The sequence below is a fragment of the Corvus hawaiiensis genome, chromosome 25 (assembly GCF_020740725.1).
Source record: "Corvus hawaiiensis isolate bCorHaw1 chromosome 25, bCorHaw1.pri.cur, whole genome shotgun sequence".
Classification (NCBI taxonomy): Eukaryota; Metazoa; Chordata; class Aves; order Passeriformes; family Corvidae; genus Corvus; species Corvus hawaiiensis.
In genome coordinates, this window is record NC_063237.1 from 5495686 (window position 1) to 5771453 (window position 275768).

Consider the following 275768-nt stretch of genomic DNA (forward strand, 5'->3'; position numbering starts at 1 on the left):
TGTCACTGTCCCCAGACTCCAGCGTGAAGCCGCCCAAACGAACAACAAAGCACAAGCAAAAGCCATAATTTAGTTAAACCCCAAAGCTTCCCGCTCCTGCAGCCGGTATTTATACATGAATTATTCGGCCAGGTGCGCATTCGCTGGCTGAAGCTGCCACCTGCTGGTCCCCTCCCGGCTGCTGCGGATCAAGCCGTGAAATCAGGGGAAATGCTCAACAAAATAAATCAGAGACAACCTCGTTTCCCCTCATTCCACCCAGCAAATCATAATTTTAAGAAAGGAAAGTGCAGCAACGGCGGGGGGGGAATGTGATGTAAGAGCAGCATCCTGGGGCAAACAGAGAGTTCTGCTCTGATTTTCTTTCAGGGCACTCAGCAGAGCTGCTGGACCCCCAGGAAGATTTAGGACACATTCTATAAGGCACAGAAATAAAACAGAAAGTCTGTTTGCGGACATGAATCTTCTGCTAGCCAGTTCTGCCTGTAAACTTTTTGTTTAACCCCAATTTAAAAAAAGAGGGGGAAAAAAGGGATGTTAAAAAAAAAAAAACCAGCAGGTGCTTAAAAGTTTCACCATCACGGCAGTAACATCAGCAGCAAAGAATGTCTCTGAGAAGAATGTTCAAGCCAGACATTCCCATTTTAAACACTGATTGCTCCTTAACCATCTTTTCTACATATTTTTGGATAATCTCCCTCCTCTCCTGCAGTGCAGAGAGAGATAAGGGCATTTTCTTGCACTCCAGATGCACAAAAATGATAAAAATAAAAGGGGAAAAAAAGAAAAAGGGCTTTCCTTTTGGAGCGCTCAGCTGTGAAAACTCCCCACTCTCAGTGTCTGGAGCTCTCACTGGGTGACTTTTAATTGTGTTTAATCGAGGTACAGAAACCAGCCAGAACTGAACTTGACGATTCTGGTGCAAGAACCAATGAAGGCATTTAATTTTCCATTTAATTCTCCCCTTTGTTCACCTGTCAACAGCTCTGCTCACTCTGCAGTTATTTATTTTCCACACAATTTCACCTCTGAAGGTGCTTTGAGCCAGGGAAAGACTAATGAGGGAAGTTTACCCTGCCGGGAAGTCTGGCCTCAGGAATCCTCACCTGCAACGTGAGCTGGGCCTGCCAGAATTCATTCAGCTCCTGCTCTCTCCTGCAGTGCCAGTCCTGTAACCCTGCATGACCCAAATCTCAAAAAAATCTGATTAAATTCAATTATTACACCCCTTGTGCGAGGTATAGAAACCACAGTTGTGGCTATCTCAGTTTAAATGCTCATTTTCACTGTCAGGTGGATTTTTTGTTGGAATACTCAACATCTGCAGGGAGAATTTGGGGGTTTCCCCTCACACAAAATGCTGAATAAGTAAAAAACCAATAAAAAAGATTGCAAGAAAGCTGGTCTAAATGATTTCATTTTTTTCCCCACTAGAAAACATCATTTTTAGCAAAAAAACACAAATTGCAGGATGTCCCTAAATCAGTCTTTCCATAATCTATAACGTGTCAGATTTACAGGGATACCAGAAAATGAAAAATGACAAAGCACCTGGTCAAAAGTGGAAATAACTTCTGTAGGCATTAAAAATCAGGGGTTTTTCCTTGTAATTCCATGCCTTTATGTCACTGAAAAGTATCAACATCCAAGTAAAATCCCAGACATCCACTGGAATCCAGATTCTCTTTGGATGATGCTGTGACCTGTCCACTTTCACACCAGCACTGGTTGTAGCTGCAATTGTCACATTTTGGGAGACCTAAACCCAAATATTAAGACATATTTGTGGTTGTTTTTTGGGTCTTTTTCTTTTCCTGTTAGACAAGGCCATAGAAAGGATTTTAAGTTGTTTTTCTCTTTACAGAAGGGCAGAATTTTCCTGTGGGGACAGAGCCCCCCGTGGTTTGGATCACACATTCAACAACATTAAAATCATTTCTTCCCTCCCAGCTGCAGGCAGTGAGTTTGAGTGCCTCACAAATGCAGGCAGGCTGTGGCCAGGTGAATAAATTCAGGAAGAATTCAGGTTTTCAGGAAGAATTTGCCAAGCATGGGAAACACTTGGCTGTTGAGCACCAATTTGCCATGCCTGGCATCCTCTCCACTCCTGGGCAAGCCAGCACCTCGTGCTCACCTGCGGAGAGGATGGAGCAGAGCAGCCTTTCCTCACATCCTGCCATGGAAAAGGGGAAATTCCCCAAATCCTGACAGGCAGCAAAAGAAACTCAGTGTGTTTTCAGCAGTAATTAATTTATCTGCAACCTTTGGAAGGCACGAGGTCAGGGCACAGATACCTGCGTTCTGCTGAAGGCTCTCCAAAATTTGCATGGAGTTTTCTGTTCTGATAACATCGGAGAAAAAAAACCAAAACCAAAACAAATCAGATTGTGCTGTTTCAACCATCAGTTGCTGCAAGCGAGGTAAACGTGGACTTTCCCAGCTAAACCTCTCGATATCGTAAAAATATTGTGACTCATTTATTCTGATGTTTCCTCTGGCTTTGTAACTTATAAATGAAACATCAGGAGCAAATACACAAATGAGCTGAGGTGCTGAATATTTTCATATAAGGAAAAATGTTGTTTTCAGTTTCCCTTCCAAGCTTTGTCAACACTCGATGGATTTTCTCAGCAGCCGCAGCAAATGGAACGTTTCAGCCCTTGCAGTGAGGCAGGAAGAGCCAAAGCACAGCAATAAATCCCATCCTGCCATTAAACCACTGAATACTCAGAAAATGAATGAGCTTTTTGATTTTCGGTATGAAAAAAAAAGGAAAAAAAGGCAAACCCAACTCAAAGAAACAAAATAAAGCCAACCAAACCCAAATTCACAGAGCATCCAGGTCGGGGTTCAGGGATGAAGGGTCCCTGCTGTTCCCACTCTTGGTGGAAATGGGTTTTGGAATATCACTAAATATGTGCATCTTTCTGAATGTTTATCACAGAGTTTAACAATACCCAGAAAATCTGGGGCAAAAATCCTGCTCGTTGTGAAAACCAGTCCCTTACAAGACATTAGAAAATGGTGCCGCTGAAATTCTTTTCTCACGTAGCCACATACAATAAAACACCTAAATTTTCAAAATCCCTTTGCTCCTGTGACACAGACCATTCCTTTCCACAGAGACCTCAATCACAGTCAATTCTTTTTCGTGCATTTTAACCCTGCTGACAACAAATTCCATCTTGCAGCCCTTGAGGAGCTTGACGAGTCAGCGCTGCCGCTTTCCCCTGCGCGCTTACAGGGACCGAGAGGCTGAAAGATGAAGGCACCAAATCCTGTTTTGCATTTCCATTAAGGCTGGGCATCGTTAAATGTGAGACAGGATGAAAGCCTGCCCTGGTCCCGAGTGTGAACAGAATGCTTCAGGGATGACTGGCTGTGGTTTAAGTGATTTGACTGCAGTCACGCAGAGATTTGAGCCAGATGCCACCACAGCCACCTCTCAAACCCTGGCACAAAGCTCCTCCTCGGTAGGCAATGAGCAAATCAGAATTAGCTCCAAAAGCTTCAAAGTCCTGGCCCCATCCTCTGTAACCAGCAGAGATTCCTGATTTATGTCCTGCCTTGACTACTTTGGGAGAAAACTTCAAAGAAAGCTTTCCAGGAAAACAAGATTTGGGAAAAGACAGAGCCAAGCATGGCTGGACCCTAGAAATCTGCTGAAGAAGTTAATTCATTAATTAAACCTAGTTTCAAATCTCTACCATCCTCCTACCTGCAATTCCTCTCCAGCACCAGCTCCCAAATAAGGGGAGACTTTGGCTGTTCCCTGTATTTTCTGAGGGAGAACAGTGAATTAAACCTCCAATAACACTGACACAGCGCCCAGGGCCACGCAAAAATAATCCCATTTTGGAGCTTTTGCACAAACATTCATCCTGTTACCAGAAGAGAATCCTGCAGGTAATTAACTCAGCCTGACAGGGCTCAGCAAGGCAGGACACAACGTGTTTTATGGGGACCACTGCATTTTTCTGCCTGGGCCCTGTTTTATGGGGACCATTCCTTTTTTCTGACCCTTTGGATGTGGCTCCAGGCAGGAGCAGCCTCATGCTCCTGACTCACCCTGAAATCCACCACTTGTCCTACAGGAAAAGTAGGATTTGCTCAATCCCTCAGGAGCAAATTAACAACTCTCTGAGAGAAGGGGGTGAAAAACTGAAATATCTCTGTGTTTCTTCATTGCCAGGTCTGAGGTGCCAAGATTTTTTATCTTTTTCCTCCTCCCCCCCCCCCCCACTTCCAACTGTTCTGATTTCTCTTCAAATTTTTGGCATTTAACGTTTATCTTCAAGAAGCAGCACCTGCAATCAAGTGGGTAAGAGTATTTCTCTAATTAATTTTAAAAAGGCCAATCCAGGGACTTCAGCTGCAGGGAAGGACTTGCAAACACAAGCCTGAGTGTGCTTGAGATTTAATAGACTACAAATATGAAAACACTGAGGTTTATTTAATCCTGCTAATCTCAGGGCAGTCTTTGAGGATCAGATTGGGGACTTTTGAATATTTAAGCCAATGAAATGCAGAATAACTGGGCACACAGTTTCCTGCAGAAAATTTCATTCAGCACAAAATTTAGAGCATCCAGCACTCACTGGAGCTCAAGTATGTTGAATACTGGAAAAATCTTGAGGTTTTGGTGGTTCTTAGGCATAAATCCTACATAAATCTTGAGCTGTACTTTCTGGACCAGGCCAAAACTGAGGTGGAAAGGGATGGAGAGGGACTGGGAAACAATCCCAGTGCTGCTGGGGGTCACTGCTCTCCAGCTGGGCAAGTCCCTTCTTGCTTTGCACAGGTGGAAAACTTGTCCCAGGTATTTGCTCCTCCTTCAGCTCTGACTTTTTGTCCTGGAATTATAGGAATGATAACAAAGAACCTGCACATTTAGCCTGGCAATTGGCATTTCTCTCACTGGGTAAATATTTAATTCTTTCCCTTTTTTTTTAGCCAAGATCCCCTTGTGTGAGCTGTGTTTTCCATTAGCCTCTTAACCCTGGATAAAGAGGAGCAAATTCCAAGCAGCAGCTGTATTTTTGCATTTTCTCATTTCCCTACCCAAACTTTCCCTCAGCCAGTTGCATATCCTAGAAAATTGCATCATCTTTCACCTCAGCTCCTCGATAAATGTAATTTTTTGGGAACAAGATGCTGCTTCCTGCAGGAACTCAGCACTCATTCCATGTGTATTGGCTCAGTTAGCAAAGCCCTGCTGGAATCAGTGATTCCCTAATTTAAACAGCTCAGTCTGTGCTTTGACAAGACAGTTATGAACCTTTTTCACGAGAATTAAACTTTTTCTTGTGGGTATTTCTGTCCTCTGGCCAGCATGGCCCTAAAAACCTCAGGTATTGAGGAGTTGTGTTCCAATCTTTCTGTGCCTCAGGTAAAAATTATGCTAAAAATGGTAAAAAAACTGTGATTTGAAAGAGTTTAGATCTTTTAGGGGCAGAAACTTTAGGGACAGCAGCTCCAGCAGAAGGAAATGGTGCTGAATTCACCCAGCCCTCGAGGAAGGATGAGATGCAGGTTTGTAGCCATGGAGAAATTAGGTCAGACTCCACAAGCCCCAAAGTGATTTATGCTAATGAAATATTAACTCCCAGCAAGGGGGGAAGATGTTGGCACTTTCATGGGAACTGAGTGCTCGAGAATAATAAATAAAAAACCAAACACGTGGCAAGAAACCAACCCAAACAATGCCCAGGTCAGACTGGTTTGGTCAGAGAGGCTGATCCTCAAAAGCTGACAGAGCAATCATTTATTCGCTCATGGCTCAAGCAAATGACAGGAACTGCAGCGAGAATAATCCCAGGAAAGCTCTCCTGTAGCAAATAAATCCATTTCTGTAAAACACAACTATTTAAGGGCAGCAATCTGGCTTTGGTGAGATCCCTTCTCCTTACATTTTGGGCTTCAGCTCAATGAAACAAAGCTCTGCCTTTTAAAACTGTGTCACAACAGAGCTGGGCACACACAAGCCTCAGAGATTCATTTATCCCACTACAAAGGAATTTAATGCCTCTGAATACATTTCTCAGCCTTGCTGATTACCAGGATGTACTTCCTTATTTTGAGGTAAATGCCAGCTGTCACAATTACCAAAGAAAACCAAAAAGGCCATAAAATACACAACATTTAGCAAATCAAATAACTCAGCAAGCTCGGAAGCTTTGCAGGGTTCTGCTCTTATTCAGAGTTATTATGCAGACACCAGCACAGGTCAAATTTCAGAATTAACTGTTAATTTTGGATACCATTAATTTGAATATTGACCTTAAGAGTGGGGGTTTTTTGGGTGGTTTTTTTTTTTTTCCTGCATCCTCTCAGACCACCCAGATTCAATTCCATTTCTACAGAAAAATATTTTGGGTCTGCTTTGAAATCAATCAAAATTACTTCTCCGTGTGCACAGCGACTGCTTGAGGTCGAGGATAAAGAATAACAATATTTTTACTCCTTTTCAGGCAAAGTGCAATAATTTTCCAAGCACTGACAACAATCCTGACTTTTCCCATCCCTGCAGGAGCAGATTTGGGGAACCCTCACCTGGTTTTCCCCACCTGCAGCACAAATCTACAAATCCCTGGTTTCCGTGGCTTTTTTCTGTCCCCATGTCCAACCACACGCTGAATAAGCAGCATTTTTATGCCTCTATAAAATAATTTGTCCCCATTTTCCTGCAGCCATGGCAGGGCTGAATTAACTGACCTCAGTGGGAGTCGTTTCCCTGATGCTGAAGGAATTTGGATGAAGGCCACTGGCAGTGAAAGAGAATCTGGGTGTATGGGAAAAGGGCTCCGAAACCTGACCTCAGATTAAACCCCATTGTTGTTTGTGACTTCCAATGTATTTGTTCTGAGGGGTAAAATGGATTTAGGGCCTTTCTTTTCTCCTCCCTACTTGTGTATGGCTTTAATTATTAACCCTAAATAAGCAAATGTTCATGTTGCCAACCTGTAGTTAATACAGAGCAGTTGCAATTTGGCCCATGTTAATTCTGGTTTCATTCAGCTGCCCTGGCTGAATGACAGGCTCCAGACTCCCTGACATGCAGATATTTAGGAACATTGCTTACGTGGGGTTTTGCTTTGGGATCAGAGGTTTGCTGAGGATTGGGCTGTAGAAACATGAAGTTTCTAGCAAACACCATCAATGAATATTACAAATGGTTCAAATCCCCTTCAAAGAAGAAATTCAGCATCAAGGGACTGAATTATACAGAAATAAATTGTGAATAATTGAAATATTTCCTTCACAGCCCACTGTGGAAGTCCTGCTTTAACCCAGGCACCTTGGAGCTTATACACAATACAAAGAATTTGCATTTTGGTGTTTTCTCCCCTCTTTCCTTGCTGCCCTGAGAGTGATTCGGTGGAGAATCGCCACATTTTTTGTTCCTGCCAGAACTGGGTCTCTGTCAGGTGCTCAGATATTCAGGCACCACATCTCTTTGCACAGCAAACTCAATACCAGCTCGATTCCCAAAGCTGCTGCACCCAGGAGCTCCATGGAATATTTGACCCCCAGGAACAAAAAGGTGTGAGGGACCCAGCTCAGACTGCACAAGCTCATGGTCAATGTCAGGCCAGCACCGAAATTCTTGACTCAAGTGCTTCCCTGAATCCCTGCCAGGCCAGAGACAGCCACGGGATAAAACACGGCACAGAGGAACCTCCCGTCCTTGTGTGACATTCTCCACCAGATCCCCACCAGCTCTGAGACTGGGCAGAAAATGAGAGAAAATGGGTTAAGAAGCACTGTTCAACCACCTCAACCCAGGCAGAACAGGAATGGAGGGAGAGGACTTGCAAATAAAAGAGAACTGCATGGAAATAATGGGAAAATCCAGGGGCTTGGGGCCCAAATTCCCCATTTTGTCCACGTGCAATAAGTCCCTTCTCAAGAGGAGCACGGAAAGCTCTTTGAGCAGCAGCAGCCCCTGGAGAGAAGAGCAGATCCCGGGTGCTGGGGTCTGTCGGGGGCAGGAATTAAAAGGTGAGGGAGATGTGATTGTGCAAGAGTTGGAAGGGCCCTGTGTTTGGCCTGGCTGCCGGCCACCTCATTGTATTTCAGTAACAAAGCAGATAAACGATCCTTAAAAACACCCAACTGTAAAGAGAGAAGCTCAAGCACCCAGACTCCAAAAAATACCTGGTTTTGTGGCTCTGGCTCCCAAAACATTAACCCTGAGCATCCTAAAGCTGAGTCTATCCTCTGCTGAACCAGGAAACGGCTTCGGCTTTACTGAGACCTGGATTTGGTGTGGACGGGTCTGACCTGAGCTCACACCCCACGAGCTGCAGGGACACCAAAAGGGACATTTCCCATGCCATGGGGTCCTGGTGTTTTCTGCAATTCTCTCATTTCAATCCCACTTTCTATGGGTCCTTTGAGATGAGCAGTTTCACCTGAGCTCTCACCTGAGCCCTTTTAGTACCTGAAACCAGCCCCATTTTCTGCACTGTCCCTTCCACCTCCTTTTGTCACAGCTGCCACTGGAGCTGTCAGGAACCAGCACAAATGTTTGAGACATCGGCTTTGCAAGGAGGGAAAAGCAATAAAAATTCTATTTCTGCCGTGTTCTGCGCATTTTAAACCAGCACTGGGAGCACAGGGAGGTCCTCACACATCATCCTCGTACATCAGATTTGTTTCAGCATTACATTTCCACGCCCTCTCCTCTATTTCCCTTTATGCTGAGTTCTTGTGGAACCTGATGTGGGGGTTTTTTGCAGCCCAGGGTTTCCTTTGGTCAGATTCCCAGCACCATCTAGTGACACAACCTGGGATATAAAAACAGCATTTTATCTTGCTCCCTCTCGATTTCCTTGACCTGGTTTTGCTTTTTACTCATCACAAATTAAAATTCAGTTTCATTTTTACAAAAATATTTTACAACATGTCTCAAAACCGAACCTAATTATTGCATTTTTTTTCCCCTCTGCTTTCTCCTCCAATCTCCTTCAACCCAAATAACAGCAGAGAAATTCCCAAAAGAGTTCAGGCAGCCTAAAAAAATCTGCATTTCAGAAGGGAGAGAAAGTGCTGCGCTTGGAAATCCCTTCACCCTGGTGCCTCGTGGCTGCAGTTGATGCTGGCACTCCCCAGCTGAAGGTTATTTGTTTGAAAGAGGAACCATCTGGGCCTTTCAGAGCACAGCCAGCTTGCAAATATCATATTAAAATTTATTTCAGACTTCTTCAGTGCACACACAAATGGATGTGGCCAATTCCTCCGCACAAATGCCTGGTTTTCATCTTGGAAGCAAAACCCCCAGAAGCCCCATGGGTTTAATTCCCATTTTTTCTGTCTCCATGCAGCCAGTCCAGCCTGAGGGAAAGTACCCCTTGTTCCTCCATCCTCACTCATTTCTGCACTCAGGACCTAAATGCACTTTGTTTCTAGAGGAGTCAGGATGAAGGGATGAAAAATAATGCCAAGAAGAAACATCCCTGAGCCCTGTCCTGGGGAGGTGGAACTCTGAGCATTCCCATTAAAATTTAACAGGAATGTGGCCCCAGGACTCGGCAGAACAAAACATCTTAAACCACTTGGTTCCCTCCCTGGCTGCTAAAAATAATTGTGCCTGGCCTGGTAAACATTTAGATTTCCAGGGGACAGTGAGGTAACGGGACACGCATGGAGAGCCAGACTCTGCAAGCCCCAGCACTGGAGGAAGGGCAGCTTTACCATGGAATAATCATGGAATAACCATCCCTGCCCCTGCAGGAACAAGGAAATCTCCCCACCTGCAGCCAGGGAAGGATGAAGAGCTCAGGAAAATAGAGGGGAAATGAAAAGGGATTCCCTGGTCACTGAAACAACAGCAAGTCCAACCATCCCAGAAGGTGGGAGCCCACCAGGCTGCAAACGCAGAGCAATTCCTGTAACTCAGCCCCCTCCAACACCACCAAATCTAAATTATTCCTCTCCAGAGTTCAGCAAAGGCCTTGCTGCCAGCCACCAGCAGGTTTTACTTTGTCAGCTGCTTCCAACAGCAGCCTGGGATGAATTCTCCTCTCCATCCCACGTTTTAGGTGCTCTGGGATAACAACCACACTCTGCTGAGAACCCAGCACTGACCAGAGAAAGCACAGACAGGCTGCCTTTGAAACAGAGCAGGTGGCTCCTAAAGGTTTGCTTTGGCAAAGGAAGCAGAAGGGGAAAACAAGGCAAAACATCTGAAACAAGGGAAGCATCTGAAATTTTTTTTTGCCTGAATAAAAAACTTCCTTAGGGATAAATGGGTTAAAGTGAGGAGCACCCAAAGGGAGAAACATCACAATGCTCCAATAACAATAAGATTGATCCTTTTTATCTTTCCATCCCTATTAGGCCTCTAAATTTTAACTTTTACCTGGGTATTTGTGCAGGTGTAGACTGGTGAAAACCTGTGCAGGAAAAGTGATGAATAAAGAAGTTGGTCCCGTATTTTTTGGAAAGCTGGGAAGTGCTGCACATCCTTTGGGATCATGTGACCTATCCCATTTGGGATGAGGTGTTAATTCCGTGCCGGATCTGTCAGGTCCATGGCACGGAACACCCAGCGCTGGCAGCTCCCCGTGCCCAGGGGAGGTCACTGTTGCTGCACAGAATGGCTCCGACGGGGCAGTTCCAGGTTTAGCAGCGCACTTGGAATGTGGAACACCGTCAAACCCCTCCTACAGCAGCTCAGGTTCCTTTCCTTCCTCATCTTTCCTGAAATACCCCAAAAACCAAGCCCACAACCACATAATTCTGAGTGGAGGCTGATAATTCTCAGGGATGCACCAAGAGCAAACCAAATCCCATCCCCAGGTGCCTCAAGGCATCAAAAATGGGCAGATTGAAATAATTTCTTCACCTTTAATCACCTGCAATTCAAGACCACACTGCTTGGAAGTCAGCAACAATTAACTGCACCGGATCATTGCATAAAAATTAGGGAATTATGTCACAGAGGAGAGGAGCTTTGCTTGTCCTGGGCTGAAGAGGGGAAAACAGCCTGGAAAATGTCTTGATTCCCCTCTGAGGGGGACAAAGCCAACCCAGCAGCCCCACACAAGAGGAATTTCCTCACGGTGGAACGTTTCAGGGAGGTGAAAATCGTCTGAACTTGCCATCCTTGCCATGGCCAGGGAGCTCTGGATCCAAGGAAAACATTTGGAGGTAACCATGGAGCACCATGATGGATGAGTCAGAGGCAGGAAATTCTTGGAAATGAAACAATGGAGATCGAGCAGAAAGGGACAATGACAGTGTCAGCTCCACCTCTGGGGTGAAGGGGCTGGAAAAATCCTGAGGGAGCTGGGAAAGGGGCTGAGCCTGGAGCAAAGGAGGCTCAGGGGGGACCTTGTGGCTCTGCACAAGTCCCTGACAGGAGGAGACAGCCGGGGGGGATTTGGGATCTTATCCCAGGCAACAGGGACAGGGTGACAGGGAACGGCCTCAGGCTGGGCCAGGGGAGGCTCAGGTTGGACAGCAGCAGGAATTTCCTCCTGGAAAGGGAGGTCAGGCCTTGGAACTGCCCAGAGAGGTTTGGAGTCCCCGTCCCTGGAGGTGGCACTCAGTGCTCTGGGCCGGGGACAAGGTGGGGACTGGGCAGAGCTTGGACTCGCTGACCCTGGAGGGCTTTTCCAACCTCAGTGATGCTGGAATTCACCACAGCTGTGCCCTCTATGCTCTCCTGCCTTCAGCAGGGATTTTCAGCTCCCCCAGTGAAGCCTTTGTTTCGTTGTGAAGCATCACCCAGCACAGGACACTGTCCCCAGGCAGCCCAGGTGACCCCATGCCAGTCCCAGTGGAGGTGATTAATCAGGTGGATGTTTGCTCTGAGAGCGTGTGACAAACCCAGCAGCGATGTCCCCAGCCCCTGTCACCGCCAGCATGGGAATTGTCACACATTGCAGCACTTCCCATTGAGGGCATGCAAATGGAGCCTCCAAAACACAGCTCTGCTTCCCAGGGGAGAGGCTCCGAGGGGAAAATCCACCCGTATCCCACTCCAGTTCCTAATTGTATAAAACTTCATTATTCGGCCTTTTAAATACCGCTCACCCGTTTAGCTCAGGATGTATTTACACAGGACTGTGTTCACCTTTAAATGCACAATTTTCTTCAAAGATGAGCTTTAAAATCTCTCTTGATATTTTGTTTGTCACCTCATTGCTGAAAGCACATGCAGGGCAAAGCCTCATTAGTGCAAATTAAACCCACCCCCTCCCAACACGCAAAAGAGGATTTTAAGAAAGGAAACCTTTTGCAACAAAGGGTTTTCAGTCAAGTGAGTTCAGAGCTGGCATCCAAAGGAAGAGACAGACAAACACCTACCCCAGCAAACGCTGTTAAAGTGGGTGTGTGCACGGAAACATGTAGGAACAAGGGAGGAGGGAGAGGATTCACCCTCCATCCAAAGATAGAAAAGGAGCTCAACCCATGGGCAGCACAACCTGAAAGTTCACATGGAGAGAGGTTTTGCAGAGCTGCCCATCACAAATCACTTAACTACAGGGGTTTTTTCACTAGGAACTTCAGAGGGCGATGGCCATTTCTGCTGAAAATATTACAGCAGGAATCAGAATCCCTACATCAGGGTATCAGTCATTAATCAGGATATCAGTATATGTACAAAGGAGAAGAAATTCCCCCCCAGCACGAAAACCTGGCACGTGATTTTTCCAAAGCTGTGCTTTGACCTCACCCCCTGCCCCAGGTGACTGTCGCTGAAGACCCTCACCCAATCATATCCTCATTTCTTACACCTTCAGTGCTTGAAACTTCCTCCCTTTCTGAGAATTCATAGCACACAGTAGGTTAAAAAAAGCAGGAATCGCTAAAACTGTGGGAGATAATGAAAATATTCCACACTCTTGGGTAGAAAACCCTTCCCCAGCCCAGGTTTCACTGGGGAATAAACTGAATAGTTCTGTCCACAGCTGTGGAAATCGGGAGGCACCGACTGAAACAGCATCTACAAATCCTAGAAAGTCATATTTGGGATCTCTGTGTGCTGGCTGTGCAAGCTGGAACCTGCCCTGCCTGGGAGGATAAAAGAGGACATGATGCAGCATTATTAGAGGGTCCAAATTGAAAATTGCTGTTGAACAGATGGGGACGGAGCTGGAGGTGGACAGCTCATCGCCAGCAGTGCCTGTTTACAGAATGAGACTCATGAGAGCTGCTTGAAATTAGAGCAACAAAGGATTCACTTGAAAAGTCAGGTGCCTGTTGAGGTTGGAGAAACAGGAGAACCACAGGATTCCCAGTTAAACAAATACAAAGCTTTGGAGACCTTGCAGTGTCCACATTCCAAGGGGTTTGTGGCTAGATTTGAAAATCTGCTTCCCTTCCCATGGCAGGTTTTGGTCCTCTCTGTACCAAACCCAGGCCAATTCCTGCTTTACTGTGAATGTAATCACAAGTTATAATCAGGCAGCTAAAACCCATCCAAGATATGGGCTGGAGGATGGAGGAGAACAGAAAGATGAGGAATCTCTGATGCCATTTACTGCCCAATAAATGCAGTGAGTCACTGCAGCAACTTCCTGTTTGCAGGAGGCCAAATTCTCCCACCTCTGCAAGTGGTGAGGAGCTCCTGAACTGGTGCCTCATGCTGCAGATTTGCACAGGGTATTTACAGGGTGACACAGCATTTCATGGTACTGAGGGGCTGGGCCCTGCCTCCAGCTTGTCCTGGACTCGTGCAATCGATAAAGTAAAGCAGGTGAAATGGAAGGAAAATACTTAAAAACAGAGCAGGAGGTGTCCTTAGTGAGAACCAGGCACCCTTTGTGGCCATCTCCGTGTCAGACAGGCACAGCACAGCTCAAAAAGTGAAAAGGTTCTTTAACAAATCCCTTCCCCTTGAACAAACTGAGCAATAAACTGGGATATTGGCTCACTGGGCCTTTAATCCCTGACCTACAGAGCCCTGGGATTTCCCAGGCATAGGAGAGGGCTGCCCTTGGAAGGTGAAATCCTGGCTCCAGCCACGCCTCTCCCTTATCCATTCATGTTGCCAGCTCCAGGTGCAGCTCCATTAATTGACACCAATCATCTGTGGGGCAGGGAGCCAGGGAACAGCCACTGCAATGCAGAGCAGCTGCTGATTCCCTGCTTGTTCTACAAGCACCAAATCTCCTTTGATCAATACCTGAATAATCCTTTCAACACCCCCGAGGCTGCAGTTGCTGCTCCCAGTGCAGGGAAAGCAGGAGACAGGGGATGGGGCAGGTCAGGGAGAGAGAGGAGTCACGGCCCAGCTGAAATGGTAACACAAATGTGATCCTGTGCTTTTAGATCTGCCCCAGAAAGTCTGGCTGCTCTCTGCTCACGCTGATGGCACAGGTGATATTGCTCGGGATTAGATCCGGAACGCTTTCCAGGACACAGCCAAGGAAGAAGATGCATGTGATAACATCGTAATCCTTCTTTCAATCTAGGTACTTAAGAGAAATATCTGCTTGTGCGGTTGAAATGGCACAGCCCACACGGCGAAATGCATTTCCCAGGGACATGGGAACAGAGGTTAGATCTGATACTGGGATCTCCTGGTGACAAGGAAATAGATCTCCTACAAGAAGTGTCCCCATTTGTCCTGGTTTGACCCCTGTGGCACCAAGTACCCCCCAGTGACCAGCTCACCCCCTCTCCCTGGTGGGACGGGGAGAGAATGTAAAAAAAATCATGGGTTGAGGTAAGAACAGGTTGATAAATGAAATAATTGAATGAAAATGAGAGAGGGGGAAAAGAGAGAAATAAACCCCAATTAAAACAATAAACACAAAGCAGGCTCCCACCAGCTGCTGCCCTGAAATTGGTGCCTCAATCCCCTAATTTAAATACTGGGTGTGAAAAACGAGGTTCACTCTTTGTAAAATTTGAAGGAAAGTTTAATAAAAGGGACAATTAGGAGACAACAGCAAAAGGGGCGGTACGGCCGGGTGCTTCGGCACAGAGCCAAAGGCACACCTCTACATCCAAAAGATCGGCTTTAAAAGTCCATCGCTTATTTCGTATTCATCACCATCATGCATCATTCATTAATTCTTTGGAGTTGCTGAGTATCATCTTATCAGTCTTATCCTTTTCCTTGGCTCCATTCCGTCTGCTTTCGGGTTTTTTTTTTCTTCTGGTAAGATTTTCCAGGAATGTGAAGCCCCCCCCCCCCCCCCAAACTGACCACCCAAACTGCAGCCATTCTACAGCATTACATCACAGAACCCAGGCAAAGCTTTTCTAACATTAATGAACATGAAAAAAAAAAAAAATCACAATCCATTCATAACAATTCTGGAACACGCGAAAAGCCAACATCACAAAACCATTGATAATAGAGGGATCGGCCGGAGGGACCCGCCGGAGGGACTATTTGTGATGCGGTCCTGCCCGCGGAGGCATCAGCGGTGATTTTGCCCGCCCGCGGAGTGATCCGCCAGGAGGGACTATTTGTGAGGCGGCCCTGCCCGCGGAGGGATCACCGGCAATGCAGCCCCAACCGCGCAGGGATCCGCCGGACTCAGCCGCGGTGATGCGCCCCTGCCCGCGGAGGGATCACGGTGAGGAGCCCCTGCCCGCGGAGCTGGACATTTACAACAATACCTCCCTTTTCCTTTTTTTACACAGCATTTGCCTTGAGCACTGTCCAAAACAAGTCCCCCATGCATCAGCCCCTTTCCCTCTGAACCAAGCAATCCCCTTTCTTCCCACATTTTCCCAAAGGCGTGCACCCCTCCAAAAGCGTACCCTGAATCAGTAAAAATAGTTCCCTCCTTGTGTGCTAAATCTTCCAGTGTGCATAGTCCCCCCACATCAACTAAAGCCTACCCTGACATTCTTTTTCCTTGGGCCCATCTGCGAGAACCGTCTACAGATATTATTTCCTTCTGCAAGGGCTCGTTCCTCGAGCTGGAACTTTGGTGTTTTGCTTCTCCTTTCAGAGGAGCAGCAGAAGCGGTCGCTGCCAGGGGAACGGTGCAGGTGAGGGAGGGAGGGGGGTAGGAGGTGGGAATCCTCTCGGAGGCCGATTCCTCCAGGGGGGGTAGGAGGTGGGAATCCTCTCGGAGGCCGATTCCTCCAGGAGCGGGGGAGCAAAGGCGGAGGCTGCTGCCGGCACCGCCACGGGCACCAGCTCTTGGGGCCGGTACCAGAGGCTGGCGTGGAGCCTCTGCACGGGTCCGCAGCAGCCACGGCAACAGGAGGCCGAGCTGCCGGCGGGCCCAGCGCGGCCCGCGGGGCCGAAGCCGGGTTCAATGGAGCCGCGGCAGAGAACGCAGCGGGGGCAGGGGCTGCTGGAACGGCCGCGGACATCGGGAGCGGGGCCGGAGCCGGGACTGGGGCCGGGGCGGGCCCCAAAAGCGGCGGGCTGGGCTGGTGTGGAGCGGAGAGCCGGGCTAGGGACGGGCACAGGGACAGCGAAAGCGGCGGGCTGGGCTGGTGTGGAGCGGAGAGCCGGGCTAGGGCCGGGCACAGGGACACCGAAAGCGGCGGGCTGGGCTGGTGTGGAGCGGAGAGCCGGGCTGGGGACGGGCACAGGGACACCGAAAGCGGCGGGCTGGGCTGGTGTGGAGCGGAGAGCCGGGCTGGGGCCGGGCACAGGGACACCGAAAGCGGCGGGCTGGGGCCGGGCACAGGGACACCAAAAGCGGCGGGCTGGGCTGGTGTGGAGCGGAGAGCCGGGCTAGGGCCGGGCACACGGACACCGAAAGCGGCGGGCTGGGAGCTGAGGAGCGGAGAACCGGGCTAGGGACGGGCACAGGGAGGTCCTCACACATCATCCTCATACGTCTGATTTGTTTCAACGTTAAATTTCCACGCCCTCTCCGCTATTTCCCTTTATGCTGAGCTCTTGTGGAACACAAACTCCAGACGTTCTACAGCATTACATTACAGAACCCAGGCAAAGTTTTTCTAATATTAGGGAACATGAGAAAAACCAACATCACAATACATTCATAACAATTATGTAACACGCGAAAAGCCAATACCACAGTACATTTATAACACTGGGCACGACTTTCTGCACTATGAAATGTCCCTCTGGCCACGGTCAGCTCTCCTGGCCCTGCTCCCTCACAGCTTCTCCTGCACCTCCTGCCTGGTAAACTGAAAATTCCTGGATTTGGGGGAAGCACAACTGAGCAACCCCTGCAGCATCAGTTTGGTATCACCAGTATTCTCCTACAAAATCCAAACCACAACACTGCACCAGCTACAGAGAACAAAACTAACCCTGTCCCAGCTGAAAACCCCTTTTGAGAATAATTCCCAAAACATTTAATTCAGGATCTTCTGCCACTTCACTCACTTGCACAACCCTGTAAGTCAGAGGTTGCTTTTCCCTTCCCAGTAAATCAATCAGAATTTAATTTTTCTGTTTCACACAGCAGGGAAAAAAAAATTTTTTTTCAACTTGCAGTTAAGTTTTTTCTTGGGAAAAGCAATTTCTTCATCAGCTGCTCAGGATTGTTAGGAAAGAGGGTGGAGCCTTCCCAGGCTGCCATCCTCTGAACCATACCTGAGTATAAAGAGCAAAGGAGAACTGCAGCCAAGAAACTCTCAAAAGCTGCTCCAGAGGCTGCTGGGATTCCAAGACTGGGTTTATTCTTCCGCTGCTGGAACTTGCTGCTCCAAAGAGAAGAGGGAAGCTGGACCCAGCTAATTACGTTGGAGGATTAATTACAACTGCCATGGTCTCAATGTGAAACTGGATTGTTTTTTTTTTTTTTTTAAACACAACTGAGCAGGGTTTTCTCCTCCCCTCTTCTCTTTCATCTTTCCCTGCACACACACACACACACACAGAGTGGAGATGTTGCAAACAGCCTGCATGAGTCCTGAGCTCCTTGTCAACCAAAACATGAGCGAAAGTGAAATCTGTGGCTACAGCCCAGGCCAGGGGTCTCCACTGCCTGGAGAAACTGCCAGTCCCAAGAGCTGCTTCCAGCAGAGCCCATCGCTGCCAGATTCTGGATTAACTGAGCTGAACGTTGCGAGTCCCAAGATCTACCACCCTCCTCCTCCATGCAAACCTCCAGGGATGCCTGCTCCTGCTGGTAAGAGAAAAATCTTTATTCCCATTTCTTGTTTTGTGCTTCTTTTGCCAGCTGATGAAGCCCAGTGACCTGGGGCTGCTTTAGTGGCAGCACAGAGCTGGCCCAGCAGCAGCACAAACCAAGCTCAACCATATCAGAGATGTTCAGCACATCCCCCTTCTCAGGCTTGGCTGGATTTTGTTGTGTTCTGCTGCTGAGGTCAGAAATGGCTCTGGTTTCTAAAGGATGCCAAATATTCCATAATTTCTGTCCATCTCCAGCATTTTGCTGCTCGTTTGCGTTCTGAATTTCAAGTTTAGTTCTGAATTAACAGCTAGGTAATAGATGTGACCTTCTGAGTTATTAACATTGCAAAGTCACAGGAAAGTGTGTTTGGTGAATCAGTGCCTTTGCAGAGTTCTTCCATTCCTAGGATATATCTGATCTATCACTGGAAAATCTTCCCAGATAACAACATATCAGCAATCTTACTTGCCCATTATAAGCTTTTCAGAGAAACCTTTAAAATACTCTACAAACAGTAAATAATTCATTGTCCAAACACCAAACTAGAAAAAAAAGGAATCATTTCTAGAAAAGTCTGAGAAGCAAACTCTGCTTTTCGAGGTTTTAATTATTCAGTGATAGGTTAAACACTGAGAAGTGCCAGAAATCTTCAGCACAAAACAACAACCCCATCTCCATTCCAAAGGCACCATTTGCTGCTCGGGATTTCGCCTCCCTCCTGCTGGAGGGGTGTCAGCTCTCGTTGCCTGGAGCAGGGAAGGGAAACAAAATCACGCAACAAGAAACCACTTCTTGTGGGGCTGGTTCCCCTGCCAGGATTGCCTCCTCTCAGACATCCCAGGAGCTGCACCATTCCCATCTGCTGGGCTCCCCTCCGCAGGGCCCAGCCAGATCGCAGCAGCTGCTGCAGAGCACACGCAGGTTTTGGGCAGGAATATCGGTTCAGGCACCTCACGTTTTATTTACCAGCACCACGAGCTGCTGGCCCAATGCACCTTTTTCATTCAGGCTGTGTTGTTTAATCCTGAACTGTGTTTGATCACAAGAGCTGTTCTCATTCCTTCTGCCACGAGCTGCAGTGGGAACAGAAAGCTTCTCCCTGCTCCAGCATTGCTGCTGGATGACTCCTTGCTCTCAGGATCCCACGCTCTGGTTCCCAAAGCTCAGGCTTTCCTTGGAGCTGTGGCTTTCTCCACGGTCTGTTTTATTGGGAAAACCTTGGTCATAGGCATTAAATCTATAATTTTCTAATATTAATGGCTGCTTCTGAAAGCATTCTCTATAAGGGTTATTCCAAGTGGGGGCACACACGAGGCAGGGACATGAACAACAGCGTTACATAAAAGATATTTCAAAAGCCAATGGATTTAAGCTCCTAATCTGGGCAAGTCTTTCAAGTTTGGGGATACAGGCACCAGATGCAAGGAGACCTAACACAAACAATCACAGAGCAGCTTGTTTTGACAAAGAGCAAGCCTGTTTGGACAATGAGGTATATGCTGAAATAACTGTTTCATTTCAGTGCAGAAAATCATTGTTTCCCTTTGAATCACAGCACAACCTCCAAACACACTGAGAGCCATGAGGGAAAGCCACTGGACAGAGCATCCCTATCTCAATTTTGAACAAATTCTGCTCCTTGTTGTTGCACTGATAACAAATTACCAAGCCACAGCACAGGAAACTGCAAAGGCAGATTTACCACAACACAGGAAAATCAGTAAGAGAGGCAGAGACCTAAACACTGCTGACACATTCCCCAAAAGCAAATCTGTGCTCTGTGGCACACAGGAAAACTGAGGAGGAATTCATTAAAGGAACTATTGAGCAGAGAGGAGGCCAGAGCCAAGGAACACGCAGGGAGACGTGGAAATCTCCCACGATTGATGATGAACGTTGGAATCCGAGCCCATTCCCCAGGCTGACCTCACCCTCCCACCCTTCTCCAACAGCTCAGAGAACTGTGTTACTCTCAGCATCGTGTTGTGACTTTTCCAGACTCTGAACTTAGCTCTGATCCCCCTCAGAAGCGCTACATGGGTGTGAGAGTGAAGATGCCGGTGCGGGAATTGCTGAGGAAAATCCGGCTCTCCAAAGGCCTGGATGCGGCTCACAGCAAGGTGAGGGCTCCCTGAGGCTGGGAAGGTTCCTCCCGGGGCTGCAACATCCTGGTGCCCACAGTCACACCCCACTGAGTGTTCTGGAGGGGTCACACCTGCAGCTGCTGCCTCTTCCAGCCACCAAATCAGTGCTTTCGATAAAAATGGAGAATAAACCAAATTTTAAACAGAATGAGGGCTGGGCTAGGAACAGTTCTGACAGTGACAGCAGGAACCCATCCATGCCATGGATGCTGTACATCATTCAGTCAAGCCAAAGATGGCTCAAAACCCAGTAAAAATATTGCAAAAACAGCCCAAGGAGCTGATAGACTCCCGGGCTGCTGTAAAGATCTTTATAGTGCTGCCAAGAATTACCCACTCATGGAAATCTCTCCACCTGCAGCCCCTGCTGAGCAAAATCCGTAGCACAGGAGGCAATTTCACTCTGTTCATGTTACAATATTTGCCACTGTTTCATCTTCTCTCGCGTGTAAGCATCTCACATTGAAGCTGGGTGGTTTTGTCTCCTCAGGAAGCCTCATCAGTGAAGATGGTAACCAAAGGATCCTCAGGAAAAACAGGTTTGGAAACGCCTCACTTGGTAACAGAGCCTCCTTTTCTAGTAGGATCATCACTGTGAGGTACCCAAAGAGCCAGACCACTTCTGTCCCATGGTCAGTGGTCCCTGCTGGGTCCCAGCTGTCCTTAAATTGCAGGAGGCCAGCCAGCTGTGCATCACCACCCTGTCTGGGTTATCTATGTCTTATCTGGGGCAGGACTGATGGGAATCTCTGCTCTGTGTGCCTCTCCTCAGCTCTGAGCAGCCCTTTTCTTCCTGTCTTTGCAGCAGAGAAGAGAAGAGCTCACCCTTATACAGAGAAACAGCTTAGACAGGTATGCAGAACACCTTGAACCCCGCTCTGCCAGGCTCCCGGGGCAGAATTCCTGTTCTATCACCGAGGGAGAACAGGACACTTCATGTCTGCTTCCCTCCCCGGCTCCTGTTGCTGTTTCAGAGCAAGCAGAGCGCTGGGCAAAGCCCCAAAGGCTTGGAGGACCTCGACATCCTGGTGGAGGTGCTGCAGGAGGATCTGAACAAGAGCCAGCTCAGGGAGGAGCCTCCGCCTCCCGTGCCAGATGGGGTTTGGCAGGAATTCTCCACGGATCTGCAAAGCTCCCGGTGGCAAAGTGTGGCGAGCAAGGAGGCAGCTGGTGGCCTGCAGGGGAGACAGCGCAGCTCAGCAGGGCTTCACCAGGAGTCCTGCTTGAAGGATTTCCACCTCATCCTGCGGGCAGGGGCAGAGCCTTCCTTCCATGGTGAGCAGGGAAGCACCCACGGGTCCAGCTCGCCGGGAATGTTCTGCAGGACGGGCGAGAAAGGGAGCGGCTGGTGGATGCAGGATGCGCTCCCGAGCTCCCAGGAAGATTTCCCGAGGAATTCTCCATCCCAGGACACGCCTGCTCTCCTCAGCCCGGCAGAGATGCTGCTGGAAGCTCACAGGGGCTCTCCGGACACCGAGGGACATTCGAGGCTGACCCCAATCTCCTTCACACAGCAGGACCTCTCTGCCCTCTCCTTCTTCCAGTTCCAGCTGCACAGGGAGGAAAGTTTGCTGAGGAACATCCCGGCGGAAAAACTGCTCGCTCCCGATGAAAATGGCAACAGGTCCTCGATTTTTCTGTTGAAATACCTCGGTTTCTGGTCCCTGGGGACATCACTTTGCTCCGAGCTCACCTGCTGCCTGCAGCAAAAGCTTCTCTGCTCAAGGGGAAGCTCAAACTTGAATCGATAGATAGAATTTTAGGTGGATATTAAAAATATAAATACTCTGTATTTGCAGAAATATTCCTGAGCTACAGCTGATGTTAGGATAAATTCAGAGCATTAAAATATTAAGGATGAGAGGTATTTGTGGGGATTCACACGAAAATTAAAATCAAGCAAAATAAGTACTGGAAAAAGAAAAAAGATATGCAAAAAAAATCTTTTCCACGTTGCAGACACTCTCAGGGTAATTATTTGTATTATTAGCTGCTAATAAAAATGGATGGGAGGATTACACAAAAAACTGCTCGTCTGGAGCACAGACTCCCGAAGAACTGGGAGTGGCTGTTCTGCTGGAAACGAAACAAAAGCAAAGGTTTTCCTGATCCCAGGACACCCCGGGATTGCCCTGGAATTGGGGTGCTTGTGGAGAAAATAGCCATTTATAAGAAATAAATTAAAATAGCTAATTAGTTTCTATGCAGTTCAGGTAGATTGGGATAGGTGGTATCAAATCAGATTGACAGAAATCATGGCATAGTTTATAAATTATCTGAATCTTGGGGAGAAAGAGATTAATTACAATTTTAAAAAATTGCTCCAAATTTAAAACATTGCTAACCCCACACAGGGACAACCAAGCACAGCACTGGCCTCTTCCCTAAAGCACCACGTTCCATTCAGAATAATGATTTTCAGTGCAATAATAAAATTAGGCTTCACTTTCCAGCGAGTAAACAACAAATAAGCCACCTATTTTCATATTTCCTGCAATTTTGTGAATAATATACAAAAAATTTCTCACACATGAATGAAATGAATCACAATTAAGAAATTCAGAGATTTCTACTCCCGCGTCCATGTAAAATTCACAGGCAAAAATTTCCTCACTCCTAAACTCACTTTTATAAAGATTCTGCACTCAAAACAACACTCAAAGGCAGGAGTACAAACTAAATAAGATCGTTCTGAATGGTGAACAGGGTCAAAAATCTGCTAAAAAAACCAAAAAAACCCCCAAAACCAGATCAAACAAACAAAAGACCCCAGACCCAGCAAGAAGTATCAGAGTTGTTCAGGCATATTTAAGGATATTTTGCTACAAGAGAAGGGAAGAGCAAATAAATAAGTATAACCAATGCCTGCATTAATTTTTCCTCCATGAGGAAAGGAAGACATGCCCAATTTTACAAGAAAAAAAATAAAATAAAAGAGCCTTTTTTTGGGGTGAAATGCAGTAATCTGAGTCGTTCAGTGAGACTGAACAGCCAGAGGAAATTGAGCTCTTCTCCTCCACAGGACTCAACTCCAGTTTGGAAGTATTTCTTTTAAGAGCGAGTGTTTCCCTTAGTTTTTAGGGATCTTGCACCCTTTTCCCTGTTCAGAGATTGTTGGCAGCAAGGAATCACGGAGCAGCTGCTGGAGAGGAATGGGATAATAGCAAGAAATCCTGGCAGACAAAAGCAGCAACTATAGAGAGTAATAAACCCTTGAATATCCCAAGATTTCAGTATTTTCCAGCCTCAGTATTTGATGCTTTAAAATACGCTCTCCCTGCTACTTTGGGGTATTTTAACCCCTCCTTTGGGGTATTTTAACCCCTCCTTTGTCTTCTGATTGTTCCCAACCGAGTTCTCTTGCAGGCTGCTGCACAAGGCTGTTGCCCAGGGAAGGAGGGCTCTGACTTTTGCCCTGGCACAGAGATTTGCATCCCTCAACAAGATTGACGAGAAGGATGCAGAGAAAAGGGTAGGGTGCTGATTTGCCAAGAAAAAAAGTCTTTTTTTATCACATGCAACCCTCTTTCAAACCCCAGCCAAACACCAAGCATCCTTCTGGTGTCCTGGAAAAGAAGGGAAACAGGAATGGGGAGGGAATGATGGAGCACAAGTGGCAACAGAGCCCCAAAATCCCAACTCCCCACTTCGTTATCTAAAAAACATTGCTGTTTTAAAACTGTTTGTGCCTTTCACTGCAACTTTCTGCCCTTCTTCCCTTCTCAGACTGCTTTGCATCTTGCTGCAGAAAAGAACCAGCACCTGATGGTGAGCGACCTGATCTCCCTGGGAGCCAGTGTCAATGTGCAGGACAGCTCTGGGAAAACTCCCCTCCACCTGTGTGCAGAGAATGGATACCTGAGAGTTCTGCAGGTGAATTGGGTGTTTATATCAGGCAAAAGTGGAGCAAAAGCAACAAATGCATGTTCTGGTGTCTAAAATATCCCGGGGTTTTCCCTACAGCTCTGGTCTGATGGGGTTACAGAGGGATTTGGGGGAGGAAAAGGGTATTTTGGCACTGCCAAAGGTGAGGAATCACCTGGATATTGTTCATTTCAGGTCCTGAAAAGCTGCAAAGACAATGGGGTGTGTGTGGAAGTGGATCTGCCTGACCACTGTGGTAAGAGGCAAAGCTGAACCGCACAGGTGCTGGGTTTATCCTCCCCGATCTGTAAACACAGATCTACCGCAGGCAGGGGGCAGGCTCTGGCTTTGACCTTCCCGGGGGTGTTCCCCGCAGGTTTAACCCCCCTGCACTGCGCTGCTCTCGCCCACACCGTCCTGGTGACAGAATCCCACAGCACTGCCAGCGACACCGACCAGGGGAGGTTCCTCAGACTGCGGAAAGACCAAATCCTCGAGGGAATTCTCTGCCTGCTGCAGATGGGAGCAAAGCCTGAGCTGCAGGTGAGGCTCACAGCAGGCTCTCTACTCTGGCTTAAGTGTTCTTATCCTTGTGCAATCACAGGATTTGCTGTCATCTGCAGGTACTGAATTCATGTCCAATCTCCACCACCTGCCTAAAACTCGAGGAGAACACAGAGCTCATGTGTTTGCTTCAGACTCATAAACCCCAAGGACAAGATGTTCTTCAAGAGGTAACTATGGCTGCTTTACACAGGCAATGTCTGGCAGAGATTCCAGGATTATTTTCCAGGATTAAGCAAATATTCAGTGCTTAAAAAAAAAAAAAAAAAAAAAAAGGTTACAGCTCTCTTATCTTTTCCAGGGTCTTTTTTGCCTCTGTCAGATAAGAGTTCCCACCAGAGTACATGTCATAAATGTAAGAATAGGATAAGATTTCAATTAGAAATACAGACTTGAAGCCCCATTTCAAGTCATTGAGTTTCTTCTAACAGGAGAGAAAACACAGCAGAGAAAAAAAATCATTTCAATCCAGTTCAACTGGAAATTCACTGTTCTGGTCCCTTCACCTGTACAGAGCTACATCCTGCTGGATGCTCCCAGAGGAATACCCAGTGCCCCAGCAGCAGACAACTTACCTGAACCTTGCTCCATGGCATCCTCAGACCTCTTTGATGTCCTTCTCAAAGGTATTTTGTGGTAGGAAGTTGAGTTCAGGTAGCTGGAGGTTTTTCTGACTCAGCAGCTGTGATGGAGTGGCTCAACCCAGTCCCTTCCCTGCTCTGCCATCCCACAGCATCACTGAGGGTGGAAAAGAACCCAAAAATCATTGAGTCCAAACTTCCACGGCGTGGAGCTGGTGGAAAAGACACCCAGCACCTCATCAGAGCCTTTGGATTTACCCCAGAGGCCTGCCCACGATTTATTTTCCTTGCAAACCTCTGTTCTCATCCAAACCCAGGCAGAAAAGGGGGCAGTAAATCTGTGGCTTTAGGAGGAACACCTGGCCTGGGGATTGAGCTGAGATTTGCTGCTTTATTGCCTTCCAGGGAAATGCTGGTAACTCACCTCACCTGCATCTCGTGGGCCACCTGCTGCAGGAGAATAACCAGAGGACAGGCAGTAAAATATAGAATATATTGCAGCTTGAACTGACTGCTGGAAAGATCTCATCTGGACCCAGAATTATAGAGCAAACCCATAAAGGGGGAAACCCTCAGTGCAGGTTTCACCAGGAATTCAGTGTTAGATGCTCCAGGTAGAATTAGATCTTCATTTTCTCACAAATTTGTGCTTCTCTGCTCAGGTCTGAGGTGTAGCTGCCCCACAGTCTGAAGCTCTGGCGATTTTTCATGCAGGTGTTCAGCCTAAGAGAAAGATTTTAACCATCCAAGACCCACTCTTGAGGGTTTTGGTCTCTACACTCCAAATTCAACATTCAGAGAGACTGAAAAATCTCAGTCATTGTAAACAGGAGCTCTGGGAATTCAGAGCCTGATGAGTTATATTTAATATTTTCTGCAGTCTGGCTCTGATTTTGGCCAAGGCTGGAGTGGTCACACTTTAAGGCAGTCTCGGGGTGAAGTCCTTCCAAAATGAAACATCGTGCTGAGCATGTTTTTCTCAACAAAAATCAAGCTTTTTATTTATGCAATCAGAATTTTGCACCAACAGTGGATTGTAGGTGAAGTCCGGGACAGAGAATTTCAAACCAGGTCCTTTCTAACAGATCTAACAGAGGATTTTACATTTATAAAGGTAAAAACTTTATAACATTTGTATATATAATATAAAATTTATAAAATTTACAGAATTTAAATAGATAACAGCTTTTTAAGGATTATTTTTTACACAAAGCAGTTTTGCAAGTTGGGAGGGTAACAAGGAGCTGAAATTATCCTGTACTGCCAGAAAGCCAAGTTATTTGGTAGAATTACTACAAACTAGGTAATTTTTTAAAAAAATTATTTCTTCCCAGACTTACTCTCATTTAATTTTAACTTCTGGTTGCGAGTTTGCTGGTTTCTATGAAACTTCCCTGTTTGCTACATAGGGAGCAATTCTACTTTTACAGAACCTAAAGCCAAAAACCAACTGATCCAGCAACCCCTCACGTGTCTCCTGTTGAGGAAAATGGGAGATTTTCCACGTGAAGCCACTGCAGGATCCAGTGTTAAGTACTCAGCATGTTTGGGGAATATTTTTAATGAACCCTTTGCATTTGCTTCTTGTAAAAAAAGGTATTTTCGTGTTATGGGGTTTCCTTAAGTGTTAAGCTCCAAGAGCTACGTTGCACAAGGTGAATTAACTTTGACTGAGAAGTGGCAGTGTTGAAGTTAATTCCAATGGGATTTGGGTCATATCCCATGATTCTGATGCCCTGCACAGCTAAATAGTTCTCTTTTGTATTTTTTCTTGTCTGAGTGAGACATAAGAATTCAAAATCTTTCAGTATTTCATTAAAAAATATATATCATTTGTTATTCTCATGATGAGTTGCATATCTCATCCACCTCCTTCCATAACTTCCCCTCATGTTTTAACCATGTGAAGTCTCTTCTTTTTCCCTTTTTGTCCCAGGTTTTACAGATATTTTCCTCTCTGGTTATTTCTCTCTCTGTCCCCCCATCACCACTCATCCTTCTTTGTGTTTGCCTTTTAACTCACATCTGTTCTCCCAGAACTTTTTATTCATTTCAAGACAATTAAGGAGGAACTGCTGGGTTAACTCAGCTTCCATTTGTGGGATCGAAGGGTTCAGATCCAACTCCTTATTTTCATTATAAACCGACCAAGAAATCCTACATCATGAGCATGAAGCAGAGTGTTGAACAGAGAGAAGAGCATCCACAAGCATTTGCAGGGGAAAAAACTGAATTTTCTCACAGGATTTCTTAAAAAAGCATAGAAAACTCTCATGTAAGAATACAACAATCAAGTTTTTTTTAGTCATGCGAACCATTCAGGTGAAAAGACATTAAACTGATGGAGTATTAAACTATTCCTATCTATAGAATATAATATATTCATATATATTCAATATACTCAGAGATTAACTTGCTTCTAAAGTATATTCTATGACAGTTATCCAAGAATTGCATTGTTAGTAGGTGGCTTTACATCATTTCACTGCTCCTTCTTGGCAATAAATACATTATTTCATGCAGTACCTTGGTTTTTCTGTACTTTTCTATCCGTACTAAGCTCACAACAGAAGGGACATCACGCAAAAAAACACATTAAGCAGAGTTTAGAAGCTGAGGGTGTAAAGATTTTGTTGTTGGTTTGGTTTTTAAGATGACAGAAATCCTCCAGCATCCCCCTTTCCCACCACTGATTCCAAAGGGAATTACAACACCCAAATTCCTGGCAGAGTCTCCCACTCTGGAGAGATCCAGCTGCTTCCCAACCCCGTCCCCCCAGCCTGGCACCTCACCCACAGCAGAAACCCAGCCCAAACCCTCTGTTTGGTTTTCAGCCCCCAAAGTGTGTCCTTGAAAGCCTGATTTGCTGCACTGACCTTTGCATCAAATGCTCTTCCCCAAGGCTGCTGAGACAAGATCTCACCTCCCAGAGCCCAAAACCCTCAGCTGAGGAGCACAGGGACTGCTGCCCACTAAAGCAGATAATGGCAGGCAGAGAACAATGCCATGATTGTAAGTAAACCACAGGCAGGCAAAGAAAATAAATTATATTAAAAAAACCCAATTCCTTCCAGCAGACAAACAAAACAAATCCGATCTTTTAAGACGAAGAGCCAAGAAAAGAGCTGGAAGGGGGTTGGACACTGAAGAAAATAACCCACAGCCCTTTGGAGGATATTTTGAGAACACAGATCAACAGCTGCCACTCGAGAAGAAATGCTCACGTTTCCTCTGCACTGCCCTGCATCCCATTCCCATCCCTCCACCTCTCGCCCCACGTGCTGACAGCCAGGCTGGATTCCAAGCAGGGCTGCAGGAGCCAAGTTCCCGAGCCAGGGAGGAGGGAGAGGCCGAGCCCTTGGCAGGTTTGGATTCTTTCAGAGCAGTCTCGCCCATGGAGTTTTATTTTTCCTGCTCTCTTTGTGGCTGGGGAAAGTTGGAAGGCGAAGGATCCGGTTTAAAGCCAGGCACGTTTCTGCAGCTGTGGGGAGCAGAGCAGATGGAATAAATTTGGAGGAAGGAGTCCCACTAACTGAAAGCTGAGTGTGCCAGGCACTTCCAGGAGGGAGCACAGTGGGGAGAGGCAGGGAAAGGAAAAAGGGGGGCAGAACTGGACATGGACAGCAGAGCTCTCGTGTCCCACATCGTCCCAGGCACAAACACAAGCCAGCAGCTGCAGGTCACTGTTGAGCCTCATCCTGCTCACTTCATCAATGTTTACCCCAAATTTTCACTTGTCCTGAGGACAAACATTCAGTTTAACACCTGGCAGCTGCAGGATGTGCCCTAAAGAATTCCTTCTGTCTTGACAACAAGCGGGCTGTCACTGCAGCCATCCCTACGTATTTATATCCACCTTGAGTGGCCCAGTTTTGGGGGTCACTTGGCTTAGCAGCAGGATTTTGGTGGATAAAACATCATGTCCCAGGTATAAAACCCCAAGAAAATGTTCCCCATTTGCCCCAGGCAACTGCTCTGCTCCGTACTTGGCCATAGAAGCTGCTACACCCATGAGAATCCTGTCTGGGTAGGTCCCAGCTCTTAATTATCTCTAATTTTTATCTCTATCCATCAGCAACAGCCCCAGAAGTTTACAGAAGTCTTGGGTTTTTTTGAGCATAACAAGCTCTGCAAGCACACACTGAGAGGTGTGTGGGGTGATAAGCACACGCAGAAATCCCCACACCACGACTGCAGAAACCAGAATAAACACCCAGCTCAGGCCTGAAGGAAATCACCCAGCAGGAACTAACACAAAAACCTCGTGCCAGATTTGAAATATTAAGTTTGGTTTGCTTTGTTTTAAATGAAACCCCCTGGATCCCTTTGCTGCTGATGAGTAACCAGTTTTTGAATCCTCCACAATTATTTCTAGAAAGGCATTCGCAGCTAATTGTGTGCTAGAGGCAGAGGAACACACACCAACCTGCCTTCAAAGCTCCACACGGAGGCCAAAAGGATTTTCACCCTCACAATCCCTGAGACTTGAAGCATTTTAGAAGCACAGCCCCCTTAAAACTCCACGTTTAATTTCCTTCAGCAGCTCTTTCTGCTCCTTCCCCAAAGGTTCTGTAGGACTAAAAGGTGGTTTTTTGCAGCTCTGCTGAGGCTGCGATGAAATCACATTTTAATTAAGCAAGAAAGGGCCGCCTGCTAGAGAGGCTCTAGGAAACACCAGCGAGCACAAATTCATCTGCCAGGGCTTTAGGCTGGCCAGGTCCTGCTCTCATTTCCCCGTGCTCCCAGGTGTGCATGTTTTGACTCCCAGCTAATGTGACCTTTCGTTTCGCTGGAATCATTACTCACACACTACAGCAATCCCTGCTCTGATATTTAAAACTGATAAGCTTCTGCAGAACCCAGGGGTTCTTGGAGTTCACAACCAAGCTGCTGTTTGCTGAGGTGAAGCACACACCGTGCAACTCCATCCTGGTGACATTTACCTTGTCATAGAGGTTATTCCAACAGGGCTGTTTATTTTCTTTGCTCACAGCAGGGTATTTATTTCCACTTGTCTGTTAAAACCCAAAAACCTCAGCTTCATACCATCGCTGATTAAATAAACTTTGGGGTTTAACTTCCCCACGTCGCCTCCTCCCCTAGAATCAAAGCTGCAGACAAAATTTATATTTTAACCCATCAATCAATCCCGTTGCAAAAATGCAACTACAAAGCCCAAGTGAAAAGAAACAACTTCCAGGCGCTGTGTTGTCCGTGGGATTTGAATAAATTCTGAGCTCTCTTTGGCCTCCATCCTCACTTGTTTAAATTTAAATTGTGATTCAGCTGGCTTTTCAGAATTATCTCAGAATAACCAGCCTTTGGGGTTGTTTTTTTGTTTTTCAACACAGAAATCCAGTCCCAAGTACCAGAAGTCCTGTACCCATTTGATCCCTCAAAACCCAACATTATTCCCACGATTCCCCAGAAAGGATAAACAAGAAAAGCAGTAACAGTAGGAGAAAAAGGAGAACTAGACAATAGAAAAATATGGGAAGAGGAAGGAAAATAAAAAGAGAATCTGCCACTTTCACAGCCCCAGTTCATGGGTGGTTGTTGCTCTGGAGGTGACAAATGACCCTGCACAGCCACAGGGTGTGCTGGCACATGCTTGGATTTTATGTGGTGCAGTTCAAGATAAGCTTCGCATTTCAGAGTCCTGAGTCCTCCGAGAGTTCATTGTGGGCAATTCCTGCAAAAGTCACCCCAAGGCCCTTGGCTTTGTCCCAAAAGTCACAGCCCAGCCTTTCCCTGGAAGCCTTACATATTATTTCAGCATTTATACAACTTCTCTTCATGTGACTGTAAACCAAGGGTTATCTAAATACAGCAGAGCCAAAACCTGCTGTAAATAACAGCTGGAGAGTAAAGTTTATGTGGGAAAACAATTAATACTTTATAAAAATAGGTTCATCAAATACTTGTAGGTCAACATAATCCACTTGTGGCTCCTTTAGAAGTTTCTCAGCTATGAAATTTTACAGAGAAATAAGATCAAAATATGGCTTGACTGACTTGCTAACCACAGGTCAGTACCTACTTATTCAGATATCATGTAATTAAAATAAATAATCTCAAACCCTGATGCCCAGGAAGAAAAATAGTTAAAAATAGCTTAAAACAGCTAAAAAATAGCACAAATCTGCTGTGGCACAGACTGAAAACAGCAGTGATTAAGTCCAGCAAGGGGAGAAACAAGAGAACTCCAAACCAAAATAATTATATGACTTTAAAAACTCCTGTTAAAAACGTCAGGGATGATTTCACATGCTCCAGAGCAGCAAGAGGCTGGTTTTGCTTTGCTCTTTCAGGAGCTGCTTGAGATGGTGTGAAATTTCTGTGCTTAATAATAATAACGTGAATTTAGATGCTATTTACTCAAGAGCCTGCTCATTTTCTTTGAAAACCGAATAGAAAACTTGAATTTTTTATTCTTCCCCTCTTTCTCTTGTCCCTTTGCTTGGACTGAAAAGCAAAAGCAGGCAATGACTGAAGTTAGCTAAGCCTGGGAGAGTGACTCAGGCATAAATTCTTAGGCTTGATTAGTCACCAAATGCTTTATGGGGCTGTTAAATTCCCCTCCCTGCCAGGAAAGCCCAGCCTGGCACACGGGACAGCGTTGGGGATCAGTTCTGTGGAAACTGGAAGTCCTACATCTGCTTATCAGCCAGGAATCACCAGCCTGGGGCTCAGATTTTATCACAAGGCATTTGTTTATTTTTTTATTTATTTATTCTGGGCCCATCACCGCTGGACACTGATTTGCGTGGCAAACAGCAGATAAATGACTCTGAAACACTTCCTAGATGAAGGAAAGCTGCTAATTGCCTTTGTTGTTCCCTGCCTACAAAACTTAATCCCTCAGGGAATCTCTGGGGTCATTTCCACATCGCATTCCTAAAAGCTGAACTCTGCCAGACCCAGGGCTGGGAGGTTCGCCCAACCTAATCTTCACTGGATAAAAATAAATAATAAAAGATTAAAAAATTCCGCGCACCAGAACCTGCGGCCCTGCTGTGGATTCCTTTCCTAAAGGAGCGGGAGCGCTGCTGCTGGGTGCGCTCTGAGGCTGAGCCTGCAGGGGACAGGGGATGGGCAGGAGCACAGGCAGCTCCTGCATTCCAGCCTGGTCCAGGAATCCTCTGCGCAGGATTTCTCCAAAGGGGGCAGCTCCAGGCACGCTCAGAGAATGCGAACCCAGCCAAGGAGGGAGTTTGGGCACTTCCAGCTGCGGCAGCCACGCAGCGGGGATGGTTTGGGCTGCAATTTAGAGCGCAGGCAGTTGGGATGGAAGCAAATCCTACTTTGAGAGCCGAATTTTAGTGGATGTTCTGTTGCACGGCCTTTGGCTGAGGACTCCAGGCTTTCCTGTGTGTAAAAAGCAACTGATCCCTTCACTGGAACATCAGAGATTTGTCCAAGGAGCAACAATTTCTGGCAATTTCTGCACATTGCCAGTTGAATCACAATCCTAACTTTTGCAAACAGATAAATAAATATCTCCTCTCTCTGAAAACCCCTCTCTTCTGTTTTTCTCCCAGACTGCCCCTCAAAATAAATCAAAATACGCAAACCACTCACTTCTTGCGTCCCTAGAAAGTCCACCCAGCTGCAGGTCCTTGAATAAGCAGTTGTGTGAAGGAACTTTAAGAAAAATGTGCATTTATTCGTGCCACAGAAGGTACGAGCAGATGGGGAAAGCCATCCAGAAATGCTGTGGAATATTTGATTATAAATTCCTCCACGAGAAAACAGAAGCCTGTGCTGGATGTGGAACATCTCCAGCATGGCACAGGCGGGCAGGGGCTGCGATATGTGCTCTGGGTTACGAGGGCAAGGGCTCGGCAGTGCCATCCGTGTGAAATGTGGCATCAATCCCCTCCTCCATCCTGCAGGGAGTCAGGCTGCCCTCTGCTGTGGGAATAACGCTGGGCTGCAGCAGCCCTGCCCACGTTTGTCACCTCCAAAATCCCTAGAGATCTTCAAAAGCAGGTCCGTGAATTGCATTCTAGGTATTGAAAACCAGAGGGGGCAATCCAGCCGTGGATAATCACATTTTTTTATGGTAAATTCCAAAAAGACACCAATTTCTCAAGAGCTTTTGGCTTTGGGCTGCGCAGTTTAGGATGAGCCTATCCCCAATCCACAACCCAGCTGATCCCACATCAGCTGATGATCCCTTGTGGTAAAATGAGGATTTGTGGACTCTCCAAACCCAGGGTTGCTGCAGGGACCCTGAAACTTCAGCTCACACAGGAGCAAACTGTAATCACAAATCAGCGCCCCCCTGGCCTTATTCCATAAGAATATTCCCTGGATTGGGCAGAGAACAGCCCTGCTCTGTGACCTGTGGGGCTCAAATAGCTCCCATAAATATTTCACACCAATCTTCTAACTCTCCCTGGCCATGAAATATTCAGCAGGAAAGGAAAGCTCTCCTGGTGCCTCTCTGTTACTTACCCACCTTTGGTGGTTCAAGCTGCTTAGTGCAATAAATCCATGGCCCTTTTCCTCTTCTTTTTCTCTCTTTTTCCAACCTTGCCAGGCATCAGCGGGGAAACACACCTTCAAAATCATGAGGAATGCCAGAGAGGGATTCACTGCAAAAGAAGAGAACAGAGGCTGCCAATTTGTCCAGCAGGTATTTGTGGATAATTTACCAGAGATTATTTGCTTCTCAGTCACATATTCCTCAATAAAAACGAAATCAGGCTTGAATTTTGCTACAATAATTCTTAGATAATCAACTAGGCTTGCTAAAATTCATATTGTAACAGGTAAGAAAGCTCAAAAAACAAATGTAGAGCACTGGATTTTATTGTCGGAGTTCCTTTGTGCACTGTGTAATTAATATTGAAATTGGGGAATATTTTGAAGCAGGATGCATTTAACTGATTTATGAGATAAATACACTGCACTATTTAAACTGGAAACACAGCCATTCATCTCCACAGCAAACTGCTTTGCAGAAGAAAAACTGACAGGAATTTTTTGCTGTTCAAAGGCTTTTTCTGCCCCGGAGGGAACCACACCGCGGTGCCGTGTCCGCCGGGGACGTTCCGTTCGGAAGGGGCAGCGCTGCCCTCCCACCGCTGCCTGCCCTGCCCTGTGGACTTCTTCAACCCCAGGCCTGGCCAAAAATCCTGTCTCCCCTGTGGCTCCGAGGCAGCACAGCCTGCAGAAGGGCAGCAGACCTGTGTGTGCCTCGGGAAAGGGCAGCTGTTCCAGGTACAGGAGAAATTCACATTGAGCCACCAGGAGAAATTCGCATTTTGGTCATTCTTGCCTTCACTGTCTCTCTCTTTATCTCATTGCCAACCACAAAAAACCACAGGGAGAGGGATGGCAACACCAGATTCGCAAATATTCTGAGTTTCTCAGGGTTATATCAATCCTCCCCTTCACTGGAAGGCTTAGGGTGCTGTGTGGACATCAAAGCTGCAGGTTCCTAAACAAATCCTTGTTCTAATTTCCAGCCTCGTGACGCTCTCTGCACCTGCCCCCCGGGGTTCAGGAGGTCTGGGAGGGATGGAAGCTTCTGTGTCAGACAATCCTACCCCGTGTGCCGGGACTCAGCCTCCCGGAACCAGGAGGGGCAGTGCTTGACCAAGAGGGGATGGGCTCGCTACTGCTCCGAGAAGGTATTTCCATTTTTGTGTTTGTTAAATCCCAAAACTGGGCAGAAAACGCCCCGAAAAGCAAAATTCCCAAGCTCTTCCTTCACAGGGCACAGCCAGCATGGAAACCAAGAGTTATTCGTGTTTGCACAGGAGTTTTTGCCTCCTCTTCAGCTTGAGGACATTCCTGTACTGCCCTGTTATTCCTTCCTCTTCTCCCGCAGGTCTGTGCTGTCCCCAGCGATTTCCAAGGCTATGACAAAGTTCTTGGCCTCTGCATTTGTCACTCTGACAGCCTGGAGAGGGTGTGCAACGCTCAGTGTAGAAGGCAGCAAAAAACCACCCTGCAGCTCACCTGTGCAGAGAGAAAAGCTCAGCTTTTCATCACTCACAGCAATGGGAGCAAGGTGAAAAAACCTGTGGCTATTTCCACCATCTCCCTACTTTTGTCAGGCTCTAACCCTCATTCCCTCTTGCTCAGAAAAATTATAGAATGCAACAAACAAAACCCCCCAAACGTTATTCTATTACACACATAAAGCACTTTTAAATTATATTTCATCCATTAAAAGAATTGAGGTGAAAAAAAGCTGAATTATTTTTCTCTTAGACTGCTGTTTTCTTAGAAGGTTTGAGGATGGTTCTACCAAGACCAAATTTCTCTTTGGAAGATGTCTGTTCTGCAGGACAAGGCCAACAAACCCATCCAGCACACGTCGTGGAGATGAGTGGTGAGGGAAAGAACAGCAGCAGCTGGGGCATTCTTGGGGTGTTAAATGGGGTTTGCACACAAAAAGCCTTTCCACGATGTTTAAAACACAAATAACAAGAGATCTCCATGTTCATATCCTGAGAACAGCAATAGGACTTCAGCACTACACACAAAATTTATCCTGCTCAATCCCAGAGCATCCATTTGAAATTTGTGTATTTCCAGCAGCACAGGAAAGGGCAAATATTCAGGGATTTCCTTCCTAAATTACAATAAAAAAGAGCTGGAGAATCCCTTTGCCTGGCAAAGGAATCCCTTCTCAAGTCCTTCACCTGCACAGATATTTTTCTTGGGATTTAGAATTTAATGTGCTTTCACCAAGTAAAATTCGAAGTAGTTAAAAAATTTTCCCTCAGAATTCCAGATTTGGGCCAAAAAGCACAATTTGCACAGCCAGGAAATTTAATACCAGCATTAGGAAAGACTCCTTTGCCCCTGTGCTCTTTGCACAGGTTCATTGACTTGAGCCAGGTTAAACCAGTAGCTGCATCAAACGAACCCTAAAGGCTTTGAGCAAGGCCCAAACATTTTTAAAACTGCCCTAGAATGAGAAGAATGTGCTAAAAATGATCCCATTTGAGTTTAGAGCTTGCAAGTCGTGCTTGGGGGCTTTGGGGAGCAGATACTGTACAAGGAAAAGCAAAATTCAAAGCAAAATTCATGCTCAAAACCAGAAATGACCAAATTTTTTTTATACCCCTCCAGAGAAAGGATTTTTAGGAGTGTATAATCCTGACCCTCAACTACTTCATGACCTCATCATGCTGAATGAGGCTTCATCTCTTCATAAAAAGAATCCTCCTTCAGCAGCAGCTCCAGGTGAGTTCTCCTGCAAAGCCCCTAAATTTGTATTTAATAGAGAGAGATTCTAATAATTAATTGTGCTTTGTGATGTGCACACAGCCCCCACCACCGCCCTGGAGGGCGCCTGCAGGGAGCACCACGGAATTCCCTCAGCAAATAACAACCACTTATTAAAATAAACAGAATTCAATACATCCATCCTGCTCCTGAGGTCCTGCTGGGGCTTTTTCTGCTCACATTCCTTGTTTTGGGCAGCCCTGGGATTATTCTGGAATTCTCTGTTTCTCTCTTTTCACGCTGTCTGGACAGCAAACCCAGCTCTGGACATTAAATTTACATATATATATATATATATATACATGTAAATTTAATAGATATGTATATATATTAATATATATATGTGTATATATGTATATATATATATATATATAGGTGTGTGTATTTACACTTACAGTTAGAAATTCCTGTTTATATTTCTATCTCCTGAGGGTATTGTGTGCTCTCACAGATCCCTCTGGCCACGAGGAGTGCAGGGAGCCCCGGCAACAAAGCCTGAGCCCCCCCAACTCCACATCCCAGCCCACATTTCTTGGCATCCTCAATCCCACCACCTGCATCAGTGGCAATGTGACCCTCGTGTTCGTTGTCTCCAGGGAGCATTTCCCAGTTTATGATGTGTAAGTACATTTAAGAACAAAAAAGAACTCAGCTAATGCGTTTTTAGTTCAACAAAGAGAAATTCTTCACCTTTTTCCAACACGGAATTGAAAGGAAACATGAGGAGGAACAGTAAAATTCTCATTATTAAACATAATTCAATGTATTTTTCACTGTGCACAGTAGGAAACAGCATTTAAGTCATTAAGAAATTCACATTTACTTATCAAAATAGGCAAAAATAAACTTGTACTTACTGTTCCTGATGTCTTGGCAATGCTGTTTCTGACCTAGAAGGGCTCTCAGTAACTATTTTTTGCCCTGGTAAATAAAAATTCCCGCTCCTTAGGGTTAATTGCTGTGTTTGTTTGGGGGATAGGTGGTTGGAGCAGCCCAAAACAAAGCTGGGTGAGGAAATACTGGAGCTGTGGGGACATTTCAGTGCCTGAACTCCCACTGATGCTCCTTCATTTACTGGTGTGACGAGCAACAGCTCTGAATTTATAAATGTCCACCCTAATCATGAGCCTGTAAGAAAAAATAATTAAAATTAAAAAGGCAATGACAAGAAATTTTGTACTTTTCCCTCCTAGAAACAACCTGTACAACACAAACGCTGCATTTGACTGGGGAGATTTCCGAAGCCTCAGGGAAGAAATCAGAGAAACCTCACAGAAATTCCTCTTGTTCCTTTTCCAGTTCCAGGCCCCCGGCACTTACGTGCTCCGGCTGAGCAGCAACCGGCACAAGAGAATGGTTTGCACCCAGAAATCCTTCCTTTTTACTTACTTGGCAAAGCATTTCATGCTCCAGGTGTAAGTTTGGAAACACAGGGAGCTGTAAAAATAACAGTGAACATCTTCTTAGAGTGCAGAAATAAATACGAGTTTGTTTCTGTGAGGGGAAAATGGCACAATTCCTGTAAAGTTTGAATTCTGTAAGAGAAAAAAAATGTATTTAAATCATCATGAAGATGAAATTAGATGCACTGACACGTGCCTGGCCTCTCTGTCCTGTCCTGCAGTACCTCAGGGTGATGCCAGCGGGGGGACAGTGCTATGAGGAGGGGCCCTTCTTCCCCAGCATTCCCAGGTTTGCTGTCCAGGTGGGAATTGCCAGGAAAAGGGAGCTGCTCCTCAGCCCTGACTGGGCAGCGATCGCTGGGGTGACCACTGGACTTGTCCTGGTGCTGGCAGCCTGCCTGGCACTGGCAGTAAGTACAGGTTACACAGAAGCTTTTAGAGAATGTGATAAGATTTGTGATCAGCTCACAGTTTATGTGTTCCCTTAAAGCTGAAAAGCAGAATAAATTGTAGCCCAGCCCCATGTTTTCTAATGGGGTAAAATTCATCCCCGTGAACTGATCCCATTAAAGCCCCTATAGATACATATCTATAACCCCAATATGCATCCCATCAAAACCTGGTTCATAAACCTCTCAAAGACAGTCAAGGTATGGATGAATTTCATTCTTATTTTCTGATTCATCAATGAGAGAACAATTTACTTTTTCAAGTGTCTGACCAAAACTGCCTCAAAATAAAGAGAACATAAATAAGTACTGCTTTTACTAAAAAAACCTGTCAGAAATGAATAAATTTCTTCAACTTTTATTCACGTGACATTCAGGTTTGCTCTCCTAATTCACACAAAAGTGACCACAACACAGCTGAGATCAGAATCAAACCCAAGCTGGTCCTTCAGACTGTAAAACTCAAAAAAGTCATTCATTTTCAGCTTTAGCAATTTGGAATTCAGCAGGATTTTTTTTTTCCTGCAACCAGACTCCTGAGGTAATGATAGAAAATGTGATTTATTCACCCAGCAGATGCAAAGAACAGATAATTACACTTCCTTCCCCTTGGTTTCAGCTGGGATCACTAATTCTTCTGGTTAAGAACAAATGAATGATTATTAATAATTAGAAACCAGACTCTCAAGGTCTTTGCCCCACAGGTGATGATGGATCCTGGCTGTTGAGTGAATCACGTTAATGGGAGATGTAAAAATAAAGAAAGGAACTGATTGGTTTCATTTTGTGGTGTCTTGCAGCTCCTGTGCCAGGGACTGGGCTGGGCACAGAGGGGCAGCCCCCGCCCTGCGTTCCGAAGGCAGCAGCTCAAGTACAGCCTGGACAGATATTCCTCCAAAACTCCAGCTGTTTTTGCCATTAAAAAACATCACCCCTCGCTGCAGCACAAGGCTGGGAACTCCTGCAGCGCTGCTGGCACAGGTCAGGCAACAAAAACCCCCAAAAACCCGGGGGTTCTGCACAGAATGGAACCAAAACTCTGTGTCCAGCACTCTGCAAAGGCTGCTGCGTTCAGGGATTGACAGGCATTTGTGCTCAGAACCAGCCTCAAATGAAATAAAACCCCCACAATTAAGAAAGGAAAATTCCTCTTGCAGCCTGTTTCCTGAGGAGAGGGGATGCTTGGGAGCCTGAAGGACAAATAGACCTCGAGGCCTTTAACACCAATGTTTTCTTTGAACTTCTGCTGAGGCAGTCCCAGTCTGTGACCACCACGCTGGGCCACTTCAAAGAAGAGGTAAATCATTATTTGGGGCTGCTTTTTATGTAGAAAAGCCTAAAACCAAGCAATTTTGTCTGTCCCCATTGTTTTATCAACCCCTGACTATGAGGTAGATGCTTTATTTCAGCTTTCAGCTGTTTAGAAGATAATAAATGAATCTATCCTCATTTTATTAAGCATTTTCTTTATACCCTGCACAAGTGGGAAGAGGAGTGACCTTAAGGCAAAATATTTTGGTTCTCTTAGAATTTTTTTCTCTTGGTACTGAACTGATATAATTTTTGGAAAGTGACTTCAGCTTCCAGCCTCAATTTTCTATCTGTAAAATAAAATAAAAAAAAAAAAAGTGGATTTTCTACACTGGAAAGCTGCAGGTTAAACTGAGGAGAGATTAATAAATGAATACATGAGTATGTTATTCGAATTTTATAGTAAATATCTAAATTTTGCTGCTGAAATCGATAGGAGAGCATTTCATAGCCCAAAAATGAATCCACCCGTGGCACTCCTGTAACTCCAAGTGGGGCTTTAAGGACAGCAGAGGGAGCTGGATCACAGCAACAGATAAATAATGGGGAGAAATCATCATTCCCCAGTCTGAGCCAAGCTGGAATTGATGCGTTTGTACCAAAAATTGACCCCAGTTTGGGGTTTATTACATAAAAAAAGGAAAACTTCACCAGCTCCAAATTATCCCTTCACTCCTAATGTCATTTTTATTTTCATTTTGCACCTCAGGTAAAAATTCTGTATCACAGGGTAATGAATGAAATATCCTCGCTGAAAAACCTTTGGATAAAGGCTCTGAGCATCCCAGGAACTGGGCAGGATGATGAGAGCACAGTGGCAAAACAGCAGGTAGAGCTCAGCTCAGCAATATTTATAAATGAAACAAATTGAATTTATACATGGGGTAACAAATTGAATTTATACATGGGGTAACAAATTGAATTCTCTTCTAGAAATTTTAGGCATGGCCATGTAAGATGTTACTTTTGGTGTAGCAGACATTTAATATTTTATAGGCTGCAAAAGAATTAATTGCAATGTCCATAAACAGGAGGTGACACTGGGTCTTTACTTCATTTAAAGCTGCTGCTATAGCAGAGACACTGCTGAAAGATTAATTATTATTATTATTATTTTCTCAGAGGTTTCATCTTTGAAAACAGCATAAATTCATCTGCTTGAGTGTGTGGTGCAGCTTCTATTTTTGGCAGGCATCAAACAGCTCTGTCTGCTCTGTGCTGTTCCAGGTGCCTTTCTCTGGGTCACCACAGAGCTTTGAACACTCTCAGACCACCAGGTTTTGTGGCCTCAGTGGGGTCTCAAGTAATTCATGGGAGGTGATCCCACAAAAACTGATCCCACTGCTCCAGTCTGTGATTCAGATGCTGGAGGAAAACAGAAAAAATGGTTTTTCACCTGAGACTCCAGGTAAGAGAGAAGAGAAAGGCACTGCCACTGCCCTTATTTTATTCTTATAAAAATTTCAACTTTAAATCCAGAGAATTCTCCATCCAACAGTTGAAAATCAGACTTTGATCCCATTTTGTTAAAGATGTCCTTGGGCTTAACGAGCAAATTAAATTTGTATAAATTTGCCCCTGAGTGGGATGAGCCCTGAAATCACCTGTAATTCTCAGTTTCCTTTGTCAGCTCTCACCAAAGTTACAGTAAATTTGCAAAATAATTAATTTCTTGCAGTAAATATACTTCCCTCCTGTTTCTTGTACAGGCTACTCCTCGAGGAGCACCTTAAAAGCCTCTGCTGCTCACACAGAGGTGTCAAAAAGTGAAGAAAATCAGGAAACCATCCCAGCTTCCATAACATCCCCTGCTCTGCTCCCCTCACCTGCAGCAAGGATCACCCACATGCAGCAAGAAATGCACACAAGGTCAGAAACCCTCATTATTCCCTAATTTTTGGTCATAAAAATACCTTATTTGCAAGTTTTCTCCTCTGGAAGTTTCTCTTTGGGGGTGGCATGTGGTTCAAAAGGAGATCCCCGATCTCCAGGTGTGTGTGAATAAGGGAAGTGCTGCTGGCAATAATTATGGAAAAGCAGAGATGTTTTCAGGCTGTCTGCACATCTGGCTGCAGGTTCATCTGGGAGAAGCACAGCTGGGAGCGAGCACAGCTGGAAACGTCCTTGCTGACACAAGAGATGGGCACTGTCTGCTCCTTCTACCCATCATCCAAGGAATGCCACGAAGGAAACTGGGTAAGGTTGGCATTGGGTCATCTCAGATTTCTCAGCTGACACACAGGAGAAGAAAGTTTCCCCCCCCTTCCTATCCAAATTCCTTTCAGTTTTCCCACATTGCTTCCAAAAATTGAAGCAAAATTAGAGAAGGAAAAAAAAATAAATCTTCTGATTATGGCAAAGCAAAACAGAACCTGATTTAGTTTTCCTCTCTCAATATTAAGGCACAAGAGGCTTCAATTTTTAGTAACTCTTGGGTACTTAATCCCACTGATGGCACTTAAATGAACACGAATTTCTAATTTCTGGCTGAGTATTTGACACCTCAGGCTCAGTATGGCCCAATTCCCATTCACCTGGTGCTCCTGGATTGTGCAGATGGTTCAGCTGGGATGTCCATCATTTCAGGGGACGAAGAGCCGGACTGGCACCCTGGATTCACTCCTGGAAGAGCTCTCAGAACACCATAGCCAGGCTGGCCAAGCCCTGCTCCAGGGACACCTGGAAGAAATCAAACGTTCCAACCTCAGCCCAGAGCTGACAGTGCCCAAACAGCCCCAACACTTCCTGGAAGAACTTCCACACCAGTTATCCTTTTGTCTGCTTGGCTTGCAAAGCCCAGGCTGTGACCTCAGCGAGCAGCAAGTGAGTTTGAGGCATTTTCTCTATGTTTTGTCACCTCACTGCCATGCAGGGATGGATGTCACCCACCCTGGGTGGCACAAACACACGGCTGGCTTTGGCCGTCCCATGGTTATCAGAGCAGCTTCAATATTCACAGAAATTCAAGTGTTCCAGGTGTCCCTGGGATCTGGACTTCTCTGGTCCTGCTGACCACAGAGATCTTTGTTGGAGTTGGAAATCCCCACCCTTTTTTGATCTTTTTAACAGAAACATTCCCAGGAAATCGAGCGCTCCCCAGCCCCTGTAACTCGGATGCTCCAGGTTTCAGGGATGAAGATTGTAAAGCTGGAAGCTCTGAGACAAGTGTGTCTGTACAGAGTCCTGGATCTCTACAGTGACCTCCAGGTAGAGGCATTTTGTGATTTTCATGCCTCATCCCTCCCCGCATGAGCCTCAAGGCATCTCACTAAACTCCAAGTGCACAAACGCCCACCCTGACCAAAAATCTACAGGGGTGCAAGGACAGAAACCTCCCATGCAGAACCCCACTCCTCAAATCCCTGTAATTATGCCCAATGCTAGGAAAAATAGGTTCATTCTATTAAAAAAAAAAAAAAATTCTCCCTCTGCTTACCTGCTTCAGACTGGGGCTTGCCCAGAAGATGTGAGCAGGACCCTGAGCAGGCTCAGCTGCAGAAATCGAGGTGAAGAAGCCGCCCGAGAGGCTGCTGAGAGCAGAGAGGAACAGCAAGCAGCCAGAGCAGTGGCTTTTCTCCAGGAGCACCATCAGGAGGGGGATCTGCTGAAGGGTTTGAGTGCACAGTCAGAGGCTGAGCTGAGGAAAATGCAGGCACAGTTTAGGCTGGAGCTTCAAACACGGACAGAGGAAAAGGTACCTCAGCTACAACATTGGGATTGTCATTTATGAACAGCCACACAGAGCATGGAGAGCTCAGTAAAACCCCTGGCCTAGTTATTTCAGCAATGTTTTATGGGATTCACAATTATTTAACTTGTGCTGTCAAGGGAAACTTTTAAAAAGTCTTTTGGGAAGCTGATGGATTCCATTATTTTTAGGATGGTTAATTCACCCCCCCCGGATTCCTAATTTCAAAGTTGCAACATTTCCACACTTCCCTCAAGTCTGTAAAACTTTGTTTTTTCTCCCCAGCTAAAAGCCAAAGAAACACAAGTGATCCAGGAGACCAAAGGAGAGAAATTTGGGAATCTTGTGGCCTATTCCATCCTCTCCCAGAGGCACCTGAGGCAAACAGTGACTTTGCTCCAGGATTGCCACAGGCTCAGGAACGTGGCCCTGAAATCCCAAAAGGAGGGCACAGGCCTGAAACACCTCGTGGTGGAAGTAAAATTCTCTTTTTTAATTTAAAATGCTTTAGTTTAGTTTAGAGCCTGCAGTGTGTTGCTGCAAAACTTTACAAACTCTCAGGAACTGTGTCTGTTTAGAGAAATGTTTCTAGAAATGAAGCTAATTCCAGATTAAAAGATATTCTACTCATTTTTAATGCCAAAAGGATTGAAACCATCCTGGGATTTTCTACTTCAGATCCAATTTTAACACAGATTAACTTTATGGTCCTTAGAGAATCATGTATCTATTTTCAGTAGATATAGGTTTGTTATTTGGGTGTTTATTAATAACAAAAATAAAGGACTGCAAGGTGCTTTTACCCAATTTCCACTGCTTTTTTTTTCCCAAAAACTTTGTGTTTTCAAAACTCTAGCTCTTAAACCTGTCCTCAATCCATTGTGGAGAAACTAAATTAACAAAAGGAGGTTCAGATATTCCAGGCTGTATTTCACATGACCAATCTACCTTCCAGGATTTATCAATGGATGATGACAGCAGGGACATTTTGCAGCTCCTGAAGGACAACACAGAGTATTTCTTTTTAGTGCTGGAATTTATACAAGCTGTAAGATTATTGCAGCTGAGAGAAACCCACTTCAGGGAAATGGTGAGAAGCTTAAAAGGCTGCAGCCAGGAGAAGGTAAAACTCAAAATAGATTTCTTTGCACTCTGATTCAGAAAATAATAAATAATTGCTGTTCTTACTGTGCAGAGGACTTTGTTCTCCAAGTATCAAAGTTCCCAAAACAATACCAGGATCTTTGGGTTTGGAGCTTCTTTTTTTTTTCATTTACAGTTTGTGGATGAAGCAAAGGCCACAACCAATGAAGTGAGAAAATTCAGGGAGCAGAAAACAAGAAGGCTGAAGGAACAGCTGAAGCACTTCCTGGAAAAGAAAAGAACTGAGAATATTTCAAGTAGTTTTGATCCATTTCAGGTTAGAAAAGAGCAAATCCCAAATGTTTTTTAATTGAATATGGACAGGACATAAAATTAATGGTATAGTGTTGATGAGACCGTGCCTGTAGCTGCGCTGAATTATGAAATTCCCATTTCATATGTGAATATATATACAAATATAATATAAATGTTATCTATATTAATACATATGAAGAAAACGGTTGAAAGTAGAGAACAGAAATGTAATACTATAGGAAACTGGAAAGGGATAGGAGAAGAACAGCTTCTTAAAATAGGTTGTGCCCAAAATGGTGAGTTTAGGGGTTTTGGAGTTGTTTTTTTAACTGATTGTGAGGACTAGACCTGCCTTATCCACAACACAGAGCTCACCCTTAGAGGGTCTGAGAAATTTAACAGCTTTTTACAGGCACTGTTTCACCTCTTTGTTTTCCTTGTAGAGTTTGATGAAGGAATGCACTGAGAGAAAATCTTCCTTAGGAAAGGATTTCCAGCTGGATTTGCAGAAGCTGAGAATGAGATTAGAAGGAGATAAAAAAGGGAAAATGCAGCAGAACAGCCATTCCCCATCACACATCACCCAGGATTCCCAGATTCCAGGGACAAAGGCAGAGGATCAGCTCCTCTTGTTCCTGACTAAGAGTAAGGCAGAGAATTTAAATGACCTGTGATTATTTTTTGATATTGATGCATTACCTGGGGGTCCCTGATGGAAATGAACAGGGGAGAGATTCCAATACACTTCTACATTTTTAAACATCTTCCAAAAATTTGATATTTAGTAAAAAAAAAAGAAAAGTACAGCTTTTAATCCTACCAGTTCATTTCTAAACTGAGGCCTGAATACTGTGTAGGAAAGTCAAAATTAGCTTATGGAAAAAGAAATGGATGTAAGTCCCTCTGGAATTATGCCAGATAACGCCTGCAGATATCCTGTCCTCACAGATATCAAGGTGCTGAAGCAGGCAGAACACCTGATGGCATCCAGGATCACCCTGCTGAAGCCTCAGCTCACAGCACCTCCTCTGCAAGGTAAAAAAATCAAAGTCATTTTGATGACTTTTGTTCTTTTTCCTGCCACTGTTTCACCTTGTCCCCAAAAGTCCCCAGGCGTGAAGTGTTTGCTCAGACAAACATGGTAAGAAAAGGATTGTCTGGGGAAACAACATTTCTACATTTCTTTACACAGGAGATGGAATTAAGTGTAAAAAAGCCTCTTTTCTCCTCGGCCTCCTGAAGGAGGTGAACGATGAGCTCCGAAGTCATGCAGTGGCAGCTGGGCTGGGACAGAGCCAAAGGCTGGAGAAAAGTAAATTTTAGCATTTTTCCTTCTCATAAAACAGCCAGAATTTGGTGTAATTGGAAGATTTCTGCTTCATCCTTTAGGGAGCTGTTGGTTAGGATCAGATTTTGCTGCACAGACACCTCAGTTATTCTCTCCTTTAGAGGAGAGGGCTCTGCCAGTGAAGGAGAGAGACTCAGCACCCAAATCACCTGAATTTGCTGCTGACCAGCTCTAAGCCACGTGTCATTAATGCCACTTTTCCAGACCTTAATTGTGAGAATTTTCTCTAAGAAAAGTAAAGTTTTGGGCATTTCCTCGATCATCTTATAAAAATTCACAATGCATCAACAGGGATTCATTTTGCTTTGAACAATATTATAACAAAGATGAGAAATGCAGTTTTTTACCCAGCTGTATTGCAGTGTTACCTCTTGGACAAACAAAATGCAAATAGAAATCAATTAATCTAATGAAACTCTACTGTTCTTGCAGCAGAAATTACTGTTCAGGGCATGCAGGAGTCCTCGAGGAGTCAGGAAAGAGAATTAACAGCAGTGGATCCTGCAGCCCTTTCTCCCAGGGAGTTTGTGGTGTTCCAGTACGGCCTCTCCATCCTACAATTCCTCACATTTCACATTAAAGTGAGTGTTTAAAATCTGATCATCAGCAAAACTTACCCAAAAATACCCTTCAGCCAACAGGGTACTTACTTTTACTAAGTAAAATCAATTAGACAATGACAAATGTGCAAATATTGGGAAATAAATTCCACTTCTGTTTTCTCCACAACAGCATGGAATTGTTTTCCAGTCCAAAGATCCACAGTCAGTTCTTGTATTTGTTGTTTCTTGAGCACACCACTTAGGAAATGAGGAATTAATCCCTGCCTGCTGCATAATTTTGTAATAAAACACATTCCCTTTAAACCTCAGAACAAGGATTCTCTCATTTTCTCTGCACAGTTCTTAGCACACCTCTGGGTAAACTCTCCAGGGTGTTTTGTAACAGCATTAAATAAATAACAATAATAAACTTGTAGTGGCTCCACCCAGAGCTCCAGGCCTGGAGCACACTTTCATTTACTTAATTAAAAAGCTGGCAAGAGGAAATCCTAAGGATTTTCAGTCTCCATTTCCACGTGGATTTTTTTGGCTCTGTGCACCCACTGCAAATCAGAGCTGACATTTAATTGAACTTAGATCCCATTAATCTCTGAGGTGCCTCCAGTGCTTACAGCAGCATTTTCCCTTCTCTTTGCAGGCTCCAGAAATCACCCTGTGCGTTGCCTCCAGCCTCCCCCAGAGCCATGCCCCAGGCGATGCCTTCAGGAATTCTTTCTTTTATCAGGTTTGTCCACCCCACATCCGTGCAATATTTTTATCTCCATCAAGTTCCAGGAGACTGGGAAGCAAAAGGACAAGCACTGAATATTTTCTGTAAGTCGTACAAGCTTGATGCTTTCTAGGAAAGAAATATATTTATGTAAGAAATCATCAAATGCTAATAATCTCCAGATATCTCTGAGCACAAACCTAACACACCCATGTTTAAATCCATTAAATCAGCTCTGATTTTCCAGTTTCTCCTGACCAAGTTCTACCACTTTTCATTTCTACCAAATTCTCTCTAGGTCAGCTTTATAGGAGTCAGTGTATCAGCATTTTATTTGTTATAATTAAATTACAGGCCACTATAAACAAATTACAAAATGTGACTATTTAGTGTTATTTTTTAAAGTTTTCTAAAGTTCATAAAATATAAATCTAAACCTGCCTAGAGCAGAGAATACAGGAATGCTTTAAATTCACACCATAGATCATTTCATGAAGTCCTGTGCACATGGATATCCCCCAGCACTGATTCCAGTCCTTGCACTCACCTGAAACTGAGATAAACCACTGGGAGGGCTGAGCCAATTCCTGCTGTGCCCTTGTCCCAGCTGGGGATATTCCTTTTTTTTCCCCAGAATTCCAAGAAGAAACTCTTCATCCTGAGGGATTGCCTGGGCTCTGTGGGAAGTTTCCTGCTGCTCCTGGTGCACTGCTTGGCTCGTGTCACTGCTGGGGACCTCAGCCACGACACCAACCCCATCTTCCTGAGGTTTTTCCACCAGGTACATCAGTATTTTCTCAATGTAACCACATTAAACTAATTCCTGTGAAAAATTCTTACTTTAAAAGAGAAGGGTTAATGCTGCCAGAACGGAGGCGATAAAAGCCAGACAACTCCATTCTAACCCCCGCCTGGGCAGTAAATGGGAGAATCCAGCAGGAAAAGCTCTTTATCATCACAGTCCTAGCTCAGAACACAGATAAATTCATTGGAAAATAAAGAGGGAACTGGAATTTTCCTTCCCAACACCTTGGTGCGATGCAGGTTCTCAAAACCTTTCAGAAAGTCTTTTTTTTGCTGTTTCTTTTTTTTAATTTCTCTAGGCTCTAAAGGCCTGTCTTGGTGAGATGTTCTCCCTCAGACTGCAGCTCTCAGCAGCTCCCCAGGGGGATAAATCCCACGGGATAAATCAGATGCTGCTCAAGGAGGAACCACTCTCCACAGAGGAAATAAACCTGATCTCCCAACTTTTTGAAGTGAGAGTGAAAAGCCTCACAGCCACAGAACTCCTTGAGAAGGTAACAAAAAAAAAAAAAAACCCCACAAGATCTGGTTGGAAAAAAATTCACCACCCCTCATTTTTTACTTTGTTAGAGTGGCAATTAAATGGTTTCAAAAACCCAGCTAAGAAAACCCCCTTCCTAAGCAGGAAGGTTAAAATAAATTATTTAATTTCATGTAAATCATTAGGTCAGCATAAACAGCAATACCATGAAAAGATATTTAAAGAGTCTACAAAAAGGCTTTTAAAATCAACATTTATCTGCTCTCTCCACTTCTGTGTTCCTGAAGAACCTCTTGCTCCGTGTGAAACCTGAGGAAACACTCAATGACAAGAGGCTGGGGAAGAAAAAAGAGGATTTCCTTCATCCCCTGAGCAGTAGTGGAAGGAGGGCACGGTGAGAACAATTAACCAGGAGCTATTATTTACTATTTAAATTTACTATTTATTACCCCACCACCCTGTACAGTGAAATTTGTCTTTCTGGTTTGCTCCTGTGAAGAGCCTATGGATAAAATTTTAATACTGGCATTTCTTCCCTCTCGAATTAAACATTTCCCCTGTTTTTCAGCTTTGAAGAGGAAACTGTCAATTCCTCATCCCCTTCAGAACTGGAGGATAAAGTGGATGCATTAACTGAGGAGCTGGTGCACATCATAGAGGATGAACAGCAGTTTTTAAGTAGTAAAGGCAACGAAGATCTGCTTTCTTATTACCTTGAAATAACCAGTGTGGAGAAGGAGAGTTTGGTAAAACAAATAAATGCATTGGAAGAAGAAATAGCCCGGGGCAGAAAGTTGTGATGGTGCTCAAAACTTGGTGGTTCGGTTCCTGCTACTCTGCATTAATTTGGCATTAGGCTTCAATCCAAAGAAAATACTCTATTTTTACCTTAATTACAATGTATTTTTCCTCTCCATCCTACAGGCTCATTAAAGCAGGAGTGAAAGCAGTGCAGTAATTTAAGTGACAAGACTTTGGCCAGAGGAGCTGCCATTTCTGGCCACAGCCAAGTGGTGAGAAGAAATATTGCTGCAAAAGCCCAGACTCAGAGTTTCCAGGAACAGGAGCAAAATATAGACTCACTCAATTCCTGGTGTTAAATAAATTATTCTTTAAACCAGTGCATCCCTCCAGGAGGTGTTCTGAGGCCTCTGCAGCTGAGAGTTGCAGTTTTATGATTTTATGACACAGCAAAAACTGCAGATATGGTTACTGGGGTTAATTATATCTGCAGAGTTACACTTAAAGTGCAAGAAACATTCTCCACCACACTTCAGCTCTGTGCTACAACCCACCCAGCAGTACAGCTCCTGCACTGTCCAAGACCATCCCTGCTCCTAAACCTGGGGAATCAGTCTCTCCTCCTCCTCCCAAATTCAAGAGCCAAACATCAAAACACAAAATATTCAGTATTTTCCAATCACCCCAATCCAGCCCCACCTCCAGTGTGGATAAAAAGCAAGTGAAGAAGAGCAAAGCCACCCAAAACTCTTTTTTTCCCCCATCAGTACAAACCTCATGGGGGCACAGCACCATTTAAATATTTTTGTGAGTCACTAAATACCCCCAACATCCCTGCTGGTGATATTTATGTCTTGGCTCACAACACCTTTGCCAGAAGGAAGCAAAGCATCCTTCAAAGCAGCTTGGGGGATGTTTTTATCTTCCTTCACATGCTGGTGTTTCCACCAAAAAGCTCCTGAACACTCTTCAAAGGCACCACCAGCAGATGGCTTTGACAAAATAAATAAGTAGATTTATTGACTTATTCATTTCCTTTTTAATTCGCAAGGAGAGTAAATTTATTTATTTAAATTTATTCTTCTCGTGAGTTAAAAAGGAGATGCACATTTATTTATTCATTTCCTTTTTAATTCACGAGAAGAATAAATTTATTGATTTATGCATCTCCTTTTTAACTCACAAGAAGAGTCTCACACTACATCTTTATTCTTATGTTAACATCAATTTAAAACACTGAAAAACCTGTATAAAACCCCCCCCCCAAAATGTTCATAAATACAGAGTCACAGACAGATTAGGCAGCAAGTGCTATTCTTATGAGGTTTTGCAGGGCCAGCCTTCACCCCATAACGAAAGCAGGGCTCCAGAGTCTGAAAGCAGCCACGGATCTACCTCTTGGTGTTGACCCAGTGGTACCTGTCCATCCGTGGGCCTGGGAAGGCGCTCATGGGCCTGTAGGACCTGTAGCCCCTGTAGGCTCTGGGCTGGCCAAAGTGGGAGCCGTGGGCCTCGTAGGGCGTCCTTTGCAGGTACGGGCACCAGGGCTGGAGGGATGTCTTCCAGAAGTCACTGAACTGACCAGTAAGAGGGGAAATAATGTTAAAATGTGCTGGGGAAAGAGAGGAGAGGAGCGAGGCCATCAAAATTCTACCGCATTCCTTCCTGAGGAAGCTTAGGGAGCAAGCGGTGCCTCCTACCAAAGCTCCATCCCACTCACAGCATCGCTGAGGTTGGAAAAAACCCTCTAAGGTCAAGTCCAGCTGTTGCCTAACCCATGTCCCCAAATGCCACATCTACACATGCTTGAAATCCCTCCAGGGCTGGTTGACTCCACCAGGGAGGGTGGTCACCATCCAGGGATGGCAACACCCCATGCCAGGGCTGGAAAACCCTTTCAGGGGAGAAATCAAACCTAAACCTCCCCTGGAGCAACTCGAGCCTTTTTCCTCTCATCCTGTCACTGCTTCCCTGGGAGAAGAGCCTGACCCCCACCTGCCAGCACATCTGAGGGAATTTTGGAGTGAGAAGTTCCCCCCTGAGCCCCACTGCCCCAGCTCACCTGGTACACACTGTTGGGGTTGCTGACAGTGGGGATGGCTTTGGGCTCCTTGCTGAAGCTCTCCTCATCCGAGGAGCTGCCAGAGTGATTGTCCAGGGCTGCCCTCCCCACGGCAAGGTTGATCTGCTGGGGCAGCTCGGGGTTCTCCTCCCCGTTGAAGCGCACCACGGTGAAGGGCTCGTTCCTCTCCCCGTACCTGCAGCGGCCGCAGGTGAGTGCTGCTGCTCTGGGAGGAGCCAGCTCACACCAAAAGTGGGCAAACCCTCAGGTATTAATTAAGGCTGGGAGCAGGTTTAGGTTGATTAAGTACACAGCACCTGGTGTTTATCAGCCCCCAGGCTCTGAACTCACCTGCAGGACACCTCGAAGGGATCCACCCACACCGTCAACTCCTCGGGCAAGCCCAGCTGGTTGAAGTCCACGCTGCTCTCTGCACAAGCCTGGTCCAGCAGGGGATCCCGTGGCTGCTGTTTATTGATCCTCACACACCTGGGGAACAGCAAAGTGCAGCTGGAGTTCAGATCTCACTGCAGCTTTGCAGGTTCTGCTCGTGCAGAGCACACCCAAAATCTCTATTTATTGCCTCAGCACTTTTAACCTGGTGATGCAAGTTCTCACTTAGAGCCCCAACGAGCAATTCAGCCCAACAAGCTGAATCATCAACTCAAACAAGGCTTGGCTTTTAATTCTCATCAATTACTAATTAGGCAATTTGCTGCTTTAAGTGTTTAAAACAGAAACATTCCAAAAGTCACTTTAAGACCACTTGAATTCTGCATCCCAGGAGTCAGAGGCTAATTAAGACACTTGTCTTAAGATTCCCCCCCCCCCCAGCTCTCTAGTTACTCCTTTTCAGGTGAAAAATAAATGTAATTTTCACCAATTAACAATCCTTCCTTCAAGCTTAAGGAGCATCCTGGTGGTTCCCTTTGCATCCTTTATTTCACTTTAAGGCCTCCAGGAACTGCTTCTTGAATGCCAACCCAAGGCTCCACCTGCCCTGTCCATCTCCTAACAGCCCTCTCACCTGAAGGCTTGTCCTTGGCAGGGACTGGCCAGGTACCAGTGATTTTTGTACTTTTCAAACAGGACCGTGGTCAGCCTAGCTGCAAACTTCTCCACTTCATCCTTGCTCAGCTTGCCTTCCCTCTTCACCAGCTTTGTGATGAAGAAGACCGCAGCAGCAATTTCATCTTTCATCTTGAACTGCAGCACAGGGGGTGCCTGAGCTGCTGGAGTAGAGATGAAACACCACACCAGAGAGATTTAATAACATTAAGGCACTATCAGGTTCCAAGAATAGATGCTGCAAAACCTGCACAAGCCAAGATAGACAGAGCCTGGATAAGCCTGACTGCCAAACAGCAGATTAAATTTAGTTTTGGATATTAAAACCAGTTTAATGCGTTACTAGAAGGCCCCTACACTAAGCAGGTTAAGAGATAATATTCAAAAAGAGTTTAAAATGTAACAGTTCTTACATGTCACACATATTACAAGCAGCAAATCTTACAAATATATAGGCATTTTTCCGTAAAAAGAAAACCAAAAGCATCACCTTCTGACAGCAGAGACAGGGAAAACTTGAGATAAACTTCACAAAACAACCTCAAAGAGGCACTAAGAAAACAGACAAAATACCACAAGGCCCTGTATCATTGAGACAGAGGGGGAACCCAAAAACCCCCTCCCTCCATTCCCTGGCAGAGTTTGGTCAGGTTTTATATGGAAGTGGAATCATGTGGAGCTGAGGAATGCAGCAACATTCAGGTGTGCAGGAGCTGCAGGTGTGTGTTAGATTAATTAACAAGCTGGTTCAAAGGTATTTCCAATCTTCTTGGCTTTATTCCAACATCAGTTCCTTCTTTTAGGGGGATTTAATTGATTCCATTCTTTATTCTGTTGTGTCCATCAGTCTATCCCATAAATCCCCGTGGAATATTTAATATTCACCGTGAGGAAAACAGCACCAAGCTAATTAATTAATGATTAGAATTGTGCTTGACTGCTCCTAGCAGACTCAACACAATTATTTTCCACGTGAAACCTTCACATTTGGCGTTCTCTATTTAGAAAACTGCTTGATTCTGGATTTATCACATCACTGATCTTCCTAGTTCACATTATCAGCATAGATTTATTTCGGTTTTCAGGTGTTTAAAACAGAGGGAATGTCTCATTTCCTCAAAATTTGAGAGTTGTGCTCGTTGTTCAAAACCCCAAGCCATAATTCTCTGGGCACAGCCAGAGAAGAGCTGATTGTTCCTTTTTTTCCCCTTTTGCTGCCTCAGGAAGTTGTGTCTCCAGTGTCAGATCCCAGGAACTGCCGAGACAAAAGAACAAATGGAGGCAAAAAGAGCTGAGTGTTTAAAACTGGCTCTTAATGGGGCTGGGGATGGAGCAGCCAGGCAGTTCCAGGCTCACATCTCAGCCTGGGGAGTTGATGGTGAGACAAGGGGATAAGAAATACAGAAATACAGAGCCTGAAGGCACAAATTGTGTGCCCTGAACCACAAATTTCTGGCTATTTCTGTGTTTCATTTCTCTCCACTCGCACAGTTCCACTCACACAATTCCCTCCTTGCGCTTCAGTTTCTTTCTACATCGCAAAAAAAAAGTTAAAAGAAAAAAACCCCCCAAGGCTTTCAGTAGAAATTCTGCTTTTAAGGAATGAGTAATAAACCACAAAACAGCCCCATGTTCCTTCTCTTCCTTTGTCTCACATATCAAAACACTTCCTCAGCAAGTGGGGACCTTTCCCTTTCCATGACCACTCCAAAGAAATAGAAATCAGAGTCTGAGACAGATAAAGGATCCTCAGAAAAAGCTCTGACATAGAACCCCCAGTGTTGTGACCACAAGGGTTCCCTCGTCATGTGCTCCCAGGATGACACACAAGGATTTTGTTCCCTGCAAAACCCTGAGTCATTCCTTCCTTTTTCATGGAGATAAAGAGGCCAAGGGCAGCCTGCTCTGAGATTTTTGGGGAATGCTGTTGGACAACAGGAAACTGCTGCTGTGCACTGCTGGGAAGGATTTCCACTCAGCATTTTCTGTCTGTGCTGTCTGCGAAGATTTTGACTCTGTCTGCATCCAGAATTAGCTCTGGGCAACACAGGAGCATTCCTGGACAGCCAAACTGGCTCTTCATGCCTGAGGCCTGAGTGTTATTCTGGAGATAAAACTTGCTTTAAAAATGTCATTTTCTGAGCTGAGTGGATTCCTTTGCAAACACTGCAGCTGCATCAGTTTTTCTTTGCTTTTAAAAATCTGTTGCATGGTGACATGTCAAAAAAACCCCAAAGTAAAAGTTTGCAAGTGACTTTAAAGTTTTGATCACACTGATTTTACTGCAGCGTGGCTGAACTGCAGGAAAAGTGGGTGTTACCAAAAAACTGGAGGCAACCACCACAAATCTGTGGGGTTTTAACTGATCTGACAAAACTGGTGTCCAAGGAAATATCAAAGAGCAAGATTTGCCACCTAAAAAGGATGGGCAGTGCACATAATTATAAGTTTTTAAGTTCTTCTCAATAAGTTCAGTCCACTCAGGGTTTCCTAGACAACCCCAGACCCAAAGATTGGGATTCCTGTAGGGATGATGTTGTCTTTCTGGCCAAAGTCTTGATATTAAGTCTGATTTCTTTGATTTCATGTTGTTTTTCCTCAATATCAGATAATAACCTAACAAAAGACATGACCTCTCCCTCTAAACTTTGATTCCCTTTTATTCTTGAACTATCCAAGCTAAAGCAGAATTCCCACTGCAGAACAGCAGTGGGCATTGTGGGGAGTCCACCCCTTGCTCTGGGGTGAATATTTTGATCCCAATTTCTGACCCTGCCACGTTTCAGCCTCAGGAATTCTCCCGGGACTGTCCTTTCCCAAATGCCGAGGTGGTTTGGATCAGAGAGAGAGACACAGGATGGGATTTTGAGGCATCTCCTGCTTAATGCAGCAAGTCCAGGCAGGCCCTGTGAGTGAGGAAATTCTGTGGCAAAGGAGTGAAGGACTGGAATCCACAAAGGACACGCAGAGGAAAATCTGGATCCCTCCTCCACCTCCTCTGTTGGGTTCCTTGTTCCAATGGCTAACACAGAAACTGCGGGTGAGCAGCAAACAAACCCCTCACCTGAGAAACCAGTCCTGCAATGAGGTGGTATTTCTTGGATGACGGGAGGCAAAAGTCAGGTCAAATTCTACACATTTACAACAACAAACACGGGAAAATTTAAGCAAAGTTCTCGGCAGTTCACCCAGTTGGCTCTGATCGTTAAAATTGTCTCAGAACAGAAGTTCTGAGAACTTTTTAACTTGGTATTTTTAGTGTCATGCAGGAGTTCAAGCAGTATTTCCTGTTAATGTCACAGAGAGCAGAAGAGTAGAGAGTGGTTCTGGCACCCCATTGACAAGAAAAACTGGCTGGTTTGATTAGGGAGATTAACTGGGCTCCAATCCTCCCCAGTGCTGTCAGTTGTCACTGCCTGGAAGAAAACACAGCCCTGGGTGCCCTATTTGGGCAATAACTGCTGAGGAAGAAAATGTCTGAACCAAAACTGGCACTGCCTGTGCCAAGGAGAGAGAGCTCCATTAAACAACAGCCAACAAATTGTGCTCCCACTCATTCCCAGCTGCATCCAAACAGAAACTGTTTTCATCCCAGCAGATTTAGCAAAACCCAGGATGGACAGCCAAGTGTTCTGACTGAGAGGAGGCAGGGGAAAAATGAGGAGATATTTGTGCCTTTTGTTAAATGATGCTGTTTTAATCCTTACTAGGAACAGAAAAAAGCCAAACCACTCAAAATCAGTGCCTGGACATCCATGGGACTGATCCAGAGCTCACTGAAACCAGGGGAAACGTGTCCAGAGCCTTCAGTGGGACTCAGATCAGGCCCCCAGCTCGGCACAAGCATTCTTAGTCAGATTAAATGAGGTGTCCCCTGGGTCACCAGGCAAGCCCAGGCTTGAGCCACGAAGGGACAGACTCAGGCACAGTTTCTGTAGTAACTGCAGCCCAAACCAAGAGCAAACACAGCTCCCCTAAACACGCTCTGGCAGGAGCCACCCCTGCAGGACTTTTTGCAGTTTTCCTGCTTTAAAGGATTGAGTACATGGAAATAAAGAAACCAAGTGCAGCTTGCCAGTGGCAACCTTCCCTCTGCAAGCCATTTGATTTTTGTGGGTGATGGATGACAGGCAATTCCTCCAGGTAAGCAGCTGAAGTTCGGAGATACCGATACAAAAATTTGAAAGCCTGAGTGATTTCCATATGGAAAAGCATCCTCAGTGACAATCTCCTGAGGGAAAAGCAGCTTGCATTCGTTTGGTCACTGTCTTGGTCACACTCAGAAGCTGCAGGTGTGAACACAGCACCAATTCCAGGGACCATTAAGTCCGAGGGCAGAAGAAACCTCATACCCGGAGGTTACAAACTCACACCTTTACTTAAACCAGGCAGTTTCTGTAAAAAGAATTATTTTGGACTGGAGCGAACCAGAAGGTGATTCTGATCAACACCACAAAAATTCTAAGGATTTGAGGACTACATATTGCTAGAATTTAATTTAAGATTTCATGATTTATTTCATAAAATAACCCTAAAAACTCCAGTGGTGTTGATCCAGGATGTCCTAAAATTAAATAACAAAGGAAAGACTGCAAAGCTACCTGGGCTTATTTTATGGAGTCCAAGAGCTGTTGCCATACCTCTTTAAATTCTCTGGGTGTTCTCCCTCTGTTTGCATGCCATGATTTGCAGAGCTGAACAAGGCCAAGCAGAGAGAAATGGCTGGGCAGACCCCGAAAACCACGGGGAGAGGGGCAGAAGGCGAAGATGAGCAGCCTGTGCCTCCCGCTGTGCCAGCAGCACAGGACACTCATCCCTCTGAGCTGCTTCTCTGCCTTTTGGGAATTCCTGGTGGGAATTAAACCAGGCTGGAGCCCCAGGGTCCAGGGATGTGAGCTGGGACTGCCACCGGTGCCACCCCAGCCGGGATCACCCTCCCCTGCAGCCGCTCGTCCGTGGGCTCAGGATGGAAACTCCGGGTGTGTTTTCCATGTTGACTTTGCCCATGGAAACCTCTCCTGCAACAAAGCTCCCATGGCCAGGGCCACCTGCACGTCCCGAAGTCCCCTGGCCGGGTGGCCATGGTGACAGGGAGTACACAAAGCTCCCAGGCATGGGGCTGACCCACGGCCCCACTGGGACACTCCAGCCCAGGAGCCCCAGGGGAAAAGATGGGAGCATCCCCAGAGGAATTCTGCCCGGGAAAGGCTCCACGGACAGGGTGCTGTGCCTGGGAAAGGGAAGAGCGAAGAATCCGATCCATTTTTCCCTTCCCATGAAATGGTTTTAGTCTCAACGCTGTCCTTATCAGGATTATTCCAAGGTAAGTCCTCGAGGGTAAGTCCTGAATTCTTTAAGGCATTTATGGAGGGAAGTTGGCAAAATTGTTTCTTTTGCAGACAAACTTCTCCTTGCAAGCTCACAGATTGTGTCTCATTCCTGTTTTAGCTTGATAAATCTATATAAAGCAGCTTTATCACATTATTAATTGCACGCACATCTATCAGACACAAGACATAATTGCTGATAACTCCTGACACACTCTCGGAACAGATCTGTTAATTTCTTTAGCTGCCTCAAATGAGTGTAAAAGATTGGAGCATTCTGACACCTGACTGACAGCACGATCTGTGTTCCTGAATTTTGGGGGGGTGGGGGAAGCTTTCTGAAATTCAGGGAAATGGTGCAATTCCACCATCCCTGCTGCTGCTGTCCATGCACTTCATGCTGGAAAACTCCACGTGGAAAGGGCACAAAATCCGTGGCACAGGACACAGAGCCAAGCAGGGAACAGGGGCAGGTGGGGTGAGCACGAACCTGAGATGCTGCAAACCAGGCACGAGGATATTCCCGTGGAATATTTTGTCTTGCCCCAATTCTGCAGCTGGATTTGCACTCCCACCTCTGGATACAGCAAGGACTCCATTCCTCATCTCCCTGTCCCATTGTGGGGCTGCATAATTATTTCTATTTCAGTGTTTGATTGCTTTGCCTTTGCACTCTTGAAAAGATCTTTGTGTTGTGTTTGCTGCAGTTTTTATTCTTGAGAACTCTTAATATGTGGTGTAAATACTAAATATAGATATAAATATTAAATATAGATATAAATATTAAATATAGATATAGATAGAAATACAAATACAAATATAAATATAAGTGCAAATATAAGTGTAAATATAAATATTTGGAATTTAGTAGAATAAGGGTGATATGACCAATATTTTCCATTATTGCCAGTTCCTTATTATTTTAAGAGCATTTGAGGAGATGGAGAATATGAATATAATTATTGGAAGTGCATTCTTTCGTTCCAGGTTTGAATTCCATGACTCCAGGAGAAGTTCTTGGTTTGCAGGCAGTGTAGTTAGCTGATTGTATCCCTCATCCCACAATCACTAACTTCACTGCCATCAAAACAAGGCACAGGATTCCCTGCTCCAGCCTCGGCCTGGAAACTCCAAACTTCCTTATTCCTACTGCAAAATCCTCAATAATGTGATTTCTTTGCAGCTTTGTTTCCAGAATTTTACCTTCCCACAGCAGTGTGTTGGTAAATACGAGGTGAAATCTTTGATGTCTTGAAGTTGCTGCTAAAATCCTCAGGAATTTTCCTGCACCAAGAATCCTGGTATTTAAATGATACATTTACTGCATATTTAATTGTTTATACACCCAGACTGGACTAGGAATTTTTTTAGGTTGCATCCTTCAGTTTATCTGCCAGATAGAAAAAATTTTCATTTGTTTTTCATGTTTTATTAAGCAAGCTGGTAAGTGAAGGGAGTTCTGAGCAGTGATTAAATATTAAACTCACTGTAGGTATAAGGTTTTTTTCCTCTTACCACTTAGCTTAACTAAGGATTTTAATTGGAGAAAATAATTAATAATGCCAGAACTTGCCGGGGCTTTTTTAAAGGAAAGGTAAAGGTGGAAGGCTCTGCCATCAGCCTGGTTGCCAGGCAGTGTAGTTAGCTGATTGCCCAAAGCAACAATCACTAGCCACACAGCCAGGTAAAAAGGTCTGGAAGAATGGGATCAGGAATGTGGAAGTGGGAATCAGGCCCACAGGAGTTCTGAGGACACGAAACAGAAGCACCAATGGACAGGACAGTGAAATAAAACAGCTGCTGGATTCCTGTCAAGCCAATTTTCCTGGTGATCCACCTCATTTACAACTCATTTCCACTAAAAACCATGAGGATAAAATGGATTTTTGAGTTTTTTCTTCTCCAGTTTGCAGGCTTCAGCTCCCCCTCCAACTGGGCTCGTCTCAGCCTTAGGTCTCTGTTCTCCCATCTCCCTCCATGTAATTCCTGTTGAATAAATGAAATTGAGGCCTGTGGTGGCAGCTCTGTCCCATCCTTGGAGAAGCTGGACTGGAGTGAAAATGGCCTGAAAGAAGATGGAAACTTCTGCTGGAGCCCCAGTTATGTCACTGGTTCATTCGTGTGCCACACCATCAACGGAGCTGACACAAATAAAGCAAACTCAGGCAAACCAGCCAACCTTACAACTGCATTTTCAGCCTGACTCTGCAATTTTTTTCTAATTTTAGTGAAGTGTTCCCCATTTTTAGGGGGAAGCTGCAGCCTGGGTTTGGGAGCCAGGCCAGACAGAGCAATCTGAGGAGGTGCAGGGAGGTGCTGAGCTCTGCAAGCATTTCCTGCGAGTCAGCAATCCCCCTTTCCCCATTAATAATCCCAAAAGGCATCTCATCCATTACCATCCATTAGTCTGCTCTGAATTCTGGCTGCAGCCAGCAACAGCGCACTGAGGCTCACATTCTTTTCATTTTTTAATTTTTTTAATTCAGTGGAAGGTTGGATTTGATGGTTTTGGAGGTGTTTTCCAAGCAGAGATGAAAGCCAGGGTTTGCAGCTTTGGGCAGCCAGCAGCCATAAAGATTCATTTCAAGGAGCAAATGGCTTTATACAAATATAAGACACTCTAAAAACGTCCCAGAAGTCCAAGAAAATTAAAATGAATGCACTGGATGGAATAAGAATAATGTTCAGGTTATTATCAGTCATAGGTGTCTCTTAGTGTTCAAATCCAGATTTCAGGTTTGATTCAGACATGAACAAATTCGAAGGAGCAACCCTTGGGAAGTGTATGAATCTGGGAAGTGAATGTGGGTTTATCCAACAAATTCCCTAAGCAAGGAGGATCCAGCAGTCTGTGGGGCTCTGAAAGTCCAGGCCAGGCACAGGAGGTAAATGAAGTTAAGCAAGCTAAAAGAAATTATTAAGGACAATTTTCTAGCTCAAAACCATGAGGAATAAGACAATGTGTCTAAATTTCTCAGTTCAGTATGCCAAAGGAATCTTTACAGCCTGGCCATTGGGGGGTTTTTTGGGTTTTTGGGGTTTTTTTCCATTGCTGTCTCCAAGTTTTTATCCACTGAAGCACAAAAACAAAGTTATCAAACCAGCTGCTCTGCTCCCTAAAAAGCTCTCAGAAACTGGATTTGAGCAAGAAAGGAAGAATTCCATTTGGGGATTTTTATTATTATCAGTGGTGAACTGTAGATTTACTGATTTATAATGGTTTGGCCTGGCCGGATGTTTATCAGGAGAATAAAATCCAGGAGTAAGAGGTCTGTGTTCCATTAAGGCTTTTCTTTCCTTCTGCTGTAATTCCCAAGATACAAAGCAGAGATAAGTGAGTTGAAGGTTAAGAACAACTTATCTGAATTAATACAATTTAATTCCTCAATTGTACAGAGTAGCACTGAAATATTCAAGCTGATAAGTGCAGTGATTCGAGAAATAACCTGGAAAACAAGATTTCAAAAGAGACTTTCAGGAATGATGTCTTCATTTTGGACATAAAAGCCTCCTTTTTTCCTTCCTCCTTATTTAAGCTTTTAAGTTGGTTCCTATTAAGCACTTCCTCTTCTCCAAGTTTATTGAAATGCTGAACCAAGTCTGTCTGCTTGGCCCAAATTCTGTGCATTAAAGCTGGGCCTGGTTTTTATTTCCCTTTGTCTAAATACTCAGATTCTATTTGGGGGGAAAAGATGCCCTGGATATTATTATTATTATTATTATTATCATTATTATTACTACTACAACTACTACAAGAGCTACTCTGTTTTATCCTGTACTAATACATACTATTACAAGATTTAGAAATTAAAAGGCTGAAAGTCTGCTGCTATTTTTCTATACTTTTCTCCTGTATTTTCTGTGTATTTTCTATTTATTTCTCAAGAGTGGTCAAGAGAAGGGAATGGAAGCTTCACCATTTTTCAGAAGTTATGGAGGTTTTAACTTTGCTTTAATCCTGGCTGGGATTCAGAAAGTCAGGGAAAAGAGTGGGTGTAGAAGAGTTTCTGTATTTCTGACAGAGCCAGGAAATATCAGAGCCTGTTCTTGTTTCACAGACACGACACACGCTGCAGAGCCAGCAGCTTTCCAACACTTCCCTCTGGAATTCCTGACTTCTGCCCACCTGGAGTGGGCTGTTTTCATGGCATTTTAAAGGACTTTCCTCCCCTTAAAATATCAATTTCAGAAACAGCTTCTTCAACCAAACTCCCAATGGCGGCTCAAGGTTTTAACTCTTCTATAAAATCATTGCTCTCCTATTTTAAAGCGTCGATCCCGGTTATTCTCTGCCTGAGCAGATTCGCTTTGCTGCTCTGCCCTTTTCCGCGACCTGGGAAAACCTCTTGGAGCCTGAGCCATAAAACCCTGGGCTGGGATGGAGAGCCCGAGCTGCAGGAAACAGGTGCGGAGCAGCTTCCCGGCCACCAGGAAACGGGCTCGGCGTTTATCCCCGTGGGAAGCAGCTCCAGGGCTGTTTTCCCTTCGCAGGCTGCTCCCTCAGGGCAGCGTGCGCATCATGCGCTCAAAGCGCCGAGATTGTGGAGTCAATCCCGGGATTTTTCAGGATTTTTCACTTAAACGTGCATTTGGTGATCCTTGTGGCTCCCTTCCAACTCAGAATATCTAGATTTAGAAAACTGGGATTGGGATGGATAGAACAGATCAGTGTTCAGCTTGACCGGCAGGAGACAACAAAGCTCATCCCGAGCTTCTCCAGAGCAAATCCGGACGTGGGAAAGCGAAGCAAGAACCTTTTATAAAAATCCCAAATCCCCAGCGCGGGGATGGATCCGCCCGTGGGTGGCTCCTGGCGCTGGCTGCGGTGGGCGGGCGGTGGGATGGGGGCTATAAAACGGGATCAGGGGCATCCAGGCAGAGGGATGCAGGGTTTGGAGCGCGACCTGGGGAACCGCAGCGAGAGGAGAGAGCTCAGCCCCGGGGCGCTGCCGGTTCCGCGGTGTCGGGGCTGAGCCGAGCCCGCTGGCCCGCAGCCCGAGGAGGAGGAGGAGGAGGGAAGGAGGAAGGGAAGGAAGGAAGGAAGGAGGAGCTGCCGGCTGCCCCCGGTCCCCGCTGGAGCCATGCTGGCGGCAGCAGCGCTGTGCGCGGCCGCGCTGGGCTGCGCGGCGGGGGCGCGGCTGCTCAGCGGTAAGAGGGGCTCCGGATCGCCCCGGAGCGCTGGGGAGCGCTGGGGATCGCTGGGGATCTTCCCTATCCCAGAGAGATCCCTGCTGCGAGGGTCGGGATGCGCGGGCACCTGTCGCGACTTGGGGCAGGGATGCGCGTTTGTCCCGCCGTGGTGCTCGGGGGAAGGTTGGGTTTGATGCTTCTGGGGGTCTTCTCCAACTTTTCCAGCTGATTTTCCCCTCCGCCAGCCCCGGGAAGCTCGCTGGAGTCAGCGAGCGCTGGGGCAGATCCCGAGCTGAGGAGATAAGGGGGAAATACAAGGAATCCTTTCAGCCTTGCTCAGAGCTGCACATTCCATGTCCTAAACTGAGTTCGGGACACGAACGAGCAGTGAAGTCCAGCCAGAAATCAACTCCTATCAGTTTTTCCTTAGCTAAAAGTAATGGCAAGTTTGGCTGATAAGGGAGAGACTTTCTTCCTCTTTTTTAATGAGGAAAAAATGTGTTTGTGTATCAGAAAACAGCCCCGGTGCAGTTTTTGTGCCACTGTTTCTTAGAGAGTTGCAGATTTTTAATGAAACTGTGCTGTCTGTGTTTTCCTTTTGCCTCTCCCAACAGCAGCGGACATTTCCCTCGGAAGAGGTAAGGGGCATTCCCTTTTTCTCTGAGTGTCAAATTCCCAAGAGAAACACAGGCTATGCTAGAAATGTATTTTTTAACAGTGCTATCATAGAAAAAAATCCTGTTCCTATTGTAATTTCTGTGTAAAATATTAGCAAACTCCAATTCTGGCTATTTAACTCCTCAAAAATTCCAGTGTGAAAGGTGTTTAAACTCCCACTCTTACAGTGACCAACATAAATCTCCCTTGGAAGGGTTTAGAATGACCTGTCCCTGCATTATCCCTTTTGTTCCAAGCACACTACAAATGTTGCTGAATGTTTTCCTTCTGTAAAAACACGTAGGTTAGCAGATTGTGCCTGGAAAGAAATATTTACTGAGTAAAACAAAACTGTTTGTTTCCACAGTCTAAATATTGGGACTGCTCTGCTGACAAACACACGAGTGCATCATTTTGGATGATGTGTCTTTTCACTTTGATCTTCCCTCGGAACCAAAACGAGCTCTGCTGCTTCTGCACGACAGAGCCCTTGGCTTGTAGCAGCCTGAAAACAGACATTGTTTACTCCCTGGGCAGGCAGAAACATTGCAGAGCACAGAGCAGAGCTGGAAATCGGGCTGTGGGAACTCATCTTGTGATCCTCAGTACGGACACTGGAAACTGGGAGAGTTCGAGGTTGGATGTTCATAAGGAATTCTTCCCTGTGAGGGTGGTGAGGCCCCACTTGGCCAGAGAAGCTGTGGCTGCCCCATCTCTGGAAGTGTCCAAGGCTAGGTTGGACAGGGTTTGGAACAACCTGGGATGGTGGGAGGTGTCCCCATGGCAGAGGGTGCAATGAGATGGTTTTAAGGTCTTTTCCAACCCAAAATATTCCTGGATTCTATGACACTGCAATATCCATTACACTATTGCACATGTCCCAAATGATAAATTCTTGCTGTCTCTGCTTATATAAGGAAATCTCTAATTTTTGCCATTTAATTCCTTACAACTAATAATCACTTTTAAAAGCCTCTTTGAACCCTTGCAGGGGAACTTTGCTTTTTAAAAGGTTGCTTATATCAGCTTGCTCTGGCACAGTGTTTCTTCTTTGGGAGGAACTCCCAAGATCTGCAAATCCCAGAAAAATCATGAGGGAGCTGAGAAGAGCAGGACATGAAAGGACCAACCAAAACTGAAATGCAGTGAGAAAAGTTTGGAGATGCCATTTGCCAGTCCCGTAACACAAGAGGCTTTCACCTGTGTTGTGTTTTCCATATAAACAGCGCAAAACTCATCCAAATCGGTGCTTTAGTGTTAATTTTGGTCCTGTTTGGCACAGCTCCTGTAACAGTTTTCTCTCCCTCTCTGCAGGACAGACTGTTTGCAGGCGTGGGACACAGAAACCCTGCTACAAAATCGTTTATTTCCACGATGCCTCCCGCAGGACCAGCTATGAAGAAGCTCACCTGGCCTGCAGAGCTGATGGGGGACACCTCGTCAGCATCGAGACCCCAGCAGAGCAGAGACTGATTGAATCATTTATCAGGAGCCTCCTGGCTTCTGATGGAGACTTCTGGATAGGGCTTAGGAGGAGAAAGGAGGAGGAGGACAACAGCACAGAGTGTCACAACTTCTACTCCTGGTCAGATGGCAGCTCATCCAAATTTCGGTGGGTACCTGGGAGTGGCACTGTGGCACTGCCAGTGCCTTTAGGAATCAAGGATTTTGTCCAAGGAATCCAAGCAGTGCTGTCCCAGCTGTCACTTGTGTTCCTTCTGCATTCATCCCATCCAGGGGGACAAATCACCCTCCTCTGGAGGTGCCCAGGGTATCTGTTTTAGCCTAAATTGATAACTTTTGGTGGCTAAAAGGAGGGGAAAGAATAAGGGGTCTGGCCTTAAAAATCTCTGATTAGGCAGCTACAAATGATGTGCTTTGACTTGAAGATTCCTGCGCTGCAGATGCCCTGAAGTTTGTCCCTGATATCCTGGGTTCTTTTTCTTACTGAGGGAGTAACATTTTTTTCCTGTGAGACAGCAAAATGCTGCAGGATTTATTGTAGACATGGAAAATCAAAGTTTTCACAGCACTTGTTAGATTTCTGCCTCCTTGTCTTAGGGAACCACAGGACTTGTCATAATTAATTTATAAAAGCAACAACATTTACATCCATTTGCATCCTTGTATCAGACGTGTAAAAACACCTTGGGATTGTGACCTTTTTGCTCTGGGAGCCCACCAGACATTTTAGTCACTCAGAAATGAACAGATAAAAAGTGGTTTTAGTGCCATTTGACATCTTGGAGTCCCTCCCGTGGTTCAGATATTGGGGGTGGATAATGGGAAGCTGGAACCCGAATCTGCTGCTAAGAAACAGGCACAGCTTTGCTGCCTTCCATTGGTGAGACACAGCTTATTTATGCTGAATGACAAAGCCAAGGAAAACATCAGGGGAGGAAGGAAGTGAGGGAGGAATAAAGCATTGGAATGGTTGGAAAAACACTGCTCGAAACGGGTGTTCTCCCATGCTGAATACCTTGGGATATCTGGAATTATTTATGTCCTATGGATCAGCTTGCAGCAAATTCTTGGCATGGAGAACATTGCTTGTTCCAGAATCAGTGGGGATTGAACAATTGGCAAAATCAGGACACATTTGGAGGTGTTTTCTGCATTGCATAAAACATCTTTTCACTACCAGTGATATTACAGTGCTGCCTCCTTCCTGTGCACTGCTTGGAAAAGCTGCACAGGTGTCTGGTGGTGAAGCTTATTCTTAGAAAACAAACAAAAAGAAAACCCTATCTGCAAGTCCGTGTTGGTGCATTTCTAGATGGAGGAAACCAGATTTGCCTTCAGCTTTTTCCTCTTTTCATTAAATTTTGCAGGCACTGAGGCCAAAAATAGTGATAGATGATTTTGCACAAAATTGTGTGGAGAAAAGTCCGAGTTCTCCTGAGCTTCTCCTGAGCCTTGCAGAGGGGTTTCAGTGAGGAACTCAGCCCTTTGCTCTTTGATATTTGTTGAACACCCTCCTTGCCGAGCTCTCTGTGAAAAATCTGAATTAAAAGAATAAATCATTGCATTGTATCACTCCCATTTTCCCCAGTGGATGTGTGGGGCATGCTGCAATCCCCTTTAATTCTGTTTTATTCCCATCCAAGCTTCTGGAAGGTGCCCCCAAGCTGTGTTTGTTGTGTTTCCCCAGGAACTGGTACGTGGACGAGCCGTCGTGCGGGGGCGAGGTGTGTGTGGTGCTGTACCACCAACCCTCTGCCCCGCCAGGAGTCGGGGGCCCCTACATGTTCCAGTGGAACGACGACAGATGCAACATGAAAAACAACTTCATCTGCAAATATTCCCTGGGTAATGAGTCTCTGTGGGATTTAAAACCCAGTCTCCAGGAGAAGGAATGAGGAGTGCAGTGAGTGATAGGGAAACCCTTCCTCAGCCTCACTGGTGGGAGAGGGAGATCTTTAAATTTATGCAACAAATGGAGAAAACAATCCCAGTGTCTCATATCTTTAACTGCTTGTGGCTTACTTAAATTCTCTGGGGATTTTTATGAAGTGTTTGAGGTCTCAGATTGGGGGAGAGCACTGAAGAACAGTGCTCAGGTTGTCAGACTCTCTTCAAGACACTGTGTTCTCCCCACTCATGAGGAAATTGTTCTCTTCTCTTTCAGAGAAGCCAACAAAAGCTCCAATAGAGAATTCCCGAAGAGGTGAGTTGGATGTATTTGTTTGGGATTGTTTGGGGTTTTTTTTTAATGAATGCTAACTTGCAGTGGAAATACTCTGACATTCATTGTCAAGGACACCCAGAAAATATCCTGAGCAAGAAGCTTCCCTGCAGTTTGCACTTTCCCTGTGCTATTCCATGCTCCATCCTGCATGGAAAATCTTGCTGGTGCAGAACCTGGCAGGAATTGAAAGCAGAGAAATCCCAGTGTGCCTTACACACCTTTGCAGCCTCTTCAATCCTCTCTCAGCCTCACTTTTTATTATTTAAAAAAAACCATCTGCAGTATTAATGAAGCTGCTTCTTTCCAGCTATGGCAACAGAGCCCTGGAAGCCAGAATTCCCAGAGGAACGCCGGAGGAAAGGTGCCAATGGAACAGCCGTGGGAGCCAAAGGTAAGTTGTGCTCTCAAAACCTGGCCTCATTTCAAGTGTTTGACCCAAAATGTGGAAGACCGAATATAGACTGCAGCCTCTGAAAAAAACCCTTCCCTCAAGTATTTCCCAGGACAAACCTAAAGAGGTTGCTGTGGCTGTAAAAATGTTCAAAATCCAAAGCTGTGCAAAGTGGTTTGGGTGTGAAAAAGCCACTTTTTATTAAATCCCTTCTGAGTGGCTCAGTTGTGAATGTTTTGTTTGTAAGTCTGTGGTTAACTAGGAAAAACCTGCAATTTCTTCTTACGACCCTGGTTCATTTTTACCCCCAGAACCTGTGCAGAACCTTGCCTACATCCTTATTTCCAGCGTTCCTGTGCTGCTTCTCCTGATGGCCATCACAGGCATCTCGTGCTTTTGGCTCTTTGTGAAGAGGTGAGTGGCATTTTTGTGTTCCAAGTGAACAGTGACTCCTTGTCCTGCTTACAGCTGATTTCACCATCCTGTAAAATGCTCTGGACAGGAGTGTTTGCAGCCAAAGAAATGCTGCAGAAGTGGTGTGGATGCTCCAGGCTGAGTAAATTTTGAAGTAAAATTCTAAGTAAATCACATTATACCTTTTTATTGTGTTCACAGACATCGCAGGCAGGAAATAATGTCACCAAGATTAGGATTTTGTTGTGTTAACCCTTCTACTTTGCTTATTAAAGCTTTGAATTATCAGAAGTTCCCCTTCCAAAGTGAAAAATGCAGCAATAGAAATAAAAGGAAAACAATTTGGAGCATATGATGTTTACCAATGTCCTCTCCTTGCTTCTCCTGTGTGCATGGCAGCTCTGGGGGGGATGCTGGCTGTGATTTTGGGAGTGTCAGGAGTTTTGCTGCCCCAGCATCTGAGCTGGCAGCCCAGAGTGTCCCTCAGCAGGTCCTGCCGTGGGATTTTCCAGGAGTGCAGCCTGGAATGGCATGAATAAGGAATTTCCTGAGCCCAGCTTTACCCAAGGCTCATCACCAAATCACTGTCAGAGTTCCGGTGTCGTTCTGTGTTTTCCTCTGTGCCAAAGCATTTTATGGCTTCTCCCTTTTCCCTGCCCTCCCAAGGAGACGGGAGCGCGTGGACGCGGCCCCGAAGGGTGACGGTGCCTGGCTGCCACAGCCCAGGAGGGACAGCCCCAAGCTGGACATTTACAGAGTGATCAATAAGCAATCTGATGCTGACCTGGCTGGGGCCAGGCCTGCCACCAAGAATTCCTCCTTCCGTGCCCGGGAGGGGCTGGGGAGCCCCTGCAGGGACCCCGAGGACCTGAACACCTCCAGCAGTGGCTTTGTGACTCTGGCCAGCACCGAGAGTGGCTTTGTCACCAACGACATCTACGAGCTCTGCGGGGACCGTGTGGGCAGGAGCCAGGAGTCCACCTGGGTGGACAACGAGATTTATGGATATTGAGGAAATGGACCCAAAAAACCCCATGGGGTTTGGATTTTGAATATCAGCACGAGTTTACTTGCCCTCTCTATGCACTTGTTTAATAATGGTATCGGTGGTGTTTGTCCCGGTTTTGTGTTGTCCCCATATTCTTCTATTTTCTGAAAGAATTGGGGTTTTTAATGATCCAAACTGAAAAGAATGTACAGATTTTGCTTTGCACCAAGCCCCAGGAATGGCTCGTTAATACCCTCGATTCTTTTTTGTACCAAAGATATGCCTTGAAACTGCAGGACAATCCAAAATCCTTATTTATTTATAGACCTCCTCTTCTTCAAAGGTGCTAAAAGTTACCTGTAACGTGTGATGGAGCCCTGCTTTCCTGGAGGTGCTGAACAGTGGGAAGTGGGGAGTGAACCCCTTGGTTTGCCTTGCTTGTGTGTGCAACTTCTACCGTGCCTATTAAATTCCTTTATCTCAACCCATGAGTTTTCTCATTTTTACTCATCCAATTCTCTCCCTCATCCTGCTGGGAGGGACTGACACCAAGCAGTGGAGGGGGAATGACCAAGCAACAGGACCAAAATATTTCACACCTTTTGTTCTGCAGATGATTTTCTGGCTCCAGGAGTGCAACATTTCCCTGCAGAACAAGTCTATGAAGCACCTAAAATGTGCTTTAGTTGCCTAAAGGTTTGCTCTTCTCCATTGCATGAAATAAAGAAAGCGGAAAATGAAAAAAAATCGATTTTCGTAAGTTGCCAGGAAACAAAGGTTTGGCAAAAAGATGTTTTAAATGTGGCTGAAACAACAACAGAACTGACTGCAGGCATCGCCATGAATCTGTTCTGCCAGAACAGGCATGAGAAGTTTTGAGATCTCTGAGCTGTTGCTGTCTGCTGCAAACAATGAAATATTTCAGTTGTCACAGCTGCTTCTCACTTCCTTTGCAAGATAAAGCCCCGAAAGAAGAAATCCCTTTAGAAAATAAAAAGGTCTTCTAATTGTTTTGAAAATGGCATCGAGTTGGCAACAATTTCTCCTGAAATGCAAAACCCTGATACAGGAGAGTGGTCAGAGCTGGGCACTCAAAATATCTGGAGCTTCTAATGCAGTATTTAGTGCAAATCAAGCAAAAATCTGTCCACTTTCAGTCTTGTATTCTTGGTCTCATTTTTTTTTTCTTTTTGACACCTATTAAGCGTCTTTTAGGCCCAGAAAAATAGGGAAATGAGAGGGAAAAACTTGTCAGGTGTCGGAGTTTAGGTGTGTAAAGCCGGATTTCGGCAGCCAAGTGTGTCGTCCGGCCTCTTGAGCTGCCCGTTGGACTCAGGCAGCGATCGGAGTGTGCTGGGAGTTATTAATAGGAGGAAATGTTATAAATCCCGCTGTTCGACACCTCCTTTAGGGCACCCCAGCTGCGGGAGGATGTGCAGGAGCAGTGACCACACGAGGGCATGTGCGCTCCACGTTCCTGGAAAAAGCGGCTCAGTGCCGGGCTTTGGGAGGAGTTTGAATCCCTCTTCTTGGAGCAGAGCAAAAGCCATCCCCGGCGGCTGAAAGCTGCCCTTCAAAGAATGGGGGGTTTTGGGGATGCAGTTCCTCTCGCAGCGTTTTTAAGCCGTGTTTTAGTGACCTGAACTTTCCGGCCGTGGATGGCTTCGTGGTGGGGTTTCTGCAGAAGTTTTCTCTTCCAAGCACAAAAACCTGATTAATAATTGATTTTACACCAGGATGAGACTTGAAAGTGGGCAGGAAGCAAATAAATGTTTAAAGGTTAAAAACTTCATTTAGAATGAAGTGACTGAGAGTGAGTATTAGGTAATATTCTGTAAAAAAAAGGAACTTTTGACACGCCGAGTTTGGATGCGAAGAAAAGGTGAAAGAGGAGTGAAATTTGGCAAGTGGCAGCTCGGGATGACACCATGTGCTATTCAAGTAGGATTCTGGAAGGCTTGCTCACGTCCCTATCAATCACTGCAAAGGGTGGATGTCTGACTAACCCAAGCCATCAGTTACTCATTGCCAGAACTTCCGAAGGGGATAAATAGAGCAGCAACAGCTCCGTTATTCTCCATGGCAGCCCGAGCCAGCAGCGTCATCCCAAAATGTCACTCCTTGGAGGAATCTCATCAGCAGTGAAGGACAAGCATTAATTTCTGCACAGAGATCTTCAGTTCCCTTTGCAGAACACTCATCGCTGTTTGACACAGAACAAAAGTAACTCTTCACAAGGATGAGGCAGCTTTACGTGTAAAACCTGTCTAAAAAGGGAAAGAAAGACACAACTTTGTTCCTTGCATTCTTCCACTCTTCTTTTTTTTTTTCGTGGCCAGGCTCTGTTTTGAGCTGTTTGTGTCCACTCTGTGTGTCCATAAAAGCTCTGTGGCTGTTGCTGATTCAACAGGCACGTGTTGTGCCATCAGCTTTGGGATGTGCCTTGTTTAGTCAGGGGAACTGAGCAAAGATTCCAGGGGTGATTCCTGGTTCACAAATCAGTCAGAAAGGTACCAGTCCTCCAGCCTGAGATGGGGCAGGGGAGAGGGAAGGACAGGCATGAACTGGGAGAGCAAAGATAGCTGAAACGAGTATGGAATCTTAAAATGTAAGTGCACACCTAAAGCAGACTCAGTGGACTTAGTCCTGGAAAGGAAATTTCGCATAAAGGTCCTTAAATTTTTTCACATTTTCAACTCTGATGGTCCTCAGACCATTCCAGCTCAAAGGGCCCAACAGAGCTTCCAGATCTGCCCAAACCACCTGGACGCGCTCCTGTGCCACCTGCCCCGGGTGACCTTCCCTCTGCAAGGGCTCCGAACTGGGGGATGCCAGCGCGGAGGGGCCGCTCCGGTGACTTTCCAGCCGCACCGTGGGGGGACAGCGCGGGTGCCGCGGGTGCCGCCGGGGCTGATGGCGGTGGCCCAGCGCGGGTGCCCCCGGGGCGGGTGGCGGTGGTGGCGGTGGTGGCGGTGGCCCAGCGCGGGTGCCGCGGGTGTCCCCCGGGGCTGGTGGCGGTGGTGGCGGTGGTGGCGGTGGCCCAGCGCGGGTGCCGCGGGTGCCCCCGGGGCTGGTGGCGGTGGTGGCGGTGGTGGCGGTGGCCCAGCGCGGGTGCCGCGGGTGTCCCCCGGGCCGCTGGCGCCGGCGGTGGCGAGGGGCGGGCGCAGCCCCGTTGCCATGGCGAGGCCCCGCCCGCGGTGACGCGCGCGGTGACGCCGGTCGGTGGCGGAGGGGGCGGCGCGGCCCCGGGGGCGCCGCGCGGAGCCGAGACCCGGAGCCGCCGCCGCCGCCCCCCGAGCCCAGCATGGTGATGGCCGAGCCCCGGCGGCCCCCGGCGCTGCTGCCCCGCGGGCTCGGGCCCGTCCGCGTCGGCTTCTACGACATCGAGGGCACGCTGGGCAAGGGCAACTTCGCCGTGGTGAAGCTGGCGCGGCACCGCATCACCCGCAGCGAGGTGGGCACGGCGCGGGGGGCGCGCCCGGGGGGCTCGGGGGGGCGGCGGGGCCGCGGGGACCGCGCGGGGCCGGGGTTCCCGTGCGCGCTCCGCGCCGCTTTTGTCCCTTCCGGCACCTCCCGCGGGGACACGGGTGTGCTGTTGACCGGAGGCTCGGAGCGGCGGCAGCCCCGGCCGCTGGGGTGGGGGGGTTTTCCTGCTCGCATCCTCCTGGGAAGGGCAGGATAACGCCTGCCAGGCCGCGGGCGGGTGCCCGAGGATGCCACCCCTAGGATGCCACCCCAAGGATGCCACCCCTAGGATGCCACCCCTAGGATGTCACCCCCAGGAGGGTGGCATCGCTCCCAGGATGTCACCCCAAGGATGCTCCGGGCGGGCAGCCGGTGCTTGCTCGGGCAGCACTTTCTGCTCCCAGGGAAGGTTCAAACCTCGTGCAGTGCCTGCCGTCATGCCCTGGATATTTTAGGGTTTCCTGACCTGGGCAATGCTGGGTTATCTGTTTCAGCACAGGAACTTGAGTGTGTGCTGAATTCTTCAGTACAGCATCCTGCAAGTTCACCAAACCCAACCATTTTTAGCCTCTTTGTTTAACCGCCCCCGTGTATTACCCGGTGATTATTGGTAATACCTGGTGCTTTACCTAAAACAAAAATGATTGTCAGTCTGCCTGGCTAAAAATGCAGTCGTGTTCACTTTAAAAAAAAACAAAAGAAAAAAAGAAAAAAAAGGAGGTATCTGATGAGGGTAATGGCTCTGAAGGATCAGCTTCCTCTTCTGTGTTGTTTTAGGTAGTTTTAGTTGCTACACCTAGAGGTGAGCTTTTTGTAAGCCTCTCTTCTGGTTGCTCTCATTGTTGTCTGAGGAAGAGGTTCCCGTGCTGCTCTGTAGCTGACAGAAGTCACTGAGATGTTGTCCCAAGTGCAGCCTGGAAGGGCCTCGCCACTGTGGGCTCCAGGGGGAAAACCATTCCTTACCGGAATGGAAAAATGCCCCGAACTGCAGCTCGGTTAAGGAAAGCAAACCCCTGGTGCTAACAGGGCTCTGGCCAAGCTGTGGTTGATGAGCTGTTGCAGTGGGGAGGGACCCCAACAATGAGCTTTGCATCCCAGAGATTGAAAGAAACTTCTCCTGTTGCTTTATTTCTCAAGTTCATAATAAACTCGATTCTTTTTGAGTCCTTCCTTGCTCTTGCTGAAGAGCCAAGCAGTGTCAGTGTTCCCTTTCCAAGTTTGGTGCCATGTGCCAGAATTGCAAATGCTTCACTTGAAGATACTCGGTTGTCATTCACTCTTTAGTCCTCGTTTCTTTGGCAGGCTTTGTGATGGAGATGAAAACTTTAATCTTCATTTTTGTTGTCATTTTAGAAAGCATGTTTGTTTAGCATTGTTTGAAATAACAGAGGTTACAGAAAACACAGAGCTTAAAAGCTCCCTGATTCCTGTGTGATTTTTTTCATCTGTGTCCTAAGGAACTGCTGAATTCTCTTAGTCTTGAATTTTTTTTTAACCAGCTTTTTATCTTCTGGGTGATTTTTACAGCAGATTTGCCTGTGCTGGGGGTTTTTTGTCAAGGTCTTTGATTTTTTGAGTCAGCTCTGACTTCTGTAGTGAGTGTTTTTCTGGAATTGAATTGCTGAGTTGGTTGCTGAAAGTATTTACACAATCGTTGAGGAAGGGGAACCCTGTTAAGATCACTTCTGGTGATGTCAGAGGAAATAAATTCCAGCCAAATACTCTTTGGAAGAAGCACTTCCAGTTTGGAGCACCTCACCTGTTGTTGGATCCCTGAGCACACAAAGTGGAAATCCTGCTTGTTAGTGACTCCATATAGAAGGGTTTTCGTATTTCAAGCTTGTTCTAAACTGTTGCTTAAGTTCCAGTGGAAGAATATTCAGTTTTTAGGTCCTGGAAGGGCTGTGCTGGTGCACCCTCAGGTCTGTGCTGCAGGAAGATGCTGTGGTGCTGCTGAGACTTGCTCAAAAAAGCTGTTTTAAAAGGACTCCTCATCAAAGTTTCCCCTGAATCTCCTGATTTGAACCCTTTACATTCAGAACCTGTTTGTTGTTGGGCTTTTCTAGCACTGGTATTTTGAAATTGTGTTTTATATGGTTTTGACCTTTTAAATATTTGCTTTTTTGCCTTTTTTTTTTTTTTTACACAACTCTGCCTAGCCAATAACTATCAAATTAAAAAAGATGGGCTCTTATTGCCTTGAATGCAGCACCTACAGATTGTGTGCAATCCATCCTTTTTATGGAAAGACTACAGATGAGAAGATAAAATTGCTGCCATAAGTTGTTAGCAGAGGTGAGAATAAAATGAAAACAAACACGAAGCAGGAGAACAAGGGCGTGTGCAAACAAAATCAGAAATCATAACTTGATTTCATGCAACCCTAAAATTCGAAATAGCCAAATAGAGGTGTGAAAGTTGGGAAAATGGGGGGATTGATAAGGATTTGTAGGAATAGAGGTGCTGCCTGACCCTTTTTTTTAGAGCCAGTCCACCCAGGGGGGGCTGAACCCGACCTTTGCTTGGCTTGTTTGGGTGTTTGGTGCCATTTGAGTGGAGGCCACGTGGCTTCCCTGCCACGCTCCTTTATCCTGCTGCCCAGAAATCCTGTGATCCCAGGGCAGCTCCTGCTAATGAGGCGTGGAAATGAGCAGAGGTTTTCCTCGGGAGGAGGAGAGGAGAGAACAGAAATAATTGGAAGCGTAAAGTCGCAGAAGATGGAGATTTGCTTCCAGGGAAATAGGATGGGAATGAAATAAGGAAAAGGTTTGGAATAGGTGTGAAATAAGGAGAAGGTCTGGAATAGGTGAAAATGCTGCTTGGAAAAAGCAGGGAACTGGTGAACCACCCCCAAACTCCTTAATTAATTCCCCCTAAGGATTAATCACCTGCAGAGGAACTCTGCTCGCTGCTCCCCAGGTGAAAATAACCCTGGATGTCCCTGTGGATCCCTGGTCTGCTTTCACCTGGCTGCTGTTACAGGGAATTTGTATTTTTCTCTGGAAAAAATTATTAAAAATGACCCCCCAGCCCCTGATTTGATCTGTGGCACCAGTTCAGGTGTGCTCAGGTACCTGCAGTGAATAACTCCAGCAGAGAAAGCAGCTCCCTGTGCTACTCTGCACAATCTAGAGTTTTTCCAGGCTGCAGGAAGTTGTGTTTGTTAAGTTTAATGCATTTTATCTATTTTAAGAATGTACCGGGTTAACAAATCTGAATTTCTGTAACCCTCAGGGACAGAGCTCTGTTTGAATGTGAACTTGTAGGGGGAGGTTGTGTTGTGGTTTTGGGTTTTTCGTTTGGGTGTTTGCTTTTTGCCTTTGTTTTTCCTTTCAAGAATTAAATGAATCAAATAAAAACAATGAAAACTGGAAGTTGGAGTAGCTGAGGAGTAGAAGAACTTTCATCTTCTCTTGACAAGCATTTCATCCTCACTCCTTGGCAGTATCAATTCCCAGATGTCAGGGGAGGATTGAGCAAACTCCAGTTCTCTGGGCCTTCAGTGAAAGAGGAAAAGAAATATGTGCAATTCCTTGTATTTTTAAATGAGAAGAAACCATGAAAGCTGCAAAGATCTCTTGGAGTGTAACTCCTTCAGCAGCAAAATCTGGTGACAGGGGAAGATCAGGGAAGGCAGAGGATTCCCTTTTGGTTTTCCTTGTCAGATGAAGGATCTGCTAACATTATATATTGAAATTGGGGATTTTTTTTGCTGTTTGTTTCTAGCTGTTGCTAGTAGTTGTTGGCAAGCTGCGTGTTTAGGAACAAAGCACACTTTTCAGATAGGAAACTGCTTCTCCACCTCTAAGAATTACATCCCTTTTCCTGTCATCAAGACACAGCTGAGATCATGGACAAAAAGGAGCTGCTGCTGCTGAATTCCCTGTTCCTTCTCACATCCTCGTCAAGACTTTGCTGGATTTTAAGTATTTTCAAGTGGTTCTTCTCTAAAACCTTCCCTGGTCCTGGCAAGATGAAGATGCAGAATGAACTGAGGTATTAAATCTGCATTTGAGTGGAGGAGCAGAGGTGGCAGCTGCTGCTGTGCTGCTTCTCCTATAGAATGTACATTTTGTGGACATATTTAATACACACTTTCAGTTGTACAAGGCTTCCAAAGAGCAGGGAGTTTTTTCTTTCCTTCAAGTAGGTTTTTATTTTCCATGCTCAACAGCAGCTTTTCATAGCCCCAAATAACTCCACATCATGAGACAAGACATGGTTTGATGGAATGGGGTGAGATTTTTAAGCTAAAAACCCATTTAAACTGGAAATCCAGCTCGTTCTCCATTAGTTTGCAGCTCAAGATACTCTTAATTAGCAGTGGAGCTGTGCTCAGAACTGTTTCAGGTCCCTGTGGCTACACAATGTGAATGTGTTGGTGATCCATGGAACGGGGCAGCCCAGGGAATCTTGTTTGGGGCTTTTGAGCAGATCCTGGCAGAATCTCATTTTCCTGGGGCTTGGGGAAAGACAAGGCACTTCTAAAGAGGGGAAAGGAGAGGGAAATGAAGTCGATAAATAGTTAATTGTGAATTCAGGTGGGCCCATAATCAGTGGTAGTGCAGATAATGAGGTTCACCTCCCGTGGATTCCTGTCTCCTGTGCAGCAGCTGTCTCCCATGTTCAATAGTTTGTGAAATGCTGTTATAATTGGAAGCATTTGTGGGACGTACATTGTTTGCTCCTGCTTCAGCATTAATAATGTGATATTCAGGGTGAATAAACACCAGTTATACATTCAGCACTCTTTAGCATTTTCACCCTTTGCATGTGCAGTGGCTGTATTTTCACTTTCTTCTTGGTTTAAATTTTAAATGTCTTCTGTTGGAGCTTCTTGGTCCCCTAAGCATCTATAGTTACCTTCCCTTTGCATTTATTGGCTAAAAACAAGGTCAGCAGGCCCAAGATGTGCTTTGTGAACTAACTGAGATGTGTTTCCAAGGTTTGACTGATAAATTTATCTGCAGAGCCTTTCTCTGAAGGGATGAACTGCAGATACCCTTTTATAACAGCACATTAATTAATTAAACATGTCACAGCTGAAACTACGTGGATCCCCTAGGTTTGGATTATTTGTGTGGAGCCAACAGTTTTTCTCTTAAAATACCATTTTGTAGGACTCAGATTTGCCACCTTGACTGCAGGAATGGGCACCATTGAGCTTTTTAAGAAGATTTGGGTCACTGCAGGGTCCTTAGTTGTTGATATAAGAGCACCTGGAGCACTGGCCTCCCTCACGTGTTCTGTGCCTTCCATTCCATGGAGAACATGCTTTTTCACGTAGAAAACCTGCTTTTTCTCATGGAAAACCTGCTTTTTCTCACATGCTGATGTGGGTGAGAGCCCTGCAGCCCCTCAGAGGGACCCCTGACATGTTTAATGCTGTCCTGCTGTATTTTTCAGTCTGGGATTTGTATTTCAGAACTCCCCAGAAAGCTTCCAGTTACCTGGGGCTGCGTTATTCCCTTTCTAATGAGGGTAAACTCATGAGGAGCACGTTGGGGGAGTTTTTAAACCTCCCTTTTGCTGTTTGTCTGCAGGTGGCAATAAAAATCATTGACAAATCTCAGCTGGATGCTGTGAATCTGGAGAAGATCTACAGGGAGGTGCAGATAATGAAGATGCTCGACCACCCACACATCATAAAGCTCTACCAGGTAGGCTTAGAGGGGGCTTTTCCCTATTTTTCCTCCTTTTTCTGCTAAATAAAGATGAAGATCCCACTTAGGACCAGTTCAGCTTTAATTTCATTTTATGCAAAAGAAGCTGGCACGTGGTCTTGAAAACACTGATCTGCAAAGCAGAGATGGAGCTTAAGGAGTTAAATTTTCAACTGCCTTGATAATATCTCCCCCAGTTCCTTTCTGAATGAATGAAAACACACAAAAGTGGCAGAGGAGAGGCTGAGAATATTTAAATTGAGTCTGAAGATCAGCAAGATCACTTGAAGGGAGGGTGATGGTTGTGCAGTGCTCACTCCTGCAGTGACTGGTTAAAAATGCGTTTCACAGATGAGTTTATTTTTAAAATAGCTTTCAGATTGTCTCACCAGTTTGCTTTGATTTCTGAGCAGTCTCCTGGTACTTTCAGGCCTGTTAATAAATAAAATGCAAAATCAAATTCACAAAGGCCTTGCCCATGGACAAGTTCAGCTCGTGCTGAGCTGTTTCTCTGAGGTTACTGAAATCAACCCCAAAATACGTTGAAATTGTTGTGTTGAAGTCCCAAATGGCTTCTTGAAGTGGAGGATTTTTCACTCTCAGTGAAGCTCTTGATAATTTTGTTTGCACACATTGGAAGATTGTGACAACTCCACGTGCAAGGCAGAGCTTTCACAGCTTTAGGAGAGAACCATAAAAATGAGCATCCTTTTGGGTGTTTAGTGGCTTTTTTTGCTCTTCCCACAAGCCCTCATGTGTGATTTATCATCAACAGGTGATGGAGACCAAAAGCATGCTGTACCTTGTGACAGAATTTGCCAAAAATGGGGAGATTTTCGGTAAGGAGGAGAATATGTCCATGTTCAACATTTTAATGCAGCCCTGGTCTCTGTGTAAATAAGGATCTTTTGGGTCTGTTATGAGCGATTTAATATTTCTGTGCAGTTTTTTTCTTAGGTTCATCATTGTTTTCTGATTTATTACAATGATTTTTCAGAGTGGCTTTTGTAATTGAGGATGGGATATTCAGCTGATACTGAAAACAGTCTTACACATTTTCTAGATCATTTCAGCATAAACACCTTGCTGGACAAAGCTAATCAGGATCTGCAGGGGTTTTTTTTTAATTGTAAAGATTCTTTCTAATATTTAATGTAGATTTCCTTAGCTGAAATTCCAACCACTGATGGCTGCAGCTGTTCCTAGGCATTGATAAGATTGGAAATACAAAATATCTTCTGATAAAGGGATTATTTTTTCCTTACTGAGCTGGAACTGGATGAAGATGTCCTGAGTGCCTTGCACTGATGCCAGCTCCCAGAAGGGTTGGGAGGGGTTTGTAGGGAATCACCAGTCCAGCTCTGCTCAGGACCATGGATGGAGACTCCAGGCTGCAGCCAACATTTGGCCACCTGGAGAGTTAAAACCCCTTTCTTTTAAATTGGATTTCTTCTGTTTCAGTTGGTTTCCACTGCCTTTTGTCCTTCTGCTGGGTGCTTCAGCTGGGAAGAGCCTGGCTCTGTCTTAGGACAAAAATCCTGCTGCTTTGGCCTGTGAACCTAAAATCACTTCTGGTTTCTATTTTATTGTAGTAAAACGAAATAAACCCCAAACCCTACTGTAGAAAGGTGCAGCCAGAGGGTGACAAAAGGCCGAGATAAATTTACAAAACTTGGAGATTTCCTAGCTGAGGTGGCTTTGCTCTTTCAGCCTTTGCAGGATGCACAGGGAGCTCTGCTCAGGGTGTCTGCAGTGAAATCAAGCTGTGGCTCTTTACTCCAGAGGTCTGGCTACATATTCCAGCAGATCCTGAATGTCCTCAGCGAGCTCCAGCCGCCTTGGAGAGCGGTTCCTGTGCCCAGGGGCTGGCACAGTGCCCCCGTCCCAATCCCAGCCTTCCCTGTTTGCACTCTGGTTAATGCACAATCCCCTGGTGCTGCTCCATGAGGGAGAGGGGTGATCCCAGAATAAATGACCTGTTCTGGGCACTCTGAAGGGCCAGGGTGGTTTGGAATCTCTCAAGGAGTCCTGACAGGCCAGAGCCATAAAAGCAAATGACAGCTTGGCTTCATTAACTTGTTTGCTGCATTGCTAACAACTGATGGATTAACAGCTTAGAGAGCTGGCTGGTGCTCAGGGGTAATTTAGTTTGTGCCTTTGATATCTGACTTCACCTTGATATCATATGATTTGTCAGTCACTCTGTGACTGAATGATATTTAGCTTGCAAATATTATGATCTCCCCTTACTGCCAGGCTTTTGTTTGTTCTTGTGCTTTGCCAAGTGAAACCAGCTGAGAGTGTGTGAGGTGGGGTGGGAGCTCTGAGGAGTTTCCAGAGCTGCAGGTCCCAGAGATCAGCTTTGACCACAGAGAAAAGTTTAAATGAAAGTAGTGCCAAGGTTATAAAGTCCCCTAAATGATGTTTTAATTAAAAATCCCCCTAAAACACAGGCTAACAAAGCCAGGTTTGGAGCTGTGTTCGGCAAGATGATGCTGCTGGGGAATCACTGATGTTACACAGCTGGTTTAGAAAATAAGATTAATCACTGGCTCTAAACTCTATATGCATTTGCTGCTCCTTAGCCACTAACTGCATTCTTTGTGGGATGCTGAAGGCAATTCTGAGCCCATCCTAAAAGCTGATGCTCTGATTTTGTGCTCCTAAGAGGAGTAGAATTGGCTGTAGAAGCTGCTCTGTCAAGACTCACACAGCTGCTGCTCCCCTTGTTTTTGTTCCTGAGGACAAGTGAAGTTTTTGGTTTCAGGGCTAACATTCGTTTTTACAATGTAATCAAATATGAAAACAAAATGTTCTCTCTGCCTGTGACGCAGTGAGGACGAGAGAGAGGTCAGGATGGGCACCTTTGGGGTACTTGTTTTATTTCCAAAAAGAAAAAAATATATATTTCTATCCACCACACAGCCTCTGCTGAGGCTTCAGAGGGAGAAGTGTGGTGTGAAGCGTAGAGGAATTAAAGCTGGAAGTACCCATAATGGTGAAGCAAATTATTCCAAGTATTGCCCATGAGCTGTGTTGTGAGAATATTGACCAGGCAGTTATAAAAGAAGGAGCAGAGAAGAATTTCCTCTTTTTTTTCCTTTTTTTCAGAGGGTTGAGTTGGAGAACAACAAGTTGGAAACTGCTTTGAGTTCCTTTGTGCTAATTTTTTGAGGGAAATCGCTGAGTTTCATGATTTTTGCCTGCTGTCCAGCCCATTTAAACCAGATTTCCTTGATTTTTGCTGATTTTATTTCCCAGATTACCGTGAGTTCTGTTGTGAAAATATTGACTGGGTAGATGTAAAAGAAGGAGCAAAGAATTTCCTCTTTTTTTTTGCCCCATCCTTTCACAGGGCAGGATGGGAGAGCAACAAGCTGGAAACTGGTTGGAGTTCCTTTGTGCTAATTACTGGGGAGAAATCACTGAGTTTCAGGCTTGTTGCCTGAGTCCATTTAAACCTGATTTGCTTGATTTCTGCTGATTTTATTTCCCAGATTACCATGAGTTCTGTTGTGAAAACACTGACCAGAAAGCTATAAAAGAAAATTTCCTCTTTTTTTTTTTCCCGTTTTTTCAGAGGGTTGAGTTGGAGAACAACAACTCGGAAACTGCTTTGAGTTCCTTTGTGCTAACTTTTGGTGGGAAATCACTGAGTTTTCAGGGTTGTTGTTTGCTGTCCAGCCTGATTTAAACCAGATTTGGTTGAATTTCTGCTGGTTTTCTCCCCCAGATTACCTGGCCAGCCACGGCCGCCTGAGCGAGCCCGAGGCGCGGCGCAAGTTCTGGCAGATCCTGTCGGCGGTGGAATATTGCCACGGCAGGAAAATCGTGCACAGGGACCTCAAGGCTGAGAACCTCCTGCTTGACAACAACATGAACATCAAAATAGCAGGTACTCCATGCAGGAACACCTTATTTTTATCTATTTTTTTTTATACAAAACCCCCTCCAGGAATTCACTCGTGCTGCCCGAGATCCCTTCGTGGTTTTCCAGGTGAATATTTTTCCATGGTGGATATCAAAGTCCATGCAGCTGAAATATTTCCAAGATTAACTTCCAGAAAAAAAAAAAAAAATTGGAGTTATAGACATTTTTTTGGTGGGTGTCATGTCATGTCTTTAATGCTGCCAGATGTTCAGGTTAAAACAGAGTTAATCAAATAACTTCTTTCAACGTTAAAAAAAAAAAACCAAACCTCAAAATGGAAGCTTATTGATTTTTTTTTTTCCTTTTTGCATGCATGATTTCACTTTAATTATAAATTTAGACACAGCAGATGTTGCTAGCAATAGAAATCGTTTTCATTACAATTCCACGGATCCTTCCATGCTGACTTTAGCCCAGAGAGGCTGGAAATGGGAAAAATAGAGAATATCTTGATTTGGGGGACTGTTGAACTTCAATAATAGGGGAGTGGGAAGGGGGAGTGCTGGAAGGAGAAGGAATTTACCTTCCTCAGGCTACAAAAAGCAAAGTGATAAAACATTTCTGATCATTGCTGGATTATTTTACCCTTTCATTTCCCTCCTGGCATTTCTGGAATGGGGAAAGGGTTTTGGTGCCTTGTGGAGCTTTCACCAGGTGGGTTCATCAGCACTGCCATTCGTGGGGTGGTTTTCTGTTCTCATTTCTGATTTCATACTTGGATTCACCTCCAGCAGCTCCTGGCAATCAGAGTACCTGGAGAATTATGGCTGACAGAAAATTTATTCACCAGGCCGGTTTCTGGCTTTGGTAAATGCTGAATAAATCCTAAATACAGTCTGAGGGTTGCCAGCCACCCCCTTGTTCTGAGGAACTGAGCTGAAAGAAGGGAATTTCTGTGCCATTGTTCATCTGTGCTTTCTTTCCTGCCTTCTCCTCCTTTTCACCTGCCCACTTCTGCCCTCTGATCCCTCTCCACATCAGTGTGCAGCTCTGCAGCTTATGCTCTTCAGCCTGGCAGGGTTTTCCAGGGCTCCTCAGGGGTCTCAGCTCCTGCATCCAGAGGTTTTCCTGCCCTGAATGTCCTGAGCCCTGCAGGGAAGCAGTGGCAGAGGTTCACAAACCCCTCCCTCAGAGGCATCTCAGGAGAGCCATTAACCACAGCAAGGCTGGAGCCCTGAGCTGTTCTGTCACCCCAAATTTCAGAGCTGGAACTCTCCAGGGACTCTGTAAACGGTGGATAATGGGAGTGAGGAGATTCCATCGGCTGCTGCTGCCTCTGCCCTGCCTCCCTGCTCTCCTGCTCCACTTCTCCACTGCAGAAAGTTAATTACAGGTGGGCTGGATGCTAATGAGCCCATTAGCTGCTTCTTCCGTGGATCTCTGTCAGGCTTTATCAGGTTGATAGCAACTCCCCGTGTCCAGCCTGGCTGATAAAGGAGCTGGAGGAAGGTTCAGGCTGCTGGAAACTTTGTAGTGATTTGTGCTGAGTCAGTTGTTGTATTTTTCTCTGGAAAGGAGACGGATGACGAATTCCACAGTGTTTATCTGGGATTTTTGGAGTTATCTGGTGCTGTGCAGATCCCTGGGAACAGCCTCTTCCAGTCGTTCATCTTTGTCATGGCTCATTTATCAGGCTGGGGAAGGACAGAGGGCAGCCAGGATCCCAGCTCTGATAGCTGGGATTTTCCTCTGATTTCAATTAATGGAAGAATTGAAAAAAGCAGCACAGTAACCAATGAATTATTTTGATAAAGCTTTTCTTAACTTCCAGTGGGCCTCTTGGCTCAGTCTGCTGCTTCCAAGGTTTTATTGAAGCTTTTACTCTTCAAAAATACAACAGTTTTTAGTCAAATACTGAAACATGCACAAAGTTACCTCTGTGTTTCAGGCACCAGGAGAATAAACTAACATTCAAAAATGTTCCTAAATCTGTGAGTTCATAGGACTGCCACCTTTGATGCTTGAGGCTGGAGTGAAATCCAATAGTTTTGTGTTAATATTGCTCTAAAAGGAAGGGGACAGGTAGAATTCAAAGGATCTTCTCGCTCTCAGTAATTGGACAAGAAACAGGATGAGTAAAGAGTTTGAGGTGAGAGCTTTGATAGGTTTATTTTCGAGAAGGTGTGAGGTGGCTGGGAGCAAAGCCCTCCAGTTTTAGTCTAAGTAGCAAAACTGAAGGTATTAATGAGATAAAATGTCCATTCAGAAGGGGGAAGGTGAGGAATGCCACGCCAGGTTTGACATGGAATTTGCGCTCAGCACAGCAAACCTTCCTAGCTCTTCCCAAACTTAAGCAGCTGGATTGGTCCGTGTCCCCTTTAGATTTGCTGCTTTTTGAGGGCATCACTTGAGGGCATTTCAGCTCTCACCGAACACAACCTTTGCTGGCTGCCCGTGCTGCGAGGAATCCGCGCAGTGAAACCCAAAGGCAGCTTGGGATCGGGGCCCAGCTCCTCGCTGGGAACTTCCAGCCCCACTCTGGAAATCCTGGCAGTGCCGTGGCCAGGCTGCTGTGTTTGCAGCAGCCCAGGTAAGCAGAGACTGTTATTTTGAAGAAGGCTGGAGTGCTGCTGTGGACAGGGAAATATGCATTGACGTCAGGAGTGGCTGCTCAGCATTCAGCCCCTGAAGTGGGTCAGGTTTGCTGCTGCCAAGCTCATACCTTGCCTTTATCAGCACCTCTCTCCCCATTATCTCCCAGGCTCACATTTCTCCTCCAACAAAAGTTCCCTGTGGCTCTCTGCAAGCCAGGCAAGATTGAGTTCTGCTGGTAATTTTAGGAGAACGGATTAATTATAGCTCTGGAGCTCCTTCTTGAAGGGTTCTGGAGGTACAAATGAGAGGCTCTGCCGTCCTGCTGGATGCTCAGCAGAAGTTGCAGCAGCTCTGGCAGGGAGCTCCTGTTTCTCAGATTGCAAACGGGGCTGAAATCTCAGCCTGTTTCCATTTTTACCGGGAAAACAGATTCCATTGCCATGCAAAAAAATGACACCTTCGAAATTCGAGATTATTCTAAAGGGGGTAATGAGATTGAGAAACCAAATACCACAACTGTGGAGAGCCAATATTTGCAGATTGCACAAACACCGAGTTTATTCAACTGAACACAATGCTGCAAATGATGGCGCTTTTTTTGTTTCTTTTTTTGTTTTTTAAACGTGCAGATTCAGGCAAATGTTAAGAAGATCACTCCATTATATAATCTCAGTGCTCTGGTAATGAGCCCAATTTCAGTCCTTTTAGAATTCTGTGGCTGGCATATGTTTGTTGTTTGGTTTTTTTTTTAGAGGGCTGGCATATTTTTCCTTTGAACATCAGTGGTGTTTCCTCTGCAACGAGATGTTTTTGGGTTAAAAATGACCACTTTGGATCCAGAATGGCTGTGGCACACCAGCAATGGCAAAGTAGGAACAAGGTGGAAGGGGGAGAGAGAGAATGAGAGACTCATGATTGTTTTGTGCTTAACTGAATCCTGGCCACTCCAAAAAGTGGGACAACTCAACTGACAGTGCAGTAGTTAAAAACTGAGGAAGCCCCATGGACCGAGCATCCAGGATCATGTCTAAATCCTGAATTTTTTCTTTGAAAGGGTTTTCATGGATGCTATCCATGCTGGAGTGCTTAGAAATTGTTTACAACAGCCATTTGTGTGGGGAGCATAATGGAAACAAAAAGGGGTGACCACAAGAAGTTGTGTACCCCAACAAATAATGCTGATCTCCCCAGCCAGGGAATGATTTTGTCCAAAACAGAACAGAACTGGATTTTTAAAGGTGAGAGCCAGTTACTGACATGCAGAACACTGGTTTTAATTCCTGTATTACGTGAAAAAGCCCAGTGCCAGTCAGGAGGTATCTGGCAGTGTTTTGTGTTGTCAATGCTTGCTGAAATCCAGAGCTGAAGGGTTCTCGTGTTTCATCGGTCATAAAAAAAGGAAGAAATTGGAGTTTCAGAGGTGCAGGTCAAAGGCAGAATGGGGAAGTCATTTTCCAGGTGTTAATGCTGGTACTCCAGGCACAGGGACTGGTGAGGAATTCCCACTTGCTGTGTCTGTGCCTCCTTGGCTGCTCCTTCTGGTAGCAATTCACAGCCCTTTCATTCATGAATTTCCCTAATAAAGCTCAATCGTCTGTGCTGTCACAAGACCATCAGATGCCAGCCAAGAGCTGCTCTTCCACCCAGTTAAGCACTGCAAGTTCTGCAGTTCTCTTGCTCAGAGAGGGAGCAGAGGCCAGGATCAGCTCCAGGATGTCCTTGCTCTTGAGGTCCTTTTGGTGACCATAAATAAAACCATTATGTGTTGTGAGATGAATCCTGTGACGGTAATGATAACATAAACCTGAGGCTTCTCTTATATTGGCTCTGTTCCTTTTGCTGCTCAGATTTCTTCATGTGTCTTTTTGAAGAAATCACCAAAGAGGTAACTTTAAATCCCAGTCTGGATGGGCAGAGAATTTCACTTTTTTAGGATTTGGAAATCCTTGTGTTCCCAAGCAGGTCACGCTTTCTTTAGCTGTGCTTACAAATAAATGTTCTTGTACTTGTGAATCTGATAGGAAGATTTATGAGGGTGGCACCCGAGTAAGAGCTGCAGTTCAGAGATAAAAACCTGATGTTTATCTGCAGCACTACGAGGATGTTGAAAACCTGACAAATCCAAGATAAGTGAGGGGAGAAATCAGATTGAACAACACCTACACGGAGTGGCAAAATGCTTCTGGAGAGGAGGGATCGCTCCGTGTCTCCCGAAGCATTGTCACGGTTGCCAAGCCAATTCTGTGTGAATAAAAGTCTTCTCAAAGAGAATAATAATAATAATAATAATAATTCACAACAGCAGTCTGGCTGTGATAGGGAAAAAAAAGGAAAAAGGGGAAGAAGGTGACACAGAGTGGTGGGGGGATTACAGAGTGCTGGGGTAGATTTTGTTGTCCCCCCTGTGTTACTAAACAGCTGAAGCTGTTTCAGAGCTGCAGGAGGATGAGGGAGGAAGGGCAGCAGGGATGTTCTATCCCGTGGCTCCTGGATAAGTTTGGAATCTGAGCCGGCCTTGGCCTTGGCAGCCCTGGGGCTCGGTGACGTCCCCGGGCCGTGGCGTGACCGTCCCTGCCCGTCAGGGCTCTGCTGTGACGCTCTGGTGGCTCCTGACCTTCACCCGGAGCCCTGGCACCCAGCCTGGCTGCTCACAGCCAGCGGGGTCCCTTTGATGGTGGCCAGGTCCCAAAAGTTCACCCTGCGGGGCTGGGTATCGGGTTTGCTGACCCTGATCCCAAACAGGGCTCTCGGAGATGGAGGGTTCCACACGTATCAGGGAATTAGGGGAGTGTAAGATGTTTTCTTACACCAAAATATGTTCGTTCTGTGCTCCAAAACCCTCTGCACTCCTGGTGTTCCCAAAACTGCTTCATTTCTGAGTGATCTTGCAGGTAGAATTCCATTAAAGGGCTGCTGGAGCTCCTGCTAGGAAAGCAACCCCCACTCCTTTCCCACTGAGCTCGGTGGCAGCAGGCGCCTTCAGTCCCAGGCTGCTGCTCTAAACCAACTCCAGGGTGACTTTTTTTGGAGACTTTGTTGAATCTCTCTTCGTTGCTTTGATTCCAAGGGTTCTCTCATGGTTTTCTGGCTCCTCTGAGCAGCACAGCTGACACAACCGGTGGTTCAGCAGAGCCTGTGATAACCAGGGCGCTTATCAGCTTTGCTATCTGCTGATCAGCATTCACAGCATCCCTGGGAGGCATTGGGAGCTGAATCAACAGCCTGACTCCTGTTTGTCACAGCAGCACCAGGCTCTGGCTCACTCCAAGCACGCTGCTTTTGCTTTTCACCACTGGGTTATAAAAATTCTGATTAATATCAGACCACAGCTGGTCATGTATTAAACCATAAAAAGAAGCATTTAAAAGCATGGTTTTTTATTTATGGACTGGTAATTCCAAGGGCTGCAGACAATCCCAGTAGCAGTGTCCTTCCCAGCAAAAGTCCCCTCGTTTTCCCATGCCTGTTGCTCTTGGCACAGCTCCTTCCTCCCAGCTCCAAAGCTTGTCAAAATTTATTGTGTATTCAAGGCTAGAGAGCACCTGAAATCTCAGATTATCTCTTGGCAAGTCAACAATCTCATTTATCTGCTATGACTGTCAGTTTGTTGAATTTTAATGATGGCTGTTTATAAACTGGTACAAGTTTACTCACAACTCCTCCAGGTTGTGAAGGTTTTGCTGTGTTTTAATAATTCCACAATAGGAAAACCGCAGTAGAGGACATCCAGCATCCCAATATTTTCAGTGGGAGTCCCCACAAAAGGATTTGGGATGGAATCAAAGTGGGCTTTCAGGCTTAGGCAATGCATGTAATTATTCTTTGTGGTGCAGTGGAAGCTTGGAGTGACTTTTCCATTGATTTTTTCCCACAGATTTTGGCTTTGGGAATTTCTATAAGAGCGGGGAGCCTCTGACAACGTGGTGTGGGAGCCCCCCCTACGCAGCCCCAGAAGTCTTTGAAGGCCAGCAGTATGAGGGACCCCAGCTGGACATTTGGGTACCATTCTCCTTTCTTTTAATTGCATTCCAGTCAACTTTTGGGAAGCTGGAACGAATCTTTGGTTGTTCTTGAGCTGCAGATTCGGAATCTTCGATTTTTCTTAAGCTGTGGGTCTGGAATATTGGATTTTCTTTTTAAGCTGCAGACAAGTTGTTCCTCTTCAGGTTTATTTCTTGAGTGTCCTAAAATGCTGCTTAACTCTGAATGGAATTGGGGTTGCCTGTCCAGGTGGCTGCTAAATGTGCACTGCAGGTGGATGTCAGAGGGGAAAATCCTCCTCCAGAAGCTCCCTGGCTGGATGAGTGAAATTGGCTTTTTTCCAGTGCCTTTTAGTGTTTTCTGGGCTAAGTGGGAATTGAACCTTGACGAGGTTAAAGGGGTTCTGAAGCCCAGACACCCAGGAGAGAGGGGACTGCTCTGCTTTGATCTTGGAGCTGGAAATGAGCTCGTTTGTGCCCCAAAACCCTCCAGCAGCAGCTGCCTGGGGTGGAGTTGGTGTCTCCGTGTGTATTATTCCAAATGAGGAGGGGAGAGAGGGCACTCCCTGCTCTGATGTAGTAGGAAAGGGACTAAAAGGAACTGCAGAAATTCTGTGCACCCTTCAGAGCCTGCTTTTCATTCCTGCTTTGCTTTTATTGGGGTTTTGGGGGGTTTTACTTTAATTTTCTGATTTTATGTTAACTTTTTTGATTCACATCTTAAAGCAACCAGAGACAGGATGAGTTGGCAGCCTGGAGAACACTGCACACAGCATTAGCCAGGCACTGACTTTTTAGCCAGGGCAGATCGTGGAAAGCCACCTTTGGGCCGCTCAGTTAATTTAAATTCATCCAAATTGCCTTCCCAAATAACAACTTGGTGAAGTTTTTAATCAAACAAATAAAAACCGTGCTTTTACACACATTTATTTGGCCATGGGCTGACTGTGTGTACATAAGCACACAATAAATACTGGCTTTAAAGAGGCTCCAGCCTTCCTGGACCTTTGGGGACTGATAAACACAGAGCAGACGTCAGCCAGGTGACTCTGTGGACGTCAGAAGGGAATCCCTGAACTTTGGTAAATATTCCTTAAATATATAAGGTCCTAAATCATTAACAGGATCTGTCTCCCCACAGAGAAGGTGTTCATATTTAAAATAAAATCGTCTTCACTTCTGAGTTAAGGGTTCTGTGAAGGTGCTGAGCTTGCAGCAATCTGCAGTTCTGTTTTTGGCAGGGGTTTGTTTTAAAAACCTATATTTAATTGTAAAATCTCTTGTGTTTTTACAAAGTTTTGAGGTCAACACCTGCTTTTTTTCCCCTTTGGAAACCCAGTGCTGTGCCAGGCTGATGTGGTTCTCTCATGTGCTGTGGCACTGTTATTTTTTTGACAAGAATATTCCAGTGCAAATTCACTTCCATCCTTCCAGGGATAAGCAATTGGAGCAGAGCTCTTGCCCATTTTGTCCGCTTTTGCTCACATTAAATGATCTCCTCAAGCTGGCTGGTCACAGAAACTCTTACCCACAGGCTCTAAATACAAAATATTACAGTTTTTCACACCGAGTGGCTGTTGCTTGAGGTTTGCTTTTGTTTGGGCAACGCTGAGATTAATACAAATACCCTGAATTCTCAGCTGAAGTTGGGGTTCACTTCTCAGGTACCACTCAGTCACCCGTGTGCAGCTGCCTCCTTTTCATCCAAATTCCCTTTTTCTGCAGAACAGAGTTATTTCTGTGGCAGGGCTTGGCTTGCCACCCTCTAGAGACACTGCTGGGAGCTTGGGAATGGAACTGAAAATTCCCTTTTTCTCCCCACAGAGCATGGGGGTGGTGCTCTATGTCCTGGTGTGTGGAGCTCTGCCCTTTGATGGACCCACCCTGCCCATCCTGAGGCAGCGAGTCCTGGAGGGGAGGTTCAGGATCCCTTATTTCATGTCAGAAGGTAACAGTGCTGTGGTTTTACTCTCTTGGTGTGGTTTGAGTAAAATCTGGGATAATCTGGGGGGCAGGAGATGCGCAGGGGGAACAGCACTGTTGGCCATGCCTTGTATTTGAAGAATTCAGGCTTTTCTCCTTCTAAATGTGATTTTTAATCTTGTTTTGAGGGATTTTTAGCTGCAGTGAGGCAGTTCTGGGCTGGTGAGTCTCAGGTAACACTGGGCAAGTTTATAATTCTCTTTTTTTTTTCCTCCCACCAGAGTGTGAGCACCTGATCAGAAGAATGTTGGTCCTGGACCCATCCAAACGTTTGACCATTGCTCAGATCAAGGAGCACAAGTGGATGCTGGTGGAGGTTCCTGCCCAGAGGCCAATCCTCTACCCACCAGGAGAGGAGAACGAGCCCTCCCTCGGCGAGTACAACGAGCAGGTCCTGAGGCTGATGCACAGCCTGGGCATAGACCAGCAGAAAACTGTGGAGGTAAAACACCTCAAATGGGGGTGAAACACACCCAAATGGGGGTGAAACACACCCAAATGGGGATAAAACACACCCAAATGGGGATAAACACACCCAAATGGGGATAAAACACACCTCAAATGGGGGTGAAACACACCCAAATGGGGCTGAAACACACCCAAATGGGGGTAAAACACATTCCTGAGTAGGGTTGGATAAATCATTAACTTGGCAGCTGGAGAGAGACGAGGGCAAGTTAGAAAGTAAATTCATTTTGAGTTTTTAAGAGGGTGGTCAAAGAAAATTCAAACAGGAGCGTGAAAGCAGAGAGCAGCTGATGTGTCTGCCCTATCCTAAGCCATTCTCGCCAGACGTAAATGCCAGGATTCCCTGTGGAATTAACAGGATAATTGCCTTTAGGATGGGAGCTCAGTGCCTTCTGCAGGTTCAGAATGGTATCTGTGAGTGTCCCATCTATCTGGGAGCTCGCTGCAGTTCTAGGATTGATGTTTTCCTGTCCCTACCACTCTGCTTTGAACCCTTCTCAGCCCAGAACAGCGTTTGCCTTCCCCACCGCCTCCTAAACCCCTCCCCAAATTCCCTCTTTTTCGTGGCAGAACACAAAAAACCAACACCCACCTGGCTGCTGCCACACTTGCTGTGCTTCTCTTTCTCAGTCCCTGCAGAACAAGAGCTACAACCACTTTGCTGCCATCTATTACCTGCTGGTGGAGAGGCTCAAGTCGCACCGGAGCAGCTTTCCCGTGGAGCAGCGCGTGGACGCGCGGCAGCGCCGGCCCAGCACCATCGCCGAGCAGACCGTGGCCAAGGTGAGGCTCCCTGCTGCCCTCCCGGCCTTGCTCAGCCTCCTCCTCCTCCAGAATCTCTCCATTCCACCTGCAGTGCCTCGCTGGCTGGTGTAGTTTCATCCTGAAGCACAAAATGCAAAGAGTGGGTTTGGCTCTGGTGGGGAGCTCCGGTTTTAACCTCAGCTCTTCTCCCAGCTGAAGTTCCCACTTCTCCCTCAGTTACAACCTCGCAGTTGTCCCAAGGATAATTTGTTTTCACACCTGGTGGCACCACAACTCTTCTGATTGTTCCCTTTTGGCCAGTGCTGTGGATACTGCACTCCCAGAAATAAAGGTTAAAAACCTTTAAATAGCCCTGTTTTCCTAATTTCCTAAAAAAGTCATTGAAACCAGTCCTGAGCCCCCTGGTAACATTCAGGGGGTTTGCATTGAATATAAAAAGGAATTTTAGAGCATCAAAAAGCCCTAAACTCTGTCTGTGCTGCTGGGGGTAAGTCAGCTTCAGTAACTACTGAGCTTAATTACATTTGGGGTTTGCCTGTGTGTTTTGGGGCTGGTAATGTTGTTTTTTTAATAGTTTAAAGGCTAAGAATGTTCTTCATCCTGAACCAAGAAATAAATCTTGCACTTCTGCTCTGACAGTGGTGGGCTACACATTGTTCCATTTGTGACTTGGAATGTTGCTCCCTACCTAAAATCACTCCAGTTTTGGAGTTGTTAAATTCTGTTTTTCAGGCACAAGCTGTGGTCCCCTCGGTGAACCTGCATTCCCAAAATCCAAGGCTGCTGCAGTCTCCAGGTCTCCCCTCAGCCTCAGGAGCAGAAGCCTTTTCCTTCCCTCCTTCCAGCTGCCAGGGAGAGGCAGCGTTTATGGAGGAGGAAAGGGTTGAGACACCAAAGGTACAGCTTTTTAATCACACTATTATTTGTTGGGTTTTTTTTTTTCCAGAAGTCATTACAGCTAAACAATCTATTTGTCTTTTAAAAGCACAGCACTGCTTCCTGAAACTCAAGTATTTAAGCATCAAGAGTTGTAGGTATTCCACATTCTTTTTCCCTGTAACTCTCCACAGCTGGGTCTTTTTTCATCATTCCTCTGCCTCCTGTTCTTTGCTTACATTCCATTCTCACCACACTGCTTTTGGAAAGGGACAAGACCCCCAGAAAAGTGGGTTTCTTGCCCTTGTTCTTCTCAAACTTACTTTCAAGAGCCCTGAAGACTCCTCCTTCTTACACAGAAGGGTCATGGATGCAGCTGAAGTGTCCAAAGGGAGCTCCAGCCTGATCTGGAGTCAGCAATTTAGAAGGGAAAATAGCCTAAAATAATTACATTTAGAAGTATGTTACTCTCATAAAACTTCTGTTCTCTCTCTCACATTGCACCACGTTCTAACTTGAATTTCAGCATATTTATCCTGCCTGATGCCAGCTGGGGTTTGATTTCCTGCCTGCCAGTGTGTTTATTGCTCCCTGGTTTGTTCCCAACACCAAGAGTGTGGCCCTGGTTCTCAGCACCAGCTCCTTGTGTGGTCTCTGGCAGCTGCAAAGCACAAAGCAGTTCAAAGGCACTTAAAAATTAACATTTCAAGCTTTACTTTGCATCCCCCTTTTGCTTTATAGGTGCAGTTTGGCCAGGGTAGGTCAACAGCTGGTGACAGCAGTGAGGTGTCAAGTCTGAGCTCACTTGGGAATATTCAGGGCCTTAATTTTTGTAGGACATGTCCACTAAAGACTTCCAGGCTCTGATCCCTGGAAAACTGCAAGGAGCCAATGTGGGATTGGTTCTTCTTTTCTGCCAGATCAGGGTGAGGCATTTGAGTGGGAAAGTCACAAATGGAAAGGAAGGTGTGTAAGAAATTCAATTTAGAGGTAAAATCCACGAAATCAAAACAGAGGCAGCAGACCCAGAGTTTCCCCGTGCAGGAATCATCACTTGCCTGGTGTTTAAACTATTTATAGCTGTTTCTCAATGCTGCTTTAAATACTTTCCTACCTTATAGTCTGCCTCAGGACCATTTGTTAAGAGCTGCTGTCAATGCAGTGAAGCCTCTTTTCCACACCCTTTCTTTTCAAAATACCAAAGAACTTGGAGGAAAATTCAGGAATGGCTCACATGAAATGGCTTTACACAGAATCAGCTGCAGCAGTGCCAGGTTTTGTGCTGAAGGATTGTGTTGTTTCATCCATATTTTGCCCAGTGTGGTCCTATTCGTGCAGCAGGACATTAATTGCACTACAGATCCTCCAAAGCTGCAGGACACAGGAATATTTAGGGGGTTTTTTTTGCCTAAAATAAATAATTTTATATGGCAAAGAATCAGTTACGGTGCAGGAGGATCCATGGCAAACTAGCCTGGAGAATGAAACCAGAATGAAAATCCTAGGAGCAGTTTAGGCTGGAGAAGTGCCTCGAAAGGTCTGACTTAAAGCTGTGGGAGGCTGCTCAGGGCTTTATCAAGCTGGGTAAATCCAAGGAGGGAGATTCCACAGCTTCTCCAGGCAACCTGTGTTTGCAGAGGAACAACATCAATCAAGTGGACTTGTGCTGGGAAAGGGTGCATTTATGGAGTTACTCCTGAGCACAGCCCTGCAAGGCTGAAATACAAGGCTGGGGTTTTTTTGTGGTGTTTATCTGAGCATGATAAATGAGCACAGCAGGTATGGGAAGGGGGGAACAGCAGTATTGGACATTCCAGAAATATTTTATACTTGTGACTAAGCTGGCAAAGTTTTTAATAACTCAAAATAAAAAAAAAAACAAAAAAAACACCACCTTGGAGAGCACAGAACTGTGGGAATAAGAATATTTAGGTTTAGGGAATTGAATGTTAAGGGAATGCAAGGGGGAAATTAAGAATTGTACATGACAAACAAGCCTTAAACTCAGTAAAGATCCCAAATGCCTTCAGACCAGGGATTTCCTGCTTTTGGGGGCGATTCTTTGGGCACAGAACAAAGCTGGCCCCAAAACAAAGCTGTCCCCTGTCCCTTTGCCTCCCAGGTGAACGGCTGCCTGCTGGACCCCGTGCCCCCCGTGGTGATGAGGAAAGGATGCCAATCCCTGCCCTCCAGCATGATGGAAACCTCAATTGATGAAGGAATAGAGACAGAAGGAGAGGCAGAGGAGGACCCAGCCCAGGCCTTCGCTGCCCTGCAGGCAGCTCGAGGGGGAAAGCGGCGTCACACCCTGGCAGAGGTCACCAACCAGCTGGTGATGGTGCCAGGCACAGGTACAGAGCTCAGCAAGGACATCTCGCAGCTCATCTTCTCCCTCAGCACTCACTCTAATTAGCTAGTGATGGAAAACAGGAGGTTTTACAGTGATGAGTTCGAGACAGTTTGTATTAGCTGGAAAAGCCAAAGGGAAAAAAACACAAAACACCCCAAAAGCTGCTGTAGAGACAGTGTAAAATCAAAGCAGCAAATGTACAGCTGGCTAAACTCATGTACAACCCCAGCAGCAACTGGGAGATCTGGCTGGGAGAAAAGGCTGCTTTTTCAACTAAATGTCCCCAAATCATTCACCCCCTAAAGATGAGCTGGTGGAGAACGGTGGGGAAATAAAACCCTCTGGGCTCCAAAAGCAGGGAGGTGCCTAAACCTTTCAGGCTACAGTTTTATCAGGATTATCTGTGAGATAAAAAAACCCTAAACACTTCCCAGACAAGCCGGTGAACACCTGCAAAGTGTCTGATTGCTGCAAAATCCTGCAAAAACCAGTAGCAGATCCCCATTACTGTACTGCAAGTTTTACTTGACAATTCCTTTATCAAACTTGATTTTTTTGGCTGTTCACTCTGAGCTGGCCACTGTTGACAGGAGTAGCTCGAGTCAGTGGCACTGATTCCCACTGCACTTCCCTTTTTATCCTGGCTTTTGGGTTTTTTTTGTCACAGGCAAAGTCTATTCCTTGGATGAGAACTCCTCCCTGGGCAGCATCGACTCCGAGTACGACATGGGATCCATCCAGAGGGATCTCAAATTCCTGGGAGAGACCCCTTCCTTGAAGGAAATGGTGCTGAACAGCCACCAGGCCCCCCGGGTGACCCCCCCTTTCATCGGGCTCAGGCCTGCCAACCCGGCCATGCAGGCCCTGAGCTCCCAAAAACGAGAGGCCCACAACCGCTCCCCCGTCAGCTTCCGCGAGGGACGCAGAGCCTCCGACACCTCCCTGACCCAAGGTAACCCCTCTGCATCGATAACTGCTGTGTTCATAACCTGTTGGAATAATCATGATCCCCAGACACAGCAGGAAATGCCCTCCCTGCACAGCAGCCCCGCTGTGGCTCGGTTATCACCCAGCTTATCTCACACTGCCCGCGCCAGCCAGAAAATCGAGTTTTTTTTCTGATGAGGGGTTTTTGCTCCACTCCTCTCCAGGAATTGTAGCATTTAGGCAGCACCTCCAGAACCTGGCACGAACCAAAGGAATCCTGGAGCTGAACAAAGTCCAGCTGCTGTACGAACAGATGGGATCAGAGGAAGAACCTTCCCTGACATCAGCTGCCACCCAGCTGCAGGACCTCATTAACAGCCCTGCACAGGTACTTAAAGCAGAAATCAAGCTCCAGCTTAGTACTTCGGGGCAGATCAGGAGAGGATGAGGTGCTGTGGAGGTCTGAGAAGAGCTAATTGACAGATTAAATTCCCTATTCTCCTTTCTGCCTTCCCCAGACTGGAGAATTTGCAGCCTTTGCCCATCCTCGTGCTGTCAGTGAGAGGCTCTGTCATCCTTCCAAACCCAACAAAGTTATTGCTTTCAATCTGAAGGATGTTTTGGATTTAGCAGAGGCCAGTAACACCTTTGCTTTCCTTGGTGGACGTGGCCTGGTATAACTGCAAGAAGGGATAACAGCCAGATTTGCAGAGTGAAATATTCAATAGCTCCCAGTGAGTCGTTTCAAGTGGAACAGGAACACAGCAACCACAGAACCTCTGGCAGGGAAAATCCTTAAAGAAAGGGGTAAGAAAGCCTCTTGTGCACATGCAGCTTGTTCCTCTTCCCTCTGCAGGAGGAAGGCTCTCAGCAGCAGCAGGAAGCTCCATCTGCTTTCCCCAATGGTGCCCACCCCCCGTTGTTATCCCGAAGGCCGAGCCTGGAGACGCAGTACCTGAAACACAGGCTGCAGGTACCCCTGCCCTGCCTCCCTGCACTGAACAGCACAGCAGCTTTGGGATCCTGGTGCCCAGGAAAAGCACTCAGAGGATAAAGGAGCAGAGAACAGCTCAACTGGGAATTGCACCGTGTTTTTCTGGTGTCAGGCACTGACCCTGATGATGCAAAAAGTGCATTCTTGCTGTTCCCTCCTCTGGCAGTGTTTAATAATTGCTGCTGGATACAGACTATTGCTGTAACACCCCATAAAGGTTTGCATCAGCATCTGAGCAGCCACTTCTTAACCCCCTGGGCCTTCCTCTTCCACACCCCGTTTATTTCAAACCCATTTTACCACAGCTTTAGTTTATAGAAAACTTTTTTTCCCCCCACTTTTCCAGCTTGCAGCTTCTTCCACTTGGGAAGAAAGCTTTCCATGGATTTTTTTATGGTACAATCTCTCCTGCAAAAGTATTTTCTAAGGGTTAGAAGCCAATGGGCAGCAGGTTTTATGGGTTTAGAGAGTGGGTCTGTGGACAGCAGAGCAGTTACAGGGGTAGAAAATCTTTCTCTTGCTTTCTGGACTAATGCATTAAATCAAAAGCCATTTAAACCAGCTCTGCTTTCCTTGCAGAAGCCCACTCTGCTCTCAAAAGCTCAGAACACGTGCCAGCTCTACTGCAAAGAACTGCCCCGGAGTCTGGAACAGCAGCTCCAGGAGCACAGGTGAGAATCTTCCAAACTATGCAGAAAAGTTACTCTCAAGAGTAAAGAACTGGAACTCTCTTTATCCATTAAGAAATGATCTGAAAAAGGAAAGCTTCACTTCAAAACTTCTTTTAAAAGCAAGAACAAGTCCTGCCACGTGTTTACGAATTTCTCTGCCTGATCTTCAGCTCCCAAATTCCCCAGAGCAGCGAACATGAGGCTTTAAAATACAAACAAAATGCATCTCATTCTTAACAAACTGAATTAAACAGTGCATGGGGTTAGCTTAAAAAATTGATAAAAAAGGGTTATCAAAGGAGATCTGTAATAACACTGGAAGGTGATAACTTTGATGTGCTGCAACGGTTAATGGGCAGGATTGCCCAGGGATTTCCCAGTGTACTGGGAGCAGTGTGAGTGACCCTTTTCGAGTCCAAATGGCCAGAAATAACTGTTTTTCTGTCCTGCATGCAGGCTGCACCAGAAGAGGCTGTTCCTGCAGAAGCAGTCCCAGCTGCAGGCCTACTTTAACCAGATGCAGATAGCCGAGAGCTCGTACCCCCGGGCCAGCCCGCTGCCCCTGCCCTGCCCGGAGGAGCCGCAGCCCCAGCAGCAGCCCCAGCCCCAGCAGCAGCAGCAGCAGCAGCAGCAGCCAGCCCAGTTCAGCCTGCAGCAGCCCCTGAGCCCCGTGCTGGAGCCCTCCTCGGGGCAGATGCACTTCGAGCCCTTCCTCAGGCAGTACCCGAAGGTGCAGCTGGAGCCGCTGCCCCCCAGCCCCTCACGGCTCTCACCCCCGGGGCAGCCCCAGCCAGCACAGCCCCTCCAGTTCCCCTATCAGACTTGTGACGTGCCTGCTGTCCCCTCAGCTGAGCAGTGCCACCTCCCCCAGAGCAGCGGGGCAGTGCCCGAGAGCCAGAGCAGCTCGGCCTCCGCGGAGGCTCAGCCCAGCTACGACCCCCTGGCCCTCTCAGAACTGCCCGGACTCTTCGACTGTGAGATGATGGAGGCTGTGGATCCCCAGCACGGTGGCTACGTCCTGGTCAATTAGCAGCCAGGGCCGAGTGCGAGGACAAATGGAGAAGCATGTGAATTTCTGGTTGTTCTTTTCGTTCCTACCCCCGGAATTCATGGTAGTTCTTCGACCCTTGAATTGGCAGGGGAACTAAAAATCCACCTGGCTGGAAGGGGAAAAAAAAATAAAAAAAATAAGCAGGAGGTGTTTGGTCCCAGTGGCAGGGGCTGGAGAACAGGGAGTGCAGCTCCATCCCACAAAGTCTGCATGGAAGGAGGCAAAAAAGGTGAATTTCAGAGGAAGGAAATAGCCCCTTCTAAAAAAATCTGGGGAGTTTGTCAGCATTCATCCAACATTCACTTGGAGAGAGGAGAGTGAGTGCACACTTACCATACTTCTTGGCAATAAAAGCAATAGTTTTCATTGAAATTCAGGGTAGATTTGGGTCTGCGCTGATGGCAACTGAAATCCTCTGGAGAACAGGAGCACAAGGTGGAATTCAAGGGAAGTTGCACTTCCACTGAGCTCCTGGTCGGGAACTACTCCATGGCCAGCCCTGAGCATCTCAGGCAGCCTCCACTTCCTCCTGCTGGCACCCAAACAGGATTTCCCAAGCCTGCCAAGGAGCTCTTCACTGTCTGCTGAAGGAATCTGGAGCAAGGGACAGCTGGACTTTGTCAAAAGAAACCTGGGACTGTTTGGAGAGACCTCTGGGTGGGGATCGGAATTCTGGAGGATCAAGGATGAGCCAACAGACACAGAAGGTAAGGAGAACCATGGGAGAGCAAGAGGTGCAGGAAATGATACTAAAAATAATAAAATCCACCTGGGTGGCTTTTAAAATCGCCCCCTTTTGCAGGAGGGCTCTGTCCTGGAGAAGTTCTGCTCGCTGGAAAGGATCCCTGGGTTGCATTTTAAAAAGAAACAAACAAGCAAACAAAACTGTGTTTTGAATTTGCAGTATGTGTTGCTGGTGGTTTATTGAGCTTTGTATATTTGGACAATTATTTAGGGTTTTAGAACTTTAAGGATAAAAAAAAAAAACAATGAGCTTATAAAAAGAAAAAAAACACCCCTGTGAAGTGATAGTGCTGTGCCTTTTTCAGTTCTTTATCAGCCTCTATGCTTTTTTCTGAAGAAAGTAGACAATACCCTATTTATGTCCTTGCTGTGGCCAAAGTCCCTTCAGAGCACACGTCCCACCGTGTGGGACATGTTTAACTTTCTCAGTGTTTGAGTGGCTCGTGTATATAGGACACTGAAAGTATTACAGCAATATTTTAGCATCAAACTGTTGATGTGTCAACCATTTCAAGGGATGCTCCAGCTCCATCAGGAGTTGTGTCTCCAGAACTTTCCAGTCATGAAATCCAAGTCACAGGAGGGGGATGGCTCAGGGAGCTGTAGGAAGCTGAGATCTCCAGTCTGGGATTTGTCTCTAACCTTGAAGGATGGTGGGCCAGGCCAGGCCAGTGGCCAGTGGCCAGGCCAGCCCTTTCTGAGCAAACATTAAGCACAATTGCAGCTTCATTAAAGCACAAAGAGCGAGAGGAACTGTGCTGATCACGCCAGAGTTTGCTGGAAGGTTTGGTCTTTGATACTGCAAATCCCGAGGGTGCAGGGAGGTGGATAATCAGCATTTACAGCAATAAGACCACATTAAAACATGGAATAGGAGGAGTTTGGCCACTCTGTGTGTAGGGGGAAGGGTTTAACAGGGGACAGAAGGCACCTGGTCCCTGTGTGCTCAGGTAGAGACAGCTCCTGTTCTCTGGAGCCTGCTCTGACACTGGCCCAGGTCTGGTTCAGTCCAAATTGCTCAGCTTCTACTTCTGCTATCACAGGGATTCTCAAGGCAGCAGCAGCAAAGGAGAGTTTAAGGAACAGGGATCACAGGATAAAGATGGCCAGAAAGCTCTGCTTTCAACAGCTGAAAGAAAAGGTTTTTGTTGTGTGGTTTCCCTTCAGAAGGAAATCCGTGGCACAGTGGAACACACCACCCCAGTGACACCTGCAGGGACTGACAGAGGGAGGGGAGACAGCCTGACAAAAACTGCAGCAGAACAGAGCAGGAACAAAGAGGAGACAGAGTCCTGTCCTTTCACTCCTCCTTCCCTGCCCCGCAGCATAACCCACGTGTTCTGGACTGTGAGTATCTGTGCAGTGAGAGCTGCTACAGGACACCCAGCACTCTGGAGACAGCCCCAGTCCTGCTCCAGGAGCTGGGTGACTGCCAGAACCATAACCACTTCCTTCCCCATCCAGCTCCAGGATCCTGCACGTTTCAGGATTCGAAAGATAAAAATAATTCCGTTCTGGAGTTCTGCAATTCATTTATCAGGATGTGCCAACCAGTCTGAGCTCCTTAGAGCTTTGCAGTGCTGGGCAGGGGGAAGCTGCAGTATTTTTTAATGTAGTTTAGCCTGACTCTTTCCCCTCAGCCAAAAGCATATTTAACATTTCATGTAATTTCCTTTAAGCCAATTAGGACTAAAAGACTTCTGAAGCCTTCTCATACAGAGAGGATCCATTGGGCACCACTTCCTACTCCTTTGAAGTGGCTTTTTTGTTCCAATCTGTTCTGTTCTAACATTAGAGAACTGTGTACACTACTGTTAGAGTAATTATTAGCTTTATTATCTTGTACTACAGCCTCCTTTGAAGAGACTTTGGTGTGATGTATATGGGGTACAAATTTCATACGGAGAAAAGTGCAATATGTGTGTGTGTGGTATGTTCTTTAATGTATTTTTTTAAGGATTTAGAGGGTTTAGTCTCTGCTTTGGGATAAATGCACTAGTTTTGTGAGCTCCAGTTTGGCAAGTTCATCTGTAGTATTTACATGCAACTGATCTGCTGGACTCTGTAAAGCAGTTACAGTGTATTAATACAAAATAAAGAATACGTGCATTTCATTTTTTAAATTTCTAGTGAGCTAAAGCAGCACCTGCCACTCTTGTCTTCATTAGGGTCAGGTTATTCTCTCTCTGAGGCACCAAGAAAATTCCTGTCTGCTGCAAACACTGCATTTTCTAGACTGAGGTTTGCTTCCCATGGCTCTGACACACTTGGGGTTGCTGGTACCACTGACTTTGGCCAAATATGAATTTGGAGAGACTGGAAAACTCGGTGCCACAGGATTGTCACAGCACTTTCCACTTTCATTAACAGAAGGCTCATTCAAAATTACTTAAGATGAGACCAAAAACCAGTGGAAAAAACCTCAGCAGCTCTTTTTAAAACATCTCTGGTGACATTCCTGTGACCCTCAATGTTCTTGCTGACATCAAAGTGCGATGCTTGGAGATAAAAGTGCAAAAGTTAATGGAGAACCAGTGGATTCACCTGGTCCCCCACCCCAAAACTGCTTTTAGGTGGTGACTCAGCCCCAAACAGCCGCCCCTGAGGGGTTTTTGTGACACACAGGGGCACAAAACCCTTTAAGCAGCAGGTGTGTGACAGCTCTGAGCACCTGCCTGCTCAGCTCCCGTGTCCCCAGGGAGCCTCCAGCCTCTGCACAGGGCCAGGGGCCAGCGGTGCTGGGCCTTGACACCCCTGCTGTGGCTGCCTCCCACTGCTCCTGATCCTCTGCTGGTCCTAAACTCCCCCCAGAACCCAGGGCAGCGATCCCGGCCCAGAGGGTGAAGTGCCAGGACGTCAGCAGGGCCACAGGGTGATGGAGCTGCACACTGTCAGTCACCTGTCCCCACAGCCAGGACACGGGGACAGGGAAAACACCACAAACCCCCTCCCACCCTCCCAGTGGGTCACTGCTCCGGGGCACAGCCAAGCAGAGGATGTCACACGTTCAGGAGACCTCAGCTAACCTTCCAAGCTGCCTGGAGGACACTCCCTCCTTCCCCTGCCACCCCCAAAACGCACAGGCTAAGCCATCCTTATCCCAGTGAGACAGGAGAGAGCCTCCCTCCCCCTGGCTGGGCTCAGCCCTGCTCTCAGCCCGCTCAGAGCCTGTAAATCCTCACAGAGCAGCAGAGCCCAGCATTTCCCTGCAGGAAGCCCTGCCTGACGGGGCCGGTGTCAGTCCCTGGCACCAGCACGGGTCACACCGGGGTGACAGCAGAGGGGACAGCGGCCCTGGAAAATCCGACAGCAGCTTTAAAACCGGGGCTGAAATCAGTGCACGCAGCCCTGCTGCTGAGCTGGTTTGGAAAATCCAAGGGAAGCCTTAAAACCATGTCTGAATTCAATACACACGGCTCTGCTGCTGAGCTGGTTTGGAAAATCCAAGGGAAGCCTTAAAACCATGTCTGAATTCCCTGCACACAGCTCTGCTGCTGAGCAGGATTGGAAAATCCAAGGGAAACCTTGAAACTCTGAATTCGGGGCACATCAGCCCTGTGGGCGTGAGCTTCAGCCCTTGGTCACCTCGCCCCGTGTCCTGAACACAGGCAGGATAAGCCTGGAAAAGCTTCATCCCCGAGTCCTTTGGGTGCAGGGCAAAGGAAAGGGGATGGGGCAAGAGGAGTTAAAGGAAAAGTGGAGGGAAAGGCCCACTGGAAAGTGGGAAAGGGGAGTTCTAGGAGGAGACAGCCTCCGAACTCCCTCATGGCCTGAGAGTGCTTTGCATCTGGGGCTTTCTCTGCTACTGAATTATCCCTCTCTCAGCAGTCCATGTGTGTTTCAGATTCCTGTCCTCCCTCTCTGTGAGGAATCCTGACTGGATCACACCCCTTGGTGCTTGTGGGCATGAGAGTGCAAGCGAAATCACATTTATTTTAAATTGAAATCACATTTTCCCCCTCTTCTAAGACCTTGCCTTGTTGCAACACTGTTTTCTGAAGTTACCTGAAGAACACCAAATATAAGTGGAAAGTTTCTGGGTGTAACTGTGGGGCAACAAAAAAAAAGGGAAACATATGGGGGATATTTCATTTTAGGATATTTAATAAAAACAAACCAACCAGTCTCATCCTAACTGTTGCTATTTCCAAGTAAGAATGGAGCTGCTTATAAAAGAAATATAATTGTGGGTGGATTTTGCAATTAATCACCCTGTACCTGAAATTGAGGAATCTGTCAGAGTATAAAATTACAGCAGGAATTAATTCTCCTCTCCTCCCTTTCTCCCTCCACTGCTGGACAAAGTGCAAGACTGGGAAATGAGGCAAAAATTCTGCAACCCTGACCCTGATGGGAACACGACCAAGCAGGTCACTGTGGGGAAAAAATTGCAAGTTCAGACACGAGAGGGTTTTGCTGATTCAGGTGGTTTTCTGATGGGAATATTGCACTGGAGGGGAGGTCAGATGGCAGAGAGCTCGTTTGAAATAGGATGAAAAGAAACTTCTAATTGGGTGACTCTCACAGGAAATCAGCTGTGAATTTGAGGCAAGCCCTCAAAGGGATAAGAATCAGGGAAATGAAGGGAGAAATAAGGGAAATATTTCTGCCCCCGGTGCTTTGAGGATTCCATTGCTTGCACCTCAAGGTACAGAGAGTAACTCAGTGCCACTGAGTTCTGCAAGGCTAAAGGAACAGGCTCCGTGCAGACTAAACCTGATATTAATCTGATTTTGGATGGGTTAACCTGATTTTGAGTGGTTAAAAACCAGCAGAACAAAAAGTAAATTGTAGGAGAGCACGGACACGCAGGCAAACGAAGAAATTCAAGGTTAATCTGAGTGTAAAACCACAAGATTGAGTAGAAACTGAAACCGAGGAAGCAACATCCTCTAATTTAAAAGAAATGGCCCCTGATGAAAAATCATACCTGCAGCTCCAGCAGCAGAGAACTCCACCCAGCACCAATAATTTAATAACCACAGCAAAACTCTGCCTGCTGTTAGAAACCCCACAACTCTTACAAAGGAGAAGGAGTTAAAGTTCTGTCAGCCCGTTTCCCCGGGGTTTCCAATCCAACATCCCTCCCAGGAAGGCTCCATTTTCCCCAGAGCTGCCACTCTGTTGGGAAAGAGTTTAAATATGGGGCTTTCAGGAGAGATCTCTCTGCTCAAAAAGGTCCCTAAACCTGGTGATTTCCTGCCAGGGAAATGCCATAATGTGGTTTTATGTAACAGCCCCTGCTGGAGCGACTTATCAGCAAATAAAGGCGACAGTGTTTTGATAAGGATCCATGTGGGGTTGGTTTGCAGAGCAGCAGCAAAACCACTCGCACACGGGGAGCTGATGGGAGGCGTGTTCCCAAAATACCCACAAATGGCCATTTACCGAGCTGAGAGCGCCCTGCCAAGGTTAGGCACATTTTGGGAGTTCAGAACTCCCTGCTGGGGAGCAGAGAGCTGGGAGGGAGCAGGGTTGACGTCAATGGGGGAAATTATACCCTGAATCACCTGGGTCTGCCTTTGCACAGAGCCTGGGGAGCAGCCTGGGAGGCTCAGGTGGCTGTTTCCATGGAAAATGCTTCATCAGAGCAAGGCAGTGTTCGCCAGGGCCACCAGCCCCCCCAAAATCAGGATATATTATATATATTTATATTTATACAAAAACAAACAGCTTGAGCTTCTCTCTGTCTTGAAAAGCATCATTCCTCCACTCAGGTGCTGCCATACCCGATCTCAGAGGGCAAAACCTCTCAGAAGGGAGCAAAGGCAACATTTTCCTATTCCTTCCCCTATTCCAGGGCAGGCTGTTCTGTTCACAATTAACAGCTTACATCTTGGGCACTTGGAGAAGCTCCTGATCTGGGGAATCAGGGGGTTAAAACTTCACCAGAGAGCTCCTTGTTATGGCAAAGGACCCTGCAGGAGCCGAGTCCTCTCCTTCAGCAAACCAGAACTCCCAGCCTGGTTTGCACCAGTCCCACAGCAACCCCAGGGGCTGCACAGCGCCCAGAAAACGGCAGGTGAGTGACTCTAAACACCTGTAAAGGCGCAATCCTCCACTCAGAAAAACTCCTGAAGCTGCAAAATGAGAGCCCAGCATCTCCCAGTTCACAGCTTCCCCATCAAACTGGGTGCGCTGCCCTCAGAGCAGGGGCTGAATCCAGGGGCAGAGCTCAGGAATGCCCCTTCCCCGAGGCTCCCAGCCCTGTCTGGGTGACAACCCCACATAAAACGTGGCTTTAACCCCTCCCTGCGAGCCAAAAGCAGGAGAACATCATTACTAACGCAGCAAATTAGCAGCCGAGCCTCGTTAGCGCTGCTCGCGTCATGCAGCTGCACCGAGGGGCTGCCGGGGGGATGATGAATTAATTATTCCCACTAATCAGGGGCTGCCAGCAGGAGCCGGGGCACGGGCAGGGCTGCGGCTCCCCTTTCCCAGCAGCGTTTCCTTGGAGCTGTTGCCATGCCAACACATCTGTCTGGGCCATCCCGCTCGTCACAAGTTTCAGGTAATTCAGCACGGAGAGCCAGGGGAGGCTCTGGAGGGCTTTAACCCTTCCCCGGCAGCAAAGCACGGAACTTTTCCTGCTGGAAAAGGCAGCAGCTGCCAAATTTCCCCCGCCATCCGCCAGCTCTGGATGCAGCAAGGTCGAGAGAAAAAAAAAGAGAGAAAGAGAGAAAGAGACCCCAAAAAACTCCCACATAACCACAAGAACGCACACAAACCCCTCAAAATCCAACAGCTCTGCTCCAGCAGGAATTGCCCAAAGCCTGAGGCGCAAACCAGGCAGCCCAGAGCCCAGCAGCCACTGAGAGGGGCACGTCCCCCTCCAAACCCCACAAAAAGGGGCCGCAGTCCTCTCCCCCTCGCTGCCTCACAGCACAGCCACCGCAATTCTGCACTTCAGCCCCAAATCACCCTCGGCCAACAGAGACAGATCCCAACCGTGCCAAGCTCCCGTTAAAAACAAGCGAAACCCCGACCTCCTTCTGGGACCACGGGGCTTCAAACTTTACCCTTCCCAGTTTAACCCTTCACCTCTGGCTCCAAAGACACTCCTGTGGCCCCCAAACTCTTCACCTTTTTATTAATGTTTATTTTCAATAATCCCATTTTTTGAAGAGAGGCCAGAGCTCGGCAAAGATCAGCCATTTCTCAGTTCTTTGACCAAATTAATCTCAAATATTGACAATAATGATAATAACTGGTGCATTTAATATTCCATGGGGCAAGATGGACTTGAAAAGCAAATACTCTGAGTGATTCGCTTCGTTTCATCAGTTAAAACAACAAGAATTTTGAGGGAAGGCTTTCCAAAATCCCCATCAGGAAAGTCCCTCTGCTCCCTCAGCTCCTTGAGCTCCAAGCTGCCCCAGTAATTCCATCCTGACCTGCTCGGATACCACGATTTAATCAAGATAAACACACGGAGCACCAGTAGGAAAACAAGGATTCATTAGCAGCTCATCCCTGCCTCACCCCTGACTCAGAACTGGAGGCTGAGTAAGAAGAGCAAAGTGGAAGCAAAACCCCGGCATTTCTGGTTTATTTGGAACACGTTGCCTGGAGCCCTGGCACGACACAGTCACATTTTTCCCTTTCCCTGGGGGATTTGTCCCAGAATACCAGCCTTTAGAAGGGCTGATTTTTCAATCAACAGTTCTTAGAAGCCACAATGGCAATTTTAATTGGGTTTTTTTTTTCTCTCTCTCCAAAAGAATTAATTGTAAATTGCCTAAAAATAAGGCTGGAGAGACCCACAGGGGAAGGCAGCTCTGGGGCAGCACCGGGAGCTCTGCATTGCTCCCAGCTGGGTCACTGGAGCATGGGGGAAACATTTCCAGACCCAGAGACCTCCTGAAGAGGCTCAGAAAAGAGTCAGAAATAAAGGAGAAAAGGGAAACAGCCACACATTTCGGCTGGTAACCAAAAGAACCCATGACCTAGGAGCGACCCTCCCCTCTGAAATCAAGGTAAGAAAGGAACACAAAAAGGAACAAACCTCCACCTGACAATCCTAAAGCTCCTCCAGCCTCGCCTCCACGGGAGCAGCAAACCCAGCTCGGCCCCGGGGCACCCTCGGAGCCCTCAGCGCACACAGGTGGTGCCAATTTGGGTAATTGGAGCCCTTTGCCCCCAGCTGCGCCGTCCCCCTGCCCACCTTTGGCTCCTCCACACCTGCAGCAGATTAAATGTCCAGATTATGGTTTGGGGGCAGAAAGCCCGGGATGAGATGGGATGGGGTGGGGTGACCCAAGCGCAAGGGAGAGCTCTGGGAACAGACTAAGTGACACTGAAAAGCTCTTTTTTATCACCACCTGCCCCAGGTTTTGGGGACAATCCTTCAGAGTGATGCCTGGTCCAGAAAATAGAAAAAAAAAAAAAAAAAAAAGTCAGGATATTTCCCTCCCGGGGACTGATCCTGTGCAAAGGCCTTCCCAAACCCACCAGGGATCTGGGGCAGGGTGGGTTTCACAGAACACACAGTGGTTTTGGAGCTGAAGGCAGCGTGTGAGGGGTTATTTTGGGCTGTATCTACACAGAAACAGCCAAAACATTTCCTAAGAGCAGAGGCAGCTGACAGCCCCGAGCCTCTGAGCTGCAGCACCCGGGCTCTGGAGCCAGGACCAGCTGCTGAGTTTGGTGCCAGTGGTGCCCTCTCCCCTGGGTTTCTGTCACAAGGGCGAGGCCAAAGGTTTGCTGGAGGATTTTCTGTGTCAGGGGTGATGCTGGACACAGCACAGCCGAGCCTGCAGGGCACAAATCCTCCATGAAGTGTTTTTTTTTTCCTTTAAACAGGATGTGGAAGTCCTTATTTTATAACCAAAAAAAATTTTAAAAGAATCCAAACCCTTCACAGCCAGCGGGGTTAAAATACAACTGGGAAAAACCTGATTTTTCTCACCAGATTGTGAGGACGAGGCTTCAGCCAAGCTCTGTTCTGCCCTGCTACGGGACAAATCTTCTGGGAAGACTCCAAGTGTCCCTACAGAAGGAAAGCACCATGAAAAGCAGGCCCTTCCAGCAAGGTGACAGCTCCAGCTGCTCAGATCCCACGTGGAGACCCACAGCAGGGCTTTATCCCCTAAACACTGCTGGAATTACACAGAGGAGCTGCTCCCTCCCCAGGAAGATCCGTCAAGTGCTACAGAATTACAGAGCAACCTTTGACATCTATAATTAAATATTAATAAATATTGTAATAGAGCTTTTAATTATAGCATCCATACACACTTAAATCCACTATTATTTATATCTGCTCATAGTTGCTCATTAATCACACACCAAGTCAAGCTGGAACCACCTGAAAAATTCCGCTTAAGCTTTGAAAATGACCATGGGTCAAAGGGATGGGAAGAGCCCAAAGTTTGCCTTCAGGAAAGCTGGGCCACAGCATTTCTGGAGGGATTATCCAACATTTGTATGAGCTGGAAGATCCTTTTCCCTCCATCCCAACTCCTGTGCCCCATCTCCCAGGGGAGCTGGAGGGAAGCAGGGACTGGAAGCTGATTTCCCTCCTTGCCAAACAGCTCCCAGAGGGGCTGGGGCACACAAATGCTCTGGGACAGAGCCCCGGGAGTTGTGCAAGAGGAGACCTGTGTGCTGCACAGCTGCACCAGCAGTGCCCCGTTTTCACTCTGCCCCAGTGCTCCTGGCATCCTGGAATGGTTTGGGGCGGGGAAGGGACCTTAAATCCCATCCCATTCCACCCCCCACCTTCGGCAGGGACACCTTCCAGTGGCTCCAGCCTGGCCTTGGACACTTCCAGGAATGGGGCAGCCACAGCTTCTCTGGGAAATCAATTCCAGGGCCTCCCCACCCTCACACGGAGGAATTTATTTCCAATATCCAATCGGAATTTTCCCTCTTTGAGTTTGAAAGGTCCTCATCACGTTATTCAAACTCAGTCCAGCCTGGGCTTTGACCTGAGAAGTTCAGGGAACCATTCCCACTGAAGAGGCAGAACCACAACCACCTGGATTTGGGGCTGTACTCCCCTCCCTCCCCTGCAGGGGTATAAACAGCAACCGAAAAAGTTCCATGGTTTTCCACACAGATTCCACGATTCTTGTCAAGGCTTCCCGGATTTATTCTCCCCACTCCCCACCCTGTGTGCCTCGTACTTCTGACTCCACCAGTGAGGGGTAAGAAATTACAGAACTGGGATTTTAAATAAACCCCTCAAAATAGTTAAAAGTGCAAAGGGCAGAGCAGAAACCAAACTAAAACTGATGAATTGGGCAAATAATTCCCAACAGGAGAGATGAATCCAGCTGGTGCCAAAAGGTAAAACAAACACCTTTTTTCCCAATGATTTCTCCTTTCTGAGGCAGAACTAAACGAGGATAAACTGGTGCAAAGCACCCTTCAAAACCAACGTGGAGCCCTCCTGCACACAAGAGCTTTAAATCTTCCTCCTCCAGAGGAAGGGAGACACAGGCCCTTGGAAACAGGCTCACCCAGAGAGGAGTTACACAGCACAAGGGACCATTGGGGATATTTTTTTTGGCTTCAGCTCCGAGGGCACAGAGATGGATTTCACTTGGCCAAGCTGCAGAAAGCAATTAAGGACCAGGCTGCCTTCCCCTACCAGTGCAGGAGAAAAGTTTCCTGCTGGAGCCAAACAACTTTAACAAATCCAACAGTTTGCCAGGGAGGATCTTTGCCAGGGAGGATCTTCAAGCCTCTCGTTAGTGAAGCAGAAAGGCAACGCTGCACTGAAAGGCAGGGCAGCAAATGTCATTCCTCGCTGGGAAAAAAAATTCTTGGGGATCAGTGGAATTGCAGAAATAGGGAAATTAAGTGTTTCAATAATTAAAAATGAAGAGGCCAAGGACTTGCAGTGACAAAGCTCCAGCTAATGTTACACACGAGGGGTGAACACACCAAAAATCCTTTTGGATGGGGCTCTGCAAAGTTTGTTTATCAGGACTCCTAAAAAACCTGCTGCTGGAGACCAACCTTGTCACCTTTCCTCCTGGATTTTTGTGGAAGCAGGATTCCATTTTGGGTTTGAACAAATGTGGCTTCCTCTCGAGATTTCACCTTGGGATTGGACAAATGATGCCATGGCTTTCCCTTCCCCAGCCCCAGCCTTCCTTGGGGCAGATGGGCTGGAACACACCCCATACACAGAGGAGAAGATGCAAACATGACCTGGCAGTCCCTGGAAGGCTCCCCCAACCCCGTCTTTAGGAACACCCACGTGTCCCTGCTGCACAAACAAAAGCTGCCAGTGTGGGAGACTCTGGGGCAAGATTCCAGCAAGGCAGGAGAAACAAACACCAAAAACAAGAGAGCAGCAGCATTTTAACAGCTTGCCTGGGAGAGTAAATATTGACTGGTTAAGGGGAAAAGCCAGCTCATCCTCCTTTTTGGTGAGGGCAGCTCTGGCGCAGAGGAGGAGCCCTCCCAAGCCAGCAGGAACACAAAACACAAGGAAGTCTCTCAGCAAATATTTCTGGAAGGTGGCACTGGGTGATTGATCTGCACAATGGCTCTGTTCACGGGCAAAGGGATCCCAGAGGGGAGCTGCAAACATCCAGGGAATTCCCATGGCAGGGAATGGGTTCTCCACACCCCTGGAGTCAGAACGGAGCACCAGGAACACGGAGTGCTCCAGCAGAGCAGGAAACCAAGCCCGGCTCCTCCTGGGGAGATGCTGGACCCTCCCTGCCCTCTTTTACCAAGGAGTCCTCTCAAGAGGTTGCACGAATCAGCTTTTGCCTGCACCAGTTTCCCTCAGCAGAATTTGCTGTCCAAGCACCATCAGCACTTCAGTCAGCTGAGGCAGAACTGGCCAGAGCTATTTAGGGCGTGAAGAACCCAGCACAAAAACACATCAACAGTTTTCATCAGCCCTCTGGGAGGGGCAGAGTCCACAGGAACGCATCTGTGAACTCACCAGCAAAAATAATAGATCCATAGAATATCCTGAACGGAAGGGACACACAAGGATCATCAAATCCAGCTCCTGGCCCTGCGCAGACACCCCAAAATTCCACCCTGGGCATCCCTGGGAGCGGTGTCCAAACGCTCCTGGAGCTCTGGCAGCCTCAGGGCCGGGACCATTCTCTGTGCCCAGCACCCTCTGGTTGTCCTGATATCCAACCTAAACCTCCCCTGACACAGCTCCAGCCTGTCCCTGGTCACACAGAGGTGCAAAAAATGCCCAAATTCACCCCCCTTCCCATGCACAGCCCTTTCCTGGTGCAGGGCCCTGCGTGGGGACTGCCAGACAGCTGAGGGGAAAAGCAGATTTTGGGGGTGGGAACACAGCTCTGGATCATCTGACAGGCCCAGCTCGGTGCTGCTGTTCCTGTAAATCATTCATGCACCAGAGGCACGTCAGAGCCCAGGTGACATTTCAGAGGCAGCCCCGTTAACCCTGACACTGTTGGTGAGCTCCCGGAAATCTTTTCTTTCCCTGTATTTAACATTTAAAATACCTCCCTGCCTGAAAACCATGGGATACACGCTGCAGCCAAAATCCCAGCGAGTTTTTATGAAGTAAAAAAGGAAAATGAAAAGCTCCTATGGTTTGTTCTGCCTCGTTCTCCTGATTTTCACAACATGGAGAAGTCAGACCACCCATTTCTCTCATAAATTACTGTTCCCTCTCACCTATTTGGGCTCAAAAAGGTGAATAAGGATCGCACCTAATCCTTCTCAATGATTCCCCTCTCCAGGCCTGCCATTGCTGGGAAGGACAAGCACAGCCCTGGATTCCCCAGCAGCTCCCACAACTTTTTCTTTTGGACTGCCAGGGAGATGAAATGTTTGTCAGCAAACAAAGAGAGACAGAGGCCAGGGAGCCCAACTGAGAGGAAGCAATTAATCACGAGTTTTCCATACAGACATGGATTATCTGTCAATAAGTGTCAGCTCTCTGCGGAAAATGAGATCCAGGAATTATCCCAATTAGGCAGGGAAGTGTTGCTCCATGGCAGCGGTGGAGACTCCCCAGGGACACAAAGGGAGGGATGTTCCCCCTCTCCAGCCATAGAGGAGCTGCTGCCACCTCCTCACTCGGGTGTGGCTGCCACAAAACACCCAAAAACACCTAAAACTGAACCCCCAGTGCTGTCACAGCAACAGGGACAGATCACTGTGGCAGTGGGGAGGGCAAAAATTCAGCACCAGCTCCTTCAGGGCAGCACAGAGGCTGCAGCTTCCACCCTGAAATCCCAAGTTTTACCTGCAGCAAAAGCCCCAATTCCCCACCCCATGCCCAGGATTTCAGCCCTCAGCACCCGGCTCTTCCCAGTTCTCCTGGAGCACGATGCCCTCTCCCGGGAGCCCGAGGAAGAGCTGGAGCAGCGCTTCCCGGCCAGGAGCGGGGTTAAACCCAGCAAGGTCCCCACCAGGGACCCTTGAGGTTGAAAAGGAGGGACAGGGGATTAAAACCCTGCCACCACTGACCAGCAGCTGCAGAGGAGGCTGGGCAGGGAGCAAGGAGAGCTGAAGGATCACAGAAACGGCTGGGATTCGCCACCCTGCTGACACTTGGGGTGGGTGTCTCATCCCCACAGCTGGAACTTGGGGGGCTGGAAGGATGAGCTCAGGTGGGGAGAAGCTCCAAGAGCAGGGGCAGGCAGGTTCTGGGCAAGCAGAGATCCCTTCTCCTTGCCAGCTTTGAAGAGCCAGCGAGAAAATGATGGATATTTATAAGCAAACCTGTCTCTAAGGCAGCAGTTTCCAGGGTCTAATAATAGGGTTTGGGCTTGTTTATGGCGTGATCCAGCCAGAACTGCACAGAGCTGCTGGAAAGCTCCTGTCCCGGGAGCAGATTCCCGGGAAGCTGGGAAGGTGAAGAGCCAAAGAGCCTGGGAATTGCACTCCTTGCTTTGACCCTTTGGATTCTCACAGCTGCAGCACGTGGAGCACCAGGAGCCTCTGGGACAACGCTCTGGGAGAGGCAGGGAAGGGCTGCACCTTCCTGTGGGTGCCACAGGGACAGGATGCCAGGGATGTGGAAAAGCCACCTGTCCCCAAAATCAAGGTGAAACCACAACTCTGCCATGCCATGGACCACTGAGCAGGTCCCAAACCAGACCTGGCACTGTGAATCCATCACCAACCCCACATCCAGAGGCCCTGGAGCTGTTTCTTGCTGACTCAAAGTGTTGGAGCTTCCCCAGGCAGCTCCGAGGGGAGGACGAAAAACAGGAAAGGTCAAAACAGCCTCGTCTTTGTGCAAGAGCGAGAGAACAGGGCTGGGCTGGGCAGCACCTGCACAGGGTGTTCTGAGGCTGGGTAATTTCAGGGATCAGCTCCCCACCCTCAGAGCCTTTCCAACCAGCTCATTTCAACACAGAATTCCTCTTTGCTCACTCTGGGCTGGACAAAGGTTACACCAATGCCACAAGGACTATCAGACATCAGGGAAGCTTCACCCTTTCTGTGAAAAGGAGGCTGAAGCCTGTTTTCTCTGTCATGTTTAACACTCACCCAGTAATCCACCTCCCCAGCAGAATTCACGGATTGCAGGACAGTGAGGGACAACACTGCACCTGTGTTTGCTCTGGAAAACATTGCTAACTCCCCATTATTGTGAACTTATCAGTTCCCAAGCATCACTCCAGAACAGGAATCCAGCTGGAAAGAAAGGTGGAGCAGCCACAGTGGTTTCCAATGGGTGTTTACTGCGCTGTGTTCACACCAAACACGTGGTGATGGGCTGGGACATGGGACCACAGAGCTGCTGCCATCACTGCTTGAGCTGCATCGGTCGCTTTATTTGAGTTCAGGTCGGGGGCAGCAAGGGAAGAGGCAACAAGCAGGGCAGGAGTTCTGGTCTGGATTCACTGGCACTGGAGAGCCCTGGGTAAAACTTCAGCGAGGGCAGAGCTGGCTGGAGGGAGAGGGGAGATGATGGACACGGACACAAAACTCTGGTGGCAGCTCTGCCCTCCCAGAACAGCTCATCCCAGCCACATTCCTGGGACACCTCAGAGCTCCACAGCTGACACTCAGGGAGGGGGAGACTTGCATGGGATGAAATCCACTTCCCTAAGGATGGCACAACTTAGACACCACCCTAAACCTGAATTTAGTGCCTCAGCTTCCAGCTGCTGCTCCAGGGAGTGGGGTGCAGTGGGATTCTCCATGGTGTGACCATCCAGACTCCAGGCTGGGCACTGTTTGTAGCACAAACATTAAAAACCTCCTCCTTGGTGCCATGCAGGGATTCAGAACCTCTCCCTGTGTTTGTAAAGTTGATCCTATGACACAGCCCAGCCTTGCTGCTCATGCAGCTCCTCCTGCTCTGTCCCAGCAGGATCAGGTGGGATCACAGCCTTCCCACCCTGCTGAGCCCTGCATCCAACACATGGATCCCCAGAGCTTTTCTGGATCCCAAATCTGCTCCCTGATCCCCCTGCTCACACCAACCCAACCACAGTCACACCATGGGGCAGAACTCCTCCTCTGCTCCACCCCATCCCATCCCCACAGAATCCCAGGGGTGTGAGCGAGAACAGCTCCTTCCATCCAGCTGGTGATGCTGCACGTTTGAAAATGGAGATGGAATAAGCACAGCACTGCTCTGAGGCATGTTGGACCCACGTAACACATCCTGGCTATTCTGGGAAACAGAACTGCAAAAAAAAAAAAAAGGATTTATCCTTCTCCTCTCTGGATGATTCCAGAATTTTTAAGATGCTGACAACTAGAGTTCAAAGGATCTTGAAAAAATCATTATAAATAGCAAACAAACACTTGGCTTCACAGATAACACGAACACTCTGATCCCATTAAACACATAATTGTCTCAGTTTGGGTTTTTTGTTCCCAAAAGCACAGGTTTATCCTTGGAAATTTCTCCTGGACAGAGCAGCTTTAGGCTGTTCCTCTGTGGTGCATGATGCTTCATTCCTTGAGATTCAGTGCATTCCAGTTCATTGTCAGTCAGGTGTTTTTCCTCTTTTCCCCTTGGAAAAGGAAAATTCCTAAGCTTTGTTACCTGGAAAAAAAACTCCCTGGGTGAAAAAAAGCACTGCTTGAGCAGGTGAGGACAGTGGGGGGGGGTGGGTGGGGGAGAGACAGAGAGAATTTGAGCTGGATTTTCCCAGATTTGCAGCCTGGAGCAGAACCTGGCGGTGCCACCCCCTTTTTATTTTCCATTTTTCTCTTCTCCGGCGTAAGAGAGAACAACACAGGGAGCAGCAGGGATAACACATCCATAGGTGGCTGCTGGATTTTCCAATGGCTTGAGGCAGAGCAGAGCCCTGACAGAGGAGCAGAGGCTGCCAGAGCTCATCGGGGAATCCTCCCAGCACCATCCTTCACACAGGGAGCTGTCCAAGAGTGCCAGCAGATGCTTTGGGGTTTTTTTTTTGCTGGCCCAGGTGTGTTCCTAGCCTCCCATTTTTTTCCTGGCTTGCTTCCTGCGGGGTTTCAGGATGGTGTAGTTGGCGTACCACGTGTACTGCTCCGACAGCAGGGGGATGTAGAACGCCCGCAGCAGCCGCGAGGACCTGAAAAACCAGAAAGGAAAAGCAAAACGCTTTTAAGTGCCCAATTCTCTCCTTGTTGGCACGACCAGAGCTGGTTTCTGTCACTAAGAGCAGCAGCCTCATGCCCACCATCCATTCCCTGCAGGATTGAGGGGGACAGAGGGCAGGAAGGTGCTGTAATTATTGGAAGAAATTTAAAATCCCAAATATCAGCATCCAGGGGACCTTGGATGCCACAGCCCTGTCCCTCAGGGCACTGGGAAGGTGAAAGGCTGCATTTCCCTCCTGGAATCTCCTTTCCATCCCATCTTTCTGGCTGCCTTTTCCCCACACCTCTCTGAGGAGCAAAAAGCAGCTTTAATGGGCACTGGCGTTTTGAAGTTTGGCTCTTGAGCTGATCTTCTGTGGAAATACTGAATTACAGAGGGCTGGGCAGCTCTGCAGCCCACACTCACTCCATGTCCTGCCAGTGCTGGGAGCTGGCATTTCACAGCCTTTCAAAAACTGGACCAGTGGAGCACGGAGGGCTTAATGATGGCTGGGTGAAATTAGCACCTCTGATTGGGTTGCTAATTGCTGGAGCTGTGCTGGCTGAGAGCATTCTGAATGGATGTATTCTCTCACTAATGATAAAGTCCAGGTTTCAGTGTGAAGTGGACAAATAAAACGTCCTTCAGCAGCAGCTCTGAGCTTTGTGAAGCTTCAAAAATTTGAGCAACTCACTGAAATTGGGGCTGAGGCAGAGTTTTGCTTCCTCAGCACTGCAGCTTCTCCCTTTATGTCTTTAAGGTCAACTGGATGGGAAATACCAACGCTTGCCAGCCACAAGTGTAACCCCAGGCACACAGAGCTCGGAAAAGCAGCAGCAGCACTCCAGTTTGGATTGTTGAGTGGTCAGGGATGGCTCACACTTGCTGGTCACTTCAACCCCCAGCTCTGCTGTTCTGGACATCCCATTCGAGTAATTTTTTCAGCAGAAAGATGAGTTGTGTTTCGTTTGCTTGTTGTAAGGCAGCACTGGAGATCTTTCAAATATAGCTGGAAAACAATGGCAGGAACTGCCACTGGAGCTGCATCTCCCCAGGGGCTCCTGGGGCTCCTGCACAGCCTGGCTGGGCTCAGCTGGGATCAGGCAGCTCCTGCATCCTCATGGTCCCCTCCCTGCTCAGGGACGGGGAACCTTCACCTCCTGTCACCTCTCTGTGTTGGGCTCAGCCACCTCAGACAGCAGATGGCACAGGGAAGGGGCTGGGTGACAGATGACAGGAATATATTTAATGTTCTATTTGCATTTGCTGCTAAATTTGTCCCCCAGAGACTCGAGTGTGTGGAGCCTTAATCAGCACTCAGCTCCCAGGCTGCAGGAGCAGGGCCATGATCACTCCAAGCTGGGTGAGCAGGGTCTGTTTTTCCAGGTTTTCTGGGTTCTGAAGGAGGCACTGCTGCAGGACAGAGCAGCTCCCAGCTAAGGCAGAGACGTGACAGGAGCCAGAGATGCATCTCCACAGAGATGCTCCGTGACCAGAGCTGGAACCACAGCAACCCTTGGAGCTGAGCCTCTTCTGCCTGAATTTCAGGAAAAGCAACTCAATTCTGTTCCAGCAGTGCCAGAGGAGGCTGCTGTGGGATGGAAGGAAATCCCAAGTGAAGATGTTCCAGTCCCCCTTCCCAAATTCACAGACTTCCATGGAACAGCAGCACGTGGATACCTGCAGTGTGAGAGATTCCTCCCAAACTGCATTGGGTAACCTGAATTTGGTGCCAGCAGCGTTCAGAGAGAGGCAGGAGGAGGGAGAAGAGCAGGGAATGGCAGGAGGGAGCTGAACCTCTGCCACAGGGGCAGGTCCCAGTGCCACAGGGGCAGGTCCCAGTGCCACAGGGGCAGGTCCCAGCGCCTCCCAGCCACAAGAAGCTCAGGATCAAAGCTCTCTGAAAACCCTTTAACATTTGCACTTCCTCTAGGGGTTAAATTCTGTACCAACACACACATTTCAGAAGTAATTCAGCTACTTTTAAAATAAAACCAGGGAAAACAGCTAGAGGAAAACACCATTAAAGGGAATGAGACAGGCTCTCATCAAACCAGGGTAATGCTATGCTCAAACAAGGTGACCCAATCATTAATTTTGCACTAAGAATTTTTTTTTTTTTTGATGGAAAACCCAAGTGTGTGGAGCAAGCAGAAGGCTCAGCCTAAAGAGCTGGAAAATATGTGCTCCTCAGAGGGGAGCTGTGATATATTTCCCCTTTTGTGTGCCAGATTCGGAGCGCTCAGCCAATATAGAATTAAATGGACCTTGGCAAAGCAGCTTCCTGAGGAGCATAATTAGCTGGTGGCTCGGAGTGCTCTCTAATTCAATTAGCAGCAGCATTTATCAGAGCCAGCTGAGATTTACATTTGCACTTGCTGACGTCAATGGGAGACTCGCAGTGAGCCCCAGAAGCCTCCAGTGCAGCAGGACTGAGCTGGGCTGCTGGGGTCATTTATTTCATTTATTTCCACACAAGAGCTGCACTTTGGGCTGAGCTGGGGAGGTGCTTGATGGGGTTTGGGTTTTTTTACCCCTTGCTCTGCAACCACTGAGCTGCAAACCTGAACTCTTCACTCAGCTCCCAAGTGACACCTCTGTTCCTCACTAGCTATGATAAAACCCCAAAAAGCTGCATTTTCATAGTGGTTTTACACTTCGGAGGGAGCAAGGGCTGTTTCCAAGGCACTGGAAGCAGGTGCTGGGTGTGAGATGCCAGCCAGGAACACACAAATGTGGCTTTAAAGCAAAAATGCACATTTAAGGGCAAATCCTCTGCACAAGGAGTGCCTTTGATGCTTCAACTGCCTCATTAATAAAACTCATTGGCCAAACTTCCCAAAGTCCTGCCCAAATGTAGCAGCAGGTTCTCTTGGAAAATACAGTTCACGGGGAGACCTTGCCAGGAGAAGTTGTTTGTGTCAGCAAGCTGGGAACACCAGAGCTCTCCTGGGAGCTCTTGAACATTTTCACTCCTTCCCACTGCTCGTCCTAGCCCCACTCCCTGGAGGGTCCAAGTACCAGGAAGTCACAAGGTCTCTCATGGAAAACAGGAGGGCACTGAACTCTGGGTTAGATTTTACAGAGGTTTTTCCAGCCAGCCCCTCTGTCCTGGTGTGACACCTTCACGGCCAGAGCTCTAAAGGACTAAATAAGATCCTCATGCAGCTGAGTGTTCCTGTATCTGCAGGCATGTATGAACAACACTCCCAGCCTGATAACCCTGATCCCATCCCCTGTCAGCCTGGAGGAGAACAAATCCCACCTCTGCTTCTCACAGACACACCAGCAAGTTGTTCAGTGAGCAGCACAACTACTGCAGAACAGATTCCAGCAGTGATCTCTTCCATGGATTTTCTGGTGCCCAGTAAAGGTGTGGCCCTGCTGACTGCCTCCTCTCTCTGCCTGCCAGCTTTCATAAAATTTTGAAGAGCTCATCCCCTCTGAGACTGATTTATACCTGTCTTGAATTTGGCTGGGACAAGACAGAGTGAAAAGTCTCCTGGGAGGAGGCGACATCCACCTCAAACCCAAAAAACATTGCTTCAGCAGGAGGCTTTATAAAGAAATTGTTTATTTCTTCATAAAAATACTCCTTCTCACCACCCTCCTCGCAGGGTTTCACCCTCTAAAGCAACTCAGCTCATAAATTTTACAAGCAGGAGTTTGACAAAGGTTCCACTCTGCTGGAAATTGGATTTGCCAACGGATCTCTCCTCCCTGTCCACTTTGGCAAACAGAAATCACAGACTGCCAGCCCTCATCCCTCCCTCTCCAAAGTGCAAATCCTACCTGGAAGCATCAAGGAATGGCTTGTAGGCAATGGTCACCCACTCTTCTTTGTTGGAGGAGTACCTGGGCTCCCGCGGGCTCTCCGTTGCTGTGTCCAAGTCCACCAGGTAGTGGCACTTGGAAACGTCAATCTGCAGGAAGACAGACATTCCTGTGGTTCATTTCCTGCAGCTTTGGTTGTCTGTGTTCATTGACAGCCATGAAAAGAGGGTTACATTTCTAGCAACAGGTGAAATGCTTCCTGCAGGACACAGGTAACAGAATTTGAATGTTTTCAAGCAAAGCCTTTGTGGGGCAATCCAACAGGAGACTCACGTTATGAAACCTCCCCCTTCGTGCTGGGAATCCTTTGTCTTATCCTGCCTTACCCCCTCAAACTCTTCCTTCAGGGAGGTTCAGTTCTCTCTCCCACAACATTTTACTGCCAACTTCCTTGGCCATGCTTGAGATCCCTTTTCTGAAGCATCTTTGGGGCTTCATGTAACAATTTAGGCTGAAAACAATTTAATTAGGTGGATAGCAGATGGCTCCGTGGCATCACAACTGAGTGGCAAATGAAATTACACCACAGGAAACACAGCTGAGGATGCTGAATCCACTTCTTCCTCTGTGTGAGAGGAACATTCCAGGCCCTGGGAGAGGTTCTGGCTCATTAGCAGGAGGACTCCCAAACCACTAACCAAGTTTTTCTGGAAGTGATGTAGAATCATTCAGAGAAAGACAAGTTGCTGCCTCAAGGATCTCACTTGTCTCATCCTAAATGCTGCCCTAAAAGAGCTGGGACTTCAAATTCCAGGTGCAAGACAGGTTTCCCTTGTATTTTCACAAGTTACAGTGAAGCCAAGCATGATATTCCTCCTGCTCAGAGGGCCAACACAGCACCTCTGCACTGAGCTGGGGATTTACACAAGACTTGGGGGATGCACAGACCTTGAAACGAAAGAAAGGAATGAGTCTTAGTGAACAAAGCTGCGAGGGATTTCTAAATTACATCCTCTCCTCTTCTGTTCCTCTTTCCTTTTCCTCCTCCCACTCTTTCTTTATTTGATGCAACTGCTCTGCCAAGTGGAGGAGAGCTAAACTGGATCCCATCCTGACTGACAGGAGTGGGAACGGCACAGAGCTGGAGCTAAGGGCACATCTGCTGCTGCCATGGGGTGTGGATGGTGTAAGAAGTGAAAAGAAAGTGCTTGAAAACCCCTTTGTCTGAAGTCAGCTGTTGTTAACAGCTTTTAGGCCTAATCTGCTGGTCCTGCTTGGATGTATCTCGGTAAGAAATAACACTCCTTATCTCTTTCTTAGCAGTTTCAGAGACAAATGCACCTCCCCAGCCGGGCAAGTGCAAGGTAAGTGCTGCTCAATGTGATTAAGGAAGGAGAGATTGCAAAACAAGATCAAATCACTCTTTCCCCAGTGTCTCATAGCAACAGAAACACTGAGGTTCACTCTTCCATTGCCAAGCAGAGCAGTAATAGATACTCACACCTGAAACAGTGAGATCTGCAGCCATTAATTGGTTTTATCCCTGGCTCAGATAATTCTCCTGAACCCTTTGTTTTCTCCCCTTTAAATGACCAAGAACCTCGTGCTATTTGGATTTATTCACTCTCACAGTCCTGACCAGTTCTTGCTAATTATTCTTCTATCTTTTTTTTAAATCTGAGTGTGCCTGTACTCACTAAATTTGGGGAAAGATCTTGATCTCTTGGTGTAATTAGCAGGTCATAAGTAAGAGTTTTAACCCCGTTTAATTTCTGATTTCTGAAGTCCTAGGCCCTTAAGCTTGCACGAGAAATAACAAAGTTGTAGGGTGACATTAAGGAACAAGCATGAAACAAAAGTGTGTTTTGCTCCATTAGTCACAGGCTGTGCAGCAGCCAGCTGTCTGTGCTAAAAATAAGCCCCAGTTAAGGATTTCATAAATTAAATGCACTGCAGCAGACAGCTCCTCTCAGGTGGGAACACGCCTCCATCCCCTTTCCAGTAACCACATAATGAGCCTCAAAATAAGAGTTTTAACCCAGAAGGTTGCCAAGACTTAACCTGTTAGTAATTTTAAACATGCTAGCTAGCAATCATTCTAAAATATTCCTATTTGTGCACTGGTTTAGTTTAGTCCAACCAGAAAATAAATCAATAATACCAATATATGTTATCTTAGCAGATTCCCACTGAAATCACTAATGCAATTAAGTTCCAAATTAAGTTCCTCCTCCTCAGTTGCAAATATGATGAATAGTTTTATATTTAAAAACAAATAGAAGAGGGAAATTTCAATTCCTGCTCAGTGACAAATATTTTCTGTGGGGGACTTCAAACTACTCATTCCTGTGATCACATTAACACACCACACTAAACCCAAAACTGCAGTAATTAGGAGTTATTACTTCTGCTGCTTCTTTTATTATCATTATGTTTTAAAATTGGCAGATGGAAGGCAAACAGAAACCACTCACAAGAATGGGGAGATTTCCAAGTGCTACAGAGGGACCATTTTTGGTTTGGAACTCCCCAGGAAACAGAAATGGGGAGATCCACTCAGAGGCATTACATTAATTCAAATTATACAGTGAGGGAAGGGAAAGGAACCGGCAATAAATCCTCACATATCGAGATGGCTCCTCCTTGTTCTGGTCATTCATGTCCGTGGGAATGATCCGTGTGGCCATGGGTCCCTTGGCAAAGGGTTTGGGCAGCTGGCCCCGGAACTCCGACAGGATGAACTGGAGCTGCCAACTGCGGAGAACAGGGAAAGCATTTTGTGTGGAGAGCACCAAAAGCAGAACCAAGGACACCATTCCAAGGGTGGGCAGCTAAAGAAGCAGGCACACCACAGATTCCCTGGAGCTTGTGGCCAATGTGCTGACAAAAACCCTTCAGAATCCTTCGGTTTGGGTACTTTACCACTGTTTGTGACACTGCTGCTGGCGACAACAGAGATCCAAGGTCCTGAGGGTTACCCACATGCATGATCACCCCCCTCATTATGATGCCCCTCGTTATCCATCTCACCAACCTGCACCTTTTCCATTGCAGCACTCACTTGTCTGGCAGCAGGAAGCTGCTGGGGAACCTGTGCCACTCCTTGCCCACACAGACATTGACTGGTCTCCCCTCGGGCACCGTGTGAATGCTGGGGTCAGTGGCAATCCTGTGGAACTCCGGGTACAGGTCCAGGGGCCCGTGGTAGCCTGTGGAAGGCAGAAAGTCATGAATAAGGTTAAAGTAAGAGGGGCATTTAATGAAAGCTTTCAAAAGATTGTTTCGTACATACATTTTTAACTGATAACTCAACTGAATAAATGAACTGGTCTATGGATTCCAAAACTCCCTCTCCTCTAGCAGTGCTTGTGCCCTACCAATTTTATTCTCATTCCCCTGTCCTGGCTGACAATGGCCACCAAAACCCCAAAAAACACTGGTGAGGTGGGAAGGCTCTGATTCCAGAAATGTCCAATCCATCTCCGTTAAGGACTCGTGCACCTAATTCAAGTTTTACACAGGAAAATGCTTTTCCAAGTGGGATTATCTATCTGCAAGTTGAAATACCTGCTTTAATACCAGTCAGGTTTTAGATCAGTGGAGCTGTGCTGGTGGAAGGTGAAGGGCAGAGGATTTTTAAGTGATGTAATTCCGGTGATCCACTCATACATATATGGATGAATACATCATTAATAATTAATTAATGGTGACCATCAGAACTAATTCCTTCCCCTGCAGCAGCGACATCCAAACTTCTCAAGGTTCCTGATTTCTACAGGCAAAGCAGCACAACTTTTGCAACCCTTGAGCCCAAAGGCCAGGAGAGCAGAGAGCGAATCTGAAATACCAACCTCTGAATAAGGCAACAGAACGTGACAGTGACAAAAGGCCAAAGAGGAAGACAGTCCCCAGGGCCAGCCAGTTGGAGGACACTGTGTAGTGTTCCAGGCGGGTAGCGCTGGAAGATGAAGTGGTAACATTTCTCAGGGAAGAGTAAGAAAAAAAAGAGACAATATAAAGTTACTCCAACTCTGATCTGCTCAGCAAAATTCTTATTTTTCATCAAGACTTTACAACAGTGAATCTCCCACCAGATCTCTGGGCTTTTTTAATTCAGAGCCATAAAAATGCACAGAAACTCGTAAGGTTCAGTCATATTTAAGTGATAATTTGGGGTATTTCAAGAAGTTTTCAGCTCTTTTCCCTAGGAAGGCCTCTGGACCTAAAGTGCTCTCTCAAGGGCTCCAGTTTGGCTGTTCCCAGGTGAACCAGGAACACTTCTGCAGAAGTTCCCTGCACAGACACACCTGAGTTTCCATGCTGGACTGAATTCCTGTCTAAGCTCCATGACCCAGATTTCCAGAGTGACCTATGGCTGTTTACCCTGCTCAAACCACAGCTTTGAAGTGGGTAAAAGAACACAGAGCACATTCTGCATCCAGCTTTAAGTCACTCTGAAACTGATAAAAGGAAAATTGATAAAAGAAAAATTAATAAAAGAAAAGCTCTTTAGGTTTTTTTACTTTAAAAGCCTTTCTGGGAATACCCAGGAGGAAACACATCCAGTCCTTGGCTTGGTCCCTCCCTCCTGTTCTGCAGGAGTGCTTATTCACTTCCCACCCTCAGCTGGTTTCTGTTTCTCTTGTCCTGTTTGCATTTTTCTCATAACAGCCAAATCCACGTGGTTTGGAGGGGAAGAGTGACAAGCTTGTCCTGCTGGTGGGCAATCAGTTCCAGACTCTCAGCTGGATGCTCCATACTGGACAAAACGTCATCGAACAGTGGTAAAGTATGCAGGAAATGTTCATGAAATTTTCCTAAAGCCGTATTTGGCACAAATAAAAGTAAATAAACATTGCCCTGTGATGCTCTGAGAGCACAGAGGAATTCTCTGTCAGAGCCATAAAACTGGTGACATCACAGAGCTGGATGCTGTGGGGATGCAAGGACTGGAACTCATCTGGGGAATGAGTGGAGATCCAGAGTGAGAACAGCATCTGAGCAAGGCAAGGGTGAGTGATTTGAGGGGTGGGCAGGAATTCCAGCAGTGCTGCACAGCAGGACAGAGGAGGACCAGCAGGATGAGGCCAAACAGCTGGAACAGGCTCCAGCAGGGACTCCCGGCTGCATTCCTGAGCCTTTTTAACAGCAGGAGATGAATAACTCTGAGCTTTGGGAAGGTTTATATCAATCTGTATTAGTGCTTTGCTCTGTGAAGTGTTTCAAGTGATGTTTATTAAACATCCAGTTTCTGGCTCTTCCAAATGTTCAATGCAATTTCCCAACATTTAAACGAGATCCCTTTTCCTTTCTTCAACCCAGTGAGGGATTCCTACTAAAACACAACACAAAATGCATTTCCTACACTCCTGCCCCTAGAGCTGAACAGCCAAGGAGGCACAATTCCATCAGCAGGTTACTGAACCCTCTTGGATTTTGTGTGGTGTTGGCACTACAACATCACAGCTCCAGGAGTTCCCACTTGGGATTGGAGAACGACTCAAAGTCATCATGAAATAATGGCTGGGAAATATTCTCAGCTATCTATTAAAAACCACTAACATTTACCTGAAGAGCAGAGAGAGCCACAGCACCAGAGAGACAGATGAGGGGATAGATGGGGAAGAGAAACCTCTCTTCTTTGTGGGGCTGGCTGAAGAAAATCAGGATCCAGAGGTACATGGGAGCCAGGGTCAGCCAGTAGGGACGGCCCAGATTCTGAACTGGAAGAAACAAAAACTCAGCAAAGGAGTAATGCAAGAATTGCTTCTCTTGCACAATCCTATCTCACACCCAAAGCCCACTCTTGACACCCCCCCCACACCCTGTTCTGAGCACCCCTGTTGCTAAAATGCAGGTAACACACCCAAACAGCCAGCAGGGCATCTTCCTCAGAGGATTTTTGCAGATTCCTACAATCCTGACAATTCCCACAGCCTTGGGAAGACCAAAAGCAGAAAATAAGTGTTACTGGATCCAAGCAAGACACAAAACTCATCGAGAACTGCCAGGTCTGAACAGGCAGACAGAGGTACTGCGTTTCCTGCTGGGCATTGTACACACAAAGATCAGAAAGGGCCTCCTCAGGATCTCCCCTTCCCCTTCCAAAGGGCTGTTTAGTGCCTGAAGTGTCCCCAGCCTTCATTGCCTCATTACAAAAATAACGGCAGGAGAGGTCTCCCAGGCGCCTTCTGCTTAACAGAGGAAATAACAGATTCAAAAATAACAACAATTACCCTGAATTTCAGTCACACTGAGGAGGGTTCTGCACTGCCTGACGATTTTCAGTCCCTTTCCTACCCCCTTACTACTCCCAACAGCAGAGTTAAGCAATTAAGCCAACGGCATTTCACAGACAATAAGAACAAAGCACTTGGCAGAATTGCTCCTGCTGTTAAGCACAAGAACACCAGGCGAACAGCAGGAAATCTTGCATTTACAGGAGCTCCTACTGAGCTTTTACTGCTTTCTGAGAGGTTGGCACTCACAGCCGAGGAACAGATATAAGCAAACACCCCTTAACATACATTTTCATCGACGATTGTGTTACTGTTTGTTGTATTCAGTAAAAAAAAAAAAACAGAGAGAGAGCAAAGCACTGACGGGGCTGATGAATCTGGAGGCTGCTGCTGACACTTGATGAATTTTCCCTAGGAAAACAGCAGAGAAGAATTTACACTTCCCCTCTGGAGTCACTTACCAAGTGTCACGTGTTTAAACTTATGTCATTTTATTCAAGAAAAAGCCCAGTGTGGAGTAGGGAATATTCTGGTTCCTCCTTTTTTTTAACTCCCACTATATCCACCCCCAAAGGGACATTTCCCAGGGCATGGGGAGCCTGGCAGCTGAAAAACCCACAGTGCACGGGACAGTCCAGCTTCAATCCCGAAAGGTTCCTACCCGTGTCCAGCTGCAGACAAGATGGGAACAACACCAGGGACAGCTTCTTTCCCCTTTAGGATCATTGCCTGGCCCATTCCTGATGCACGAAATGTCAGAATGAAGGTTTGGAACCACACACCTTGTCAGGCCTGCTTTTGATAATACATTTTTCCTCCTGAGGTGGAGGCAAGGAACAATCCTGAACTCTAATGAACTCTAGCAACTTTCCTGGTGTTCCAAAAGTTTTCACTGCTCCCAGTTTCACTTCCAATAAAGAAAAGCTGCTCTTTGGCAGGCAAACTCTCCTGAGTCTGGCTCTGCCAGCTGCCCTGCACTCACCACGGAATTTCTGCAGCAGACACTCCATCAGACAGGTCAGAGGCAGCACGAGCAGGGCCAGGACAAACACCACGTTGAAATTCAGAAAGCCATTGATGAAATAGAAGGACCAGGGTTCTGTACCTAAAGGGTGAGAAAAAAGGCAAAAAGAGGTTTGAAACACAAGCATGAACGGATGGCACAGCAGCTTTGGACCTTCTATGCCTGACACAGTCCACCAGAGTATCTCACACTCACTCCTGCCCAAGAAACTTCATTGTCTTCCTTCTCAGAAATTATTTTTCTCCTTACTTTTCCACTGGGAGTGAAAAATAGTATCACATTTGCTGTTCAATCCCAGGCCACTCCCACAGCCAGCAGAATTCTGTGACACAGAGCTCACCCCTGCATTCAGAAAGCACAGCAAGAAAGCAGAGGTGGAAACTTGTAAAACTGAGAAACTTGACCCCAAATTCATTCTTCCTTTCTAACTGCAGAGGAGTAACACAAAACCACACAATGTCAAGTAATTCTGGAGTGAGGATGTTCACTCTGGGTTGGCAGGAACAGAAGATGTACCAAAAAGGATTAAGAAGGAAAGGAGTTTGCATTCCCACTTCACCCTAACGAAGACTCTGCTACTAAATGCTGGTTTTGATCCCTCCTTAGGCTCAGCACTATTTAAATGTCCCAAATTCCGCCTGTTCTGACACAAACGGGAGCCAGGCAGCTCTGCCTCCACACTTGGGAACTGGCTGCAAGCTCTGGAGAATGTAAACTGAAAGAAACTCCAGTCCAACTGTCATTTATTTAGACTCTTAATTCAGGATGCTTAAAGCCCTTAACAATAAGGAATGCCAGTTCCTCTCCACACATTTCCCACTCTCTCCGTGTGATTAGCTCAATCAGCCAGTAAATGACACGCGGGGGCTTTAATCACGGCACTGTTGTGACATGTGTCACATGCCACAGCAATTTCCTGCAATCAGAGCCACTTAAATTGGGTCCGTGTTGAAATTAATCAGACAACTGAAAAGCAGCAAGGAAAACCTGAAACCTCTGCAGCTCAACAAGGGGAGAAGTTGCCCTGGGAATGTCACAAACATGGCACTGGAGTCACTGCTTGGCCAAGCAACTCGGGTTCACAGAGGAAACCCTGAGTTATTCGCACTGAAAGCGAACAGCAATTATCAAAAGAAGTCCTAAATCTTTAAGGGATAATTCCAGGGACCATCCTGTCACCGTTCTGGCTGCTATGGAAAGCAAAGGAAATTCACCCTGAATTCACCACTCTCTGCTCTTGTCTCTGATTTGGCAGCTGGGGGTCAGGAGTGAAGGACGATTTATGAAACAACTCCTCCACAATCCAAATACAGCCCAGCTAATACTGCCAATAGACAGATCAGCTGCTCTGAAGCACAGCTTTAACCAAAAAAAGGCTGCTCGCTTACATTTTTTTGCAGTGTGACTGAATCGCCCATAAAAAATAAGCACTGGAGCCTCCCCTCCTTCTCCAATGAGGGATTTTCTTCTCTGTGAGAGGATAAAAAAAATAAAAAGTGGGGAAAAAAGAGAAGAGAACAGTGCACAGCAGGCAAAAAGCACCAGGCTGGGTCACCCATTCAGAGGCACTCAGGCTCAAAGCCTCCCAGGGCAAGAAGCTTTTTATTCCTGTTATCCACACGGCTCAAGGTGAACCGAGACAGAACTGCAGCATCAAAAAGGAATGACCCCACTGCATGCAAGAAGTCCTGGCCCAGAATATCGTCTTTGAAGCAGGGAGGAACACTGGAGAACTCTCCATGCTCAGGATTAATGGGAATATGCTTCCACACAGACCAGGAGAGGAGATGGAGCTTCCTGCAAGGACCCAAATCCTAGAGCTGGCAGGTGTGGGATATATGAGACAGACTGGTGAAAACAGTGGGAAAAGAACACCCAGGCAGCTCCTGGCACGGTGGTTCCATGAGGAAAACCAGCTGGAAGCACTGTCAGACACAGAGCGAGAAAATGCTTTGAGCTCTGAGTCTGTGAATGGCCCTGGGAGCAATTCTAGAACTCAAATTTACCCACGCTGCACCCTGTCCACAGGAATGGTGAGGGCAGCTCAGGCCAGAGCAGAGGAGTTGTAAAAGAGGTTTAAGATAAGGAGCCCCACCCTGGGCTGAAGCCTGAGCACAGGAACTGCAGCTGGCAAGCAGTAACTGCGCTGCAATCACTTGGTCATGAGTCACAGCCCTCTTTCTGAGCAAGTCTGCTTCAGAGCTGCTACAATGAACAGTCTGCTTGCTGCATTTCATTTATTCTCACTCTGCTCCAGAACCAGGACTCCACAGAGCAAAGTGCCACATGAACAGCTCCAGCACGTTCCACCCAAGCTGCACAAAGCTTCCCAAAGTGGGACAAAACCTTGGTCACAAATTATGACTTCTTAGAATCCCAAAGCCTCAAAATCAGGGATATATACACTTAGCAGCTCTTCTCCCTTGGCTGTAGAAACCTAATCACTCCAGGGAAATATTAATTGCACAGACAATATTTATGTAGAAGGAGTGTATTGCTGAAGCCAGAAGAAAAAAAAATAAATTGGACCTTGTCTCCAAAATACTGTGGTGCTTACATTGGAGATGATCTGGGTTGGTGACTCTGCTCCCATCATGTGAACATTGGGAAATCCCAGCTTCCAGAGCCAAGAGGGATTGGCCAGCCTTTCATCTCCTCTGGTAGTGTTATTTCTCTCCAGTGTTTTGAAGCTCTCTAAACACACAGCACTGTCCTGGCCACGCTGCATTAAAGAGCAGTTCCAGGTAGGCTGTTTTACTAGCCCAAGGATGTTGTATGAGTGTCACTGTGAATAAAACTCTTCAGGACAGATTGGTCCCTGGAGGCTTCTGGAAACAACTCATGCACCAGTGTGGAAAAGGTCAGGCACAAGCCCCTGCCAAAACCTATCAGAGACAGAGCCTGGAGTTTACTTATAGAAAACTCACAGCTCCACACTTTAGAGCCTTCCTGCAGAGGCCACGAGCCATGGCAGAGCAGCTGCTGTCCTGCTGTGCCACAGCACAAGTGACAAATCACCACTCAGCACCACCCAAAACAGCCCCTCAACTGCAGCAACAACGCCAGCAGCCAGAGAAAGCCTTGCTGCTGCTCAGCACTGCTGAGTCCCTCCTGGAACAGCTCCTCTGGGCTCAAACAGAGCACAGAGATGCTGCAGGGATCCTGTGGTCTCTGCCAGCCCTTCTGAAGCCCTGCTAGAAATGTAATATTCTCCTGCTGTTCGGCTCTAGAAGTGCAGGATATGGACAGAGAGAAGTATGGATTCTGCACCAATCCTCTTTCCCAAGGTTCTGCAGCCTGACTGTGAGGAACAACAGCCAGGAACAAGATTCAAGCTGACAAACACACACGGGCCGCTTGTGCACAGACACTGAGACATCTCCTGGCAGTCTTACAGAAGCGGAACGTGAACAAAAGCAGCACAACTCCCAGCGTGGAGAACCTGGGCAGTGCATTCCCAGCTCGACAGAGACATCCCGTGTCCAGAAGCAGCAGCTGCAGCCTTTGGAGCTGGCAGGCTGCTTTGGCTTCAGGGCACGTCAGAAAAAGCACTGCCAATCACGGGCCACGGCAGCCAGACACCCTCGGGCTCCCTCCCCGCCCTGTTATCCCAAACTCACCGTAGAGATCAGGGCCGTGGGGGGTGAAGACGTTGTACAGAACGATGTTGAGAGGTGCCACCACCAGCTTCCCATAGTAATAGCTGTCCACCACCACCAAGGGCACCTGGAAGAAAGCAGCTGTTGGTTGAAGTGCCAGCAGCTCCAGCTGATTTTCCTAAAGGAACTCATCCCTTCTCCTGCAGTCCATTCCCTCCTCGTGTTGCTGCAGGCACTCACCAAAAACAGGATCAAGGACACCACACACCAGTTCAGGAAACTTTTCCACCTCTTCTTCAGGATCAACAAGTCAAAGGCAATAGGAAGCCTGAAAGAGAGACCCAGCTGTCAGCTGGAGGCTTTGAGAACCCCACTGCCGCCCCTTCAAAGCAAGAGAAAGAACCACCACGTCACTGGCCTCTGCTTCTACTCCACAGTCCAGTCATCCAGCTCAGGTTTTACTCATATTAGTGCCAGGAAATCTTCCCAACCTGAGTTCTTCAAGAGCCAAGAACCCTGTAGCAACGATCCTGGGCTAGGCTGGCAGCTCAGTCCCTGCTGGTTTTCTCCTCCACCCCTCCATTCTCCCCAGCCAGGTGAAACCCATGTAACAAAGGGCAAGAAACCCCTCCTTACCCCAGAGCTGCACTGAAGGGCCAGCCCAGCAGGGCTCCAGCAGCCACCCCCAGCACTGCCACAGAGGTCTTGTCCATGTACCAGCCTGTCATGGCAACCACCGTGGTGTACATGCAGAAACTGCTGGGGAGGAAAGCTGTAGGGCAAGTGGAGAGAGGGTTAGCACAGCTTCCCCACACTCTACCCAACACCAGCAGCAAGTGTTTTACAGAAGTCTTACAGTGGCTGGGAAAACAGGTACAACCAGCCAGAGGGGACAGGACACAAAGGCAAATGGCATTGCCAAAATATCAGCCTCCTTCCTTAGAACCCAAGATGTCCAAGGAAGGCAGGCCAAGAGCCTGTTTGAAAGGCACAGCAGTAGAAAAAAACAAGAGGCAGGAACAGGCCTGGAAATTGCAACACAGAGAACAACATCTGAATCAACGCTTATTCTGTCATGAAAGACACCCCCAGCTGAACACAACAAAGAGCACTCCAGAGATGTGTTAGAGCTGTGGATTTTCTTCTCTCTGGAGCCATCTTTGGTCACTGTTAGTGCCACTGCCAAGCCAACTCACCTGCAGAAGCACAGAACATCCCCGTGCTGAGCACTAGGAAGGCCAACATCAGCCTGCTCACGTGCAGCCCAAACTTCTTGCACACAGCCCTGGGGAAGCAGCAGAGAAACAGGTGCCACGAAATAGCCTCAGGGCAAAAACAGAGCAGCACCCAAAGCATGCAGGACCACAAATAATCCATGGAGCAGCCTGAGAGCTCTGAGGTGGGGGATTCCCAACACTCAGCTGCTGCCTCTGGCCTGGGATTTCAGACCCTGAGTTACACCAGTGCAAAACTCTGGGTGGGACTTGGCTTCTCCCACTTGTGCTTGTGCCAGCCTCAGGAACTGGTGGCTGCACTGCTGCACACATCAATCTATTTATGAGTCTCACCCCTCACAAAACCCCATCATGCAAAAAAGCCACTGCTCACCTCCTCAAACCCAGACTACTGGCAACAGAAAAGTCATGCAAGGTAGTGGTTTGAAAATCAGGAATCAAGAGGCAGCAGGTAAAAATAAAAATCCAGTTTAGACAAGATAATTGCATGTTAGGGCTACTGCTTTTAGTGGCTGTAAACAGCATTGGCAGAGAGATTATAGACAGCAACAATCAATGTGTTCCAGTCAAATTCACTGTGATAAGCAAACACAGCACCAGACTCTCCTCAATCTACAACACTCCCACCCTGCTTGCTGCCAGCAGTGAGAAAACGAGTGGAGTCAACAAAATGCTGGAGTAGAGGTGTGGGTGGCAGATCTGGGAGTACAATTTTGTCCTAATTGTGGCATTCTGACCAACATCTCATTAAGTTATCACGAGAACACATTATTTTCTCATCTACACACGAGCTTCAGAGCCTATTTCCTGTGGCAGTAACTGCGTACGTCACTCACACCGCTCCCAAACACCCCCTGCAGACAGACTGGCACTCACTTGTAGAAGTAGAGTTCACAAACGCAGCTCAGGAAGGCCAGGAAGCATCGCAGGAAATAGAAGATGAGAACCTAGGAGACACAGCCAGAGTCGGAATGAGGCACAGGACACAAAATGGGCTTGTAAAGCATCAGGGGAAACCCACAAACCCTTGGAAATCCTTACAGGGAGGTCAATGTTTGTCAACAAGCCAGCATTTTATAAACATGAAGTCAATTCCAACAACAAACAGAAGAGCTGCTTCACACACACTCAAAGCACATTTTTTCCTCACAAAAGCAGCTTCCACACATCTGATTTACCTTGTTGGTTTGCAGAACCCTGGCATGGAACCAGGCTGGCAAGGCATGGAGCCACAGGTAAGCATAGGAGCGGATGGCGTAGGCTGGAGAGTATTCCCATGTCTGAAACCCCTTCCCATAAATGAGGTAGTGTGTCTACAACAGAGAGCAAATAAATAAATTAACATGCAGCACACAGAGCAGACAGTTTTCCACCCTGAATTCCAGAGCAAAAAAAATCTCATTGAAACAGAGGGATCAGCACAAGGTTCTAAATAAATCTGCATTTGCACGAGCCAACTACAGACTGAAACAGAGAGCACAAGGTGCTAAATAAATGATTATTTGCACAGGCCAAGTATGAATTCCCAATCCCAAGGGCAAGAAGGGACTCACCGGCTCCCAGTAGTTAAAGGTCTCATCACAGTCCGAGATGTTGCTCAGCAGAGCTGCACAGAACCTGGCCGAGATGAGACACTTGAAAGCTGTTGATCCTTCAGGGGCCCAAACTTGCCCGGCTTTGCTCCCAGATGATCTAATCCAAAAGGGAAAAAAAAAAAAAAAAAAATTACAAAAACGCAGCAGGAAGCGTCAGCAACGAGATCAAGGCTACCAAGGTGACAGCGAGCACAGGGCTCTGAGTGTGGCATTTGGGCAGTGGGGGGACGCCAGCCCCCTCACATGGAAGCACCATCAGCCCCCCTCAGGGCTGGCCCCCCGCGCCGAGCTCCAGCACCATCCCCACCGCACGGACCACCCGTGTAAACACCGGCCCCGGCGGCCCCGCGGCCCCGCGGCCCCTCAGCCGCGGCCCCGCTCCGTGCCCCGCTCCGTGCCCCGCGGCACCCACTCGTTCCGCGCCTCCTCGCTGCCCGCGGGCTCGGGCCGCCGCCCCGCCGCGTCCCCACCGCCCGCCCGCGGCCGCTGCCGGGCTCCCTTGGCGGCCATGCCGGGTACGGGCAGCGCGGGGCCCGCCGGCAGCCGCGGCCGGGAGGGACGGAGCAGCTGCGGGAGCGCGGCCGAAGCCGCCGCCGCCATCACGGGTGAGGGCAGCGCGCGCCGGGCGGCGGCGGCGGGAGCGCGGCTGGGACAGGGACTGGGACAGACACGGGGACAGGGACCGACACAGGGACAGGGACTGATACAGGGACAGGGACAGACAGAGGGACAGGGACTGACACAGGGACCGACACAGGGACCGACACAGGGACAGGGACTGACACGGGGACAGGGACAGACAGAGGGACCGACACAGGGACAGGGACTGACACAGGGACCGACACAGGGACAGACACGGGGACAGGGACTGACACAGGGACAGGGACTGACACAGGGACCGACAGAGGGACAGGGACTGACACGGGGACCGACAGAGGGACAGGGACTGACACAGGGACAGACACGGGGACAGGGACTGACACAGGGACAGGGACCGACACAGGGACAGGGACTGACACAGGGACCGACACAGGGACAGGGACTGACACGGGGACAGGGACCGACACAGGGACAGGGACTGACACAGGGACAGGGACCGACACAGGGACCGACACAGGGACAGGGACAGACAGAGGGACAGGGACTGACACAGGGACCGACACAGGGACCGACACAGGGACAGGGACTGACACGGGGACAGGGACAGACAGAGGGACCGACACAGGGACAGGGACTGACACAGGGACCGACACAGGGACAGACACGGGGACAGGGACTGACACAGGGACAGGGACTGACACAGGGACCGACATAGGGACAGGGACTGACACAGGGACCGACACAGGGACAGACACGGGGACAGGGACTGACACAGGGACAGGGACTGACACAGGGACCGACAGAGGGACAGGGACTGACACGGGGACCGACAGAGGGACAGGGACTGACACAGGGACAGACACGGGGACAGGGACTGACACAGGGACAGGGACCGACACAGGGACAGGGACTGACACAGGGACAGAGACAGACAGAGGGACAGACAGAGGGACAGGGACTGACACGGGGACAGGGACTGACACGGGGACAGACAGAGGGACCGACACAGGGACAGGGACCGACACAGGGACAGGGACTGACACAGGGACAGACAGAGGGACCGGGACTGACACGGAGACAGACAGAGGGACAGGGACTGACACAGGGACCGACAGAGGGACAGGGACTGACACAGGGACAGACAGAGGGACAGGGACAGGGACTGACACAGGGACCGACAGAGGGACAGGGACTGACACAGGGACAGACAGAGGGACAGGGACAGGGACTGACACAGGGACCGACAGAGGGACAGGGACTGACACGGGGACAGACAGAGGGACAGGGACTGACACAGGGACTGACACAGGGACAGGGACTGACACAGGGACAGACAGAGGGACAGGGACAGGGACTGACACAGGGACCGACAGAGGGACAGGGACTGACACGGGGACAGACAGAGGGACAGGGACTGACATAGGGACAGGGAGTGACACAGGGACAGGGACCGACACAGGGACAGGGACAGGGATCGACACAGGGACAGCCACAGGGAGAGCGCTGCCCCGCACAGCCGGGTCCATCACCCACCCGGTCCCTGTCCTGCTCGCCCATGTCCGAGCCAGGCTCCATCCCTGCCCTGCCCCTACCCTGGCAGCGTTTGGCAGAAAAGTGAGGAAATGGGGAACGCACCGGTGGAGAATGTTCTTTATTTGGTACCTCTGCACTCAGGAGACGGGGAAAGGGCAGCACAGGACAGACATTGAGGGGCTGGAGCGTGTCCAGGGAAGGGAATGGAGCTGGGAAGGGGCTGGAGCCCCAGGAGCGGCTGAGGGAGCTGGAAAGGGGCTGAGCCTGGAGCAAAGGAGGCTCAGGGGGGACCTTGTGGCTCTGCACAAGTCCCTGACAGGAGGGGGCAGCCGGGGGGGTCGGGCTCTGCTCCCAGGGAACAGGGACAGGAGGAGAGGGAACGGCCTCAGGCTGGGCCAGGGGAGGCTCAGGGTGCACAGCAGCAGGAATTTGCATTAGTAAAGAGATCAAACCCACTCTAACAGGACTCCAGAAAAGAAAGGCTCCACTTTATAAAACGAGGTTTCATTACACACACACACAGAACAGGAAAGCGCTTGGTCCTCATTAACAGGAATCCCACATTTAAACGCATGCAGGTGCTCAAAGTCCACCCCGCCTTTGTGGGAGGCACTGCAATAATAACACAGTGTTAGTTCCAACGAGATGCAGGTGATGTTCTCCAGGTCAGAAACCGGCACAGGAGCTGCCAGAGCTCCTGCAAACCATGGGAGATGTTCTACCTCAGGGTCACACCCAGGTGTTGCTGCATTTCCTCCCGAAAACGCAGCTGCATCTCCGCTGCCTCCCGGCAGCCCAGGGCCCTGTCACAGGACTGGAAAGTCACCCTGTAGCAGAGGCTCCTCCGTCCTGTCCCTGGCTGCTGGAAACTGTCCCTTAACTGGATGGAAACGACCATTTCACCTGACACCCTCCTGGCAAGGGTGTGAAAAGCCACTTCATCAAACTCCTCCCCGTCAGGAACCCAGAAGCTGACATCGTGCACGTAGGAAGGTGGATAGAGGGAAAAACTCTTGAAAAGCCTCAACTCTCCCTCAGGAAACTGCTGCAGAAAGCGCCTGTCCGATGTCCAGAGCATTCTCCAGTCGGATATTCCACAGAGCAGCATGGCCAGGAGGTCCAGGTTCAGCGAGACCGAGACAACAACCAGCTCACTGCTTTTTAATTCATCAGGAGCTGTCCTGATAACCCCCACATAGGAGCCCGAGGGGTCTGGGTCTGTCCCCATGCAGATGAAGTGCTGAATTTCACCCAGCTGACATTCAAAAGCAGCAAAGTCATTTAGCTCAGTTCCAAAACTTGTTGCTTCCTGCAGGCTGATGCTGGGTTTAATGCCAGAAACGGCCTGGTGAAGAGAACTCGTGGTGGTTTTAATGTTATCCACCAACATCTGGATACAGCTGTTCTCTGTGCCCCTCCTAACTGCGAGCACAACGAGCATCTCATGGAAAACAGGCATGGAGCAAGGAGTGATCCGACACTGCCTGAAAACTGGCCCGGAAAGAACATGAAGTGTCCCTAGGGAAAAGGCTCCTTTTTGTATTATTGCCTGAGCATGAGGCAGGAGGGAAGGCCTAAGATAAAACTGCTTTGGAATGGGGCATCCTTCTTGTACACTCCTATCTGTGTCCTGGCCAAAATGGGAAAACCAAACTGCGTTTTCCAGTCCCTGAGATGTTTCCTCAGTGCTTGGAGCCTCCCCTGGGCTCAGAGCGATCCAGAAGATGTTGGAGTGGCAAACACCCTGGAGGTGACCCTGGTGGAGCAGAGGAAGGCAGGAGCTGATGTTCTGCAGTGGAAGAGCCTGGCTGAGCCCTGCACTGAGCTTCTCCTTTATTGTCCTTACTGGATGACTTGAATTCACTTTGAGGAAACCCCTGCGAAAAATAAAAGTGCAAATTACAGACACCACTACACAGATTTCCTTCCTGCGGCCATAATTAGAGCCCAGCAATTCACCCGAAACATTCTTAAGCCAGGAACTACCTGACCAAGCCAAGTCTTTCACCAAAGGTGATGCACATTTTCAGGGCAGTGGTGTTTGTCTGCAGGTTACAATCAAGAATTAACTGCAAAAAAGGACTCAGCAGTCACCATGTGCCTTTATGTGACCCCTCTGCTGGTCATTCCCACTGAGAGCAGGAGAGCTCAGTCAGAAACTAATTATGAAACTCACCTATTAATTTTATCAGCGAGGACTTGTGGCACTTGAAAAGAAACTTTTTGGCTTCCCAGTTGTGTCTTGCAGCTCATGGGTGTTAAACACAGGGGTGGTGTGCTCCGTGTGAAAATGTGGTTCAAAGCACCCTCTACACAGAAGGATTTATCCTGACTCCTGAAAATACACAAAACCAGAGCAAAGTCACTGATAATTTCTGACATTTAATGTGCCACAAGTAGGCAGGACCAGATGATGGCCAGAGGTCCCTGCCAGCAGCAACCCCCACAGTCCTCCTGTCTTTAGGCTGAGATTGATACTTGTTCTGAAACGGATGCTTTTGACCTTTAAAATCCTCAGATAGTCTTATTTTTAGAGAGTGCTTTGGCAGGAAGCTTGCATTTTAATCTTGCCTATTCTGCTTAGAGATGAACAAGAACTGCAGCTATTTTAAGGAAAATTTTAAGGAAAATTTCAAGGAAAATGAAAAGGAGTTCCTCTCCAGCCAACAAGACCCTGAAAGAATATTCTAGTGCTGGCTTTAAGAGCACAAACATCAGAATTTCAGTTTTGCCACGTGATGGTTACCTGTAACCTGTGCATTTGTATCCGTGGATAGTCTCTGCTCTAAAAGGGTGAACGTCGCTCAAGATAAACCCAGCTCCCGCTGCCACAGCCACGATTTGCCAGCTGTTGTGCCACTCCCTCCTGGGCTGGTCCGCAGGAGTGCCACCCTGGCCATTGCAGAGGGCCACGTGGACCTCTCCCTGCTCTGCCAGCACTTCTGCGCAGCTGGAAGGGAAGCCAGGCAACAAGAAAAGTCCTGTTAGCACACCCACAGATCCCCCAGTGCCGGAAAAACACCTGGAATGCAGCTGGACAGCTGTGCCACGGCAGTTAATTAACGCAGAATTATTTCTGGGTTACTCACCTATGGAAAAAGCAGGCAAGGAGCTCCCTGTTCTTCACCACCCCAGCCTTCCTCCCACAGTGAGGGAAGTTGAAATAAATACGATCAAATTCCCGTTTTCCTGGTAAAAAGTACTCCTTCAGCTTGGTGCAGTCCACAGAGAACACAACCTCGGCTCCTGCAACAGCAAACACAAAACAAGGCTCTGACGATTATCAGGGAGGCAAATTTTAAAGAAAGGTGGGGATGCGAGTCCTCCAGGGCATTTTTAAGTAGGTGAGGGCTGCCTCGAGCACTGGGAACACCAGGAAGCCCTGCGGCGTTCCCTTTGCCCTTTGCCCTCCTTCAAGGCAGCAGAAACCCCTGAAGACAGTTGAAAACAGTCCTTTCAGTACTATTTCCGTACTATTTCATCCCGATCACATTTTGAGGTATTTCCTTTAGCCAGCTGGGCCATTCCAGTCCCTCCCTGGAGTGACGGGGGGCTCCCAAGGCACACGGCAGCGGGGACCCGCGGGGCAAAGATGCCACTCTGGGTGCCAGGAGGGTGCCAGCGAATGGCTCAGCAGCAGCCCCCGCTCCAAGCCCACGCCCAGCCCGTCCCCGGCTGTCCCCGCAATCGCACCGCTGTCCCGCAGCCGGCGGATGCTCCGCGCCGCTCCGCCGCGCCCGGCCGCCTCCTCCTCGCTCTCGTAGCAAGTGGCCACGACGTGCGTGCCCCGAGCCCCGCACAGGGCCGCGGCGAAGGAGAAGTTGCCCTCTCCGAGCAGCAGGACGCGGCGGAGCGGCGGCCCCATGGCCGCGGCTCGCAGCCCCCGGCGCTCGCTCATGACGTGCGGCGCGGTCAGTGGCCACTGCTGGTGGCGTCGGGCCCCCGCGGGCATCCCCGGGGGCTCCTCGGCAGCCGGGCGGTGGCGGTGTCCCGGAGAAGGAGGAGCTGCGGCATCCCCGGGAGTGGGAGCGGTTCGGGAGCTCTGCCGGCCGGCGTGCGGCAGGAAATGGGTGTTGCGGGAGGAAAACAAGAAGGGGGAAAAAAAAAAAAAAAAAAAAAAAAAAAAAAAGCAGTTGTTAAAAAGCTGAGGGATCGTACGATCGCAGAATCGCGGAATGGTTTGGGTTAGAAGGGACCTTAAAGGTCATCTCCTTGTGCAGGGACACCTTTCACTACCGCAGGTTGCTCCAAGCCCCATCTTCAAACACTTCCAGCCACTTCGCAGCTTCTCTGGGCAGCCTGTGCCTGAGCCTCACCGCCCTCACAGGGTAAAGTTTCCTATTAATATCCAATCTAACCCTGCTCTCTGTCAGTTTTGAGCCATTCCCCCTTGGCCTGTCACCCAGGCCTTTGTAAATAGTCCCTCTCCATCTTTCCTGGGGGCTCCCATCAGGTACTGCAAGGCCACAATTAGTTCACCCTGAAATCTTCCCTTTTCCCAGCAATCCCAATTCTCTCAGCCTTTCCTCATAGCAGAGGAGTTCCAGCCCTATAATCAACTTGGTGGCGTCCTCTGAACTCATCTTCACCTGTACCTGCCTCTACCTGTACCTGCAATTCTTTCACTCTGACAATATTTGTGCAGCTTTAATTCCCAAAGGGGAGAAGGGGAGGCAGACAGAAAGAGAAGAAAAGGAGAAGAGAAGCAGTGGAAAGGTGCTGGAAGCATAATTTGGTGTCAGATAATTGCAGGCATAATCAAGGTGTAATAAGAAGGTCCCTAATTCCTCAACAGGGTGCTACAAGGTAAATTAATTATCCTGCCTCACATATGTGTATGATGCCTTTGAGAAGGAAGGGAATTATGGTCTGTGATATACACAACAGCCAGCTTTGGGTGTCACCTGCTCTATTTGTGTGCCCACAGCTGCCCCACAGGGCAGGGACAGTGTGTCAGGACAGAGTTGCACACGGATGATGACAGAGGAAGGTTTGCAATGGGCAAAGCTGAGCTCCAACACGGACCCAGCACACAGTTTGTGAGCTCTGGGCCAGGCACTGGGTCCCTGTGGCCTTGGGTGAATCATTTTGTCTATTTTAAAGGGTGGGGGAGTGGCCTGGAGAAAATAATTACCACACAACCTTCCCATTCCAATCATTAAAAAAAACCCTCCAAACTCATACTCAGCCATGCTAAATGTGAGTTTTCCTTTCCAGCACACTCACTGCTTGGAAACAACCTGCTGCAGATTACAGGGGGACATCAGACAGTGAATTTTAACGTGTGTGGAACTGGGACAATCTGTTGGATGTGAGGAGCTTCTCGGTGATGTTTGTGCCTGGAGATGAGAGAGGTGTTTTCTGTCATTCTCTCCGTGCTGGGCTGTGCTCCTGTGCCACCCCAGAACAGGTATTTCAGGTCACTCAGGGAGTGGTTTTGTATTTCAAGTATTCTTGTCTGGCTGACCTCATCCAGTTTATCCCCAGAGAGCTTTCACTCAAAATGCCCATTTCTTGCTGCTGATTTGAGCCTGACAAGACCCCTGGGCTGTAGAAAAGATTTCCCTGAGCTGCACTTTCAGGATAAATTCTTACTATTTTTCCTTTCAATGTTGATTCTTTCGGGATTTGAACAAAAACCTCATTGATTTCCAGGCCACCACCCTGAGCTGGAACGTCCTTTGAGCAGCCCAGCTGCTCAGTCCTGCTGCACTCCAGGCCTCCAAGTGCAGAAGGAACAAGAGGGATGCAGGAAAAGCAACAGAAACCCTCAGGAACCAGTGGTGCAGGGATTTCCTTCCAGCACCAAGACCTGTCACACATGAAAGCCGTGTGGAAAATGTTCTTCCTGCTTTTTAATCTGTAACCTCTGTGTGTGTCTGGGGTTTGTTCTGGTGTGCAGAGGTGGCTGTGCCTGGCCAGACAAGCCCAATTAACACCTCAGCTAATTAGAGAGCTAATTAGAACCAGCTAATAGGAAACACCAGACCTTGGAAGTGAGGGGGGATTTGGGGTATTTGACAGTGACCCCACATCACAGAGTGCTCATTTTATTTTTCTCACCTACAGCCACAGAAGAAGGATTTCCTCTGCTCACCTGAGGTGTACTGTGATCCCTGCTAACAGAACTTTTGTCTTAGCAGGGATAAGGAACATAGAAAATAGGTCAGCTCATGACTGAGTCTGGTGATCTGTGTGACAGATCTGTGGCATTCTGTCCTTTTTGAAGATGAATTTTTGAAACTCAGTTCCAGTAATCCAGACTTCCCTTTCTACCCCTTTGAAGAGAGGTGCTAAGCAGATGAAGATGCCCGAAAAGGACTTTAGTAGTGGTTTGTATCACTCAGCAATGCTGGCATAAATCAGATTGCTGCTACAGACATCAGATGCTGCTCACTGTTTGAAGGGCACTAACACCAGAGTTTCAAAGGGATGTGATTTGCATCATCAGGGCAAGATGTTTTCCTTCTCTTGGGGTAGACCTGTGTTTACTGCAGCCCTGCAGTTTTCACCTGCAGCTGCTCTGAACTGGCTGCAGCCCCTGGATGTTTCTCCATCACATGAATCATTCTAGAGATTTAAGATACAGTTGTATTCCAGCCAGCTGTTATCAAATACCCACACTTCAAATGGGTTTCAATTGTCATGGAGCTGTTTTACCAGTTTAATCTCCACAGGAGAAACTTTCCTGTTGCTTGTGAAACACCCTGAAATCCTCTGGCAGCGTTGAAGTGAGAGAGAACACAGCGTGTGATGTGCAACGTGCTGCTGAACACCCAGATAAGCTGTCCTGGACACACCTGCCACCCAAGAATGATGTTCCCCTGCACCTTTTATCCACCTTTCTCAACCCCAAACCCCAAACAAATCAATCCAAACTGCTTATCCATGGTTTATTCGTTAGTAAACTTACTCAGCATAAATAATACGAGCAGCCATTCAGTACAGCTGGCATCTGATGGAGGAAAGAGCTCTGGAATGGCTCCCCAGGGCGGTTTAGGGCAGCAGAGCAGCCCCTACTTCCTCTGGGCGCCGGCGATGGCCGGTTTGTCCTCGCGGGTGATGGGGATGGTGCGCTCGGGGACGTCGCTCTGTTTGCGGGGAGCGCTCACGGTCAGCACCCCGTCCAGGGAGAGCGATGATGTGATGGTCAGCGGGTCCACGTCGTCTGGGATCCGGTATTTCCTGTTGAACTCCCTGGCGATGAAGCCGTGCTCGTCCTGCAGAAAGGAGAGGAGAAGCGGCTTCTAATTAGAAATATTTGCCCGGTTCCGCCTTAACCATGGGGCTTTTGCTTAAAGGCTGCTAAAGGGGAGTTGGTGCTCTCAAAGGAAAGCTTTCAAGGGAGTTAAAAGGGTTCTGTGATGAGCTGCCCTCTTTAAAGAGCCACAGTGAGACACGGCCTGGGCTGCTGGTGCCTGCAGGTCCACACAGGGGATTTACAGGAGGAGGCTTTGTGTCACCCTTGTGCCGGCATTCCCGAGGTGCCATTCCCAATCACACCTGCCCTGGAGACCCTCAGTGCTTGATCTCAGTGCTCGATTATGTTCTTGGCCAAAAAGAGTTCCAGAAGCTACACCAGGATTACAGGCTCCCACCAGCGACGGGGAGCGCTGGGTTTCCTGACTGACACATCTGTGCTCCTGGGAGCGCCTGGGAATGGCAGTTCCAGGGACACAGCTACTTTGGGGACAGGGGATGGGGACTGGAAATGCTGTTACATCCAGCTCTGGGCATGGCTTTGCATTTCTGCCTGCCCAGTGTCCACACAGGTCTCCAGAGCCAGCAAGGAGAGGGATGGATGACAGCAGAACACAACTTTTAAAGGATTAGAAACTGATAGCTGGGCCTAGGAAAGGTTACACACAGGGCAATGCACTGATTCATTATGTGGCTTAAGTATTACAGTTCATTTTTAGCTCATTGGACGCCTCCCTGCATTCCTGGCCCCTTCCCAGAGAGAAAGGAAGCCCAAAAATGCCCATTTCACAGATGATTTTCCAGTTCAGCTCACAGTTCATGCAACATCAGCAATAAACCTCCACCCTCTTGCTGCCCTGTCTGGGATCAGCTGAGGGTGGGTTGCACAGAGCATCTTGATAAAAAAAAATTACACATATTTGAGATGAGCACAGGATTGTTTTACAGTCACCAGAGGTGAGGGAGTTCCCAGTGACAAAGTTAAAGCAGAGGTACCTGGCGCTCCTCGTGCTTCCCGTGGATCTCGATCATGTCCCCGAGCACCTTCACCTTCAGCTCCTCAGGGGAGAAATGCTTCACATCCAGGTTCACATAAAATTTGTCCTTATCCAGTCGCATCTGCAAAAACCAGGAGGTGACTTCAGAAAAGAGCAGGTGAGGGTTAAAAAGGAATGCAGCAGGTCAAGACTCGAGCTGGTCTCTACACACACACTGACCTTTATTTTGGGATCTGACCTGAGTGCCTCTGTCCCTTGCTGGCCTTGCATTAATGCCCATCAAGGACCTAAGATTCTCAACCTGAATTAGTTAAAACTGACTCTTTATTTAAAACTGACTCTTTATTGTGGCTGCTTCACTGGGCAGCCAGACCCAGGTCACTAAATCAAGGAGAACATTATGCAAGGATAAAAAAATAATACTTCCACTCCTTCTGCTTGCAATAGCTCCACAGGCTCCTTGTAAATAAGACAGTTGACTTGCAGGACAGGCAGGAGCAAGGAGGCGCCTGCTCCATGATCCTCTTGGTCCTGGATCTTATTAAAATGCTGTTTTTCGGGGCAGTGATTGTTTAAAATAGGCCCCTTTTCCCTCAGCAGCCGTGGGCTCCTGCACTGCCTGACATGAGGATCCCACGGCCCCTGTGCTCTTCACTTCTCAGGTGGGAGTGGGATTGAACGTTTGGCACAGCAGACTGGGAAATGAGGGAAATGAGATAAATTAGGGAAATGAGGGAAATTAATCTTCCTCCTTTCCTCTGGCAGCTCCCAGGGTCACCTGCATGCACCCTGAACTCAGTTTGCCTCTGTTCCCAGCACTATGGCAAGACTTGCTCCATCCCAAACAATGCAGAGGCACAAACACAGCACCCTTTTCCCCAGCCTTTTTCCTAAATAACCACCTACCAGCATCTTCCAAGCTCTCAGCTCTCCTGGGCCTCCAGAGCCACCAGGCTGTGCCCCCAGCAGTCACAAAGAAGCAAAGATTACCTCGGAGAGTCCTGTCTCTAGCCAACTGGGCATCCGAAGGATGGAGGATCTCATCAGGAAGGGGCTGAAGCTGGGGGAAACAGGGAGCAGCTCTGACTCCGGCAGGTGCTCCCCGAAAATCTGGTCAAAGATACGACTCGGTGCCAACCAAGAGAAGAAGGGCCTGCGGATCAGGGGGTTGTGGATGGTGATATCCATTGGAGAGCGCTGGAGGAGCCTGGCAAACAACTGTGCTGCAGTGCCGTGCCGGGAGCGGGGACAGCTTTATACCCGTGCAGCTGGCCTGGCCTTCCACCCCCCCGAGGCCTCTTGAACAGTGGTGTCAGGGATTTTATTGTCCCACTCCTGGGCTGGGCCCTTCGGCGGTGCCCAGTAGCTGTCTGAGGGATTTGAGCGCGCTGCTGAGGAGGAGGGGGCAGGGGAGAGGAAGAAAAGGAACCCAATGGGGCAGCAAGAAGCCGGAGTGCCCAGGCGCCCGCCCCGCTGCCCACGTGCTGTTTATCCGCACAGGCCGGGAGGGCTTGGCGGATGTTCCCAGCTGCTCTGGATGCCAGCAGGATCAATGCAGCTCCTGTCTTTGGCTCAGGGGACCAGGACAAGGGGCCGTTGTTCCCAGCACCGAGACCTCGGCTCCCGCATCGCCCACCGGGGCTGTGCCTCTCCCGGCAGCACAGGGAGCCCAGAGGCAGGGGCAGGGAAGGTGCCAGGAGGGCTTTGCTGGGATGCCCCTGGCACTGCAGCTCTGGAGCCCAGCGAGTCCTGCTGCCCTCATGGTGTGTGTAAATAGAGCATGGATTTCTCCACCAACACTCCTCATCTTTTGCCCACTGCAGAACCCATTTTTCTGGAGAGAAGACCCCCACGCTGTGACTCCAGAGAGAACCTGGGCATGCTCACGGCCTCCACAGAGCAGAGCACCTCTGTCTGCCTCTGCCCCTGCACTAACCTGCCTTCCTGCAGCTCTTCTCCTAATAATTCACACATTTATTTTAATTCCTGCCTCGCCCATGAACCCAAATCACAGGAATGGACTCAGCCTAGCAACTGTTGAAGGGCAAGAGCTTCTCTGCCTGTGAGAGCTCGCAAGTTAAACACAGTTTCTGGCTCAGAGGCACTGCCAGCTCTGCCAGCCCTTTGCAAAAGGCTCTGAGCCTCTTCCTCTTGGCTTGCCTGGAAGAATAGGGAGCAGGATTTGCTCTGTGCAGCAGCCCAGACCATAAATACCCTCTCCAAGTCCCCATTACATCAACAGCACTGCACCTGCTCCCTCGCACTGCTGGGCTCAAGGAAAGCTCTGGTTTCAGGGCATGCAGAGCTCAGCTGGGCACTCCTCCCCTGCTGCAGCACCAGCAGCCCACCAGCCCTGCTCAGTAAAACTGGATTTAGGCCACATTCAGAGCCTGGGCTAACTGGTGATGTCTGGCAGCAACATTTCTCCGTGACACTGTGCCAAAGCCCTGGCCAAGGGCAGAGCCTGGGCAGCCAGCACGGCTCAGGATGGGGAGGTGACAGCAGTGGGATCTGGGTCCTGTCTAACTCCCTGCAGCCCTTCACCACTCAAAGCAACAAAAGACTTGAGCTCAGTTTTTTGGGAAAATCAGGCTCCTCACGTAGGGAACAGGAGGGGCTTGAGCCCCAAGCTCATGGTGGGAATTACATGACCTGAACATCACCAGCCACCCACGGGGGCTTAGGGCCACCAATACCAGTGTCAGGGGCTCCCTGAGCCTGCTACCATGAGCCTCTCGCTGGCCCTTGCTTTGGAGCAGCAGAGCCTGGGGCCTGTCCTGCCTCCCTCAGCTCCCAAGTCCCGGCTGTGCTCGGCTGCCCAAGCACTTCCTGCAGCCCCTGCTCCAGAAGGGACCCTCAGAGGCTGGGGGGATGTGCAGGGTGTCCCCGAGGTGTCCCTGGGCGCAGGCAGAGCCTGCCCTCCCTGCTGGAATGCAGCGAGAAGCTTCCCTGGCTGCCCTGGCCCGGCACCCTGGGGCCTGTGCGGGGCTATTTTGGTCCATCTTTATTATCACACACTCCTCCCTTTGGAATTCACCCAGCTGAAGCCTCGCAGCCTGCAGCCTTCAGTCCGAGAGGCAGCGAGGGCTGGGAGGAAGGTGCCCGTCCCTGCCATGGCCACCCGCACCGTGCCCCACGCCTACCCCATGAGCTGCGAGTACGAGTTCGCCAACCCCAGCAAGATCTACGACCAGAACTTTGGGGAAGGTAAGGAAGGAGCTGGGATCCCCCCCTGCCCTGCACCTTTCTCCCCTCTGCTGCAGGAGGGCTGGTGGAGTTCCCTCTGGGGAGCTCGAGCTCCAGAGCAGGTAGCTGGGGCCGAGGAATTTTGAGTGGAGGAACACAGATCAAATCAGGGGGAAAAGCCAGGGAATATCCAGGGTCTGTCTCTTCATGTCCACTTCTCCATCCATGCCCACTGCTGCCCATCCCGTCCCTCCCTCGTGCCACCCATGCTCTGGCATTCATGCACATGCTGTGAAAACATGGAGCAAAAAACGCTCAGGGGAGGGGGGGGGGGAAGCTTTTCCAGCCGGGGGGGATGTGGAGAAAAGCTGAGCTGGGGCGTTCAGCACAAAGCTGGGCAGTGGCTGGCGGAGGGGAAGGAATGTGGGCAGCAGCAGAACCATTCAGCACCAGCACAACAGCGTGAAAAGGCAAAAAGCTCCAAGGAAAGCCCCCTGGACAATGGCACACAAAAGGCCTTTAGTTCCTCAGGGCGGTTTCTTCACCATCAGCAATTTCCATGCCCATCCCTGCTGCGGGCTCTGCGCTGCACAGCTCCCAGCACACCCAGCAGGCCCTCCCTGTGCACCCAACATGTGAAGCTGGATGCCAGCCCTGGGCTTGCTGGCAGCCCTGGGCAGCCTGGTGGCAGGCAGTGGCTGGCAGGGATGCGGATCTGGGTGTGTTTTAGGGGCACAAAGGTGGGAACTGCAGCAGACTCCACCCCTGGTGTGGTGATGTGGCAAAGCCAAGGTGTTTTCCAGGTCCCAAACTCCTCCTGTCACCCTCCCCTGTCTGCTGCTCCAACCCCATTCCCTGGAAACTCCTCACTGAGTCTCCTTTCCAGGTGTGTCCCCATCCGAGATTTTAGCCCCTGCCCTGTACCACGGCTACTACATCCGGCCCCGGATCAACAAGCAGCTGGAGAGGGGCACCTCGGAGATCTGCCTGAACGAGCACAAGTTCCAGGTGTTCCTGGACGTCTGCCAGTTCCTGCCCGACGAGCTCAGCGTCCGCACCGTGGACAACCTGCTGGAGGTGGTGGGGCAGCACCCGCAGAAGGCTGACCGCCACGGCTTCATCTCCAGGGAGTTCACCAGGACCTACATCCTGCCCCTGGACGTGGACCCCTTGCTGGTGAGGGCCACCTTGTCCCACGACGGCATCCTGAGCATTGTGGCTCCCCGGACAGGCAAGGAGCTGAAGGCCAGAGTCAACGAGGTGAAGATAACCCAGCAGGAGCAGCCAGTGGGGGAAGAACAACAGTCTGAGGAAGGAAAAGAGAAGGAAAAATCCTAAAGGCCCCAGATGTGGGAAGGTGGGGGGGACAGGGATGGGGAATCCGCAATGCCAGACCCCTACTTCTCACCATCAGTGTTTAGCAGGGCCCTGAGGCAGCCACACTTGTGCTTCTCAAGGCTGATGGCTGGAAAAAAAAAGGACTTGGAACTGGAAAGAAGAGTGGGACTGAAGTGTGAGTGTGAGTGACTGCAATGCAAATTTTCTCCTGGGTTGGGTCACCATGCAGGGCGTTCTGCTCTCACCCCAGGGTCACTCCTACCCCAGAATGTGAGGCTGTGTCTCAGAGGACTGTGCTCTAGCCCAGAAGGGCACTGGGGAGAGGGAAAAGGGGATCCCAGTGCCTGGTTTCTGAGCTGGTGGCTGAGTTGCGTGGCGGTGGAAGGTGGGTGTTGGTCTGTAAAAGTGCCTGCAGCAATCAGGAGGAGAGAGGAATAAATCTGCCTCTGCTCTTCTCTTGTTTGCCTTGGATTTGTGTTGCTCCTGTGCAGCAGGAAGGAAGGACAGTGCCCAGCTGGGAGTCCACGCTGAGCTCATCTGTGGCACCAGTGGGGTCATGGAGGGACTGTGGCCACCTCTGTGCCCCACCCCCCAGCCCAGCTGCTGTTTTTAGGGAGCCCACAGGCAAGTGGCCTCAAGGACAAAAAAGGGGTGGAGTGACGAGCCCTTGGAGGGTCCCTGAGCATCTCCAGACCTGCAGCTGGAATGAGCCCAAATAAATGAGTGCCAAGCCACAGCCTGTACCTGCTCAGCCCTTCAGTTACAGGACATCCCACACACACAGATCTTTGTGAGGGGACTGAACCCCAAAATACTGAGGGGAAAGGCTCTGCTCAGACTCCAATTGCCTTGCTGGTGCCCCAGCCCTCTCTGTGAAGTCAGGGAGGGGCTGAATTTGGCCCCTTTTGCAGACACTGTGATGCTACGTGAGCAATGTCCCCGTGGTCTCATGATGGGGACAGGGATCGTGTGTGCTGCCGGCACCGGCAGCTGCTGCCCCGATGGCCCCAGGGCTCAGCAGGTGACAGTTGCCACCCTTGTGTCACCAGGGCCAAGCCAGGCACACAAAATGCTGTGTCAGAGGCTAAATTTGGGGGTGTTTGGTGTGCAGCTCTCCCACAGAGGGGAGAGGCTGTTCCAAAATCCTCAGGGATGTGACTTCCCCCTCTCCTGTGGCTCTGCCTCCACCCCACTCTGCCTCCAGGAACACCTGGGGCCAGGAATGCCCCGCGCAGGAGCCTGTCCAGCACATCCCTTTGGGATCTGGAACACGGATATGAGGCTGGGTTTTGTCCCCTGCCAGGCAAAGTGGGATCCAGACCAGAGCACAGCACTGCCCAGCTATTTCCAGCTATTTTCTGCTTCCCAGGGCGCTGCCTGCACTGAGGATCAGTCAGATGAGGAGCAGCCCTGCCTGCCAGGCTCAGGAGGCGGACGGAGGGTGGCTGAGCCTCTCCATCCCAGTGCAGAGCAGGTACCCTCAGAGTCTGAACTCCTGCCCTGACTCCTGCGGTAGAACCAGGTTTAACTGTCAAAATAAAAATCAGCTTTATAACAGGCGCTCTCTAAGTCATTAATAACAATTCCAGACATAATTCTGGGCCAGCGACTTTCAGTCACCTGCATCCCGTTCACCCAACACCTGCCCAGACCCCAGATCTCAGGAGGCTTGGGTTCCTGAGCCCTGTGGTGAGGGCAGAGCCCCGTGGCTGTGTGTGGGCTCAGGCACAGCCATCATTTCCTCAGTCCCCCCTCATAAAAGGCTTCCTCAGGCTCACTCACACTTCGTGGCAGCAGCTGTAAAAGGCTTCTCTTTGTCCCTGCTCCGGCAAGAAACGCTGATGGTCCCCTTGCTCCCTGCAGGTTCCCTGTGATTGGGATAAACTCCTTCTCTAGGTTGGGGATGGGGGATGGCAACACGTGAGCCTGGAGCTGGGCAAGGAGAGCACACACACGGCACACATGGCACGGGCTGGGACATCAGATGCCATCTGTCCCCGCTCAGCAGCTCGCTGAAGCACTGGGGGCTGCAAACAGCACATGGCCAGGGCTGGGGCTGCACTGAGAGAGGATTCTGAGACAAAAGGAGTGCCCAAAACAGTTCAGAGCTCTCTCTCTCTCTTCTTAATTTTTGGTGGCAGCTCGGTGTGTGTCTGTGCCACACCTGTCCCGGTGCCTGAGGGACCTTGACACTCTTGCCACAGAGATGCCCAGCATCAGCAGTGACTGCACAATTCTGTGCCCTCCCCAGCTCTCCCTGGCCCTGTTTTTGCTCTCCCCTGAGCTCATTCTCCCCTGCTGGGCACTGGTGCTGTGCCGGTGTCACAGCTCTGTCGGCTGGCAGTGCCCGGGGGCGGGCAGGGCTGTCCCTCTGCTGTCCCCGCTGCTGTCCCCGCAGCCTGGCAGGCTGTGCAGGGCAGGATCGCCGGGAGCCGTGCCTGCTCTCATCCCGCAGACACAGCCTGGGGAGGGAATGCGGAGTGGCAGCCAAGCGCTCCCCGGCCCTGCCAATGTTTTTGATGCTTTTCTGTTTCTCTGGTGGAGCTCGAAGCAGCAGCTCCAGTATTTGTGAAAGAGGCTGATGGGAACAGGCTCTCAGCCTTTTCTTTTTTCTCCTTCCCCACAAAGCAACAAAGCCCAAGTTATCCCAGAAATCAAAACAGGCACTGGTTCGTTAAAACAACAGCGTCTGTGGCAAGCCCAGAGACACAGTCTGCAGCTTCCCAAGCAGGGACGGGCTCCTGGGAACACCTGGGCTTTGCAGGACCCTGAGGACATGGGACCAGCACTGAATCCCAGCTGCCTGCGTAAACCTAATCCTAAATTCTGTGCCGCTTCTCCAGCCCCAAGCTGAGGGGCAGTGTCAGAGCAAGGCTCAGGCTCTGCAGGTCACGGTGCAGCCCACCCAGGAGTCAGCTGTGACCCTTCCAAAGCAGAATCCTTCTCCCCCTGCCACTCCTGGACAGATCCAAGCTTTGCTCTGCCCTTGGGCAGGTGATAAATGGTGCTGTGAACCTGGCTGAGAGCTTGGGCACACCTGGAGTGGGGGACCAGGGCCAGCTCCTGTCACAGAAAGGTGAATTAAAACTCACCCCCTTGTGAGGACACCCCTCGAGGGGTCAGACCTGCACAGATCTGGGGCTGACTGCCAAGGCAACGCCGTGGGGCAGAGTTTCTGCTCAAGAATGACATTAAAATGATACCTTTCAGGAGTATCTGTTCTCTTAGACCTGCCTGGGATTAGGCCCCAGGAATTACCTAATCATTAGCTCCAGGGCTCTGGTCATTCAGTCTGAAGGGCTCTCACCAGGGGCAGAGAGGTGAAATGCACGTCCCTGTTCCTGTCTGACCGCTGAGGCTGAGCCTGAGAGCTGTCCTGCAGCTCCTTAAGGATGTGAGGGCCCTCCTGCGACCCTGCCACTCTCAAAGGCACAGAACTGAACACTTTTATCCAGGTAGCTTTAAAAAAGTGGATTTCCACTGTCCCTGAGGGTGTGGGGCAGCAGCAGCAGCAGCAGAGCTGAGCTGAGAGGAGAGCTCCAAGAAATCCGCTCATTCCCAGGTGATGCCACACGTGCCACACGTTTTCCTGGCACCCCGCTCGAGGTGCGAGGATGGGCGGCAGGGACAGCGCTGCGAGCTCCCACCCTGGGGGCTCTCCCCTCGCTTCAAGTCCCTCCTCCGTCCCGTTTTGCATCACCGCTGGCACCAGCGGGACGGCGCCGGGGGGACAGAGGGACAGCGGGGGGACGGCCGCTGTTTCGAGTGACAAAACAGAGTTTTAGCCGCGGGGTGACGCCCGGGGGCACGGCGGGACCTTGGCCTGTCCCCCCCGGAGCAGGAGGCGCGGCGGCCCCGGGACATCCCCGGTAGATGGCACACGGGGCCAGCGCAGAAACCCGACACTGCCTGACACTCCCTTGGAGCAGCCGAGCAGGAACCAGGAAATACAAGCTCTGCCTGCCCAGAAAACGCTCCGGCTCCATGGGGGAAGGAGGACATGGGCAACCTGTGCAGCTGCGGCCGCCCGTGGTGAGTTGGGCGGGTGCGGGACAGCGGGGGCCGGGCGCGGCTCTCGGGAGGAATTTGGAAGCTTTGCCCTTGTGCCGGCTCTGCCGGGGCTCCGGCGGCTGCCAGCCCTGCAGGAGGGAGCGGTGAGCGCGGCGCAGGGCCGTGCAGGTGACCGGGACAGGACAGGAGCGGCACAAGGGGGGTTTTTTGTCACATCTCAGCCCAGACGGGAGTGGCAGCTTGGGGTCCTGCGGCCACCCAGCAGCTGGGAAGGATCTGGAGAAAATCCCTGTCCTCATGCCGGTGCTCCCCGGCCAGGTAGACACCAGAAGGTGTCCCTTTGAGGGGTCCCTGGGGCAGGGCTGGGGTTCAGCCACCCCATCCTGCCCTCAGCCGTTCCAGCCCCTCTCCCTGCCTGCGTCTGTCTGGGATTTATTTATGCCCGGGAAGCCCTGGCCACGTTGTTGAGATGCTGTAGCTCTTTCTCCCTGGGAAGGAGGGTGACGCTTTAATCCCTCCTGGCTCCTGCTGGGCCCTGGACCTCCTGCTCGCAGAGAAAGGGCATCGCTCGGTGCCAAGTGGGAATATTTTCAGCTCTGGGCGTGCTGCGAGGGGAAGAGCCATGAATATCAGATGAAGCTCCGAGGACGTTCTCTCTCAGTCGCTGTGTTTGTTGAAAGTATGAGAAATTTATCCAGGACTTTGAATAATTCCAAGAGGCACAGCATCACCTAGTGGAGGAAGGCTCAGGAGTTGAGGACACCGAGGTTCTTCCAAGCCCTGAGCCCTGAGGAGTTTGGGATTTAGGAATAGGAGTTGAAGGTGGAAAGCTGGTTGCCCACCAAAACTCCCATTTTTTATTTCCTCTACCCTGTGGCAGGGGGTAAATGAGGCACCCAGGGCATCAGCAGGCAAGGGACACCGTCTGAGCTCTTTAAAGAAGAGCTGTCACAGCAAATTTATTCCCAGAGGGAAGTTATTGATGAAGGAATTGTGCCCTCGGGTCTGGGCGCCTCTGCCCTGTGCATGGCAGGCCCCAGGCTCTCACCATTAAAGTGGCACCAAAATGTGCACAGGCAGGGAAAGCTGCCCCAATCCAGGCCCCAGGATTGTGTGGGGCAGGAATCAGGATGGCCTTGGCACAGGGAGAGGGAAGGCAGCAGTGCAGGAGCAGGGCCATGGGTGCTGCCATGGAGAGTTCTGTCAGGCTGGGAGTTACAACACGTGGCACCCGCTTTGGAGAGGAGGGGAGAGGTTTCCCTGCTCCCATTTCCGTGCCACACGTGTCCCCATTCCTGGGGAGATGCCTGGCTGTGATTATCCTGCAGACCGGAATAGCTGCAGCCCACACACTGCCTGCAGTGTTCCCTGCACAAAGGGAGGCAGCCGGGGAGCAGCCTGGAATGCCAGCCCAGCTGCCTGGCTGCCAGCACGGAGGGGAGAGACCCTGCTGGTTCTGCCCCAAAAGGTGCTGGTTTGGTGAAATCCTCCACGTCTGAGTGCTGGGTGGAAGGGAAGTGCTCTGGTACACAAGGCTTGGTGAGGAGGAGACGCTGCAGCCAGGGGAGGAGGAGGCTGGGAGAGCCAAGGGAGAGCCCCACAAAGACAGAGTGGGGCTGCTGTGAATTAAACCCTGAATTCCTGGGGAGAACCCCCAGATTTTGCCTGTGAAGGGCAGGAGGTGCCCCTGTGGCAGCGCTGGAGCTGTGGCCACCCTGCCTTGCCCCAAGCTGCCCAGGCCTGGTTAATCATTATTGGCCATTCCGGAGCTCTCTGCCAGCGTTCATGGGGATTTTTGTTTTCCCATTGGAGTGCCAGGGCATTGCTGCACACCCTGTGCTGTCCCCTGCCCGCTGGAGCTGCCTGGGAGAGCTGGCACGGGCACAGCCCTGCCTGGGGCACTGCTCTGTCCCCGGCTGTGGCAGGGCTGGCTGGCAAAGGCACACCCTGCGGGACACACAGCATTCCCTGGAGCCCAAATGGGGAGCCTGGAGCCCCGACCAAAGCACTGCCTGCCCACTTTCAGCTGCTGAGCAGAGACACAGCCCCCTGGGAGCCTCTCAGCTGCACCCTCTCGTCCGTGTCTGTGCAGGAGGGGCCACACAAGGGCTGGCACCTGCTGCCTGACCCCCTGAGCGTGACATTTCCTTTGTGCATCTGTCCCAGAATGGGACACAGCTCCTCCCTGCCAGTGCCAGCCTGCAGGAGCTCAGCTCCAAGCTCTGTTGTTACAGCTGGGATGCATTTGGCTCCTGTCCTCTCTTGGCACAGCTCTGTGCTTGGCCTGGCGCTCTCTGGTCGCACAGGTACAGCTGAGATGAGGGTTTGGCTTGGCTCATAGTGAGGGCAAAGCTTGTTTGGTTTGGTTCTGTTCTAAGTGGAAAAGTGAGAACAGGAAAACTGTCTGAAACCTTCAGTCAGACAGACAGCTGCTCCCTGGGCAAGGGGGCCGAAGCACAGGCAGTGGGAATGGCAAAGCAGCTGACCCCAAAAGAAGGGGTTTGTGCCAGCTGGGACCGTTCCCTGCACCCTGCACCTCAGACCTGAGCTGTGGAAATGGAGCTGCAAAGCTCCAGTGAGAGGTGTTCTCATCCCTTGGGATGCTTCTGGGACGGGAGGGCAGGCAGGGAGAGCTGGGGTGGCTGTGGGGTGTGGTGGGTGTGTCACAGGAGGAGGAAACACATCCCCACACGTTCCCTTTGGACGTTTGCCCTGCAGGAGTCCCTCGGGCTCTGGTGTGCCTCTTTGCTGAGCCTCTCCTGGGCCTGTCTCATTCCGTGGTACCCAGGTGTGGTTTGGGTTGGAGTTTTGGGGGAACAGAGATGGGAATTGTCAGGGCTGATGTGTCTCTCTGATTTCAGGAAGTGTCCTTCGCCTTTCAAAAGGAAGAAAGAAAAGCAAGGTAAGGATCTGTGAGAGTGCTTTGGAGGTGGAGTGACAGAGTCCCTGGGTGGGTGACATCAGTGCCTCTGGAGGGGATCCTTGAGGCTGAGGGGTATTTAAAACAACAAAGTCCTACCTCAAACACACCCAGGTGCTCTCCAGCGGAGCAGGAGCTGCATCCAACTGTAGGAGCTGCAAACATCAGTCTGACAATGCTCCCAGAATAAAGTCATTCCTTGAACTGTGTCCTGTGGCCTTTGGACCACGCTGAGCAAAACATGTTTGCCAGGCAGCAGAGGAAATAACAAAGTTAAAACTGGATCTGACTCCTCCGAGGGCCTGACAAGAAGCTCTCTGTGCTGTCTCTGTGGGTTCTGCCAAGAACTCTGCGGTCCACAGCATGCTGGCATCCTGGGAAACCTTATTTTTCCCAAAGAAACAAGCCCAGGCTTTCTTCTTGGAGGCATCAGGGCAGCATTAGGGCTGAGGGAGTCAGATGAGCTGGAAATCTGATTTGTGCCCAGTGGGGAGAGCCCATGGGCCAACTGCTGCATCCCAAGGTGGAGCAATGAACTGTTGGAAGCCGATCTCCTGGTGTTTCTTTTGCAGGAGCTAATGTGAGGCATGAGACTCAACAGCAGCAGCCTGGCAGGAAGGTAAACAACTTTCCAGAGGGGTTTTTCCTACGTGTGTGTTGAGAAGACAGAGCTGCCCTAAGCTAGGTGGGCTGGGAGGACACGGGGCAGGATTCAGAGCCAGGAATCCTCTCCTCCTGTGTAGCCTCTAAAGTGGGCACAGTGTCCGTGGCTTTTTCCACATTTTTTTGCCTCCTGAAGTGCAGTGGGAGAGGCCTGAAGTGTCAGAGGGGGTTGGTGCTGGGGGCAGCGTGGGGTCTGACAGAGCAGCCCAGGGAGCTGAGTTCCCAGAGCTTTCTCCCCACAAAGGTCCCCACGTATGAAGATGTCCCAGATGTCCCCGTCTACGCCATGGTGAGCAAGCCCAAGGGGGTGCAGCAGGATGACAGCATCCACTACGCCGACATCCAGGTGTTCTCCAAGGTGCGGGAGCGCTCCGCGGCCGAGGTGAAGAACCTGCAGCTGCAGAACGCCACGGAATACGCCACCCTCAACTTCCCCAGGGCCAGGCTGAAGTACGACGGCAAAAATGGGACCTTGGTGTAAAGGACTCGATGGGCTCCTCCTCCTCCTTCAGCAGGAAAAGGAGTTCACAGCTGTAGATCCAAGAAAACCTCATGGACGCGCCTGAGAGTTGCGAGAGGCTGTGTCTCCCACCACAGCCACTCTCACTGAGGAGTTTCCCATCTGATCCTGCTGGCAAAAAAACACCTCCTCCCCTCGGGAGAGCTGCCCCTGGAGCTGGCAGCCCAGCTCCTGCCTGCACTGCGAGGTGGCAGAGCTGCTGCTGGGCTGGCGAAGGCTCAGGGCTGCAGGGAGAAAAGCCCCTGCTGTGGCACGGCTCCAGCCGAGTGCCGGGTTTGGGAACGTGGCACATGGAATCCAGGACTCAAGGGAGGTTTTGGCACGGGGTTTCGTGTCAGTGTTCAAGTTCTGAGGGTGCAGAGTGACGTGTGGGCGGTGCTGTGAGGAGGGGAGACCTTTAGCAGGATGTGCTGCGCTGTCTCCTTCCAACAGCTGCCCCTGCAGGTGCAGCCAGGCCCTGTATGCATCCCCTTGCCCCAAATCAGTGTTCTGCAGCCGTGCACAGCACCTGGCAGCCAGAAATGAAGAATTATGAGGCGGACAGAACAATTCCTGTCACTGATGGGCTGTTCAGAGGTGCATCCTCACCCCTCCATGCAAACAAGTGAGGAGCAAGCTCCTGGCTCTGACTGGAGTTGAAACAAGGGAAAATTGGCAATTCAGCTGCAAATCACTGCTTATGTTTAGGGCAGTTCTCATCTGTCTGCATGCCTGGGATACTGGGAATGAATCCTGGGCAGCTTTGGACAGGACTTTGGACTTTGCCTCCACTTCTTGCTCATTTTGTGCTGTCAGTCCTGGTTACAAACCCCAGTGACACAGAGCACGCACCATGTGGGGTTACCAGATCCACACAGAGCACACACCACAGGAGTTATCAGAGCCACACAGAGCACACACCACGGGAGTTATCAGATCCACACACCACATGGGGTTATCAGATCCGCCTCTGAGAACCTGTTTCTGGATTTCAGATAGTGTCAATAATTCAGTGTAGCAATGGTCCAAATGGCTCCTGTCACTGGGCAGCGCTGGCAGGGGACCAGGGCTCCCCAAGCACCATCTTCAGGCACTAAACCAAGGCCTGGCACATTCTGTTCCTCTGTCAGAGCAGATTGTGGGGCAGCCCCGGTTATTGGCAGCGTTTAGAAATGGTTCCTTTTATAAACACAGAGAACCTTGCACGTTATAACTCAGGGGGATGTGAAAAGCACGAAGGAGTTCCTGCTCGTGGGGAAAAACAAAACTGCTCTGGGCTGTGTTTGCCACGGTGGAAGTGTTTGAGGACCAATCTTCCAGTTTTTCTATGTGTTTTAATGAGTGCCCCAGCCCCTGGAATGGTTTTTATTTCCCATTCCCTGAGGAGCTCCGGCTGCCACATCACCCACGGCGCTGCTCCTGGAAGCGCAGCTCATCCTAGAGCCAACTCCGTGCTCCCATTCCGGTGGTTTTTGCCTGTTTTCCAGGCTTTCCATGGGGAATTGTGGAAGCCATGTGTTCTGCAAGAGGGATTTTCCTAAGGACTCGGTTTTGCACTGAATATTAAAATCTCCTGTGCTCCCCGCGGTTGTCACGTGTGCCAAACGAGCGTTTCTGTATCATTAAAGATGCAATATTTAGTTTTAAGTGATAAGTCCGCACTTCGGGCGAGGCTTTGCGGGGCTGGGGGGACACACAGGGTCCCGCTCCCGGGGCGGCGATGCGGGGCTGGGCAAAGGCTTCCCCAGGCTGGCTCCGATCCCCATCCCGATCCCGATCCCGATCCCGATCCCGGGGAGGAGCCAGCGCTGTCCCGCCCCATCCCGCCCCCGTTCCCGTGGCAACCGGAGACGCGCAGCGGGAGCAGGTAGGGCCGGGGGTGCGGGTCCCGGTACCCACGGCATCCCACTTCACCCTTCCCATCCCACCCCATCCCACCCTTCCCCACCCCTCCCCTCTCTCTGGGGTCCCCATTTCTCCCCGTGCCACCCCATCCCCAGCCTCTCCTCACCCCCCAGCACTGCCCTGCTCCTGTTCCTGTGCTTGTTCTCCACGTTCCAGCCCCACAGCCCATCCCAGCCCTGCTCCTGGGCATCCCCGTGCTCCAGACCCCATCCCACCCCATTTCCAGAGGCACCTGGGGCCACGCAGCCCCTCTGAGGGCTCAGGTCCCTGGTGGATTTGCTTTTCCCCTCAGGTTTCAGGAGTGCTGGGACCTTCCCTTGGCACTGAGCTGTGACATCCAGCATGGGGACTCTGATGGACACGGTGCCCTGTCACCCCCCACAGCCTCCTGCGGCCTCTGTGAGTTCCCAGCAGCCTTTTTTGTGTCCTTTCTGTCTCTTTTGGGTGCTTCATGAGGACTTTGGGGTCGGTGACACACTGCAGGAGTGGCTTTAAGCAGCTCTGTGGGTTATTGCTGCAGTTACGGCCCCACAAACCCCACAGGTGAATTCCTGATCCAGCCTCGCTTGTTTTTATATCCCCAGCCACACTTTTACTGTGCAAGGACAAGGGTTGGGTCATGCTGGAAGTGGCCAGGAGATGGCAATGCCACCAGCCGAAGTGTCACCACCCTGTGGGCTGGGCTCGGGCCACTCACCCCAGGAGCAGCTGCTGGGGGCATTTTTGGGTATCATTGCCCCGATGGGTTTGGAACCACTGGGGAGATGATTCCTTTGGGAAAGTTCAGGGGGAATTCTGAAGCAGCACTCCTGTTAGTGAGAGGCTTCTGGCAAAAGTGACATGGAAAGGCACCTGTTGTGTAAAAGTGACAGAAAAACACAATTCCTGCCACGAGCAGCTGGAAATTTCAGAGTGAAACACAAAGGGAGAAGTAGAATTTAATTTTGAAAAGTTATTTTCAGCCCACACACCCACCCCAGACCCATTTGTGTCCCCACAATGCACAGAAGAATGGCTCAGCACATCCAGCCTGGTCTCTATTCCCTGGCATTCAGGCAGAGATAAGAAACCCCCTGCAGAAGGAAATCTTTGATGGGAAAATCTCTGAGCAGGCCTGTACCCGAGCCTGGCAGGGAAAAGGAGAACATTTTGAACTTTTTGCCTTTGCTGTGCTGGTGTTGGGGTGGGTGGGGGGCTCTGCAAGAGGGAGATGGGATGAAAGGGAGCCCCTGGATGCCGGATTTCAGTCCCAGCTCCTCTTGGTTGACCCAAAAATCTCAGCATCCTTCCATGTTATGTTACAAATCCTCTGTGAATGTGTGTTTACTATGTAAAAACCAGGTGATAAATATATATAATGTAATCAATATAAATATATGTAATAAACAATTGGTCAAGAAGAGCATTTTAAAGTCCACAGTGAGAGCTCTGTGCTTTGTTGGTTTTTCCTTTAAAATTAGGTCACTTTCTGTCTCATGGGGAAACCACTTAGCTTTTCCACAAAATTTTACTGGAATTGCACAGGCATAAGCTACTCAATTGCATCTTAAAAATGGGGTTAAATATTTTTTTAATGGCATTTTGAAGCTCAAAAGTAAACGGGATCAAGGCTCCAACCCCCCAGCATCTCCAGCTTACAAGGCTTTGTGCAAAGCCTTGCTGTAATCTGTTGTTTTGCTTAACAGATGTGGTATTAGAATCGATGAAAACATAAAAATCTCAACTCCCACGGAATTATGAAAAGCAGGGAGAACAAACAGGAGTAATTTAAAACTGGAGGTGAGGGAACTGCCTCCTTTTGGGTTGGTTACAGAGGGAAATGACCTGTTGCTTCTCTTTCTATATTTCAGCTGGGCTAGGTTAAAACAGTGAAATTATGCCTTGATTTTTCCTCAGGATGCTTCAACACTTAGGCAGGAAAAAAAAGTTTGTTTTTAAATGTTTCTCACACTTAGAAACGCTTGGCAAGATATTTTGGAACCTGAAGGCACCGGGATCAGTGCTGGCAGTGCTGCTCTGTGCCTGCCAGGCAGAGCCCCTGACTGGAGGGGTTTTCACTCATTCTGGTTTCATTTTCCTTTTTTTCTTTCCCCCTGGGCGCTTCCTGTAAGGTGACACCAACTTCGAGAGGCTGCCTGGAGATACTCGATACTTATTTCTGTGATGGGTGTACTTATTGATGTACAAAACGAGCTGGGGGTTGGATTTAATTGTTGGGACGTTTTCTCTCGGTTGTTTTTTTTTTTTTTAAATTGAAAAATGCAATGTTCAAACGTGCAAACCTTCCAGCGGTCGTGGCCTGGCGTGCAGCTTCCTGTGGCTGCAGAGTGATCTTCTCTCTGTGCTTCCCTCCCCGTGCAAGGCATCACCTCCCTGCCCTCCTCCTCCTCCCGACCCCCACACCAAGCAGGGCTCTCTGTGTATGGCGGGTTTGAAAAATCTCATTTACACAGCGAGTTTGGGGGGGGGGGGCGGGTTTCTGCGTGTGGACTGGCTGGAAATGGGTTTCAGATGTTTTCCCCGCGCCTGCATCTCGTAAAGCCGCGGCGTTGCCGTGACAACCGTGTGACATCTCCGCCCGAGCTGCTCCCTCCTCCCGCCGAGCATGCCCAAAGCGAGCCGCCACTCCGGCTCAACTCTGCCCGGGCTGCACATATGGGACGATGAGCGCCGTTCCCGATGAGCTCCCGGCCTTTGTGCTCGGGAGGAAGAGGAGGCAGAGGCGCCTCGAGGCGCCGGCAGCGCTGCCCCGCACGCCCTGAGCCCCCCGCCCGCCGCCGGCGGCTCGCCCGGGACCATGCTCGCCTGCCTGGCCAGGGGGAATTTGCTGGATATCCTTCAGGAGGGCTTCACCGAGGTAAAGTCCCGGCCCCAGAGGGAAGGCGGGTTTGTGCAGAATTGTTTCGTTCTCGGTGCTTTGTGGGGCAGAGAAGGGGGGGAAAGCAGCGAGGTTTGGTGGTGGCTCCTCAGCAGGGGGGCTGCGAGCCGGAGGGAGTTTGGTGAGGAGTTCGTGGCTGGTGTTACAGGCGGTGTTTTCAGCTCGGGGGTTTTATGCTCTTCTCGCTGCTTTGCTGCTGTCCCAGTAAATAATACAAACGGCAGGAGGCTGTGGGGCAGAGTTTGTTGTGTAAAATTGACTCCTCTCCTGAGGGATGAGCGGTGTCTGCGTGTCTGGGGGTTGTAAATCTGCTTTGTGGACTCAGTTTTTAGGAGAGGCTGACAAAGAGCTGTTTGGGTTTTTTTTTCCCCTCATCTTTTTCTGTAAATTGAATCCTCGTGGGACTGAAATTCAACTTGGTCTGGAAAATGTAATTTTCGAAGTGTTCTTTATTTGCTTATTCTGCTGTCAGGAGAGTAATGAATCCTAAAATAGGAAGATGCACCAGGAAACTCCAGAGATGGGAATCCCGTGGCTGTGTGGGGAGTGCAGTGGGACTTCCCTCTTTAGGGGGCACAAAAAACCAGTTTTGTTGGATATTTATGGACTCAGTAATGCCCATGCTGGAGCACGATGTGCCATCTGTAAGCTGGAAAGGAAGAAAAACTCTGGGGGATTTGCTGGAACCAGAGAGTGGCTGCTGTTTTATTTCTCACTTGGTCGCAGGGATCTTCTCTTGAGGAGGTTTTTATTCTTTCTTAGAGTGCAGAACTTAATTTTGTTCAGTGCTTGGTGATTCCTCAGCCAGGCAGAGCTTGGCTGCTGTGCCCCCACGACCCCGTTATCCACAGAAAATGGACACTGGACATCCCTGCTGGGCTTCACCACCGGGAAAACAAACTGGGGGTGAAAGCTGAGCCTGCTGCCGGCTCCACGGCGGCCCCAGGTCTCCTCGGATGGCTGAGCTGAGCTGGAATCGCTCCATCCCTCCTCCGCACAGCGTCAGGCTCATTTTTAGCCAGCCAAGGTCTGGGTTTAGGTCGAGCTCACACTTCCTGTGCTCGAGGGCAGCACATCCTCCTCAGGCACGAATAGTGACTTATATATAAATAATATAATTAATAACGGGAGCAGACCCCAGTGACATTCAGTGCCTCACGCTGGCTGGTTTTACCCACAGACAGCTCAGCTGTGGAAAAAACTTTCCTCTCCCACCGTAAAAACAGATTCACGGGATCTCTCTGCCTCCTCACACCCTGCAGCTTGCAACAAAAGTAAAACTAAAATCAGTTTTGCAGAGGAGAACCTGTGACTTGCCAAGGACGCGCCTCACACCCCAGGCACTGGAAATGAGAGAGGAGCCCTGTCATTCCGTCCCTGCTGTTGTGATCACTAACTGTGCGTCCTCTCCATTTTTTTTCACTTATTTAGGTGTTTATTTACACAAATATTAATGTGTTAGAGTCCCGAGGTGTGATCCCAGCAGAGCTCCCTGACAGTGGAGGGTGGCGACCAAACCCAACGCAGCCAAGAGGCTACAGGGAACTTTCTTTTGTTCCCTTGCCTTGTTTTCCCTCTCCCTCTCCATCCTTCTCACCAAGGGCCACCTCAGCAGCCCAATTATCCCCTAATTAGTGCCGGAGAAGGGCGCATCATTGTCCTTTCTGCAGCTCCTGCCTGTCCTGCTCCACAGCCCAGTGCTGGACTGGTGCTTCATGTAAGGAATCACCGCCTGCTGAAGGGGGCCCCTCAATTGCTAAACTGTCACTCCAGGCCACTTTATTTCCCTTTTCCCCCTTTCCTTTCCGAGTCAAAGCCTTCGTGGACGCTGTCACCTGCAGACATCTAAAGCCAGGATGGTTTTGTTTGATGCTGAGAGGCAGCGAAGTCCCCCGTGGGCACCTCCCGTGTTTCTCCCATTAATGGCCTGCCCTGCCTTGAAGGTGTTTCCCTGCTGTTTGTGGGGACTCCTCCTGCTCCCAGGCCGATAAATAATTCAGTCCCACAGCTGGATGGTGCCCTGGGAAGTGTGGCTGCTAAAAGCAGGAGTTTATAATGAAAGGGAACCACGGAGAGGGGTCTCATCTGCAGTGACTCCGTCCATGTGGCCTCAGCCTGTTCTCCCTCATCGGGGAAACGCAGTTTATTTATGTGCTGACACTTCTGTCAGCTCTTTAAAACAGATGGGGCCCAGAGAAACGTGTCAGAAATGGGCCTGGCAGCGCCAAGCCTGCCTTTTAACAATAGCACACCTTCTCTTTTTCGAGCTCGGGGATCATTTCCTCTGGCAAGCTTAATTATGTGTCTGCTTGTGTGCAGTGAGTAATTTAAAATAACTACTTCCCCCCTCCCCCACCCCCCCATAGATTATGTTGAACAAACAATTCATTCCAGAGAGGACAGGGAGATTTTAAGGGCCCAAGCTGAGGTTGATTGGAAAGCAGGGTCTCCCAGCCAAGTAAAATGCAGGGTTATCTGCCCATGAGGGGAAATCTCCCCACATTTTCGAGGTGAGAGCTGCCCCTGCCCCGCTCTGTGCAGGCAGGAAATGCTGCAGGGCTGTGTTCTGTCCCTCACCGAGGGCTTCATGGAGTATTTCCCCCGGTTCTCAGCTGAGGGGGTAATTCCTGGATTTCCCACATGTACAACCCCTCTCCTTCGCCCATCTTTGCCGCATCCTTTGGCGGGGTTGAGGTGCTGAGGTGCCATCCTGCCTGTGGGGTGTGAATCCTCACCCTGGGCAGTGTCCTGCGGTTGATTTTGGTTTGTTTCTGTGTTTGGGGTTATTTTCTGGCAGCGTGGCCTGGCCCTGGCTCTGCTGCCCTCGGGGTAAGGTCCTGATCTGTGACACAAAGGTCTGTGCTGTGTGATCTCAGCTGAAGGAGCCGTGCCTCTCCGCGCCGCCAGGGCTATTTATACATTAATAGGATTCACCATGGAGAACTGTTTTGACTTCTGGCTCCCTCATCCTCCTCAGCCCCGGTGCTCCCTGGAGCGGTGAATCCCTCAGAGCTTCCCTGAACACACTGAGCTCTAGAGGTGCTGCTGTTTCTTCACCCCAGCTTCGTTTTGGGGTGAGGCGGGCAGGATTTCACACCTTCCCCACCCTGTTAAAGCCAGGGGGAGATGGCTGGATCTGAAGAACCCTTTGAGCCTTTCCAGGCTGTCTGGCCTGACTGGGCAGCTGCCGCCCTGAAAGCCTCCCAAGTCTCCAGCACAGAGACCAGAAAACACAGCTGGGGCTCCCCACACCTGCATTTACCCCCAGATGTGCTCTAGCAGATCATTCCTTGCTCTAGCAAGGAATTCATACCAATTTTTCCCCAAACCCTCGTGCCTGGCCAGCAGTGGGACTTCTCAGCAGAGGAAGGATGTATTTGCTGCTCTATAGGATTAGGGTGGAGCAGTTAGGACTCAATCCCTGCCTTGGTGGCTAAGCCAGGCTGTCCCTTGGCAGGGTGTCCTTACAGAGCATTTGCACAGGAACACTTGCAGATTTCCTGGTTTCAAACCATTTTACCAGGAATATGAAGATTTTTTACAGCTGCTTTGTGGGTAGCAAGTGAGGTGAGGTGAAGGGGCTGCCACACTCCCAGCAAGTCATGGGCAGAGGGAATTCAAAATTCTGTGTCCTAAATGTGCCTTTAAAGCCCTTCACCCTGGGCCAGGGAGCCTCCCTGGATGTCCTTTCCCCTCTGCAAAGCCACTGCCTGCAGATTTTGCAGTCCTGAGGAGCTCAGGCTCCTCACAGGGCTGCCTCTCCCTGCCTGGGGATGGGGATCCTGCTAAAGAAGGAACAAAGCTCCTTTTCTTTCCTCAGGGGATGCCTCAGTGCAGCGTGCTGTGACAGACCTTAGGCTTCGTTTGGGTGGAGTGGAACCATTTGATAACTCAGGGTGAATCATGTGCTCTGAAGTCCCGGCAGTTTGTACTCAGAGCTCAGCTTTTTGCCAGTTTTTGCCCTTATTTTTTGTCTGCAGCTGGCACAGAAACTCTCCCTGGGTGTGAAAAGGCCTCAGATACCTGGTGAGCATAAAGTGAGTGGTGGTGCTGGTTCAGGATCTTACATTTGCATTATTAAGCCCTTTCACAGCACAAAATGAGTACAATACCTGTGTATTTAGGCACAGGTAGGAATTACTTCATCCTGCACTGGAGGTTGGATGACTCTGGAATGGCCACGGCAGTTTTTTGGCTTTACAAGAAGTGAAAATCAAAGTGGTAGAAATAATTTAGGGAGTTTGGGTGGAACTGGGCCTTGCTGTTTGCACTTCAGCTCTTCCTCTTAATGGGTAAAGAAAGGACTGAGAAAAAAATGGAAAACTTTGCCGTCAAAAATTCCATGTCCTGCTGGAGAGCTGGGCACTCTGGAAATCAGCACCTTCTGCTTTAAATTATGTGTTTTATGAAGGAGAACTCCTGTGGGTGCTGTTGGTCATTCTGGCATCACTGTTGTCGTATCTGGGTGGTTTTCACTGTTGGATGCATCTCAGTACATTGAAAAAAACCTGAATCACATTCAAGCATCAATTTTGAGAGGCAAAAAAAATCTTTTCCTGGCTTTGAGAGCAGAGAGAGTAATTTTCTTTGCTTGGGAGTTTGTGTTTTCTGCTCCTACAAAGGCCTCCTTGAACAACAACAAAAAATAAATCAGCAAACTGCAGGAAGGCTGGATGGAAAATTACAGTTCCTATCTAATTAAGGTAATGTCAGAAAGCTTCAAAATCATACAGGGCTTCAACCACCACATCCTGATGCAATTAGGCTGCTGCAGACCTTTGGTTCAGTGCTCTGGGAGGGAGGAACAGTGAGTTCCTTTCATCCTGGGAGTTGCCCCACAGCACGAGGGCTCTTCTTGCTGACCTTGTCAGACCTGGGGCTTGGGCAGTGGCCACAACTGTGCAACAAAGAGAAGTTGGCGTAAAGAGCCTCAAAAATGTCATTCTGGGAGGATGGTTCCCTAAATTCAACAATAAGGATGGATTCCAACTCATCTAAAACAGTGCACCAAGGGAAATTGGTGTAAAGAGCCTCAAAAACATGATTACAGGAGGATGATTCTCTAAATCCAGTGATGAGGATGGATTCAAACTCATGACATCAGTGTAGAGAAGGGATCTGTTTCTAGAAGCAGAGAGTGTCACAGGATCTCCTGAAAGATGAGGGTGAGGAGGGCAGGCCCTTCTTGCTAAAAAAAAAATGATTTTGTCCATTTGTTCAACACCAAAATGTGCAATATTTAAATCTCAGAGAGATGAAAATTAACCTCACATGTCCCAACCTGTAATTTGCCCATGGAACTCTGTTGGGATGTCCTGTAGTCCATCACACCTTGCTTTAAAAATCTTCTCCTGCCCTGCAGAGCCTTCCAGAGTAAGATAAAAACACCCCACAAAGATCTGCCTGGAGCAGCCTGGGCTCCAGCTCCCTTCAGGTGAAGCTGCTGCTCTTCCCCATGGCGAGGTACAGGTAAAAGAGGCTTTTTCTGGAACACAAAGCTGTGTTAATGTAAACAGGATTAAGCTTAGCTCCACCATAATCCTAAATAATGTGTGTTCTGTATAGTAAACCCCACACCAGGCTGGTTTTCCTCTGAAAAATTCTGGGTTTGGAAGAATTGTTGGTGAGGAGCTGAGCAGTGTGAGCCCTGGAAATTCTAAGACTGGGCTGAGCAGGAGCTCACACCGAAGTGCAGGGGAAGCAGGAAGGCCTGAGATGTGTCATGTTTGTTCCCAGCCATGTTTTTGGGGTCTTGTTGGCTAAAAGGAACTGAGACCTGTGTGAGACTGAGTGTTGTGATGCATCCATGGGGATGGAAGCTGTGGGTTTGGTGCATTTTTGTGGGCAAATGCAGGCTCAGGAGTATTTTTGTGGAGTGGGAAGAGCTGCTGTTCCCAGGGCAGGACACATCCCAGGAAATCCTTGTCCTCCCTGTGGTAGAAGTTGATCCCTGGAGTATTTTCCAGGATAGATTGCAGGAATGATGTCTATCCAAGCAGCAAATCACGTTGCTGTGATAATATTTAGGGCTGTGGTGAGGTAGCTGCCTTGGGGCTTGAAACAAATGGAATCTTGAGGGGGTGAAAGAAAAAATCCCACTTTTTTTAGAGATCTGAACCTGTGGATTTAGAGGTGTGAATCTGAGGGTGGAGGCCTTGTGGCTGTGTTGAAGGTGAAGGGCTGAAGGTGTGGCCCACAATGTCCTTGTTATTCCCCAGCTGATGGAGAAGTGAAGCGTTTTTGACTCACCAGCTTCAAAAATTGCCCTTGGGGTTTCTGCTGAGCAGCTCAGGGGCTTTGTCCCTTCATGTGTTTCACAGCGCTTTGCCATTTTTAGGTCACTAAACTTTTATTTCTGATATATTTCCTTGGCAAGTTCAGTCACATGCTCCCCTGAGCTGCCAGCAGTGACAGCTCTCTCCCTGCATTTCTGGGCTTTGAGCAATCCAAGGCTCTTGCTGAACTCATTCAGTCTGCCAGGTTTTTGGGTACAAAGTTAGGAAATACTCTTCAGTCCAACTGTCTGAACGTCTGCAGGAAAATCTTATGTTTAATGGAAAAACCCAAAACCAACCAAGTCTGTTAATGAAGTGTAAGTCTGCAGAATTACAGCAGCCATGGGAATGAAATGACTTTGTCCTGGTGCCATCCCAATTCCATTGCCTCAGAAGCCTCCTTTTAATGCTCATTGTTTAAAATGTAACTGCTCTGGGATTTAGGAATGGCTTTTTTTTTTTACTAATAATAACAGTGTCAACCTCCTCGTGCTTTTAAGAGATAGAGACTAAAAGCTTGCCAAAAATTCTTTTTTGTGAATGCACAAGGAATGTTCTGAGAGAAGGAACAGAAAACAAACTGCCTGGTGAAAGGGTTTTTCCTTTAAATGAGACACTCCTCCAGAAACTGCAGATTTTCTGCAGGCTGGAAAGTCCTTGGGGAATTAGTGCCAGTTCCTGAAATGATTAGAAAAGTAGAAAATAAAGACTTCTGGGGCTGGACATTGCTGCTACTGCAGCAGAAGAAGCTGCAGAGCCCCTCCCCAGGGCAGGCCAGGTCTGCTCCAGCAAAGATGGGTCAGATTTGCCATTTCTGCTCCCTTTTTTCCCAGAGCCACCAGGCAGGCCCTCAGCTCCCGTCCCCTTCCAGCTCCCCAGCCTCTGCTGAGTGAGCAGAGCTGCCTGGACACAGGTCCAGGCACCTTTCTGAACCAGCAGACCGAGCCATGTGTGATTAAAGTTGGATTTCCTATGTCGGGATAATTAAGAGTGAGGCTGTGACCAGATTGTGACTTTGATGGGCTGTAAAAGCATAAACTCTGCCTGACACTGCTGAGATCATATGGAATGGGGGTTAAAACCTGCTGCATCGGCACAATAATGGGAAGCTTAGTGAAAAGGGAGGTAATCCCGTAAATGGATCAGTTTGTTTACCCTCCATGTCCCCCAGCAGCCCTGCCCAAAGGGATTGCAGCCTTTCCAGCAGCCCTGGAAGGGTTACAGAGAGGGGGATGGAAAGGGAAAGGTCGTTTGGATCTGCTCTTTGCCTTTGGGTCATTTGTGCCAGATGGGTCCTCAGGGTGAGCAGGAGCCTGAGTTTGAGTTTCCCTGGTCCTTCCCACACACAGCATCCCTCCTGAGCTGCTGGACAGGTGCTGTTCCTTGCTCCCAGGGCCCAAGCCAGCTTCCCTGTGTGCAGGAATAGAAACTGGGCCACTGGAAGTGCTGAGGCAGCTCCCAGGACGTGGAGGGGATGTACAACTGTTCCAAATGAGCCAGGCTGGGAGTTCTACAGAGGGAGGCTCTTGGCTCTTTCAGGAAATCTCTCCTGGTTGTTGTGGAATTGTTTAATGGGCAATAACTCAGAGTTCCCTGCTTCTGCATTGTGGGTTTTCTGCTTTCTTGATATGAAAACAGTGTGGATGGGACACTGAGTGAGCAAATTGTGGCCCCCAAAGTGAGGGGATGACAGCCTTGGTTTGGCTCAAACACAGATGAGATGCAATGAAAAGCTCTTTGGTCAGCTGTGCTCAGCTCAGGAGTCCTGTCCTGCTCCCTCCTCCCACGCTGGCAAGGGCTGAGCTGCCCCACAGCAGGCAGGGATGTCAGCCAGGCTTTGGGGTGAGGCCTCTGGTGTTTGTTTTCGAGGGCAGAAGACTGAGATCTGTGAAGATCAGAGAGAGAAGCGAGAGCCCTGTGACTGCCCCTGCAGTGCAAACATTTTGTTTTCTGTTTCCAGCAACAGCTGCAGGCCTACGTGGCCTGGGTGAACTCCCAGCTGAAGAAGAAGCCAGCAGCGAAGCCAGTGCAGGACCTGAGGCAGGATCTGCGGGATGGGGTCACTCTTGCCCTGCTCATTGAGATTGTAGGTCAGTGGTGCCATCTGGCCCTGTTTTTCCCCCTGCAGCTCTGGCTGTGGTGTGGAGGGGCTGCCTCAGCTCTGGCATCTGCCAGGCAGATGTTCCTGGGGGCGCAGAGCTCATGGGGAAGGGGCAGCTGGAAAGGAAAACAATCCCAAAGCAGATGATAAATGCAATTCTATTAAAGCACTTATGGTTCAGAGGCAGTTACAGCAGATGGGCTGAAACCTGGCAGGGGCAGTGGGAACTCCCACAGGGCTGGCGTGGAGTCAGTGAGTGTTTTTTGGGAAGAGTGACCTGTTTGCTGATGTTATCCCTTCTCCCTGGGCAGGGCACAGGGGGTGCAGTGAATTCATTGGCCTTGCTGCTCCTTCCTCCTCACACTCATCCTCTGCCCCAGTGGGGTCCCAGGAACAGCAGACAGTTCTCCAAACTTCTCCCAAGTGGGTCTTTCCCACAGGCTGCGGTTCTTCACCAGCTGGGCCCTTTCCATGGAGTTCAGTCCTCTGGGAACAGGCAGCTCCAGCGTGGGTCCCTCACAGGGTCACAAATCCTGACAGAATCCTGCTCCAGCCCCGCAGTTCTTAATATAATCCCAATGCAGCCCCCAGCCCAGTTATCCCTGGTGCTGGGTTCCTGTCAAGCAGGACAAGAAGCCGCATGTAGCACCCAGACATGAGAGCAGAGCAGTGCCCCACCCCCGGCAATCCCTCTGACAGTCCCCAGCGGGTCAGTTCTCCTCGGTTAAAGCTTCTCCCCTCCCTTCAGCTGGTGAGAAGCTGAGTGGCATCGAGGTCAACCCCAAGAGCCAGCAGGAGATGAGGGAGAATGTGGAGAAAGTCTTACAGTTCGTGGCATCGAGAAAGATCCGCATGCACCAGACGTCAGCTAAAGGTACGTGGCCCTGGGGGTGATTTCAGCTGTTGAAATCCTGTTTCTGGCTTTGTTTTATATCAAACAGGTAATTTATGAGTAAATTAATGTGTCAGTTTGTGGGGGAGTTGGGGATTTTTCCCCCTCTTGTTTAGTGAAGGTTTTGTGTTGAAAGATGGACAATGCAGAGAAAAAAGTGACTTTTTTTCCTGCTACTGAGCACTCAGAAGCTCAGGGAATGGTGTAATGAGGAATACAGGCTTGGAGTCTTTCACCAAAAGGACACAGAAACCTGCTAGAGTGAAAGGAGACACGGAAAAAATATTTGTGGTTCACTGGAAGCCACGGCCTGGAAATAGGGAGGAGACACAGCACACAGTCACATGTCTGTGGCGTGGTTTAGTCAGGACTTTGAGTAGCTCTGACTAAATTGTTTTGGGAAATCTTGGTCTGAAGGAGTGGCTGATCTTTGCCATGACACCAGCGTGCTGGAAAATGCCTTGTGTGATACCACTAAAAATGATTAATTAACATTTGCAAGGTGCTGCAAACAGTTTACGGCACGTTGCTGTTCTGTCTTTTGTGTTTTAAAAACGGGAATTCTGGGCTGATAAAGTCAGTGGTCAGTCCTCAGTAACTGCTCTGCTTCTGCCAGAGCATTCAGTAACTGTGTGTGCAGTAATTAAGGCTGGAAATGGCCATGAAGGGGAGGCTCAGGGCTGCTCAGAGCTCTGAACCTGAGCTGTGGAGAGGGCAGGCACTTTGCTGTGCCCTGCAGCACCAGAGCTGAGCTGGAACAGCTCTGCTGGCTTCAATTATCTCCATCTTGCTGCGCAGCCACAGCTCCAGTGGCACTTCACCTTAACGACCCAGAGCTTTGCGTTTTGCAGATATTGTCGATGGGAACTTGAAATCCACCATGAGGCTGATCCTGGCCTTGGCTGCTCACTTCAAACCAGGCTCGGGCAGGGCTGGCACCCCTGGCTCGGGGGGCAGGAGCTGGGCAGCACCCCCGGGCAGCCTCCGGCCGCGCTCGGCCGCCGCCGTGGCCCAAGGGGCAGTGGCCGCCCTGGCCGATGTCCGGCAGGATGTCCAGCAGTCCGGCCGGGACGTGTTCAGGCACAGACAGAGGTGAGGGGCTTTTCCCTGGTTACGTGAGGCTGGGTTGGATTCAAATGAAAATTCAAATGAAAAGAAATGCATCTTTCTTCATTGTATCCTGGCGTGAGGAAGCTCCTGTTGTACAAAAACACCTAAAAAGTGCCCTCGCAGAGGGGGCCCTGACCTGGCTCTGCAGCCATTCTCAGGTTTTACGGCAAAATAGCAGCTGGGTCTCTCTTTATCTCCCTGGAAAAGAACAGGGAGTTCTGGCCAAGGCAGGGGGAACTGTGCTGCCTCTTTTTCCCCACGCTGCCCTTGGTGCTGTCTCCTTGGAGATGTTCTTATGCCAAGTGAAAGAAAAGTCAGGTTTTCCCCCCAGGTGCTGGGCAGAGATCTGGGAGCTTTATTTCCAGAGCTGAGGACGTTGTACAAGTCCGTTCTGGCTCCTCCATTGCTCATCCCACTGCTCCAGGCAGCTGCTGAGTGCTGGGGATGCTGGGGATCCACACACACCGGGAATAATTCTGAAAATCCCATTTGCCACTTGCCAAAGGTGCTGTGTGGGTGACAATAATAATAATAATAGTAATGACATTTAACGGGGAGCCAGGTGGTGGGGCTGTGCAGGGTTTCATTTACACAGCTAAGGTCATTTGCCCATTTGAGATTGGCTCAAGGGAGCTCCTGTGAAAGTCTGGAAATGAGGCTGAAATGGCACATTTTGTTGAAAAATGAAATGTTAAAGGTTTCCCTTGCAAAGGTCTTGGAGTTCTTCAGTAAAAAAACCAGTCCTTGCGATGTTTCCTTGCATTTCCAGAGCTTTTGGAGTTTTCTAGTCACAGAATTAGGGATGAGTTTAAAACAGCAAGGCCTGTTTGCCTGTTTTCCCTTAGCACCAAGAAGATGGAGATCCCTGATAGGAAAATTGGCAATTTCTGGCTGTCCCCTCCTCCTTACCTCCCTTTCCTTAGCTTTCCTCCCCTCCTCTTTGGAGACAGAGGAATTCCTGCTGCAGTCAGGTGAGGCTCCCCTCATTTTGTGATTGTCACCTCCAGGAACAGCAGCATGGATGAGGAGATTGAGAATCCCTGCTGGAGCGTGCGGGCCCTGGTGCAGCAGTACGAGGGGCAGCAGAACGTGCCACTGGAGTCCCACCCTTCCAGGTGAGGAATTTTATGGCCAAGATGTGTCCTTGGTCTGACATTCCCTGAAGTGCCCGTTCTCCTCACCAAAATCTGCTCATTTCTGATGGAAAAGGGTTGATCTGGAGGGTGAAGCCTCGGGAATCAACGTGAAGCAGTTTTCTGTTGTTGTTTTCATGGATATAGGAGAGAAAGTGCAGCAAAAAAGGGCTTTTGAAGAAAAACTACTCTAGTGAGGGAGCTGATCCGGCACGGAGAGCTTCGTAGTAAAGGGAAGCCGCTCCCTTTTCCCCCAGAGAACCAGAAACTACTTGGAAGAGCCAGAACTGTGTTACTGAACACACTGGAGCTCCCTCTGGAAATGGTGCTGCGCTCCAGTTAATCTCATCTGGAGATCCGAGGGCAGAGCTGCACGTGGGGAGCTGCAGCTCGTGGGTTCAGGGTCTCCTGTTCGCACTGAGAGCCCCAACTCTGCTTTGCCGTGTCCTTCCCCTGCCTGGGCTGTTCCCCGAGTGCCTCCCTCCAGTTTGTGTGGGGGTGATGAGCTCATTTGCCAAGGACAGATTGCCACTGACAGCCTCTCAGCAGGCAGGACGTTTCCCCAGTGTTTCTCAGGCCGATTTTTATGCTCCACAGCACCAATAATTCTCTGTGTACCTGAAAATTAAGGATATTTTGCCCAACAGAGGAGAAAAACACAAGGGTTCGTGTTTATCCCCCAAATCTGCTGTGTGTCATTGAGAGCGTGTTTATAAATAGACATTTGGAGGAGTGTGGGGCTCCCAGTGAGCCAGAGCTGGAGCAGTGCCTCCACATGATGTCAGCAGCGTGCTTTTGAGGCTGGCCTGCCAGGGGGGATGTAAAAATCCTGCTCTCGGCAGCCGGATTTCATGGATAGTGTCACAGGACCTTGGCATTGGCTCCTGAACCGTGAGCTCAGGAGTGCCACATGCTGCTCCCTGCTCTCATCCTCCAGTTTAAGGGAGCTGGAATATTTTATGTATTCTTCAGTCCTATTGGAGATTGTCAGGTGGCTGCTGTTTGCTCATATTTTGGTAGGATTTTCGTGGTAAACAAAAATTTCTCTGCGCATCCTGCATTTTTATTTTATTTTTGCCCATAATGCCATGAATTCTCTGACCACAGTGCAGTGTTGATATTATTGCTGATAGGGCAGAACACAGCGAGAATCTTTACATAAGTGATCAAAAATTGGGGGCATTCTGCCCCTCCAGCTGCTGGGGGTGTCTCTGCTGACACAGTTCTGCATGGTGAAAATGAGATGCTTTCCCTTTCCTTGCAGGGAGAAATGTGCTTAGCTCAGTTAGAACCAGCTGGGAGAAACGAGATGCTTTTTTTATTAATGAGAGTCATGGTTATTGAGTGCAGCCGCCCCCTCCATCCGATCCTGCTGCTGTGGAGTCCCAGGGCAGCATCCCCGGCCCTGCAGCAGCTCCTTCCCTGCTCAGAGCTCTCCCAGCCTCGCTCACAGAATTCCCAGGGACGGCAGCTCCAATAAGCGCAGGCTGCCGAAATGATTCCCAGGCTGCCGAGCCCCTCACCCATCCCTCTCCCTTTCCCCTCCCCTTCCAGCAGCACTCCCTCCCCCACCCCTGAGCCAGGCATCTCGGAGAAAGGCTGTGCCTGCACAGCCCGTGTGACAGCAGGAGGGAGAGGGAGCCGTGCCTGGGGCTGGGAGAGCTGCCTGGGAAGAGCCCGCATCCCTCGGGAAGCGCAGGGACCCGCGGTGGCAGCAGCTCCTTCCCCCAGCGGCTGCTCGGATGCTCGGCAGCACAAGGAGGGCAGGATGGGATGAGAAACAGCCCCAGCAAGCCGGGAGCCTTGTGATGACAACAAGCAGCTGTGCAGCTGACCAAAATGCAGCAGCAGGAGACAAATAACCCGCGAGGAAAACCAGCAGGAGCCGAAGGCAGGCTGCAGAATTCCCTGACTCCAGAATCGAACCCGCTGGTGGGGGCTGCGGCTTTGCCTCTCAGCCGGCGAAGACCCTGAGTTGGTTATTCCGTGTGCGTGTTGTTTCTGCTGGGAACCCGCTCAGCAGTCTGGCTCGCAGAGCTTCCTCCAGGAGTTTGACAGGAGCTGGCGACCTCTGCACTGAGCCCTGGGCACGTGAAGGGAACGAGGCATGACCGGAGCCGGGATCCTGCGGATTCTGTGAGGCGAGAGGTTAAAGTGGGATCATGGGAGGGAAGCAGGTCAAATGGTGAGCGATTGTTGCCATTGTCCTTGGGAACAGCAGGGATGGGGTGTTCATTAAAATCAGGGGGGTTCAGGCAGCGCTGAGGTTCATTGCCCTGAAGCCTTGGCTGTGCTGGCAGATCTGGGCTTCGGGGGAGGCAGGATGTGGGTTAAGGAACCAAGTGGTGAAAGGAATAAAGTGGAGCAGTTTGCATCATACATCTCTCTTGGAAAGCTTTCATTTCCCAGCCCTCGTTTCTGCATGCTTTAAGAGGGAATTGTTATGCACTTGTAAAGGAATTGCATCAGCGGGTATTTCATACTCTGATGGGTTGCACTGATACAGAACCTGGGGAAGTGTTTCCAGCATTCATTGGATGATGCATAAAGCAGCCTGACCTGTGCTGCTGCTTCAGCTGCCTCTGGCTCTGCCACTGTTTGGAATGTTTGGGAGGTGTTTATGGATGCTGGGTGAACCCAGTGGCCTTCAGAAATAGGAAAACTGCCTGGAAGGGGTCTGGGGATGTGGAAATGCCTAAGGAAATGTAAAGCTGTCTGTGCTGTGGGGACTTATCCCCACCTGTGGTCCCTTATGTTGGCTTTGGGCTGTGGATCCAGTGCTGGGAGAAGCGGATTTAGAATGTTATTTCCAGGCTCATACCCTTGTTTTTCATCCTGCTCGTCCTTTTTGGTTCCCCTGTTTCACCACCTTCTCTCTCATCCGTGGCTGGTGGTGTTTTTCTGGGACAGATTTGCATGGATGGGAGCCAGCAGTGCCTCAGGGTGAGGGCATTTTCAGAGAATCAGCTGAGAACAGGAGGGAGGGAATTCTGAGGTCTGTTCCTAGAAGGAAGTGAAATCCCTCCCGGAGCTGCTGGCCATGTTAGACCAGCTGGGCATCCTGCTGGCATCTGTGTTGTGTGAAAGTTTCAGCCTTTCCTCTGGCTCTTGTTGCATAATGCAATCCCAGCAGAACTGCCAAATCAAATAATAAACAGCATTAAAAAAAAAAGATCCCATAATTTTATGCCGTGCCCCCATTCAGCAACGAGCAGGAGCAGGGGGCTGGTTACAGATTTTATATTAAAAATATGCCTAATGAGGGACTGCTGTGATGGATTTGGAATTCCTGGAGGTAAATCCTGGAGCAAAGCCAGGTGGCCTGGACCCCTTTAAGAATCATGCACACACCTGGAAGGACAGGTTCTGTCCCTGTTGGAGATTTCTATTGGACAATGGCTCTTCTTTCCCTCTAACATGGGGGAAGTCTGGACCACAAAAACTGGACTCAGGTCTGTGATTTAAATGAGGAGAGGCTTGCCCTGGCCGTGGGAGTGGGGCAGGCAGGAGCAGCAAGTCATTTCCATCTCTATTGCAGGGCTTTTCCCATTCTGTGGGAGCTGTGGGGGACAGAGCAGCAGTGCTGGGAAGATGCAGGGAGGGAGCTGCTGAAGCCTCTTATTTTTCTAAACCTATTATATTATTTCCACACTGTTTTTCTTTTTGTTCCCTGTCCTTTGTTTCTGTGTTGGGGGAGAATGAAAAATTAACTCCTGCTCACACTTGCAAGGATTAATTCCTGCGACTTTCGGGGTACATTGAATGGGTCAGTGAGCTTCAGCCACCTTTTGATGTTGTCTGGGAGATGCACTCAGGAAGAATTTCTGAGAGAAGGATTGCTTGAACCTCCCAGTCAGCTGAGATGGCTCCTGTGAAAATATGTGGGCACTTCCGAGAAGTTTTAATTGAAGAACACGAGTGAGTGGAATCTGACTCTCAAAAATACTGGGATTTAAAGTTGAAATGATTCATCTGAAAGCTCTGGAGCAAGAGATGAAACCAGGGTGGCTTTTTGTGCAGCATAAGGCTGGCAGTAAATTAGCCCTGAGTGTGGTCCTACCCCTGTGTGAGAGTTTGTATTGAAAAAATTACATGCCCAGGTTGGGTTGTCGAAGGTTTCTCTGGGATTCAGATAATTCTTAGATAAAAAGTGAATATGGAGAAATGCTTGTTGAAAATTAGTGCTGAGCAACATCATCTTCATCTAAAAGAACTGTTCCTGCCTTGCTCTGCAGCCTGACATCACCCAGCCCTGTCCACAGTGCAAAGAGTGACTCCACTGTAGCTCCCTCGGAGGAGAAGGAGAGGCTTGTGATCCTCCAAAGTGAAGAAACAGAGACTAAAACAGGTAAAACATTGGGACTTCTTTGTGTGATAAACTTGCTGAAAAGCTCCCCAGGGACTGGAATTGTTTAATGCTGCCTCCAGGGTGTCCTTGGGGCACTGTCTGGCACTGGGGGATGCTCTGCAAACCCCACAGGTGCTCTGTGGCACACACTGTCCCCAGTGCTGTGCTTGGAAATCTCCCTGAGTCAGGTGCAAAATTCCCTGGGATAAAGTGTGTGTAGGAAAGCTCAAGAATGAGGCATAAATCCTTGGGGTCAGATGAGCTGTCACACCTGTAGCTGCTTCCTTGGCACTGGTGAGTGGTGCATGTCCTTTCTGGGCTGCCCTGAGCACACCCAGCTGTTCTCTCTTGCAGAAGAGGCTGATTCTCACTTCCAGCCCGAGTGGCAGGCAGGGAACTCTGGCTCCTACTTGGAGAACTCATGGGAGGAGCAGCTTTTGGAACAGCAGGACCACCTGGAAAAGGAAATGGAGGAGGCGAAAAAGATGATTTCGGGTTTGCAGGTGAGAGATTTTTCTTCTCAGAGAGTGTTCCCTTCCAGGGTCACCCAGCCCTGCATCAGCTGTTCCATGAGCTCGGCTGAACCTTCATTTTTGGCACATTCTCCCCACAATTAGTTATTTGTGGGACCTTTCCCTCGCTTCCCCTCCCTGCCCCTCAGCCCAGTGTGTGTTTGGCTCTGCCTGGGGAGCAGAGCCCCTGATCCATATGGTGAAGGCACTGAACTCTCTCAGGAACATCCCTTTCTGTTTGTGCTGGGAACCCAGGGTGGCTTTGAATTGTAAATATTTATGTGGCAGTAAACAAAGCAGAGATTGTGTGAGGAGCACAGGCAGCTGGGCGGGCACTTTCCCCGGGGACAATGGACGGGACACAAAAGAGTCACCAAAAAAAAATTTAAAAATTCCTTGGTTCACTGGTAAAATCTGGCCGCATTTTGTGCCCACTGGGAGCATGGAGAGGAGGGACTGGCACTGCTGCCTTCTCATCCCCTGGGAGCGAGGAGAGGCAGCTGATGTGGCCAGCCAGGAAACTGGATTTGATTCATCGATTTTCCTCCTCTTACTCAGTACTTGAGAGCCTCCAGTGTGTCAGAGTTTGGTTGAAATGTAGGGGATCTGATGCACACACCCCCTATAGGGTGCTAAAGCTGAGACTTCACTCGCTGGAAGTCTGAGCTGTCCTTGTTTGGTTCTTCCTGTGGGGAAGAGCATGGGCTGACAGACCCCTGGGAGAGCTTTCCAGGGGACAAATCTTCTTGTTCATTCCTGAAAACAACCTACTCATTTTTGAGGGAATAAATTGGCAGAAATGGGAAATGAAGCTGGTTGGGGACGGTTGATAGGAGTGACTGCTGGCCAGAGCTGCAGCTCACCTCTTTCTCTTTGAAATCTCTGAAAAGGAGATTTTTTTCCCCCTTTTTCTCCCCAGGCTTTGTTGCTCAATGGGTCTTTACCTGAGGATGAGCAGGAAGGGTCCTTTGAACTTTCTGAGCGCGGAGCCTGCCCTGAGGAGCAGCTGGTGAGCACATCCCTGTCCCCAAATTTCCCTGCTCCAGCTGCCTTTTGCACTGCCCTGCCCCTGCTGCACAATAACAACGCTGATACTTTGCATTCAGATCATCATCCGAAGCCGTCTGGACCAAAGTGTGGAAGAAAATCAAGATCTGAAGGTTAGAGGGTGACAGATGGAGGGGAGAGAGAGGTTTTGCAGATTGTTTTACTTGTTTTTTTGGGGGGAAATGGAGTGGGGATGGGGCAGGGTGGACAATATGATGGATGAAATGGGGAGTATTCTGTTTGGGCTCCAACTCTGGAGGTTTGGGACCAGTTCTGATGCTGGCAGAAGTGTTTGATGTTGACCTGAAGGACAGATTTGGGGGACTGGGCAATCATGTTTTTCCTCAGGACTTTAATGAGACCTGCTCAGCTCTTTGTCACGTTTGTAACTCATTAAAATTGCTCAGGGCCTGACTGGCTCTTGGATCTGTGGGAAAAGGTGGGATGTGCTTCCTCCTGCAGCAGAAAACACTGGCTCTGGTTGGTTTTGAAGGGGTGACAAGGTGCCATTTAATGTAATTGTGTTGCATTTGCAGAAGGAGCTGCTGAAATACAAACAAGAAGCTCGAAACCTCCAGGGAATAAAGGTGAGGAAAGGGGCATTTCATCAAAAATAAATAGTAATGCTTTGGGTGAGTAGGGCCAGCAGCAACCATCTACCTTTGAGGAATCTCAGATGGTGGAAGGAGGAGTATTGGGGGCTTGGAGGTGGGGGAGCCTGTGGTTTATTTCTGAATTTTCAGGCAGGTACAAGGAGCTGGATTTCCTGGTTTCTGCTCTGTCTGTAGGACTGTGGTCAAATATCCCCTCTTTTGGTTTTTTCCCCTGTTTTCTCCTAAACAAAATGAGACATAAATTGTTTGGTTCTCCTGGCTCTTTTATTTCCTCCTCTCTCTTGGAGTACACACCCAGTAGCACTGGCCCAGTGAACTCATTCCTGCCAGCACAGGAAAAAGAGCCTGGGGTACCCCGTCCTGCCCAGAAAGGGCTCAGTTTGTGCCCCTGGAGTGGTGAACACTGCTGATCTCCTGACAGAGGTAATTTTAGAGCTGCCTGTCAGAAGGGAGCAAACAGCAGTAGCTGTCCAAGGTGGAGCTCTGGGTGAGTGAAAGGTGCAGAATTAGTGCTGACTTTGGCCTCTCCAGAGAGGATTTCACTGCACAACTGGGTCACGCTCAGGGCTTAAGGTGTCCTGGGCTGACGTTGGCCTCTCCGTGCCCTCTGGGTGCGTGGCTGATCAGGAGCTGCAGGGCCCTGAACTCCCTCCAGAGCCGTTCCTATCCATGAGAGCCAATGCCTGTCACTTCTGGAGAGGAAATTTAAGCTGAAGCAGAGAAATCCCTTTGTCCTGATGGCCAAAATGTTGGCAGGGAAATCAGTTTTGGGTAAGAGAGAGGCAGGAGGGCTGAGAGCCCTCTGGGGCCCCTGGCAGCACCTCAGCCCCGAGTGGCCACAGTGTGTTCTGGCCACTGCCTGGGGTCACTGACCCCTCGGGAAGGGTCTCTGCCCTCCCTGCACCTCCCTGCAGAGATCACCTCTCCCCAGGATGCTCTGCAGCAGAGGCTGATCCAGCAGGACGCTTCAGTCCTGCAGCTCAAGCAGGAGCTGCTGAGAGCCAACATGGACAAGGAGGAGCTGCGCAACCAGAACGTGAGTCACTGCTGCTGGGGGTGTTTTGGCTGGGGGTTGGTGGCCCTGAGGGTGGTTGCAGCAGAGATTTCAGGGTCGTGGGATAGTGAACAAGCAGTCAAAGGTCTCTGCACAGCACAGGCTGCTCACAGTCTGCTGGCCAGCTGTGAGGGTGGAGATTCCTGACCTTCACTGCCGCTTCCTGTCCTCCAGGACCTTCAGCTGGGACAGGGAGGGGCTTTCCCTGATGTTTTCAGTGCTGTTGCATTTGTCCCTCCTCACTCCCTGGGTCAGCAGGTGGCACTGCCTTGTGCAGGTCTCTGTCCAAAGGTTGCCACCCTAAACATCAGCTCCCTGGACCTCTGCAGGTTTTTGGTCACCATTCAGCACAAAGGGCAGAGGTTTTCACTGTCTGGGAATATCTGCCTCACACGTGGGTGTTATTCCTGCAGGTTGACCTCCAGAGGAAGGTTGAAGAGAGAAACCGGCTGCTGGCAGAATACAAAGTAATGGAACCTCTTCCCTGGGGGTTCGGGTAGTTCTTCAGTTCTGGGAATGGGATTGTTGTCTCTCCCCTGCACTTGGACACCCCTGGGAATGCGTTGCAGGAGCCAGGGGTGTTTGTGATGAGGTGAAGGGACCAGATGTTCTTTGCATTCCCCCCACAGCTTCTGACAGATCTTTTATTGCTGTGGTTTTTGGTGGTGGCTGCTGAGTGTCCAGCACTTGTGCAGATGAGGTTGGGTGATCTGGCTGTCCTCTGATCCCTCGGGAATCTGTGTTCTCTGGGACAGCTGTGTGGCCTCAGCAGCGGGTCTTTGGCCAAGGGGACTCTGGGCAATAAAAACCTGATTGATCTTGTCAGAAAAAAGCTCTGACACTCAGCTCTTAACATCTGGCAGAGCACACCCTGTGCAGGTCACCTGATCCTGGCAGATAACACAGTTTTCCCTGCCATGGGAAGATGACCAAGCCTCCCTCCCTGCCCTGCTGATTCCCTGGATCCCTGTGTTGCAGAAGGAGCTGTGCCAGAAGGATCGGCACTTGCAGCAGCACCAGACCAAGCTGGATGAAATGCTCAGGCAGCTTTCTGAGGCCAGCTACCAGCAGGTAGGGAGAGCTGGGCTGCACTGGGAGCTGGCCTGGGTGGCCCAGTTGGTGGTGACTCCTCTGCTGCACCTCCACAGGTGGATCTGGAGCGGGAGCTGGAGCACAAGGAGGCCCTGCTGGCTCACTGCATGAAGAGAGAAGCTGAGGAGGTACGGGAGCCTTGGGCCACACATGGGGTGAGGTTTGTCCAGCACTCTGGAGCCACCTGTCTCCAGAAACCCTCCCCTTCATCCCAGAGAGGTCTTGCTCTGCCTTCTCACTGCCAGAGCCCTGACCAAGGCAGGCAGACCCCACAGAATACCCATCTTGCCAAAAATCCCAGCACTGAGCACTCCAGCTCAGAATCCTCAGGGATGAAACAGTTAAGGAAAGCCAGAGGGTTTTTCAGCTTCCAGCTTCAGCTCTGACCCTGGGAATGGTTGGACCACAGCTCAGTTTTCCTCCTCCTTTTCCTGCTGACCCTGGTATTGAGTCTTGGGGGAAAGGCCAGCCCCAAAACCTGTCCCTGCCCAGTGCCACCGGACACTGTACTCACCAGAGCTTGCAGAGCCCTCTGATGTAGCAGCAAGGCCCTGCCAGGCTCTGCCTCTTTTTTTTCCACCTTTATGTGAGGAATCAGGTCTGTGCTGTGACCAGGAACTCCCTGCACACTTTAGGGAGTGCCTTTATCTGGAAGAAGATGGGAGTTTTATCACTGATGTGGAAAGCTCTCATTCTCTCTCATTTTGAAGTCCATAAATGGGGATTTTTGGGGAGGTCCTGACACCCACATTTTCCCCATGCCAGGTGATGGCTTACAGCAGTCACAGTGCCCAGAGCAATGGCTTTCTCCAGCCAGCAGGAAAAGGAGCTGCCCCCACAGCCCACCGAGGGGTAAGTGCACCTGAGGGGCGCATTCCCAGCCAGATATCCTGGAACTCTTTCATTTTGTTAAGAGAGGTTTCCCCTTGCTGGGGAAAGAAAGATGAGGAGGCAGCAGCCTGGGGCTGGTCTCACTTGTGGTGTTTTGGGCAGACCAACGACTTGCAGCTGGTCCGGGACGCCCTCCGCAGCCTCAGGAACAGCTTCAGTGGCCACGACCCCCAGCACCACACCATCGACAGCCTGGAGCAGGGCATCTCCAGCCTCATGGAGCGCCTGCACCGCATGGAGACGCAGAAGAGGCAGGAGAGGAGGGTAAAGGCTTCCCAGAGCTCTTCATTCTGCCCCTCACGCACCACCCAGAGGGCTCTGACTGGGAAGTGACACTTTGTCCTTGTTTTTTTGGCTTTGCACTCCAGGTCCGGGGGAAGTCACCAGCAAGCAGAGCAACCAACGAGTGCAGAGACTCCTGGCCTCCCAAATCCAGTAAGTGCCTTGCGGATCCTGCCCTTCCACTGCTAGATTCACTGCTCAGGTTCCTGGGTGTAGAATCCCCTTGGGAATCTGCCCCCTCCAGCTTCACCTGCACAGGATCCTGCCTGGATCAGAGTTCCCTGCAAAGGGAAGGGGACACGTATTTATGGCTGTTTCTTTGTAGAGCATCATCTCAGTGGGAGTCTGGGCCACTTGGGCAGTGCTGCAGCACAAATAGCCATGGCAATCCCTGGGAAAGGGATGTCATCCCAGCTTTCCTGCTGCTTTGCACCATCTGGTGGGGACAAAGAAGTGTTCCCTGCTCAGTGTTTACTGCCTTTCCTATCCACAGAACAGAGAAGTCTTTTTGAATATCACATTTCCAAGCGTCCAGAGTATTTTCTGCATAAAAGGAGTCTTAAAACTGTGGAGTTCAGTTCCTCTGTTTCAGCTCTTGGGGGGAGCAGGAGACAACGCAGGAGTCAGGGAGAGAAATACAAATGGGCAAATTAAAATCCACACTCCACCATCCATCCTGGCCAGCTGGAACGGGAGATAGGGAGGGCTAATGATGATAAGGGGTGATAATCAGCGAGTTGCTGCTTTGCAGAGCTGCCTCACTCTCAGAGCACGCCCGTGATGAGCACCAGTGCCTGCACCAAAGTGTTGTACTTCACCGACCGCTCCCTCACGCCCTTCATGGTCAGCATACCAAAGAGGTGAGGCTGGGCCTTCCTGGCCCTCCTGTGCCCCTAAAACCAGCACTCTGATTTTCTGGGAATGCTCCCAGCCAGCACAGGTTTGCTGTGCCTTGACTGGATTTCATGCCATTGGCTGGGGAAAATGATCTGCAGGAGTCGCTGAGCTTTGTTTTTGTCTTTTGTTTTTGTATTTATTTCCCTTGCAGGTTAGGGGAAGTGACTCTGAAGGACTTCAAGGCAGCCATTGACCGGGAAGGATCCCACCGGTATCACTTCAAAGCCCTGGATCCAGAGTTTGGCACAGTGAAGGAGGAGGTAAATGTGGGATTGAGCTTTGGGATCAGTGTCACCACACAGCCCTGGGGACCGTGGTCACCTCACTTTTAACTAATGAAATACTGGATGTTCCCCCCCAAAAAAACTGTCTGCTTTCTCAGATGTAGATTAAGCTCCTCTTGTGCTAAAATGGGATGTTTCCATCCTCAGCTAAAGCAATTCCGTGGATGTGGTTGTGACTGCCTGGGAGTTGCAGAGCCCCTTGGGCAAAGCCAGTCTGTGACACAGCTCAGGGGACACAGCAAAAATCCAGGCTGCACTTCTGGCCCTTCCAGTGGCTTTACAAAACTTGTTGCAATGGGAGAGCATGTATTAAAAACACAATCTCTTACTTTCCTCTGAAGTTTTTTTCAGAGAGCTGTGTGTGTGGCATCATTCCCTTTGTGCGCTGCAGTGCAGCCCTGTTCATGCTCAGGCTGGTGTGGGTGTGGATTGGATTCATTACAGGTTATTGGGACAGTTCTTGCTTCACAAATTGATTAAGACAAGGGCAAAGGGTCACCCTCTCTGGGAACAGGCAGCAGCAGCAGCTGGAGGCTGTGGTCTGGCTCAGAAAAGGCATGTTTCCTGTCTTTAGTTTACCTTTTCTGTCAAAAATAAAAGCCAATAATAACCTTGATATTCACTGGTTGAAGAGGCCTGGTCTGTTTTTTACCTAAAACCTGAAAATGTGACTCAAACCTCAGCCATCATTCCCATGTCAGTGTTCCCTGGATTGTTTAGAGAAATCTGAGCTGGGATTTGATTTAATGCCCCCGATGCCCCTCACACTGCAGAGCTGTGGTGTCAGACCCCAGACATGACTGAAATCCTTTATTTTATTTTGTAGGTATTCCATGATGATGACATCATTCCTGGCTGGGAGGGGAAAATCGTGGCCTGGGTGGAAGAAGACCACGGGGAGAATTAATGGAGCTTTCAAGTCCTGTTTCTATGGAAACCTGTGACTGTCTGCAGAGCTCGGAGAGTGACCAAGGAGCCCTCGTGCTGGGAGGAGGCCAATTCAAGCTGCCAAAAAAGAGCCTCTGTGCAAACCACGGGTGGTGCAGGCTGCGTGCATGGACAGCTGGCACCTGACTGCCCGTGCCTGAGGGCAGCTGCTGTCCTGAGGCTGCGGGGACGGGTCTGTGGGACAGAAACGCCCAGCTTGGCCTTGTCAGCGAAACCCTGGAGGCCTTAGGGATGCTTTGCTCCCTTCTCCTGCTCCTCCATCTCTGCACTGTGTGCTGCGGGCTCAGCTCGGCGTCTCCTGTGCTGGTGTCACAGAAATCTGCACTGATGGCGAAAATGTGAAGCTTTGCCTTCATGGAGAAGAAGCTGCTGGATTGTGAGAGCAGAAGGTTGGACCAGCTTTGTCCTGCAGGAGCAGAGTGACTCTGTGGACATTCCAGACTGACAGGACCTGTCCTGGGGAGGGTTTATGCATGGTCTGAAGCAAAGCTCACCAACCTGGCCAAGCTCCCTTTCTCCCAAACTCAGGCTCCCATTTCCCAGCCCTGCTTTCCCCACTTGCTCTCCAAAGCTGTTCCCATTTCCGAGGCCCTCTGGGTTTGCTCTGCAGCCATGGGGACTGTGGGATCCTGGTGCTTGTTTGTTTGCTGAAGGATTTCACGGGTGGGGGAGCTGGAATCAGCTGCTTCCTGAGGTCTCTACACCCCCTGTCTGTGCTGAGCCTCTGTCCTCCTGCTGTCACCTCCTGTGCACAGGCATCCCTCTGCTGCTGTCCCTGCACTGGCAGAGCCACCAAGCACTTACCCACACCAGTTCCTTGCTCTGCCGAGTCCTGAAGGATCAGGAAGGAACTGCTGGGGAAAGAACGAGCCCTAAAATCCCCAAGGGTGGATTTTTCCCTTCGGTTTTGTGGTTTTGTTTCTCTGCATCGCCTGCGGGCTCGGGAGGTCAAACGGCACATCAGGGCTCTGCTCCTTCCCAGCTCCTGCGGCCCTTCCATGGACTGTCTGTGTGTGCTGTGCATGAGGCTGGCAGAGGGGCAACCTGGTTTTACTGTTTTATATTAACACGTCCTTTTGTAAACATGTTCCTGGAATTATTTTGTACCGATTCACATCTGTCTGAGGACTGTGGATATTTTTATACTAGTGCAAGTGCTCTCTGTATATTTCTGCACGCATTATACTGTGTTTTACTCCTTTCCTGGTGGATGCTGAGATGGTTTGTATCGTCTTCTGTTGACACAACATTGGCCTTGTAATTTTATTTTACTATGGAAATCCAACTGGTTAATACTGGGTTTTATATCAAGGCTCTTGTGTGGTTTTGTGCCACATTGGCACAACACAAGCTGCCTCCTGTTCTGGACAATTTGTGTGACTTTCTGCTTACAGACAGCAGGAGGAAAGTTCATCAGTGAACAAGTTAATTAATGGGGAAAATACATCCCTTTTGGAAAAGAAACAAAGATTTTCTTCCTCCCTGGACATAGTTTCTCTGTTGCATGATCTCTGGTGAAGAGGGCATGGGTTTGTGATACTGAGATCAATTGTATTTGAATTGCAAACTGCTCATAAGTGTTTCATTCCTCGGGTTTTACTCATCAGTTTTATTTCAGCAATGGCCACACACCCGGGCTGGAGTTTCATGGAGCAAATTATGACAATTTTCAAGGTCTGTAGTTGCCAGCTTCACGTCCATCTCTGCTACTCAGATGAGCAGTTTCGTTTGGGAGGTTTCTCCCTCATAAAAGGTGTCACTTTTAAATGAGTTTTAACCCTGACTCCAGAGATTTTTTTACAAGATAGAGTTAACAAGTATAGAAACAGGAAAGTAACTCTGAGGAAAGTTGGTCAGAAATGAACAAATTGTAAGCAGTGAAAAAGACAAGCCTGGGATATGGTAGTAAGAGCACATCTCAGAATAAACCCACCCTCCACGGAAAGAAGTTCTTGCTTAGGTTGAGGTGGAACTTGGGTGTGTTTAATTTATCGCCTTTGCTACTCCTGTCACACTGAACAGGAGCCTGGTGAACTGAGCCTGGCGCTATCCTCTGACGCTCCTTGGATACACTTACATGTGTTGTACCCCATCCACCCTGAGCCTCCCCTGGCCCAGCCTGAGGCCGTTCCCTCTCCTCCTGTCCCTGTTCCCCGGGAGCAGAGCCCGACCCCCCCGGCTGCCCGCTCCTGTCACAAGGTGCCCCCTGCGCCTCCTTTTCTGCAGCCTGAGCCCCTTTCCCCGCTCCCTCAGCCGCGCTCCGATCCGGCCGCCGCTGCGGGCGCGGGGCGGTGCTGAGGCGGTGCCTGAGGCGGTGCCTGAGGCGGGGTCTGAGGCGGGGTCTGAGGCGGGGTCTGAGGCGGTGCTGAGGCGGTGCTGAGGCGGTGCTGAGGCGGGGTCTGAGGCGGTGTTGAGGCGGTGCTGAGGCGGTGCCTGAGGCGGTGCCTGAGGCGGGGTCTGAGGCGGGGTCTGAGGCGGTGCTGAGGCGGTGCTGAGGCGGGGTCTGAGGCGGTGCTGAGGCGGTGCTGAGGCGATGCTGAGGCGGTGCCGAGGCGGTGCTTGAGGCGGTGCCGAGGCGGTGCCGAGGCGGTGCCGAGGCGGTGCTTGAGGCGGTGCCGAGGCGGTGCCGAGGCGGTGCTTGAGGCGGTGCCGAGGCGGTGCCGAGGCGGTGTTGAGGCGGTGCCGAGGCGGTGCCGAGGCGGTGCTTGAGGCGGTGTTGAGGCGGTGCCGAGGCGGTGCTTGAGGCGGTGCTGAGGCGGTGCCGAGGCGGTGCTTGAGGCGGTGCCGAGGCGGTGCCGAGGCGGTGCTTGAGGCGGTGCCGAGGCGGTGCTTGAGGCGGTGCCGAGGCGGTGCCGAGGCGATGCCGAGGCGGTGCCGAGGCGGTGCCGAGGCGGTGCTTGAGGCGGTGCCGAGGCGGTGCCGAGGCGGTGCTTGAGGCGGTGCCGAGGCGGTGCCGAGGCGGTGCTTGAGGCGGTGCCGAGGCGGTGCTTGAGGCGGTGCCGAGGCGGTGCTTGAGGCGGTGCTTGAGGCGGTGCCGAGGCGATGCTGAGGCGGTGCCGAGGCGGTGCCGAGGCGGTGCTTGAGGCGGTGCCGAGGCGGTGCCGAGGCGGTGCTTGAGGCGGTGCCGAGGCGGTGCCGAGGCGATGCCGAGGCGGTGCCGAGGCGGTGCCGAGGCGGTGCTTGAGGCGGTGCCGAGGCGGTGCCGAGGCGGTGCTTGAGGCGGTGCCGAGGCGGTGCCGAGGCGGTGCTTGAGGCGGTGCTGAGGCGAGCCCGCTCCCGCCCCGCTCCCGCCCCGCCGCGCTTTACGGCCGCCCCAGTGTCGCGCCGCTCCGCCCGCACGGAGGTCACCGAGCGCCGCCGGCCCCGGTCCGCCCGGCCCAGCCCGGCTTCAGCCGCAGCCCCAGCCCCAGCATGTGGCGGGTGTTGGCGCGACGCGTGTCCCGGGGCGCGGCCGGGGCGCCCGGCCTGGTGCGGCCCCGCCGAGCGCTCGGGGCCGGGGTCGGGGCCGGGGCCGTCCCGGCCCGGCGCGGCCCGGCCTGGGGCGGCCCCGCGCCCCGCCCGCTGCTGCCGCCGCCCGCCTGGCCCCGGCTCGTCCCGTGCCGCTGCTGCAGCCTCCCGGCGCACCAGAAGGTGAGAGACACCCCCGAACCCATTATCCCGCGTGTCCCCCGTGTCCCCTTCCTGCCCCTTCGCTTTCCCCCTCCGGGTTTTCCGTCCCCTCCCCGTGCGGCTCAGTTTGCCCCAGGGACAGAACTTTGGGATCATCAAGGCTGGAAAAGACCTTTAGGATCAGCAACCCAGCACTGCTGATGGAGCCCCCACACCACAGCGCCCACACGGCTCTCGGACACCTCCGGGGATGGGGACTCCACCACCTCCGTGGGGAAACCTATTCCAAACAGAGAAAAAATCGGCGGTTTTTGTGCTTTTGGCACCACCCTGCCTCAAGTCCCTGGATGGCGGTTGGGTACTACTTCCATCACCTCTTTTATCTCAGCCCCACTGTTGGTCCCTTGGCAGACCCAGGCCAAGACCGGGCTCTCTGTAACCCTTTCTTGGTAGAATCGTAGAGTGTTACGGGGTTGGAATGGACCTTAAAGCTATGTGCAGGGACACCCTCCACTATCCCAGATTTCTCCAAGCTCCATCCAGCCTGACCTGGAATAATTCCAGGGATGGGGCAATCACAGCCTCTCCCCTCAGCACCCAGTGTGGGTTTGCCCAGGGTTCTTCACCAGCATCTTGGGGCGGTCCTGTGGATTTGCAGCAGCTTTGTGCCCCCCATCCCAGGCTGAGCTGAGGATGTCTCTGTCCTGTGTGTGACTCCTGCTGCTGGATCTGTCAGGGTTGGTGACACTGTCCTGTCCCTCACAGGTGGCACTGCCAGCGCTGTCCCCCACGATGCAGATGGGCACCATCGCGCGCTGGGAGAAGAAGGAGGGGGACAAGATCAATGAAGGGGATCTCATAGCAGAGGTATCCTGGGGATGAGGCTGGGCTGGTCTCTCACGAGCTGCACGTGTGGCCTGGGGGCTGTCCCTGGCCGAAGACAGATTTTGGATGACAGATCCCAAGGGATGTCAGTGGGAGGAAGTGGCTGTCAGCCTCTCAGAGCTGGTTTGAGGGCAAACTTCTCTAGAGCTGCCGCCTCAGGGTGATTTTTCCAGAACTGTGACCCTACCACAGACTAGGAGGCTCTGGGCTCACCATTTCCTGTTCTCTCTCAAAGGTGGAGACAGACAAAGCTACAGTTGGCTTTGAGAGCCTAGAGGAATGTTACCTGGCCAAGATCCTGGTGCCAGAAGGAACAAGGGATGTTCCTATTGGGGCCATAATATGTATCACAGTAGACAAGTATGTATTTTCCTAACCCTTGACTTGAATTTTCCCTTTCGGGGCATCTGGGGTGCTTTTTGTGAAAGGCTGAGACCATCACCTGATGGGATTTGGGGCTCTGTGTTTTCTTCTAGGCCTGAATATATTGATGCCTTCAAAAACTACACCCTGGATTCTGCAGCAGCTGCTCCCCCTGCAGCCTCAGTGCCTCCCCCTCCAGCTGCAGCCCCCTCCCCACCATCTCAGCCTTCTTCTCAGGCCCCTGGCAGCTCTTACCCTCCTCACATGCAGGTAAGAGAGCACTGCTCCTGCTTTAAGGCTTGCTGCACTCTTTTTCTGCCCCTGGCATTGCTACCTGTGGGGGATTTTGTCAGAAAAACTGTCTGGAATGGGAATTTATTAACAGTGCCACTTCAGTTGTTGTGTGCTTAAAGCAGGTGTTGGGGAACATCCCAGAAAGCTTTTTTAATAAATTTATTTCAGCATTTGAGCTGCTGGTGGAGGAGAGACTTGTTCCTCCAGGGTTGTTGTCTTGAAAAACATGCTAAATCTGTATTACTTGGACAGTTGTGGTATAACAAGACCTTGTGCTTAGTGTGAATAAGATCTGCTCATGTTGCAGAGCAGAGCTCAAGTCTGTGATGCTCTGGTGAACACACCAGGTGTGTCTGTGGGTGACTAAGAACGAGTTGTGTTTGTGGATGATCTTTTTGCCTTGTTTAGATAATGAAGTGTACCTCCACTGATGGATCTGAGCACTTTGTACAGGGGGTTGCTTTGACATTCCTTCGGAAAAGAAAATCTGGAATACTAAACCCAACCCCACAGATAAAACATGTGGGAACTGATTTGTCTGAGGTGTTACTCAAAGTCAGTAATAAAAGAATTAGTGAATAGCTTCTTAATCTGTGTTTTGGCTACTAAAGTTGCTTCCTTCCCTCTGCTTGCCCCCCTGCCCAGTTTTGCTCCACATGTGTGTGTCACAGTGACAAAGTGACTTGCTCCAGCCTTCCTTAGCCTTGCAAGTGGCAGCTCTAAGATGATAGCAGTGATGATTATTTTGATTTATCCATTTCTTGCCCTCTGCTCTTGCTTGCTCTCCTGCTCAGACCTTGCTAAAAGAAGCCAGAGCAGCACTGTGGGACAGCTCTGTGCTTGGCCGTCATGGAGCCAGGCCTAGGAGTGCATTAAAGCTGCTTCTTTAGGTTGGCATCATTTCTCAGGAGTTCAGACTGTGTTCCTGAGCCTTCTGGATGAGCAGGATCTGATTGTGTTGTGTTCTCTGGCTTCCCAGATCACTCTCCCTGCTCTGTCACCAACCATGACGATGGGCACAGTGCAGAGGTGGGAGAAGAAGGTTGGGGAGAAGCTGAATGAGGGAGACTTACTGGCTGAAATTGAGACAGATAAAGCCACAATAGGTGAGTCCACAGCCCAGAGTGGGTGAGGTGCCCTTGGCAGGATCCCCAGCAGCCTCTGCCCGCCCCTCTGGCTGGGCTGCTCAGGTGATGCCATGATGATTTTTGCCTTTTCTTTTTATACACCTTTTATGTATTCTCAGTACCCTTAGCAGAGATACTTGTAATTCTTTGAGCCTGATATCTTAGCATAGTCCTGGTATTCTTCTAGGCCAGAAGACTCCTAAAGGCCTCACAGGAGGCTGGAAAGCCTTACCCTGTCTTGAGAAACCAAGGCCCCTCTAGAACACATCCTGTAAACTAGGATTAGTCCCATCTGGGGGGAATACTTTAGAACAGGGAGATGTCACACCATTCATTGGGACGTCTCTGTCAGAGATGCTAATTGGCAAGGTCTGTAAATTGTACACGCGATGTGTGTGTGCGTTTTGGCATGTTCCACCCTGACGGATTGTTGCACCACAAGGATCCTTATTAAAAACCCTTTTATCCCTTAACCATGTCTGGCTCTTGATTCTAGGACCAGGGAAAAGGTCCTAGAATCACAGGGGATGATGCTGTGGGACAAGTTTTGTTAACATCTCATTCCATTGGAGAGCTAAACGCTGGAGCTCCTAGGAACACTTCTGTTTCCTCATTAATCCTTCTTGGCAAGTGCATGGAGAGGTTTCCCTGCTGGAGAGGGTTCTCCTGCAGGACAGGGCTTCAGCTGCCAGAGTCTCCAGCAGCAGCATTTAGAGCAGCTCTTCAGCTCCTCAGTGTTGTTTCTCTCCCTTGCAGGGTTTGAAGTGCAGGAGGAAGGCTACCTGGCAAAGATCTTGGTGCCTGAAGGAACAAGAGATGTGCCCTTAGGAACTGCTCTGTGCATCATTGTGGAGAAGGAGGCTGATATTCCAGCCTTTGCTGACTACCAGGCTGCTGCAGCCACTGACATGAAGGCCCCAGCTCCTCCTCCTCCTCCTCCACCGGTAAGGAGACCTCATGGGCACCACTTAGGAGTTTGAGCTGAGCTGTTGTTGCAGTGTGAAGCCCTGGCTTCAACAGGAGTGTTCTGATTTGTGAGTGCATGGCTGATCCATGTGTTGAGAAGTGATCACCACAACCTACAGCAGGTTTTCTTCATTATGGTCTTTTTCCCAGCCTGTTGCTTGTGCCAGTTCTGATTCCTTGCAAACGGGGAGCATAAGTCCTTTATTTTATTTGATGTATAGCCCAGCAGCTTAGCTGACCTTCCAGTGAGTTTCTGATTTAGTTTCTGCCACTGGCAGCCTTTGTGCAGATTAGTCATTATCTGTTGATTGATAATTAGATGGGCCAATTCTCTTGCTGATGACTTTGATTCTTTGTTAAGGTGATGGCAACTCCTGCAGCTGCTCCTCCTCCTCCCCAGCCTGCTGCTGCTCCTGCCCCAGCAGCCCCCACGGCGGGGCCACCCCACAAAGGAAGGGTCGTGGTCAGTCCCCTGGCAAAGAAATTGGCAGCAGAGAAAGGAATCGACCTTACCCAAGTGAAAGGTACCTTTCCTTTCCACCTCCTTGCTCTCACTATCAATCTTCTGTCCCTGTAGATCTGTATTTCCCTCTTCTTCCTGGCAGGAACACCCTGACTGTGCAGCTGTCAACCAGGAGTTGTGTTCAATGATTTCTCTCTCTTGAATAAAACTGGTACCTTTAGAAGCAAAGCCATGTTGGAAATAATCAAAATCCTCTCCCATTTTCCTTTGCCCCTTTCAGGTACTGGACCAGATGGCAGAATCACCAAAAAAGATGTGGAGTCATTTGTGCCATCAAAGGCTGCTCCAGTGAGTAGGCTGGAAACCTGTGGGAATGGATGTTACAGGGATGGAAAGGCTCTGTGGAAGGGCAGCTCCTACATGGAACTGGCATTGCTGGATTTTGTGGGCTGTGGTGACTGTAAAATTGTGACATTTAACCTGTCAGAAACACAGATGAAGCTTTATCCCTTTATTTATCCCTTTGATATTCCACTGAGGAAGAAACCAGTGTGCTCCCAACCCTTCCTTTGGTTGCTAAATCTTCATGGGCTGAGGTCAGCCCAGTCCCAGCTGGTCCAGCACTGCTGAACAGAGCAGATCAGAAGGAAAGCCAGACCTAGGAACCACCAGCCTGTTGCTGTTAGCCCAAAACTGTTCTGATCCCGTGGTTTGTGTTTTCCCTGAGCCGCTGGAGGTGTTGCTGTGTGTGCTGCAGTTTGGGAGAGCCCTCCTGTAAAACAATCAGAGCAGGACTGGCTGCTCAGGGAGCTTCACAGCAGTCTGTCGGTGCTGTATTGCTAAATCACTCAATACTGCATTTAATAAAAATACTGGGGTTAGAAGGAACCTTGTGGGTACTGGAGAGGAGAGGCTGAGGAGAAATAGCTGCTGCTCAGACCAAGAGGCAGCTTGGCCTCAGCCATGAGTTGCAGTTGCTCTTTGGGTGTTTCTGGGGGTGATGCTGGTGTTCCCTGCAGGCTGCAGCTCCGGAGGCAGTTCCTGCTGCAGTGGCAGCAGCACCCGAGGGGACCTTCACGGACATCCCCATCAGCAACATTCGCAGGGTAAGAAGATGTCAGTCTTTTCCAAGATCATTATCTTCAGCCAGGAATTTTCCAGGCTGATCTGTGTTCCTTGCTCTGCACACCCCCAGGTCATTGCTCAGAGGCTGATGCAGTCCAAACAAACAATACCTCACTACTACCTGTCCATCGATGTCAACATGGGAAAAGTCCTGGTGCTAAGGAAAGAACTCAATCAGGTGAGTTCTGGCCTCTTGGCTAGGAAAAAACCACTCTTTTCAGTGCCTTTTGTGGGTCAGTTCTGGACTGTCTGTCATTTTTCTCATGTCTGCTGATTCCTGGCTTCCCTAAGGGGCTGCTCTGAGTCTGCTTGGTGGTGATTCTTTATTTCAGATGGAAAATAAAAGGATAGAAAGCTTTTTAATAGTTAGAAACATAAAAAAATTAGAATAATAATTCTAAGCCAAGTTTCCAGAAAACTAAATATTAAAAAAACTTTCTTAAATTATGAAGGAGATGCTTTCACCTCCTAAATTGTCTTTGAATATTAATGCTTGCAAGTGGTGTGATTGTTTTCTAACATTTCCTGGGAACTGCAGTGACTGCCCTTGTTAGCTGGGGTGATGTGCAGGGGACAAACTGACACCTGGAATCTCTTTATTTGCAGGAGGTCTCGGATAACATTAAACTTTCTGTCAATGATTTCATAATTAAAGCTTCTGCTTTGGCATGCTTGAAGGTGCCTGAGGCAAATTCTTCATGGATGGACACAGTTATTAGGCAGTAAGTTTATGGCATGGTCAGAGCCAGAAACTTCCTTTGTTCATGGCAAAACGGCAGAACTTCTTCTGGGATTTGAGGGAGGGAAAAAGTATAATGCAAAGATGAGAGGTTTTGTTAAACTGGTAAAATCTTTGAGTCTAAGGCTGGTGTGCAAGGTGAAACAATTGTTGCAAATTAATGGCAATTTTGGGTTGTCTGGACTGTTTTTTGGAATTTTTCATGTTTGTTCTCTTGCTGGAGTGATTTCACCTGCTGTGTGTGTTGCAGGAATCACGTGGTGGATGTGAGTGTGGCCGTCAGCACTCCCGCAGGGCTCATCACCCCCATCGTCTTCAACGCTCACATCAAGGGCCTGGCTGCCATCAGCAAGGACGTGGCTTCCCTGGCAGCCAAAGCCCGGGAAGGGAAGCTCCAGCCTCATGAATTCCAGGTGAGAAACTTGGGTTGCTGTTCAACTCTGCAGCTCTTGACTTGTTTAAAAGGAGCAAAGGCTGTTCTGTGATGTTTGAGCTTTGTTCAGTAATCACAGAATATCCTGAGTGGGAAGGGACCCAAGGGATCACTGAATCCAGCTCCTGGCCCTGCACAGACACCCCCAAATCCCACCCTGGGCATCCCTGGCAGCGTTGTCCAAACGCTCCTGCAGCTCTGGCAGCCTCGGGGCTGGGCCCATTCCCTGGGCAGCCTGGGCAGTGCCCAGCACTCTCTGGGGGAAGAACCTTTCCCTGATCTCCAGCCCAAACCTCCCTTGGCACAGCTCCAGCTACTTCCTGGGTCCTGTCCCTGGTCACCAAAGAGCCTCCCCTCATCAGGAAGCTGCAGGCTGGGATGAGGTCGTCCCCTCCTCATATTCCCACATAAACCAGTTTTTGTGAGTTTGACCATGAATGTTTGTTTTCTTCTAGGGTGGTACTTTCACAATTTCCAATTTAGGAATGTATGGGATTAAGAATTTCTCTGCCATAATCAATCCACCTCAAGCCTGCATCCTGGCAGTGGGTTCCTCAAAAGAAACGCTAGTGCCAGCTGATAATGAGAAAGGGTGAGTTTCATCTGATCCTGAACTCAAACTCTTAAATCATGCCTAGTTTCCTAACACCTACATTAGATAATAATTTAAAAAACCCTAAAATGTATTGTTTACACAGTGTTTTCAGTACTTGCTTCAATTTGCATTTAAAGAAAACCTAAAGGATGGATTATAATTCAGGTGTCCTCTGTGTAATATCCCCTTGCTTGGAACTAAAATGCTTCTTTTTCTTCGTGTGAGGCTGTCCTTGTGCTGCAAGGAAAGCTGAGCTCCCTGCCCTAAGGGGAACATACAGAGGTGTTTTTAGTGCCTCAGAGAAGTTACTTCCTTAGTTTTCCTCAGAGAAGGAATGAACATGATCTGCTCTCTGGTGCAATTGGGAGAAACATCTGTCACCAAGTGCCAGCTGCTATTCCTGGCTCTCCAGGAGAAGCCTTTCTGCTGTGTAAGTGGCACTGCCTCGCAGGGGAGTGTGTTAACCTTTCCTTTTGTTTTTCTCCCAGCTTTGATGTGGCCAGCGTGATGTCTGTCACCCTGAGCTGTGACCACCGTGTTGTGGATGGAGCAGTTGGAGCACAGTGGCTGGCTGAGTTCAAGAATTTCCTTGAAAAGCCAGTAACCATGCTGCTATAATTTAACCATGCAAAGCAGAGTTTTCCTGGGTCACACTGTTGTGTTTTAAACAAGCTATTTAGACTTTAGTGTTCAGACTTTGAGAGAGTTCCTTTTTTTATTTAAAATATGTATTATATTATCTGGTAATGTTATTTACCAGTCTGTACAGAAAAAAAGTTTGCAAAAGTGCTTTTCAGAGCAATATTACAGCTACACTGTATTTTTATACAGTTAGTTAACTTGCAAACTCTTCCAAAACAGAGTTAAGCATCCCAGATTTAAAAAAAAAAAAATTATCCTGGCATTGTGCCAGCTGCTTCTAAACTCGGGTGCCCAGGGGGTGCATACCAACAGTTTCATGATCTCAGTGTTGTGAGAGACTGGAATTTCAAACATTTCACAGGAGCACAGATGAGATGGTCACAGAAAGGTACCAGCAGGAGGGGAATTCCCATTTGTCCTGTTCCTGGGGCAGGGGAGATGGCACATGCACTGAGGGACTGAAGTGCCTGGGGATAGAGTCTCAAAGGCCAAGTGCTGCTGTTCAAAGCCTTTTTGGAACCTGGCACTGGCTGGGACCTTCTCAGCTACGTGATCCCTTTTGAGCACTTTAAGGTGAAAGAGCACTGCTGTCTGTGGGGTCACAGCTCTCGGTACCACAGGGAATGTGCTGTCTTCTCATGGACTCTCACTGACATCTGCTTTTGTATGGAAACTCTGTAGCTGCTGTTCCTCTGGCTAAGTTAAGCCCAGGCTCTGATGCCATGGAAGTAACTTGCAGAATGTTCAATGTGTGTTGGAAGCCAATGTAGACAAATCACACGTGCTGATAATCCAGGGGATGTTAATCATGTGAGGACTCGGATGTTTGGAATTTTTCATTTCAGGCATTCTACAATAGGAAGCTCTGACTTAAGCCACTGAAACTGCAGAACTTCCCTGGGTTGTCTGTGTTGTCCAGCCTCAGTAAAGCTGCAGAATGTGCTCTCCATGTCCATATTGTATGTAAGGTGCTTCTCTAGTCTGTTGGACTCATGTTCAGTTACCCCAGGCATTGTATCCTGTGAGGGTGCAGTGCTGAACATTCTGAAATTCCACTTTCCACATGGAAATGTTCATGTGAAAAAGGACAACCGTGCAGTAATGACAGAGTGACCAGGAGAATTAAACAGGGGGGCAGAGTTGGGGGAAAAAAAAAAGAAGTTGTTCAGGCTGATCTTGTTATTCTGTATATTGCATTAAGTACTGTCTCCTGTAAAGTTCTACAGAATTCACTAAAGATATTGAAAGAAAATACTGTGGAAATTAAATATTTTTGTGGGAACTATTTAGTGTCTGGTTGCTGTGATACCTGGTTTTCATGCCTTGCTTAAGCAAAAAACCAAAAAAGTGCATTAAGGTTTTGGATTTTCTTGAATGACCTGAAATACCCTGATTCCAGACTGGCTCTAGTGAACCCATGTTCCATTAAATGTTTGGAATTGACAACTACTAAACCATGTCCCAGTGCTTTTCTCTTCAGTTGTGTGTGGCTTCACTGCTCTGGGTCAGTGCTCTGCAGCCTTTCAGTCTCCCAGTGAAACTCACCCTATTAACCTGAACTTCCATCACAGATCTTCCCAGACATTTGCTTTTTGCTGTCTGCAGCTTCCTCTCTGCACTGTTCACCTGGGCACCTGTGGGGCCATGTGTGACAGGTTGTTCCAGCATTAAATACTTAAAGAGAGCTGCTCTAACCATCTGAATCCTGTCCATTTATTTAACAAAAACACATCACCACTGTTATTGCTGTCCCTTGAATGGTGTAGTAAAGCATGTGGGCATTGGTGGTTCTTTACTACAGCTCTTAATTGCAGATAACAAGTACTGTAACTAAATATTCAAGTATTCTTTGAATATTTACAATATTTGCTCATTTTTTTTCCTAAGTTTGCTGGTGCTACTGTTCCTCCAGCCTTAATTTCCTACTTGCACCTTCTAAAGGCATTTGAGATACTCACCCCAGTGATTAAAAAGTGAATTAAAAACACGCTAAACCCCATCACCACCAAAGATTCTCACTCTGGGCTTTTGTTGTGCAATCTGTGCCCAGGAACTGGGCAGGATGCAGGAGTTGAGGACCTGCCTTGGCAGCTGCTGCTGTGATAAACAACGCCCCTTTGGCTTTGTCCAACGCTGCTGTGGCTGTTTCTTCAGTCTGGCAAGTCTAGCTGGAATTTGTATTTCTCAGGACCCTCAATGATGATGTCCTAAACCACAATTAAAATCCATGATTAACTGACGGGGAATTAGCAGTGAGCATTTCTGGGGACACAAAACACAAGGTTCTTCCTGCTGCCTTACCTTTGAAATCCTCAGAAGCAGAGCTGCCCTTGGGCAGTTCAGTTCTGAGCTCAGTTCAGAGCGGTCCCTTGTTTGCATCCTTGACAGTGACCCCTCCCTGCACAGGGCTGCTGTCCCTACTGGAAATCTCCTCTAGCAGGGGCCCCTCTGGTCCAAAACTTCAAGAAGTTTCACTCATTTTCCCCAAGCTGTGTTTCTGCAGAAGTGGCTCATGGTAACTTTGCTAAATACTGGCTAAGAACAGTATCCATGATTAAGGAAAACAATTAATTAAAAGGTAATTAAAACAATTAATTAAATTTTAAATAAGACTTAAAATTTAATTAATACTTATTATGTAAGGTTCTATTGAAACAGTTAAAATTGGATTTAAACCATTACTTGAAATTTTATTAGTTAAGTAATTGATTAAAACTATTAACAAGTTATATAGTTTCCAGCATTACCCACCCTCAATGTTTCTGGGAATTTTTCCCGTTTGGGGATTTTTTTCCCCCAAAAAACAGGACTCCTTCAGAGCTGCCACCTGCTGTCCCCGGCCCATCGCGGTGTCCCGCAGCGGAGCCCAGGCGGTCCCAGTGACGGGGAGCGGCGCGGGGGCAGCGCGGGCAGAGGCCGGGGCTGGATGCGGTGCCGGGCCCGGCGGTACCGGCTCGGTTCGGGTCAGTCGAGGCCTCCCGGAGCCCCGCGGCCCTCACGGCGCTGGCGGCCATGGCGGCCCCGTTGCCCGGGAGACGGCGCCGGAAGCGGCGCGCGCGCGGCCCCGCGCGTTTCCGCGTCCCTCGCCCGGCCCGGCCCGGCCCGGCCCCGCCGCCGCCAAACAAACACGGCCAGCACCGCCAGCAGCGCCAGCACCGCGCCCGGCCCGGGCCCGCTGCAGCGCCCGCAGCATGTCCCGGGTGCCCGTGGGGAAGGTGCTGCTGCGCAACGTCATCCGCCACACCGGAGCGCACAACAAGGTGAGGCCCGCGCCGCCCGCGCCTCGCGGGGCCTGCGGGGCGGAGCGGGGCGGCCCCGGGTGCGGGGATATTCTGGGAGTGTGGGGACATCCCTGGGTGCGGGGACATCCCCGAGTGTAGGGGACATCCCCGGGTGTGGGGACGTCCCCGGGATGCGGGGGCATCCCCGGGTGCGGGGACGTTGTGGGGGCGCGGGGACATCCTCGGGTGCAGGGACATCCCCGGGATGCGGGGACATGCCGGGGTGCAGGGACATCTGGGTGTGCGGGACATCCCGGGGTGCAGGGACATCGTGAGGGCGCTGGGACAGCCCGGTGGTGCCACACAGCCATGGGGGAACATCCCGGTGGTGCGGGGACATCCCGAGGCTACAGCACACCCTGGGGCGCGGGGATGTGCCGGTGGTGGTCCTGGTTCATCCCGGTGTGCGGGGACATCCCGGGGGTGCGGGACAGGCTTCGTGCCCCGCTGCTGATGCGGGAGAGGAGAGCGGGAGTGTTTGGCAGAAATAGAAGGAGTTTGGTGAATCGGCCACATCGACATCCTCAGTGTCACTTTCGGTTTAACGCTGTTTGTGTCGACTTCAGTTTAACCTCGTTCCGGTTTCCCCGAGTTTCAGTTTAACCTCGTTTTTCTTGGGTTCTCACCGCGGTGAGGGTGAGGGAATGTGTCTATATTTACTTTAAAAGTAATAAATCTTTAATAGGTTTTAATTTATTTGTTGCACTGCGTATATGCTTTTCATTGCATGAAACAGTTTGAACTTTATGTGCACAGGCAGGATTTTAGTGAAAGATTAAGCAACTCCATTAAGTTTTGGAAACTACTTCCTGAATCCCTGATATAATTCAGCAGGTCTAACCACCACCAGGAGGTTCTCCTTTTGGACACAGATATGTGTAAATAATCCTCTGTTTGGGGATGGAAAGGTGGCTGTGAGTTTTCCTAGCAGGAGTGTTGAGACTGGAGCTCACGTGCCACATGACTGTGAATTTTCCCTGATGCTAAAGTTGTTTCCCTTCTGTGACTTTCAGCTTCAGGAAGAGACAGAAATGTGGAAAATAAGGGAGTGGGAGAAGCAGACAGAAGAGACTTACTGGAAAAGGCAGAGCAGAATGCTGTCAGACACCTCCAGGTGAGACACATCACAGAAATACTTATTTTCTCCTCAGTGAGTCCCAGGAAAGAGCTCAGGCCTCTGCTTAAGCCTGACCATTTACGTGTTCATTTCGGTGTAAAATCTCCAAGGTACCCGTTAATTAGGTCGGCCTCAGTGGGGCTCTGGGGGTGGGAGGTGTTTTCCCATCTGAAGGAGCTGTTCCCTCTCTGCAGCAGCCGGATGCGCAGCGATGGCTTCGACGAGGAGGGACACAGGGCAGACTGGAAAACCAGGAACCCACAGTTCCTTGACCTGGTGGAAGATGATCTCCTCAGGGCCAGATCCTGGAATAAAAAGCTGTACGAATGTGAAGCCAACATGCCAGACAGGTCTGTGGGGGAATTCATGTGCTGTAGTTGTAATTAAAACATCTTTTTGGAGCCTTGTACCAAAAACCTACACATGTCTGTTTAGTGGAGTTTCACTAAGCAGCCAAAGCCCAGCCCTAAGCTTAATATTTATTACTCTGCCCCCTAAGCTTAAAAAATCTCAAGAAACACAAGTCCAGGGTTGTTTTAAAGAAATCTGCGTTGTAGTCTGAGAGCATAAGGTGTATTTAAATAGTACCAACCAAATCAGTCCTATTTCCTTCCTCCCTGTCTGAACTCAGATTCATTCTGTGGCTCTGGCTTTTCAGAGATGGATTTTTGTCCTCAAACACATTGTCTGTTTTTAATGGATGCTTCTGCTTTCTTACAGGTGGGGGCACAGTGGATATAAAGAGTTGTACCCTGAAGAATTTGACACAGACAGGTGAGGCAGACAGACTTGCTGATGGATCCAGAACCTGCCTTCTGACAAGTTCTGCAGGGAATTTTACAAACTGAGTTTCAAATTTTGAATAGAGATCAGCCTTGAATGCAAAGCCTTACTGTTACATGAAAAACGGTCAAATCCATTAATGTGGTGTGAGTCTTAGGAGAATCTTTTGTAGTAATTAAGATACTCAGGTTTAGCTGCAGTTGCCAAAATCTGTGAATCTGGGAGGTAAATAAATTCTTGCAGTATCCTGGAGAGTGGAAAAATAAGATTTTAAGACAGAATTAATTATTTTTAACCTACACCCAGCAGAATCATCAATATTTGTCAAGCTTACAGATTGGATATAAATGAGTTTCATCACTCAGTGGCTATCAGTTCACCTCCTCCTGTTTTTTTTCCAGTGATCAGCAAGAAGGAGATGAGAAAAATGTTGTCAATGGGAAGAAGAGATCCCACCTGGGGAAGCAAACAGCCCGTGAGTCCCACAAAAGGAAAAAAACCAAGAAATCCCACAAGAAGAAGCAAAAAAAGCGCTCTCACAAAAAGAGGAAGAAAAAGAAAAAGGAGCAGGGGAGAACTTCCACAGATTCCTCCCGGGTGGAGAGCGAGGGCTCGGGAGAGGAGACTCCGAGCACCTGGAAAGGAAAACACAAGCGCAAGAAAAAGCCCAGGAAAGTGCCTGCCAAGGAACCTACCTCTTCTTCTGGGCAGGAGAGTGACTTTTCCCATGCAAGCAGCTCCAGCACCAGCAGCTCTGAGGACACTGAATCCGAGGGGAAGAAGGAGAAGCGGCCCCCAAGGAAGAGAAAGAAGTGTCCCAGCTCCGTGCCGGAGAGGCAGAGTGAAGTGCCGGAGAAGAGGAGCAAGAGGAAGAACTGGAAGGTGGCGGGGGATGAAAAATCTGAGGACAGCTCTGATGAGGACTGAGGGGTCTGGGTGCAGCTCAGACCAGGAGGGAGGACAGAGGCAGGTCTTCGTCACTCAGCACTGCCCCACTGCTCCAACACTGGTTTACACACACCCTGCCAGCCCACAGGGAGCACTGAGCCTGGGCAGCCTGGCTGCCCGTGGACTCACCAGGCAGCAGTGCAGGACAGCACCTACCTGTCCCACAGGTGGGCTCGTCCTGCCAGCCTCAGATTCTTTGGCTGTGATCAGGTTGTTTTTTTCTTAAATTATGTTTGAACAGATTGCTCTTTCGGCTCACCAAAACAATGGCCAGTAGGAGAGAGGACAGGCTGATAAATCAGGCTGATAACAGAGCAAATGTCACTGTAACCCCACGGTAGCTTTGTCTTCCCATCCTCCAGCAAAAGCAGAGCTGTGGGGGAAGGCACAAGGTCAGCTGGACACGGAGGGGAGCTGAGGGAATATTCTCATTCCAGCTGAAGGTGCAGTGACTTCTTTAATGGTGAAAAAAGCCACCAGTGCATTTGCTTGGTTTAGACTCCTGTCCAGAGCCTGCTGTGGGCTGGCCACCGTGTCTACCTTCCTTCGTTCTCTTTGGGGATGCTGAAACCATTTGTGCTGACAGAGAGGCCTTGGTGGGTGTTGTGTCCTGTCTCTGCTCTGCCCAGTGTGTTACTGGAGAAACTGGTACCAGGCCGTTCTCCCTGCAGCGAACAGCCAAGCCTTTTAATAAAATAAATAAATCCAGATGTGTTTGATGCTTTTGTCATTGTTCTGGAGCAAAGCCCGGGGACAGAGCACAGGACTGGGAGTCTGGGTGGTGCCTGTGTTCTCTGCTGTGTTTGTGCCTGGCCTGACTTGCAGGAGATGAAATCAAGGCACTGGGGAAATGTGTGGGGTGATTGTTGTGTGCTGGACAAGCACAAAACAATGTCAGCGGCCATAAATCCTCACTCCAAGCCCTGAGTGTTGGTCCTTTTTACACTTCAAGTGGAAAGAAAAATAGGATGTTCACGGAGGTGTTTATTGTGTGTACAAATGTGTTTTATTAGTGAACACGCAGGTGTGGAGCACCTGGGTCTGCTGCGGGTGTTGTGGGTTTTAAGGCAGAATTATAGAACTACAGAATGTTTGGGCTGGAAGGGAATTTAGAGATATTCCAGTTCCACGGGCAGGACACCTTCCACCAGGCTGCTCCAACCTGGCCGCGGGCACTTCCAAGCAGCCACAGCTTCTCTGGGCAACGCGTGCCAGGGCCTGCCCACGCTCACAGGGAAGGATGCCTTCCCAAAATCCCATCTAACGCTGTCTCCGGCAGGTCACAGCTACCCTGGGAAGCTTTGCGGCCGCTGTCCCCGCGCCGGGCCGCGGTCCCGGAGGCGGAAGCTCGGGCGGCGTTTCCGCGTCCGCCGCGGTGCCCTTGGAGCTGAGATGGCGCTGGCGCTGCTGCGGGCGCGGCCCCGCGGGGCCGCCCTGGGTGAGTGAGACCGGGGGCGCGGGGCGGGCCGGGACCTCGGAGGGTGCGGGGCCCCGGTGACTGCGGGACTCCCGGAGGGTGCGGGCCCCCCGCGCTCACGCCGCGCCGCCGGTGTCCCCGCAGCTCTCCTCGGCTCGGCCCTGCTCCGCCGCCCCGCCGCGCTCGGTGCCGCCGTCGCTCGCTGCGCTCCGGCCCGCGACAGCCACGGCCCGCCCCGCCAGGGACACGGTACGGCCTTGTCTGTGTCAGTCTGTGTGTCTGCGTGTTTGTGTGCGTGGGTCTCGTTTTCCCAGGGTCGGGAGAACTCCTCCGCCCAGGCAAACCGCTTTTCCCATCCCTGGAACTGCTCAAGGCCACGCTGGATGGAGTTCCGAGCACCCGGGTCTACTGCAAGGCATCCTGCCCTTGGCAGGGGGTTGGGATTAGATGATCTTTAAGGTGTGCTCCAACTCCTAAATACTCCGTGATTCTTTCATGAATGAGTCGTAAAGGAGCAGATTTTGGCTTGGGTCCTTCAAGGGACCAACAGCGGTGCCGGGATAAAGGATAGAGGTGATGGAGGTGGAACCCAATGGCCATAGAGGGACTTGAGAACAAGATGAACTTTAAGGTCTCTCCTATCCCAAACCAGGCTGTGAGTCTATCATTTTTTTGGGCCACTTAGGAGATTTTAAGCAGCAGCTGTAACAAAGAGCAGAAAAGACGTGCATATGGTACAGTGGTTTTTCTTGGTGTCCTCTTGGGTGATGTAGCGTTACAGGTGTTACCAGCCAAGGAAAAAATAATCCCAAATGCCCCCAAATTTTTAAGGGAAAAGTTGTGAAATGCTGAGCGTTGTTGGATAGGGCAGTAACTGTGCAGAGATGTTACTTGTGATAAATAATCCTGCTGTCATGGTGCCTCAGGCTGTGAGGAGTGTGTGCACCCTCACCTTCAGCAGCACTGTTACCAGGTAATAGCACTTTAATTTGCACTTTGACCAAGTCCAAACTTCAGGTCTTTTGCTTTCCTTATCCTGTCACTTCTTAAATTTCTTTTCTCCTTGCCAAAACAAAGGAAAACATTTGCATTTTGGTTCAGGTGGTATCTGTGTGTTAGCTGAGCACTTTGGGGGTGCTGCGTTGATAACTTCACAGAGCCAGTTCTTGATGTTTTCAGCCTGGGCTGATGCTCGCATTGTGTTTCCAAGTATTGCCTCTGCTGGGTTTTGGTTTGCAGACTGCCCACATCTCAAAGCCATTCCTCCAGCCCTTGGCAGAGGGGCTTTTCCCTGAGAATGTTTCTCCTGCAGGCACTTCCAAGGCTGCGTCTTTGCACTGGACAGGGGAGAGAGCAGTCAGTGTGCTGCTGCTGGGGCTGCTTCCTGCCGCCTACCTGTGTCCCGGACCAGCCGTGGACTATTCCCTGGCTGCAGCCCTCACCCTGCATGGCCACTGGTAAGCACAGCAGGGCTGAACTCACAGGAAAAAAGGTTTGGTGGCTCCGAACCCCATCCTGATCTACTGTAAAACACCTGGAAAAAGTCCTTGGTCTCCAAGTTCAGTGACAATTGTGATCTTTAGAGTGGTCGTACTTTGGTCTTCCTTTCTCACACCGTTCTCCCAGTCAGAAGAGGAATCCATAAAAACTCTCTGGTATCTTAACGTTGGGAGTACTTCCTTGCCCCTGGATGTGCAGAATCCTGGATGTTTTTAACCTGTGGAAGAGCCAGTGGTGTGCGAACAGAGGGAACAGGAAGAGGACAGATCTGTATAAAAATACTACAGAAATACTCTTCCTCTAAAGCTCTGTGCACTGGCTTTGTGCATCTCAGTGCTGGTGAGGTTCTGCATAATAAAGAACTCACAGCAAAGATTCCACTAAGGAGACCTGGATGATTATTTCCTTGGTTCCTGGGAAGTGGATCTTTGCTCAGTGTTGTTCTGCTGTGATCCTTAATGAGAGCAGGGACAGGGCTAATTAGGAGTGGATCCAGGTGCATGGTTGGCCAGACTGGCAGCATCCACCTTCTTGAGGTGATCCTGGTTTGGGAGTTCCTTGCCACAAGGGAAAATCAGGTTTTTGTGGTACTGTGGGGGTGCCAGGCTTTCTTAAACCTCAGTTTTGCCCTTAGAAATGTGTGCCTTTCTCTGACAAGCATCCTGTGTCTTGTGTTGCTGGATAGTTCAAATCTGGACAGGACTTCACTTCCAGATGTAGAAAAAACCCAAAATACGCTATTTTTTTTGGTTGCCACTCTTCTAATCTAAATGCATACCCAGGAGCCTTCTGTGTCTTTGTGACAACGGCTGGTCCCAGATACTTCCTTGGGTTTTCCTCTTCTTTCAGTCCTTGGAAGTCAGATAAGAAGGCAGATTCCAAGGATTCTGCTGTCTGGGGAGCTGTGGTCAGCCCTTGGTTTCCTCAAGAAAACTCGGAGCCAATCAGGGTATTTTTAATAGAATGTGTGGAATGTTTTGTTTTTGAAATGGATGCACCCTGAGTGGGAACTGAGCATTCTTCAGGAAAGGCTGATGGCAGCAGGTGAAAAAAAGCAACGTTTGTGGCATCTTGGTAGAACAGTGCCACAAAGTGGATGGATTTCAGTGCATGATCTTTACTGATTTGAGCTTTTCTCTCTTGTTTAGGGGTCTGGGCCAGGTAATAACTGATTATGTGCATGGAGACATACCCATTAAAGTGGCCAACACGGGGCTGTACATTCTGTCCGCCCTCACCTTCGCCGGCCTCTGCCACTTCAACTACCAGGACGTGGGGATCTGCAAGGCTGTGGCCATGCTCTGGAGCCTCTGACGTGTCCCCAGCCCTGACACACACGATTGTCCTCTGCTGCCTCTGCTTCATCAGCTTGTGACCAGCATAATGCACAACAAAGGAATAGCCAAGGGTCCCTAGTGAGAGCAGCCTGCAGCGGGCTCAGAGCTAGTTTAGAATATATAGAGAGAAAAAACAGATTTAACTGGGAGATGTCCAGTGAGAGTGAGTGGATTCAAGCTGCACTGTAAATTGGGGTGAAGTAATTACATCAGTGACAGACTGGCATAGCTAAAGGGAACTCTCCTTGTAATACCAGCTTTAATGAGTGTTTTTTTCTGTTGGTTGGTTTCCTTTTCTGTAAAACAAGCTTGGCTTGTGGAAAACTGAACTGCTGCTTCTGACGTCAGTGTGTAAGGCAGACCCTGCAACTCTTTGGACCCTGGGAGTTGATGTAGAAAAGGGAATACTTTTTTTCTTAATCCATGCAATAAAGAATTTACAGAAATTGTGTGTGTGCTTCTGAACCATTTTTACTGCTTTTGGGTTGCCTAAAATGCTTTCTCTGCAGATAGGTTTGCTCTGCCTTACTTCATTTGGCTATTATAAAACAAATCCTTAAAGCTGACTTAGACTTAATACAAGAATAATTAATGTCCATGAGAAAATACAACAAGAATTGACCTAGAATAAAAATACTTTTGCAGATTGACTTTTAGGAGCATTTGACTTTCAAGGTTTTTATGTTCATCTGGAACACTTTTTTGAGGTTTATTTTCTAAATACTCTGGTCTGTGTTGTCTTGTGTGACTGAAGAGACAACAAACATGAGGCTGAGGTAACATTCTGTTCTTTTAGGGTATTTTAGAGGGGAACTGGGATTGTGGTTTTTAACTTTCTGCTTCATCCTGTCTGACTTTCACAGTGCTAAGGAGTGGATTAACTCTTTCCACATTCTAATGGTACTTTTGTGGCACTGTTAATAGAGGAAGAGAATTTGTGTTACCATCAGTGATTATGCAATGACCAGAATGACCAAGTCGCTGTTTGGATTCTAAAAGACTTTCTGGTTCGGTTTTTTTTTAATATGGATTGGAAATTTTATTTATTTATTAGCAAAAGCAGGTAGCTGGCCAATTTTTTGTTAGTTTTGTGGTCAGAATGGAGCTGTGGTGTGGTTTAAACACCAACATTTGTTATTTTGTCCCAGGGAGGAGGAGGGTGCAGATGGGTGAGTCATGAGAAAGTCCCTCTGGGCGGGCTAAGGGTCTCTCATGGAAAGTGTCTGAGATTTCCTCACACGAGATGCAGCTGTAGGTGGTGTTTAAGCTACTTGCGTGAGAAGTTAATTACCTAAGAGTTCTGGGAATGTAAAAGTCCAAACCTAATTCAAAAGCTGTTTGGTCAACAGGCATTAAAGATTTTAGGGATCAAATTCTACAGGACTGTATAGATACGGACATTCTCATTTCTTCCGTGTGTAGTTCTCTTCTATCTGACTGGAAAACATTCTTCTGCTTCTTTTTGCCAAGAAATTGCATTTATTTTTTTAGTAAGTACTGACAGTAGTTAAAACTGACTTGTTTTAGATAAAGAAAGACTGAAGTTTCTTGTATAAAAAAACAAGCTGTATTTTAAAACTGTTGGAAGTGCTCCATCATAGGTTGTGATTTTCATTCTGACTGAAGTTACATAAACTTATCTTCATGGTTTCATCCACTTCATCTTTTGACAGTTTCTTTAGGGTTAATTTTCTCAAGCAGCCTTCTTCCTCAAAGGCCAAGAACATTCCTTTTTCCATTGAGTATTCAAACTTAAAAGCTTTGGAGGAGCAAGATGTAAAGGTCTTTTTGAAGAAGATGATGTTGCTTTCACCGGGAATTTCTTTGGGAACGTCTCCTTCCTGAGGAAGAAAAAAGGGAACAGGTTAATCCCAGCACAAGCCCTGACCAGTTTTATTCCAGCTCTGAGTTGTTAATTCTGCCTGTTGGTTTTGTACAGATGAGGAGAGGGAAGCAGATCCTTACCTTGAATCTAACAATCATTTCCCCACACTCCCTCTCACAACACATGTAGTAACTTTTGTCTTCCACTTGGACACTGAAGGCCACGGGCATCCCTGCTAAGGGCGTGGTGGTTTTGTAGCAGTGGATGCTGAAGTGCATCCCTTTGCCTGGAAATAAATTGATTATTATTGACAATCTGCTTAAAGGGAGCTGCAACAACTGAGCTCAGTGATGTTTTACCATTCCACTGGCAACTGGCTGTCTTTCCAGGATATTCTTCCTGGCAGAAGAGCCAGAATTTTTATGGCTTCTGGTTCTACTTTCTGCAGTCAGGCAATACTAAAGCAGGTGAGGTCACCAGGCAGTGTGGGGAGGGTGTCACATCCTTCTGTGTGCGTGCAGAAAGTGAGACTGGGATGTGGAAGTGGCCATCTGTAAGTCAGATCATGGCTGGATATAGGCGATCCGGAAATAAATATGGTCAATAAATAGAGCTGTAAATAAATTGCTGAAGCAAAAAGTCAAAGCCAAAACTGTAAGTTTATAGCTAATACTATTAGAAGAAAGTAAGACCTTTCAGTGTCAATGCATTGTTTAAATTTTAGGGGTATTTTTGTAATCTAACATTAAAAAAAATGGTGAATTAGGAATTTTGTGATCAGAGCCAAGCAAAAATCTTAACAGCCCTTTTTCTTTATGGGACATCCTGCAGGCTTTGATCTAACCCAGAAATCTCCATCACCAATGCCCAAGACACAGAATTTCACTCTGTTAGCTTAGTTTTATTCTTGAAAATGAAGTTTTGAGTCATTACTCTCAGTCCCATCTGAGAGTGGATGATTACAAAGAACAAAACCACCTCTAGGATAAAGCAGCAGAGCAGTGGTGATGGTTTATATCTGGAAATTACCAGATTGCATCTCCTGGTCTGTCACATCCTCAAAGGCTGCCACGTTCAGATCTGGGCGCACCACGAGCAGTTGGCTGTTCACATTCCTCAGCACTCGGTGCAGAATCTTTTCCTTGCAGAGGGCATCACACTCCAGCTCTGCAGGAACAAGAGTAAAAAATAAATCTGACTATTTTAGCTGCTGTCTCCTCAGCTCTTGATAGTTTGCTGCCAGCTTAATCTTGTCATTGCAGATGTCACGTGAAAGGAGTTCTTAGAATGACATCAAACAAAAGGAAGGCCAAATCATCTTTTACACCTCTGCTTGAAGCAGATTTTCCAGAATACGGAAATTTATTTCTATAAGCAAGAGAAGCTGCTGTGTTTGTTAGTGAGAATTCAGAAGCATCAGTTCTCTTTTGCCCAACAATTAAATTGCATTGAAAGGTGCTGTCAGGGAAGCCAGTACCGCGTACCTTGGGAGGAATTAAAGCAACAGCAGCATCAGAAGGAGCAGGTGAGCTGTAGCTCTGGTTTTTTGCAGCCACTCTCAGTTTGGAACTTGTCCTCTCTGGGTTAGTGAGTGTGGCCATGTTCATGTGAAATGGGTAACAAAGTAGTAAAAGATGAGCTCTCAGCTTACCATCATCATCTTGGTTCCAAGTGAGCAGTGGAAAAAAAAAGGAAAGAAAAAACAACATTAATAAGCTCTGCCCCCACAAAAGAAAGGGCTTTTACCCAGGCAAGGCTGGAAGCCAGGCAGCCACCTACGTGTTCCCACAGCCCAGTGCCACCAAGGCCGAGCTGCTGTCACTGCAGACAGGGTTTATTTGTGAACAAAACAGATGAAACCCCAGTCATTTGAGAACTGGAGTCACCACCAAACCAGAGGTATGCAAAATGCTTTTTTAGGGTTATTTAAGGGTGAGAAGGTCACTCTAAGCCTAAAACAAAGGAATAATTGCATGCAAATTTTTGGTTTTATCAGTGCCTTTAAGTGAGCAAAAGGACAAGAAGCAGTCATTACAAATTGCATTTAAAGAAGAAACTGTTTTCCAACTGACTTTATTCCAGATCAGAAATTACTCACTCCAAGTCCACCCTCCAGTATTCCAACTCTTCTGAGTGTCCTTTCCCGGAATATTCCCCTGACTCAAATACTTGGCTAACAACACTTAAAACTGAAGCTTATGGGAAAATGAGGTGAAATCAGACAGGCAAAGGAATTGTGTTAAATCAGGATTCAAACAGAAAAGGTTATTAAATGCTCTAATTACCGTCAAAATAGAGGCAGGAGTTTTTTCCAAGTTCTACTGCATACACCAGAATCTCTTCAGCACTCATCTTCACCCTGCCCAAAGCACAGGGAGAGAAATCAGAGTTAACCTCGATGCTCCTTACCCCATAAAGGGATAAAAGTTAAGTCTACACAGACTGATCTTACAAGGTGCCCCCTAGAACAGCATGAGCTTCCGAAATACCCACGTTAGAACCCATTCTGACTGCCTCTAGAAAGGTCATCCCTTGCACTAAAGATAATGTATGTCTTAAAACCAGGTGAACAATGGGAAGATCTGGCTCTTGCACTGGGATTTTATTGTTCAATCAAAATACCTGTCTCACTTCCACAGCTTTTTCACCAGTCAAAAGCAATTTATACAAAACAACTGAGCAATATCAACATAAGTAAACACACACATCCAGAGGAATTAGGGTGTGGAATTGCTGTGGCTTCCTTGTCCCTCTAGCAAAGCATCTCGAGGAATGTATTTGAGAGTGATTTTTCTCTATTTGTATTTTATATGGTTTTTATCTAGTTGTAGCTGTGCAGAAGAGACAGCAGGCTCCTAGCAACATCTTTGTTCACAAACACGCACACCCAAGCCTTAGAAATGAGGCATCACAACACCCAAACTGTGAAAGCCTCATCCGCTGCACGTTAACCACGAAGTCAAGGACTCCTCTGTTATTTTAAAGCCCAGGGACAAGCACAGGCAGGACGTTTGACAGAGGATTAAAGGAAAAAATGGCCCTTGTTTTCATGGGTAAAACGTAAAATGACTGTGCTTCTTCCCTTGATCATAGAATCATAGGATCGAAAAGGTTGGGAAAGACCTCCAGGATGATCAAGCCCAACCTCGAGCAGTAAAAGATGGTTATTAGACCTTTTACCAAGGACGTCTGAAAGGAACGGCACAAGCTCAAAGGAGTTTTTAGCTTACTGGCGGACGTGGAATGACTCACCCTGGGGAGCCGCAGGGATGCGGGGCGGGAGCAGAGGTGGCTCACGGTGGTGCCTTGTGGCTCCTCGGGAGCTGCAGCCGGCGCTGGGAGCCGGGAGAAGCGCAGGATGGGTGGGTGGGAGCAGAGCTGGCTCACGGTGGTCCTTTGTGGCTCACGGGAGTCCTTTGTGGCTCCTCGGGAGCTGCAGCCGGCGCTGGGAGCCGGGAGAAGCGCAGGACGGGTGGGTGGGAGCAGAGGTGGCTCACGGTGGTGCCTTGTGGCTCCTCGGGAGCTGCAGCGGGGCGCTGGCAGCCGGGAGAAAGCGCAGGATGGGTGGGTGGGAGCAGAGGTGGCTCACGGTGGTCCTTTGTGGCTCACGGGGGTCCTTTGTGGCTCCTCGGGAGTCCTTTGTGGCTCCTCGGGAGCTGCAGCGGGGCGCTGGCAGCCGGGAGAAGCGCAGGATGGGTGGGTGGGAGCAGAGCTGGCTCACGGGGGTCCTTTGTGGCTCCTCGGGAGCTGCAGCCGGGCGCTGGCAGCCGGGAGAAGCGCAGCTGTGGAGTGGCGGGGTGAGGGTCGGGGCTGTCCCAAGGCCACCCGGGGTCACTGCCCCGCCGCTGCCGGGGATGCCCCAGCCCGAGGGAAGCGAGCGCTGCCGCGGCGCTGCCGGGAGGGGCTTTTTGGCGGCTGGCGGCGGCCGAACTCGGGACGCTTTCCCAAGATCTCTGCCTACGTCCGCACTTCTGGCGCGGCACTTCCCGTCCTCGCTGCAGAGGATAGCGCCTATGCAAATCTGGGGTTGCGAGGGTGGATTTGTGGCGCTCGGTGTCACGCCGATGTCAGCGGGCTCGTCCTGTTGCTCCTCCAACATCTCCTCCCGGTCCACGCCGCCTCCACGGCAGTTTTGAGGCAGGTGCTGCCCGTGCCCATCCGGTTCCATTGCTCGCTCCCTTGCGCGTGTTGGTTCTTGAAGGCAGCAGTGCCAAGGAATGCTGGCATGGGGTAGGAAATCTGCCCTGCCAGCCGTTTGTGCCGAAGCAGCCTCATGGCAGGAGTTCAGCTCCTGTTTTGGGACAACGCCCCATCCCTCCGTTCCGCGCTGCCTTTGGGGAGTGTTTAAAGCAGCAAACGCTGAACTCAGTGATGGGACAGGCCCTTAAAAACCAGGGAAGCGAGCTTGGGAATGAATCATTTACCAATTTGTCTCTCCACGCCTTGATTTGCTGTTTCTAACGCTCATCAGAATTACGGCGTTCAGCTCTGCAGCTCCGTGGGACAACTGAGGAGCCCCAAGTTGTGGGGATGCTAAAAACACCCCAAACCCCCAAGTCAAACCCAAACCCACGTCTCTGAGACATTCCCTAACCTGTTCACATGCTTGTTACTGCTCTTGGAGATAAAAAAAAGCACCCAAATTTCATAGGTAATGCTTTAATATCTGTATGATAAACATAAGGATATGATTTTGAGGTTAAAAGCACATCTTTCAACCTTATTTGAAATAATACAGATAAAAACACTGTCTCTTTTACTCATAAGCCTGGATTTTGGCTGGTTTAGCCTTGGGACCAGTGTATTTCAAGCAAACAAAAACTATGGGTGTGCTACAGAAATTTAGCTGCTTGCTTTAAAGTTTTTGAAAGGAACTAACAAAATCGATTCAAAAGAAACCTAAAAAGCAGAAGAATTCAGCAGCAGACTAAGCCCTCCTGTTTCCAACAAACAAAGAAAAACACGGTTTTTGTAACATGTTTTCAGATAAGAATCTATATCCCTATTTATAGACTCGCTGACTGAATTCCAGCAGGACATAAAAAATATATTTGTAGCTTTCTAAATTGAGCTGACTTCTGTTCCTGGCCACCCATTTCTATGTATTTTCCCAGTATTCATTTTGTAACAAATAGTTCCTCCTGCAAGCAGGATCAAAATGCCTCTTGGTCTTTTCCAGCTCAAATAATCAGCTTCAGCCTTTTAAGTTTTTACCTCTGAATAAATTTCTTCAGCTTCAAAATAATATTCACAACTCTTTTCATCACTCCAACTGACTTCTAAAATCTTTTAATTTGGGCACCAGAGCTTTGTTCAGGAGAGTTCCCCATCTGGGTGATTCTTGTTCCCAGATTCTTTGCATTTCACTGCCAAGAAAAAATTCTTTAAAAAAAATTAATGCTGTACGAATAATTTATCATTTAAGTGTAAATATACATTCAGATCATTATTTATTTTGTATTAGCTGTTGGCACGAATATTTTTGGCCTATTCCATACAAAAACTAACAGGAAGGAGGACTTGGTCTTTCATGTCAGCCTTTTGAGAGCCTTAAGATTCAATTAGTTCATTGAACACATTGAAAAAAAGGCATTTCCTTCTCTTTTGTGCACATATTTGCATTTTTCTGGACCAGACTCTAACACATACAATAGCTTTTGTGCTAGAGGTTAAATTTTCATTTCTCCTGGAATTTAGTATCTTCAATCTCAAAGGAACTGCAACTGCTTTTAGAGTAATGGCTTAGATAACTTTGCTCCGATTTTAAAGGAACTGGAACTCCAGTAAGAGTAAACTCTCACCCCTTGGATAATTTTCTTTTAATGTTATTTTTAGTCTGAGCTTTATCCATAGACTAGCATCTCCGTAAGATAATGGAAATGAAAATTCAGATGTTTAATTTGTTCTAATTCAGGTGGTCTGTTAATAAAAATATCTTAACCTACTAATGGTGACCCAATTAAGTAAACACCTTAAGAACATTTTCCTAACATATTCTGTCATATCTGTTTCTTAATGTTTAAATCATATTGCTAATAACATAAATATCTATAAAATAAATATTTGAGAACTAAATGAAGCGGGCCATGGCAGCTTATTAAAAGTTGTTTCTATTTTGGGGAAGTATTTAGTTCTTGTTCTTTCAGCAGTTTGATTTCTCATGCTGAGGTTTTAAATTTCAGAGTCTATTCGGATAATAGACATGAGATTAAGATCCCTTCTACTCTTAAAAACAAAAAAATAAAGATAAAAGGGGGAAAAAAAGAAACTAAACCAGACCAGTGACAAGATTTATATACCCTAACATACATCACATACCCTAACATAAATCACATACAATAAAATAACATATCCTAACATGAATCCTTAACATAACGTAGCACAACATTAACATAACTTCAGATCTTGCAATTACTTATTTCACCATAGGGGACAATGCCAGGATTTAGGAAAGCAGTACCTTGAAATGGTGTTTAATCTCTTTGGATGCTGAAAGTTCTCTCCTGAATTGTTGTGCCCTGTTCGTCTCTCTTGCAAAGGAGCCGAGGGGTGACTCAGTCGCTTCTCGGTGAAACCAAATACCATTTTTACCTACAGAAGTGAAACACAGCCTCAGGAAAATACCATTTTATTCTCCATTCTTTAGAGAGAGAAAGGAAAAAAAGGTCTTGGTAGTTGAGCATTTTGGTGATGTTACTCATTTTGGTGATGTTACTCATTTTAGGGCTGTTACTCATTTTAGCGCCTGCTCTCTCAGATTGCACTTATTTATGGCTCGTATTTTGAGGTGGAGCGTGAAATTCCAAGGATTTCGCTTAGAAAGTGAAATTGACGGGAAAGGTTTGAGGAACTGTTTAAAGCTTTAACAGAACCGCCCGGACCGGAGCCGCTCCCTCGGCCCTCAGGGGGCACCGGGGGCCGGTCCTGGTGCTGCCACCGATCTCGGGCAGGGCTCCGGGGGTGCTGCCAGCCCTGAGGGGAGCGGGTGTCCCTTGTTTCTCGTCCCTTGTCCCTTGTCCCTTTTCCCTCGTCCTTTTTTCCTTGTCCCTTTTCCCTTGTCCCTTTTCCCTCGTCCTTTTTTCCTTGTCCCTTTTCCCTTGTCCCCACAGTCGCAGCCCCTCACGGCCATTGCCCGCCCCGGGCCCGCCCGCCCGCCTGAGGGGAAACCGCGGGGTCGGGGTCTCTCCTGCTGACCTCGGTGCTCTCAGGGTCTGGGGAGATCAGAAAGGGATAAATCCCCTCGGATGAGCCTTTAGGCTGGCCCGGGACTCCCCGCCGTTCCCCCGCCGTCTCCAGCCCGTCTGAGGTGCTGCCTGCGCCGCGAGGAGAACGCCCTTGCGGAGGAACAAATTACAGGTTTTACACGTTTTTATTTAAACATCCTCCCCAGCGTGACCGCTCAGCAAACACCGCGTGCTTTTCGTGAGGCAGCCATGGCGAGCGACGCGCAAAAAGCGGATAAAAATAGAAATAGACGCAAAAAGACGGAGGTGAGCGGTGCTGTGTGAGGGAGGACCTCCCTTCCCATGTCCTCTTCTGGACTGAAGGCACAGAGATCCACGGCACTTTAGGGAGGTTTGGGGGAACACAAATGACTTTTTCGTGTGGGGAAACCGCAGTTTCTCTGAGGGCTTGAAGCCCAACAAAATTGGTAAGCACTGGGACATATTTATGTAGAACTTCTTGAGAGCAAGCTTCTGAAGTACACCAGCTTTTACTGGTATAAACACTACATGAATCAGTATATCTATATAAATGTGTGTGTATATATAAATAAAAATGTGGGTGTATATACAGAGATCTCAATCTGGTACTTTCCACCCACTTCCCAAGACGCTCATGAGGCTGTGAACCCAAATGCCACTTGCATCTTCTCCAAAAACACCCTCAAGATCTTTTTAAGCCTCTTCTTTCACTCAGCTAAACTCTGTGCTAAGCTTGTTTTAAGTCCTAGAACCTGTGTTTTTCTAATGTGCTCTGTTGTTAGAATGAAGCTTCAGAAATTCCTCAGTTCTCTGACAAAACAGATTTGGCTCCTTCTGAGAACTCGCAGTCCCTTTCCAACACTGAACCACTGGAAAAGGTTTTACATGGTGATGTATTAAATTTACTGAAAGTAAGTATGGAATGACCTAATTTGATGTTGAGATTCATCCAAATGCTTAAATAATTTTTTTTTCTCTCTCTCAACAGAGATGGGCAAAGAAATTAATAGCTTGTTATCAAAATATGCTGACATTATAAGGCAAGTTAAACTTTGTTCTATTCGCACAGGAATTTTTTAATTGTCTAGATAAGATGGATGGGTGGCTGCAGTTTAGGGAAATTAGCACTGAAAACTGTCAAACACAGATCTTGAAAGAAAAATGCTGTTTTATGTTACAACAGAGAATTAATTTGGTCAGAAATCGGGTATTCATAGAAAATCTATTTTTAAGAAAAACATAAAAGTAGTGAGAAAGTTAATGGCATTAGCATTTATTTTAACTACAGATCTCTTCGCTTTAGTGCAAGAGCAGCAGTGGACTCTTCTTATGTCCAGGAACTTGATGAGACCTTAACACAAGCCAGGGCCATAGAAAACCACTTAGAGCAGAAAAGGGAGAGGCTGAAAAAGAGAGTCACTGTCATTGCCAGTACTCTGCAAAGCTAAATGGAGTTTATGGCAGAAATGCAGAACCAAAGTTGTGTTTGTGTATTCAAACAAACTGTGATGAGTGTTGTGATGTCTGTTTCTTGTATAAATATTTCTGTCAGTTCAGGAAACTTCCAACAAGTTAAGCGGCTACTTAGTGTTTCAATACATAGTGTAGTGGTAGTAAAAACAAATCTGAATATCTGTTTTAAATCCTGTGACTCAAGGGATTAAGACATTAAGCCATCTGGTTTTTACTGGTTAACCCATTTAACATAGTAAAAAACATTTCTGTGAAACAGAATTTTATGATGTAAGTGGAAAATGACCTCAGATGATTGAATGTAAACCATTTCCTGGTTATGATTTGTTGGGTTTTTTTTTTCTTTTCTACTTAAAAAAATGTTTTTGTGCTAAAATCTTAGTAGAATATACTTGCAATGTTATTCCCATTGTGCCGCAGAATGTAAACAGGTTGAAAAGATCAGCTTAGAAATAAGAGAGTTCTATAAAGAACTTTGAGAAAGCATAAAGTCTTAATTTAAAACTCATTGTAATACTGGTACATGTGTTACACTTCAAGGCCTGCTGATATAAAACATAATCAGAGCTTTGTTGATGTCAATAAATAAACAGGTAACATGATCTGGAATTACAGTGTTCCGTTCTTTTGTTATTTGGCTATGTGAGTTGTTTTCTGATACTCACTTTGTCTGAGAACACTGAGCCCTTTTTCTTTCTTATAATTTGACTCTGTAAAAAAAAAAAAAGATACATGGAATGTACAAAGGATCACTTGTACGAAGTGTGGGGCTTACATAATAAAGAAAAGTACTGGAATAAGATATATTTACATCTTTACCCCAGTAGTATGCAGTGATTTCCTCTTTAAATCCTCTCAGACCTAATCCACCCTCCTTTCCCCCTTGCCTCAGCTCAAAGCCAAATGTGCTACGTGTCACAGCGACATGATTTAAACCAAAGAATGAGAGGAACTGGACATGTAGGGTGAGATTTAGATACCTAAAGATGCAGATATGTCCTTAGCAGGATTTTCAAAGTGCCTAAGCATGGTGTAAGCGCCTTACACACTTAGGAATTTTGGAAAATCCCATAAGGTGCCTATCTGCATCTTTAGCATCTAAAGGCTTTCCAAAGTCTCACCACTGGTTTGCATCATATTTAGCAGTCTCCTATTTTTTCCCTGATATTCTCACTCTTGGTAATACTGTTTATACAGAGAAATGTGGAAGAAAAAGAAAAGATTTAGGAAGTGACATTTTCTAAAGTATTGTGCTGGGTGTTTCAAAAATCCACGCTCATCTGTAGTGATGACACAACCCAGAGTTTCAAAATGACGTCTGCCAAGGGTCTGAACTCAGACATTCGCCCACAGTTATTTATGCAAGGCTTTAAAGAAGAGTTACACAAATTTATTTACTGAGGAATATCTGCCTGTTACCTGCATTTTAGCTGTTTGTGCTTGGGGAAATCGTGCAGCCTTTTTACATCATCTGGATTTGGATCGTCTAGATTTAGTTTGTATGGCAAATATATCCAACTATTATTAAGCACTAGAACTTAGATTTTGGGATACAATAACTGTATAAGTTTTTCTCTTAGGGGATCAAGTGTTCCTGTTGCAGCAGTTTGCTCTATTTAAAAACGTCATAAAATCCAACAAAAATTAGTAAAACTCCACTTTAGAACAATTAAGGACTGCTTAGTGCAGTTCAATTCAAGATATAGCTTCAGAATAATGACTCATGTTTTTCTACAGTGATTTCTTATACAGTTGGTTGTCATTCCGTTTAATAACATTTAATAGAGTGGGATCTCTGGGGTAATAAGGGAAATTTAAAATCTGAGGAAATATTGAAAGTAAAGCCAGTGAGTATGGCCACAGTAACCCAGGTGAGCTTATGAACAGTGTAGTTATTAAATTTTTTAAATTACTAAGAGCAACAAAGCTTCTGGTTTTGCTGCACAAATATAGGTGAGGATATATATATATAAATAAACTAAGTAAAATGAATAAAATACGTACTTTCATAAAGTTGTGGCTTGAAAGGGTAAGTTCAGAATGTTTAAAACACCCATTGAAAATAAAGCAGCCTCTCCTCTTGTGAAGTTAAATAATATTTCAGCAATGGAAATACATTAATCATACATTTATCTCTCCCTGTTTAAAGAGAGCTTCCCGTAATTATTGTGCTGGCCAGAAATATGGAGCACTTTTCTGTTGGCTGGTCTTTAGCGTTCCACTTAATATCTTGTTAAGAGCTTGTGTTCCACTTAATATATGGACACACTCATTACATACAGTTTTCCTTCTAAAACATTAAGGAACAAAATTTTACTAGTTTCCCATTTGTCTACAACTCATCCACCCCACAAATAATGCTGCTGATTGCCTCTCTCATGGACTTCAGTGTTTATTGGGAGAAACAAAACAAATTTTCTCTTCTGATCTGACACTACAGGCTCAGTCATGCTCTCCTTGAGGAGTGAGCTCCTCCTGAAACCCATCTGGCACCGGTGCCATCCCTATCCGCTTTCCAGTTTTACTGCAGGAGGTTTGGACAGAAAATTAATTGGCTTTAAAGCTGCCAAATCTGATCAGCAAAGCTCAGCCAATAACTACGTTTTCTTTTAAGCTTCTCCCTTCCTTGTTTAAGCTCCAGCCTGTAAATTAACAAGAATGTCTAAGATGACAGATCAGTAACAGAATATAAATGGATTTTTTTTTTAAACCTGGAAGCACTTTAGATGAAGTTTCAACCCTCTTGGAGTCAAGGGGATCTTGACACTGAGTCTTTACATTTCTGAGCTTGCTGTGAATTCCTCCACAGGCTGGAAAGTGTAAGTGATGAAAAACTCAGTTCCTCTCATTGCTCTTCTATTATCTAAAAGCTAAAAATGGGAAATAGCAGATAATGCAGAGAGTTTAGATAATCAGTGGTGAGAATTTTTCCCTGAGAAAAGGCTGATTTTGACTGTTCGCTTAAAATGAAACTGCCTTTTAGCATAAGTGTGGGTCAGAATAGAAAAAGACCAAATCTAGTAGGTAACAGAGGTGTTTTAGGCTCAGGATATTCTATGCAGAACTCAGTTTTGTTAATGGTAGACTGTTTGACCTTTGAATTGTCTTTGAAAGTGGCACTGGAAAAGAACACAGTGGGTGTTCTGCATCATCAGGGGGAACAGCCAGAAGAAAAAGGAGGGGGCAAAGATCCATAGCTCAGTGAGCCTAAATCCCATCCTGGAGAGAGTCTGGAGAAAATTTCTTAGCTATGACTTGGATAACAATACATTAAAAAAAAAAATCCTTTATCAGAAGAGCTGGCTTTATTTGGAAAAATTACCAGTGGGTACAGCTTGGTGTAAGCTCATTGACACCATCCTGTGTGATATTACATAAAACAAGAGCAATCAGTAAGTAGGGACAAACAAATGAGTTAAAAAGTCGATTAATACTCTTTTTTTTCTGCTGGATCAGCCTATGTGGTATTGCATAGTGATCTGCTTCCAGCTTTGCTTATCCCAAATGATTTAGAAGCAGGACTTTAGAGAATACAGTCTATTTTTAAAAGAGCGGCAAACTAGAAGTCACAAATGCATCAATAATGTACATTAAAAATTGATTGTAACCTCAAGAAGATGAAGGGTCGAGGGGAAATCAAGATTTCTGAAACCAGAAGTAATAAAGAGCTGAGAAAACGTGATCTGGGGGAAAAGGTTGAAGCAGTTGGGTTTGTTGAGAGAAAACACAATTTAAGGGAGGGCATTATGAGTTATAGAAAATACAGCAGTCAAGGGTTCGTTGGGTCTTGCAGGAAGGACAGGAAGAAATCAGATTAATTTGCAGCAGATTTAGGATGAGAATTAATCTGTCTGTGGAATGGGGTCCCTGCAGTGCTGTGCCTGCTGCCCTGCTCCCTCTCCAGGCACAGGGCAGCTTTTAAGAGCTTCATAATGACGTGAAATAAATGTTTCATCACATTTCCAAAGCGCTGGCAGCTTCCTCCTGGCATCCCGAGGGAAAGGGTCTGTCCTAGGGCCGGCTCAGCTGGGAACAGCAGAGCACGGCCCATTCTGCTGGATTTGGTGGGGGAATCTGGCGTGGCAACCAATATTCCTGAAACCTTGAGGTTCAGTACGGTGCAAAATGGCTACTCAGGTTTAGAAACAAAAGCATTTTGTATCCCAAGTATTTTCGGGAGGTGAACAAGAAGGCAGACTGAGCTAATTTCAAGACGAGAATTTCTGAAGGAATTACCTGGGAGCCCGGCTGCTCTGATACACAGATCCACATGCCATTCTTCCCTGTCTTCCCGTCTCCCCGGCTACACCTCGAGCAGATTTTCCCAGGCGCGGCAATGCCCAGGCAGGCGCGGCAATGCCCAGGCAGGCGCGGCAATGCCCAGGCAGGCGCGGCTCACCTGGCCCAGGTGCAGAGCGCGTTTGGGGCCGCTGAGCGCAGCGCCGGCGGCAGGACGCGCCCCGGCCCGCGCTGCTGCGGGCACGGCTCTTATTGTGAAAGGATGATGCGAGGCACCGCTCACCTCCCGACCATCCCTGCCTGCTGCTGCTCCCTGCCCTGGCACCGCTAGCTCTGCCCGGCCACTCCGAGCCGATGCCTTCTGCCCGCCGGAATATGTTAGCCCAAATCCTTTTGTCCGCCGCCAGCCTCCTGCTCGCTCATCTGCTGCATTTCCTCTGCTCTTTGATGCAATTCATTCCAGGTAAAATGCATTAAAAACAACCCCTTTCATCCCATCCCCTTGGAAAGAGGGTTGCTGCTGCTGCTGACGCGGGTCGGGAGAGCGATTCCTACTGTGAGAAATTCTAAGCGGAGCGGTCTGAAGTCTTTGTTAGATGGCAGAAAATGTGTGTTATTTATTGAATAGATAAACGGGAGTGGTAGGGATTACAGCAGATACAGATGGTTCAGAGCTGGGAAAGCATCACAGAGCAGATTCTCTGTGCAAGGGAGCCAGCTGGAAGTGGGCAGGGAGAGGGTTCTTTGGAGCTGCATGGCTGTAGAGGCTTTAATGTGTACGTGCAAATGGGGAACTACCCCAGAGGATTCTGTTTCACAACCTGACTCTGCAATTTGTAGCATGATTGCACAGCTTGAGCTGCTTTTTGTTTGGGATTTTTATTTCTTTGTTTTGTTTATTTGTTGGCCTGTTTTCAGAAATTAGGAACCAACAAAGATCATGGCTTAATTCACAGGAATTTCTGCTTTTTGATGGTGGTGGTGTTTTTCTGCCTTTATAATTCAAACCATTGCTTCTGGGGTGTCCAAAGAGCTGAAAAACTCTCAAATCTGCCTTGTTGTACCACCAGAAGACCCCAAAGTGTCGAATCTATTTCTGCTGGGAGATCAACAGCTATTTCATGTGCACGAGTTCTCTGTCGCCTTTCTCCTTTCCTCCCTTTGAGCCTTCCCCTGCTCCTTTTCTCAGTTTATTTTTTCCCCGTGCTTTTTGTCTTTTCTTTTCTGTTTTTCGTTGCTCCTCTGGCTGTTAGCGAGGAAGTGGGTGGCTGAGCCCCTGGCCATGGGGAACCGAGCAGCTTCATGGAACAAGGAGCCCAGCTTGGACACTTCCCAGCGCTCCCAAGGCAAGTGCTGCGCCTTCCTTTTGGAAATCCCTGTGGGAGCTCAGGGGTCCAGCCCTGGGGAAGGCTGGAGTCTGTAGGGCACAAATCCTCAGCTCTGCTTCAGGCTGGGGGATGGAAAAACTGGTTTGTTTCTGTCTTGTGGCAACCTGTGTTTTACAGGGAACAAAACATTGCCGGTGCCAGAGGATTATTCCCAATTTGAAGGGTCCTTAGGGAAAACAGAATTCTTGAGTCACTGTCCCTGCTTGATGAATATCATGAGCATTCTATTTGCTAAATTCTGCCCCTAATTCTGGCGGTCCTGGATGCCCTTCTGAGTCAAGCAATTAGGCTGTGTGTGGGAGGTGCTTCCTGAGCGTTGGATTTGAAGCTGTAGGTTAAAATCAAAATGGATTTGGCCTCTCCCGTGTGATCCCAGTGTTAGCAAATGGCTCCCATAGTTCCTCCACCCACCATTACAGATTTCATGTCCCGCTCACTGGTGTTGAAGTACAATTTAATGTCTGATTCCTGATGACTCCACCCGCAGCAGCTTTCTCTTGGAGAGCCTGGTCCTTCATCCCACCATTTCTGGATATAAACAATAAATAATCAATGCTGGGCTGTCACTTTGTGCTGGACAGAGAAATCATAGCACACACTGTGCAGGGAAACAGGAGCTGAACAAAGTGCTAGGCCAGGATCACTCTGGAGTGATTGCCTGCTGTGTTTGGAAGAGGCTGGAGGAGCGTTCCAGCTCCGTGTTTGGTACTGCCTCTGCTCGGATATTCCAAAGACCTTAAGCTTGTTTTTAAAGGTCTGAGGTAGGATGGAAACTACAGTGGAGAAATGAGGGTTCTGAGAGGGCAGGTTGTGATCTTGTGCAGATTTTCAGATATTCAAGCACACACAGAGAGCCCCACTGGGACTGTAGAGCTTTTATTGTGGATTCCAGTTCTTCCACCTCGCAGTGTGGCCAGAACAGAAGCAGGAGTAATTTTATTTGCATGTTGTGTGACATTAAAAACCAATCTGTCATCTGGCTTCTGCAGAGAGAGATTGGTCCCTTCCTGGGGAGCTGGATGTTACAAAAAGTTTGAATTTATGACTGAGCTTTCCCCTGAGGGTGGAACACCCTTTTTGCAGTTACTCAGGAACAGTGTTCAAGGCGGAGTTGTTCATGTTCCCTGTTCATGTTCCTCAGTGTGTTGAAAGTGCAGTTAAATGCAACAGTTATTCAGATTTATTTTTGTTTAAGGGGGAAGACATGTAGGATTTTTTTTTCTTCCTGTACCCCTGCTCTCCTCCTACCTATTCAGAATTGTTCTACAATAACTTGTCTTCTTTCTGGAAACTTCTGGTTTGGCTCATGTGGGTGTTAGGATTTGATCCCATTTTGCATGCACTTCTGCCAGGATCTTCAGCTCATGTGAGCGATTCCCAGAGGGAAAAAGTAATCCATTCTCTTGCTCTGCTTCTTTCTCCCTCTCTGGTCTGGAGTTGGGACATTCCCTTAAATGTTCTTGTTGTTTAGAGTCCATTCTATTAAAACTCCACTTTGTAGGGGATGCTTTGGAATGAGTTCTAAGTAGATGACTTCTAACTAGATCAGATTTCAAGAGGGATTACTGAGATGATCACGTGCATGCTTATCGCAGGACAAGGAGAACAAAAAGAACTTTGCTTACTTAGCTTAGGAAGTGATAGGTTCTTCACCCTAAAAACAATGCAAGAAAGGGAAAACTACCAAAGCCACATAACAGCACTGCCAGAAAAACAAAAATAATGTCCTTTGGTAATTTCAAAGCATTTTCCTGATCTGGACAAGGAGCAGTTATCCACAGAGAGAGTAAGTGCCTGTAGACATAATAACTTTTAAGACAGAGTTCTTATATATGAATTTCTGGGACAGCAGTTGGGAGGGGTAGACTTGGGATGTCTTTCCCAGCCCTGGTCAGGCTCTTTTGTGGAATGTATCTTCCAAAAATTTCTATTTACAGTGCTTTCCAGAAAGTTTTGATGTAGTGCCATCTTGAGTCATCCCGGCTTTGCTTCTGCTTGGATGCAAAATATCTCCTTATGGACGTGTTCCTCTCATTCTTTAATGCATATTTTGCACCTTTGCAAACCAAATCTGCATTTCTGCAAACACTTAAGAGATCTGAAGGAGGATTTGGGGATTGGCACGTTGGAGAACTACATTGGAATCTTGCATTCTACCTTCCTGCGTGCCTAACACCCAACCTGCTTGTGGCTGCGCTACAGAAACAAGCTTAGAAAAATTCTGCCTGCCAGCTCAGCTCCTTTGCAGGTATTCTGGCTGAAATAGTGAATTTCCTCTGGAGATGTTGAGCAAAGGGTTTCAGAGGCTCACAGGGAAATTTGGCAGCAGCTACCGTGGATTACAGGATGTAGGCCAGAAGCAGCAGTGGTGAAAGAACAAAAAATCAGAGTGAATTCAGTGACAGCCTGGAGTCCGTTTAGTGTGTGGTGTCTGCACCAGCGCTGGGTGATGGACTTCTCTCTGCCACGTGCCCTTTTGGATCAGTCTTTCACTCCCACCTCAGTGTTCAGCGTTCCAGGCTGGTTCCGTGCTCCGTGGTCTCGGGGAGAGCAGCGGAGCGGCCGCACTGAGGGCAGGATGGGCCGGTGCCAGCCCGGGGAGGGAAGCACCCCTGGGTAAATCCACCTCTGCAGCTAAATGGATTGCTAAAACAATCCCTGTGTTGATGAGGCTTTGCAAACCAGGCTATGGGAGCCAATCACTGACATCACTGTTTGCTCGCAGCATTCCAATCACTTCATGCTCTCCTGGGGCTTTTGTCCTGCCAGCTGGAACTAAAAAGGGGTTATTGCAGTCAAACCCGAGGCTCCATCGGAAATCATCCTTCTCTGCTTATTTCCTTGCCAAATAAAACTTGTAGATCTGTTTTGTCCTGTAAACGTGTTTCGGCTCTGTTTCATTTGTGTTCTTCCCTTTTTTTTGGGATTGCAGTTACTATTTTTTTCTTCTCTCCTTTATGAAATAAAATCCAAATATACATTTCTTTGATTAAAAGAAAAGTTATCATCTTTTCTATCATCCTATATTCTATTACCTCCTTTGGGCTGCAGAACTGGTGTCTCTTGTGGATTAACTACAGAAGAGTAAAATCCACTGGATTTTCAGCTCCTGTGGATGTGTTGGGTTTTGTGGCTTTACCTTGGGTATCCACCACAACTCGGCTGCTTGCAGATGCTGAATGCTCTTCTCCCTGACATCCAATCTCAAGCTCTACAGTTGTCACTTCATTCCAGTGAAAATCTCAATTCCCTGCTCTTTGTTCTCCCTGCTCTCTTTGCAGGTTTCGAGAATTACCTGCCGAGCCCACCCAAGGAGCAAATCCCCTGCCACAGACCCAGGGGGCTGCAGTGCATCTCCCCCCTAGTGCAGAGCGTGGAGGAGACCCCCGAGCCCATCCCAGCCAAGATCAAAGGACATATTCCCAAGTGGATTAATGGAAATCTGCTGAGGAATGGCCCTGGCAAGTTCGAGTTTGGCAATGATAAGTAAGTCTCCTTTAACTGACTTTTTAAATGATCTGGCCTGAGCTCTGCCTAAAGCTAAAGGGGACCCCCCTCACCACTATTTGGAGCATCTTTTAGTTTCTTTTTAAGTAAGGGAAGGAAGAAATATCGATCTTTTGAGAACAGTTTCTCCTTTATTTGGAAACTCCCATTTCCTGCAAGGAGGAGCTGAATGGTGAAGTCACCCAGGCTGGAGAAGCTGAGTCACAGAGAGGCTCTCACCACTCAGAGGGGTGGGATGAGGCAGCTGGGCTGGGGAATAAAACATCCCCAGCTCTGGTCCTCTGTCCTGAGAGAAAATCCATCCCTGAGCACTCTGAAATTCAGGGCAGGAACTTGGAGAGTTGGTTGCACTGAGTGGTGTGAGCTGCTTTAGAAGCAAATCCATCCCATTTTAAAAAGAATACATTAAAATATTTCCAGCAGGCACCTACTGCCTGTGGCTTGGAATGTGCCATTCTAGATAATTGACAATTAAGCTGATGGCAGCAAATGGCCAAAGCTGATCTCCTTATCCTATTCCCAGAGTTAGACCCTCAGGTGTTCTGAGAGTCTCGCCGATTCCTTGGTTTGGAGAGAATAACATCCTGCAAGAAGCTGAGAGCTAAAGGCCTCTGGGTTTGCAGTAATAATTTCTATTGTTGTTGTACAGTACAGCACTAACTCTATTCCCTGTGCAGGAGGGGGTGCTTTACCTCCCAAAAAACCTTACACACAGCATTTTGAGTCTTCACATCCCACAGCTGTGAATACACTTGTTTTGTTTTGTTTGATTTGATTCAGGCATTTTCCCAAACAAAGCTGTGCCTGGTTAATTGTTCAGGGGATCTGGGAATCAGCTTTTACAAACAACAATAAACCTAAAAGCAGGAGGGTACCACAGAGCATCATATAATGCCCAACTCCTCTTCTTAATCTCTTTTTTTCTCTCTCCTGGAAGGTTTAACCACTGGTTTGATGGCATGGCCCTGCTGCACCAGTTCCAGCTGGCCCATGGCACGGTGACCTACAGGAGCAGGTTCCTGCAGAGCAGCTCCTACCTGAGGAACAGCCAGCACAACCGCATCGTGGCCTCGGATTTCGGCACCTTGGCCATGCCAGACCCATGCAAGAGCGTCTTTGGGCGCTTCCTGTCCCGCTTCGAGCTGCCACGTAAGAGTGGTTCTGTAAAAAATGAGAAGTGTTCTGAGATTTTGTTGGAGGAACTTGTGGTTAGGTGGAAAGGGAGGTGTGAGGAAGTCTGACAGACTTTCTGTGAGCCCATGGTTTTCTTAGAATATGACCCAAACCCCCAAATTATGCAAATTGGTGTCAGCCTTAGCTGGGGGAGGCAGAGTTTAATGTTTTAGTGCCACTTCAGCTCGCTCAATCCCGGATCTTGTTGCAAATTTTCCACAGAAATCTCTCCCCGAGAGAACATCCTGTGCAGTGCTGATAATGAGCATTACACCCTGATGTTCTACCTGAGACACAGCTTTGCCCTTAAAACACCTTGCCTTGCTAAGCTTGTAGGGTAAGTGGGCTAATCCCTCCCTTCCTGGACTAAGGGGCAGGAGATTATTGAGTAGGGTGAGGGATGGCGTTGCACAGGAATGGAAGTTCCAGTACCTTTAGGATTCTGTGTATGTCAGGGAAGAAAGAGGCTTAAATGCGAGCAAAGTGCTCCCCACTAAAACCAGAGCAGGCCCGAAGTTTGCAACTTGTTGCTCATGCTGTGACCATCCTCTGTTCCTTCTCTCCCCTGCTGCCATGTCCTCTGTCCTTTCCCAAGGTGCTCACACCTTCACTCATGGTGACTCTCCCCACATCCCCACGCCAGCTCCCTCAAGACATTCCAGACCTATCCACGTCCCCCATCTGCCTTTCCCCAGCTCCAGCAGTGATTTCCATCCCTGTCCTTGTCCCTTTGACCTGGCTTCACCTGTGCAGTTTCCCTTTGTAGATTAGCGAGATATTTCCAATCAATCACACAGAGATTAATATCACTGCAAATGGGTTTATTTGTTTAAACATGTCTAACTTGCCATAATGTGCCATGAGCCACACAGAGCTGTGCACAACTCCAGGATTTCTATTTCAGAGCCCAGTGACAATGCCAGTGTGAACTATGTGCTGTACCAAGGGGATTATTACGTCAGCAATGAGAATGTCTTCATGCACAAGGTGGACCCAGAGACGCTGGAAACGAAGGAAAAGGTGTGGGCAGTGGAATGAGGGAGCTGGGCTACAGATGGTGCACAATCACACCTTGCTGTTTCTAGGAGCAGCAAGGGGGAATCCAGTTTCAAAGGAATTTGTCTGGACCAGCAGCATCTCTTTTCTGAGTCCCTGAACGATGTGTGCAGCAGCAAGGCAGCGCTCTCAGGGGTGGAGGTGCTGTCACTGCCCAGCTGGGCACAGCTGGCATTTCTCCTCTGCTCTCCCTGCTTGCCTGGGCTTGTCTGCACCTCTGAGCAGAGCAGGAAACAACTTTTTCCTGTGTACAAGAAAAAGTCAACATTGCTGATCTCACACCTGCCTTTTCCCTGGTGCTTTGCTTTCATATCTCTTCCCTTTATCTGCTTGTTACACCTCAAGCTTTGCACTCTCCAAAGCTGCCCTTCAAAGCCTTGATCAAGCCCTCTGTTGCAAAGGGGTGCTTCAGCTGCCACTCGATTTTCTCCTCTGCTAGAAAATGACTAAAACATCAGAGAATCTTCTCCCTCTGTCCTGAGCATCCTCTCCCAGGAGCGTGGCTGGATGTGACAGAAGGATGTGACCTGGGACAGGACAGCATAAGCCATGTGTCCCCCTGCCTGTGCCCTTAGAGGGGATTTGGGCTGGACAGCCGTGAGAAGGGCTGAGGGAGGATTCTGCCCTTCCTGAATCAGTGTTTACTGTTTGGCCTGTTTGACACCACAAAATGCCAGCTCAGAGTGTCCTCAGGCCTTGAGGGAGCTGTTCCAGGAGTCCCTCCCTCCCTGCAAGATCAGTAGTGACACAAATAAACTGTGTACAAAGCACAGCTACTGATGTCTCCTGGAGAGCTGGGTGATTTGCCACCTGATCTGGTTTGTAAACCAGAGTGCAGTGATGAAAAGACACGTGGGGATTTTTAGGTTCAGCTCTGTTGAACCAAATCGTCATAAAAAAAAATCCCCTCAAGCTGCTTTTTTAGATGCAGATTGGTATTTTTTTGGCTAAGTGAAGAAATGGAAGGCATGATTTTACATTTAAACTCTCCAGTTTGGGATGTCTTAATAGGACCTGGTTTTCTGAGCTTCCAGTGACAAAACTCTTGGTGATTTTTGGGGCAGTGACTGTCCCTTCACACATCTGCTTGTGCTTATTATGGGCAACATTCCCACTGTGTCAGCACTTGTGCCATCAGGAATATTTATGTCTTCCAAGGAATGGTCAGTGCTATCAGTCCTGCTTTACTGATAGAGAAACATCCTTAATTTTCAAGGATTTCAGGAAGACTGCAGGCAGAATGAAGGCTGGAGTCCAGATCCCACATTATTAGTAATGAATAAAGTCTGCCCCTGTTCCTCAGACTTCCACAGAACTGACCCTGAGGAAAGTTCTGCGCTGACTGAAAAATCTTTGGCTTTTCCAGGTGGACTGGAGCAAATTTATTGCAGTGAATGGGGCCACCGCTCATCCCCACTACGAGGCGGATGGGACAACCTACAACATGGGCAATTCCTTTGGGAAGCATGGTAAGAAGGGCATGGCCAGGCTGATTTTTTGGGCAGGGTGTACAGGATGCCTGCTGGTGCTGCTCCTTCTCCTGTTGAAGAAACACCCAAAGAGACCTTGAAATTGCTGTTCCTGAGTCAAAATGTCAATGGCAGTCTGTCCCATAAAATTGGCTCCTCTCAGCATTGTTTCAGATGCTTCTGACTTTGGCCTGTGAATATCCAGCAGATTCTCCTCTTCCTCTCCCAAGCTTTGCTGGAAAAAGGAGAATGATTTTTTTTTAGGTCCCATCCAGTATTGAAACCTCATCTGAAGAAATTGAACAATTAGCCTCGTGTTTTTCACTTACAATAATTGGCTTTTGATGAGCACCAGAAGTGTTTATGCAGGAGAAGAGATGGAATTTATTCCAGTAGCCTGGATATCTTACAGCAAAGCTGAATTTTGTGGGATATTTTTCTTCTTCTCAGAACTGTGAGCATCTTGATAGGATCCTGTTGCATCCATGTGGCTGCTCAGAGCCATCAGTCCCTGTGAGCTGTGTGAAATCCCTCTTTTCCAGAGGCCTCTGAAAACAGCTGCTGCCCTTTACTGCGATCCCTCAGGCTCACTCCACCTTGTCCCAGTTTTGATCATTTTTCATTCTTGCTGCTTTTCATTTCCTTTTGGCCTCAGCAATGTCCAGCTTTGTACCACATGATTTTTTCAGCTGGACACACCAAACTCTGGACTATTATTATTCAAACATGCTGCTCTTTCCCGCTCATAGGCTCAGGTTTATTAAATGAGCATCACCAAGGCTCAAAGTTTTCATTTCCTATGAGCTTGGTTTCTATCCTGCTCCTGTTATTATAGGAGAGCACTGCAGGCAGAGCTGGCATTCTCCCAGACTGAGAAGATCCTTCTACTTCCTTTCAAGCTTCCTTTTCTTTGTTTTTCTTTTGGTAGATAAATCCTCCGTAGAACGCTTTACTGCCTGCTGGTTTTCTGCTCAGTTTAGGAGAGGTGGTTCAAAGTATTCCTGGGGAACAGGAAGGAGCAGAGCCTGAGTTTGGTTTGAACACCTTTTGTGCTTTCCAGGGTCCAGCTATAACATCATCAGGATCCCCCCCCAGGAGTCAGGCCATGGGGACACTTTGGAGGGAGCCAAAGTGGTGTGCTCCATCCGTCCCATGGACAGGGCAAAGCCATCCTACTACCACAGCTTTGGTAAGATTCCACCCCAAACTCTGGGAATTTGGGCAAATGGGAGGCAGAAAGGGCTGTCCAGTTCTCTCTGCCCTTGAGATGTTTTCTGGCCTCATATTTGGGTGATACTCCTTCCTTGCCTCCTCAGGAATGACTGAAAACTACATCATTTTCATCGAGCAACCCCTCAAGCTGAACCTGTTGAAGATCATCACCTCCAAACTCCGTGGGAAAACCATTTTGGATGGGATAAGCTGGGAACCTCAGCACAACACCTACTTCTATGTGGTGAACAAGCACACTGGGGAGGTAGGTGGGTCTTTGCCCCCTGCAGCACCTGGTCTGGAACCTTAGATCCCAAAAATGCTACGTTGCAGCCATGGGGAGTTTATGAATCAATCCAGAAATTACTGCAATACAGGCTTTAAAGCAGGGGTGTAGATCTGTTAAAAATGGGATTTCTTCATGTGTTTTCCTCTCCATTCATTTCTTTGCCAGCCCTAAAAGGACAGAAAGGTGGAAAGAAGCAGTTTGGGGTTCATGAGACTTCAGCACAGGGACTGAAATGCAGGTCCCAGGTACTCCAGGGTATAAAAAAGGTCAGAACCTGTGAAAGATGCACAGCAAGGGGCTGCTTGATATTTTGGTTTTTCTTCTGGTTTTGCTCCTTACTGCCTTAAAGCAGCCCTTTTGTGCCAACACAGCGACAGAAGGCAAATCCCAAAGAATGAGTGGGGGATGAAATGGGAGAGAGAGAGGATGAATGAAGCTCTCTGAGGTGAGGCTGGGAGCTCTGGAGAGGAGGTGCAGCTGTCCCCTGGTCCCTGCAGGTGCTGCCAGGGCAGTGGTGCTCCAAGCCCTTCGTGACCTTCCACCAGATCAACGCCTTCGAGGAGCAGGGCTGCGTGGTGCTGGACCTGTGCTGCCAGGACGACGGCACCAGCCTGGCTCTGTACACGCTGCAGAACTTGAGGAGAAGTGGGGAAGGGCTGGACCAGGTAAGATCCCTGCCTTTGCTTCCCAGGATCTGCTGAGGCCCCGCGGTTGAGTGGCTTTTCTGCAGCAAGGCTCAGGTTGGTGGAATGGAGAACACCATGGGGACAAAAACTGAAATGATCATCTCTCGATGCTTTCTTCCCTTTTAAATCTCTCTCCATGGAGCATTCCCTCAAAACTTTTCAAGCTGGTGTGTGGCACAGAGCTCCATAGCCCGGCAGAATTTATTTCCGGTTTAAAACCTTGGTTTTAATGACATTTGTTTTCCTTCTCCCTGCGTAATACAATTTTCCCCCAAGAAATTACGCAAAATACGTTGTAGCATTACTTAAAAATGGAAAAAGAAAAAGGAACCCTGTTCTTTAAGGCATTACTTCAGAAAAGGAGCAGTTTTTATGAAAATCACAGAAGCACAAATACCACGGAAACCCCTGCCTTGTTCCCCACAGTCACCTCACCCACAGCACGTTCGAATAAATTATTTATTGTGTCCAGCTCTGTGAAAAAGCCCCATTTCAGGCCCTGTGAGGGGCATTATTTTGCATAGGTCACACATGGGAAAAGTGGGGTTGTTTTCAGTTTCTCACCCTGCAGATGTGTTTATTGGAAACCCAGCGTGCTGGGGGGGCTGCTGCATGTTCAGACAGGACTGAACTTCCTCTGTCTGTGTCCTGAGCTGTCTGGAACCAACTCAGCTCCGACCTGAAAGGACCACAGCTGTGTCCTAACAGGTTCTGCTTTCTTTTGGCATTTATTTTGGGTTTTTTTTCAAGTATTTTTTGAGCATATTCAAGTACAGCAGAATGTTAATCCCGTTAATCCCACATCTTTCTCATCCTTCTCTGATGGAATTTGATGTGGCTGAAGGGGTCCTGGGCCTGTTTCCAACGCTGGGCCTGTTTCCAACACCCACATTCTTCAACTGACAAGTGGCATCACCACCAAACTTTACCCACACACGGGAGGGAGTCATTTCAGAACAGAATCTCGACCTTCACTGCATCAAAAGCCTCAGGCATGTCTGGGCATGACTTGTCTCCTTTCCCCACATCATGTTCAGTGCTTTTGCTTGCTCACTAACCCGTATTTTGTCAGCCAGGTTACATGAACCAGAAAAGTTTTGAAAACTTTTTTCAGGGTTTCAGGATGAACACATGTGGTTAAAGTGAAGTTTCACAACTGAGCTGGTGAGCTGCAGACTGAAGTAACTGAAAGACACCAAAATAGGGTTGTTGTCATTTATTTTATTGAGAAGGTTTAATATATGGGAATATGATCAGTTCTAAACTTGGCTTGAACTGAGCTTTAGTGGCAGTGGTGGAATTATCCCTCTCGTGCAGTGTGCTGGGTGTCTGCCACACTGGGGGCTGCACTTTGCTCCCCAAGTAAATCCATCCTTCCCCTGGACTTCAAACAGGAATCCATGTGTACCTGAGCACGGAAGAGGGAATCCTGCAGGGTACCTTCAGGCACTGAACTGAGGCACAGTGCTCTCCTGCTTCTTCAGAGGGGGATGTAGAGCAACATAAGCCTGTTCTAACTAAATAAAATTTAGTGCAGTGTCTGTCCCACTGCTGGATTTGGAGATAGTGGACTCATTTGCATACCCAACTCAGCGTTTATTACTGTGAGAACAATGCTGACCCTTTTTAATTCTTGTCTTTTTGGTTCCTACTGTAAATTACTGGAACGTGCAGAGAACTTCTTCTTTCCATTATGTGCTTTACCTTACCAGAACTTGGTCAAACACACCAGGAAAAGAAGAAGAAGAATTCAAGGGTGTCTAAAATTTCAGAATTGTTCCCCAAAAGTGCATTTAGCCTGGAATGTCTCTCCTCTCTCCATCACCATCTCTTTCTGTCTCTGTAACAGGTTTATGCCTCAATCCCCAGAGCTTTCCCTCGCCGCTTTGTTCTCCCTCTGCACGTGGATTCAGACACACCCGTGGGGAAAAACCTGAACCCACTGCCTTATACCCTGGCAAGGGCTGTGAAGGATGCAGATGGCAAGGTGTGTATAAATAATGCACATTTACGCAGCAGATGCTGCCCCGTGCCTCAGAGCTTTAACCACCTCCTCGTTGTGCAGTGGTTGATGGGACCACTGAGCTCTCCTGCCCTGTCCAAGCTGAACCAACCCTGCTGTAATGCACATTTCTCCAGGTCTGGTGCACACACGAAAATCTCCACCCTGAGGGCTTTGAGAAAGTTGGGGGCCTGGAGTTCCCCCAGATCAATTACGCTCGGTACAACGGCAGGAGGTACCGGTACTTCTACGGGTGTGGATTTGGGCACTTGGTTGGAAATTCCTTGATCAAGGTTGATGTGGAGACCAAGAATTTCAAGGTGAGGTGAAGTCAGCTTATCGAGTCCTTCCACTGAACTGGATTTGAAGATGTGTCATTTACTGGGGGCTTTAGGGCTTTGTCCAGATGGGTCTGGGATGAGATTCCCAATTTCATCCCTCACCTGGCACCTTACGAATATGGCACAGTCACCAAACAGGAGAGGATGGCACCATCACACTCCTGGAATGAAAAGAATTAATTAAAGTTGAACTCTTTAAGTTTCTTGGGGCACAGAATATTTCCAGGTGCCTTTGTGGGGAGCACTCTCAGTTGTAACTCTGTTCCCTGTAGTAGACAAGTATTAATGAAATGAAGCTCATCCATGTGTTCCTGAAGCTCATCCATATGCTCCTGTGCTTGCTAGATTTGGCAGGAGGAGGGATCCTACCCGTCAGAGCCTGTCTTTGTGCCAGTGCCTGATGCCACGGCAGAGGACAGCGGAGTCATCCTGTCTGTGGTGGTCTGCCCTGCTGAGGTAACTTGCTGTCAGTAGTTTGTCAAAGTCACACAGCATTAATACACTTTTTAAACCCCAGAACTGGGTTTGAGGCTCCCTGGCAGACAGCTCCTTGCTCCCCAAGGGGTATTGCTCTGCCATGCCCAAGCACAGGCAGTGCAAGTGGGGGTTTTCCTTGGAATGTCTGTGTTTGCCAAGTGGAACCTGTGAGTCGCAGTGCTCCTGTCCCACAGGTTTGGTCTCCATGGCCTGCTTGTACCTTTGTGTGCAAGCACAGTAGTTCAGCCTGGACACTCACTCTGCCTTTCTCTTCCTCCTGCAGAACCAAAGTGCTTTCCTGCTCGTCCTGGATGCAGAGACCTTCCAGGAGCTGGGGCGAGCAGAAGTTGGGGTGCCAATGCCTTACGGATTCCACGGTATCTTCACTGCCCACTGATGGGGACCACCTGGGCACCTCCTGGGACTCAGGGCCGAGCCAGGCTCAGAAAAAACCTCTTCTACTTTCGCCTCTCACCTTTCCATCATGTCTGGGATGAAGGAACTGCTTTTTCTCTACCATAACCTCCTGTTTTCCTAACAAAATACAACCAAGGAAGGCAGAAGCCCCTTCACTCCCACAGCCCACTGCTTTATCTCCATTTTTCTTACTATCTTGCTAGACCAGCTATAGCAGCAGTTCACAAAGAATGCCAGGTTGAGGCTTGCAAGGGAGAAAATGGAAACTGAGATGATCAACCCCTTCCTTTGGCAGCAGTGTGCTTTGAGGGGAAGAGAAAATCGGTGCTTGGGGCTGTGACTTTGCCTGAAATATGTAAAGCAGAAGAGAGGAGTAAAACCCAACAGGTGGGCCCAGTGAAGGGGTGTAAATCCCCCCCCACTGCATCAAGGTTGCCTTCAGTGGACTGCAGAGGGTAGGTGCAGACACTCCCAGAAGCTGTGCTTGTGCTGTTCTCTGTACAATAGCAGTGCTCTCAAATAAAGCCTTGGGAAGTTTTTCCTTTCTTTCCCTGCCCTTGCACAGTCTCATAGATGTGGGGGACACATCTCCAGAGCAGGATACAGCTCTGCTGGCTGACAGTTCCTGCTCTCCTCCCAGTTCAACCAGTAGGGAACACCAGTAGGAAACACGGAGCGCTCGACTGTGGGTTTAAGCAGAGCAGAACAAACTCCAGCCCCGTGTCATCCAGGCTTCTCCAGCTGCTGAGCGCGAGGGTGCAGGTGGCTGGGTGAAAAGTGAAGACTTACAGGAGTTCTGTTCATTGTGAGAAGCCTAAATAATTACTTGAATAATTTCCTTAAGTAATAAACGAGCCATTTTGCCATCGGGGCTTTACATCCACTGACCTTCCTTCACCTTAATACAAGTCTTGGGAAAAGGAGGAGGATTTTACCCCAGGGCTGCTGCTCTGGGAGGGGCAGAGGAGGCTCAGGCCAGAGCTAGTGGAAGCCACTAGATGGCAAACAGCTCCCGTTCCTGCCGCTCCAGGAGTGCCCTGCAGCCTCCTCTGGGTCACGGCCACCTCCTGCCCTCCGGGAGCCTGTCCCCCGGGGGAACAGCCCCAGCGAGGCCTCGTCCCCAGGACCTGCCACAGAATGATGCTGAGAAGCGTTTAATAGAGTTCAGGCACCATTGGTTCTCTTTTTAAAATGCCTTTTTTATTTTTTTTTTTCTTTTCTCGTTGAGGTGGGAAGCGAAAAGGAGTCAGAGGCTCACGGGCAGCCTTGTGTGAATCACAGCAGCCAGGGCAGCGCTGCTCAGCAGAAGGGCAGGGGAGGAGGGAGGTCCTGCAGTGCTGTCCCTAAAGCTGCAGTTTTTAAAGCCGTGCTTCAGCAGCACACAACCCTGCCTGGGCTGGGCACACGGGCGGTGCCCCACCACAGCTCCTTTTGATCCTGTTCCTCTCACACAGAGATCCTGCCCCGAAGCTCGGAGTTCTCCCACCCTGACAAACTGACAGAGTCACTCCGTTATCCCCAGGAATTCCCAGAAATTAAGGGAATATACATTCAAACCCTTGCAGCACTGAGAAATCGAGGTTCTCCTCCCTCTCCCAAAGCTTTCTGAAAATCACCACACCTTAAGGATTCCTGTGCTTGGACTCCATGAATGTTATTACCGGGGTGCACTCCTTTAGGTATGTCCATAACCATGCCCGGGTCCGACACCGGCACGGGGGCATCGGAGCATCCCGGGGCTGAGCACGGGAGGGGAATTGGAGCATCCCGGGGCCGACACCAGCACGGGGGGATCGAAGCATCCCGGGGCCGAGCACGGGAGGAGAATTGGACTATCCCGGGGTCCGACAGCGGCACGGGGGGATCGGAGCATCTCGGGGTCCGACAGCGGCACGGGGGGATCGGAGCATCCCGGGGCCGAGCACGGCAGGGGAATTGGAGCATCCCCGGGTCCGACACCGGCACGGGAGGATCGGAGCATTCCCGGTTCTCGGCGGGCGGATCCCGCGGGCTGGAGCCGCCCCCGGGGCCGGGCTGGAGCCACCTCTGTGCGGGGCCGGGCTGGAGCCTCCCCCGGGCCGGGCTGGAGCCGCCCCGCACCGGCCCCGCCGCTCCGGCCCCGCGATGCCGCCGCGCTCCGCCCGCCTGGCGCGGCTGTCGCGCTCCGTCACCTTCAGCGCCTGCCACCGCCTGCACAGGTGAGCGGCCCCGCACAGGGGAGCGGCCCCGCACAGGGGAGCGGCCCCGCACAGGGGAGAGGCCCCTCGCTGCCGGGAGGAGGCTCCGATCCCTCCCTGCCCTTCCCGGTTCTCCCTGGCTCAGCCCCTTCCCGCAGCCATCCATCAGTGCCCGGCTGCAGTTCCGTGTTTCAACAGAGCCGATGGCGCTTTCGGTTTGTAAACATCGCCCTGTGCCCCCCGATCTGCTGCTTTTGCCCCCGAAAATGATACGTTCCTAAAGAGTGTCTTGACCTGAAACTCAAAGGAGGTTTTTAGGCTTGGTCTCTTCTCTCAGGCTACGAGCGATAGGACAAGGGGAAACGGCCTCAGGCTGTGCCAGGGGAGGGTCAGGTTGGACATCAGCAGGAATTTGTCCATGGAGGAGTGGTCAGGCTTTGGAAGGGGCTGCCCAGGGAGTGCCCATCCCTGGAGGTGCCCAAGGAACTCCTGGACGTGGCGCTCAGTGCTCTGGGCTGGGGACGAGGTGGGGGTCAGTCACAGGTCCTGGAGTTCTTTTCCAACCTCCGTGATCCTGGGATTCTGTGATATTCCCAAAATGTGCCTTGACTTGAAACACTCGGAACAGGCACTTGGATTGCTTCAAAGGGAAGATTCAGAGGGAATTCCTTTGTACTTCTTGGAGAGGCTCCCTAAGCTTTGTTAATTAATAATAAACCCGAATGTGCAGCTTGCTCCAGGCCTAAGTGATTTTGGGCCCAGATGTTGAACATTTATCCAGCTGTGGTGTCAGGCAGATGCTCTGAAACAGACACAAAACCACAGCAAAAAAGATTCACTGTTGTCAACAACATCTTTTCATGGACCAAACACTCTTCTGTCTCTGTTCGTGCCTCCTGAGCTGGGGGGTTCAGTGTGGGAGAGGGAATAGATGGAGAGCTGGAAAGCAGAGTGAAGTGAGGCCGTGAACATCTGGAGCAGATCCTGCCATGCCGTGTCTGCCTCTCCCACAGCAAATCCCTGAGCGATGAGGAGAACCTGAAGCTGTTCGGGAAGTGCAACAACCCCAATGGCCACGGACACAACTACAAAGGTAGGGAGGTGACTTCCATCCTTGCTCGTGGAGTGGTGCTGCTCTCAGGGTGGGGATAACCCCCAGGAGGGCTGGGCCACTCGTTCTCAGCAGCCTGATACAGCTTTAGTGGCTGGGTTTGTGTTTTTATTAAGAATTTGAAGGAAATTTCAGCAGCAGGGGGTTGGACCACAGCATATTCAGTTGAATAGATAATAAATATTTATCTTCAAATTCCACTTCTTGAATCAAATCTGCTTGTTTACACTCTGCAGCATCATTGTGATTTGAATGGAGATTTCTCTAAGCAAAAGGCATGCAAATTAAACAGCCTGTAAACATTATTTGAATGTTTTTTTCACAAGTTCTCCTATTTCTACACTCTGGGCACGCAGAATTAGATCTCTCCAGTTCCTGGAGTGGCTCCCTGTGCTGCTGGCACTCTGCTAAGGAGCTGCTTTATCAGGGAAGACAGGCTTATCTCCACCTACCTGGGCCATCAGACCTTGGGCAAGGGCTTTTGTGACTCTGAGTCGTTGTTTTTATGGAGCATCCCCTCATTTTATAAAAACAGTCCCACTCCTGAGTGCACCCCGTGGGTGGGCAGGGAATGGGCTGTGTGTCCTCAGCAGCAGCAGATTTGGTTTTGGGTTCCTGGACATCACAGTGACCTGATCTTTTCTTTTTTTCAGTTATAGTCACAGTGCGTGGAGAGGTGAGTGCAACCAGTGGGTTTTTTTCTGTTCCTCAATGTGGATTTGCAGTTTAATGCTGTTTCGCTGCTTTCATCATCATGCTTGAAGGCTCCTCCAGGGAGTTGTTCTCACCTGGTGTCAGCTTTCAGGAGAGAGTGGAACCTCTGGGATGGTTCCCAGGCTGTATCAAGCCCTTGGAACATCACAGGAGTGGAGCTGGAACTCTCTGACAGTGGAAAGATATTTTCCTTGTGGCTCAGATGACCTGAGCACAGATATTCCCCTCTGATTTGTGTTGCCACCTTGTGCTTCCCCTGCAGATTGACCCGGTCTCGGGGATGGTGATGAACCTGACAGACCTGAAGGAATACATGCAGGTAAAAATAGCCCAGTTTTCCTTCTAATCCCCTGGGAGAACTGATCAGAGCTCAGCAGTTTGTCTGGTAGCAGCACAGAGATGTGGTGAGGTGATGATGGCAGGACATAAAAAAGAAATTAAGGAATAATTGCAGACTAAAATGCTTCAGCTCTGTTACGTGAGGCAGTACCACGTCTCCAGCTGGGAATTTCACAGCTGGATTTAGGGCTCTTTCCCTTTTTTCCCACCCTGCTGCCTGGCTGTGTGTGGTTATCTGAACCTCAGGCCAGGCAGGGACAGGGTTGTCACCGTCCCGTCTTGGCAGGAGGCGATCATGGAGCCGCTCGACCACAAGAACCTGGACAAGGATGTGCCCTACTTCTCTGAGGTGGTGAGGTGAGCGATGGGGGCTCCTGGAGGGACTGGAACGGTTTTCAGGGCCTGATCCTACCAGGGAACGAGCAGCCTTTACCTGTGGGCTGACCACACCTGTGTCCAGCCCTGCCGCCCCTTGTCCCCTGATCAGCCTGGACACACAGGACCTGTCCGTTCCGCCCCATTTCACCCAGATCTGCTGGCGTGGCACAAACCCCGCTTAATTCAGGTGTCATCAGCTGCCCTTCAGCATCCCCCCAGCCCTTCCTGAGTGCAGCTCCCTCAAATACTGGTGTCGTTTCTGCCATTTCAGCCAGCTCTGACCCGGCTGCTGTTCCCCCCCCAGCACCACAGAGAACGTCGCCGTGTTCATCTGGGACAACCTCCAGAAGCTCCTGCCCCAGGGAATCCTTTACAAAGTGGAAGTGCACGAGACAGAGCAGAACGTTGTCGTTTACAAGGGAGAACAAACAATTGTGAAGTGAAATCAGCCTCAGTTCATGCTCAGGGGAAAGGCTCCATGATCAGCTCAGTGGTTTAGCCCAGCCCCGCTCGGCATTTCCTGCCCCAGCGCTGGGTTCTGTGTCAGGTCAGGACCAGTGCAGATGTTTCACAAGGACCCTTGCAGCAATGTGTCCATTGGGGTTCTCAGAATGGGTTGGTTTCTCTGCTTTTCCTCAAGACCTTCCTGTTTTGCAAAGCCGAGCCACTGAGCTGATGTGAAATTTAGAATTGGGCCCTGGTAAATAGAGGTGATTTGGAGAGAGGAGGAGGCCTGGCAAAATCACAAAAGGTTTTGATTTCTAATTAAACATTGAATTAATTTATGATATTTAATAATGTGAGCTTTGGTGTTGTTTTGCTTCTTGATCAAACAGAGAAGCATTTTTTGAGAGTGAGAACTACATTGTCTTTTTTTCTGCTTATTATCTGTTTATTTCTTGTGCTGCAGGCACATCTCTTCCTGTGGCCAGCAGATCTTTCTCTGTGCGTGGAACTGGTGCAGTGGGCAATAAAAAAACCCACTTTTGCTCCAAACTGGAGAGCCAAAGGGAGCAGGGTGTTGGTTAGAATGGAAAACTGAGGAAACTGAATGACACAGGGAATGTCACAGCCCCAGTGGGGACAGAGCCCTGGGGAGGGAGTGCAAGAATAAACCCTTAAATCAACCCCAAAATTCAGTGGAGGTTGTTTTAGCAGGATGAGGCTGTGAGAGGAGTTTAAATGGGCACTACCCTAATTGTCCTGGATATTCCTGGAGCTGGAGGCACGCTGTGAAAACTGAGGAAAAGCAGTGAGGGAATGGTTATTGGACAATTCCTGACCATCAAGTCCTGGTGTCTGTCCAGAGGCAGAAGTGGCTGTGCTGTGTGTGATTCCCTTTGTCACATGAGCAATGTCCTGAGGAGTAATTAGCAATGGCCATCAAGAATAACTTAATGCACATAACTTAAAAAGGAAGTGATAAGCAGGGCAGTAATTCCCTTGCTTGACAAGGAAATGGGGTATTTGAATAATGGGAGCAAACAGCCTCATTTAGGGAGGTTTAATGAAGCTTGCCTAATTGTTAACCGTGGCCACTCTGCTCCAGGCTGAGGGTAAAGTGTCCTCCTGCAGCCACCCCTTCTGCTGGGAAGTGGGGTTTACACTGCCAAAAAATACCTGTGATGGCTTCAAAACTGCTTTTGAATTTAAAACGGGGACTGCTTTGCCTGAGGACACTTCTGTGCCACCCCCTGCCCTGACTCAGCTTCGCTCAAACTCCCTGGGAGAGCTTCAAAAAGGGAAGAGTGAGAAAAGCGAGGGATATTCCAACCTTCCCAAAACCTCTGCCGTGGCAGCTCCAGCTTTGGGGATTGTTTTCCTTCCTAAGGCTGGTGCTTTGGGGAATATTTGGCTGCAGGTTCCTTGCAGTGTCACCCAGGCAGAGAGTGCTCAGTGCCTCAGATAAAAATGCTGACACATTTGCCCTTTTCCCCCACTTTTTCCCTCCTCAGATGTGGAACCAGTCATTTTTTTTTTTTCAGCGTGGGCTCTGTCCGGGGAGGTTCTGCAGCTCCTCTGGCCCCTCCTGCTGCTCTGTGGCTGTGTCACTGCTAAAATGAGGTAAAATCGTGCTGGTGATTCACAGAGCATTCGGTGTCTTCAGTGAGTCATGGCCACTCAAACACATCATGTGGTGTCTTTATCAGAGCAGGAATTCATTCGGCTGTTGGCAAAAGCCAAGCAAACAAATGGCTACAAGTGTACAGCACAGCCCACTGCTTTTATTGGCACGGAGGCAGAAAAAGCAGCCCAAACTCCCGTGAATTTCTGCAGCTCAGCAGCCCCGACAAAGCCCCACCACAGCCTGAGTGTATTTATTGCTGTGTGCACCTTGGGGATTTATCTGTGTCAATTATTCTGATCTCTTGGGTTTAAATATCTTCAGCTCAGGGGAAATGGGAATAAATTGGCTGGCTGGGCAGTGGTTTGGGTGGAAGGGGTTGGAAACACCAGAGCTGGAGTTGAAACTGGAATTACAGTGGGGTCTGGATCATTGCAGGGGGGTGTGAGCTCTGGGGATTCTCTGTGGGAAGCACCTCCAAATTCCCAGCTGAGGGAGGGAGGGGTTTATAGGGAGAGAATGAACTCCCAGAATTAAACATTAAGCTCGGAGTTACTGAGTGATGAAATGCTTTGAAGGAGAACTGTTGAGGTGACAGTGGGGGCCAGGACAGCCCTGAAAGGTCACAGCTGATGCCAGCAGAGGCTGTAGGAACAAGACTTCCAGCTTTAGAGCATATAAATGTGAATAGCAGGGGAATAATGACAGGAAATGGGCTCAGTTGTGTTCCGTGGGACTGAGAGGAAAAGCCAGCTCTGCCTTCCTGTCACACGATAAGATAAAACCAGGTTTTGTGGGAGAGCAGCAGTGCCAGGGCAGGGACTGGGTGAGCAGGGAGGCTGTGCACGAAGCTGGTTGAGTTTAATACCTGTGGGACCATCTGGTTCTGTCAAGGAAAAACAAAGTTTGAAGCTGTTTTCCTTTTGATTAATACTTGGTTCAGGGAGCTTTTTCTCGTTCTGCCCCACCAGAGGAGGAGAAACCTTATTCTCTGTTCTGTGTTTGAAGCACGGTGGCCACGGGAGGAGAGAGGGTGCAGCTCTGGCAGGGGATGCAGTGGGAATTGATGGTTTTCCCCTGACGCCCAGGGTGATGTAGGAGCCCAAAAGGAGCAGCAGAGACAGGAACCCAGCCAAGTGCTGCCACAGCTCAGGGGCCGCTCCTCGGGCTGGTGTTTTACTGCCCATTGTAGCCCCAGCAGTGAGGGATTTAATAAATAATCCACGTACTGAGGGACGAGGAGTCGCCACCGGGAGCTGCTCCTCTGAGCTCACAGATCCAGCTGCATCCCACCATTCCCGACTGGAATTCGCCTCCCTCGCGTGGGTTTATGCGTGAGTGCAGTGCCTGGAGATCAGGGAGGGCTGCAGGGGGGTCACAGGACCCCTGCCCACTTTGGGGCTGAACACTGGCAGTGCCCTGGCAGGGAATGAGAGGCTGGAGGAGGCAAACGAGGAGCAAAACATTCGGGAAGGTGGCTGTGAACAGAGCTGGGAGAAGGAGCTGTGCCTGCCCCAGAATTCCCAACATTTTCCTAGGTATTCACCGAACATTCCTCATTTTCCAGAGACCCAGAGCAGCCCAGGGACCCTGGGCTCGTCCCGCTGGGGCTGCCCAGCAATTCCCACCCTGGCCAAAGCTCATTAGGATGTTTGCTCCGTGTCTGGCGCTAATTGCACCGATTGCCCTGTGCAGTGGGGAGGCCAAGTGGAAACTGAGCAGAAGAAAGTCTGAACAGTGAGGAGAACAACGGGGGCTGGGGGTTCAGGGGCATTTTGTGGCTCTCCCCTTGTCGTTATTTGTACACTGGTTTGGAAAACTCGACGTCTGCTGTTAAAGTGACGTGGAAATTCAGTGACTGTGGCAGAGGATTAAACAGTTCTGCCCCTGGACAAGGCACTTCTGGGCCAAATGGTTCTGCCTCGGGTGTGCAGGTATCTCCTGACTCTCTCTGTTAGCCCTGGCCCTGCTGAGAGAGGAAACACAGCAATATTTCCGCCAGAAATGCAGCCAAGAAGAGACCCAGGACTAAAACTCCATCTCACTCTGCAGCAGGGGGATGGGAATTAAGCAAATTTAACCCTGATTGTGGTGTTGCCCCCAGAATTCCTCCTGTGACACCCACAGGAAGATGTTTTAGTGAGAAATCGTCTGTAACCCAAAGAGTTGGGGTTGTTCTGCTGATTTTTTTGAGGTGGGATGGTACAATACCAATTGAAACTTCAGGGATTACAGGAAGTCAGTGGAAAGGTAGGAAAAATTTTAATGGGGCTTTATCCAGCTGTAATCACTCTGTTAATGATTAATCAATGTTTTAAGAGCTCAGTACTGCCAGTAAGAGCTTTCTACTCGCTGTTAGCTCAAAATTTCATAGATGTGGCCTGAAGAATTTGGCCTCAGAGCTCATCTAAGGTAGATCCTTAGAGTCCCTCTCTGACTCTGGAGGCAGTTATGCCTGGTTATGTTTGTGAATTAAGTTTTTAGCAGGGAAAATAGACAGGGGTGTCTCGAAATGCTCGTTTTTGCTGCTGAATAATGTAAAAATTAATGAAAACACCACTGATGAGGATCATGGATGGGACAAAACTGCAGGAGCCACCTCTGGATAATCTGGGACATGGGAGGTGCCACAAGGATATTTAAATGCAATTTCGTATTTATTATCCAAGGCTGTCATTTTAGGAGATAGATGGCTCAACAGCGGGATTGGAATTGAGCAGTAATTTCCAGCACTAATTAGGATTTTATTGTGTGTTGTGCACTGGAGTAGCAGGAGATGAAGCCTGTCCCTACCTCTGCTAATTACCCTGCCTGCTAAACAGACGCCAGTTTTAATGGCTGGGCCCTAAAAAATTCATTTCTCCGAAATTCTGCAGGAACATTCCATTAATGCAGCACTGCAGGCTCAGGTTTCAGCTGAGAACCTGTGCTGGGGACTTTTGGCTTTACAACCCAATCCCTCCACAACCTGCCAGGAAAGAGGGAAATAAGTGGAAATGAGGATGAAACAAAGGGAATTGACACTGGAATTGAGAGCCCTGAGGGCATGAGAGGGAGGAATTTTTTGTTTGTTTGTTTTGAGGCACAAAAGATGTTTTGGAGATACAGTTTGAAGGGGCAAGAGTTGAGTGAAAGCTCAACTTGAAAGCCGAACCAGCCTTAGCAGGTGTTTATTCACAGCTGCCCACTTTTACTGATTATATTTCAGGCAATTCTGTCTGAATTTAAAAAATCTCCCTCTTAGACCTGATGTCTGAATGCCTGAGAAATAGAAATGAGCAGGGACTTTTTTCTTGTGTCTTCTTTCTTTTCAGGAATTTTTTCTTGTGGTGCTCAGCTCCTGTGTTAAATTTTCAGGCTCCTTTATTCCCAGGCTCTTCAGCTTCTTGGGAATTAGAATTTACTCAGCAGAAATCAGGGGACTTGGACAACTTTGGGCTGGCAATTTAAAGCCAGGACTCTGATCCACTGAAATATTGTTGTGGTTTGGGGCTCAGCCTCCTGAAGAGGAAGCACGAGAGGATGAATGGGGCAGGATTGTGTTCCTGACCCTTCCTCCCAAAAAGCCTCTGGGTCACCCTGTGCAGGATTGCAGAGTTCAGGCCTCAATTTGTTCCTTTCTGTGCTCACCTGTGGGTTCAAAGCCAAATCTTTCACAGTGTTCAGAATCATTTCAAAACCCCCCAACATCACAATGAAGGCAGGAAATAATGGGAGGTGCAAGAACCAATTTTAATTCCTTATTTTATTTAGATCGGTTTAAGGAAAAAAAAAAAATTGCTTCCCATGAGTTGGAAAATTTCTAAATAAAGGTTTTACCCATATAAAAATGCAAACAACAACAATAAAATCAAGACATCCATTGGCCCATGCAATCTTGCCCTACAGCAAAATCAGCTGTTGATTAAAAAAAAAAAACAAAGAAAAAAAAGGAACAAAAAACACCCACCATGCTGTCCAGAAAATCAGGGGGGGAAAAAAAAACAGAGAGAGAACAAAGAGAAACTTTTTCATCTGCAGAAATACCGAAATTTAAGGGATTTTGGACCAAATAACAACATGGAGCATAAATTCCTGAGGCCTGGTGTGGAGGATGCCCTGGCAGCAGCATCTCCAGCCCGTCCTGCTCCCCCCTGGGGCACGCTGGGGAGCACATTTGTTTTCCCTGGGCTGGCACTGGAGGCTTTAAGGTGATTTTTTGAGCAGGATTTCCCTTCCCAGGCTCAGTTCTGGTCCCTGAGCTGTGGGGGCTGTGCCAGGAGGGGATAAACAGACAAACCCAGACCCCTCTTGGAGCTTCTCAGCAGCCCTGGTGCCCTGAGGAGAGGAGGAGCTGTCCCCTCTCCAGGCGTTTTGTGCGTCACAGAATCCCAGGTGACGAGGAAGTCATGGATTCACGAGTGTCCCGTGTTAAGTGGGGTCTGTTTGCCCATTTTTCTGGCTGCAAACCCAGGACGGAGGGATCTCTGCTCTGAAATATTTCCTTCTGCTGAGGCTGTGGCTGAGGAGAGCAGGGGGAGGATCAGCTCGGTGGTCACACAAACCTTTATAATTTACTGGGGAAGTGCATTATCACCCTAACACACACAAGGGAGAGGTTTTCCTGAGTAGATCAGCTCAGCCCCCCTTTCCCAGGAGGAAAGGGGCAGCACAGCCGGGTCCCCTTCTCTGCTGGCCCCTAGGAGAGCAGGGTGCCCGTGAGGAGCAGCAGGGGCAGCTGCAGGGCAGCCAGGAACAAGGAGCTGCTCTGAGCCCTGCACACCGAGTTGGGCTTGGGGGTGGAGGGCGGCATGGTGGCTTCTGCTCCTGAAATGGAGAAAAAAAATCGATTAGAAATCCAAAGGACCAGTGGAGACCTTCTCCAAGAGGCTGTGTTTAACGCTGGTCTCACAGAAATGAGGGGTCAAACCCACAGTAGAGGAGTGGGATGTCTGAATACAGCCCTGGCATCAGTGAAGCATCATCACCCTCCGGACTGGGCTTCTCTGGGTACCAGAAACACTCTGTGATAGCAAAGCCACAGTTCCCAATCCATTCCTGTGGCAGCCCCTGCAGAAATAAATAAGCCTGGCCTCTGGTTTGTAGCTGTTTCGTGTCTCTTAAGGCAAAAAGGAAGCTTGAAAAGGTTTTACGTTGAAATTATAACCTGAAAACCCTCTGTCTTTGCCTGACTGTTGGAGATACGGGATATCCTTCTGCTCCAGGCACCCAGAATCCCTCTTCCCCCTCTCCCCAAAGCCCAGAGCACGAGTGAAGCCCCTGCCTGGTGCGTCCTTCCCCAGCTGGAGATTATTTACCTCTGTTCAGCATTAAAGTCTTGAGCTCGATTTTATCATCGAGGCTGAAATAGACCCTGTGGAAGGAAGGAAGAGAGAGGAAAAGTTCAAAGGAGAGAAGCTGAGTGCCTCGTGTGGGGATGGAAAGGGGACATTAAAAGCAGATGAAGAGACAGGAATTTTGGAGTCATGCTGAGCTTGCTGATGTTGCCCTCCAGCCAATTTGAGCTTTTTGGGGGTAGTTTTAACATCTGAAATTGTTTCTCCATCACATTTTCACTGCTTTCCTGCCCTTGTCTGGCTGGGATGGGGATTCCTTGTACCAGGGTGGCAATGAACTGGGAACCATGCTCCCTGTAATTAGCAGCACTCCTGCCAGGAGCCCTGGTCTCCTTCCCTCCTTCCTTCCCACAGATAAGGCTGAGCAGGCTGAGGGCTCTGCTTCCCTTGGACAAACATTTCCCACGAGTGCTAATGGAAGTGTTCAGCCCAGCCATTTCCATGGAATTATCCTGCATCCCTACTCATGGGAGCATCTTGAAGCTCCCAGAGCACGGTGGGGTTGCCTTTGGCAGCAAAAGTTTCCTTGGTGCTTTCCAGAGAAAATCTGGAGATGGTTCCAGAGGTTTTTCTCAGCCCCTGCTCTGGAGGAGGGGTTGATTGTGGGTTCTGTCCCAGCTGGAGGCTCGGAGGGAGGAAATCCTTACCTGATTTGCACAGAGGACAGGTTACTGGCCGGGGATGTCCAGCGGGTTGTGTTCTTGGGGATGTTCAATGTTGCTGTGCTGATAGAGCTGCAATTCCCTGTGGGTATTTCCTCCCACTTCCCCACAGAGGTGTTCTGGGAGGACAGGGCTTGCAGCAGGTACCGGCCTGCGCTGTGGCTTCTGTTATCCTTTATTGTCACTGGGAACGGAGCAAGTTGGACAAAGTGAGGTCTCTGCCCTGGAAGGACCCCGAGCCTTCAGGGTTCCCAGTATTTGTTCACCCTGTGTGACACTCGTGGTGACAACTGCACCAGCAGCCTGCAGAGAGGGTGATTTACCACAGTCCTGCCCCGAGCACGGGAGGAAAAACCCCTTTATCTGCCCCCCTGAACTCCTCAGGCACCGGGCTCAGCCCCTGCTGCCGTGGGTGCCACGCCTGGGAGGGAAACCAGAGCCCTCTGCATCCCATGCAAATGGGAAGGGTGGGAAAATGAACCTTTGGGCAGCCCTCAGCTGGGGGTGCCTCAACCGTCTCTGCTCCGGGATGGGGTCTCAGAGCTTTTCTCCCGAGCAGAAGCTGGACCATGATCAGATGGGGCAAAGAGGATCCGTCTGCACAGCCAGGGGCTGCCCAGGTCCCTGGGAGTGCCCTGCCGTGTCCCTCTCAGCCTTCAGCACCCCTCAGCTCAGCCCTGCTTCAAACCAAAGCTGCCGAGAGCGTCAGAACCTCCAGGAGCTGATGTGAGGCAGGAACTGCCATCAAAGCTCAGTTCTGCGCTCAAAAATAATTCAAATAACAGCAGTGAACAAATGAAAAAAAACCCCAACCAACTGCTGGGGATGCTGCTTGGGTGAGAGCTGAGGGAACCTGTGCCAGTTCACAGCCCCTCCCCTGCAGGAAGGGGTCAGGATGTCTCTCCTCCACTATTTTCTCAGCATTTAGGTTTTGCTGGGCCTCAGGGCAGAGGGAGATTTGCCAGCAGGGACCAACAGGGTCAGGCTGCCGCTCACCCCATCCTCCTGCAGCAAGAAATCCATTTCCTAGGATGGATGCTGAGCATTTGTCAGCATCAGTGACTTCTTCCCCTTTGTCTTTGCAGCCACCAAGAAGGGCAAAGTGTCCGAGAGGAGGGGAGGGAACCAAACCACAAAACAACTTCCCCCAAGTTCTGTCTTTTCAAGAGCAGTCGAGTCCTTCTGTGCAAGTTCAGGCAGAAAGATGAAGGGAGAAAAAATCATCCTGAGGAGCAAAAGAGATTTTGGGATTGAGCTGTAGACGGGAACATGAAAAAAGAACAAAGAGGTAACAACAGCGCCATTTATCCCCTGCCTGGAATTAAAAATCATTAAAATAAGAACAGAATGTTGGACATCCCCCAGTTTAAACACATCTGAGAAGTCAGGAGAGCAGCTGAGTTAGGGACAGAGATATTTGTGCAGCAGGAAGTCTGTGAGACCCAGGCAGAGCTGGCTTACCCAGGTAGGTTTTGTTGGCCAAGTAAGTCTGAGGTGTTGTTTCCACAGAGAAATTCCCTTCAGTCGCACTCCCGAGCTGAAGGCACTCTTCTATCTCTGTCTGTGCTTGGCCAGCCACTGTCCCCAGGAGCAGGAGTGGTGCCAAGAAGAGCAAAGCTGCCATGGCCCCCTCTGATGCCTCCTCTTCATCCACCTGCACCTGCGAACTGAGAAAGCCTCACACTTTCCCAGCCCGTTTTATACCCCGGCTTTGATGAGGTAAATGCAAATATTTCCTCCTCCCCGTCCAGCTCACACGTCCACACCCCCCTGGAGGTTTCACTGATAGAGACACTTCCTCCTACCTGCTCAGCCTCGGAGAGAACTGGTGAAAATGAAGGGGTGACCCCCATTTCAGGGGTTAAAATGGGCAGTGGGGACATCCCTGAGGAATCCATGGGCTGGACATCAAGTTCTCTGCACTTGTGTCCCTTGGAATGGGCACCAGTCCTGTGATCTCTTGCAGAAGCCCAGGACATGTGGAGGAACCTCCAGTCCTGCTCCCAGCTCTGATCCAGGCATTTCTTCTTTCTTTGAAGGCCAAACAGTTCTAGAAAATGTGAAAAACCCAGACAGGGAATATCCTTGTAGAAATGCTCAAATAAAGCTTCTGATCCCGCTTAGAAAAAGCTGGATCATGAAGGGCCACGAGCCTGTGGAGGGATGGTCTCTCCTAACCCCTTTCACAGCCCCTCACTGATGAACATTTCCTTGCTGCGGACAAATCCCTGATGTGATTCCTCCCAAGTGATTTTGGCTGAATGCCTCAAATAACATTTTATGAAGAAAACAGCTCGAGTTTCTCTTTCTTCTCCTTCCTGGATTTTCTCCCGTTCTCCCCTCAGGCCCTTGGCTAATTCTGAGGCTGATTCTGAGGCTGATTTTGAGGCTGATTTTGAGGCTGATTTTGCAAGTGCTCCCTGAGCTGTTGGGGCAGCGCTGTGGGGTCAGTGCAGGGGACAAAGGCAGCACTTCCCTGTCCCTGAAACGGACGGGCTTCCTCCCGCTCACCTTCCACCTCCTTGGGAAAGGAGAGTTGGGGCCAGAGCGAAACCCGGCGTGTGAGACACCCAGTAATTAGAGGTGATGATCCTGAATCAGCTTCCCTGAATGGAGATCGCTCCTGAACCTGCTCCCAGGGATGGTTCTGCTGAGGGTGGTTGTTTCCAGCAACCAGAATGAGCAACACAGGTATTCCAAATGAGCTGGATCTCCCCAAAAATAAGGGAATGGACTCTCTTTGCCCCTGTCTGCCTTACACTTGCAGATCACAGAACCCCAGGATCATCAAGGATGGAAGAGACCCTAAACCACATCCCCTGTGCCACATCCAGTGACTCCACCACCTCCCTGGGCAACTTATTCCAACACCTGACCGCTCTTTTTTTCTGATTTTTTTTCTGATAGCCACTCTGATCCTCTCCTGGAGAAGGGACTAAATCTCACTGTTGTTTTTGATGTCCTCGTGCTGAGGTTTTGCCATCTTCCTCCTCCTCCCTGGCCCTGCTGAGTCACTTGTGCTGCCTGAGTGGGAGTTTGGGGTTTCCTTTCCTGTGCTCATCTTGCCGTGCTCAGCCCCGGAGCTCCTCACCCAGGGGGCTGCAGCTCTGGAAAGCAGCTGCTGGGTGAAATGTTTCCAATAAAAGCTGAACAGAAGTGGGAGAAAAAAGAGGAAGAGAATAGGGGCGTTCAGGACAAAGAGGAGAGCAGCAGGAAAGATGCCAGGGAAAAGGAGAGTGTGTTGGAAGAATGCTCAGTGGTGCTGCATTGGTTGGAGGAAAATTTGGCCCTAATGCAGAGAGTGTGGGCAAAAAAAAATGAGATTATCTGATCTGCTGGGTCCACAGAATCAAATTCTTCTGCAGAGCCTCATTTCCTTGTGGTTTTTATCTTGTTTTTTGCCCTTCTGGGAGCTTCCCTGGGCAGTGCCTGGGGCTCCTCTGCTGCCCAGTGCCAGCACAGGGCTGAAAAGGAGAGTTCCTCAAAGGGACCTCAGGCTGCAGCTCCTTGGGAACGGGAGCTGCTCTTCCCAACTGCTGAAAAACCTTTTCTGGGAGCACCATAAGGAACACGGGAAGCATGTCAGCAATCTGAGAGCACATAGAATGGGGAAAAGCAATGGGAATGGAAGCAGAGGGTTTTGCAAGCCCAGCTTCCCTCTCGGAGGCTTTTGCCCTGGGCAGTTTCATGTAAATAAATGCTCCTTGCAAAAGCTCTGTGCCATCCTCTGAGCGGTGGGGGTGACTCAGTGGGGTGTCACTGGGACAGGGCTGGAACCACCTCTGTCCTGTCCTCTCGGAGAGAATTCCATTTGGGAAAGAAAAGGCAGGATGGGATTGCTACAGAAACCTCCCCAGGACTGAAGAGAGCCTTGTAAGGGGTGGTGGAAGTGACAATTTTTGTTACATGATCTGCACTCTGGGGCTTTTCAGTTTTGTTCCTCGTTGGTTCCTGGAGAGGTTGATCTTCCGTGGGGAAGTGGGAGCCTGCCTTGAGGAGAGGATACAGCCAGAGAGCTCTGGGAAGCAGTAAAATTAATATTTTTGTCCCTAAAGGTGACTGCACAATCGTTAATTCAGCCAGGGATAAGCCCATGAAACAAAGCCAGTTAAATGGGTGTGAAGTCCGGTGGAGGAAGGGCAGGAAATAGAAATTCCTACGGGAGACTCAGATGTGTTACAGAGGAGCCTGAGCTTCCCGAGTGCCCAGAATATTTGAAGAGGAGCTGACAGGGCTGAGACTGCTCAGAGCAGCACCCAAAACCACCCCAAAGAGCAGCAGGACCCTCCTGGTGCCAGCAGGAGCCCAGCACAGCCCGTGGCTCCTCTGGCTGGAGCAGGAGCAGCCCCAGGGTGGGGAGTCCAGGATCTGACAGCTCCACAGTCTGGGTTTAGGTGCCAGAGCGAACAGAGGCTCTGGGTAGAGCAGCTGCTGCTTTCCCCAGCCTCAGCTCCGCTCCTCAGGGACTCTTGGAAATGATGCAGGGGTGTTTCCCTGGCTCCCACCCACACTGCCGGGGTTACAGCAGATGGGATGACTCGGGTTTTTACTCCCTCTTGGCAAGCAGACAGGAGTTATCAGCTTGTCTGGCACGAGTGGTGCGGTTCGTCCCCGTCCCTGTCTCCTGGCAGATCTCTGAGGGGAGTGAGTTAAATGAATATTCCTGGAGTCCCCAGGCAAACAGCAGCACTGGGAACTCAGGGCTGTGCTTCAGGAGTGCAGCTGAAACCCTCCAGCACACTGGGAATAATCTGGGGAAGAGCAGGAGCCAGGAAACCCAAACCTCCTCCCACCTGCTCCTCACCAGGAGGGGATGGCAAGGCACGGGGTGGCTCTTCTTGGCAAAATGCATCAGTCACAGAGAAGAAAACAGGGAATAAACAAGTGCACAGAAGCACTTGCTGGGGAGCATGGAAATGTGAACCACAGGAAAAGGCTCAGGCTCTCCCTGGGTCAGGCAGAGGTGAGGGCAGGGCAGGGCAGGCTGCTGAGAAAAGCAAGGACAGGGAGTTCTCTCTGCTCCCTTTCCTGGCACTGGAACCGCTCTGTCTGGGCTGGAATCACCCTGCACAGCGGGGCACCCTCTCTTCTCCTCATCCCCTGGCTGCTGGCCCTGCGTGGCACAGGGTGGACTCTGCCCAGCTCCGGGCAAGGAGAGCTGTGTTTGCTCTGAGCTCCTCTGGGGTTATTTGCTTTAGGTGAAGAACTCGGGGCAGTTGAGATTTACTGGCCTGTTTTGCAAATATTGTGTTTTGTAAATGTGGGCATGAAGGGATTTTTTTACTGCTCGAACTGCTGAGCTGGCTTGAAAAGATTCCTTGTCCTGCTGGAGGTGTGGGGTGAGTTCCCAGTGCTGGGATGGGCTCTGCCCAGGGCTTTGGAGCTTGTCCCAGCAGTGTCCTGCAGCTCCAGAAAGCCACCCCATCCCTGCCTCTAGCCAGGAGAGGAGAACAGAGGGGGCAGGCAGCAGGGCAGGCAGGGCCCTGTGGCTCGCTGGAGTTGCAAATTAGGTGTGGAAAGAATTTTGCATCCAGAGGCGGCTGGGAGGCTGCCAGTTCCCCCACGTGTCCGGGTCTGCTGCAGGGAAACACCTCAGCCCTGGTCCCCTCCCAGCTCTGCCGGCCCTGGCACGGGATTTCCCACAGGCAGCAGAAGGAATCTTCAGCTCTGAGGGCTTTACCGCAGCCTGTCAGCCCTGGGAGGGCTCTGCCCAGGCTGGAATCAGAAAAGGTGGATTGTTCTCTGCAGGGATGAGGTCCTGAAAGCCCCCTCGTAATGCACAGCAGGGGCTGCAGGGAGGGGAGGGCAGGGCAGGGCAGGGCAGGGCGGGGGGGGAGATCAGGAAGGACAAACATTTTGCCAAAAGCTGCTTCCTCAAAGTCAGCAGCTTGACGAGGGAATTCTCCTGCTTCTTTGTGCTCCTCAGGAAGGTCTCTGGTCAAAAAAGGCAGGAGAAAGAGCAACCAGGAGCTCGTTCTCTCTGCAGCTGGAGGTCTGGGTTCACTCTGCCTCCTCCACCTGCCCCCTCCCCAAAGGCAGCCAAGTTCTCCCTGCTGGAGCAGAGCCCTCGCTGTTCTGTGTGTGCCCGCAGAGCCCCTCCGCAGTGAAGCCCCGCTGGCAGCGCTGCTGCCCGTGCTGCGCCGCTCCCTGCTCCAGCGCTCGGATGGAGTCCTGGCGTTCCCGCCTGCATCCCAGGGTGCACCCAGGGTGTCCCCATCCCGCCTGCACCCTGCAGGGTGTCCCCAGGCCTGGCGAGGGGACAGGAGCCTGCCCAGGGGTCTCGGTGCCACCTTCGGCAGCGCTGGGCTGAGACGGGGCGCAGACATCTGTGATTCCTGGGAGCTTGCGTGGGCTCGGAGCCCGGGGCACAGGCGGGCCCGGCTGTGCCCGGCTGTGCCCGGCTGTGCCCGGCTGTGCCCGGCTGTGCCCGGCTGTGCCCGGCTGTGCCCGGCTGTGCCCGGCTGTGCCCGGCTGTGCCCGGCTGTGCCCGTGTCACGGGGCTGTGGCTGTGTTTGCACAGAAGCCTTGTCACGCTATGCGGGCGCAGGCAGGTGGCTGCTGCCTCAGTGCCACAGGAGCTGTCGCAGGGCAGGCAGGCGGCCCCGGTGATGCCTTTTCTTGGTCTTAAAATCAAGAGTCATACACGGTTAGAAGGGGAAAAGGGATTTTACTTTGGTATTTATTTTTAAGGATCCTTAGGTGTACACGTCCAGGTCATATGCATCGAGATGCACCCCGCCGAGTCTTATCTCTGTGTCCCACCCCCCCAACATTGGGTATAACATTATAGGTGTTACTAATTAGCAGATCTATCAAAGATTCCCCAGTGAGAGGCTCAAGTGAGCCCCCCTCCCCAAGGAACCTTCCCCTGGATGGTTCTATCTTGGTTTACAGAATGTGTTCTGGAGAGGACCTTGGGCTCTGGGGCACACTGATTCCCAGCTACGAAGCTTCTAAAATGCTGAGTCTCTCAGCTTGACAAACAAGTCCAAGAATGTAGGCAAAAAGCACTGAGAATACAGAAGTTGTAAAAAAGGTATAACAGGGGTATAAAAGAAAAGGCAAAAATCTTCATGGCATCACCGGGGGTTGCAGTAGCTTGGGAAAAGCGGCTGGAAGGGGGAAAGGGTGCCCAGTGGAGCCGGGCTGCCCAGGAGATGGCAGCAGCTTCCCGCTGTGCCAGGCTGGGTGTCCTGGGTGCTGGCACCGGGACAGGGGCTCAGCACCCCCAGCTCGGCCAGCACGCCGGGAAAGGCGTTTCTGTGCCTGATTTACATTCTCCGTGCACCCTGATACGCAGGAGCAGGCAGGAATTCTGATCCCAGCCCTCCAACAGCCCTCTGGAAGGGCAGAGGCTGGGCTGGAATTTGCCTGGCTGGCTCCCCTGCTCCTCCATAGCCAGCTTTGGCTCCAGGGGCTGGGGACAGGAGTGTCCCTGCCTGTCACTGCCTGCACAAGGTCAGGAACTTCCCTGATGCTCAATCTCCAGGCGGAGGCAGCAAAGCAGGGAATGTCCGGGGAGAAAGGGCGTGGGGAGCTGAGCTCACCCGGCGGCTGCTCCGAGCCTGGCCCCGGGGGCTCCGAGGGCTCTGACGAGCCAGCAGTGACCCCTGGTGAGAGCTGCCAGGACTAAACCACCCTGGGCAGCTCCCTGGGACCGCTCTCCAGCCCGGGAGGTGTGGCTGGACGGAAGAGAACCAGTTAAACAATTCCAGTGCCATCCCCTGATCCCGCCTGTGTCCCCTTGACCTGCCTTTAGGAAGAGCTCTGTGAGCAAACCCCTGGCTCGGACCTCAGGGTTTGTCCTCCCTGACCCTGAGCCCATTCCCAGCTCCAGGTTTGCCCTCCTGAGCATGGACACTTCCAGAACCTGGGAGGTTTTCCTGCCTCGTTCCATCTCCTGGCAGCCCTCGGTGGGGCAGATGGGATGAGGCAGGAACCTGGGAGAGGAGCAGCAGCTGGAGCAGTGCCTGATGCTGCCGCTGCAGCTGCCAGCTCCAAGGTGGAAAATGAGCAGGTTTTTGGCTGCAGAGCCCAGATGTGTGGTCCTGGATAAGGAATCTGCAGCTTTATCCCAGGGAGGTGTTCCCAGCTCTCTGCTGAGAGCATTTGTTTACCTCCTATGATACATTTGTCCTTGTGAACCCGAGCACCGGGAAGGTGACTTACAGCGAGGCTGGAAGGACGATGGATCCAATCAGTGGTGCATGTTTGATCATCCCTTCCTAATGGTATTTGGGGATTTCCTATTTTATCAGTAATTCATGTGCCTGGCAATTAGTTCTGCAGGACTCTTGGTGCCCTGAGCACCACAGGGTGGATTCTGAGCAGCCCCTTTCTTACCTTGGGGGAGTTCTGAGGGGTGACAAAGTTGCTGCAATGAATTGCAAAGAGATACCAATTTCTTTCCGGATTCCTTCTAATAAGTATGATTATTATTTTTTTTTTTTAAACTAGGACATGTGCATTTCACTTTTTGGAGGACAAGGGCCAGGCAGGCAAAGGAAGGAAAGGGAAGAGGAAACTTGTGCATTAAAAAAAGAGAAAAGGAAAACTCTTGGATTAAGAGAAGTTGCTACGAGTGTATTTTGTCTTGCATCTCTCAGCTGTGAGATTCCCACACCCTCAAGGCACTTCCAAAGGAGATTTCCCCCCGTTTCCCCACCCTAAGCCCCTGTAAGGGCTGCAAGGTGTGGCCTGTGCTGTCTGCATGGGCTGTGCTCTGGCCTTGCAAGAACTGAGCTTGGCTGTTCCTGGACAGCTCCTAATGAGCAATCCGAGCTCTCAGTTTTAGCTCCAGGAGCCTTTAACAGGAACTGGGTTAGCAGGCACTGAGGAAAGGGCTCGCAGAAGAGACCCAGGGCTGTGAAACGTCTGCAGAGACACAAGTGCAGGAAAGGCCATTGCAGAGCTGGGCTGCTTTATCCAGGCTTTGATAAAACCCTTCCCCTGCCTCAGAGCACCTTGACCTGATCATTTCTGTTTGTGCCTGGCAACTCTGCGCTCGCTGGGGAGAGGAAAAAAACATAGAGGAGGAAAAACATTAAAAATGCTTCACTTGAGCTGGAGATTGAGCCCTGCCTTGGCTTTCTGCCGACTTCAAACACAGCAGCACAACCTCTTGTGTTTAGCCCCAGAGGAGTCCCTAATTAGTGGAGAAACTGCAAAGCTCTGAACTTCTTTGGGAATGCTTTGGTGCAGGGGCCCCCTGAGGTTCACTAAACAAATGAATTCAAAGCAGTCAAATAGCTGGGATCTTCAAAGTGACAAGGACCTCAGTCCCGGGACCCAAGGCAGGCTGGCACTGCAAATAAAATGCTTCCTGAAACGGGTGGAACTGCTCTCACTGACATGCACGGAGAGCACAGGGAAAGGAAGCCACGGACAGAGCAGGTTCCCCAAGGGAAGGGGCAGCAGCATTCCCAGCCCTGCCTGCACCCTCTGCCAGCGGCTCTGGGTGTCCTGGGGCCGCTGGGGGACAAGGAGCAGCCAGGTCAGTGAAGTGAGGGGTGACAGGGAATTTCCCAGTAGCACCAGTGCAGCTGAACGGGGCCGTGGGGAGCAGGAGCCCCTCAGGAGAAGGACGGGGCTGTGGGACTGCTCCAGGAATTTCTGGGAATCCTTCCACCTGCTCTCCTCGCTGATTTTGAGCAAACCCCTGGCACGTCCCCAGCTCTTTGGAGCCTGTCTCACAACAAATGTCCCCTCTCTCCGTGCAGATGGGGCAGGACAGCCCGGGGCAGTGACATTTTCGAGGCAGGGCTGCAGCTGAGCCCTGCGTGGTGCTCCGTGAAATGTTACCCAAATACCTCCAGTGCCTCCGGGGCACCGCTGCTCTTTCAGTGCCCGGCCCTTCCCCGAGCTGGGACTGCCAGCAGTGGGCATTAAGAACCATCCAGATGGAGTTTAAATCTGTCAGGAGGGAGAGGAATGAGGGAAAGAGCTCCGTGCCTTGCCCTGGTGCCTCTGCTGTGGTTTCCTTGGCTCCAGCTCAGCAGCTCTGGCCAGTCTGGGCTCATCCTCCTGCCTGTGGGGAGGGTTCAGCCTCTCCCCTGGACCAGCAGCATCCAGGGAATGACAAACTAATGAGTGGTGCTGTTTGGAGAGCCTGTGTGGGCCCCAGAGCTCCATTTATCAGAGCTGAAGAGGGAGCAGAGCTGTTTATACACCCAGAATTACATCAATGCCACCTGACAGGCTGCAGTTCAGCTCTCCAGCCTGGTTCAGCTGCTGGATCCTGCTCTCTGGGAGGCATTTCTGACTTGCTGTCCTGTCCTAGAGGGAAGCAGAGTTTGCCTTGTCCTGGGTTTTCTTTCCTGATTGCTTTGACCCAGGAATTTGCAGGTAAAGCAGATATTTTTTATTAGAGATACTTATTTAAACTTTAGCTCTTGATACTTCTTCCCATTTCAGTGATCAGTATTGAACTGCTGCGAGATGCAAACTCATTTTTTGGGAGTTTTGGGTAAGTGCAGCTTCTTTTTTCTGGCCTTAGAGGCAACATGTCCCTTGCTCCAGGCCTGTCCTACCCCAGCACTCGTTTTGGCCCTTCCTGAGGGTATAATAATTAAAGTTTGCTTTATAGAAGTTATAAGTTTAAAAGCTGAGACCAAGGTGTCACCCTGCATAAATCACCCTCACATTCTCACTCTAAACACACACAGCACTTAAATATTGCAAATCCCTGGCAACCCTTGGATTTTATAAACTCTTTGGACTGATTTTTTCTTTTTCCTCAATGAAATCCTCCCACCAAGTTCATTTGTATGAATTACACAGTGCTTCAGTTAACAGCCTTCCCTGAGTGCTATAAATTCCACAGTGTTCATGCAATTTATTATTTAAATGCTGCATGAATCATGCAGGACAGGGAGAAGGGAGAGTGGGAGTGGAAGGGACGGCAGGAATGGTGCCTGACCAGGAGGAAAACAAGGCCTGGAGGGTGGGATAAAGCGCTTTCAAACACGGTCCCACTCCAGTGCCTGCCGGATTTCCTTGGATTCCCAGGTTTCTAAGGCCAGCTCCCAGCAAATCCAGCATTTCCTCCCTCCAGGCTTTCTGCAGTCCCGGGCAGGCTGAGGGCATCTCCTGCCAGGTGCTCTGGCTCTGAGATGTCACCTCGGATCCAGGGCCAGGCTGAGCATCCTCGGGAGGGGAGTGGGGCTTTCCCTGCGTGCAGAACACAAAAACCCCCCTGCTGATAAATTTCTTGTGGTGAGTGGGAGAGGAGGAGTGTGAGGAAGGTGCTGCTTGAATGTAAATAGTTTTTTATGAGCTCCGACCTCTCTCCTAATGCAGGGAAGGGCTGAGTCAGCACGTGTGAGGTGGGAGTTATCCCAAATTCCCACTGAACAGCTCCTGTCCCTTAGAACAGCTTAAAGAGCAATTGTTTGGGAGATTTATCTTTTTTTACATCACAAAGGTGTTGATTTGCTCTAAAAGAAAGTTCCTCAGTGAGCATGGAGCCCAGACAAAAACATCAAAGGCAGTTGTGGGCTCACCTCAGCTCTACCTGAACCCGGTTTTCACCTTTCCTCTTGCTCTCCCAGCGTGAGGAGGAGGTGGGAACACATGGACATAAATAACTGAGGAAAAGCTGCTCTCAGAGCTTCCCCCAGTTTCATGCTGGAGGGCTGACCCCATCTAAAGATGCTCTGAACAAAGGGTCGAGCGCTGTTAATTAGCTAATGGTGGTAAAGAGCTCGGAACGCGCAGAGACGCCCACAAAGGGGAATTGTAAATGGTTATCAGCACATGGAACTGGGGGCTAAACTCCCCAGGCACAGACTAACCCAGAGGCACAGCACTGCTCCTGCACCCACCTTCCTTCAGGAGAGAGTCCTGACCAGATGGAAGCCAGGAATCCTGAGGGATGGGCACCACTGTTTGTTTAAAAGCAGGTGGCACCTGAAGCAGGACCCAGAGCGGCTGGGATGCCAGGGGCTGATCAAACGGCACAGAAGGAAGAGTAAGAATAAGAAAACAAGAATAAGAACAAGAATAAGAATAAGAATAAGAATAAGAAGAGTAAGAATAAGAATAAGAATAAATATCTGTCGCAAATGTGCAGGAGAGCTGGATGCTGCAACAGGAACTCGCTGCCTTCTGCCTGCACAGCCATGCCCAGCCATTCCTGGTCATCCATCCCTGCTCCCTGCAGGGATATCCATGGTGGATGGAGCTCCAGGAGAGCAGAGCTGGCTCTGGGCAGAGCCACACGTGCTGCAGCACAGGGCTGTGGGAAGCGGCCTGGAATTCTGGCTCGCTGGGCTCTGTGGGACTTTAGCCATGGATTTAACTGGAGCCAGAATTCCCTGTCCCTGGCAGTGCTCGGAGCAGGCACTGATGCCAGGGCTGTGTAAAGCATTTATTGCAGCAGGTTTGCTGCTCAGGAGGGGCAGCTGTGGCTCCCCAGGGAGGGATGGGGTCCATCCATGGGAAGTTCTCCCTGGATTTCAGCTGGTGCTGTGCTGGTGGTGGAGCTTTTGGCCGTGTTTAAGGAGGAAGAGCAGCACGTGCAGAGAGCTCCTGACACCCTTAGCAGGGAAATCAGCCACAAATCTGCCTGCGCTGGGTTTGCTCGAGTTAATAAATTCTGCTGGAGAATAAATAGATCCTAAATTACACCCTGGCCTGGCCAGAACTTTTATCTTGCCTGTCAGGACTGTGTAATATTAATTATAGCCTGCTTCAGCTGCCCTCAGGGAGAGCTGGCACATGCACTCAGCTGTGACTCTGATTTGATTTTTTTCTTTCATTTAATCAATGCCCAATAAATCTGTAATCTCCTGAATGTGGACATCTGTGCTTAATGTATCCGGGGAGTGACCTAATTAAATTCCAGTTTAGACCATCTCAGGGTGGGGCTGGACCCTTGGATTGCTGCTTTGGTGGCATCACAGGGGTGGGGAGATGTCCCCAGTGGGGGAAACATCCCCGGTGAGGTTTGGGAAGGCCAGGGAGCCACCAAAAAGTGACCCCCAAAAGTGAGCATGACACAAACTCCATCACCACAGCTCCTGCAAGGAAATGCTGCTGTTAAACTCAGCTTAAAACAGGGCAGGAATAGGCAGAGCTTAGAACTCCTGTCCTGGATCCCCCCGCCTGCCTGTGGCACTGCATGATGAATATTTAGAGATGCAAAAGCAGAATTTATGTAGTGCTGCCTCAGACTCGGTGTCTTAAGGACTCCCTGAGCTGGAGGGCACCTCCGCAGCCTCGCCTCTGATGGTTGCTGATGGCTGATAAAAGGCCAGATGGATTTCCTGCTCTTGGGGAACACTTTATCAACCCTGACTGTGGCGATCTTCGCTCACGGCCACGAACCAGAGCATTTTATCTGCAGCTCCCTCCCTCCCTCCCTCCCTCCTCAGCCCCCGAGCCCTCAGAAAGGCCTGCTCTGGACGAAATGGATTAACAGGTCGTGGTTCTTATTTCAGATGAACAGGAGATAAATCCTGCTGCTGCAGAACGACATTTGCTGTTTGTGCCTGGTGGTTAATACAGTTTATTTTTCCCGAGGACCACTCCCTGAACATTATCTGCACCGTGAAGAACAGATCCCATTGTTTTATGGGGCAAGGATCTGCTTTGTTTGCTTTGTGCCGATCTCAATGAACCTGGCTAATAAACGCTAATTGTCCTTAATGCCTTAAATTAATGACGGCCATTCCCACTGCCCGTCCGTGGCCCTGCTCATGGCCAGAGGGTCTCCATGGCAACTCCTCACAGGGCGAGCATCCCGGGGCTGCTTGGAACCAGGGGTCAAGGACAGTTCCGGGCACAGGAGCTGTTCCCTGCCCTCCTGGTTTGCCGGGAGGGGAGCCCAGACAGGCTCAGAGCAGTGGGGAATGAGGGGATTTGGCGGTCAAACATCAGCTGGGAGCAGCCCCAAAACGCACCCTGAGCAGCTGAATGATGTGTGTCCCTCAGGGCCTCAGTTTCCCCCGCTGTGAACCAGAATCCAGCTCTCCCAGGCTCTCCCCCACTGCTTGGGGATGCGCTGATGGAAACAGAAAATTGCTGGATGTCTCTCCCTCTGTTTTCATGGATGGGATCGATGCTGGAGGAATCAGAAGGAAGAAGAGACATCCCAGGTCCTGGGAATTTGCTTTTATCAGCCTCTGGAGGGGAGGGAGCTGCAGCTGGAGAGATCCCACCTGGCCCAGGGGACAGCGAGGAGCAGCTCCAGCATTTCCATGGCACTCGGAGTGACAGGAATTGGGAGAAACCTGAACCCAGCTGTGGCTGGGAGGCTTTGCAGTGCTCAGCTCCTCCTGGCCTTGCTCTGCTCTGCATCTGCTGCAATTACAGACCTTGGGTGTCTGTAATTTGTTAATTACTGGGCAGCCCTGACAGGTGCTGGGCAGGTGCTGGGCACAGGTAAACAACAATAATAATAACGATGATGATGATGATAATAATAATAATAATAATATCACAGACCAGGTGTGAGGATGGCAGAGCAGGCTGGGCTCAAGCTGGGCTCAGCACTCGACGGGATCCCTGGAAGTGCTGTCCAGGGAGGGGCTGGAGGTCACTCTGCCACCCCAGCACTTTGGGCTGGATGACCACAGAACGGCTCCGGTTGGAAGGGACCACCGGAGGTCACCTCATCCTCCCTCCCTGCTGGAGCAGGGTCACTCAGGAGTGTGTCCAGCTGGCTCTGGAATATTCCCAGGGATGAGGACTCCCCAGCCTGCCTGGGCAGCACTCCCAGTGATCAGTCCCCTCCCAGGAAAGAATTTCTCCCTCAGGTTCGGGGGGCTGTGGCTGTGACGATCCTCTGGGTTCCTTGACGAGCACTTCCAGCTCCAAGATCCCGATGATTCCATGGATTCCCCTGGCTCTGGGGCCCGGGCAGGGCTCCGGGCTTCCCCTGGGTGCCAGCAGATGGCAATCCCTGCCCAGGCAGCGCTCTGCTCCCCCCCACCCTGAGCATCCCGAGGTGCTCCTGGCACTGCAGCTGGGAATCCATCCACGACCACAGCTCCAGCGGCTGGAGCTTCCAGCGGCTCCCAAGGATTTGGTGGGTCCCACGGAGTGGAAGGAGCCCGGGGGCTCTGAGCGAGGCGTGGGGTGGATTTTTGGGCAGGCAGGGCTGGCACCCTCCCCTGCCACGCACAATTCCCAGCCCTGCCACACCGATTCTCGGCTACCTCCGGAATGTTCCTTTGAAAGGAGGAAACGCTGTTGTTTTTGGGGGTTTTTGCTCTTCTCACAGGCTCTGGGCAGGAGGCTCAAAGGGGCAGAATGGAGTTTTAACAGATTGGAGAGAAGGGGAAGGAGCTGAGGGGGTGCTGCAGAGGTTTGGGCAGGTTTGTGGGGTTAATTCACTGCTGGGGAGAGGAGCAGCCAGGAGAGGATTGCAGGTATGATGGGGAATGGGCTGATTTGGGACCTTTACTCCAGTCCCTTGCTCTGACACCAAATTCCTGCGTGACCTTGGTCACATCCTGAACCTTTGTCTCCCTTTTCTGGCTCAGTGCTGAGGAACTTTGTGGGTCCTGCGTGGACAGCAGCTTTTGGGGTGGGACATGAAGAGGCACAGACGGGGCTGCTCGGGGACATCAGGGATTGAATCTCGTCCCTTCTCACCCCATCCCTCGTGTCCCTTCCCTCAGCAGCTCTGCTGGGGGAACACATTCTGCTTTTCCCTCTCACTATTTGTGTTTTTCACGGCCCACTGGCTCTGACACGCAGCGCTGTCGTTGCTGGGAACACCAAATGAAAACACAGGGCAACAAATGCAGCAGCGTTTGCTCCAGTGGCTCCTGATGAACTCCTGGCAGCTGAGCGTGAATTTTTCACTCCCTTCAGTGCCACGTGCATTTTCCCATGGCCTTTCCTGCAAAAGATAGAAAGTCCCAAGCCAAGCCCTGCAATTAGTTTGTCTCTTAAAGTCTTTTTTTGGAAGCAGAGTGGGACTTCCTTCCTTTGACAGCAGCTCTGAGTTTGTACCCCCATGCTCAGCTTTGGGATTTCAGGGCTTTGCCGAGGAAATTCAGTCCCCCAGGTGCTCCTTCAGTGGCTCCTGTTCCCTAAATTTTTTGCTGGAGGTGTGTGCAGTGCTCAGCAGGAGCTGGGGGTTCCCCTGCTGCAGAGGAGCAGCACAAACTCCTTTTTTAAGCAGCGTTTGTACAGATGGGAGCGTGGCCTAGAAACCTCATTGAGCCCATGTTTTGTGGTTTCTTATCTCCAGAGCAGAGGTAAATCCCAGTGTGAGCATTCTGAGCTCTGATTTTTCTGGGTTTCTGTGTTCTTCCTCATGGAGGGAGAGTTTTCACTGCAGCTCCATGCCAGAAACTGTTTTCTTGCTAAGAAAACCAGTGTATTTTTAAATTGGCTCTTATTTTTGCCTGTGCCTCAAAAACACTCATGAATTTTGCAGTAACATCTTGAAACCTTTCTTGTCTTGTTACATCAAAAGCATTTTCCAGGCAGTGTATAAGATCAGCCATTCCTGGGACCATTACCATTTAAAAGCAAGCAGATATTGTATAATTTTAAATAGTCCTGGATAATTTCCTCCTGACAAGAATCCTCTGAAGGCTTGTCCAGGTTTGGGATTTTTCCTTTGCCAAATTTCTCTTAAAAACAATTTCCAGCAGCATTTTACATCCTGGCCCTTCTGGTTTTGGGTAAAATCTCCTCTAGCAAGTCGGGCTTTTTTTTTACTATTATTTTTTAGTTAGTGCCTAAAGGTGACCTGGGGGGTGAAATCCTGCAGCATCCAACCCAACCCTTCCCTCCTGCATTCACTGCTGGGGATTGATTTGCTTGGGAAAGGCGGCTCTGGGATCTGGGAGAGGCTGGATCATCCCCATGGAGGCTTTAAGGGGTTTGTGTGCCTGGGGGCTTCACTCATCACTCAGGATATCAAACAGGTCAGGGCGGGGATTCTCCCTGAAGAACAGGCAATCAAAAAATGAAACCACAGAACCCAAAAGCTCCAGACCTGAGAGATGAGAAGTGCTTTATTGCAGCCCTTCAAAGCTATTTTTGATGGGGTTTTTCAGAGCTACCTGTCCCTAAATCCACCCAGGAAGGAGCTGATGCCAAGACCGAGCTGTGCTTTGGGGAGATTTTGCTGCTGCTGTCCCAAACTCCATCTCCACGCTTTTCCCCCCCATCAATATTTGAGATGTCCTTTTTTCACATGCTCTGCTGGGGTCAGCCATCCTTAATTCAAAGTTTCCCACAGTGACAGGCTGTGAGTTTGGTTATGCACATTTCTTGTGCAATTAAGCCTGCAAAGTGCAGCAGGATCTGCATTAAAAACATCCTGCCCATTAAAGTTGCCTGAAACTTCTTGCATGATCCACAGCTCTTATCCTCCCAGCCCAGTTAAAATGAGAGCATTTTCTGTCTGGGAGCCCCAGAAATGATCAGCAGAAGGAAATTGTTGCTCTTAAGAGCCTTATTGCTCATTAAAGGAGGTAATTAAATGGCTCTAGGCTGAGGCCAGTGTGCAGCTGAGAGCGCAGGCACACGTTCCCTGGCCCGAGTGCTGCACTCAAATTAATAAAAGAATTGATGTAGACAGTGGCTGATGGCTGGGAATTGCTCTTGAGACTGTAATGAAGACAGTTGCCTCCTTTAAGCTTCCTTTCACTGTAATAAAGCTAAAAATAGCCCAGGTTGACACTTGCAGCAGAGCAGCTGTTGTGCAACAGCATTAGATGTCACAGAACACCCGAAATAGATGGAGGAGTGGAGGATCCAGGCTGCTCCTGCTGCTGAGAGAGCCAGAGGGAAGCAAAGAGCTGGAGCAGAGCAAGGAGATGAGCTCCTTGAACCCCTGTGCCTGTTTGACGTTTGCTTTGGGCTTGGAACCAGACAAACACAGCAATTTCTGTGCTCTCTCTGCTCCTGGGTGGAGCCCCCGAGGTCTGGGGAGCAGGGGAGCCTCTGGAACTAAACGATGAGAGTCTGCTGGGTGTAAATAAGGAGAATACGAAGCACAAAAGTCACATCAGTGCTGTTTCTGATGGGAGTCTGCAGGGTTTTCAACTTGTTCTAGAGCAAAAGGCCTTGGTGCTTGCAGCCCCGGGCTGTGCCCCTCCTCTGAAGGGAGATGTGGAGGGATAACAGAGGGGGAACTTGGGTCAGTAAGAGCTAAACTGGCACAAAAACCTGATTTCTCTGTGCTGAGGTATTGTTATTTCACTCTTATCCGTGCACTGCTGTTTAATTCTTACCCGTTTATAGTTATTTAATTCTTACCCAGGAATTGCTATTTATCTCTTACACATGTATTGTTATTTAACTCTTACAGAGGTATTGCTGTTTATCTCTTACCCATGCATTGCTATTTAACTCTTACAGAGGTATTGTTATTTCACTGTTATTTAGCTCTTAGCCATGCCTTGTTATTTAACTCTCACACAGTCCCAGGGGAGAGAGGTTAAATTTGAAGTTTAACCTGCCAGACACCACCGGTGAATCAGAGCTGCTGTGTTTTCTTTCACTTGTGTTAATCCCATCAAAGGTTGCAAAGGTCCTGGGACCGGGGTGGCACAAAAACAGAGCCAAGTGACCAATTTGGCTTTTCTGAATAGCATCAGCTCTGCTCTGCTGAGCAGCTGGAACACCCTGCTCAGAATGAGGTGAGGCACGAGCAGGAACCTGGTTGTTAATCAGATTATACAGAATATTTTGGCTTTCTGCTGCTAAGTGGAACATAAATTTTGGGTGCTGCACAAAATACCCTCCAGATTTTGCTGTAGTTCAGCAGTTCAATGACTGGATCTGCTGCCTGATAAAGGTCCCAGCAATGAGGAATCAAAGCTCTGAGCTGGCACAGCTTCACCTTGTGGGGTTTGTGCCCACGAGACACAAAGAAGAGTTAACAAAACCCCTGGAGGATGAGTAGGAGCCTGGAAAGACTGGGAGTGTTTAAAGAGTGTTTAAAGAGTGTTTAAAGAGGCTGAACCCCTGCAAGAACTTCTGAAGGGAAGAGGAGCTGCTGTTGATAAAAGGAGAGGATCAGCCAAGTGCTCCAGTGATCTCCCACACCGGGATGGAGCAGTAGTTCCTCTCAGCCTGGCTAATCAGCTCTCTCATTCTGTGGTGCTGCCTGGCGATGGAAGCTGTCTCTGGGTGTTCTTTATTGCTGTGCTGTTCCCCACTAATCAGTGGGAATGATCAGTGGAAATCTTGCAGGTGGGACTGGGCACCCGGAGCAGCCCAGGGCACTGCAGGCTCTCCGTGGAGATGAGAGAGCAAAAACCACTGCAGTCCGCAGGAGAACGGCTCAGGGAGGGTTTGCTGCTGCTCATTCTCATCACCAGTTACCGTCGGTTTGCTGCTGGTGTTAATTAGGGCACAGTTTGCTCCTGGCCGTGACAGCCCCCAGGGAAAAGCAGCTCGGGTTTTGCCCTTTTTTTGCCCTTTTCCTGTGCTCCAGCTGAGCTGCCCGTGGTTGGTTTGCCTCGCTCAAGTGGCTGTGCCTGGCTGGAGCCCGGAGATTTCCCGCTGGATCCGGGCACATCCCAGTGCGGTCACAGAGCCCGGTGCGATGCTCAGAGCCTCGGCTAATCTGTGCCAGCCGGAGAGATTGGCACCACTGATCCCTCCAGGCCGTGGTTTAAGTGGAGATGGGGCTGGGAGCACTGAACGATAGCTGCGGGTTGGGTTTAATGCAGCTCAGTTCCCGTGAGGATGGAAACTCGCAGATAAACTTCTCATGTTGGCAAGAACAACGCTAATCCCAGGAGATTCCCTTAGTTACAAACAAGAATTTAAGGCAAGCTGTTCCCTTGCCACCTGTTGGTTGGATTATAACAATTTGTTTTTCTTGCTCTGGTGGGATTTTTTTGTGGTGATTTTTTGGGGTTTGTTGTTGTAGTTTTGTTTTTGTTTTTAATCTGGAAAATGATCTGTCAGAGGAAAAACAATGCAAACGTTGTCTCAGTTCCAGTTTGAAATTTGGGGTGGTTCTACCTGTCCTGGGTGCCAGAAGCAACTGAATTCCCTCAATAAAAGAGGAATTTAGGATACCAAAGGCTCACCTGCCAAGGAAAGGCTCAGCTGTAAATATTATTTTGGGGCAATGGGGAGTCCTGAAGCCCAGTCCTTGCTCAACCAGTGATGCCAAACCAGAGTTTTTTTGGGAAATTCTGCGCTCTGGGAATTAGACACACATTAATTTCAGCTTCCCAGATGGTATAATGGGATTTTCTGGGAAGGAGGATGGAGGGGCTGCTTTGACCCAGGAGGGCACAGCCTCCCTTCTGTGGCAAAGAGCCTGATCTGTGCCAGCCACCACCAAGCCACCGGGCTCCTGCAGTCCTGGGGGCCAGCAGGGAGCTGGCCCGGCTGGCACAGCCAAGTGACAGCTCCCAGATGGTGACAAAACGAGCCCCAAGCCTCTGGTGGGGGAAGAAGTTGAGTGGCAGCTGCAGGCAGGGGAAGTGTCAGGAGTTATTTGAAATAAAAGCACAGATAGAGCTGATGTTGCTGCTTCCCCGTGCAAAGAAAATCAGCCTGGATATTCCAAATCGCCCTGGAAAGGGAATTGTTGTGGAATCCACGCAGACCTTGCAGTCACAGCTCATTCTGCTGCCTGGAATTGCTTTTTGGATCAATCCAGGATGCCTTTGCTGTATCCCCGGTGTGTTTGCACAGCCGCTGTGCTGAGGTGCTGCTCCCTGAGGCGCTCTGTGGCCACAGCAGGGAGCAGTGATGGGGAATAACCCTGCTCATGTGAGTGTCTGAGCAATCCTGGCACAGACTGGGCTGCTGACTGCAGGCAGTGGGGTCTGGGGCTGTGGTTTGGGTTTGCAGCAGGGTGGAGAGAGCTCTCGGTGTCAGTGTTCCCCGGGGCTGGGGTGTCCCCGGCTCTGGTGGTCCTTGGGGTGTTATCTGTGAGTTCAGGGTGAGGCTGAACACCTGAATCCTTCACCGCTAAAGCCACCAGCCCTCATCAAACACGAACATCTTCCTCTGCTCTGCTCTCCGCAGGGTCCCTCAGCCCGGCTGCTCCTGGTTTGCCTCACTCCTTTCTGATGTTTTCCCTCTTTTGTCATTTTTGGGCAGCTGAACCTGAGGTGTCCTTGCTGGTGTCTGTCTCTGCTGCACAGAGCAGGTGCCAAGCGCCCCAAGAGCTCAAGTCTTTATATAAAACCTTCCTTTGCAGATCCAGGGAGGTATCCGAAGCTCACAGCCCCCTTCAGGGACTTCCACCCAGCCTCAGTTCTGTGTTTGATAAGAAAAGAAAGGGAAAAGTTTCTCTTCTGTGGCTGAAGGTGAATCTGCAAGGGGACTTTTCTGGTTTGAATGACTTTATGGCTTTTTGTTGTTGTTTTCTCCCCCATGCCTGACTGCTCAGGACCTCCAGAACTTCATCCCCCTCACATCAACAGCACATGAAAGGAGCAGCGGATTCTCCATGTCAGCCTTTCAGGAAGAAGTTTTATCCCCTTTTTTTCCCAGGGAACAGATGGAAAAGAGTCAATACAGCAAACAGCCAGCACAGGGAAAGTGGAGCATGATTCTGGCTGAGGGGAGAGGGCTGCAGGTCAGCAGAGGTGAACTCCTGGACAGGAAGGGAAATCATCTCTGAACGCTGGGCTCACCATGATTCCTGAGCTAGATCTGCTTGGACAGCCCCTCACGGACACAGCAACAACAGAATGGGATAAAAACCTCTCCCACAGCAGCTCCCGCAGTGAGACACCGAGTGACACGTCCTGGGGGTGGCAGGGGTCAGGCTGGCAGGGACAGGCTCCAGGAGAGGGATGAATCCAGGCAGGGATGCACACACGTGTCCCTGCAGGTGACTGCAGGAGTGCAGATGTGCCCAGCACGGCTCTGGGGGAGGTTTGGGGACAGGGAGAGTGCAGGAATGGGGGGGGAGTGGCAGGGGTGGGGTGTGAGGGTCAGAGCAGGGAACAGCGTGGGCATAAATCCTGGGGACAAAAGCAGTTTCTCCCTTGGCACAGCCTGGGCTGAGCTCCTGAGTGGCAGCCACGCTTGCCAGTCCCCTCCTGGAGCAGCAGGAGAACGGATGGATGCTTGCCTTGCCAGGAATGCTAATGCTGGAGAGCTCTGAAGCCTCAAAAGCACAAGGAAAAGATGCTGGGAGTTCGAAGGGAAGTGCTCCGGAGGTGTTGGACAATTTTTGTGCCCCTGGGCCCGGCAGGAAGAGCTGGCTGTGGAATGTGGAGGTGCAAATGTGATTCTCATGTGGGATCTGGCCCTGCTGTGCACGGGATCTCCAGTCTGTGGCCACCCCCTGGAATTCCCCTCCCCCGGGGCTGTTCCAGCCCGTCCCACCCGCCCAGGTGGGTCACACCCCTGGTTCCTGGGGCAGCTCCCCAGTCCTGTCACATCCTCCACGGCCGAGCCGGCCCCAAAATCAATCGGTGGCTGCTCCCTGCTGCGTGTTTGTGCTGCGGCTGGAGATCAATCCAACGCACTTGGCTGAATCCACGAGGGGAAGGAATTTAGAAGAGGGAAAAACGCCTCGGTGATGCTCGGCTTAGCTCGTTGCTACGCGACACCGTGCGGTAACCATGGCAACGCCCAGCAGCGCCGGGTACGGGCCTTTTCTGGGACAGAAAACGGGGATTGGGATCCTGGGGGCTTCTCCACACTGCCGTGAGGATGGGCTCGGCAGCCCAAATTTGTCCCAGTATCCCGTGGGTTTGCTTTTGCAGCTACAACTGGGGTTTTTTTTTCTGCAGTTATTCCTTCAAAAAAAGTGGAATTTTCCTGATTGTCAGCCTTTGGATTAAGAAACCTTGGCCAGAACAGCAACAAAACTGCAGGGGAGCTGAGCAGGCGGTGGTTACACGGAGCTGTGCTGTCCTGAAAGCAGAACAGCAGATTTGCTCTGGGTTTGTCCTGGTGAAGGGAAGGGAATCGTGTCCTTGTTCCTGCAGGGTCAAAGCCATTGGAACTGCCACAAATAAACACTCCCTGCTCTGAACGGCACCAGGTTCTTATTGCTTCTCCCGGGGAAATGGCCCCAAAAGCAAGGGAAAGTGGGAAATCAGGGATGGGAATGAGGTCAAAACGAGGTGTTCTGGAACTGGCACCACTGGGGAGCCACGGATGGCTGTGCCAGCAGGTCTGCCTCTCCCTGGCCTCCAGGGAAGGTGGCTGGGGTGGCAGTGGGGGGGTGGCTAAGTCAGCTCTTCACAGGATCGCTCCTTTCCACCTCTGAACAGAGGAGTCTCCTTTGCATCCCTTTGAAACGCAGCTCCGGGCACAGAGTGTTCCCGAGGACGCCACAATTATCCTTCCTCCCTGCACCAGCCAGGGGAGAGCTCCTGCTCCAGAGGGCTGCTGCTCCCCTCGGAGGGATGCACAGCACAGCAAAGCCGGAGGGACCAGCTGGAGACGCTGCTGCAGAGGAGATAATGAAAGAGATTGCGAAGAAAAAGCAGCTTTGGAGAAGAACGAGCACGCACAGGAGTAGGAGGCTTGGAGTAAAATATGATAAATGTTTGGGATTAAGCACTAAACCCAGAAGGGGAGAGTAATCTGGATCGTTCCTGAGGAGTGGGAGTGACTGGCTGTCCATCTGGAGTGTTGGAGGGGGTGGGTGAAGGGAGCCTGTTGCTGTCAGCAGTGCAGATGTGCCGGGAGAGGGCTGGAATGAGGATGGGGATCCCAAAACCTGCCAAAAGCTGAGAGCAGGGGGGATAGGGCTGCTTCAACCACTCAGATTTGCCTGGGCTGGGCTCAGAGCAGCTCGTAGATTTTACTCTGCTTTGCTTTCGAAGCCGTCGTGGGAGGGGAGCTCCGGAGCTGAGAGCAGGAATCGCCCTCCGGAGGGAGTCGGAGCCTGCAGCCGCTCTCCAGATGCGGAGCTGAGCAGGGAGGAGCAGCCCTGGCTGTGGGAACACGGAGCTGTGCTGCTGGGGGAGCCCCGATCCGGGCAGGGGAGGCGGTCCCTGAGCCGGGACATTGCCGTGGTCACTCCCGGCCAGCAGTGACCGCTCCAGTCCCAGCAGAGGCTCGGGCACATCCCAATCCCAGGAACTGCAGGTGTAGGGTTGCTAAGCAACACCACGATCCTGCAGCAGCATCCCGTGCCCTCAGCTGCCTCCCCCTGCCCAGGCACGGCTCCCTCCCCTCTCTGGGGCTGCTCCGAGCCCTCTTGGCTTCTCTCCTTGGAAAACTCTGGGGCTGGGATGGTTTGTGGGGCTTGGGAACTGGGAGATCAGCAGGAGCTGCTGGGGGTGTGGGTGTGGGTGCTGGAGCTGAGCCTGGGAAGGGCACGGCCTGATTTTTCTGGGAAAAACTGGAATAAACCCAGGCAGCACCTGGAAAGCTTTGTGCCCTTTGTCTGTGACAATGAACTGCACTCAGAGTTCATGAAGTGCCTTCTAATCCATGAAATCTGTCAGTGGGACACTGGGAGCTCACCAGGAGGGGTTGGAGGGCAGCCCTGGCTAAGCAGGGGACAGTCAGGTGTGTCCCCAAACTCCCAGCCCCACAACATCCCCCTCCCGTGGCATCCCTCCCTTCCTCACCGGGGAGGGCTCAGTCCTGCAGGGGCTCGGGGTTGTTATCCCTGCCCACAGTGTCCCGAAATTGTACAGGATGGGTCTCAGCAAGAAATCCAACCTGGTTTAAGTGACAAGAAGGGAGTTCAGGACACGAGGCAGCCCAGGACAGATGGGAAGGTGTGTAGGAGGACTGAGAGTCAGAGAACTGCTGCTCCTCTCCTTTTTTTATGGCAGATATTTAGTCATTCACTTTTATTCCAGCTGTAGGTTTTTTCATTAACTTTGAAGGAAAATTGGTTTTGAGGTGTTCACTCCTCCACAGAATTCCAGCCCAGCAGCCTCGCTCTCTAAATTCAGCTCCCCTAGGCCGGTATTTCCGTGGCAGTAAATACCTCGTCCTGCTCTTCAAATCCATGAAATCCCCACAGAATGTCAGGAGAGCAGCCGTGGCACAGAGACGCAGTGGGAATTCAGCCAGAGGTGTTTGTGCTGCTGGCATGGAGATTATCAGTTCCTGATACCTCAGGGATGGGACTGGCCACGTTCAGTGGGGTTCAGGCAAAGAGGGCTCAGGGGCTGTGGCCTTCCTGCTCTGCTGGCTGGGGCCTCCCAGAATTGTTTAGGGATGAGGATTGGGGCATATCCCACGAGGAGAGGGGAGTTTATGTTTGTGGGGTGTGATTCTCTCCAAAGAACATTCCCAAAGGGAAGCAGCCACAGGAAATACTCCAGGCAGTCACAAAACCATTTCCACAACAACAACAAAAGCAATTCCAGCAGAGGAGAGCTGGCCCTGGTCCTTAAATTATGGAATTATCTCTGTGAGTGGGGAGCTGAGCACTGATTCCAGCTTTAATACTGTTTTTCTCCTCTGTTTTGTTTGGAATTCCAAGTTGGAGAGATATTTGTGAGCTCTCCTTCATTGCCAGGTTACCCAGGGTCCTCCCCTGTGTGCTTGTGCCTCACCACAACTCCCCGTTAATGTGGGGTTTGTGCTGAATAAATAGTGCCTGGCTATTTGATTTCATTTTTTTAAAAAAACACATTTGTGATGACAATAAATTAAATTGCTTTCTGATGTTTGACAAATATAATTTTCAGGGTGGGTTTTTTTGTTCTTTTTTTCTACTGACAAAGATTGCAAATAATAAAAAAAAAAAAATCACCAAAACCCAACCAGTCATCAACTCCAGAAAGCAAGAAAGTGCATTTTATCAACAGAGTGAAATTAGATACCTGTCAAAATACATTTGTCCTCAAAATAACTATTCATACACTTCATTTTCCTGCATAAATAGATACTCATCTGCTCTCCTCTGCCTGTCATTTGTTGCTCACGAGCCAGCACTGGTTGTGGGAGGGAAATATTTAAAGATGCTTCCAAAGCAATGGGCAGGCTTGGTTTGTAATTTCTGCCTCTGGCTTCCTTCACTTCATTATGAATGGGGAGGGAAACATCTATTTAAAGTCAATCAAATCAAACTGTCTTCCAAAACATTAATTCCTGGCTGCACCCCCTGTTTGGGCTCTCTCACATGAGCAGCTCTTGGGTTTTGATTTCCCAGGCAGGGCAGAGCTCCTTGGGGTGCTCAGGGAGATCCAGGGGGGTTTAGGGCTCTGGAATGGGAGCATTTAAAGTCCTTTCTGTAAGGGATGGATGCTCCCAGCTCTGTTCCACTGGATTTCTTTGGAGGGCTTTGGTGAAAGGCCAAATTAATCGGTGCCAGGGCTGCAGGGAAGGTCACCCATCCTCCCTCTGGGAGTATCCTGCTTCCTTAAAACACTGGAGCCGTTTCGAGGTGAAAATTCCCACTGGAAACCAGCTGGAAGGCGCCTGTGCCAGTGCAGGTGGGCAGGGAGACCTCTCAGGAGATGGTGGGGAAATATCAAAGTAAAAAGCTGCTGGTGGTGTTTCTACCTAGATCAAAACCCTAAAGATCCCGGATACCACATGAAAAACAACTTTGCAGCACAACCTTGAGGCCAGTGGGATTTAGAATTCGATGTTGTTTGGATCCAGCTTTCATAAGGGTAAAAAATGGTTAAAAATCCCTTCCCTTCTGCTGAAATCTGGGAGCTTCGCTCTCTCCCTTACTTTGTATGGCAGAGGCAGCTCTGGCAGGCGGTTCCTGGAGGGAAGGGAGCAGATCACTGGGACGTTCGTCTGAAGTGTGTGGACTTGGTTTTAATTTGTCAGTCCCAGCCCACCGTGAGGAGCTGCTAATAAAATCTCCTCTCTTGTTAAGTCTTCCAGCACGAGCAGAGCACATCTGAAAGCGCTGCGGATAAAAGAACTTTCTTTGACCAAAGGAGAAAGCTCGGATTTGAAAGCCTGCAGAGCCAACAACACTCATTAGCATCGGCCTTTCTTCTGGGAGGGCTCTCCGGGGGAACGTGAGCGCATTTAACACCGGGTGTATCAAAGGAAGTCGCTCGCAGCTCAGCAAAACATCGCTGGTGACAAAGTCGTGGTGTCACAAAACACCTGTGGTGGCAAAGGGCCCCGCTCTGCCCAACAGCACCACGAGCTTTGCTCCCAAATCTCGCAGCAGCTTCCTCTTAGCTGAGCTGGGAATTCAGGCACAGGTTGCTCGTTCTCTGACCTTGTTCCAGTTTTACTTCTCTGCTGCAAAAAGGGGGAAAGGGGCGGGTGAGGAGCTGGGGAGAGGAGCGATGCCCTCAGTCTGGTGCATCCCTGATCCTCGCCTTGCTTTGGAAGTTCACCCAGCCCCAAATCCCACTGGTTCAGCCCCCCCCTGAGAGCCCAGCCTTGCCCTGCAGAAGTGGAGGAGCAGGGCAGCAAAAGCCTCGTTAAATCTGCAATTTGGAGCTGAAATATCCTTTATCAGAAATTTATAACCCATTTAAAATGAATCCATTCAGGGCCCAGCGAGGGTCCTGGCTGAGGGAGGAGATAATTCCCCAGGTTTATTTATACAGTTTGATAGCTTTTATGCCAGGTTAGTAAAAAAGAGTCTGTGCCAATAAAACACTTTCTGTGCTTGTAAAACTCAGGAGGGTTTTATCTGTGCTGCTGAATGGTGCTGCCTTTGAGCTTTCTGGGGATCTGGGGGAGGCAGGACAGAACAGTTGTTCAGCCTCTCTTCCCAGCATCCCAAACCATCCCTTGGCATCTAAGCCATCCTTGAACTGGTAATTTGGTTGTAAAGAGAGCTCGGACACACAGATGGAAGAAAAATGCATCAAGACCTAATCAAAAATCCCTTCACCTTTCCATCACAGGGATATCATCAGGGAATAAAGGAGATGCTGAGCCCTGGGTGAGATTTCCCCTAATCTGAGGCTTGCTCTCAGTTCCTCAGCTCCAGGGATTGTTGGTTTGGACTGAAATTCCCTGGTGTTTTCCTCACACTCATTCTCTCTACTGCCTAGCTGGATGAGGCTCTGGTTTTGATACCAGCTAAAAGGTGCCCAGCAGCACCAGTGGCTTCTTTGTCCTTGTTAAGAAGAAGAAAACCAAGTGGAAGAGGAAGAACCCAAAACTC

At 49.1% G+C, this 275768-nt stretch overlaps 16 protein-coding genes and 3 long non-coding RNA genes across 37 annotated transcripts; 12 read left to right on the forward strand and 7 right to left on the reverse strand.

Annotated features, from left to right (window-relative positions):
• The first annotated feature begins 16642 nt into the window (after positions 1 to 16642).
• LOC125338330 lies at positions 16643 to 27722 on the forward strand. 9 transcript variants are annotated; one of them, XR_007208245.1, is made up of 12 exons: positions 16643 to 18038; positions 20072 to 20164; positions 20679 to 21040; positions 21163 to 21812; positions 23555 to 23660; positions 23915 to 24061; positions 24248 to 24308; positions 24429 to 24595; positions 24676 to 24786; positions 25131 to 25242; positions 25603 to 26311; positions 26628 to 26645. XR_007208245.1 is itself a non-coding variant. In XM_048328970.1 (12 exons), the coding sequence occupies exons 1-12, from the start codon at positions 17795 to 17797 to the stop codon at positions 25614 to 25616; spliced, it is 1830 nt and encodes a 609-aa protein (XP_048184927.1). In that variant the 5' UTR covers positions 16643 to 17794; the 3' UTR covers positions 25617 to 27722. The 9 variants fall into 9 exon arrangements, 8 of the variants coding, with proteins under 8 accessions (XP_048184927.1, XP_048184929.1, XP_048184925.1 ...); XM_048328970.1 differs by having other exon boundaries at positions 20043 to 20164; positions 20679 to 20727; positions 20994 to 21040; positions 25603 to 27722; XM_048328972.1 differs by having other exon boundaries at positions 20043 to 20164; positions 20679 to 20727; positions 20997 to 21040; positions 25603 to 27722.
• LOC125338331 lies at positions 25221 to 43124 on the reverse strand. The gene is made up of 6 exons (XR_007208246.1): positions 43047 to 43124; positions 42145 to 42289; positions 37837 to 37884; positions 37305 to 37575; positions 33662 to 33797; positions 25221 to 25354 (listed from the first exon to the last, which is right to left on the reverse strand). It is a non-coding gene; the product is annotated as an uncharacterized LOC125338331 (long non-coding RNA).
• A 7396-nt stretch (positions 43125 to 50520) lies between these two features.
• On the reverse strand, positions 50521 to 52604 carry BTG4 (BTG anti-proliferation factor 4). The gene is made up of 4 exons (XM_048328995.1): positions 52432 to 52604; positions 51756 to 51893; positions 51405 to 51600; positions 50521 to 50919 (listed from the first exon to the last, which is right to left on the reverse strand). Exons 1-4 carry the CDS (start codon positions 52602 to 52604, stop codon positions 50734 to 50736), a joined length of 693 nt encoding a protein of 230 aa, XP_048184952.1. The 3' UTR covers positions 50521 to 50733.
• A 10053-nt stretch (positions 52605 to 62657) lies between these two features.
• On the forward strand, positions 62658 to 69551 carry LAYN (layilin). Of its 2 annotated transcripts, XM_048329022.1 has the most exons (8): positions 62658 to 62947; positions 63544 to 63567; positions 64901 to 65198; positions 66738 to 66895; positions 67215 to 67253; positions 67582 to 67665; positions 67977 to 68079; positions 68746 to 69551. In XM_048329022.1, exons 1-8 carry the CDS (start codon positions 62881 to 62883, stop codon positions 69089 to 69091), a joined length of 1119 nt encoding a protein of 372 aa, XP_048184979.1. In that variant the 5' UTR covers positions 62658 to 62880; the 3' UTR covers positions 69092 to 69551. The 2 variants fall into 2 exon arrangements, with proteins under 2 accessions (XP_048184979.1, XP_048184980.1); XM_048329023.1 differs by lacking the exon at positions 63544 to 63567.
• Positions 69552 to 72328: 2777 nt separating this feature from the next.
• SIK2 (salt inducible kinase 2) lies at positions 72329 to 101584 on the forward strand. 4 transcript variants are annotated; one of them, XR_007208232.1, is made up of 16 exons: positions 72330 to 72521; positions 78076 to 78192; positions 78971 to 79034; positions 81929 to 82090; positions 88536 to 88660; positions 90466 to 90589; positions 90846 to 91066; positions 91723 to 91875; positions 92590 to 92754; positions 94856 to 95084; positions 95751 to 96035; positions 96235 to 96398; positions 96867 to 96983; positions 97584 to 97675; positions 98132 to 99433; positions 100638 to 101584. XR_007208232.1 is itself a non-coding variant. In XM_048328715.1 (15 exons), exons 1-15 carry the CDS (start codon positions 72372 to 72374, stop codon positions 98703 to 98705), a joined length of 2742 nt encoding a protein of 913 aa, XP_048184672.1. In that variant the 5' UTR covers positions 72330 to 72371; the 3' UTR covers positions 98706 to 101584. The 4 variants fall into 4 exon arrangements, 3 of the variants coding, with proteins under 3 accessions (XP_048184673.1, XP_048184672.1, XP_048184674.1); XM_048328715.1 differs by having other exon boundaries at positions 98132 to 101584; XM_048328717.1 differs by lacking the exon at positions 72330 to 72521 and adding an exon at positions 76413 to 76528 and having other exon boundaries at positions 98132 to 101584.
• Positions 101585 to 114098: 12514 nt separating this feature from the next.
• On the reverse strand, positions 114099 to 134040 carry ALG9 (ALG9 alpha-1,2-mannosyltransferase). The gene is given in 16 exon segments (XM_048328686.1): positions 114099 to 115951; positions 119752 to 119882; positions 122358 to 122487; positions 122795 to 122942; positions 123585 to 123684; positions 123686 to 123715; positions 125302 to 125456; positions 126955 to 127077; positions 130617 to 130722; positions 130836 to 130923; positions 131232 to 131367; positions 131792 to 131880; positions 132707 to 132777; positions 133009 to 133143; positions 133384 to 133522; positions 133838 to 134040. Coding segments are annotated over 16 exon segments (1890 nt in total). The 5' UTR covers positions 134026 to 134040; the 3' UTR covers positions 114099 to 115830.
• On the forward strand, positions 133944 to 142443 carry LOC125338231. Of its 2 annotated transcripts, none has more exons than XR_007208230.1 (3): positions 133944 to 134030; positions 140776 to 140968; positions 141214 to 142443. It is a non-coding gene; the product is annotated as an uncharacterized LOC125338231 (long non-coding RNA). The 2 variants fall into 2 exon arrangements; XR_007208231.1 differs by lacking the exon at positions 133944 to 134030 and adding an exon at positions 139625 to 139886.
• On the reverse strand, positions 136026 to 139525 carry FDXACB1 (ferredoxin-fold anticodon binding domain containing 1). Of its 2 annotated transcripts, XM_048328684.1 has the most exons (5): positions 139252 to 139525; positions 138648 to 138804; positions 138305 to 138508; positions 137735 to 137893; positions 136026 to 137435 (listed from the first exon to the last, which is right to left on the reverse strand). In XM_048328684.1, exons 1-5 carry the CDS (start codon positions 139508 to 139510, stop codon positions 136277 to 136279), a joined length of 1938 nt encoding a protein of 645 aa, XP_048184641.1. In that variant the 5' UTR covers positions 139511 to 139525; the 3' UTR covers positions 136026 to 136276. The 2 variants fall into 2 exon arrangements, with proteins under 2 accessions (XP_048184641.1, XP_048184642.1); XM_048328685.1 differs by lacking the exon at positions 138305 to 138508.
• Positions 142438 to 145093, reverse strand: CRYAB (crystallin alpha B). The gene is made up of 3 exons (XM_048328687.1): positions 144747 to 145093; positions 143755 to 143877; positions 142438 to 142778 (listed from the first exon to the last, which is right to left on the reverse strand). The coding sequence occupies exons 1-3, from the start codon at positions 144942 to 144944 to the stop codon at positions 142575 to 142577; spliced, it is 525 nt and encodes a 174-aa protein (XP_048184644.1). The 5' UTR covers positions 144945 to 145093; the 3' UTR covers positions 142438 to 142574.
• Positions 145094 to 146774: 1681 nt separating this feature from the next.
• On the forward strand, positions 146775 to 148735 carry HSPB2 (heat shock protein family B (small) member 2). Its single transcript, XM_048328803.1, has 2 exons — positions 146775 to 146963; positions 147829 to 148735. Exons 1-2 carry the CDS (start codon positions 146870 to 146872, stop codon positions 148278 to 148280), a joined length of 546 nt encoding a protein of 181 aa, XP_048184760.1. The 5' UTR covers positions 146775 to 146869; the 3' UTR covers positions 148281 to 148735.
• Positions 148736 to 152002: 3267 nt separating this feature from the next.
• C25H11orf52 (chromosome 25 C11orf52 homolog) lies at positions 152003 to 158020 on the forward strand. Its single transcript, XM_048328652.1, has 4 exons — positions 152003 to 152312; positions 155153 to 155193; positions 155784 to 155830; positions 156119 to 158020. Exons 1-4 carry the CDS (start codon positions 152281 to 152283, stop codon positions 156353 to 156355), a joined length of 357 nt encoding a protein of 118 aa, XP_048184609.1. The 5' UTR covers positions 152003 to 152280; the 3' UTR covers positions 156356 to 158020.
• A 387-nt stretch (positions 158021 to 158407) lies between these two features.
• Positions 158408 to 186207, forward strand: DIXDC1 (DIX domain containing 1). Of its 3 annotated transcripts, none has more exons than XM_048328650.1 (20): positions 158408 to 158677; positions 169392 to 169521; positions 170281 to 170406; positions 171276 to 171516; positions 172542 to 172649; positions 176903 to 177015; positions 177370 to 177518; positions 178447 to 178536; positions 178634 to 178687; positions 179111 to 179161; positions 180120 to 180224; positions 180656 to 180709; positions 181221 to 181313; positions 181391 to 181462; positions 182100 to 182186; positions 182328 to 182489; positions 182594 to 182660; positions 183259 to 183367; positions 183556 to 183664; positions 184515 to 186207. In XM_048328650.1, exons 1-20 carry the CDS (start codon positions 158621 to 158623, stop codon positions 184593 to 184595), a joined length of 2058 nt encoding a protein of 685 aa, XP_048184607.1. In that variant the 5' UTR covers positions 158408 to 158620; the 3' UTR covers positions 184596 to 186207. The 3 variants fall into 3 exon arrangements, with proteins under 3 accessions (XP_048184607.1, XP_048184606.1, XP_048184608.1); XM_048328649.1 differs by lacking the exon at positions 158408 to 158677 and adding an exon at positions 160892 to 161135; XM_048328651.1 differs by lacking the exons at positions 158408 to 158677; positions 169392 to 169521; positions 170281 to 170406; positions 171276 to 171516; positions 172542 to 172649 and adding an exon at positions 172662 to 174852.
• A 1981-nt stretch (positions 186208 to 188188) lies between these two features.
• On the forward strand, positions 188189 to 197162 carry DLAT (dihydrolipoamide S-acetyltransferase). The gene is made up of 14 exons (XM_048328906.1): positions 188189 to 188266; positions 189011 to 189112; positions 189366 to 189490; positions 189607 to 189763; positions 190767 to 190893; positions 191671 to 191858; positions 192242 to 192404; positions 192624 to 192691; positions 193363 to 193449; positions 193539 to 193646; positions 194075 to 194190; positions 194458 to 194620; positions 195096 to 195232; positions 195724 to 197162. The coding sequence occupies exons 2-14, from the start codon at positions 189038 to 189040 to the stop codon at positions 195851 to 195853; spliced, it is 1644 nt and encodes a 547-aa protein (XP_048184863.1). The 5' UTR covers positions 188189 to 188266; positions 189011 to 189037; the 3' UTR covers positions 195854 to 197162.
• Positions 197163 to 197568: 406 nt separating this feature from the next.
• On the reverse strand, positions 197569 to 198892 carry LOC125338303. Its single transcript, XR_007208240.1, has 2 exons — positions 198179 to 198892; positions 197569 to 198084 (listed from the first exon to the last, which is right to left on the reverse strand). It is a non-coding gene; the product is annotated as an uncharacterized LOC125338303 (long non-coding RNA).
• Positions 198893 to 198962: 70 nt separating this feature from the next.
• Positions 198963 to 202714, forward strand: NKAPD1 (NKAP domain containing 1). Its single transcript, XM_048329029.1, has 5 exons — positions 198963 to 199137; positions 200172 to 200272; positions 200470 to 200625; positions 200996 to 201049; positions 201460 to 202714. Exons 1-5 carry the CDS (start codon positions 199069 to 199071, stop codon positions 201983 to 201985), a joined length of 906 nt encoding a protein of 301 aa, XP_048184986.1. The 5' UTR covers positions 198963 to 199068; the 3' UTR covers positions 201986 to 202714.
• Positions 202715 to 203369: 655 nt separating this feature from the next.
• SDHD (succinate dehydrogenase complex subunit D) lies at positions 203370 to 206706 on the forward strand. Its single transcript, XM_048328612.1, has 4 exons — positions 203370 to 203444; positions 203568 to 203672; positions 204736 to 204880; positions 206072 to 206706. The coding sequence occupies exons 1-4, from the start codon at positions 203399 to 203401 to the stop codon at positions 206235 to 206237; spliced, it is 462 nt and encodes a 153-aa protein (XP_048184569.1). The 5' UTR covers positions 203370 to 203398; the 3' UTR covers positions 206238 to 206706.
• A 1102-nt stretch (positions 206707 to 207808) lies between these two features.
• IL18 (interleukin 18) lies at positions 207809 to 221084 on the reverse strand. 3 transcript variants are annotated; one of them, XM_048328610.1, is made up of 6 exons: positions 221000 to 221077; positions 210371 to 210444; positions 209737 to 209745; positions 209115 to 209252; positions 208226 to 208371; positions 207809 to 208101 (listed from the first exon to the last, which is right to left on the reverse strand). In XM_048328610.1, the coding sequence occupies exons 1-6, from the start codon at positions 221038 to 221040 to the stop codon at positions 207856 to 207858; spliced, it is 654 nt and encodes a 217-aa protein (XP_048184567.1). In that variant the 5' UTR covers positions 221041 to 221077; the 3' UTR covers positions 207809 to 207855. The 3 variants fall into 3 exon arrangements, with proteins under 3 accessions (XP_048184567.1, XP_048184568.1, XP_048184566.1); XM_048328611.1 differs by lacking the exon at positions 221000 to 221077 and adding an exon at positions 211338 to 211413; XM_048328609.1 differs by lacking the exons at positions 207809 to 208101; positions 208226 to 208371; positions 209115 to 209252; positions 209737 to 209745; positions 210371 to 210444 and adding an exon at positions 211536 to 214676 and having other exon boundaries at positions 221000 to 221084.
• Positions 221034 to 235569, forward strand: BCO2 (beta-carotene oxygenase 2). The gene is given in 14 exon segments (XM_048328608.1): positions 221034 to 221303; positions 221306 to 221465; positions 222256 to 222348; positions 225672 to 225876; positions 226835 to 227046; positions 227975 to 228090; positions 229493 to 229595; positions 230656 to 230784; positions 230912 to 231072; positions 231594 to 231761; positions 233632 to 233769; positions 233922 to 234104; positions 234471 to 234581; positions 234886 to 235569. Coding segments are annotated over 14 exon segments (2163 nt in total). The 3' UTR covers positions 235000 to 235569.
• Positions 235570 to 237110: 1541 nt separating this feature from the next.
• On the forward strand, positions 237111 to 240533 carry PTS (6-pyruvoyltetrahydropterin synthase). The gene is made up of 6 exons (XM_048329030.1): positions 237111 to 237217; positions 238210 to 238289; positions 238961 to 238983; positions 239284 to 239340; positions 239647 to 239717; positions 240043 to 240533. The coding sequence occupies exons 1-6, from the start codon at positions 237144 to 237146 to the stop codon at positions 240179 to 240181; spliced, it is 444 nt and encodes a 147-aa protein (XP_048184987.1). The 5' UTR covers positions 237111 to 237143; the 3' UTR covers positions 240182 to 240533.
• Positions 240534 to 275768: the final 35235 nt, after the last annotated feature.

Coding starts and splice junctions, on each gene's coding strand:
- FDXACB1 (XM_048328684.1), bottom strand. CDS start 139,510: ATGCCCGCGGGGGCCCGACGCCACCAGCAGTGGCCACTGACCGCGCCG. Junction 138,509..138,647: donor CTTGCCTGCTTTTTCCATAG/GTGAGTAACCCA, acceptor CTTCCCTTCCAG/CTGCGCAGAAGTGCTGGCAG. Junction 137,894..138,304: donor TACAAATGCACAGGTTACAG/GTAACCATCACG, acceptor GTGTATTTTCAG/GAGTCAGGATAAATCCTTCT.
- CRYAB (XM_048328687.1), bottom strand. CDS start 144,944: ATGGATATCACCATCCACAACCCCCTGATCCGCAGGCCCTTCTTCTCT. Junction 143,878..144,746: donor TAGAGACAGGACTCTCCGAG/GTAATCTTTGCT, acceptor TGGTTTTTGCAG/ATGCGACTGGATAAGGACAA. Junction 142,779..143,754: donor GGAAGCACGAGGAGCGCCAG/GTACCTCTGCTT, acceptor TCCTTTCTGCAG/GACGAGCACGGCTTCATCGC.
- NKAPD1 (XM_048329029.1), top strand. CDS start 199,069: ATGTCCCGGGTGCCCGTGGGGAAGGTGCTGCTGCGCAACGTCATCCGC. Junction 199,138..200,171: donor ACACCGGAGCGCACAACAAG/GTGAGGCCCGCG, acceptor TGTGACTTTCAG/CTTCAGGAAGAGACAGAAAT. Junction 201,050..201,459: donor GAAGAATTTGACACAGACAG/GTGAGGCAGACA, acceptor TTTTTTTTCCAG/TGATCAGCAAGAAGGAGATG.
- SDHD (XM_048328612.1), top strand. CDS start 203,399: ATGGCGCTGGCGCTGCTGCGGGCGCGGCCCCGCGGGGCCGCCCTGG. Junction 203,445..203,567: donor GCCCCGCGGGGCCGCCCTGG/GTGAGTGAGACC, acceptor GTGTCCCCGCAG/CTCTCCTCGGCTCGGCCCTG. Junction 203,673..204,735: donor CCCGCCCCGCCAGGGACACG/GTACGGCCTTGT, acceptor TTTCTCCTGCAG/GCACTTCCAAGGCTGCGTCT.
- LAYN (XM_048329022.1), top strand. CDS start 62,881: ATGCTGGCGGCAGCAGCGCTGTGCGCGGCCGCGCTGGGCTGCGCGGCG. Junction 63,568..64,900: donor GGACATTTCCCTCGGAAGAG/GTAAGGGGCATT, acceptor CCCTCTCTGCAG/GACAGACTGTTTGCAGGCGT. Junction 65,199..66,737: donor GGCAGCTCATCCAAATTTCG/GTGGGTACCTGG, acceptor GTGTTTCCCCAG/GAACTGGTACGTGGACGAGC.
- IL18 (XM_048328609.1), bottom strand. CDS start 212,253: ATGGAACCGGATGGGCACGGGCAGCACCTGCCTCAAAACTGCCGTGGA.
- PTS (XM_048329030.1), top strand. CDS start 237,144: ATGCCGCCGCGCTCCGCCCGCCTGGCGCGGCTGTCGCGCTCCGTCACC. Junction 237,218..238,209: donor GCCTGCCACCGCCTGCACAG/GTGAGCGGCCCC, acceptor CCTCTCCCACAG/CAAATCCCTGAGCGATGAGG. Junction 239,718..240,042: donor TACTTCTCTGAGGTGGTGAG/GTGAGCGATGGG, acceptor TTCCCCCCCCAG/CACCACAGAGAACGTCGCCG.
- HSPB2 (XM_048328803.1), top strand. CDS start 146,870: ATGGCCACCCGCACCGTGCCCCACGCCTACCCCATGAGCTGCGAGTAC. Junction 146,964..147,828: donor CGACCAGAACTTTGGGGAAG/GTAAGGAAGGAG, acceptor TCTCCTTTCCAG/GTGTGTCCCCATCCGAGATT.
- LOC125338330 (XM_048328968.1), top strand. CDS start 17,795: ATGTTGCAAACAGCCTGCATGAGTCCTGAGCTCCTTGTCAACCAAAAC. Junction 21,041..21,162: donor CAGAGAAACAGCTTAGACAG/GTATGCAGAACA, acceptor TTGCTGTTTCAG/AGCAAGCAGAGCGCTGGGCA. Junction 24,787..25,130: donor GACAAGATGTTCTTCAAGAG/GTAACTATGGCT, acceptor TCACCTGTACAG/AGCTACATCCTGCTGGATGC.
- DLAT (XM_048328906.1), top strand. CDS start 189,038: ATGCAGATGGGCACCATCGCGCGCTGGGAGAAGAAGGAGGGGGACAAG. Junction 193,647..194,074: donor TAAGGAAAGAACTCAATCAG/GTGAGTTCTGGC, acceptor CTTTATTTGCAG/GAGGTCTCGGATAACATTAA. Junction 194,621..195,095: donor TCCAGCCTCATGAATTCCAG/GTGAGAAACTTG, acceptor GTTTTCTTCTAG/GGTGGTACTTTCACAATTTC.
- DIXDC1 (XM_048328649.1), top strand. CDS start 161,076: ATGCTCGCCTGCCTGGCCAGGGGGAATTTGCTGGATATCCTTCAGGAG. Junction 180,225..180,655: donor AGGAGCTGCGCAACCAGAAC/GTGAGTCACTGC, acceptor TTATTCCTGCAG/GTTGACCTCCAGAGGAAGGT. Junction 182,490..182,593: donor AGAAGAGGCAGGAGAGGAGG/GTAAAGGCTTCC, acceptor TTTGCACTCCAG/GTCCGGGGGAAGTCACCAGC.
- C25H11orf52 (XM_048328652.1), top strand. CDS start 152,281: ATGGGCAACCTGTGCAGCTGCGGCCGCCCGTG. Junction 152,313..155,152: donor TGCAGCTGCGGCCGCCCGTG/GTGAGTTGGGCG, acceptor CTCTGATTTCAG/GAAGTGTCCTTCGCCTTTCA. Junction 155,831..156,118: donor AGCAGCAGCCTGGCAGGAAG/GTAAACAACTTT, acceptor CTCCCCACAAAG/GTCCCCACGTATGAAGATGT.
- SIK2 (XM_048328715.1), top strand. CDS start 72,372: ATGGTGATGGCCGAGCCCCGGCGGCCCCCGGCGCTGCTGCCCCGCGGG. Junction 78,193..78,970: donor ACATCATAAAGCTCTACCAG/GTAGGCTTAGAG, acceptor TATCATCAACAG/GTGATGGAGACCAAAAGCAT. Junction 96,399..96,866: donor TCATTAACAGCCCTGCACAG/GTACTTAAAGCA, acceptor TTCCCTCTGCAG/GAGGAAGGCTCTCAGCAGCA.
- BTG4 (XM_048328995.1), bottom strand. CDS start 52,604: ATGAAAGATGAAATTGCTGCTGCGGTCTTCTTCATCACAAAGCTGGTG. Junction 51,601..51,755: donor CCCTTCGAGGTGTCCTGCAG/GTGAGTTCAGAG, acceptor CGGCCGCTGCAG/GTACGGGGAGAGGAACGAGC. Junction 50,920..51,404: donor ACCCCAACAGTGTGTACCAG/GTGAGCTGGGGC, acceptor CTTACTGGTCAG/TTCAGTGACTTCTGGAAGAC.